We start from the raw sequence: 288,358 nt of genomic DNA, 5'->3' as shown, positions 1-288,358 counted from the left end.
TCTTATAAGAAATAGTGGGTTCAGAGAGCTTACGTGTAAGGATTCAGGTAGTTAACAGCAGAACCAGAATTTACATGAAGCCTGTTTCTATCTCCATTACTTCCTGAACTGTCAGATATTTAGCAATTGTGCAGTGACCTAAGGTGAATGCTGGAGACTAACTAATGCTCTGCTGGAAGGGGAGGGAAGCTAGATCCTAAAGTGTCACAGGATGGAGTTGCCTGGCACAGAGGTTCCATGGGTTTTGCAGGCAGGTAGGAAGGCAGGGTCGAAGGGGACAATAGGGGGATAAGCAAATAAGCGACATACTGGGAATGGACAGTGTCTCCAATCTGGGAAGACAATTGCCTTATAATTGCTCCAGGCTTCTCACTCCGGGCAGCTGGAGAGAACAGGGTGAACAGGTAATTCTAAAATATTGGGGGAAAGATTTTAAGGCATGCCAACAAAAGTAGCAATTAGAAAGAAAAAAGCAGGACAGACTTAAAAATGGAATTAAGAGGCAAAGAATAAACTAAGAAAAGATGTCTGCAACATAAAAAATACACAAAGAGCTAATATCCCTGGTCTAGCATTGCTCTCGTTAACAATGAGAAAAAGATGAATATGTAAATGAACAACATAACAGGAGATACAAGGATGTTCAAAAGGGAGAAGTAAAATTTTCCAACAAATGTGAAAAGTGTTTGTCCTCACCCAGAATTAAATAAATGAAAAAATTTAAAACATTATTGAAATGCCATCTTTCTCATATCAAACCATTAAATGTTAAAAATAATAAAAATAATAAAAAATAATGAAAATGCACTGGAAATAGGCTCTGTTGCTAACACTTCTGGGTGGGTCTTTTATTGGTATAACTTTATTAGAGCATAATTTAACAAGCTATTGCTAAATCAAAGTGTCCCTAGCTTTTGATCCAGATGTTGTATCTCAATCCTAAAACAACAGCAATTGAGTACAAAAGTTTTAAAATGAAAAAAAAATCAAACAATAGAAGGATTGGTTAAATAAATTAAATATGCCATAATCTGTGTAAAGTGTAGTTTTCTTATCTATAGAATGTACATATTAATAGTACCTATCTCATTATTATGTTGTAGAGTTTAATTGAGAAAAATGTAGGTACTGTGCATAGTAAGCACTCTGTAGCTATTTATTATGATTATGTACCTTTTAAAGTGATTTTTGTCTTAGGGAAGAATGCTCCAGGTAGATGGAAATACCCGGAGGTGGCACGTGCTTGGCAGGCTCATTAAGGAAGAGGCAGGATGGGCAGAGGGGCCGGAGCCCAGTGAATGCAGGGAGTCGGGGGGGGTGGAGGGAGATGATTATGATGATGATAGTGGGTTTGGAGAGGTGGCTGGGGCCAGATCACATATGGCCTTTTAGACTGTGTCAACAACCTGGTGTCTTATATTTATTTATTTACCATCTATCTTCCCCACAAGGATTAATCTCCATAAAGGCATGTGTGGGGGGGGGTTGGCAATTTATTTTGTTCACTGCTGTATCCTTAGCATCTAGAACCACACTGTTCAATATGGTAGCCACGAGCCACAAGTGGCTATGAGCATTTGAAATGTGGTTGGTCTGAATTGTGATGTAAAATATCTCTTTTGTAAATATTTATTTTTATTGCACATCGAAATAATAATTCTTGGATATATTGGGTTAAATAAACTATATCATAAAAACTAATTGCTCCCATTTATTTTTACTTTTTAAAATGTGGCTCCTATAATATTTAAATGTAATATATATTTCACATGTATTTATTTGGTATTTAATTTGATTTAATTTAAAATTAGATATGTGGCTCACATGATATTTCTCTCATCCAATACTAACCAGGCCTGACCCTGCTCAGCTTCCGAGATTAGACAATTGAGTGTGTTCAGGGTGGTATGGCTATCGACCCATAATATTGCTGTTAAAAGCACAGACATAAAAGGCACATGGTTATCATTCAGCAAACGTTTGTTGAATGAATGAATGAATGAATGAATGAATGAGCAAATGTTGTTTCCTGCCTTGATTTTGTTTGACATGACCTTTGGATTTTAAGTGTGTCTCTGAAACTGAAGGATTTGTGGTTAGAAGAGAACTTTTCTCTGATTAATATTTGTCCCAGCAGCCTCTCCCAGATTCTTATTCTCTCCTGACTTTCTCCTAACTGGCCCTTCTGAGCACTGGGTACAAATCTGTTTAGCTGTAGAGAGCGCCTGGTTGAGGCAAAAAGTTCTGCAGCTGCCTATGCAGATAGTCAAAGACTTGGATCTGAAAGAACCAACCAACAGCTCTATTAGTTTGTGAATTTTAATCCAATATCATAATCTTGGTAGATATTACAAGGATTGGGGCAAGGAATACATCAACACATATTTAATTTTTTGAAAACATCACAAACCAATGTACATGTAAAGCAATTATGACATAGGTGGCATTTATTCTGAAAGACATATGTATAGGGCAAAACTCTAAAGAGTCTGATTTTTAAAAATTGGTTTAAGAAAATTGCATCTTTCTATGCATCTATAACTATAGAGGGTTAAGTTTATACCTGTGCATTTACCTGGAGGGGGTTCCTATGCATCTGTGTTGGCCTGGTATATATATTTATAGAAATAACTTTTTCCTAGCTATAGATATGTAGATGAGTAAATTTTTAGAATTTATGGGTAGCTATAGAAAGTGTTTTCTAAGTGGATGACAGACACTGGGGCTGAATCCTGCTTCAGGCAGTAGCAAGCAAGTTAAACCATCACTGATTGACTTTTATTAACTCTGATTTGTAAGGCTGATAGGCTCAGGCTTGCCGCTGATGGACAGCTTTTTGTCACCCAGCCAAGATATGAATCCTAGAGAAATGCCAAAGAGAAGACAGTGTTGTTCCCCAAAACCCATTGTGCTTTGAACGTTTGCTACTTTGTTTTTTCTATTTTACATACCCAAGCTGAAATGTTTTTACCAATTATTTTGTCATTCTTTATAAAACTTAGTTTAATCAGACGCTGAGTCTGATCTTTTTGCTTTAGGCTATGGCTGTAAATAGCAATGAAGTGGAAATAGTATTTGTTTAAGGAGCTGGAATGCATTGGTTCAGTTAAGAGAGAGCATGGAGGAATATGAACACACATTCTCTTTTCTAACTCCTACCTACTTCCAAAAATTTATTTACGATTGTTTTCCCTTTGAGTTATCCTTAAAGAATTCCCTAGACATGACTTAAAAATCTTCACATGTAACTAATATATTTCTTTCTCTTCCTTGCTTGATTGAGCTCTAGGCAAAATTATAAAGCTTGTTTTTCATAGCGTCAAGCTGCTTTTACCATCCAATTGGCATTTGTTGAGCATCTACTAAGATGGGCCAAGCCCTATGCTTAGAAGATGCTTTTGTAGGCATTGAATTTAAACTTCACAAAGGTGTGAGGTTCCAAGTGTTGTTATTCCTATTTTCAGATGGAGAAATGCATTCTCTAGGAGGTTTTCTAAAAGTACCACAACTAGTAAGTAACAGCATCAAGTCCTCTAAATCTATGTTTAGTGCTTTTCCTCTTGGGCACAGCACCTCCAAGTCCTCTTTTATGTTCCACTAATTAAAACCTGCTCTCTGAAATGATCTGATAATCTCGTTCCCACTAAGATGTAAAGGCTGTTGAGTCTTAATGGGCTTCTCATTTCCTTTGAGAGTTCTTCTTTGACCCTTGGGTTATTTAGAAGTCTGTTGTTTCATTTTGAAATATTTGGAGATTTTCTAGATACCTTATTGTTATTGAAGTCTAACTTAATACTGCTCTGATCATAGAACATACTCTGTCATTTTGATTCATTGCAATTTACTAAGACTTGCTTAATGGCTCAGTTTAAAATCTATCTTGGTGAATGTCCCATTTGCACACGGAGAGGATGTGTATTTTGCTGTTGTTGTGTATAGTGTTCTATAAAAGTATATTAGGCTATGTTGTTGATATTGTTGTTCAATATTCTATATTCTTGCTAATTTTTTTTTTACTTGTTCTATCAATTACTGAGAGAAGGATGTTATATCCCCAACTGTGAACTAATCCATTTCTTCATTTATTTCTGTAAATTTTTGATTCATATATTAGGGGGCATTATTAAATTCATACACATTTAAGATTATTATGACTTCTTGATGAATTGATTTTTTTTATCATTATGACATCTTCTTCTGTATCTGTTAATACTTTTCTTTTTAAAAGTCTACTTTGCCTGACACCAATATACCACATTAGCTTTCATATGCTTAGTGTTCATATGGTATATTTTTTCCATCTTTTTACTTTCAGTCTCTTTGCATCGTAATCATTTAAGCAAGTTTTGGTAAACAGTATGTAATTTAGGCCTTGTTTTTGTTTTTTATGTTTTGTTTTCCAGTCTGACAATATTTGATTTTTAATTTGCTTGGTTCATTTTGTGCTGTTATAACAGAATACCCGAGACTGGGTAATTTATAAAGAACAGACATTTATTTCTCACAGTTCTGGAGGCTGGGAAGTCCAAGATCTAGACAGCAGTATCTGGAGAGGGCCTTCTTGGTGCATCCTTACATTGTGGAGGGTGGAAGGACAAGCCAGCCTAACTGTGGGAAGCTTCTCTTATAAGGGCATTAATCCTGTTCATGAGGGAGAGGAGCCCTCATAGTCTGATCATCTCTTAAAGATCAGACTACCTTTTAATATTATCACATTGGCAATATCTCAGTATTGGAGTGGATGCATTCAAATTATAGCATTCTGCCCCTGTGCCCCCCAAATTCATGTCCTTCTCACAGGAATAATGCATTCTTTCCAACAGAAATGTCTTAACTTGTTCCAGCATCAACTAAAAAGTGTAAAGTCCAAATTGTATCATCTAAATTAGATATAGGTGAGACTCAAAACACAATCCATCCTGGGGCAAACTTTTCCCCAGCTATGAGGCTATAAATGGTGGGACAGGCACAGAACGGGCATTTGTACTCTAAAAAGAAGAAATGGGTAAGTATAAAGAAGTAACAGGTCCCAAGTAAGTCTAAAATCAACAGGACAAACATTAAATCTTAAGGCTTGAGAATAATCTTCTTTAACTCTATGTCTCACCTTCTGGACACACTGGGGCAGAGTCTGGCCTCCAAGGCCCTGAACAGCATGGCCCCCAAGGCTTTGCTGGGCACAGCCCGCATAGTCCATCTGATGGGTTGGAGTCTCTCACCTGCAGCTCTCCTAGGCTGACATTTCATGCTGGTGGCTCTCTAGGTCTGGCATTGGTGTGGGGTGGGCCTGCTCCCCTAAGGCTCCACTAAGCATTGCTCCAGCGGGGGCTTTCTGCAGTGGCAAGTCTCTGCTTGGGGGCTGAGGCTGTCTGAGACATCCTTTGAAATCCATGTGGAGGAAGCCATGCCTCCACATTTTGTGCACTCTGTGTGCCTGCAGAATTATCAATAGCACCATGTGGATGCTGCTAAGGTTTATGACTCATGCCTTCCAGAGTGGCAATCTGAGCCCCATAGCAGGGTCATTAGTTCATTTACATTCAATTTAATTACTGATATGTTTAGATTTAAGTTTACTATCTTGGTGTTTGTTTTCTTTTTTGTCCCATCTGTTTTTTCTTTACCTATTTTCCTTTACTGCCTACTTTTGGAGGTAAAAAGAGTATATTTTAATATTCCATTATATCTCTTCTACTCAAAGGTTATGCCTCCTGGTACTGTTTTTTAGGGGTTGCTCTAGATATTAAAATATTCATCTTCAACTTTTCACAGTCTGCTTTAAAAAAATCTACTACTTTGTAATTAGTATAAGACTCTTAAACCAATATACTTCCAATTATTGACCATGTCTGCCTATTTTCTCTTGTTGTCATACATTTTATTTTGATACAGGCTATAAACCTCAAATACATTGACATAATTTTGAATTTAAACAGTTAATAATAGACTTTTATGTTTTCTCTATATCTATTAATATCTACCTATATCTATTTGATAAAGGCATAGTTATAGCTATATTATAATTTTAAAATGTATTTTGTATTTTATATATAATAGGAATAATTTTATAGGATTTAAAATATTTTTAAACTTTATATGTATATGTTTGTATGTGTATATTATACATATATATAAAATCAGAATAATTTTTGAAAAATCCTTTATAAACATATGTCTTTTCCCAGATGTTCTTTGTTCCTTCTTGGAAGACAAGTTCTTTTCTGGTACCTCTGGTCAGACTAATGAACATCATGTAGCATTTCTTATGAGGCAGGTCAGCTAGAGATGAGTTTTTCACCTTTTTTTCTGTCTGAAAAGCACTTTATTTTTTCCTTCCTTCATAAAGAATATTTTCACTGGATGTAGTATGTAAGTTGACAGTTTTTTTCTTTCAGAACTTAAAAATGTTAGTCCTTTTTCTTCTGTTCTTCATTGTTTCTGCTGAATAGTCATGCTTCATACTGATGGTTGTTCACTTGAGTATAAAGTGTGATTTTTTTCCTCAGGCTGATTTCAAGATTATATTTGACTTTCAGCACTTTGACTGTGTTGCATATAGATGTGGTTTTCTTTTTATTTATCAAACTTGGGATTTACTGAGCTTCTTGGAATTATGGATAAATGTCTTTATCAATTTTGCAAAATTCTCAATCATTATTTCTTCAATTTTTTTTGCTTCACTCTCTTCTTTATTTGGAATTCTAATTATATTTTCATTAAACCATTTGATAATTCTCCTCAGAATTTAGATGCTGTAATTTTTCAGACTTTTGTTTTCTCTTCACATTCCAGTTTGCATAATTTCTATTGGCATGCTTTTAAGTTCACTGGTGTTTTCTTCCTCTGTGTCCAGTCTGCTGATAAAGACATGGAAAGAATTGTGATGGGCTCTGTTATTATCTGTTTTAGTTCTAGAATTTCTCCTTAGATCTTTTATTTAGTTTCCATCTTGCTAATGAAATTTTCCATGTGCTCATCTATGTCTTATACTCCTAGATCCTTTAATGTATTTATTGTGACTATTCATTTAAAAACACTTCTATGATTAGTCCCATATTTGGACTATGTTTGGGTCTGATTCTTTTGACCATTTTATTTTTTTAATGATGAGTCATATTTTCTTGTTTCTTTGCATGTCTCATAGTTTTTGATTGAGTGCTGTATATTCTGCATACTATAAACGTAGAGACTGAAGTAAATAATACTCATGCCAAATATTTGTTCCCCTTCTTTGTCATACTGCTAGTGTTGGCACTGAGTCAATGTATCTTTAGCTGAGCTAGGTTTGGGCCATATTGTTGCTTTAGTTAGATGATCAACACAGTCTTCAAATGATTTGAGAGCAGGTTTAATACATTCCCTTTCTGAGCACTTTGGATTTGAGTGCCTGAAGTATTTTCTTCATTTCTCTTGCATTGACTTCATTCTTTAGCAGGTCCCACACATCTACACTTCACATGGGGAAATGTTTTGATCTCTCTTACTTCTCTTCCAGCCATTGGAGACCACTCCTGGCACCCATTGTAAGGCAGAGTGCCAGGAGAGTTTTTCTAATTTCTCCTATCCATCCTCAGACCTTACCAGGACTTATATGCTTGTGCCTGGCTCTGTGTGTGTGTGTGTGTGTGTGTGTGTGTGTGTGTGTGTGTGTGTGTGGTGAGGGGGGTCATTTATACCTCTTCTGCCCTGCTTCCAATATTTCTGGGGAACTCTTGGTGAACTGCTGTGGTGGGTGAAAGCAGAACACACTTTGCATGACTTCAATTCTTTTAAATTTGTTGAGGTTTGTTTTATGGCCCGGCATATGGTCTATCTTGGATATGTTTAAAAGGAATATGTATTCTGCTTTTATTAGGTGGAGTGTTCTGTAAAAGTCAATTAGATCCTATTGGTTGATGCTGTTGTTGAGTTCTTCTATGTCGTCAGTGATTTTCTGGTTATCTGCCTAGCTGCTCTATCAGTTGTTGAGAAAAGAATGGGAAGTTTCTAACTATAATTGTGGATCTGTCTGTTTCTTCTTCCAGTTCCCCACTCAGCATCTGTTGACACCCAAGTAGGAGAAGGGAGAGGATCCTCATTATTGCTGGGTGGGAGCAGGAGTTCCAGCTCCCCACTAGTCCCATTCTGACACCATGCGGGTTCGCCTTGCTGCAGCTGAGTGGTGGTGAAAGTACTGACTCTTCATCAGTCTTCCTGTGACACTGTCCCAGCTGGGGGGAGGGGGGATGGGCTTCCTTACTGCCAAATTGGAGGGTGCAGTGGTGATGTTCTGGCTCTTCATAATATCCATTGGGAAGCCTTATCACTATTCATTAAGGATGAAAGTCCAATTCCCTCCTGGCCTTCTCTGACCTCTGACACCATCCTGGCAGGTAGTGACAGACTGGAAAGAGTGGAAGACTAGGCTTCCACTCAGTTTTTTTCTATTGTGAGTAAGAATGAGGTCACAGTGTTTTTTCTATGTGTGGCTGGAGTAACACATTTGTCTAAAAGTTTTCTATTTTGTTAGGCTTCCCTCTTTTCTGGTCCTTTGGATAGGAAGAATAGGTTATTTCTGGGAATTTGTTGTTGCTGTTGTTTGGGCCAGCTGGCACTTTATCCCCATAGTTTCTTTTATCTATCACATTCTTCTCAAGCTCACGAGCAACATTCACCAAGATAGAACACATTCCGAGCCCTAAGACACACCTTACCAAATTTAAAAGAACAGAAACAAACAATGTTTGCTCTTAGACCATAATAAGATTATACAATGACAGAAAGACATTTGGGAAATCCCCAAACACACTTACACATACATGGTTCAAAGAAGAAATCTCAAGACAAATTAAAATATTTTTAACTAAATGAAAATAAAAATACAGCTTATCAAAATTTATGGGATGCAGTGAAAACAGGACTTAAAGAAAAATTTAAAGATGAATGCATACATTAGAAAAGAAGAAAGATCTAAAATCAAAAATCTAAACTTTCACTTTAGAAAAACTAGTAACAGGAGAGCAAATTAAATCCAAAGTAAGCAGAAGAGAAGAAATAATATAAATTAGGGCAAAAATCAAAGAAATTGAAAACAGAAATTATTGATTCTCTCAATAGAGAAAAATGTAAAAGAAACAAAATCTGGGTCTTGGAAAAAAAATCAATAAAATTGATAAAGTTTCTAGTAGAATTAAGTAAACAAAAAGAGAGAATAACAAAGTTGGAAGACTAACATACCAGGAACTCAAGATTTACTATAAAGTTACAGTAATCAAAAGAGTGTGGTATTGAGAAAAGAGTAGACACATAGATCAATGGAACAGAATTGACAGCCCAGAAATAGGATCACATGAATATAGTCAACTGATCTTTGACAGTTCTTTGACAGAAGAAATCAGTTTAATGGAGAAAAGATAGACTTTTCAAAAAATGGTGCTGAAACAACTGGAATTTCACATGCAAAAAAAAAAAAATGAAACTAGACATAGACCTTACATCCTTCAACTCAAAATGAATCATAGGCCTAAATATAAAGTACAAAACTATAAAACTCCTAGAAAATAACATAGCAAAAAATCTAGAGGACCTTGGATATGGTGATGACTTTTTAGATATATCACCAAAGACATGACCCATGAAAGAAATAATTGATAAGTGGGACTCATTAAAATTAAAAAAACCTTTTTTGTGAAAGATTCTGTCAAGAAACTAAGAAGAAAATCCACAGACTGGGAAACATAATTTTCAAAAGTCACATTTGATAAAAGACTATTATCAAAATATACAAAGAATTCTTAAAACTTAACAATAAGAAAACAAACAACCTGGTTAAAAAATGGACCAAAGACCTTAACAGACAACTCCCCAAAGAAGATATGCTGATGACACATGAAAAGATGCTCGACTTTGTACATCATTAAGGAATTGCAAGTTAAAGCAACATGGAGATATCATTAGTATAATGGCCAAAATCTAAAACACTAACACCACAAAATGCTGGTGAGGATATAGAGCCACAGGAATCCCCAATACCTGCTGATGGGAACACAAAATGGTATGGCCACTTTGAAGAACAGTTTAGCAGTTTTTAAAAAAAGTAACCATACTCTTACCATACAATTCATCAATCATACTCCTTGATATTTACCCAAATGAGTTGAACACATGTCCACACAAAAACTTGCATGCAAATGTTGATAGCAGTTTTATTCATAATTGCCCAAACTTGGAAGAAACTAAGATGTCCTTGGGTGTATGGATAAATAAACTGTGGTACTGCCAGATAATGAAATATTATTCTGTGCTAAACGAAATGAACTATCAAGCCATCAAAAGACATGGAGGGACCATAAATTCATATTACTAAGTGAAAGAAGCCAATCTGAAAAGGCTACCTATTGTATAATTCCAACTATCTGACATGACAGAAAAGGCAAAACTACAGAGATAGTTTTTTACTGTCTCTTTATCTTTTTTAGATTAGTGGTTGCTAAGGGTTAAAAGGAGATGGAAGAATAAATAGGTAGAAGATAGAGGATTTTTAGGGCATAAATTATTTTGTATGATACTATAATGGCAGATACATTGCCAAAGCACATGATTGTACAACATTGAGAGTGAAACCTCATGTAAACTATGGAATTGTGTAATAAGGATGTGTCATTGTAGGTTCATCCATTATAACACATAAACCACTCTGGTATGGGGATTGGATAGTGAAGGAGGCTTGTAGATTATGTGGGGCAAGGAGTGAAATCTCTGTACCTTATGCTCAATTTTGTGTGAACCTATAACTGCTCTGAAAAATAAAGTCTACTTTTAAAATATTAATAATACTTCCTAGAAAAATAATCAGAATCAAACACCAGTGTGGTAGGTTTACTTTTGTAACATGAATTACAATTATAAAAGTAGCAAATTTCAGAATGTAAATTTACATTAAAAATTACAAAGTCATCACATGTGCACCAAAATTACCAGGATTTAAAAAAAAAAACCAGTGACTGCTGACATTATCTTTTTCACTAGTTTGATATTATCCAATTGTTACATTTAACATTGGCACCATTAAGAAGTCCAATGCCTGAAAAATAGCAGTCATGCAATAAAATGTTGAACAAAAAGAATGCATGAATGAATGAATGTCCAACTATCAGCAAAATGGTCCAATAAGGCAAAGTTTCTTAAAAGAGTGTTTTTTTCTTTGTTAATATGAAGTTTTTACTTGGAAAAGCTTTCCTTTCTTCCTTATATATGAGCAGCATTTAGGACCTGGAGAGGCCCACAAAACTAATTACAGAATTACATGTATTTGAGTAGGTGTCCCCTAGCTACAATAGGCTATTATTGTGGATGGTAGGGAATATTTGTTACTCATTTTATATCTAGCATAGAGCCTCAAAGGCATACCTTTTCAATAATAAGTGCTTAGTAAATATTTGCTGAATGAATATTAAAAACTGATCCTTTTAGTTTCCTGGGTAACTATGGCAGAAGATCTTAGTTTAAAATTGAAATTTATACTTTATTCTAAATCTAAACAAGAGTTTATGTACTAACTTGTGTCCCCTCCTCAAGATTCATGTTGAAGGTCCAACTCTCAGTATCACACATGTATTTTTAACCTCTTTAAAAAGATGACTAAGTGAGACCATTAAGGTGTAGCCCTAATCCAATATGGATGATGTCCTTATAAGAAGAGGGAGAGACATTAGGGGCACAGAGAAAAGGCCATGTGAGGACACAGTGAGGAGGTGGACATTCTCAAGCCAATGAGAGAGGCCTTGGAAGAAACCAAACCTGCCAACACCTTGATCTTGAACTTCTAGTCTCCTGCACTGTGGGAAAATAAATTTCTTTAATTTAAGCCACCCATTCTGTGGTATATTGTTATGACAGCCCTGGCAGATACAAATCATTTTGTCAAATGAATAACAAAGAAATCTCATATTTTAAATCTGTGAATGTTTTATTTTAGCAGATACATTGATACTTCTTCAAATGTCTTGGCAAACTGGCAAATATGTGTCCCTCAAATTTAAAATCACTATTCCATTAAAACCAACGTATTCCCCACCCACCCCTTTTCTTTTACCACTAAAGTTAAGTCTAAGAGTGTATATTCATTCTATTTCTTTTCCTCCAAAACCACCATCTTTATCTTACGATCTGCTTTGTCTAACGTGTGCTAACTTGGCACCCTTTATCACAACTGACTGAAAGCTGAGGACCTCAGAGAGTGCAAGTCCATGGTTCCTCACACTATGTCATTTGATATCCAGTTCAGTGTGTCCCCTGCAGGGCCTGGAATTGGCTTTATGCAGCAACTTTCCTTCCAAACATGTTTTTCACCCTCCTCCCTGAACCTTTCTTAGATGACACCCTGCCAGGTTGGAACTAAGGAGGAAACAAACACTGGTGACATTTTATCAGCGGGCACTGATTCAGGTATAACCACAACCCAAATTTCAGGGAGTCTACTTTTGTAACACTCCTACCGGAGGTACGGTGATAATAAAGCCAGACGCAGACATTTCCTTCAACTCTTGCCAGACGACGTGGCTCCTTGAAATAGATTACAACGTAGTCTGCACAAAGTAAGAGGCATGTTGGAGCCTCCCTCCCCGGAGGGAAAACAGTTTCCAGTCTGAGACTGACCCCATAAGTGGAGTCAAAATCCAATTGTGACATCAGCCTTTAAGCATGCCATCTAGCATGGAGGCAGCCTAGAGAGTGGCAGTTGGAGCAAAAATCCCTGGCTTCAAGTATTATTTAATATTTTTTCAGAAGGCATGAGAGGGTTTCAAAAGGTAACAGGATACAATTTTGAAAGGATTTTTAACTGTATCATTTAGTTTTTCTTTTTCAGGTAACAGCTTTATGGAGATAATAAGCCTTGAATTCTGTGAGTTTTCAGATGACATGCAAGAAACTTTTTAAAACCATAATTACAGTATGTTTGTTGTATTATTCACATCTATCTGATAAAAATATGCAAATTTAGTCACAAAATTGAGAAAAGATTTACATGCAGTTTCCAAAGACTTTCCATTTCAACTTTTGTTCTTTCTTGCAATCCTATTTATTACCAGTCAGAGTTGTATCTGGCCTGGCAGCAGATTCTGGGGGGATACAAAGGAATAGAAATCACAGTTGAAGATTTTACTTCGTGCCCACAATGTGCTAGGAACTGTAGGGAATACAGCACGTATCACAATTAAAAGCCCCTGTTAAGTAGAATTTTCTGTTCAACAAATCAAAATAATTTTTCTTACTTACTGTCCCTGGATCTGTGGCAGCTCCATGAAGTCTGTGGGTTCCTTGAGTTGGAGGATATCTGTATGTGAGAGGAACAGCAATGGGCAAGGGCTTTCAGGAATGTTCTCTGTGATTTGAACAGCGGCCTGAGACTCACGGGCCATGGATGTCGAGGGAAGTCTTTAGTGTTGTGAAGAAAGTTCTATGGATTTCTTCCTGACTTAAATTTTGTTACTTTAAGTAGCATTTTAAGCATTGCAATGACAGAGTGAAATTGAGGTTCTTGGTAGGAAACTGGTGGCTGTGGTAAAGTGATGCTTGAGGACTATTTATGGAGGGCATAAACGGGAACCCCTGTGTCCCTGGAAACTGACTCTTCTGTATGACTTCCATGAGAAAATGCTGAATCTTTCACCTAGCCTACCCTACATCATCTCCCACTTCCAGGCCGGAAATCTGTTGGTTCAGTCTAGAATCTAGGAGTTCAGGGGTATATGGTAACCAGAAGGAAGTGTTAGTGACTAAATGGAGTTGTTCAAGAGTTGCAGGTCATTGATGCAGATGAGGTGGCTCAGGGTCAGCCTACCAGCTGATTCCCTAATGGCCAAGAGATGTGAGGAACTGATGCAATGTTTCAAATAAATCAGAGCTAGTTCAGCAATAGCTAGCTTAGTTTTCTGTCTCGTTTTAACCACAGAGTCTAGGCATTCAGACATCTAATAGTTAAGAAAAGGAAAACCTGACATAGTCCTTACTCTTACGCAGGGTACTATCTGAAGGCAGGGGCGTGACAATAAAAATAAATGATTATGTTGTAAAAATAGTTGGGCAAATGTACAAATAAGAAAGGCCGACATATATGGATTACAATTGATATATTATTAATCATATTTTCTCTTAAGGAGTAAGAAGTTCCCAGGATGCCTGTCTCCCCACATGGACTCAATTAACTTGGTTGATATTCAGAAGTTTTGGGCTTTTTCAGGGGTGGGAGGGGCAGTTTTGGTGCCATGCAACATTCAGTATTTTGATTCCAGGGTAGAACAGGGATAATGATCCATATTCCGTTGTGTACTTTTTATGTAATGCAAACTTACCAAATGTGAACATTTTAATTGGACTATTCTAAGCAGTACCATTGTTATAGGCCTTCTTGTCAAGAAGAATCTTACATTAAAACATTTCTCCCAAGCTACCAGAAAACCCAGAATCATTAAAAATTTAGGAATTGCTAAAATACAAAGGACCAGTATCTCCTTGCATTGTTTGTGTTTTGCATTTCACTCCACTTGAGTAATGAAACTAAATTGGTTGGTTTCTTTTATACTTTGCCTGTTTCTAATCAGTCTCACTTTTGATTTTCCATGAGTTCACCAAATGATGTTGTTTTTGGGGGGTTACATCGTCCTAGCATTATCCATATTCTCAACAAGCCTCATGGTGATTGAAGAAACATTTCAGTGCATATGGGGGTTTGTGAAGGCTTGAATACTCTGCTAGAGGAAACGTACATTTGGGGTTAAAAACACTTTAACAGGGAAATGATGAGAATTTTGTGGGGCTTGGGTTTATTCTGAAATAAGAAAAGTCAAGTTTTATAGACCTTCAATATTTTCTCCGTTGCTTAATAAATTTCACAATTATGCTGAATTTTGTTGAAGCACTATAATGTGAATGGATATATTATAGTCTTTAATTTTTATCTGTTGGTGTCTGTTATAAATCCTGGTAGCACAGGCATTGTATATATTTAATAAACACAGCTTGGATGCAACATATCCTTCTAATGAGTGTAAGGCAAGCTCTGTAGGCTGTTAAGTCTGTGCCAGCTTGGTTAAACCAACAGATGACTTTAGCAGGAACAAAGTGTTTTTGGTTATCAGATAATTCTTTTGTGCTATTAACTGGTAATATGAATAAACAATTCAGATGCACCTTGCTATATGTTCTGTTAAAGGACTCACTTTAAATCAAATCTTTTAAGGCAAATAATCATTGAGTAGAAAATAGCTGAATATCATCGTTTATGCCAAGTCTTTCTAATTATTTAGTATTTACGAGCAGCAGGATAGGATTGCTGCCTTTGGATAGGGGACAGAAGTGGAGATTAAGCTGCATTATCAGGGGTTTATATTCAGCTGCAGGATTACCTGGCTCCCTTGCCTCTTCTCTGTTTTGGGTGTGCTGCCTTGTGGCCATTCTGCTGTTCATTAGCACGTTTACCCGAGGTGTGCAGGACGAGATATCCTAGTTAGCCCACTTTACTCCTTGTCAGCAACTCCGGTGAAAGAAGGAGCAGGGGACAACATTGAAACTAATGGCTAAAATGAGGTTTGAGGATTACCTGTGGTTTTCATTCGTCCTCTTCACTTGTTAACAAGCTGAATCCAGAGCAGAATGCAGTATTTTTTCTTTATTCACCTGAATGCACCATGTATTTAGTCCCTGATAAAAATTCTGGTTTGTTATTTAAGCCCTTCCAATAAGTAGGATAGAAAAAAAACCTGAATATACTAAAGAACTATAACTTAGTTTTGTGGGGCTTGGGTTTATAAACTGATGATATGACTGTCTGGTTGTACACAGATAAGGGGGAGATTTTTTTATATACACACCGCCTTATAACCAATTCCTTGCAAAGTCTGCCATTTCCTGTGTCATTTTCTCAGTTATTTTTTTGTGAACACAAACGGTTATTTGTGGGAGACACATTAGCCTGAAACTACCTGAAGTGATTGTTCCAAAAGGGAACAAAGAAATTTAGCACAGATTTAGTTATAATTTCATGAAACATGATCTTAAAATTGCAAGTGTTTGATGTTATTAAATAAACATAGCACTTCGGTTGTAGAAATTAAGAGTATACATCTATAGAAAAAAGTAATCAGCTTTAACATTATGTGAATAGGTGCTTTGGATAAAGCATCGAGTGTCAGCATTATATGTGGATTGAAATGGGGTGGTTTCCCAAATGATTCAGACAGATGTACAGGAAGACAGCACATTGGAAAACTGTGTCAGGTGACTCTATCGCCCTGGTGATAATCAATATGCTGATGTTAAAGACACATTGAAAGTTTGAATGAAATTATTTTGTAAAATATGTAAGTGGATAAAGTCATATATTTAAGTAATATATTTAATGTAGATAATTTTAACATGAAAATATAACTAAATTAATCAATGAAATACTGTAAGTTGATACTTATCAATTTTTTTACAAAAATGATTTGGGATTTCATTAGAAATATCAAGGATGATTTTATATTCAGGGTTGATTACTTACATCATAGCATATATTAGTTTTGTAAAACCTAGTTAAATATAAAAATTATAACCACTTTTAATTGTAGAGGGAAAGGTGGGATTAATCAATTACAGAAGGAAAATAACATTTGAAGAGAGTTTTATAAATTCAACACAAATATAACCTTAATCATACATATAGTCTTAATCATACATTCCTCCAAAATAGTATCAACTAGATTGTCCAACTCAGTCTTTGAGATATATATATCTATACGTTCCTTTGCAGCTGTCCTTTGGGTGAATCAAGATCATTGCTAATTTACATGTGTTAAATTTGTGAAGTGACTAGATTGTCTATTTTGTAGCACGTAGTTGAACTTGCTGTTAATTATTTTTATTTAGTTAGTTTTTTGAAATTTAGATTTAGGCAATCAAGCATTACATGAGGGTAAGGGTAATACAGTTTTCTACATTAATATAACAGCTTGCATTATTTTCATGACAATTTGTAAGCTTTTGTTATTGAAAACACAATTTAGTTTTATTTGCTTAGTACATCAAAAAAGATACCCCGAATCACAGAAATTAAACTTTACAATTCATCAGGTCCAGCAAATAAGTAGAATCTAATTCATTACTCTCCTTGTTTCCTTTAATTTCATATAAATACTAGAATGCTCTGAGCTTCCATCTTCTTTCTGGAATTAAGCTGTGCAGTCTGTAAGAAAATATCCTCTTTTTTATATAGGTGACCTCAATCTTAGCCCACAATGAAAGAGCTTCTAGAGCTTTCCCTGACCAATCTATGAGAACTGCAAACCAGAGAAACTATGTTGTACCAGGTTCTAGAATCTATTGTTTAGGCTTCCCCAGAATCCCTCAATCAGACACCAAAACATAACTCAGAAAACTGAAAAATACCAGGTACCATCTTTCCTGGGAAAGCCGGGAATCTGTTCTCTTCCTTAATGTGACATTTTAACATATTTGAATAGTGTCAAATTGCTGTTTTTGCATCTTGGGGAGTAGCGTGAAAATTGGCATTGAAATACCTAAGCGGAGCCTGAGGGTGCCCTAGAAGCTGGAGTGTTATGGATTAAGCTTGGGTAACATGAATTTACATTTTATGTATTTTCAGGCAAACTCTTGGGAAAGGACCAGTTTTAAGACACCTTAGAGGGTGTTCAGTATAAACAGTGAAAGTTAGCAACTTAGTCCATCTCACAAGTCATAAACATGGCCTTAATTAATGTGTGTTATAAATAACAAAAATGTATTTTATTTTTGTTTGGGTTGTGAAGCATTGTAGAGCAAAGTAACTTGCTGGAAGGATAGGAGAGTTGAACAAGCAGCATATGAAGTCAGGTTATTTGGAAATGCCAGTGCTTCAGAGAAGCAGGGTCTTTGGTCAAGGCTAAGAACCTATCATTCATGAACAGCACCGACTGAAGCCAGTTTCAAGTAATGGGCAGTGACTTGCGACAATACTCAGCACTGGATGTGGCACAGATGTCTAGGACAAGGAACATTATGAAGGCCAAGCCTTCAATATGTGCAGAAATACCTGTCCTGGTCCAACCTGACCACCCAGAGCAGAAAGGCATGACAGTGGAAGTCAGGGAGCCCGCTGCCCTTGAATGGGGACCAAGTCCTTGTGGAGAGTGACCAAGTCCTTAGAAGGAATGAAGAATTTGGCATTATATGTCAGCTGGGGAAGGGAAAGAACAACAGCATGCAAGAGGCAACATGAGTTTATACAGCTTCACAAGTTTATTAACATTATTGTTATTATTATTAGTTGATATTGTCCTGTCAATTTCTGTTCATGGAGTACTTGTAAGTTGTTAGTTAAATCCTATATGATAGCTTTGAGAGATGGCATGAGATGGATGAAAGTTATTAGTTTCACTTATAATTTTAGACAGGAAAATAAAGCACAGTTAGGAAATTATGTATGAAGGCTGCCCACCATATTTCTATGAGTAGCAGATCTACCACACTTGTCTCCCTAGTAGAGCAAGTGGGATCATGCAGACTGATTACCTGGATCTGGGCTAGAGCCCTTCTCTTCTGGTCACTTGAGGGTGGCTATTTGGGAATCATGTCTGGTCTGTCTATGCAGTCATTATGAATTAACCACTTTGGTACAAGCGTTAACCATAGTCCACAGCCACAGATGAACGCGCATAGCGACTTTAGCCGACAGCCATGATGACTTTTCTAATTTTTCACTTATCAAAATAAAATTGTGAACATTTAAAAATAACATAATGAAAACATATATGTATATGTTACCTATTCTGATTTACATTTCAAGTAAAGCTGCCTGTAGAGTAAAACAAGCTTTCAGTGCCTTAAAGCTTTCCTTATCACACAAGAGCAAAACGGATTCGTCGTCAATGCACAGCACGAACTGTTGTGGGGACTATGAGTGCTGGCTGTGAGCAAGGTTTCATGGCCGGTGAGTGTGGTACTGAAGTGGTTAAACCATTATGTTGTTTGGATTTTTAAAAAGCATTTAGTCCTGGTGTTATTAAAATAGAGAACAATATTGTTTAAACATAGAACCACAGTATTTGTGTGAGGAATAGGGTAGGTGAAAGAGTGGTAGGAGAAAACAGAAGCAATAATGGAAATAGACGTAGCAGATAATAATATTTGTTATCTGGTCACTTTACAGGGAATGCTTGTCAATCCTTGATCTAAGCCAATATTTAGCTAATAGTGGTAAAATAATGAAGAAATGTATTATGGCATGAAAAGTAAGTGCCAGATTTATGAATTACATGACTCAAAGAAGTTATCAAGAATCTAGACTCTTTCCATCCTTTCTGCTCTGCCATGTGGGCTCATCTGTTCATGGTCCTACGATGGCTCTTCCATTTCCAGGCATTACGGTCTCCTGCACCTTATCACAGGCAAAGTAAAGGCGAACTTCCATCATGTGTCACTTTTTATCAAGTAGGAAGGGCTTCCTTGTACCTCCACCCTCACCCTAAAGCAAACTTTTTTTGTCTCACTTCTCATCGGAGAGAATTACATCACATACTCATGGCTAATTCACTGGCAAGGAAGGTGGAATGACCATGACTGGCTTAGACTATTCAAAATGTATTCCTTGGAACCAAGGAAGGTCCCTTCCCCAAGCACATGACTTCTGGGAAGAACACCAGTACAAAACTAGAACTCTGCCGGGAAGATAAAGATAGAAAATAGCTATATGGCCAAAAATGTCTGCCTTCCTTGCCCTAGTGTTTATGTGCCAAATCTAATGCTTTTCATCTCAGATCTGTCTATGTTGACTCATTGCATCTACCAAGCTCAGATTTCATGCTTCCTGACATTTTAATGAGTAAATTACCTGACTTTTGAATCAAGAAACTCATTTTGGATCCCTGCCTATGTTCTCTCCTGACCAAACCTCTGTTTTCTCACATAGTGTTTAAACAAGATGCTGTGGAGTTATGTTAGGAGTCAAACTGACCACAGTTTGAAATCCAGGTCACCAAGTACTTACCATGCTGCAGGTATTTTTCTCTTTAAGAAGGACATAATAATAGTACCCATTTCACAAGTATTATAAAAATTAAATGAAATAATTTAAGTAAGACATTTTGCGCAGTTATAGCACATAGAAGTGGTCCATGAATGTTTTGTTTCTATTATTTCTATTCCTATCTTTGCACAGGTGGTTCACAGTAGTACTTCCCTGAGATAAGCCTGAAATAGAACACTAGAATAATAAATAATAATTTTAAATATTCACTCAAACTTCAGTCAACTTTTTGAAAGAAAACACAAACTCTAGGATCTGAGATTGTCTTGCTGACATTCTGATTCTGGGATGCTGGCTCAGAACAAAAGCCCTATAATGCAAACTTGTTTGGACTGAAATATGCAAACCGCTTGTTGGAAAGTTTGATTTTGCTATATTAAACCAAAGAAAGTATCTTAGGTTACTCAAAAGTGCTTTGGGAAACATTTTTATTGAAGAGCTATGCTCTTAACCTTTAAGATCTCACCATGTTTCACATTACATATCTATCTTTTCTATTTTTCAAGCTCTGTTTAATATTCTAATTGTATCTCAAATCTGCCTCTTCTCTATTCCTGCTACTGTAGTCCTAATCATCTGACATAGGAACTACTGCAACACTCTTCTAAAAGGTCTCCCTGCTTTATCATATCCATCCAAGGGTGCCAGGGTAAAATACACAAAGAACAAATGTGATTAAAGGACCCTTCCATTTAAAACCATAAAATGGGAATTTCTGCTTCTGGATGATGAAATAACTGATATTAGACTTACCACCTCCTTTTAAAAACCAGTAGCTAGCCAAAAATATATGAAATAACTATTTTCAAGCATCTGACAAGAGACTGCACAGAACTGAGATCCTTGAAATAAGGGAAATACATACAGAAAACTGTGTTTACCTTACATTCCTGCTGAGAGAAATTCTCCCAGCGACGAGAGGTAGAGTTCAAGCACAGTGGCAGTCTAGCTAATGGGAAGGCAGAGATCAAAATTCAGGGATGTTGAAGCGACTAGATTTTAAGAGGAAAGGTATCAGAGAGAGGAGATCTGTGTAAAGGGAGGGCCCATATGTCAGCTTGGGAAATTACTTTGAGTTGTTTCCCAAGTGCTGGGTTGTGTTTAGGTAGGCCAAGACTTTCTGAAGTTTAGAAGAGATAGCTTGCTCTAAGATTGAGAGGTGAACAAAGCTATCAATGGTCATGTAGGGCTGAAAGATGGTGGACTTCTGACCTACCCAAAGTGTAAGGACCTTGTTGAGCACTTCAGTCATTAAATGGAGGCATGAGAATGACCATGCTTAAGCAAGTAAAGAGCAAGTCCTAGATAAAGAGTCATATCCTAGGATGAGAGAAAAAACTGAAACAGAGCAGTCCTCTCTAAGCCCAAAAAGTTTGACAAGATTAAGTGAATCTTCCAGTAATTTAATTGCCTTACTGAAAAAAATGCAGCAGAAAACATATTCTATGGTTTCTACAACATAAATTTCAAAGTTATCAGACATACAAAGAAGCAGGAAAATATGACTAATGATCAATTAACAAAAACTAGTCAATAGAAACAGAGACTGATATGATCCAGATGTTGGAATTAGCAGACATTGCTTTCAAAGTAATCGTAAGTCTGTTCAAAGATTTAAAGGAAAAGAAGACAAAATGAGTGAATAAATGGGGAATCTGAGCAGAGAAAGGTAATCTCTAAAAAACAGCCACATGGGAGCTAAATGCAGTGGCTCATGCCTATAATCCTAGCAATTTGGGAAGCTGAGGTGGGAGAATCACTTGACCCCAGGAGTTTGAGGTTGCAGTGAGCTATGGTGACACCACTGCACTCTAGCCTGGGTAACAGAGATCTTGTTTCAAAATAAATAAACAACACATGGAAATTCTAGAACTCAAGTGGACAATATCTGAAATGAGTAGATTGGATATTATAGAAAAAATGGTCAACAAACCTGAAGAGAATTCTTGAAGACAGATCATTTGTAATCATCAAATATGAAGAATAGAGTGAAAACAGACTGAAAAATAAATGAACAGAGGCTCAGTGACCCATGGGACAATACGAAGTGGTCTAAGTAAGTTGTAATTGGAGTTCTATGAGAGGAGAGAGAAACTAGGGTAGAAATAGTTACAGAAATAATGGCTGAGAATTTAACAAATTAGTGAAAATAATCAAACTACAGTCTTAAGAAGGTCAGTGAGCTCCTATATATGTATATATTTTCAAAGAAAATCTATGCACATCATAGCAGAAATACTAAAAAATAAAATAAAAAGGTATCTTAAAAGCAAGTCAGATAAAAGCAAACATTAAATATTGAGAAACGATATGCAAATTATCAGAAATCATGGAGGCCACAAGACAATTAAAAAACCTTTTTAATGTACCAAAAGAAAATAAAACACTCAATACAGAGTTCCATATCCAGAAAATATTCTTCAAAAATAAAGGTAAATTAAAGGCATTTCAGATCAAAAAAATGTGAGAGAATTCTTTGTCAGCCGACTAGAACTATAAGGCACAGTGAAGAAAGTTCTTAAGAAATGATACTAAATGGAAAATCATATCTACAGGAAAAAAAATGAAAAGAACTAGAAAGGATAAATATGTGGGTAAATATAAAGAGTAACTTTTTTTATTCTCTTAAATTTAAAAAAAGAGTATGGAGTGTTTAATGCAAAAATAACCTTTTATTATAAAGTTAGGACATGTTTGAAAGTAAGATATGAGCAACAAGAACACTAGTGATGAGGGACGGATACATGGAGATTAATTACAACATTATAAGGCTTCTATGCTATATGTGAAATGATGCAATATTAATTCTAAGTACATTGTGATAACTTAAGGGTATACATTTTGATCCGTGGACTAGTAGTACTGAAAAAGGAATATAAAGTGGTATATAGAAAAGTCTAACAAGAATATGGAATGGAATACTAAAAAAGTACTAGGTTGACACCAAAGAAATAAAGGAAAGAGGAACAAAAATCAGACAGAATAAATAGAAAACAAATAGCAATATGGTACATATAAACTCAACCACATTATAATTATATAATCATATATATCATATATATATCATATATCTTATAATCATATATATATATGACTTTCTGAATGGATGAAAACAAGATTAAACTATATTTAAAAAGATACACCTTAATAAAAAGGCATGAGAGATTGAAAGTTAATGTATGGAAAATATAAGAGTAAGTACAAGAAATCTGGTGTGGCTGTATCAATATGAGGCTAAGTAGTCTTTTAAGGTATAGGGATTGCCAGAGATGAGGAGGGTTACAAGAGAAAAAGAGAGGCATTTCATAAAGGGTTTAATTTATCAGGGAGACATAACAATCAGAAATGTATATGCATCAAATAATAGAATAGATTCCTATCACATGTGCGGCAAAAATTGACAGAGTGTAAAGGAGAAACAAATTCACAATAATAGTGGGAGATTTTAACAAACTTTTTTTAGTAATTGGCAGAAAAAGTAGACAAAAAACATTGAGACTATAGAATAACACTAGCAACCAAGTTGAGTTGACCTAATAGACATTTATAAAACATTAGATTTAACAACTACCGAATACATATTCTTTTCAAATAAACATTGAATGTTTATAGAGATATAACATATATATGGGCTAAAAAATGTTTCAACACATTTTAAAGAATGCGTTTTTATAGAGGATTTAATTCCTTTGGAATTAAATTAGAAATCAATAGCAATAAAAAGTCCTGAAATACTCCAAGTATTTGGGAATGAAAAAAAATATTTTCTGGGTAACCAATATGTAATAAAATAAATTACTAGGGAAATTAGATCATATTTTGAACAATAATAATTACAATTCAGCATCTCAAAACTTGTGCGATGCAGCTAAGACAGTGATTAGAGGGAAATTTATAGTTTTATATTATAAAAGATAAAAAAATTTAAAATAAATGATTGATCTAAGCTTTGCTCTTGAACTAGATAAAGAAGAGAACATTAAATGCAAAGTAAGTAGAGGGAAGGAAATAAAAAGATAAAAGTAGAAATCAGGAAAATAAAAACGAGATGAACAATAAAGAAATGAATAGAGTCAAATGTGAACTCTTTGAAAATATTAATAAAGTGAATAAACTCCTAGTAAGATTGTTCAAGAAACAAATAGAGGAATATCATGATTGAAAGATATTGCTACATATGCTCTGGATATTAAGAGAATACTATCAATAACTTAATTTCAATAAAAACAACAATTTGGGTGAAATTGGCAAATTCTTTGAAAAAATATCTCACAAAACTGGCATAAAAGGAATATAAAATCAGACTAGGACTATATATATTAAGTAAATATATAACATATTAAATCAAATTCATAATCAAAAATTTTTTATAAAGAAGACCCCAGGCTCAGATAATTTACATGCTGAGTTTTATTAAATATTTCATAAGGAAATAAAGTCATTATTACACAAATTCTTTTGGAAAATAGAGGAGGGAACACTTCATTTCATGAGGCTAGTATAGCTCTGATACCAAAACCTGACAAAGACATTATCCTCTTCCCCCCAATCAAACAACAATAACAACAAGAACAAACTTTAAAGAAAAACCCTTGAAAACTAGATATAGAAGGAAATTCTTTCAATCTGACAAACAGCATTGATGTATAGCTATGATCATAGCTACCATCATTCTTAATGGTGAAAGACTGAATATTTTTCCAAGATTGGAGAAAGGCAAAAATACCTGCTTCCACCACTTCTACTTAATATTGTACTTGCAATAAAGCAAGATAAAACAATTAAAGAAATAAAAATTAGAAGGGAAGAAGCAAAACAGTCTGTATTTGTACACTATATGAAAGTGTGCACATCTGATAGTCTACATATAAAATCCTAAAGAATTTACAGAGTAACTAGTAGCACTGATAACTGCGAAGTTAAGTCAAATTCACAGGATATAAGGTCAAAATACAAATATCTGTTGTATTTTTATATATTGATGCAAATAATTAAAAGTAAAAATTAAAAATATAAATTAAATAGTATAATAAAATAGGACAAATAACTATGAATAAATATAACAAAATATATGCAAGAACTCTGCACCAAAAGGTATAAAATATATTTAAAAACATGACTAAATAAATGAGCTGTTTATAAACTGGAAAACACAGTGGTGTTAAAATGTAAGTTCTTCCCAAATTGATTTATAGATTTAATGATCAATTAATTTGTTTAGTTGATTTTAAATATATATGGAAACAAACAAGAATAGCCAATGTAATCCTAAAAAGAAGAAAACATTTGGAGGATTTATGCTACATTACTTGAAGACTTCCTATAAAGCTACAGTAATCAGGACATAGTGATCCTCTTTAACTTCATATTCTGAAAATGTCAACATATAAAAAGATACTGAATAGTATAATAGTGTAATGCTTATGAATATACCTCCCAGTTTTAACAATTATCCATTCATGGCAACTATTGTTTTGTCTACACACTTCACCACTTTGCCTCAACTAAGTCTCTTTCTCTCTCTCTCTCTGTCTCTGTCTCTCTTTTTTTTGAGATAGCGTCTCACTCGGTTGCCCCAGGTAGAGTGAAGTGGCACATCATAGCCCACTAAAACCTTAAACTCCTGGGTTCAAGTGATCCTCCTGCCTCAGCCTCCTGAGTGGCTGGGACTACAGGCTTGAGCTGTGGCGCCCAGCTAATTTTTCTGTTTATAGTAGAGGCTGGGTCTCACTCTGGGTCTCACTGCTCAGGCTGGTCTTGAACTCCTGAACTCAAGAGATCCTCCCACGTCAGCCTCCCAAAGTGCTAGGATTACAGGCACCAGCCACCATGCCTGGCCTGATTATCACTTCTTAATTTATTATCCTAACATATCGAAAAAGATAAACGTACCCTGATCTCATGTGGGTTACTCTGAGTTACAGCTCATTTAGGAAAGGCAGAATCAATTATTTATTTTTTTCCTTATCAGTTTTTAAAATAATGAGTTGGTACCCTAGCATCCTCCAGAGACGATCAGTTTTGTTTAACTATTATCAAGGATGACTGTATTTAAGAATACATAATGTCTTCCAGTGCTTTGCAGTTATAAACTTTATTGATGTTCAATTGTTCTCTCTTTGGTAAAAAAATATATATATAGAGAGGGCTCATTACAGTAGATTTCTAAGTATCCTTGATAGCTTTCTTGCTTGTGTGAGGTTCATCCTATGTATTTCTTGTCCTAGATCTGGCATTAGCCACCACTTAAATTATCATTTTTTCTTTTTTGTAGGAAATAGTACTGTGAGGGTGAAATAGGAATACTGGGGAAGCTCATTGGTACCGGTTGACCATAGGCATTTGCTGTGGAGAAAATGTGTCTGTGTGTATTATAAATAAAATAAATACATTGATTGTTATCAATTTCAAATGTAATATATTAAGGTTTTTTTTTTGTTTTTTTTTTTACCTATCCTATTGATCTCAGTTGTCGTTGATAACATTTGTTGTTTATTTGTCTTTTCCTCCATTAGACTGTAAGGCCTGGTTTTATGGCTTTCCCTCCCTGCGCCTACTATGACTTTATATTTGCTGTAAAATTTTGTTGAATGAGGTGACAGGCAAATGGTTTCCAAGTAGGATTCTCCAGAGAGGCTTACCCTTTATGGAAAATGGCAAAAATTTGGGAGGAAAAAATACAACTTTTTAAATATTACAGATAAACTGTGTGTGTGTGGAGAGGGGGCATGGTCATGGAATCTGTTAAAAGTGTTTAATTAGGCTCATATAAAGGTAAATTATGTTTTACATTGTGATAAAAATTTTTCTGTAGATTGAAATGCTTTCAAGCTTGACATCAATAATATATGCCTTAAGCTCGGGTAGAACGAACTTCTCTGGATTACTTAATGGACCAAACGCCATTTGATTCATGCGTTTTAGGTTCCTTTTATTGTCTTGTGCTGAACAGTGGATCATGTTTCTCTACAGATACTCTCACCTGGTTATGATGAAAATACTGGGTTAGTTAACTGAGGATTCATTATTTCAATACTTATTCTGCTACTAGGAAGTATCTGCATGATCTATAGTGTTGAGTGGCTTTAGCCTCTGCAGTTGCCTTTCCCAATAATTTTCTATGGAAAATAACTTTTTCTTGATCTTGGTTAAACTAGTGTGTAAAATAGCTTCAAGACAAATCTCACAGCTCTTTCTGAATCCCAGAAATCCCCATAAAGAAATTCTGTAGCTGCCACCGTCAGGTGATAATAGTTAAATGAGGAAATAAGATGTTAATGACAACACAAGAGGAAGTAAGACTACCATATTGCAGAGTCTTGCTTAATACTTTCACATGAAATAATAATAAAACCAATATTTGAGCAGACTCATTGAAATTCACATTATTTTAAGCACTTTCCTTATATTCACACCTCACCCCATAACTATCATTATTTCCATTGCATAGGTACAGAGACTGAGAAATAAAGAGGTGAAATGGGGTGCCTGGCTCAGGTTCTGTACTCTTTACTGTCCTGGACACCTCTTAAAGTGTTATCTATTCTTGTTGGCCCCACAAGAAAATTTTTTGATGTTGATATCATTGTCCCCATTTACAGATAGTTAAATTGAGGCTCAGAGAGATGAGATGACTTGCTTAAATTCATACAACTTGTAATTTTTTTTTTTTTTTTTTTTTGAGACAGGGTCTTGCTCTGTTACCCAGGCTAGAGTACAGTGGTGTGATCACAGCTCACTGCAACTTGCAACACATGGGCTCCAGAGATCCTCCTGTCTCAGCCTCCCAAGTACCTGGGACTATAGGCACATGCCACCACGTCTGGCTAATTTTTATTATTTTTTGTAGAGATGGGGTTTTACCATGTTGCCCAGGCTGCGTTGAACTCCTGGCCTTATGCAATCCTCCTGCCTTGCCTCCCAAAGTGCTAGGATTACAGACACGAGCCTCCACATTCAGCCAATTTGTAAATTTTGACCTAAGATTGTCTGAATCAAAAACCTGTACTTTCTCTTTTAGATACAAGTGAACAGAATAATTATTTAGATAAACTAGCTTATCAACAATATATCATTTGTCTCATTAGTTTGTATTTTTTATGTATTACAGAACTATTAAATATATAGTTGTATATGAAAATGTATTTAATAACTTGACTCAGTAAAGAAATAAGTAGAGGCAAGATTTGGATAGAGGCAAGATTTTGGTAGTTTGTTTTCATGTAGGTCAGTAGGACTATATCATTGTATTTTTCTTTTGTATTCTTTTGTCTTAAACAAATTAAAATGATGAGTTTTGGGTGCGATTTCTAGATCGTTTCTAGCAAATAAGTGAAAAAAATCAATATATAAAAAAATGAAAGTGTTTAAATAGGTTATTTTCATGAGAAGAGAAAACAAAATTCCTCCTGGCTAATGACTGCCCAGAGGGAAAGACCCCACAATTACCTCAATGGAAACATTCACCTTTGGAAATAGACTCAGATGGGAAAAGTTTAAAACTAGTTGGAATTAGGGTACCCACATGAGACAATGGAAGTCAAACTTGAAGGGTCATTCACAGGCATTAGCTCTTTGTGGCCTTGGCTCTGCCAAATGTGCCCCCAATCAAGAGACTCAGTCCTCCAAGAAATTCATGACAAGCTGATTTTTATATGGGTCATTTATTTGACATCTAATCATATGATTTGTATCACTCCATGAAATATGATGTTGGATATATGTCTATTAACAATATACAATTTTTGTTCCTTGGTCTTATTGTGTTTTTCTTTTTAAATTTGTAGTCTTTAATAATAAATGTAATTAGAAAGGGAAATTATAGAACCAACTTTCTTTGCTAGCTGTTTTTCATAGTGAACAAAACAGAGCTGCAGGTAATGGCATATAAAGTAAAAAGTTATTGAATTGTGTTTTAAGGAGATGCTTGGTATTTCCTAAATGTTTTTCATAAAATACATCTGTGAAATGTGCAATGATTTTAGAATTCTAACTACAGTCCATGCAATCTTGGAGAGTAAAAGGATATATCAAAACAACAGGAGAGATGGGATGAGGCAGTGGAGGGTGAGGATGAGGAGAAGTGCAGATGATTGGGGGCCAGCTGGCCTCCCCCCACCCCCGCTGCTGCAGGCACTGGTCGGGGGAAGTAAAACCGACACTGGCTGTTTATCATGCTTCAAGAACAGAATGTAAAATGAAAACCATTACTACTTCTCAGGATGCACGGAATGTACAAGAAAGGATTAAATCAATTGAAGATGTTATCTCAATGAAAGAAGGAATTCTAATTAAATTGAAGTCTTAAAAAAAAAGACTATCTGCTTCAAAAGACTGATAGAGACATATATCTGATGAATCAATTTGGTCTTTTCAAGGCCCTGCCCTGGCTTTTCTTCTATTTATGTTTATGATTAGAGGGATAAACAGCCTGTAAGAGCTTGCTATCTACCAAATCCAACCATGCAGTCTTAAAAAATCACTTCTGGGTCTACAATTCTTGTATCACGTAAGTTGAAACAAGACACCAAGAGTTAGTAGGATTGGGCTAGGGTCAAACCCTCTGCATTCTTCAGTGCTTTACCGGACCCTACTGTGTCCAGCATGTGTTTGGGTTTAAGGAAACCTGGAAATACATGGCATAATCACTGCCCTCAGGGGACTGACAGCAAGGTACACTGGCAAGAGGCGAGTACAACAAAAGACATAATATAATTTATAATTGATTGAAGGGCAGTGTGGTTTAGTGGAATGACTTTAGAGGCAGAGGGGCCTGGTTTTGCCTTTAATTATGTGACTTTGGGGAAGTTTTGAAACCAGAACTTGAGTTTTCATATCTGTAATGTGGAAATAAGATTAGCAACTTTATGGTTGAAATCATGGACATAAATTTCCAATGAGAGAGCCTCATACATACTAAATATTCAATCCATAAGCACAGTGATGACAATGCTAATGATGATATAATGATGCCCCCAAGAGACAGACAGAAAGTGACTGGATTAATAGGAATATCTCTAAAGTGGTTGAGCAAGGGACCTAGAGTTCTTGAGATTGTAAGTGAGTGGGCCCTGAAGTATGCGCAGAGGCGAGTGAGGCAAAAAAATGTGACGTGTTCAAGGGTCACTAAGGGAGCCATCCTCAGACCCGCAGAGTTGCAGGCAGTTTGTACTTTGGCTTTGGGAGCAGGTGATGATACTTAAATGAACACATTTGTCCACATTCTCTGAATGGCTCAGCCCTGAGCCTCAGTGCTTATGATTGCTGTGGAATTGGTGCCAGCTTTGCTTCATCAAGAATGCCAGATGTAATGTAATTTTAATGACTTCCATTGTATTTGAGGCTTCCTTGCTAAGATCCAGCTTCTCATTGCACATTTAAACTGACCTGGGTATACTAATGAAGATTAATTGTTCATTGATTAAGGAAAGATGGATCACCCTATTACTGATGTGAACTTTCTATCCTAAAGTAAAACTGTACTGAGCACCAAAAATACTGCCTCAGATATGGTGGGGGCCTCTGTTTAATTGTCTTTTGTTTTATTTTACCCTGATAATAATGTTAACAAAACATTTATTTCTCTTGAAAAAAATCAAATGGAAGTTTTATTAGTTTTTTTTTTTTTTAACATCTACATACAGTGATGGAATGTAGTACAGGGTCTTATTAACATTTTTTCTCAAAAAATTGAATGAATTTTTTCCTATGAATCAAACTCAGATAGTAAGTTTTTTCATTTAGGATTGCATTAAGCTGCAGGTAAACAGAAACCCAAACGCACAGCAGCTTAGCCAAATAAGTGCATTTTTTCTCATGTAATAGGAAGACTTGGGAACTCAAGGAGTCAGTCTTTTTCTTCTTCCCATTTCACTGAGCTGAGCATGTGATATTTCTCATCATGGTTGTAGGATGGCTGCTGCACCAGTGGGCACATATGTGCATTCCAGGCAGATAGAAAGGGCAGGACAAAGGGCAAAAATGCCTGTGTCACCAGCATCACTATTTTTTCTAGGCAAAAAAATAGAAAATGCTTTTTTTAGTGCCTAATATACCTAACATATACATCTAGCATACTTTTGCTTACATCTCTTTGGTTGGATCTATGTCTCCTGGCCACTCATTGTTTCCAGGAAACCTTATTGACTGTTAGCTGGGAATGCTGCTTTCCTGAACAAAAATCAGAGTTCAATCAGAGTTTAATATTCCAACCTAGAATATTTGATTTGGGTTGGAGAACTCCTGAGCTTCAAGTTTAGCTCTGTTTCTCTCAGATTTCAACAGCTTTCGTGTCATCCCCAGACAGATTTCCTGCTTTCAAAGTAGAGCCTTCTTTATTTTAGAAGTATAGTTTGACGGCATCTGTGCTATAGACATGGGGTCACATGGCAGTAAAGTAGCCTCCAGAGGTAGAATTGCTTAGGTCCAAATTGCAACTCTGTCACTAATTAGCTATGCCATCCTGGGCAATTTGCTTAATCTTACTTTGCCTTAGTTTCTTACCAAATGGTAACAGTTTTCTTGTCTATAAATTATTCATAGTATTGGTCTGAAGATTAAATGAATTAATCTATTTACAGTATTAAGAATGGTACCCATCACATAGTAAACACTGAAATAAGCATTAGCTATGATTGAATTCAACAAACTTTAAAAAGACTCACTTGAAAAAGATGTGATTTCTAGCATTTTGACAGTTTGTTAATTTGGGAAGAGAGATAATGTGAAAACACTTGAGAAAAATTCTAAGATTTTAAGTAATCTCATGGTTGAATGGTAACCTATAAGGCCCCCTTTTGTCTCTGCATTATTATTTATCTTGTAATATGAACATAAAACTCCCTGAGTTTGGGTACTGAATATTTTACCTCTTTGTGTATGTAGGGCCCAGTTTAGGTGCCGTGTCATAGACACTTGGTACAAATTTATGGATAATTATTGCAGGATATTGCAATAATTTAAAGATCATGGTAGATTGGAGTAATTGTAAAAAGACTTCATGAATTATGAGAGCTATGATCTGAAAGGAATTCTAAGAATTCATTTAGCAGAAAAGGAGAGAAAACCTCTACCCAGGGATGGGTAGGGCAAAGTATGATGAAATGGCACGTTACAAAGGACAATAGCACTGATATGCAAAATGTACATACTGCACAGTAGATTATTGGCTTATTTGACCTTGGACATGATGAAGTAGTAAAGAAGCTGATTTTACCTGTTGGTTGAAGACTTTAAATATCAGCTGACTACTTTGGGATATTAGATTTGATCTGAGAGGCAGTGAAAATAATTACAAATTCCTTCACAAGAAAATATCATAAGAATATTATATTTTAAGGAGATCAAGCAGTGAAATGCATAATTAATAAAATTTGAGAAAGGAAAACTAGACGTAAAAAGACCTACTAAGAGATGATTAAAGTCCAGAGGGGAGGTCTTAGAAAGGGCAGCTTCTCTTCAAAGGCCTGAGATTAGAAATGCAGTCTCAGTTTCTTTTTGAGGGCATAATGGCAGCTTCAAAAGCCATTCTAGTCACTTCCTAAATTCCCTAAGGAATTCTAAGCATTTTTCTAAACACTAAAAATCACATAGAAAGAATTATGCTTTGTAAATACAGAAAAATAAATTGCAAAGTAGGAAAAAAAATCATTTGCTAGCATACATATATTTTTTAACTTTATTTTTTAGAAGTTATTTATTAGATGGGTTATTTTTGTGGTATTATACTTTTTGAACTTTACACAGCTGCATTATTTAAGATCTAAAAATTGTCAAAATTCTTCATTACATAATGCATTTCATCTTCCCCATTAATCTGTTGTCCCTTGAAGTAAGATAATTGCTGTATATTTTTTCCGCTTCCAACTTTGTAGATGGTGATGACTTTAATTAGGACTATAACAATTCAATGAAACATATCAGCATGAAATTTTCTAAAATTATAAGCCAATGTGTGAATAAATGAATGAATGAATAAATAAATAGTTATTGATTGGTTTATTTGTGCTAAGCATTCTGCTACTCACTGGTTATATATAGTGATGAATGAAATAGATATAATCTGTGTCCTCATGGAATCTGCTATATAGTTTGTTAGATTGACAATAAACAAATAAACAGATAAGTAAATAAGAAATTCTGATGAGTTATGAAGGAATTGAACAAAATGCTGAGATACGTAATGGTGGGAATGTGGTAAAGTGTGAGAGGAGTAGAACCCCCTTCAAGAGAGTAGTCACTCCTTGGCAGTAGTCACTCCATGGAAATGATATTTAAGTGGAACTTGAAAGATAAAATGACCCAGGGGAAGCATTTTAGTGGAAGAAACAGCATGTGCAAAAGTCTTAAGTGGGTGTATCTCTCAAAGCATACTTAAATATTGTGGTTGAAGATGGACTGTATTGAGCATTTAAAGACAGGACAATTTACAAGAGCACAGGTAGAATTAAGGACAATCAACAATGAATAACAAAAATACATTACTTTAACACTAACCATGAATTGTTATCACACCTTGGTCTGAAGGGGCAGGAGATGGAGGACTGCCCATAATCTGGAATGAGTGATGGTGCTGTGACTATAAAAGGTAACTGACAAAAAAGAACTATGGCTTTGAGAAGTAAAAAGCATCACTGTCAAATTGCAGCCAAGCAGGAAAGTAGCTGAGAAAGTAAACTCTGCAAATTCTATCTCTTTCCACCATCTGACTTTATGGTTTTGCCTCTCATTGGCTGGATTCCCAACTGGAAATCAGAAGGCCGGAGAGCTCAGCTGATGTAGTCCACCCTGATGCAGCACACAGAGTAGAGAAGGGCAAATTGAGATTAGTTGACACAGCTGAGTGTTCAGAAGAATGCTTAGAATTTCTCAGGCTTAGTGCTTAGTTAAGTACTGTACAAAACTTAGCCTTAGGGAAGAGTTACACAGTATTTGACAGAGTTAATATTTGGTCATGAAATCTCTACTAATAATTAATATATTAGAGTAGTTACACCACACTAAGCCATATTACTATTAGTTTTGCTCTGGATTTATGGCAAAAATGCATAATTCTTTCTTCAATAGATTCAAACTATTTTGGTGCTTGCTTATTAAAAATTCAGAGATGATATATATAGAGAGATTCTGTTTATGGTAATGAGAGAATATCTCCTATCGCAACAACCATCCTGCAGAGAATAACTTTAAGCTCTAAAGAAGATCTAAAAATAACTATTTATGGGTACCGAAGAGCAACCAGTGCAGGCAGAAATTGAAGGGTAGTGGATACTTAAAAGAAGGAAACAGCACTGAATAATTCCTCTTTTACCACTCTACTGGGTGGATGGCTCCAATCAGAGAAAGAGCTAAAAAACTGCTAGCTAAAAAACTGTAGTCTTATAGGCTTGATGAAACAGAGGACAGGGTCCAGAGCTACCATAAGCTAAAAGGTGAGGGAAATAATCTTAGGAATGAAGGAACCAGAGAGATGGAGCACTAAATATTCTCCTATACACTCGCCCCAAATTTCTGGCTAACACCCTAAGCTATACATGAATGGTCAGGCAGACTCCAAGCAGCCCCATTGAGACTAAAAGTACTGAACAGATACCTCAGTTGTTGCCCACTACAGGGAAAATAACATTTATGCTTTGAGTCCAGATCAGTTAACTGCTGCTAAAACAAACTAACCAAATGTTCAACAGTCTTTGGAGGAATATTAGAGAATCCAAAATCTCTGCAAGACATCATTCAAAACCCCAAACTGTTATTATACATATAAAAAAAGCAGGAAAACATGACCCATATTCATGAGAGCAAACAATGAAAACCCACACAGATTACCTGGGCGTTGGAGTAAGCAAACAAAATTCTGAAATAGCTATTATAACCATTCTCTCTAAGGAGAATATGCTTTGATGAAATTAACAAAGGCAAAAAGGATAAACAGAGGAATAATGAAAATATAGAACAAACACAAAATAAATAGTAAAATAGTATCCATAGATTTTTTTACTTGTATCAATATCCATATTTAATACAAATGCACTCAGTGCTCCAAATACAAAGTAGAGACTATGTGTTATCTATAAGAAATTAACTTTTAATGTAGTGACATAGATAAGTTAAAAAATGCTAAAGTGGAATTCAAGTAACAAGTATTACCAGTAGGACATGTGTGTGTGTGTATTTATACTTTTATATTTATGTTGATATTTACTATAAAGAATTGGCTTTTTCAATTATAGAGGCAGGGTAATAAAATGCAAAGTCTATAAGAAATCAAGAAGGTAAGAACATGAGTAGACTCAAACCACCCTGGGCTGAAGTGTTTTGTCCACAGACAGTAGGAAAGAAAAGATACAGGGGGAAGGGAGAACAACTGCAGACCTAGTGGCTGTTTGAAATCTCTCTCTTTGGGAAAACATAAACCCTACTTTTATGGCTTCCCATTGATTAAGTCAGGCCAGCCCAAAATAGATACTCTCTCTTTTGACTTAAAATCAACTGAACAGGAACGTTATTACCCAGCAAAATCACAGCAGCACCTACATTAGTGTTTTACTAAATACGTGGAAGATGTGTATATGCTATAAAATGTATACTGCCTTCTTTCTAGTCCTGAACTCTAGCCAACAAATAACTCTGTAGCCCCTATCCCCAATTAGAAATCTACTAGAATTCTTATGACTGTCATTTAGCCTAATCAAGTTAACACATCAAAAGCCATCATGCCAGAAATAAGAAAAACTATTTTATAATGATAAAAATTCAATTCATAGGAAAGTATAATAATTATAACTATGTATGGGTCTAACAAGAGAGCTTCAAAATGCAATAAAAAATAATTTACAGAATTAAAGGGAAATATACACAATTCTTTAATAATTGTTATAAACTTTACCACTCTTTTCTCAACAATTGATAGAGCAATTAGCCCCAAATCAACAAATACCTAGATAATATGAACATTAACAATCACCTTGATTCAGTTGACATTTATAGACCATTACACTAAATAGCATAGGCTATTTGTTTAGAAACAAAATAAAGATGTCCACCTCAACATTTCTATTCTAACACTGTACTGAAGTCCTAGCCAGTGTGACATGGCAAGAAAAAAAATAAGGGACATACTTATTTGAAAAGAGGCAAAAATATATGTATTTACAAGTGCACTAATCACTCACTTAAGAACAACTCAAGGAATCTACAAAGTAACCATTAGAAATAAGAGTAAATTTCATAAAATTACAGGATACAAGCTCAATATACAAATATAATCAGTACTTCTATATCCTGGCAGCAACTGGAAGATAAAATTTTAAAACATTCTCAGTAAAATAGCCTAAAAAACATAAAATAATTATAAATAATTTTAACATGTGCAAATCCTCTTTACTGAAAGCAACATATCATTGCTGAGAGAAATAAAAAAGACCTAAATAAATGTAGAGACATAACTATATTCATGGATTGGAAGACTGAATATTCTTAAGGTATCAATTCTTTTCAAATTGACCGATAGTTTCAAACAATTTCAATCAAAATTCCCATAGAAATTGGAAAACTATTCCTAAAACTTATGGAAATTCAACTCAAAGGACTTATAATAAGTAAAACAATTTTTAAAAAGAATGAAGTTGAGAAAGTCCTCCTATCTTATTTCAAGAATATCTATAAAGTTATAGTAATCAAGACAGTGTAATGCTAATGAAAGGATATATATATACATGCACACACAAATACATATCTATAAAGTATATCTATATAACATATATACTATATATATATTACATATATATACATATATATGGGACAAAATGCAAAGTCCAGGAAAAAACTCACATATATATGGTCAGTTGGTCAATTTTTAACATAGGAGCTAAGACATTTGTGGGGAAATGATGACCTTTTCAACAAATGATTCCAGAATAGGGAGAGGAGAGAAAGAGAGAATAACTTCTGTCCTTATCTCTCAGCACACACAATAATCATTTGGATTATTGACCTAAGCATAAAAGCTCAAATAATAAAGCTTTTAAAAGAAAACATTAAATGAAAGTCTGCATCTTTCTGATAGGCAAATCTCTTTGAATACAAAAAACAATAATCAAAAACAAAATCATTAGACTTCATCAAAATTAAAAACTTCTGCTCATCAAAAGTCATCAATAAAAAAACAAATAGGCAAGCCAAAGACTGGGAGAAAACATTTGGAAAACATATGTCTGATGAAGAATTTCTATCCAGAATATATTTAGAACTCTTACATCTCAATAATAAAAAGTGTAAACAACCCAGTTAAAAATAGGTAAAGGATTTGAATAGACCCTCCCCAAAGGAAGATTACATGAAAGACCAGTAAGCACATAAAAAAGTGCTCAATGTCATTAGACATCAGGGAAGGACAAGTGAAAATCACCATGAGATCCCATTATATCCTCACTAGAATGGCTGAAAATAAAAAGAAGTAATTAGAGCTCACATCACATACTTGTTGGTGGGAGTTTAAAATGGTACAACATTATGGGAAAATTTCTAGCAACTTATTATACAGCTAAATATATACCTACCTTATGACTCAGAAGCTCCACTCCTAGATATTAATCTAAGAGACATGAAAGCATATATCAATGAAAGTCTGGTACAACAATGTTTATTATAACTTTATTCATACTAGCAAAAAATGGGCAACCATTCAGTAGTCGTCAACAAGAAGACAGAGAAACAAACTTTGGCATAATCATACAATGGGAATACTATTCAGCAATATAGATAACAAACAACTGATACAAGCACCAACATGAATAGATCTTTCTTTTTTTATTTTATTTTTTTAAGACAGACTCTCACTCTGTTGCCTGGGCTACAGTGCCATGGCATCAACCTGGCTCACAGAAACAGGCATGCGCCACCATGCCCGGCTAATTTTTTCTATGTATTTTTAGTTGTCCAACTAATTTTTTTCTAGTTTTAGTGGAGACGTGGTCCGGTCTTGCTCTTGCTCAGGCTTGTTTCGAACTCCTGACCTTGAGCAATCCTCCCGTCTCGGCCTCCCAGAGTGATAGGATTACAGGCGTGAGCCACCGCGCTCGGCCTAGATCCCTCTTAAAAACATTATGCTGTATAAAGCAAGTTTTATAGAAAGAGCACATACTGAGTAATTCATTTATTAATATATCAGTGGTCCCTAACCATTTTAGCACCAGAGACTGGCTTCATGGAAGACAATTTTCCACAGATGGGGGTAGGGAGAATAAGGGTCAGTTTCAGGATGATTCAAGCACATTATACTTATCGTGCAGTTAAATCTCTTTGTTTTTGTTTTTGTTTTTTTTTTTGAGACAGAGTCTCACTGTGTTGCCCAGGCTAGAGTGAGTGCCATGGCGTCAGCCTAGCTCACAGCAACCTCAAACTCTTGGGCTCAAGCAATCCTGCTGTCTCAGCCTCCCAAGTAGCTGGGACTACAGGCATGCACCACCATGCCCGGCTAATTTTTTCTATATATATTAGTTGGCCAATTAATCTCTTTCTATTTATAGTAGAGATGGGGTCTCGCTCTTGCTCAGGCTGGTTTCGAACTCCTGACCTTGAGCAATCTGCCCACCTGGGCCTCCCAGAGTGCTAGGATTACAGGCGTGAGCCACCGCGCTGGTCATATTGTGCAGTCAAACTTCTCTGCTAATGATAACCTGTATTTGCAGCTGCTCCCCAGCGATAGCATCACTGCCTCAGCACCACCTCAGATCATCAGGCATTGGATTCTCAAAAGGAGCCCACAACCTAGATCCCTCGCATGCACAGTTTACAGTAGGGTTCTCGCTCCTATGAGAATCTAATGGCACCACTGATCTGACAGGAGGAGGAGCTTATGTGATGATGCTACTGATGGGGAGTGGCTGTAAATACAGATGAAGCTTTGCTAGCTGGCCCACTGCTTACCTCCTGCTGTGTGGCCTGGTTCCTAACCAGTAGTGGTCTGTGGCCTTGGGGGTTGGGAATCACAGATTTATATGAATTTTCAGAATGGGCAAAACAAATATCTGCCGAGAACAATCAGCATAGTGGTTTCTTTTGAAAGTGTTGGCAGTGGAGATTGGGAAGAAATATAAGGATATTTTCTAAAATGATATTAATTTTCTGTATCTTGACAGGGGTTTTAGATTTATCCAGGTATATGAATTTGCAAAATTCAAAGAATGGCACACTTAAAAAGATTTGTACAATTCATGGTATGTAAATTGTACCTAGAAATAAAGAAGAAACTTAAACATATATTAAATTCTAGTTAATGATATGTATGCTGAAGTATTTAAGGGTGATGTATACTGATGTCTGCAATTAACTTTGAACTTACATAAAAAATATGAGAGATTCTTAAGTAAATAGTAGGATAGATTAATGGATAATATGTGATACATCCAACATAGCAAAAAGTTAATAAGACTATTGGTGGTGGGTATATGGGTGATCACCATATAATTCTTTCTACTTTTCTGTATTTTTGGCATTCTTTACTATTAAATTTTGGGAAAAATTATAGGACATGGTTGGAGGATCCTAAACGCAGTCTTCCCTTCAGTTCTAACCCCACTTCTTATCCCACATCACAATGATATAACAAAGTTTGACTTTTGAGAAAAGGCAACTTCCAATAAGAGCAGTTAATAATAATTTTAGTGGTACATGTAAATGACACTCCCATTCCATGATTGGCATGCCCAATGTACTATTTCTGATATGTGGAATTGATAATGGTAAAGTTGCCTAATTGCATCTGAGCCTCTGGACATGAACCAAACAAGCCTAAAATATTTAGAGATATAGACTTAAAATCCTAAGATTAACCATATTAATTGCTCCATATTAGTAGCATTTGAGGCAGAGCAATTCTTCAGGTACAGACGTATAGTTAATAGGCTATTATTGTGCCTGTACCTTCACCCTTTTTGATTTTACTTATCTCCCTGCCTGTTGGAGGTGGTTGTTTTGGAGGAGTGGACTGTTTAAAGTTTATATATTTAATTTACCATGAATCCAGTAGCACTTGATATAATTGCACAGAACACCTGAAGTTGCTATATGGGACAAAAATATAATACTAAAGAAGTTTATGGGATAGCACACGCATTTTAAGGTGCAGATTCAGGGTGGCTGAGAGATGGTTTCCTAGCCTACACCCACTACTACCTTCAGCTGAGTGTATTTTTAGTAGCAATAGACTGTTCCTCAGCAATTGTTTTCTAGGAATTTGTTTTTCTCTACAAAAAATGTGGACTTTGAAAGGGAGCACATACTTTCACTGAAAATATTTTTGAGTGGTTATTGTGTTAAATGCTTTCATTCTCTTATACCATGTTTATTAAAGCTACTATTCTCTTGGGGGAATGGGGCAAGGGAAGTCAGAAAAGGGCAAAAACACAAAAAGACAAAAACATTCCAGGAATACTGTTACCACTTAAAGGTTACAGCATTTTCTGGAAATTGTCGGGTATCCTCTCCCTCTATTTTGCAGGTGGTTAGAGTCATAATAGGATCCTAAAAAAAAACATAATAAAATTTATAAAAATGTTGTAGCTAGAGATCAAAAGCTAAAAACACCATTAATTATTGATAGGCCTGGATTCTGACAAGAGCATCCTTTGGGTCAGAGATGAGTTAAGAAGCACTTAACAAATAAGCAGCCCTGTAGATTCTTTTTGCAGTTCTTGCTGGAACTAAAGAAATAAAAAGAGATAGGACTTTATTATCTAGATATGCAGATTTTTTATTTTAAAAATGATTTCTGTATTATGGAAAGCCATGCCTCACGAGAAAAACATTTAAAATAAATAATAATAATAAAAGGACGATCACAGCAAAAGATAGGTTCTCATTTGAGCTAAGTGTGACATTCACAAATTAAGAAAAAAATTTTTTTTCTTTATTTCAACCTATATTCCTTCTAGCTATTACATTAAGAGAAAGAATTTTTTGTTCTTCTCAACAAAATTCCTTTTGACCATTGTAGACTAATCTGAATTTTTTTCTAAGTGGGTCACAAATAAGTTATGATGCTGCTCGTTTCTATTTTAACAGCAGCACAGGAACAGTCGAGCCACATCTTAGAGGGAGAGGCTTCTGGGTACCAGTTAGAACAGCTGTACGAGTCCAGACGTGATGAGTTCCTGCTTTATTCTTTACCCCCCACATGAAAAGGTCTTAGCCCCCAGCTCTGCCTCAGGCCAAAGCCATGAGGCCATAGCCTAAAGCTCTTGATGAATCCTTGTAGACTTCTGTGGTCAGAGTTTCTCAAGCAAAAACAGCAGAGAACAAATGCTTTTCCCTTGATGTCTGCCTCTTGAAAGCTTGCTTCAAAGATATCTCTTTGTAAAACCAAACAAAAAAAAAAATTAAAATTATGCTTATAAGGCCATTTTTTTCATCTCTTGCCATTTGTGTATGCAGCAAATGCTAAATAAAATATTGTATTGCCTAGCAGGAAGTCAAATACAAGTGCCCAGTGTGTCTTAAATAAAATAAGAGGCATGTTCACTTAGAGATTGTGAGTGATAATTCAACATGAAAATCTGGGGGCAAAGAAATGATCTTGGGAGCCCCTGGGCAAACCTGGAGAACTGGCACATGGGCAGTCAGCAACCCGCTTTCCTTCATTACCAATGGGATGTGCATTGCCTTTTTTCTCCTGTCTTTATTCATTTTTCAACAGCCTGCCACATGCAATATGCCAAATCTCATATAAAAAAAGCCCTCTACATACACACACGCACACATACACACATACACACATGCACAGGAACTAAAGAACCTTCGGCAGATCCCGACATAGACAGACAGTAAAAACAGCCATCTGCACTGAAGCCCCGGATTTATTCAATTACACTTGCCCGAGTTATTTGTTTGGCTTTGCAATGTAAAGAGTTCTGTTTTATTGTTGGAACTTTTCAGGCTGTCTAATTGTTTTCAGAATTCTTCTCCCAGATGTGTTTGGCATTTACCAACAGTGAGCAAGCATTATCGATGGAACACAAAAAAATGTGTGTGCATCTAATGGACATTAAAATCTTTACCCAGGTCACCTGCCAGAATCAAACTAAGGGGACTGATATTTAATGGAAAGGTTAAAAGAAGTTTACAGGTTTAATGCCTGGGGCACACTGATTATTTCTCAAGATTTGGAGGCTTAACGCATGTGTGAGTCTTGCAAGCAAGTTTGAACAGGGGTATTGGGAAGCATGAGTGGCAGGTGGCTGATCTGCAAAATGTCATCCAAGTTTAAGCTTCCGAACGTGATGCTATCAACACCCAGCTCAGATTTCATGTTTGATCCTGAGGATTCTACCATTGCTGTAATCAAGTCAGATAATGTGGTTAATGCTTTACCTTTATTTAAAACAAGGCTTTTTACTACTGTGTCTGTTTTCATTAAATTAAACTACATAGCTACCCTCATATAGTTTTATTTGTGAATTTAGCTATTTTCCCCAAATGATCATTAACATTTATGTGAAGAAAGATAAAAATATAATAATCATTGAGGTTCTTGTTCACAAAGCTTCTATTATCATCAATGACCATAATGCAGATGCACTTTGGATCAAAATAGAAAGATTTCATGTTCTACCTTGGAATACAGTATGATATGGCACAAAAAGTCTATCACATTTAATCTTGAATTTAATGTACAAAGCATATAAAAACACCACAAATTTTGGAATTTTTATCGCCAGAGATGGATCCCGTATTCTGGGTGCAAGCCTCGTTTAATATATACCTGCTGTAAATGTTTCATACATAAACACAGATGGGTATGTATATGTATATGTATATGTATATGTATATGTATATGTATATGTATATGTGTGTGTATGTGTGTTTCTATGTCTGTGTCTATCTTTATAGCTAACTTGGAAAATTGATCACCTTAGTCGTAGTTGGGCATATTTTACCCTGGCTTTTAACTTATAGTAATTGTGGAAACTCTGATTTTTTTCATCTATCTGCATTTGAAATTTGAACATTTCAAACATCTGTTAATTTGTTCCAGTCAGAAACAATTTACCATATAAAAGAATCAAGCAAAAGACTACTTACAGTTTCTCTATGAAAATAAAAATAATTTTAAACCAACCTACCTTCCTTCCTTCCTTCCTTCCTTCCTTCCTTCCTTCCTTCCTTCCTTCCTTCCTTCCTTCCTTCCTTCCTTCCTTCCACCTTTCCTTTTTCCCTTTAGTCCTCTCTCATTTGCTTCCTTCTTTTCTTCCTTTCTTCTTTCTTTCTTTCTTTCTTTCTTTCTTTCTTTCTTTCTTTCTTTCTTTCTTTCTTTCTTTCGTCAGTGCTTGGCTAGGGTTTGAAAATAAACTATCCTTTCTTTCAGTGTTTCCAAAAAAGTATGCAAATAGAAATTTAAAAGATATTGCATAAAAGTATATCCAAGTAAAATACTATATGAGAGAAATGAACATAAAAACAAGTGCTCCTGACTAAAATCAGGTGAAATGCCATGTTAATATATGCAGTCATGTAGTCAACTAACTGACGATTACCCTCTTGGTGTTTTTTCTTCCAGGATTATTCAGTGTCTCAGATTCAGATTGATAAGGAATATGGTATCTTTCATTTCTGAGTTGTATCCATCAGTGATACAGTATAGGTGACCTTTACATTTTCTTGTTTCCCCAAATTCTAGCTGGAGGACAACTTTCTCTGAGGAGAGTACTGGCAGTTTTTTTTTTCCCCCTGGAGAAAGCCTGAGAGAGTTGGTTAGTTCTGGTGTTTGGTTATAAAGTTCACTGTGGGCTCAGAAGGAAGTTTCCTTTTTAAGTCAACACAAACCTAGGAGTCTCTTTATTTGGGGAAAGGAAATGGGAAAATAACCATCTGGGATAAGTCCAAGTTTAGCATGCTGTCCCTGAGGCCTCTCTGCTTCCTGCTTTCTCTTATCATTTCCTTTTCCAGTATGAATTTGAAATATGGTGGGTTATATCTCTGTCTTTCGGGTATTTCTTAAATAAGTCTTTGGTATCAAAAGGTGTCTGGAGCTGACCAGCCAAAACATTCAAAGTCATGACTTCAGAGTCCGGGCAAACTGCTGCAAATAAATGATTCCTAGGCCCTTGACTTGAGTGAGAATGGGATGCTTTTCGTACCTGCCTACAAAGGCACTGCCTCACATCTGTTCACTTTGCTTTCCTAGGAGTAAATCAGTGACCATTGCTAATTCATAAGCTTTCCGAACATTGCTTTGTTGGGTATAGAATGTGACTTCTCTGTGTCATAATACTGCTGCCAGACAGATGTATGTTTTGCATGTCTCGGTATAACATTTAAACCAAAAAAGACAGTGAATTAATTGTATTTTAGATAAGATTTAAATCAAAGAAACTGATGCTTAGGAAAGGGCTATTTATAATGCAAGAAGACTTTTTCTTATTCTTTAATTGTGTTTTTTATTGTTGTTGTTGTTTAATATATACCTGAGCAGCTACTGTGTAGTTCCTGACATTTATTCTTTTACTCAAAAACCATCACTAGATATCAACTATAGGCTAGGCACTGTGTCAGATGCATGGGTCACCATGATGAATTGAAATAAGAGAAACGTGGAAATGCCAAGAAGATTCCAAGGAAAAACAAAACCAAACTGAAACAAAAAGATTAAGAAACTGACCCTTCTCTGTACTACTAAGTATTAAGGGGCTTGAAATTATTTGGCAGAGAGAGCTAAGGATGAGTTTCATGAATTTCTCCCAGTGTTCTAAGTATGTTTACAGAGGACACTTCATGTTCACAGAGATTGGGATGAGACGAAGAGGGGAAGACTGGGGCAAATACGAACTGGGTTTCACGTAACAAATTCTTGACTTCAGAGCTAGCACGGAGTTTGTAAGGGAGGATGTGAACTGTCCTTCAGTTGAAAAAATGAACATCGGGCCACCTTCCCACTCTGTGACAGGTGGCTTAGGTTTTATCTGCAGCAGATGGGGAGACTGGACCTAAGGATCCCTCTTTGTCCTTTCCAGTGACTCCGAATTTCTGATACACGTGTTGGAAAACAGCTTTTGCCCAAAAGCAACTTGCCATGAATTGGTTCTTCATGGGCTTTCTTTTCTACTTGGTCCAGAGTGAAGTGCGGTTTAGTCTGTAAGGAAGCATTTGAAGGTGACAGTGAATTTCATAAAGGACATGCAACAGCCGGCTCCAAGTGAGGACCTAAATCATCACACTGCTCTCCTGGTGAGTTATTAGGCCACATCTCACTCAGAGATTAAGCATTTCATCTCAGGGGTTGTTCCTTTCTATTGCAGCATTGCCCTTTGCTTTTCCGTAATTAAGGTTCTGTCAGTGTTTCCCTTATAAACTCCTATTTTCTGGAATTTATAACTTAAGGCTAAAAATTCCCTCTACGCAGAAACTTGGAAAAGGCAACCTGATCCTTTTACCTGTTGGATTTTTTTCTTTTCCTGTAAAGTAAGAATAAGTCCAGCTGAGCTTAAAGAGGGCCTGATGTGGGAAAATTTAGACTGAGAATTTTCCTTTAGTTTCAACTCTATTTTTTTCTGGTAAACGTCCAGTTTACAGATTTTGAGCCTTTAAATCTCAGATTCGTGCCTTAAAGGACTATTTGGAAATAAATGAGATCTTCAAGGTTGTGAGTGTTCTGTCTTTACCATAACGTTTCACCACGTACGCTCTAAAGAAAAGTGATGAATTAAATAACTAGAAATCCTTTCTTGAAATTAGTGAGTTTTTATAAATAATTTCTTAGCTATTTCTGAGCTTCCTTACTCCACATAGCTTTATGCCACACCTCTAGCAGTCTGATCCAAAGAGCGTCTGTTAAGGATGGTAAGCAACAGATCTAAAAAGTAACAAAAAATAGCAAAGGAGAATCAATTTTGTGCCCACCTCTTTTGGTCTTGGTGGAAAGCAACTGAGAACCCTGAATCCATAGAAAACTACATTTCAAAAGCAAAGAACAATCTAAATAGAAGTGCTACCTTAGTCCTATTCCTCCTCTGGGTCCAGGAAGACAAATTGGAATAACCTGAATTCTCATTTAGAATAAATGATTTGATGAATCTCTTAAAAAAGTAATTTTATTTGTTTAGATACACAAGTCTAGGTATAAGAGAAGTGAATACACTTCACAAGGTTCTGAAAACCTGAAAGGATAAACATTCATTAATTCTTGTCTCTTGCATTCCTGTCTAAATGTGTCTGACAGCCCCCCAGACCTAAAGAATGAAAAACAGAAACAAAAACCCCAAACCTACAAATAACAGCATTCTTACATTTTTCTCTGTTTTCCCCTGGGTAGATAATCCTAGCATTAAGTGTGAATATCCTTGCTTCTGAGCCTTTCTTTATTTTTTATATCAAACATAATATTATTTAAAAGTAGCTTTCTTTTTATTTAAAAAAAAACATGCACTTTTTTATGCCAGAAGGGAGATGTTTTATGTTTCTTTTATGTTCTCTTCTTTTCACTCCACATGAATAGCCTTGCCAGTTTTATTTTCTATATTCAGACCAACACGATTTCGTGTTAAGCTGGACAAATTTATTCAACCCTAGTTCAAGCATTGATTTAAAAAAAAAAAATAACGCAAGGTCAGGCTAGCTTTTTTTAATATATATTTTCTTTTATAATAAATTCTTTCTCAAATGATGCCTATGTGTATATTTTGACATAATCATGGGTACAAATGTGCAATGTCTGAAATCTAAAATGACACTGGAATATCTTTTCTTGCATTAGCATTATTTTAGCATTCTTATGACAGAGGAAGGTTTGGAGAAATGCAGAGGCTTTCAGTTTATATATACACCTCTGATTATTATTCCAGTACCTCGAGCTACAGATCCAATCTCATATCATGATGGATGCATCTCTTACAGTTCAAAAGAAGTGTTGGCAAAGAGAAGGGCTTTAAATAAGGCAACCATGAGAGCCCAAGATGTGAAATTCAATATAGAATGCCATAGTGTTAAATGATGACCTAGTTTTCCTTTTGATTTCTGCTGTGACAACTGAGGTATATTTGGGGTCTTCAAGTATGGTGTCATGTATAAAAACAGTACGAGGAACCCAGACATCAATGACTAACATTCATGTTCCATCTCCTCAAGGATTCTTTCTTAATCAGTGACTTAAAAAGCCACGTCCTGGGAGGGCAGAGTTGTCACCACTTTAGGGGAAATAGGTAAATCATCATATGCTAAAGGGGTTATAAGAATTAGGCAAAATAGTGAAAGAAAGGAAGAAAATGGGTCTATCATTCCCATTTTATTCTAGGTGTTTTGATGTTTGAGGCATAGAGAGTTGCTGGTGATTTCAGCATCCTGGAGATTTGGGAGCAAGTATTGATGATTGGTTTGTAGAACATTCTCCTAAGTGTAATTGCTTCAAAGTAACTGATGATATTGTTGAGTATTATTCTACATTAAACTAAAGAAGCAAAAAATAGTCATCTGGTTTTCTTGCACATTTTATTGTGTTTATGATAGAAATGTTTGATATGTGACAGAAGTTAGTTGACTATTTTGATTGTTTGATCTCATCCTTGGTTAAAAACAGACAGGAAAAAGAGAAAAGAAGGAAGGAAAAAAAGAAGGATTCGTTCCTTTGAGATACGACATTGTGCCTTCAAGGTTTCAAGTTTGAAAAGAGAATACTCTTTACTAAAGTCAAATGTGGTTGATTATTAACAGTACTGTGCAAATTAATTTACTTTGTAATGATAGTGAAAATGATGGATGTGGGTGGGGTGTGAGAATCAGTGGCTTGAGATAGGGGTTTCTCACTGGGAAAAGGGACAACACAAAGGGGAAGAAGACCCCTCAGGGGGAGGAAACAGGAACCAAAGACCAATTTTGATTTGTTCTTGGATTTGCCTAAGCATGGCCTTGAACACATTTCTTGTAAGTTCCATCAAATAGTCCTTAAGATAAATATTCCTCCTTTCAAAACTTTGTTGATTTTCTTTGTTAGATAAGTATACTAGTAAGTGGAGCACTGGTGGATCCAGAGGCAGGGGATTTAGAACTGTCTCATAAGAGCTCTCAGCATCTTTGTACCTATTTTATGAAATGGGGGGTGTTTAATGGTGTCTAACATCTCTCTACCTTATAAAATGCTTTGGACCAGAGGAAAGAATCTATTGTCCAGTTCTATGAACTCGAAGTTAGATTGGACAATACCACATTTATATCTCCTACTGACTGCATGTACAAATTGATCATCCTTTATAAGACGAGTGTGTGGATTTTTTTGGGGTCAGAATCATGAGTTAGGTTAAAACCATTTTACAAAAACTATTGTCATCTACTGGCTCCTTGGAATGGGGCATTAAATTACTTTAGTAATTTTCCTCAAAGTGTGGTAGTTGTAGCATTTAGAGAGAAATCTGAGTAAAGAGAACTGAAGCGTACCCTTTCCTTTGAAAAGAAACATTTCTATTTGTAATGTGCCTGCATAATTCTCAGGGGGCAAAAATTTGTGGTGAAAATCAAAAGGCTATACTCTTGTATTATTATTCATATGTAGAAGAAAAACAGTTTTCCCCCTAACAGCTTTGGTTGTCATATACTGGAAAAATAAATTATAATCTAATATTCTCTTCCTCCTACATTTTCCCTGTCTTAAACCTGTAGAATTCTCAACTTGAGAACTTATTTTTCTCTTTCAAAATGTTCATTAAAGCACAAATGACTTTCTCCCTTTTGATGTTGCCAGAGAAACTTGAACACTATGTAATTAAGCTTCTGTTTTAAAGTATTTCTCTCAACAAACACAGGCTTCTAGGACTAAGACTGCATAATAGATGTTATTAACTGTACATATAAATAGGAAATGTGTCTTGTGAAACATTATATTTGCTGAATGAGTTTACCTTGTTCCAAAGTCATCTTTTTACTAATGACTCATGAGTTTCCTTTCCATTATTTAGAAATAATGTAATTACAGACTATCCTGTAATAATTTGACATATCTTATATTCATATCTGAACCTATTAATTAGAGACAACATGTGTATTTATAATGTGCCTTTATTATTCAAGTTAATCCCTTTAATCCTATTTGAATGGCCAGATAAAAAATTAATCCCTTCAGACATCTTTATAAACAAACATTTAAATTCACCTATTTTCATCTTTGTTCTCAGCACCTCTGCCGAAAGCTTTCCTGATTGATGTTGAGAGAAGCAATAAACAAGTGATCAGGGGAGAATAATATGCAAATTATTTTTCTTTGCAAAGAAGGGATATGTGTTTACAAAAGAGTTCTCCCAATCGACAGGGGTTTAAAATCGCAGAGAATTATTTTAGAGAGTGTGGTAATATCCCTAGAAATTAATGATCCAATCATTCTTAGGGCTTAGGATCGTTGTAGGGGTCCTTGACTCTTGTTATGACCCTGTCCGTCTCATAAAATAAGCAGATGTCTATTTGAAGACTTTTTAGACCAAGAGAACCAGGATAGTACACAGCCTTGAGGTTTCTCAGAGGGTCTTTTGCACTAGGTATTTGCAAATGTGAAAATAATACCGGGAAGCCACGGTGAAGGCAATTTTGGACTTTTTTTCCAACACTGTGATCATCACCATCAGGTCCCTGGAAACAGGAGAGGAAAGAATTGTTTTTCCCTGCTGTGAGCAAGGGATTTGAACATGCCTCACACTGTTCTCATGCTGCGTTTTCTTTCCCTCCCCTTTTCTCCATAGCACAAGTGTAAACTGAGCACACGGATGTCCTTTGGGCACTAGGAATAACACAGTCTATCCACAGATCAGCTGATTACCTTATTTCACTTATTTCCCCAGAATTACACACTGTGCATCCATGAAGTAATGATAACTTTTTTAAATGAGAGGAAACTAAAAAATACCTGGTATTCATTTATTTTTATGTTTTAATATTTTTGTTATAAAGTATAGAAAGTTTGAGAAATATAGTAAAGTATAAAGGAATAAAATAAAAGAAACAATAACCATAAAACTAAGAGATGTTTGATATTTAGCTTTATTTCCTTACAGGCTTTAAAATGGTTTAATAATTGAGATCATGTAATAGGGATACCATTATATCTTTCTCCATGTTATGAAATCATCTTTGAAAGTATATTTTTAATTAGCTACATGACATTTCATCTTATGAATTTGAGAAAAAAAATTAACCATTCTCTTATTATTGGATAATAAAGCTATTTCAATTATTTTTTCTTTTTGCTAATAAGAATTCTTTAACAATTCTCCATTGGCATAAAAGTTTGCCTTTATCTGTAATTATTTCCTTAGTATCTATTACTATGAGTGGAATTACTGGGTCATATTGTATGAATATTTTAAAAACTCTTGATAAAAAATTAAATATTTCTTTAAAAAGTGTGCACAAGTTTATATTTTCAGAAGCACTATATGAGAATGCTCATTTCCCACACTGTCACAAACATTTAGAACTATTGCAAAATTTAACTTAGACAAATTGATTGCTGAGAAATGCTATTTTATTTTTGTTTCTACTCTCAGTTCTGAGCAAACTAGCAAAGTTTGGCACTTAAACATTTGTTATTTAGCCAATTTTACTTTCATTTCTGTGAATTGTTCTCCATTTGTGCCCTTTGCCAGTTTTTTTCTTTCTATGGTCTTGTGCTTTTTTTTTTTTTTTTTTTTTTTTTTTTTTGAGACAGGGTCTTGCTCTGTTGCCTGGGTTAGAGTGCAGTGGGGTCACCACAGCTCATTGCTGACTCCAACCTCTGCTTCATTCTCCCCAATAGCTGTCATTACAAGCATGCACCACCAAGCCCAGCTAGTTTTTAAATTTTTTGTAGAGATGGGGTCTCACTGTGTTGCCAGGCTGGTCTTGAACTTCTGGACTCAAGCGATCCTCCCACCTCCACCTCTCAAAGTGCTAGGATTACATGCATTAGCCACTGTGCCCAGCCTTAATACTGATGTCTAAGAATTATTCATATAATAAGGATATTTATCAGCTTTTTGTGTGCTGTAGTTATTGAAATTTTCCAAGTCTTATTGACCCACCGGTTTAATTTTATTTGGTGTAGAGGAGTTACAAATGTTGAGAAACAATTTTGCATGGATCTTTTGGTTTCTGCACATCTTGTAAGCAGATACACTGACTGCTTTTGTTTCAGGACTATCTTTTAAAGGATGTTTGTATAGCAAACAGGGAAAATATAAATAATATCTCTATTTGGAATATAGGAAAGAGGATCTTACTGCCCACTATAAAAGATTAAGGCTCCTGAAGCTCAGATTCTTTTCCTCTAACTCAACCCACTGCCATGTGAACACCTTTGCATTGCTCTGTGGGGATTGAATATTGTGGAACTGACACAGATGTGTCTCAGAGATCATAATAAAAATCTTATGTAATAAATTATTTATTTAATTAATTTTATAACATCTTCAAAGTTTTATTACCCTCCTCAAGGTTTTTAATTTTTCCTTGTTCAACTTGGATATTTTATGTTCTCTAAAATGTTTCTATGTACTGAATATTTTCAAACTTATTGTTATAAAATTATGCAATATATTGCCTGATAATTAATACATTTTAAATTCTGCTGTGTCATTTGATGACAAAACCCTTTTTGAACTTCTTAATTTATTGACTATTCTTGATTGAAATTACCTATATGATTTCTTAATTCATTTGTAGTTTGGTGTTTGCTTTCTCTAATTCATGCATTTATTTTTATTATCTTTATGTGAGATTTGTTTTATTCTTATTGTTATTTAATTTAATTTTTATTTATCTTAAATTTATTCAATTTTTTTGAAGTTGTACCAATTAGGTTGCTTTTGATTGCAAGTTGCATAAATGCTGACTCCTAGGTGTTTAACAACAAAGGTATCAATCTCTCAGCCTTGTTAAGTCCAGAGGTAGGCTAGGTGTTATAGATGGGTAGTTGAAGACATTGTTAAGAACCCTAGTACTGTCTATCTTTCTTCTCTGTCTTCCTTAATATCAGGTCCTTTTTGAGACAGCTTAACGTCATGATCACAAGGCAGGGCCATGTGGTAGTCAGCTTATATACTTTCTTGTTCATTTTCAGAGAAGGAAAGCAAGCTCCTCTGCCACGTCCTTTTCTTTCATCTGATTAGGCTAAGACAAGTCACGGGATCATGCCTGTGTCAATAACAGTTTGTAGGGAATGTTATAACTGATTCAATTTGACTGTCAGGATCTATGCCTCCTGCTGGCCATAGAGCAACTTGAGTCATGAAGTCATGAAGGGCTAGATTAACAGTCACTTCAGTCATGAAGGGCTAGATTAACAGTCACTTCAGTCATGAAGGGCTAGATTAACAGTCAAATTTGGGATTCTCTTAGGAAGAAAGAGGGATTTCTGGGTAAGAAACTAGCAGCATTAATGAGAGTCTTTGAGGGTAAAATTTATATGTACTTGTCTACATTAAAAAAGTTCTGATATATGATCATTTTCATTATTGAATAAATCATCTGTACATTTTTATCCTCTTTGATTTAATAGCTACATAGGGATGCGTTTTTAAATATCTAAGTATTAAATGTTTTGTGTTTAAACCAGCGATTATGAACTATACATTCAGACTTTTCTAATTTATCAAGGTTTTCTTTGTATCTATACTGATCACTTTGTAAATGTTTCAGTGATTCAGGAAGCTATAATACCCAGATGATAATTCTATTGATATTAATAGTTAGCCTTAAGATTCACTAAAAAGTAACTTGAATTGAGCTCTTTAATCTTATTTATTTAACAAACACTTATGTAGCTTCCCAAGTGCCAGGAACTTTTTAAATTGCTTTGCAAATATCAACTTATTTAATCCTTACAACAATCCTGTGAGGTAATTCTTGTTATTATTCTATTATTCAGAATTTATTCTATTATTCTGCCCTTTTTGAGCCTGCCTGCTCCCTCTCTCTTGAGAGAGTGTACTTTCACTTTCATTTTTAATAAAAGCAGCTTGCTTGGCTTATGTGGTGTGTTCTGAATATTTTTCCTCTGACAATTACCAAGAACTTGAAAATACCTCCACTTGGAGGCCAGTAACACTATGGAAAAAATATGTGTTTAAAATCCATAGAAATCTTGTTGGTAATGCCCTAACTTTGAGAGAAGGGGTATGAGGGAGTGAGTAGATAGTAATAAATAGAAACCATTATTTATCAATAAAAAATCTTAGTAAAAGAAAGAAAAAATTAAGATTTATCCATACTGATTTCTCTTGACCAGGGGGAAAGGAAGCATTAAGGTCCAATATTCATAACCACACAGATATTACCCTCCTCTGAAAAGAGACACAGCAGTACTCCAATCAAGAGGTAAAAATATATGAGGCAAAGAAATCTGAGAGAAAAAGAAAAGTAGGGAAAGTTGTCTTAAGGTCTCCCAGGAGGTACACAGCATAAGCCCCTAATCTATAAGCCAAAATAAATAAGTATTTAATATTACTCATTTAAAAAATTTTGAAACAGTGAGTTTTTGGCTTTGGGCCTCTAAATTACACTGAGGAAATGATTTAAAACTCAAGGATAACCTTCCTGGGTGGGTGTGAGGGAATATATCCCAACTAAGGAGACATAGGGCATTTAACAAATTTAGAGAAGGTAAAGCAAAGCCAAGCTTCATCAACATAAGTACACAATTCCAGCTACACTCTTATTTTATAATTATCAATATCTTATCCTTGCTTTATCATTAAATATTGGGTTGGGGTTAGGGGTTTCTTGACCCTGATGAACCCCATCTGGACCTGATGGAAAGGTCTGTCCATCACCCAGGAATCCTAGATGGGCATTTCTGGGTACAATGCTCATATGGGATTTAGGTTTTCTCCTTAGGGGAAAGAGATCCAAGCGGGAATGTGAGAAACTTTGGGCAATTATACATTTTATAACCTGAATGGAAAGTAGACTATGCAGAAACTGCTAGCAGCTCACCAAAACCCATTTCCTCTTCTTCTGGTTGCATGGCTGGACTACGTTTCTCAGTCTTCCTTGCAGTTTGTGTGGCCTTGTGAATGCATTCTAGTCAATAGAGGGTGAGTAGAAGTAACGCGAGCCACTTCCGGGCCTATCCCTCTCCCGCCCTCAACATCGTCTACACACCATCCTCCCTGTTTAGGCATTCCTGAAAGCCACGTGTTGAATACGGCAGTGCCTCTGACAACCCCAGTGTCTGAATTGCTGTTTGGACCAGACTGTTCCCTATACCCCTTTCCACACTGGAATGACCTTCAATCTTTATGTGAGCAACAAATAAACTTGCACTGTGCTTGAGCTCTTAATATTATTTATTTTTGGACCTATTTGCTATGCTACAGCAGTTAGCCTGCTCTAAATAATATGGGAACGGTCTTGACAAATGCCAGAAAAGATGATCCAAGTCTCTAGGGTTTTATTCATAATTGATCTCAGATAAAGGGAGAGATTCCTTCACTCTTTCAGCAGTCTTAAACATCATGGAGAGAAGTTGTTGCTTTTTGTGTGTCTTATGTTCATTCCTACAGTATGGAGGAAGGCGAGGCCATCTCCCCACATGGAATTATTTTGTCACTGAGAAAAACAAATATGCTACCAAAAGAATGAAGGATGCTGGGTAAGGAGAAACAACATTCGAATAGCACAATCTGATTGTACCAAGGTAGATAATTCTTTATGATACTATGATTTCTTTAGTGTAAGCACTTTTTAAAAGAGCTTGTGTGTGTGTGTGTGTGTGTGTGTGTGTGTGTGTGTGTGCGCATGCGCATGTATTTGAGAGTATATTTTCCCCTTTGAAAGAGATACACAAGAAACTGTTTAACAATTGTTACCAATAGAATAAAGGCCTAGGGCAGGGAATAAGCTTTATTTTGCATTTTATACCTGTCTGTGTTGTCTGAAAATTTAAACCTTATGCATGTATCAATATTATTTTATTCATTTATTTATTTTTTTTTTGAGACAGAGTCTCACTCTGTTGTCCAGGCTAGAGTGAGTGCCGTGGCATCAGCCTAGCTCACAGCAACCTCAATCTCCTGGGCTCAAGCGATCCTCCTGCCTCAGCCTCCTGAGTAGCTGGGACTACAGGCATGCACCACCACGCCTGGCTAATTTTTTCTATATATGTTAGTTGGCCAATTAATTTCTTTCTATTTTTAGTAGAGACGGGGTCTCACTCTTGCTCAGGCTGGTTTCGAACTCCTGACCTCGAGCGATCCTCCTGCCTCAGCCTCCCAGAGTGCTAGCATTACAGGCATGAGCCACCGCGCCCGGCCTTATTCATTTATTTTTGAATGTCAACAGATATGAAAAGACATTGTGATCATATTTTTTCCTTCCTACTTTATAATCTTAGGTATGAACATTAATTTTAAAAATATCAAACAAGTGATATTAGACAATTTCCCTTACATAAACTCATGAACGTGGTTGGTTTTCTTCTATTTCCATAACACTGCGGTCCCTAACTCCCAGGCTGTGGCCTCATAGGAACCCAGACCACATGCATCACCACCTGAGCTCCAGCCCCAACCCCTTGTGGAAAAATTGTCTTCCATCAAACCGGTCCTTGGTACCAAAAAGGTTGGGGACCGCTGCTAACACATTCATACGATGCCGATATACATATTCTGAAGTAAGAGGTTTAGATTATCATGAAATTATTATTAATTTCTACTAATGAAATTATAACTACCATTAAATTACTATTTCTAACATGATATATGAAATTTTCAATATAATTTACTTTACATTTAATTTATGTTTAATGTATTTGGAAACCAAATTCTGATTTTGCAAAATTAGTAATTATTTCAGTCCTTTATATTCTATTTTGCTCTCCTTTGATTTTTACTGCATAATTATCAGAACCATGTTTTTTGAGTAAGTTTTTCTGGAGCATAGTAATATATTTTCTGAGCCTTTTATTTGGGAATGTTTTTTCATTGCCTTTGTAGCTAAAAAATCTTGACAGACCACAGAATTCTTGAATTTCATCCTTTTCTATTCAAAATTCTCCAGGTATGGCCGGGCGTGGTGGCTCACGCCTGTAATCCTAACACTCTGGGAGGCCAAGACAGGCGGATTGCTCGAGGTCAGGAGTTTGAAACCAGCCTGAGCAAGAGCGAGACCCCGTCTCTACTAAAAATAGAAAGAAATTAATTGGACAACTAAAAATATTTTCGTGAAAAAATGTAATAATTTTTAATGTTTTCTAAGTTTCATAACTACTTAAAGAAGCTGTATTTAAGATTTTTTTAAATGACTATTTTGTTCTAATACTTTTACGGTGCCATTTTTTACTTACATAACTTGAATCTAACTGAAACTTAGTATAAAGCATTGGATATACATGTAGATTTATCCTTTTATAATGGTAAGCTGGACATTATAAAATCATTTATTAAATAATCAGTTCACTCCTACACTCTTGATTTAAAACATTTCATCAATTATAAACTAACATTGACTATTTATTTATTCCTATTTCTAAATTCTCTGTTCTCTTCAATTGATCTGCTATATATTACTGGAAAAGTATCAGTTTTAATTTCTGTTGCTTTAAAATATGCTTTATTATCTAGTATGAATACCCTACTTAGTAACCTTCCCTCCCAAATTTTCATGACTGCTCTTATAGAACCACTCTCCCCCAAAAAATCCTGCTGTTATTTCTATTGAAACTATATTTGATTTATAAGCTAATTTACAGGAGACTTAATCCGTACAGTATTAATCCATCTATTTAACAACAGATTTTTATCTTTCCAGCTTCTTAACTCTTTTAGGTCCTCTTAAAGTATAAATTATTTTTTTCCAAATAAATCATATGTATTTCTTGTTATTTATTAAAATATAATTTTTTCTTTCTTTATTTTGTCTAACTCATTTGTGTATGGAAAAATTATTGATTTTTGTGTATACCACCTTGCTAAATTATTGTTATGCTCTACTTATTTTTCGGGTTGATTCTTTGGGGGTTTCTATGCATGGAATCATACCATTGGCACACAGGAATAATTTTGTCCCCACAGTTCATGTATATGTATGTATGTGTGTGTGTATATATATATATATATATGAAATATTAAATCTCTTGTGTTTTCCTTGATTCTGATTGACCAGTATTTTCTCTGATTAGTTAGTACATGAGCTCTACTCTTTTAAAATATTTTGTATCACCCCTGTCTTATTGGGTAAGTTTCTACTCCTGTTTAGAGTGATTAGAAGGTTAATATGATTTATAATGCAACCTTATAATTTTAATGCACTGTAAGTCATATTTAGCATATATTAATATTTCTTTCATCTGCATTAGTTGCATTCAAGTTGATTGCTCCTTTACGCTGACATTCTCTCCTGCTTCCTCCAAAGATGGTCATCTGCAGGCTTTGCTCTTGGGCTGCCTTCACATCATGCTCTATGCTGTGAAAAAGCATTTTTAGGACCCAGTTGCATATTGCCCACAACATCAGATCGAACTGTTCTAAGGGACAGCTGGTCAGGCCTTTTTTTACTTAGCATCGAGAGCCTTTAAGAAATTGCATTTTGTAAGAGAACTGTAGAATTTTGTGCAGACTCTCAGGGTCTGTCTTTAATTTCATCCTCAAGTCAATGTATTTGGCAGGTACTTTTTATAACTTGAGGTCTGGGCTTGTGACTGTGTTCTGATTTCATAATAATGGAGACTATTGTTTTCATCTTTTTATTTATTTTTAATGTGAATAATAGAAGTGAAGGAGAACTGAAATGACACCACAGTCTTCATTCCTAATGCAGCTGGTTTGCTTTATACTTTATATTTTAATAAAGCTCTCTTTCATCTTACCTTGCTTGATAAAGTTTATGTTTTCTTATATTTTGCTGAGAATACAAAGTAGATGCATTCTAAAAGAGATATAGTCTTAATTTTCATTTAGTTTATTTTTAAATCACTTTTATAGGTTTGATTTCCTTCATCTCATTAGACCAATTTTTTTCTTTCTTTTTTGTTAGAGATTTTTTTTATAAAATATGTAATCCTTATTTAGTTTATTTGTTTGCTTATACCTAAAAGTGTAGAGAATTTTCCAGGTATCGCCAACCAACAGACTATGTATAATGTCTTTGAGTTTTTTCTGTGGTTAATGTGGGGATGAGGTGGGGTGTCAGGATATACTGTTCAGATTTTATGCTGAAAAAAAAACTTGATGTTCATAGCCTCCAGCTAAATGTGCAGTCTAGCAGGCATTTATTTAATGTAGCTTGGCTGGTTTGAGTTGAGATTAACTTTATTGTTGAGTGGTATGAGCCTTTCATTTTACTAGATGGTTCTGCAGCTGTTTTCACACCAAAGGTCTATGGTGATTTACAATTTTTTATTTTCTGATGTCTAAATTTGAATATTACTTGCATCATTCTAATATCTACACCATACAATATTGTTATGGCCCTCTATAAAATGCATGCCAAGCATAGTAAGGCCATTGAAGAACAAAACAACAACTATACCTTTTATGTGGTTTTTGTTGGTATAAGTGGCTAGCCTTGAAAAAGAATTCTACTGCTTTATGAATGATTTTAATCCTGCATTTATAGAATTATTAAAGGTTTTGAAGATATTTCTGTACTTCATTGAATTTTATGGGGAAAATTATAGGCTAGCTTGGGGTTAAAAAAATGGCTATTTAAGGATTTGGGTATTTTTTTTCTTCTGTGCTTTATGATTTTTCCCAAAAACTTTTTGAATGATTCCTATTAATTCAGAAATAAATTATCTAGTTTATTCCTTGGCTCAGTCCCTTGCCTCTCAACTTTGTTAATAGTCCTTTAACTAATGTACTGTTTTATAATTTGAATTTATATTGGGTTGAGCAAAGGTAGCAGGAAGAAAGGAATTTGTAGTCACTGCTTTCACATGTTGATTTACAGTCTTGCATCAGTCTTGCCAACACTTTGAAATGTTTAGACCTATTTCTCTACTACTAGGAATAATAAAAGGATTCTCTTATGTTTGCTGTTGATATTTCTATTTCTCAGCAATTATAATACTTTCATTTGGGCTTTGAGATGTTAAAATTATTTACAGAAGTGTCAGAGCTGATGCACAAATATATTCAATGCAACTCTCCTTTTAAATGGAAATATTCATAACAGTTGAGTTGGTGCCTAATTTGATTCTCTGTCAAATGTTTGTGGTTTAAGGTAATGAATGCCAGACTTTACCTTTATTTCCCTAAATAATCAAAAATTGTTTGAATGTGCAAGTCAGTCTAATTCTATATTCATTCACTGAACTACAATGTCATTCTGAGAAACTCCAGTGTACTATAACTAAAATGCCATTCTGAGAAACTCCAACTCCCAACACCTCCCTACCTCTGGGAGTTGAGTCGAATTGCCACATTCAACCTCCGTCCACACAGGCAAATGAAAGTGCAGAACTAATTAGCCAGATAGTTCAGACAGAAGTAATCCACTATTGAGGAGAAAGTAGGAATTTGAAGCAAGAATTTTTTTTTTAAATTGGTTAGATGACTTTTCAACTCACCAGATAATTGATAAGGTTTTTGGAGGAATTTTTCCAAGCAAATCAGAGAAGTTGGATTCCTCTTGGGATTAAAAATAATTAAGTGGACATTTAAAACATTACTGCAATCGGCCACTGATAATATAAAGAAAATGTAATGATTGTTGATAATAAATAGATGTCTCATGTTTTCAAGATATTTACCACCTAATTGGGATTCAAGCCCAAATGGCATAAAATCCAAGAACATTCTTATGAATATCATATTTGCCAGACTAATTTGAGAGAGAACACTTGAAAAATGCGTGGAACTAAGTAGGTCTTGTGGACTGGAACAAGAAAGCCTTAGGAATTAGTATTTAAAAGGGCAAGTTGGTAGCTTATCTAGCAGAGGAAAGGAGCCAGTTCTTTGTAACTGAAGGTGTCAAATATAAAATTTAGGAAAGAAAGAGGGAAGCCAGGCTGTGTGAAAACACAGAAAACAGTCTGAAACAGTGGGTTTTACCTCTACAAAAATAAACAAATAGGTCAAAAAGGTCAGGAGGAGATGCTGTCCTGACTCTTTGATACACAGGGGTTTTCTGGTGGATTTAAGGCACACATTTCTGAGGTGTCCATTGAGCAGCACAACCTTGCCACTTCCAAGATGCTGACATAAGAGAACAGCAGGTGCTCAAGTACAATTTACACCGACTTGGTCATAAATGCCTAAGTGACAATTCCTTCGGGTTCATGTTTTCTTTCCCTCTTGGGTCAACTTGAAACTAAGACACTCTATTTTAATTTCTTTATGGTGTAAAGTTATCCAGAAATGAATATCCTGGGACTCTTTTAAAGCCAATAGCCAACAGAGCAGCAAATCTGTTCAAAGATACATTTCCTATGTGATGCATGCTTAGCATGAAAAACCCTGAGGACAATGAAAATCAGTGTAGCTTTTTAGAGGAAATGATCTGCTAACATTTTTGTATATCAGGTATTAAAAAGGGAAAAACTTTATTTTCTGTAATAGAAGCTGTAAAACAGTAATAAGAAAACATTCTTATTTATTTTAATATGCAAATATAAATCAAAATGGCATGGCATATTTTAATAGTAGCAAAGGTTTTTGTGTGATTTTTGACAAATAAAAACATACTGCTTACCCCATAGAAGACCCAAAACTTAGTGGTGAAGTTTTTTAAAGTAATTTTACCTTTAAGTTTGCACCTCCAGAAATGCTGAAGGAAATTGCTTGTATTTGTTTATTCCACAATGGTTAATATTAGAAACGTTTTGGGTCTTCTCTTTTTTCTCTTAGTCATGATCAATCAAGATGTTCAGGGTCTTTATTTAGAAGTTTGGTGATGTTTTTGTGACCAGAAATATGCCATAGGAACTTAACTGTTATTTATATCAATCGGCCTGTGGTAAAATTGTTTTGAGTATACATCATTCTGCTTAAAGTCACAGTTTTCAAAAACCTTTCGACCACATAAAGTGAGAACTTACTGTACAATAAGAAAGTACATAGGATTTGGAGTCAGAATGCATAATAGGCAGTGACTTCTTTCGGCTGGGTAGATTCCAGGCAATATAATAAAGGAGAGGAAATTTGAGCTATACTCTAAATTCTAAGTAGTTTTTAAACAAACAAATGGATCAGGAATCACCTTCCAGGTTGAGGAAGTAAGTGTGGTCTATGGGCTTCTCTCCTGCTTACCACCATAAATACAGTGCCTGGCATGTAGCAAGTGTTTAATACACATTTGTAGGCTGAGTGAATAAACTAAACAGTACACTTAGAAAGAGTATTAAGTAAGGTAAAAGGAGATGAAGAACACAAGGTAGGAAATATAGGCCTTCCATGGTATCCCAATATTGATGTTTAGGTTTTATTTTCTAAGTAATAGAGTACCATTAAAGATTTTTATTTTTTAATTATGGCATTTAAGCGAGAGGAGGTGTGTGTGGCATTAAAACTATTTGCTTTAAATGGTGGGGGTATGCACATAGATGAAGGTGGAAAAATTGACAGTAAGGGAAAGAAGATTCCTCTCTGCTGGATAAACTATGAAATAATCACACAAAGGATCAGACAGATCTAATCAATCACCTTCTGTAGAGAAAGGGGTCTTGGGCTGCAGTTTCTAAATATTCCTCCTCCCCAAGCAAGCATATTCCTATTATAGAGCCTGACATGATTTAATGTCTTTGAACAATCATGGTATAGCTTTTCAATGATAGTCTATAGCATTATTCAATTTAGTGCATATGTATGTGTCTGCCTAGTGGACTGTGCTTTTCTTGAGGTCAGGGAAGGAGGTCATATTTGACTTGATGTCTTATGTATCTTTATGTACTTGATGTTCAAAGTCTGTGGAATAACTAAATGAATAATAGTCTCCCCATATTTCAGTTTTCTGATGGCCTGAGTACTTGGGAATAGAGAGATGATAAGTTTACTAAAGGACCAGTCGTACTACCAAGAAAAGAAGTGGGTTCTATGTGTTAGTCTCAGTGAACTTTGTTGATTTGTATCTTCCCATGATAGGTATATCCATTCTTCCCCTATTGACAGAATCAGGCTTCTGAGATTGTACAAATTAGAGGATCAGACTCTGAATGACAACAATTTTGAAGGTAAATGTCAATCTTGTACGAGAGTGAGTAGTCCTTTTCCAATGACAACCTGACCTCATTGCACCTGCTTTTCCTAAGTGTTCAAATTAGCAATATTTATAATTTTTCTTATATTAAATGAGAATGGAATAATAAACAAAAGTACCTGAGTTCAGAAGGAACAATTTAGCCTAATGAAAAGAAGACTTTTCCAACGATTGCCATATACTTTTACCATATTCTGAGTTTTGCTTTTTTATGATGTTAAGAAAATGTCCTTTTGCCTATAAAGATTTGGGTAACCTAAAATGACCAGGGAGGCATGGCCCATGCTTACTCTTTAATTCCATGGCACAGTAATTTTTTTTCCTATCTAATTTGTCTTCCATGCTTTACCAAAAAATGAAGGCAAGCTTTACAAATGCATTAATGTCAAAACAGATGACAACTTTAGAATAGGCCCCATTAGCCATGCCAGGACAAGTTCAAACACTGCAGAAAGAGAACATTTTATTAAATATTACCTGAAGACAGCAAAATAGAAAACAGCAGAAAAGAAAAATGGTCACTGAAAAATTTAGTGCTGAGGAATACACACTATATTTTTCACCATTTGCCATATTTACTGAAAAATCAATGGCAGATCTCCTGTAGTGTGACTGTGGCATGACAAACTCTTATTATAGGTTAACATCCTATTACACCAGTTCATTTGTGTAAAACTTTCTGCTGGATTGGCAAATACTAATAGCACTGTCAGATGAGGAACAAAAGCTAGAGTCTTCCAAGGATAAGAGGGAAGGGGCATCTCTGAGACTGGTGATATTTAATTATTGTTGTTATTTTTGTATAAATGTGATACTCAACAAAAGATTTAGGATTAGTTAACAAAATACACATCATCCAAGGAGATAGAGCCAACATTCGTAACAGATGAAGGAAAGGGTTCAGGGACTAGAAGATTAGAATGATAAGAGGAAATTGGGATCGAGAGTGGTGAACTCTGCACATCAAATGTTGGGAGTTTTTATTCTTGAGTGAATCGGGCCATGTGTGTGGTTCTGAAGTTTTCAGTAATCAACTCAAAGAAGACCTGATCAGCTTTATGATTCACAGTGTTGAATAAGACAAAAAAAACAAACGGGGTCATTGCTCATGAATATTGTAATTTTTTTTCTCATTCTGTACCCAGAGATAAATTTATGTTGTGTATTCTCAGAGAAAGAGAGAGAGAAAGAGAGAGAGAAAGCTCAGACATGGGAGACAATAATCTTACAGTACTTTCACAATGAGCTTACTTATAATTTTTTACTACTTAGCCTGATAGAATTATACCAAAGCAACAAAGTCATACATCTTTGGGGAACCAAAAGGGGAGATGCTTTCTGCTGGAGGGGCACAAGGAAGGACAGGTTTTAAAGTATACAACGATTGGGTGGGCTCTATATCCTTTTTAGGGTATTTCCATTCTCTCTCTCCCTCTTGTATTTTTCTTTTTTTCTTTTCCATTCAAGCTTGAGATTTTTATTTACCTGGGCCAGGTAGCTGGCTAGTCTGGCTGAGCCACGTGCTTTAACGCTTAGTCCTGCTAGGAGTAGGGTTAGAATACTTTCATGGATATTGAGGAGCCTGACAAGAACACCTACGTGCATAAAAGACCATTCTGCATAGCATGGAAATGACCTCAGGGTTGCCAAGTTTTTTTCTCAAGGACAGTCTCTTCAGGGTTATGGAGAAACCTCTTTTTGGCCATGATATTCGGAGGGAACCAAATTAATTTGGCAGCACCGTGTCAGAGAGTAAATAAAAACTAATTTGTGTTCTCATAAAATTTTCAACATGAGTTGACTAAGTGAATCAAATAGAATCTCTGAAATTTGAGTTTGAAGATTAATAGCATACACTTATCTAAGAGACACAAAATTTCAGAAATAAAGAAGAGTGGAAATAAAAAGATCAGGGTACGAAAATATATTCAAGCCTCCTCTGCCATTTGCTTGTTCTTCCTCCTCAAGTCTCCAATCTGTCTGCCTCGCCCGACTCACTAAACAGGAGCCTGGTGATGGAACGATTTGGGCAGATCTATGTCTTTCAGCAATTAATATCAATGTTATTGTAGGCAAGTCAATGTTGGTTGAATGAACTAATGTTGCTAATTTTTTTTAGCCCCATTACATAAGTAAATATCACTTTGCTAGTTTAGGGATAACCAAATGTTTTATTTACAAATTGGTAAACAAATGAAATATTATATGTGCATTATGACCAGAGTCTCAAAGTTGACAGGAAAAAAAAAACCCTGACAATACATTTTTCTATTTTTGCTCATCATTTTTCATATATTTGAAACAAAAGAAAACAGCAGCAACAAAAACCTCTTAGTGGTGCTCTTTTATAATGTTGGTTCGATATGTGCTACCCAGCATTTAATTCTTTGTCTAGTGAAGACAATAGTGGCAGGGAAGTGGAATATGTGTTTAAAAACTTCAAATTTTTGCACAGGTCCAGTTTTGTCAGTGCTGATGTTGCAAAGGCAAGAAATTCAGGCTGTAGGGAATGGAGGGAGTGGAGCTTTAAGCTCAATAGGTTACTCTTGGGTCTGGGGCAGAGCCACGTTGGGAATTAGGCGCATTTTCCCTGATCCTCAGCCGGTAAATGGGTATCCTCCCGACAGTTTCAAAGTGGTTCTGGCGGTGTTTAACTTCTCTCCTGGTGGGGGGCTAATCTCATAAAGATTTCAGCCACACAAGCAACAGTGTCTGGGGTGTAATGATCGCTTTGAAGTTTGTTTGCTCGCCAGTGCATTTAAACAGTTTAAATGTTCCAGGAATAGGATTAGATGCCCCAGTGAATTCATTTCATTTACCCCCAGCAGTGGTTTCCCAATACTATGAGAGGTTTACATGGTATCAATTTAGAGGCCTGCTGCTTTTGAAGATTTTCCCTTTCACCCTCTCAATTTTCTACCTCTCTCAAGGTCTTGCCTGGAAAAATATTAGGGGTCAGGGCTCAGTAGAAAGGGGCATTATTATTATGCCTTTAGGGCATGCAAAAGATAATTTTCTGAATTGTCTTCCAAAGTGGTGTTAGCTCAATAAGGAGAAAGCAGAAAATGAGAACAAAATTAAGGTCACTTTAGAACTTGGGCAAAAATTAAACATAAATATTGAACCACTGTACAGCCTAATCTCTGGATCAGTCATCCCATGTTAGAATGGAGAATTTTGAACCCTGATTATTGTACGAGGCATGGAGTGAGTTAATACTATATCACTTTTGCAGGTTTTAACTTTTAGGAACTACAGAGAATGTGTATTTCCTTCAAACATAATCCAAAAATGGTATTTGAAAATAAGTAGTGACTTGTGGTCTCTTAATGCCTACCAGTTATCTTACACTGAATCCTGCACACTGATTCACTATACCAGAAAATAGATTGAACCTTTCTCCCTCTGGATATAGAAGGAAAAGAGTTCTCCTGAGCTGCTATGGCCACTGAAAATGACTTCCAGGACCAGCAGAAATTAATATGGAGGATGTTTAATATTCTAAATATGGAAAATTTCCATGAAAATGAACAAAAATCTTCATGATACAAGAATATATTACTATTTTCCAACATCCACACTCTCCTAAGTAGCTCAAATGACATAATTTTAGGGAAAGTTAAATTTTCATTTCACAAAAATTCTTGGGATATTAAGCCAGTACTCGCCAAATACATTTAAATTAAAGGATTACTGTATTTCTTAGACATTGTTGTTTTTTACTTTTTTCTTAAAAATAAGTTAAAAGTAATGCATGCTCATTTTCGAAAACTTAGAAAAAAAGCAGAAAGTTAGAAAGAAGAAAATAAAAATTACAGATAAAATTTCACAAATGTTGATATAACCACTGTTAAAAAATTGAGATACTTCCTTTTCTTTTTAAAGTATATTTTCCATAATTATGATCATGCTATAAAAAGATGCTTTCTTCATGTATTAATAGATTATATCAGGAGCCTTTTCCCATGTCATTAAAACTGTTACTAAAAGTGATTTTAATGGCTGAAGAATATTTCCTTGAATGAATATGCTGTAATTTGTATTAGTATTCTTATTTTATTAGATATTTATAATTTTCTTAACCTCATGGTTTATATTTTCTATATGTTAAAAATAGTTCTAATTATTTTAGGATTAATTTCTGTAACTATAATTACCGGGCCAAAAGTTCTGAATATTTTAAAGAGTCTGAATATATACATATATTCAAATGTTTTTTTCAGAAATGTTCTATAAAATTATTAGAGAAGTTTAATGTTTTAAAATATGCTTACTAACTTTTAGATTTTTTTCATGTTTCTTGCCCATACTCCAGTCATTTGCTTTTTTTTCTTTGAGGATGCTTGTGTTATTTTTAGTGATTTTTTTAAAAAAAAACTTATCATATCGGGAATATTACCTTACTCTGTATTTGTTACAAATACCTTCCCCCAGGCTCAGAATGACCATTTTGTTGCATTTCCCATCATAGTCTCATCTTGCTGCCATAGCATCTGAATAAACCTGTTTAAATGACCCCTTTTAGAACTATATTATTGAAATTAAAAAACTATTTTGTACTGAGAAATTATGAGTAATTGCCTCAGTATAATGGAGAACTGATTACCAAATTGCTAAAGGTATGATAACACATTTTTTAAAGGGAACTAGATGCACTTCAACTAACTCAGTTTTCATGGGGTGATCACGCTTCTTTCTGTTTTCCCCACATGCACCTTCTCCCAACCCCCATCATCACCCTCTCTCTCTTTTTCCCTGAAGGAGAAAACTTTCTTTTCTTTAAAGTAGAGTGAACAATCAATCGATCTTCTCTTCCCACTGTCTGGTTAGATTACCTAGAGACCTCCAGCAGATCTCTTAAAAGTATGGTTTACTTACCACACACAAAAGCCTCTGTATGCAGAAAATACTAATATCACTCTGCTTGATCCTATTTTAAGGGACTTGCAGCACCCCATACTTAGTGGTACCATGCATAATCAGCCGGGCAATGTTGCTTGGTACTTTATTCTGATCTCACTTTTGTTTAGTCTGCCAACAGTGAACTGGGATAATCTCTCACTGAAGTTATTTTATAATGATTTCATATACTTAAGGAATATTCTAGGCACTAACCAGTCTTTACTTTTTCTTTATGACCCAGGGGAATTTAGGTAGAATCTGCAGGCAGCTTTTAGATATGAGTCTATTACCCCATAGTCAACCTCAATTGTGATCAAAATATATTTTATCTTCCCTTGAAAATCAGACTTGTTGTTTTGCTAGGCATTTATGGAAATTTAATAACAGACACCCTAGAAGACATGCCCAGACACCAGACAATTAGAAATATTTTTACCTCTCTTGTGGTTATTAATTTTGAATGCTTTTAAAAATATAATTATGGTGATAGAAGTACTCGCAGGTTTATGTTTTAGGGTAAAAAGTCTTGTTCCATGGCAAGACCTGTGGGAGAGATTATGGAGGTCTTCAACTGTACATGCTGTAGGAACAAACACCACTTAAGCCAGGCTCCACTTCCTAAACAAGTATTTAATCTCCTCATTAAAGATATATGAAACTAAAAATCAATGAGCTCCGGTGGTTAGAGCTTTTTAGTGGAACTAATGGATACACCTTGTCTAACATTAGAAACTTCACTTGTGGTTTACATCTGTACAAGAAGAGAAAACATGAATCTAGAAATAAAGTCTCTAGCTACAGTAATAATTGGGCTGTGAGTTCTGGATAAGCAGGTCTCATAAATATATAACATATGGAATAAAGTATTGCCAATTCACATTCTCTCACATTAAATAGATACGGTAAACTCTTACTATACTGCCTAAGATTAAAGACAGCAAAATTCTGTTTGGATACATGCCCTATTGAGCCTCATTAGACAGACTTTTTGTGCAAATTTAAACCTCTGACATGCCTACATCATGAACTATTTAAACTAAAAATATTTCACATGACTTGTTTGGAAATATATATATATTTCCAAACAAATGAAATATATATATTATATATTTATATATATATTTATTATATATACATTTATTATATATTTATATATATATATATATATTTCATTTCACCAGGCAAATACAACTAAAAATATTGGTGTATTTCAGGTGATAATAGGAATTTCCTGGTCCTTTTGACAAAAACCCAGAGCCTGAAATGAATCTTATACAAATCAATTTATCAATTACACCAGAGTATCATGAAGAAAATCTCAGGGCATTCATTTCCACCTACTCATTTTGCTGCTAGATTTCAAAGTTTTGTTTTTTGTCAACACTTGTTCTAAACAATGCAAGAAACCATGATGAACACACTAGATAGATTAAAAGCTCTACAAAGCCAAACACCATGTCTGTCTTCCTTAAACACCTAAAATGGGACCTATTGCATAGCAAGCACTCATATTTTAGTTAAATCAGTGAGTGAAGGGTGATGAATTTAATAGATGAGGCTTGGCTAAATTGTGAACTAATACAGCAGTCCACGTTGACTCACAAGGAGTCAGCAAGATACTATTGCACATAGCCCCAACTCTAAATCATTGCCGAATCTTTGCTTCATTAATCTTTGTGTAGATATGTCTCTAGACATTTCATTCATGCTTTTGTAGCTCTCACTAAGTAGACATGAGACAGCTAAATACAAAACTCTATTAAAGTTTCAATCTGACCAAAGGGACTTGCTTTTAATTCTAAGCACACAGCCAGGTGGCCAATAAGAATTATAGGATACATGTGTCTTGGGAAATGGAGAAGAGTATTCTGTACAGCATTTCAGTTCAGAAGATGTCCTTTTTCTCTGGGCACGAGGGAAACTTCTATCACTACTGGTGCAGAAAGTATTAATAGAAATTTTTCAGAGGGCGCTTTTTGAGAAATTGCAAAGAAATTATCAAAACTTTAGCAGTTCTAATGCTACACAAGATATATAAGCATATAAAATACAATGAGGAAGAAGGAAGAAGAGACTCTGCACTATCACAGGACAGACATGTGGCTCTCACCCATACTGGTGAGAGCTCACAAAAACCCTAATGCACAGGTCACCCAGATGTTCCGCTTAGTTACTCATCTGTACTCACATCCACAATCATTTCTGCCTTTTTCTTCTTTAGATTAATATTTAGTAATTTGTATATGGTTGATTGTGTATTGTATATGTAGGCTTAGTTCTTTTAAATGAATTTTTTTTGTTGTTGCTCTTATAAAACCCCAGCTTTAACCCATTTGGCAAGGAGGACTGAGCTAGTGAACTCAAATGATAGTTTTGACACTATCCTGCTTTCTGATGGGGCAATATAGGTGAGCACACTCCTAAAACACAATCCACTTACAATGAGCTCACATAATCTAACTGCATTTTTTGATGAAACACCATTCAGTATGATTCTTCATAGGTAAGCTATCCTGCCAATAACCAGCTAGTGTCTGGGCACAGCTTCCTGGACTTATTCAAAAAGTCATCATAAATATCTAACAGAACATTGGGTTATTTTTCAATTTTGGTAGACAGAATTATACTTACATAGCTGGAAGAAGTCATAAATAAATGTTTATAAATAAATATATCTCATATATTACTTTCATTTTGTGGGCTCTAGAGAGAGCAGAAAGCAAGATCTTGTCAAGAATGTGGCATTCTACTGAAAAACATACCCTGTCTTTTTCTCATCCTAATGAACTGTGTCTGAAAGATAACCTTTAGAAAAATGAATGAAACCTGCTTTTGATTAGATTAGTGTTTGCAATTTTTTTTTTTAGTTTATGTAATTTTTTGCTAGTATTTTAGAAATCATTATGCTTACTAGTGGCTGTTCTTGTTTTATGTACTTTGACCTATTCAACTCTATGAATTTTATTTGGATAATTTGCCCTAAGACAATTCAAAGTCAAAGATATAAAGTAAATAGTATTGTTATGAGGGCATGCTTTTTGGTACTAAAAGAAGATAGTGTAGGCATGGTAATAATAGCCATGTGGAGTGGAAAGAGAAAACAACTGTCCATCATTTTTCAGAGAGGAGTCATAGAAAAGAGTGGAAAGAGATATTTCTATGAGGTATTAAAAAGAAATCGCTTTTAAAGTTACACAGAGTCTATAAACAGTGAGTTTATTGTAAAAATGCATACATTCACCTCCCCTTTTCTAATTTCACTTCAGCAGGACTCCTTGCCATTCCTTGAGCCTACAAGCATATTCCTGCCTTTGCATTTACCATGTTTTCTACCCTGATATCTGCATTTAGGTCTCCGTTCAAATGTCATCTGTTGAGTGACAACTTTTCTGACCACCCTATAAAAATAGCAGGAAACTTTCCTGCTCTGTGTGCCCTCACCCTGCTTCCTGACTTATTTCTCTGCATTGCACTTACCTGTCCAATATACACCTTTTTGGTGTATAATACTTGGCTTGGTACACAGCAGGTGCTCACTTTGTTGAATGAATGAAACTATGGACAGATAGAAATGAAGGATTCTTAATTAAAATCTTATTGATAGTAACTGAAGTTCCTGTCCACTCATACGTTTTGTGGATGGCTTAACATCGTGCATAAAAGTTCTCTGAAAAAGAATTTGGAAGAAATAGACTTTATTCCAGTGAAGTTTGCAAACTGGGAAAATGTAGCCTTTGGTGTAAAATGAAAGTGCTTTCCAGGCAATCAAGGGAGGGTTCAGTTTTTATAGTGAAAGTTCCTGCTCAGGTTCCCAATCAGGTCCATTTATGCAAATGAAGCATTCAAACTTGCTTAGTTCTGATTGATCGATGCAGCTGAGTTTTAATTGGTTGGTTCAGGTGACATGAACAGAAATACAGCTATGAATTCTCAGAGTTAAGTAGATGTGTGGGTTTTCTGGCAACTCAGGATACGTGTGTCACTTTTAGTCAGCAAATGGCTGTTCGGATATTTTTTAAATTGAGGCCCAGTCAGCTGCGTGGGGTTCATCTTGAGAGACTTTCAGGTTCATAGCACTCAATCTTCACAATAATAATTCATGTTTTGCAAAAGAAGTGTTTGTGCTAACAATAATGAGGTATTTTTGCATTGACCTAGCATTCTTCATTAGTAAAAATCAGGCATTTTTTTTTCTGAAAAAGAAAAGAGATCCCAACATTAATGTAATTATTTGAAGATAAATACAGAGTGGAAACATGTCTGAGAGTTGAATACTGTTAAAAAGTGGTGTGTCTCTGCCAAAATGTATCATTACTTTTTAAAAAAGGAAAACATGTGTATCATAGGAATTTTAGAAAAGATTGGAAAACACTAAGAAGAAAATGTAAATCACATTTTATTTCATTAGAGTGACATATATCATGCTAGTTTGGTATACCTTATATAAGTGTTTTAGATGAAATTTTTAAACATTGGTATTACATTATACAAATGTTTAGAACCTGCTTCTTTTTCTGTTTAATAGTTTATAAAAATATCCTTTCATATTATTAAATGTTACTCTATAAAATATTTTAACAACTTCATAGTATTTTGCTTTATAAATGAAAATTTCTAATTTAGTCACCCCCTATTGTTGAGCACTTAAGTTTTCATGATTTTTCACAGTTACAAACAACATTGCAAAGAACATCCATAGAGTAAATCTTTATAACTACTCACGATTATTGCTTAAGATGATTTTTTTTATTGGTAGAAATTCTAGGTCACAGGAAGTATACTTTCTCATTTACTTTATATTTACCTTCAAATTATTTTCCAGAAATTATAGCACATTAGTTGTCTAACGTCAGTGTACAAGAGTGTAAGCATATTAATTTTATATAATGAGGAGAAAATGCTGATATTTTGACAACTAGTATCAAAATTTATTTCAGAATAACATTGCCTTTGTTTGGAAAATTACTTTGTTACAATTATTTATTATTTAAAATGATTTGTAAAACACAATGTTACCAAAATGTAATCTATTAATCTCTACTTCTATTATTGTAATATGGTAGATCCTAGAAATTTAGCACATTGTATTGGTTTTGGAGTTAAAGGGACTGGGCTTCATATCTTAATTGGCTACTTCATCTACTAAAGACCCAACAATTCCACCCCTTGATGGAAATGCATGTCCATGCATTCCAGAAAGCCATGTATAAAAATGTCCATAGCAACTTAATTAGCAATAGACAAATTAAAATGTCATTCAATAATAATGGATATATGTTTGTGAAAATAAGCAAACTAGAGCTATATGCAACAACATAGATGAATATCACAAAAACAATGTTGAGTGAAAAAATTCCAGATGCAAAAGAAGGCATTCTGTATAATTCTATTTATATAAAGTTTAACAAAATGGTCAAAAGTAAACTATCAGCTTTAGGAATGCATGCCTTGGCATAAAAATACAAGAAAAACAATTGCCATAAAAATCAGGACAATGATTGTCTTTGAGCAAAAGGAAGCGGTTGTGATTGGGAAAGGAAATGAGAGGGTACATGTGGAACACAGACAGTGTATTAATTCTTGATGTAGTGCACAGGTGTTTGGTTTGTGAAAAATCATTGAGCTGTACATCTTTGCTTTGCACAGCTTTTTTGTATGTATGTTATATTTCACAATAAAAAGGTTGAAAAAATAGAACAAAAGAAAACCATCCCAGTTTGAATGAAATGATATGTTCCTTTAATATACTGGAACATGAATTAATGACATTTTCATACAGTTCTACTCTTGGCTGTAAAATTTGCTGTGATTGTCTCCCTAGCATTAAAGAAGTATGTTCAGTCACAAAACAGTATCTTTAGCATGCTGTCTAATACTAGAAGCATTTAGAGAAAAATAAGAGGGGTATCACTGAAAATATTATTTTATTAATTGCATTCATATTTGATTTTAAAGCATCTCCTTGGGATTCTGCTTGGGATTTTTCGAGAATAATAAAACTGAATATCTTGCACAGAGCTATTATTTAGCAGCTGAGTTTTATAAAGGCACTCCAACTTAGATTGTTATTCAATATTGTTAGTGGTGTCTAAGCCTACATTCTGTTAAACAAAATGTATTAGATGATTTCTGACATTAAACTATTAATTTTAACAGATATGCTTAAAAACTTAAAATTATAAAGCCTGATTCCCTCTTTCTAACAAAATTAATCAAACAGGTAAAAAGCCTACTAAAATCAATGAACTGGGTTCAAACCCTAGATTTGTAAATATTTGCATGAATATGTGTACCTTTGTTTTTTCCCTCCTGTCCTTGTAACTGGGGCAATGTCACTCACAGATTAGCTAGGCCACTGACACAAACTCCACTGCAAAGACAGTGTGGTAGAGCCCCACTCAAGCATTGGACTGAGAATGGAATACCAGAGGAGCACATTCAAATCCAGGCTATTGCCAGAAAAAGAGGCAATAGATGCCAGAGAATCAAAGAAAAATGCTCACCACACTTCTAAGAATTGATCTTCCCTTTTCTTTGATATGCATCCCTTAAAATGACAAAGGACACAGGTCTCTTCTAAGTTGAAATACTCTGCTTTCAAATTATTTATGTGTAAGTATATTCATAAGCTAACACCACCTTGTCTTTGTGTAAACAGCCTTGAGGCTGGGTGTTATTAACCCATCTGGTACTGAAGTCCAAGTTGATATACTCTGACAAATGAGAATACAATAGATTAGTGACTTTACTGAGACTAGAACCCTTAACTCTTAGCCAGGTGAGCCAACTCTAAGTGCAGAAGACACGAATAAATCCTGAATTCTTATTTCAATTCAGATTAATGTAAATAGGAGACAACACATTTGGTCCCAGATTGGTCTAATGAGGCAACACCATTACCTCTGATTTCTATAGTTTTTCTTTAACTCAGCCTGGCTTTATTGTGTTGGAGAGATATGAATGACAATAGAAAGGTCAAACAGACACTCTAGTTCCAGTACATCAGACAATAAGGACACAAACAAAGCTCCTTTTACTGGCTTCCACTGACGCATGAAGAAACCCATTATTGGGCCATTTGTATGTTTTCTCTAAAATGGCAACCCTTGGCAGTGATGTCATGGTAATGATATGTTACAATGCCCTGCAAAGAGCTCGTGCAGGAAAAGGCTGTGGAAGCTCAGTCTCTCTTCTGTTATGGAGAAAGGTCAAACTCTTGTCACTCTTGATAACATGGCACAAGTACTCATCTATGCTCTTTGTAGTCAACCAGAAATGGAATGGGCACACTGGACAGCTTGCTCAGGTTCCTGACTGTGCTAACAGTGAATTAACTCAGTCCAACAAATGCACAAGTGAAAATCCCAGTGTAGACCTTCTTGCCTCAAGTACTGTAATGATAGTCCTTAGGCCTGTCATTACTTCTGAAATTACAGTCAAATGGCTATGATTTGGCAGCTACCTGAGGAAAAGACTTTTTTATTGGGGCATTTTGGCTAGATCACTCTGCACTGTTAGGATGTTGACGAAGGCCATGTTAGAAAGATAAAAAAGAGGTGAAATAAAAGAAAACAAATCTGACTGGAAATGTTTTCAGAGCTTCTCAGTTGTTGAGCAATTTACAGTTATTGACTCTTAAAGTGAAAATAATTATGGGCATATCTTAAGTTAGGTTCACCTGTGTATCATGTTTTTATTTCATGTTGACTTAAAGATTCTCATAAGAATGACATATAGTCATGGAGAACAGAAGATGCTTAGTCGTTCTGTAAGAATTTTATTCTTTAGATTGAACCAGCACTTTAGACAATGAAGTGACATTCTCTGTTTAAAATACATTCTCAGGCTTTTCAAAAATTACAAATGATACTCATACTAAAATATTTTTATGTATTTATCAATCCTCATGTATTTTTAAAAATCTTTTTCTACTTCGTAACAGAAAGAGCCAGCATTTTCCCTTTCTTAAATTTTGGTCCTCAATTTTTGTTGTACATATTGCTCCTCTGAAGAAATTATAAACAGTTTGGGAGGGTAAGTTTCTATATGATTATCAATTATGGAGGTTGTAATGCCATTTTATTTCTAGTAATATTTGGTGTTCTATTTTACTCTTTCATAGTTTGCAGGGAAAATTATATTAATAAATATGGCAATGCAATAGTATTTTCTTTCTTATTTTGCATGTCTCTTACTTTAGTTATTGGTGTTCAAAACATATTATTGGGGGCATATTGTATAATTGTCAACATCTGTGCTATCATGACTTTCACTGGTAACATATTCCAATGCTCCACAATAGTATGGAAGGAAAGTGTGGCAGTTCTTTGTTATTACATCTGGTTCATGTAGTGTTGACTCCTTATTTCAAACCTTGGTTTAATATCCATAAGTAAAATGGAACCATAACATTTTCCAGGAAAGTGAAATGTAAGGGAAGCAAATCTGTAGAGGACAGGGTAGGACTGAGTTCTTGGTAGAACTGAGAAGGAGGGAGTCACTTAAAATTCATCAATTCCTGGGTGAGGCTTGGAAAAGGAGTCATCTAATTCTTGGTCACTGTTACTGAGCTTTATGACTTAACTGATTCAAATATTTTTCAATAATTAATAGAGCTTTGAAAGAGTAATAATGAAATCACCATAAAAATGCCCCAGTAAAGGATGGGTGGGTGGGGAGGAGGAAGAGAGAGAGAGAGAGAGAGAGAGAGAGAGAGAGAGAGAGAGAGAGAGAGAGAGAGAGAGAGAGAGAGGTATGAACATATTCAATCCACTGTTTCTCTTTCTTGCCGTTTTTTGGTGTCTACTATTTTTATGGTACTTGATAGTGGCCAGCTTTTTTCTATCTCCCTGAAACACTAAGAAGAAAAAAAGCTTTAAGCCATTTGTGGAACTTGTACTCTATTTAATCTGTGAAGTACTTGGAGGAAGCTATGAGTATTTTGCTTTTTGCCCTCAGTCTTTAGGGGCAGTGTAATAAAATAGCTATAATAATATGGAAAGGAAATGGGGAAGAAATCATGTGACCAAATGACTTATGGAGAAACATGTTTCCCTGGTGTTTCCATTCATTTATCTCTACTGTATAATGCATTTTTCTTGTTTTACTGGGTAATTAAACCTTCAACACTCCCAGGTTTGTGAGGAATCTGAATCCCATTATGGGGAGATGCCTGAGTTTGATTCCCTTGTATTATTATCAGGAGTTGGCCTCTTTCAAAGGGAATGCGTTTGATAATGTTTGGAGAGGTCCCTAAGGAGAGTCCCTACTCTTGGCAAGTTAAGCACTGTCACATGTCTTGGCAGGGTTTGCTGAACTTTTGGGTTAACTCCTACAGCTGTTTCTACCCCTCCCACTTAAATTTTGTCTTAAACTTATTGCCTTGTCTGTTTCTTAATAGGGCAGGATCATTTTTCAGAGGTAAAGCTATTCTTTTCTTTCAAGTTACATTTTTATGAAAACGAAAAAAAGAAGAATCCACATCAAAGCTCTTATGGGAGAGACCACAGGTTTTCTGCATGTGTCTCTTCTGGTGTAACAGTAGTCTGATACCAATCCTAGAGATGCATTGCTTAAAAGTTACACTTTCTATTCTGACCCTTTGGATTTAAAGCCAACTCTTGTATCATGTGTCTTTAATCTGAAATACACACCGAGGATCATAATTTACACTTACTCGTTTTTAGATCTGGGGAAGAGGAAGCTACGAACTTGTTCTGAATGTTGCATCTCTTTTGAATGTGTAGATTGTGCACCTTTTCCCAACATTCTTTTTTATTGCGGATAAGCAAAATAAAAGGATTCTAAAGCTTTTTTTCTGGAAAAACATCACCTCCACAGTCAACTCTATGTATGACCTGCCTAAGAATGTTACTCTATCTGGAAACTAGGAGACAAGGAAATTTCTCAATTTGCCAGGTTTGGATAAGAAGTTTGTAATATGTTGATGCCCCTGGAAACAAGATGCAACTTGAAAGACTAAATATTTTTTGCTTCTTTAAAGAAAAATCATGAGAAAAATATATTTCAAGATCTCAGCAATTACATGAAATGATAAACATGTGACAAAAGATTTTAAAATCTCAAAGTATGTTGTTTTTAAAAAAATCTATTTGTGTAAACTACCTGAGTTTTCAAAAATATATTAGGCTTGGTAAAACCAAATATTTTGGTGAAAAGAAATAATCAGCTATTGTCATGTTATGGAATTTTAGAGATATACTGGATTTTTATTAGTGTTTAGAGATTTTATATGGGAAAAAAAGACTGAATGAAAAGTAAAATTCATATTTCTTTTCCTTTTTACTGAAAATTCCTTATATAGCATTTTAACTTTTAATATATATTTATAAAAAGAAACAATTAGGACAATATTGAATTATTTAAGAAAACATAGATTTGTATTTTATTATTAACAGCAGGCTTTGTGGTTCAAAGGAAAAAAAAATCATTTGAATCTTTTGGAGACCCGGATTATAGTGGTGGCATTGACTTGAACTGGGATCCTGGACCAGCCACTGAACGTCCAAGTCCCAGTGTTATTGTCTGCAATACACCACTTTAGGCTTTAATGTTCTATAATTCTATAAATGTATATTTTATGATCATAAATTTTTGCTTAAAATTTCATTGACCTGGTTTATATTGCTATTATAATCTTGATTCCAGAACCCTCACCCCCTTTAAATCTGGAGCCTGGACTGCATATTTTAACAACAAGAATAATTTACTCTCCCTCCCCTCACCCCTGTCCAAAATAAAAGACAGAAATTCTCTTCAAGAGCACTAAAAGCTCAGAAACCAGATGGGGTTTGTGTAGGTATTCATTATGAATTTGCAGCAAATTATAATTATAGAGACAGCCAAACCCAAAGGCACACTTTAGAATAGAGTAATAGGGACAGAGATTTAAGTGATTCTGAAAGGAATTGACTTCTTAAAACATGTTTAAATGTCTTAATTTTTTCAGCTTGGAAGAATGTTGATAAAATTAGGAAGAGGTCCCTTTATCTTTTATTCCAACAAGGACTTCTGTCCTGCTTCAGGAGCCTTTGGTCAGGGTACACGGCTCACTTCGTGCTCAGTGGTGCAGTGCGGCATTGGGATTATACCATACTCCGATTCCAAATGAGCTGGGATTCAATCTTGGCTGGGCTATTTGCTAAAAATTTAACCATGGAACATTTAAACTTTCTGAGCCTCCTTTTCCTCATTCAGCTATAAACAGGGGTACGAATACCTTTGTCATTGTTAGAATTGGACATAATCTTCATTCGACCCAAATTATGTGCTCAAAAAACAGGAGATGTTAGTAACATGATTAGTTGAAATAGCTGACTACATGTGCCTTTTGAAGGATAAATTGAAAATCTCTGGAGCTCTTTAATCAGGCAGCATAAACAGGGAGGTCCAAAACATGAGGCACTATCTGTGCTGGGCACGGCTGAGGGGCACACTCTAGCAGAAGCTTTGGGGAAAGCTTAAACTGTGAAAGATAGAGAGATGTTTTAATGCAAATAACAGAGTAATTGTAATGACTCCACCTTTTTTATTGATGTCTGGCTCCAGGAGCCTGCCTGCCTTGATGGAAGTTTGAAATTGCCTTACATCCTTCAGATCCAGATGGTATTGTGAGACAAAATATATATTTTAATGTAGTTACATTATTGTTTTTCTAATATTGTAATTATCCTATCTGTTTAAAGTGGATGCTTTTTCTGCCAGGGTCTTTTCCATCTCCCCTGAGAGCAGCCCCTAATGTCCTTCAGTAAGAAAGCTGCCCCCTTTCCTACTCTCAGCCAAGTCCTTTGCAAGAGATTGATGCTACACTCAGCTCCTAGGGGTGCACCTTGAATTGTCAGGCCTACCAGTACATTAAATCATATTGTTCGACAGGGAATGATTTTGGAGTAGTCACTTGAAAACTTGTAAGTCTTGTTGAAGTCTCATGACTACTGCTTGGAATGCTGGGGCATGGACTCTCTTTTTCTCCTCTGGACTTGAAGAAAGAAATGAGAACCTTGGAAGTTGCCAGAGCCATCTTGGGATTGACAGAGTAGAAAATGCCTGAACAAAAGAATCAACAATGCAAAAGCAGAGCATAGAAAGGAGAAGGAAAGACGTATACATTACTTTCAATGTGCATTGGCTAGTTAATCAAACATACTGAAAAATTTCACTTTTTCTTACCATATTATTTCACTGTTTAAGTAAACACTTCTCCATTTATAAAATTAAAACTTACCTGGATAGAACTTTACCTAGTGCTTCAATTATCTGAGTACCCAAAGGTATTTTCTTTGTATAAGCTAGTTTTGATTGCGTTTTCTGGTTTTTGAAAGATACTGATACACTTGTTGATAATAAAATAATTTAGAACACATTTTAGAAAAAAGAAGAAAATACATTCTATTTATAATATTTATATTGATAAAATGCCATATATTTTGAAATATATATATATCTCCAGTCATCTATTTCTGTGTGTATGTATATTCATATATATATTGAAATATTTTTATAAAGGAAATGATTCAATCTTACATTTCTTGTGATTTTTTTGGCTAAAATTATAGTCATAGTTTTTATATATCATTAAGTGTTATACTATAATGTTATTTTTAATGGTTTCATAATGATCTATTGTATGGATATGCCATAATTTTTCAAACAATTTCCTATATTAGACAAATTATAACTGTATTTTCACTATTATAATCAATATAGTGATGAACGTAGTTGTAGATAAGGTTTGGTAGATATTCTTAAATATTTTCATAGGAAAAATTCTGAAAACTGGATTTGATGATCAGTGGGTTTGTTTTTAAAATATGGATATATAGTCATGCATTGCTTAATAATGGAGATACATTCTGAGAAATGTGTCAATAGGTGATTTTGTCACTGTGCAAACATTATAGAATCTACTTACACAAACCTAGATGGTATAGCCTACTACACACCTAGGCTATATAGTATAACTTATTGCTCCTGGTCTGCAAACTTGTACAGCATGTTACTGTACTGAATACTGTAGGCAATTGTAACACAATGATAAGCATGTGTGTATTTAAACATATTAAAACATAAATGAGATACAGTAAACATACAGTATTGTAGTCTTATGGAATCACCATCATATATGTCATCCATTGTTGACCAAAGTGTCATTATGCAGTGCATTCCTGTATATATGTACCTTCCAGAATATGTGCACCCATTTGTACTTTTATTAATGGTGACTGAGAATTCTTTTTTTTTACAATTTATTTATTTACATATTTTTTTATTTCAGAATATTATGGGAGTACAAACATTTTGATTACATATAATGCCTTTGCCTCGTCCAAGCAAGGGCTACAAGCTTGCCCTTCCCCCATACAGTGTGCTCCGCATCCATTAGTTGTGAGTTTACCCACCCAGAGAATTCTTATACCCACTAACACATCATTATTACTATTAGAACTTTTCAATATGATAGATTCAAAATTTTAGCTATAAGGTACATCCCATATGTAGATGTGTAGATACGGGGTACAGCTTTTGCAGTTAGTAGTATGCATAGGGAGTCTTTTTTTTCTTAAAGCTGCAAGAATTTTCAATTACTCTCAGGTTCATAAGGAGCTGTAGGATTAACTAAATTAGTGATTCATTGTAGTTAAACAAATGGTTTTATGTATTTTTACTGATTTATTCTTTGTCTATATTGACTATTTTTACATTTAGAACCCTAAACATTAAGAAAGTATAGTACAGATGAAGAAAATATTCAGTGTACTTTATACAGTAGAGACTGATTGTTTATAACTGAATTCAATATGGTTTACCTCACTAAAATATAAAGTATGTGGAAACCTTTATGAACACGTGGCTCTGTGTAAAGGTAACATTCTGTATTCCGTCTGGAGTTGTTACTATTTAACTAAAGGTGTTTTTAAAGGTGATTTTCAAAAAGCCGCTTTAGTTACCTGAAATATTTCACTTTCTAAGGCCAGAGTAGACATGCCTTAAAAGATTCTTAGCAAGAGAATGGAAAGAAATATGGAGGAAGCTAGAAACATAGGCTAGGCAGGTTCAAAGTAGCACTGAATGATTTGACCCAATCGTCCCCCTTAGTCACTCTGTTTGGTCAAAGAAAGTGTGCAGGTCCTGACTTTCAAGGCACCAAACTTCCCTGTCTTGAAGGCTGAATGATTGGGGTCACCACAATGTAACACTTCAAAAGACTCATCGGGTTTGGCTGAAATATCCTCTTAGCAACTCACTGATTCTTTCCAGTCAGGGGTAAGGTAATATGACAGTGCTGTTACTGACCAGAGAATTATCAGACCCCCAAAGATGTAATTGCTACCAATATGAGGGGCTGTTGGAGAGACAGATGATTTTTTTTTAAAAAAAAAAAAAATCCCATTTCAAAAATGGCTATACCTTTCTCACCTTGACAGGGAAAGTAGATCTTCTTGAAATGCTTCAACTAGCTTCTTTGTCTGGGTAACTATGAACACTTGAAGACAAAAACCTTCCTGATCCCTACAGCTATTTCCGTTAACTCCTTGAAGGCCAAATAATGTGTGCGCTCAGCTGCTGAACTGTTTTAATGAGGTGCCACTGATTTTAATGGGGCAAAAAAGATGGATGATTTACACCAGATGTCCATAAGGGCCATTCGGGGATTGCTTTGCTGGACACATAGTACATCATGTTGCTCGTTGAATTCTTAAGGGGTTAACTTGACCTTTCCTTTAACACAGCACTAAAAATAATGTAATTTCCATTCTCGGTGTCTCTTTTATTTATATAGAAAAGCTTCATGACAAACCCACCAGGCCTCTGAGAGCAAGTTTCTCATTTATGTCTTTGCCATCCATAAACCTTAGTGGGTGATTTTGAAAGTGAGAATAGACACCAGTGGGTGCTTCACTCATGAGCACGAACCAGGCTTTTATTATCAACACTTCTGGCGTTGAATCATTCCAAGATGAAAGATTATTTTCTGAAGATTGTTGGTCGGTGCTGTACACCTCTTTTCTATCATACAATGATAATTTCAGCTCAGGTAATCAATACTCTTGCCCCTTGAAATATGAAAATAAAAAATTAAAAATATAGGGAATGAAATATACATTTTTTTCTTAAACATAACATCCTAGGCATTATATTATTATTCTTTGTCTTCTAGATTCTGGTGGAATATGCTTCACTATTTGTTAAAAGTTATCAAATTAGAAGAGACCATAGAATTTATGAGATGGAAACTTGACTGATATTTACAAGGATCCTTAATTCAGAACATTTTCTGTTTAAAAACAGAGGACCAAAGTTCTCAATGTTAAGATTTTGCCTCTTGCTTGGGCCCTACAACTGAATTTGATATTCTACCCTAGGGTTATTATTTCCTTATTCCAATTCCTCATGAAAAAGAAAGAACTTATTTATTTGGTGGATATTCACAGTGAGTGAAGCTTCATTTTTTGCCATGTATTTTCTTTGAAAATAAGATACAATTGATTGGAAAAGATATCCAGAACCTCAAAGGCATATAACAAGCAACCAGCAATGGAGGCACATTGTCACAGAGCATCTAAAGAGCAACCAAATGACAATTCATCATTTCTTTCTTTTTGCTACTGCTGCATTTTTAGGGATTACCTATAATTTTGAATTCTAGATGAGAAATTTCATATTTTACCTTAAAGGTGGCATAGCAATATCCACATAGTAAAAAAATAAATTTCCATATGTTTCTTCTGGTAAATTTAAATTTTGCATGTTGAGATCTTTTGTCTATGTATACATATAAATACATAGATATATGCATCTTTTGTGATGCATAAATATTTTTAAAAATATATAACCATTTGTAAATTGGATTATCTTATCAAAAAAAAAGCTCCTTGTGAAAACAATCAAAAAAGAAGAAAATGACAGAAAAAAACCCCACAGGGAAATATATATCCCTCCTCTCATCTTTCTCCGATATTGTAGATCATAGTTTTCTTCTGTGCTTGAGAAATGATGGAAGTCCGATTTCTCTTTCTAGTTTTAATGTGATATTTACTTTCAATGTGAGTTTGCAGTTAATTAAGCACACTGAAATATTTCATTCTTTCTCACCATACTATTTTACTATTTAAATATAAACCCCCTTCATTCTGGGCTGAGACAACACCTCTCACCATTTACCATTTTTACTCAGATAAAGAAAAAGCTGTGAGCTTTGCCACCAATTATCTTCAGTGGCCTTAATCTGGTTTCATATATTTTGTACTTTCTATATCTTATGTATCTGACCTTACAATGTTGTGCTACTGCAAGCTAACTTTTTGCAAAATTTTGCTTTGTAGGCTTGCACCTTCCCCATTTCTTCCCTTGTTGTAAAATTTTGATCCAATTATAAGTATGTGGCAGAATTAAGTACAAAAATGACCCCCAAATGTCCACCTGTCTCTGTGAATATATTTATCAAGAGGTGGGGATTCTTGAATCTGGATTGGCCTTGTTAAGCTGACATCTATTGATCAATAGAATGTAATAGAACTGCTAATGTCTAGTTCTGAGTCTAAGCCTCTAGAGGTCTTGTGTACATTTCTGCCCTTTCTGTTATACTTCTGTGTTTACCAAGAACATACCTGGGCTAATCTTGATGATGAGATATACATGGTCCAGTCACTCACATTGTCACATCAGACATGTTAGAGAATCTAACCCAGACCAGAAGAACCACCAGCTGAGCCCAGTCTAATTCTGTAACCCACAAATAAGTGTTTATTGTTTTAAGCTATCATTTACATATAATGTATACGTATTATACATATTATGTATTATGTTTAAGCTATGATGTATCTTGCTGTGCAGCAATAGCTTTAGATTCTGTTAGATTTAGGTTCAGATTCAAAATGAAAAGATTGGACAATAATTATAGTCAACATTTGAGCTATCTATGTGGTATAGGAGCTTTGGATCCACTTAAGACTGTTGCCCTTTGCTATATGGTCCTCTTTTTTAGGCTTACAATCTATCTGCAAAGATCAATATCTGTCTTTTAAATGAATGTGTGCAATGTAAATCTCATACTTGGTGATCAGCACATTCTTATATCCTGCTCTAGCAATGAGTAATAAGTTTTGTTACACTTAACAAACTCTCTAAAAAATATATTCTGTAAGTAAGATTTGAAGCCAGGAATAAAAAGCATCATGAGAGGGGGAAAATAAATGAAGGTGTATTACTTTTCTTCTCCAGAGCTATATGTGTCCAGAAAGGGTTGATAAGGACAAGAAAGGAGAATGTTCTTCCAAGTTCTTATTTTTAATTTGAGTACTAATTCTCAATGTTTTTAAATTAAAACAGATTTTTTTTTTGCTTTTTGTTTTTCTGTGCTCTTTATTTTCTCCATAGATGGCTATGTGGTATACTTCTTTTATAAAGTTAAATTTAATTTCATTAAATTCATTAATTAAAATTAATTTACATTCTGGTAATATTGAGAGTGTGGGGGACATTTCTTGATCTCACACACACACAAAACTTTGCAGCTTCATAAAGTTTTCTTAGGAAATTACTATTTGGGAGGCTGAAATAAGTCAGTGTTACTAAGGCAAACAACAGAAACCAATTCCAGTTAATTAAGCAAAAAAGTAAATTATAACAATCCTCATGTCATTAATCTAGTCTCATAAGATTTAAAATTTCTGAGTGAAGATACCTCTGATTGGGTGGGATGAAGACTATCTAACAGCTTTGCTGCTCCCATCTAGTTTAGAATGCCCCCGAACATGAAGGATTTTTAAATAATAAGCAGCCAACAAACAAATGCCCTTTCCCATCTCTTTTGCTATTCAACACTACTTTTTCTTACAAATATTTGCACATGAAAGATAAAACATTTACTTCCAATGCCATCATCTCTTGTACAATCAAAAAAAGTATTCACTCTTTCCCTAAAAGAATTGTAAATAAAATCTTATAATTTATTAAATCAAGCCTCAAGTCTGAGTTTAAAAGTGTTGGTAGTATCTCTTTAGAAAGATTTTTCATGATCTGTTACTAATATTCTGCAATGTGTGGACTAAAATATGGCTAGCAACCAACAACATATATTCAATATTGGAGAAAAAACAAAACATTTAGATTAAATAACTATATATGTGAATAGTAAGAAAAAGAAAACTCAAGTAGATGCTGATAGCTTGTTTCTAGATCTGTTAATGAGGCCTTAAGTCATACTTTACATGTTTTCTTTGCTTTCAGCCAATATCTCATATTCTTTATCCAGTGGAGTGTCCCAAATCTTTGTTCTTGTGGGACCAGAGCCCTTGACAGTACTGTCTCTGTGCAACGTTCTAGTAAAACCTTCTATATTGAAGGAAATGTTCTGACATCGGCATTGTTCAATATGGTAGCTACTTGCCACATGTGGGTATTAAACACTTGAAATGAGGCTAGTGAGAGAAACAGAATTTTTAATTATATCTAATGTTAATTAAATGTTAAATATGCACTTAGTAGACAATGCAGACATATAGTTTAAATAGTCTTTCATTAATTTTAACCACCAGACATAGAAATACCTGGAGGTACCCCAAGAGATCACCTGGGTCCTATTTATAGGACCTATTCCTTATTGTCCTTATTATATAGCAACAGCAATCCTGCTTCCCTTTGATATTCAGTATTAAAGACTCAATCAACACGACAATCTATTTTACGCCTGTTTACCAAGCAGTGCATGGAGTTCCAAATGGCTACTACTAGACTCTTAAATTTGAATTCAGTGGAACCATTTTTGTGCTCCTGGTGTAGCCTCTCTTAAGGCCTTAAACTTAAAAAATTTTAAGATTCACAGTCATAGCAACTGGCAGATGAAAATCTGCAAGTGTGCCATTGAATGTAACCATGAGAGGAGCTACTCTTTCTTGAAACTTTTAGTTCCCATACTTACGAATTTTAAGTACAAGAGACATCAGACCACTAACTACTATGGGTTAGTGGCTAAGAGCATATATCACATTCTACAGGGCAGAACCTCCACCTTCCGAGGTGTGGCCTCTCAGTTGGCACCATATCTGGGTCTTTGATGGGACATTTCCCCAGTTTATAAGATCAGCGGCTTCTAGGCAACATGATAAGGCCAGTGAATCCTTCCCTTGGGCGCTGATCCATCATCTTACTTCATCATTGTAAAATGAGTCTTTGATGAGATGCAATATTTGTAGGATACCATAATACTATTTAAAGCATTAAATTGGTTCTTTTAAAAGAATATTGGGCAGAGAAAGTAATTCCAAACTCAAAATAGGAACCTATTTTAGTGAGATGGAAAATGTTTTATATACATAATCAACTTGTTGCCTTCCAGATAGTTTACTGGTATCCCATGAAGTATGATACTATATTAAGGGTTTATGGTTGGTCATAGTTTCTGGCAAATGGGCTACTCAACAGTGATGGAAATTAGATCATACATAATGAGCCTTGGTACAAAGAGTTTATGTTTTTGGGCATCCATCATTGCCCTCTTTGTTTAAGAATCCATTCAACAAGCATTAGACCAGTTGAGAAGGAGCTTTATGTAAAATGGCTAGATAATATTGTCCATTAAATTGTTCAGAGACCCCTTTAAATTGGGGCCTTCAGGTCTTTATATGAGAAAAAATTATTTTCATATTTTGGGTTTACTCTGAGATATGCATGCACATCTCTCTTCCTTATACATCGTTGATACCCAGTCCTCCAATCTTGTCCCTCCATTCAGCCAGCCAAATTGGTACCTATTATAATTTAATGTAGGGCCCAGTATTCTTCAAGACCAAGTGGTCTTCAATACACTGAACTTTCATATACTGAGATGATTTTTTTCCTCAATTGTCCTTCAGGGGCCCCTCAGTAGGCTGCTGCAGTCTGCCTCTGACTTATGCCATCAAGTCATGCAGAATCATTTATGAACCAGGCTCCAGTATATTTCTTTGAGTCAATAGGATATAGATAATTCTCTATAAATCACATAATAGATATGAGTCAAGCAATGACTGTCAGTGCTGTAAATATCAACATGTGAGAGTATGTGTAAACTACTCATGAAATTTACTTGAATTTTCAGGACTACTTGAACTTGGCCAAGTACATATCACTTCTATTAATACCCAGTGATGGAGGTCTGCAGGGTATGTCTGACTTTACGACTAATTTATATCTAACATCATCTAGCTCATAATATGTGGCTTCGGTCACATGGTTACCTCATGTGCTACCCTCAGGAGTGCCATCTTAACAGAGTTCAGTACATGACCAGAAGTTGTTTTCAAAATGAGAATGATTACCTGATAATGAAGGCATGGATTTGCTTACAAAACTCTCAAGGGCTTTGCCTTCTCTGTCAGGTTCCATATAGGATTTTAATTTATCACACATACTCAAAATACAATTTCATTCTTTGTATGATAAAGGATGAATGGCAATACAACTTGGAGTAACTGGAGTGACTTCTCTTCTCTGGGACCCCACACAAAAGAGGTTACCTTTCAGGCCACCTTAGTAAATAAAACAAGGCAACACGCCCAAATGTTGCATAAGTTGCCACATTATTCAAAGTACGGTGTCTCTTTCTTGGTGATAAGGAATGTGTGTCATCATCCATCAACATGTTTTTCATTTGGGAAGGGTAATTTAGTGAGCATTTATGCCAACTATTGGTCCTCCAAATTTTTTAAAGTGTTAATAATTACATCATTTAACCCCAGAATTTTGCTCCAGATGGCAGGCCTGTGATTTTCATGAGATTTATCTACCTCACTTAAAATGTATCTAGAGTACTTGCTACTTACTGCTCTTGAGGGCCCATCTGCATTATGTCCTCAATGTAATGGACCAGCATGAAATCCTGTGGTTTGCTGATACAGTAAACATTCCTTCAGACAAAATTCTGACAAAGATCCAGAGACTAATGTGATCCTGAGGCAAAATTTTGAAGGTGTATTGATGTCCCTGACAAGTAAAGCAAATTGCATCTGGTGCTGTCTGCTTATTGGAATAGAGACACAGAAATATTTAAAAGATCAATTATTATATGCCAGATGGCATGGACTATATAAATTAGCTTCTGTAATCTACTTTCATTACACTGAAATATTGAATGGGGAACCAATAGTCACCACTCCATCATCCTTCAGGTCTTTGATGATGACACTGATCCTTGGAATAAACCCAGAGATGTGATTTTGCTTTGAATTCATTATTTTTTAGGAAGTGGAGATATAATTACTTTTATGCACTGTTTTTAATGTATTATTCCTATTCTGTGAATTGGGGAGCTGATATGATGATTATGCCATGGCTGAATACATCTATTCCAACTATGTACTCCAGAAAATGGGGAAACAACTACAGAATGTTTCTACGTTTCAACTGCATCTACTTGGGGATGAACTTAGTTCAGACTTCCATTTGTTGCCTTGATACTACAAATCCTTTATTTTAGGCTGGGTTTCCCCTAGAAGTCAGAGACTGATAACATATGTGGGAGCTAAATATTAAAAAAAAATTGGCCTCCTGGGGACAGAAGGTAGATTGATGGTTAGCAGGGGTTGGGAAGGGCAGCAGGGATGGGAGTGGGGACAAAGTGAAGATGGTTAATGGGTGCAAAATTTAGTTAGAGAGTGAGATAGAATGAACAGTATTTGATAGCACAACAAAGTGACTATAATGAACAATAAGTTAGGGAATACTTTAAAATAACTAAAAGAGTGGAATTGAAATGTTCCTAACACAAAGAAATGATAAGTGCTGGTGAGTGGTGGGTCCAATTACCCTGATTTGATTAATTCATAGTGTATGCCTATTTCAAAACACCACATGTACTCTATAAATTTATACAACTATTGTATACCCATAATAATTTTAAAAATTAAGAAAAAGAAACCAGAGCCTGAAACAAAGGCTTTTGTAAAGGTAATTTATTTGAGAAAGTGATGATTCTCTGGGAATAGTATTTGGGGACCAGAGAAGAGTGTGTAGAATAAAGTATTTAGTTGGTCACTACTATGGACAATGGGACTCAGTTCCACCAGGGCCTACTAAGTGGCTGTATTGAATGCACCTCAGGGACGTCCACTGAAATGTTCTAAGAAAGAAGCATCTATGCACTGGTTCACCTCTCACGTCTCCAAATGGTCTTGGGTGCCTTATGGCATGTTAACTCTCGTGTGCTCTCAGTTCACGCATGTGTGAAGGTTGGGGTAGTTCACACAAATGTCCCACCATGTTGCCAGACTTATGATAGTTCAGAAAGTGAGAACTATGCATGGTGCAGCTATGGTGTCAGATGACACCTGCATGAAGCTGCTGAAACAGTGACTGAAGGAAAACATGGGAAAGGAGGATGAAAGGGCACAAGGGATGTCTAAAAGACCCCTTCTCTGACCTGTGGCATTTTGGATCCCTAGAAACTAGTAATAGCACATTAATAATTCCCAAAATGTCTATGTTCTTTTTCTTGGAATCTATTGCAATACCTACTCATAATATTATTATTGCAAACTTTTCCTTAATATCTGGCCTCTCCTTCATTAAAGTTACTCTGGATCTGGGAATTGACCAAGTCTGGGACTTGATTGAGGGAAACTTGCTTTGCATGTTGGTAATTGGAGCTAAGCCTTTATTCATTAGATCTGGAGTTTCGGTTTTATAAAGCTGCAATCCCCAACCCCTGGCCCATGGACCAGTGTACCAGTCTATGGCCTGTTAGGAACTGGGCCACACAGCAGGAAGTCAGTGGCCAGCGAGCAAAGCTTCATCTGTCTTTACAGCCACTCGCCATTGCTCACATTACCCCTTGAGCTCTGCCTCCTATCAGATCAGTAACTGCATTAGATTAGATTCTCACAGGAGTGGGAACCCTACTGTAAACTGCACATGCAAGGGATCTAGGTTGTGCACTCCTTATGAGAATCTAGTGCCTGATGATCTGAGGTGGAGCTGAGGCGGTGATGCTCGTGCTGGGGAGCAGCTGCAGAGAGATTTGACTGCACAATAAGTGTAATGCACTTGAATCATTCCCAAACCATCCTCCCACCCAACCCCATCCATGGAAAAATGGTCTTCCATGAAACCAGTCCCTGGTGCCAAAAATGTTGGGAACCGCTGATATAAAGGAAGTAGGGTCTGAGTGAATCACCCATCTATTTCATATGTAGGTATCTCATTGTAATTACCACCAAAAGTATCTCCAGGTTGGAACATTGTGATTGTCACCATGGCCTTGCTGCTTATTATAGTAATCATGTGGTTAAATGCTCCAACTTGTTCATGGTATCCTGTTATCCTCATTGAGATTATTTTACCAAGGTTTCTTTGAGATTGTCTAGTTCCTCTTGGGGGATATAATTAGCTTGTTGGAAGGTACATGATACATGATAAATCTACTTCAGTATTTCTATCTCCTTAATTCTTTGGATTTCATCTTCTGCTTCAAACCACAAGATTTATGGTATTTTGTCCTAATTTAAAGTGGGCCCTAATTATTCTAGAATTTAGCACCATCATCAAGAAAGTAATTAATACCATCTCTAGTTGCTCATGTAAGCAAATCTATTCCACAAAATAAAATCAATTCAAAATCTGTTCGTATCTTCTTCTATTATACTTTGAATCCGTTTCTATACATCCTCTAAATTATCGAATACCTCCAACAGAGTAGTAAATGTCCAAAATTCACTTGGAGTATAAGCATTATTTCTCTGAGTTAGAGTTTGTGATTTCTTTCTGAGGATTTCTGGGTCCTGAATTAATTTCTAGTTCAGGAGAAACTAGTGAATGCACATTAATAACTCAATATAATAATTAGTGGAGGATTATATGTGTGTGTGGGAGGGGGATAAAGGAGTGGAGTATGATGACAACTGACTTAATAAATACCTTCTTCAGCAATGGGTAGTAGAGCTTCCAAGGAATTCAACTTCAGCTGGGCCCAATAATCAACCCAAGAGTCTCCTCATTTCCTTAAGGTTCTCTTGTCTGCATCTGATTTCTTGTTACCAACTTCATTAGTAGTCAACATTTTAATTGTCAAACAACAAAAACTGACCGTGATTAAGTCAGGCAGGAAAAGTCTTTTTAGCTATCAGGTGACTAACAAAATCAACAGAAAGACTGGAGAAATAGCCAGGGCCAGGTATATAGCCACAATCCCACATCTTGCTGCAAGTGCCAACATCATTGAATATCTGTTGCTGTTACTGCTGCCACTGCAGCCACTGGGTGCTTGTGGTCATGTCACTGAGTTTCCCTTTTTTTTTTCTAAATATTTTATTTTAGTATATTTTTAGATTTACAGAAAAAGTGAGGAGATAGCACAGAGAGTTCCCACATACCCCTGCACCCTTTCTCTTGTCATTAAGGTCTTATATTAATACGGTATATTTGTTATGATTAATGAACCAATATGGATACATTATTAAGCAAAATTCATAGTTTGTTCAGATTTCTTTAGTTTCCATTTATACCCTTTTTCTCTTCTAGAATCTCCTCTAGTATGCCAAATTATGTTTAGTTGTCACGTCTCCTTAGGCTTTTCTTAGCTGTGACAGTTTCACAGATGTTCCTTGTTTTTAATGACCTTGACAGTTTTGAAAAGAAATGGTTGGGTATAATGTAGAATGCTCCTCTATTGGAGTTTGTCTGAGGTTTTTCTCATGATGAGACTGGGCTTATCAGTTTTTGAGGGGAAGATCACAGATATAAATTGCTATTTTTATCACATCATATCAAGGGTATATGCTATCAAAGTGATTTAAGACCATTGATGTTCATCTTGATCACCTAGCTAAACTAGTGTTTGTCAGCTTTCTCCACAGTAAAGTTATCATTTTTCCCTCCCTTCCAATCTGTTCATTTTGGAAAGAAGTCACTGTGCTCAGTGCACTCGTAAGGAGGAGAGAGTTACATTGCTCTCCTTTAGACTGGAGTACCTACATAGATTGCTTGGCATTCTTCTGCAAAACAGATTTGTCCTTTATTCCTCATTTATTAATTTATTCAATCATTCATTTACACCACTATAGACTCATGGGTTTTTATTTCATTCGTTGGGTTATAACCCAATACTACTTTCATTACTTTATTGCTCAACTTGTTCCAGCTTTGGGAGTTCTTTTAGTTGGCTCCTATACCCATTTGACATTTTCCCATGAATGTGGGTTTTGGTGTTTTGTTTTGTTTTTTAAGCACTTCCTTGCTTTCTGGCATTACAAGATCCTTTCGGTCATCATGTATATTTCCTGCCCCAGTCCTAGAATCATCCATTTCTCTAATACCCCCTGGTTACTTTTATTAGACAATGGTATTACAAACCAAGATCTGGGCTCTAGAAGTGTCTGTTGCCATGGCAGTATCGCTTCTTTTAGGATCTCTCAGCTGAAAAAGCAAAGAAATATATGTGTATATACTAACCTATATATACACACACACATATATATACATGTGTATATATACACATATATTATTGACAAGGATAATATATGTTATGTTTATATATATGTATCTATACGTGTATATATGTATATACATTTATCTATGCATGTTTTTATGTGTAGTCATTTGTAACTATAGTAAGGTAAACATGAGTTTTCTAATGTTGACAACTATAACCAATTTACAAATGAGTCTTTCTAGTCTCTTCCCCTTGCTTATCTGTGAATTATGACTGCAACAGTGAGAAAACTTGTTCCTATCACCCATTTATATAATTGTTCAATTCTATTATACATGTATAACAGTATTGGAATTTTTAACCCGTTACACAGAAAGAAGCAACTTTATCAAGTAAAGTGGCTATTTGCAGTTCTTTTTGCCCACAGGATCATGTGATAAGACTGTGTTTAATTTTCTAAGAAACTGCCAAACTATCTTCCAAAGTGACTATACCATTTTGCATTTCCACTGGCAATGAATGAGAGCTCCTGTTGTTTCATCCTTGTCAGCATTTTTTATTATCAACTTTTTGGATTTTAGCTATTCTATTAGGCCTGCAGCGGCATCCAATTGTTGTTTTAATCTCCAATTCCCTGATGACAAATGATGTTGAGCATCTTTTCACATGCTTATTTGCTATCCAGATACCTTCTTTGATGTGGTGACTGTTTAGACCTTTTGTCCATTTGTAAGTAGAATTGTTGATTTCTTATTATTGCATTTTAAGATACAAAAATTTGTATCTTAAAATTTGCATATTTTAGATATAAATATTTTATCAGACATATGTTTTGTGAGTATTTTCTTCAGTTTTTGGCTGTATTTTGATCCTCTTAGCAGTATCTTTCACAGAGCAGAAGTTTTCGATTTTAATAAAGTCCAAACTTAACAATTTTTCTTTCAGGGATCGTGCTTTTGGTGCTGTATCTAAAAATTCCTTGCAAACTCAAGGTTACTTAGATTTTCCATGTTTTGTTTTAGAAGTTGTATACTTTCGTGTTTTGCATTTAGTTCCATAATCCATTTTTAATTAATTGTCGTGAAAGGTGTAAAATCTGTTCTAAATTTACTTTTTTTTTCCATATGGACATCCGGTTGTTCCAGCACCATTTCCTGTAAAGACCATCCTTTCTCCATTGAACTGCTTTTGCTCTGTCAAAGAATTGCCAAAGATCAGTTAACTATATTTGTGCAGGCCTATTTACGGGCTCTCTCTTTTGTTTCACTGATCTATGTGTCTTTTCTTTCATCTGTCCAACACCACCTTGATTTCTGTAGCTTTATAATAAATCCTGAAGTTCTGGCTTCTCAGTCCTCCAACTTTGTTCTTCAGTATATGTTGGCTATTCTCTGTCTTTTGCCTTTCCATATAAACTTTAGAATCATCTTGTTGATATCCACAAAATAGCTTGCTGGGATTTTGTTTAGGATTGTATTAAATCTATACATTCAGTTGGGAAGAACTGATACCTTAACTATGTATGTATGTATGTATTTATATTTGCTGTTTTGAGACAGGGTGTTACTCTCTTGCTGGGGCTAACATGCAGTGGCATCATTATAGTTTGCCACAACCTCAAACTCCTGGGCTCAAGTGATTCTCCTGTCTCAGTCTACCAAGTAGCTGAGACTACAGGTATGTGCCACCAAGCCCAGCTAATTTTTTCTTTTTTTTTTTTGTAGACAGTATTTCACTATGTTGTCAAGGCTGGTCTTGAACTCCTGGCCTCAAGCTATCCTCCCACCTCACCCTCCCAAAGTGCTGAGATTACAGGCATGATCTGCCATACCCAGCTTATTTTAATGATTTAGAATATTCTAAACTCTGACCATGGACTATCTCTCCATTTATTTAGGTAATCTATGATTTTTTTTCTTCAGCATTTTGAGTTGTCAATGCAAATTCATGTTTTGTTAGATTTCTACCTGAGTACTTTAAATTTTTTGGCGCTAAGTTTGTAAGTGGTGATTTAATAAAATTCAAATTTTAATTGTTTATTGCTGTTATATAGGTCAGTAAGTGGCTTTTGTATATTGTGTAAATCTGCTATAATTGTTATCCTTGTTCCTCTAGGTAAAGTATTTATTTTTCCTGACTCCTAACTTATTTCATGATTTTCTCTGTCTTTGGTTTCCTTCAATTGGAATATTATACACTTAGGGGGGTGGGTATATGTGTGAGGGTGTGGGTGGGTATATTTCCTGTTTGGTGTTGTCTGAGCTTCCTGGATCTGTGGTTTTGTATTTGGCATTAATTTTGGAAAGTTCTCAGCCACTATGACTTGAAATATTTCTTCTGCTTCATTCTTTTTTTTTCTCTTTTATTCCAATTATGTATATATTACACCTTTTGAAGTTGTCCCATAATTCTTGGATGTCTGTACCTTTATTTTAAATTCTTTTTTTCTCTTTGCATTTCAGTTTAGGAAATTTCTATTGATCTATATTCAAGCTCTCTGATTCTTTCCTAAGGTGTCAATTCTGTCAATGAACCCATTGGAAAGCATTCTTTATTTCTACTATAGTGTTTTATTGTTTCTAGAATTTTCTTTTGGTTATTTCTTAAATTTTCCATATTTCTGTTTATATTACTCATATCTTCTTTCATGTTGTCTACATTTTCCATTTGAGCCTTTAATACATTAATTGTAGATATTATAAATCCCTTGTCTGGTAATTCTAATATCAGTATCATATCTGAGTGTGATTCTGGTACTTGCTTTTTCTCTTCAGACTGTGTTGTCTCTGTTTTTCTTTTTTGATATGCATTGTAATTTTTTGTTGGAAGCCAGACATATTGAATCAGGTCACAGGAACTAAGGTAAATAGGCATTTAATGTAGGATTTATGTTAAGCTGACTAGGACTCAGGTTGTGTTAATGTTTGCTGTAACTATAGGTGTCAGAGGCTTCAAATTCCCCTTGTGTGCTTGTTTTTGTCTTCCCTCTTGACGTAGGACTTTCCTAAGTGTTCCTCTTCAGAGATATTATGTGTCTTGCAGTTTTTTCAGCTGTAAACCACTGTTATTTTACTGGAGCCCTTTTGTTGTGGTTGTGAATTAGAGGAGAGAGGAAGCATTCTATTCCAATTAACTCTTAATCTTTTAGTGAGCTTATGTCTTCAGCTGTGACCTCCACCAGTGCTTTTCTAGTGGCATAGCTTTTACCTCCTGCCACCTGCTCTCTTTCCTGGCAGCAGTATTTCCAATCTATTTCCTTTAAGACCTGACCACTGTTGCCTATGGTTTCTTACTTCTGCTCAAGTGGAATAGGAAGTCTGAAGGGAGAGAAAATGAGACAAATTCCCTTCTCCTAGCCCAGAGAACGCTCCAGCAAGATCTTTCCCTCTGGGATACAGTTCTTGGCTATGGAGAAAGCTGCGGGTCTATTTCACAATCATTACTCTGCCCCTCTGTCTGCCAAGGCCAAGAGGGGACCTGTCTCCAATCTCACCAGGAGAACATCTTAGAGTTCCTGGAGATAAAGCTAATGAAAGTGAGAGAGTGCTCCTAAAACTGTGGACCCCAGAAACTTCTCACTTTTATAGTAGCCTCAAACTTAGCCTCCAGCCATTAGTCAAAATTACCACTTAGGTGTTCATAGCAGTTTCTGGCACATGCAGCTTCTGTTCCAGGTCAGCAGATCTTGGCTGTGATTCTCTTGATGTGCCTGCAGATTTTGGTGTGGCTGTTTGACCCACAATCTTAGTTCTCTGATAGATGCAAAATCTATCAAACTTACCATGTGACTACATTGTACTAGGTGTATTCTTTTATATTATCACATTTAATTATTGTTAAAAACTTCGTGGGGTAGGCACCATTATTTCCATATTTTACAAACAACAAAACTGAGGTTTAGGATGATTAAGTAACTTAGCTATGATCAAATAGTTAATTTAATGCCATGAAAAATATATAAACCTTAGTTTTATGACACCCTGGAGGTTGCAAGCCTCATTTTGTGAACAGCTTTGTAGTCACTATCAGTATCTATGGCATTTTTGAAATTATTTTATTATTTAGTACTGCTTTTCACACTTAATCACTTTAAACATTGATAGCATTAAACCCGTGCATTCATTGAGCAGCAACATAGATTCATATTGTATTTTGCTTCCAATTTTATAACTATTTTCCAAAACCCAGTCCAAAGAAAGAATCCTCTACTCTCAAAACCAAAACTCTCCAAAAATGTACATTTAAACAAAAAAAAATGTAAGTGCAGGATATTAAGGTTCTTAAAACAGCTGTTATGCATAGAAAGTGAGCATACTTTATGGCAGTTTTTAGTATCTGTTCCAGCTGCAAAAGTGTAATATAATCTGAAAATTATACAGAGTAGTATTCATTTAAATGTGTAAACTTTATTGACAAGAAGACAGCTTCAAAAGAAATAGCAGATCCCATTTTGTCAATTTTATTTGGAGGGAATTTTTGGTAAATAAGGACAGAACAGAGCATGATAACTTATGTGACACTTTAAATTGCATCTCAGGGCATCCAGCCAATTTTCCAACTTGTATATAGTATGAATAAGAAAGCAATTTTGTCTAAAAGACAGTCTCAATAAATGTGTTCTGTGTTGATATTCATATATATGATACATATATGTATTATACACACTTGTTACACAGATACAGTCAGACACACACAAACACAGGTGTTTTTTTTTTGTATGTTTTTTTAAATAAGGAAAATCAAGTGAGAAAGTAGGTGACTCACACCAAACCATTACTAGAACAAATGGAAACAAACAAATGGAAACAAACAAACAAATGGAAACAAATGTTCCCTAGAGTAATGAACATCATACTTCATAATTTGCTTGATATATAAGTATTTTCATATTGAGGAACCTACCTTCTATTAGTTTCCTAAGAAGTGTTTTCTATTAGTTTACTTATAAGTTTTTTTTCTTTCTGTTGTGCACAATTTATTTGCTTAATATATTAATAGCATCATAGATTTACATCAATAGAGTTTTTTATTTTTGCATAAAATGGGAAATATGTCTTACCTATTCCTTAAAGGACCATTGAATTTACCTATAAACTAATTGAATATGGGTTTTGAGGTTATTGGTCTATGCTAGTGTTTTTCTTCTTATGCCATTTTTTTTAGAAGTATATTTATTTCTCTATGTTTCAAACGTAGCCTATGGATTTTTTGATAATCTTTTTAGTACTTTAAAAGTCCTCTGGGTCTGGAATATTTTCATTTATATAAATAGAATTTTTTTATTTGTACCTTCATTTCTTTTTTGTTGAATCTGTTTTGCCAGAGGTTCATCTTATTTTATCCAAGTATCAACTGTGTATTTTATGATTATTCTTTACTGCTATTTTTCTGTTTTTTATTGAGTTTTGCTTTTATCTTTATTCTTTCTTTCTTTTTTTGTTTTTATTTTTAATTCTGGCCTGCCTATCATTTAAACTTTTTGAGTTGAACACTTAGATCCATTTTATTTTGTCTTTCTACTTTATTTATGTGCCACACATTTTGGACTGTAGATTTTGTACTATTTAATTCTAAATATTTTATTATTTCTTTTGTATTTATTTTTAATTATCATGGGTATATAATAGTTGTCTATCTTTATAGGCTACATGTGATATTTTGATACAAGCATACAATGTGAATTAATCAAGTCAGGGTAGTTGAGGTATCTATCACCTTAGATATAATTTCTTTGGGCTAGGAATATTCTAATTCCACTCTTTTTGCTATTTTAAAGAATAGCCTAACTTATTGTTGATTATAGTCACTTTAGTGTGCTATCTAATGTTGAAGCAACTGCTTTTTATTTTGTTTTGTTAAGTTTTCTTTTTTAAAAATTTTAGAGTATTATGGGGATACAAATGCTTTGCTTGCATAAATTGCAAGTGTTAGTTGGTATTAACAATTTTTAAATACAAATAAGTATATTACTTATATATCATGTATGGGACTTTTAGTTTTTTAAAAATTAATTTACTATATTATCTTCACAGAACACAAACTATATGATTTTATGCTCTGGAATTTATGGAAATTTCCTTTGTGGCCAAGTACAGGACCATTTTTTATAAATGGTCCATGTGTGTTCAAAAATACGATGTGTATTTTTTATTTTAAGTGAATGATTTTTAATACATAGTTTTAGGTTATTAATTAAATTATTTAGATTGTCTGTATCCCACCTATTGTTTATAGGCTTTATCTATTTCACTTTGAGAGGAATGTGTTAAAATCAACAATAATAATTATTGATTTACCTGTATATTTTCTGGTTTTGCGTTACATTATTCTTAGACAATATTGTGAGGTGCAAATCTTTTGCTTTTACTTCTTTGTTCCTTATGCCAGTAAGTAGCATCTTTTGTATTTTATGACACCTTTTTTGCTTTGAATTTTATTTTGTCAGAAATAAAGATTGCTACTCCATCTTTCCATTTGTTTATATTTAGCTGATACATTATTTCCATCCTTAAATTATCAACCTTTTGGTGTTCTCTAGGTGAGTCCCTTGTAGACCAGTGCTTCTCTAACCAACAATAGGGAAGTACAAGGTTTTCTAAATTTTGTGTTCCATTTTATTGTATTTTGCCTTTGTAAAATACAATAAACATGGTTTTCCAGAAAATAAAATAAACAAAGCTATTAAAAATACAAGACTACTTTTTATTATTAGCTTCAACAGACAAGGAATTACTCTGTCAGAGTTCTATAATATTTTATAAATCCTAACTCTCAATTTCTGTAGTTATTTTGTCATAGTTTAGTATTATATAGGTTACAGATTGGTTTTAATTTGCATCATACTTTAAATAGCCCCATTTTGGGAAAATATTGCTAGATCTGAGTTATTTTTGTTAATCTAACCTGAGAAATCTGTCTTACTTGGTGAGTTTCATCCACTTGAATTTATTATAATTACTGTTAAGATTTATTTCTGCTATCTAAAGTCATAATTTTCATTTACTGCTTTTTCTCATTATGGATATGAAAGTTACCAATTCAGACTCATACATATATAAAAATATCTATGTATTATATATATGTATATATACACACACACTATATGTACACATTATGTTCATAACTCGGATACCACAATTGGTTTTGTTGATGTAATATTTCTGTAATAGTGAATAAGCTTGGGTAAAATTGTGAACAAAACAAAGCGTGTTGATTCCTGGAAGATATCAACATATATTTAAAAATGCAACAATACTTCCTTTTATATAAAAAAGTTATATTATGGACTCAGATAACCACACCAATGCCTAGTAGGACATTAGGATGCTATTTGGAAAGGTTAAACTCATTTTGTGGGATTGTTCTGTGTATTGCACGGCATCTCTTATGTCTGGTTTCTGCTTACTAAATGCCAATAGTGCCTCCCAATTATTGTGGCAACCAAAAATACCCTCACAAATTTTTAAAATGCCTCTTCAGGGACTGTATTACTCCTGTTCAGAACAGTTGCTTCCCAGGTGGCATAGAACCCAAACTTTGTCAATTAGAGTACTTTCCTGGGGATATTTAAACTGAGACTGTCTAAGCTGTGAGAATGACTATGGCAAACTGTCAGTGGGCATAGCCTTGGCTATGGCTGGTCTGCAATAAGTGAGATCAAAACTGATGCACAGAAGAGAAGGAGAGACAATAGGTAGAACCAGACTGCATGGTTTCCCTGCCCTCTCCTTTGTTTAGTTACATTTTCCCTTTTTGCATTAGCTGGTTCTTATTGGGTTTCTGCTGTGTGCTACTAAAAGAATTCTAAAATAATATGGTTATTTATTGACACATTATTATTTTATATAAAGGATAATCAGGTGTCATTATAGTATGCTGAAAAGAGCAAAATAAAGATGTTCAATAAAGCCAGCAAATAGAAAGTTATTTAAGGTTATGATGTATGATACTATAAGAATAAACTCTCAGGAAAACTTACTGGGTGAAATGGAAACTTTGTATATGTGCTTTTAAGATGAAAATAGACTGGATACAGAAATTGTGTGCTAATTTTAAGTATTAAGGGAGAAAATGTGTTCAAGCATAACTAAACCATTACATCTACTCCATGTAAATTCCTTTCTTGAAATGGAAAGCTAGGGCACTTCTCACATAATCCTTTTTTAAAAGAGTTCTCACAATGGATATTTCATCAGTTTAATAGGAATATTCAACTGTTTATTTATTTTTAATTTCTAGCCATGCTATATATTTCTTTTGTTATTTCAAAATATTAATATTAAGGGGGTGCAAATGTTTTAGGTTGCATGGATCACTTTTGTAATGCTTTAGTCCCAGCTAAAGGTGTGTCTGTCATCCAAATAGTGTTCATAGTACAGATTAGGTAGGTTTTTGCATCTCTCCTCCTCAGCCCTCCCCCTGGTTGATTCCCACTGCATTTTGCTTGCCTCTGTGCACATGTGTGGTCATCGCTTAGTTACAATTTAATAGCGAGTACATGTGGTGTTTGTTTTTCCATTCTTGTAATAGTTCACTTAGGAGGATGGTCTCCAGTTCTATCCAGACTGTTGCAAAAGGTACCCAATAATGGAATTGCTTCATCAAATGGTAGGTCTACTTTTAGTTCTTTGAGGAATTTCCATACTGTTTTTAAAAGAGGTTGTATTAATTTGTAGTCCCACCAACAGTGTATAAGGATTCCTTTTTCTCTGCATCCACACCAGCCAGCATCTATTGTTTTTGGACTTTTGATAGATGCCATTCTAACTGGGGTAAGTGGATATTTTATTGCAGTTTAATTTGCATTTTCCTGTTGATTAGTTATGTTCAGAATTTTTTCATGTTTATTGGCGATTTATCTTTCTTCTTTTGAGAAGCCTCTATTCATGGCTTTTGTTCACTTTTTAATGGGGTAAACAATAAGCTTTTTTTCTTGCTGATTTGCTTGAGTTCATTGTAAATTCTAGTTATTAGCCCTTTATTGGAAGTGTAGCTTGCAAATATTTTCTCCCATTCTGTAGGTTGTCTATTTGCCCTGTTGATTGTTTCCTTAGCTGTGCAGAAGCATTTTAGTTTAATAAAATCCCAATTATTAATTTTTGTTGTTGCCATGATTGTCATTGGGGTATCATTTTTTCATAAATTCTTTGCCTAGGCTAATATCTAAAAGAGTTTTACCTACATTTTCCTCTATATTTTTTATAGTTTCATTCCTTAGATCTATGTCTTTTATCCATCTTGAATTCATTTTTATGAGTAGTGAAAGGTAGGGATCCTGTTTCATTCTTTGCATTTGACTATCCAATTTTCCCAGCACTATTTATTACACAGGGCTTCTTTTCTCCAATGGACATTGTTGCCTGCTTTGTCAAAGATCAGTTGGCTGTAGGTATATGGTTTTATATCTGGGTTCTCTGTTCTGTTCCATTGTGCTATGTCTCTATTTTTGTACCAATACCATGTTGTTTTGGTTACTATAGCCTTGTATAGTTTGAAATGTGTTAAAGTGATGCCTTCGGTTTTGTTCTTTTTACTTAATATTGCTTTGGCTCTTTTCTGTTTCCAAATAAAGCATAGAGTTATTTTTTCTAGTTATGTGAAGTTTGACTTTGGTAATTTGATGGGGATTACATTGAATTTGTAAATCACTTTGAGTAGTATGGACATTTTAAAACTGTTCAATCTACCTATCCATTAGCATGCTATGTTTTTCCATTTGTTTCTATTCTTTGCAGTTTCTTTTCTCTGAGTTTTGTCATTCTCCCTGTAGAGATCTTTCACCTCCTCGATTAAGAATATTCCTAGGTATTTTATTTGCTTTGTAGCTATTGTGAATGGTATTGAGTCTTTGACTTGACTCTTGGCTTGACTGTTATTGGTATATAGGAATGCTACTAATTTGTGTATATCGATTTTGTATTCTGAGACTTTGCTGCATTTATTTATCAATTCCAGGAGACTCATGGTGGAATCTATGGGCTTTTCTATATACAAAATCATATCATCAGTGAAGAGTGATAATTTAACTTCTTCTTTCCTGATTTGGATACCCTCAATATTCTTCTCTTGTCTGATTGCTCTGGCTAGGACTTCTAGCACTAGGTTGCATAGAAGTGGTGAATTGGAAAACAAAACAACAACAACAAAAAAGAAAGCATTAATGAAACAAAAAGTTGGTTCCTTTGAAAGGTAAAAAAAAAATCAACAGACCTCTTGCTAGAAATGAAAATGCTCAAGCAGAAATGAAAATGGTGACATTACAATTCATACCACAGAAATATAAAACATCATCCATGAATATTACATAAATCTCTTTGCACATAAACTAGGGAATGTAGAGGAAATGGACAAGTTCCTGCAAACACCCAACATTCCAAGACTCAACCAGGAAGATATAGAACTCCTGAACAGACCAATAATGAACAATGAGATCAAAACAGTAATAAAAAACCTCCCAAACAAACAAAAAAAACCTGGATCAGATGTATTCACTGCTGAATTCTATCAGACCTACAAAGAAGACCTGGTACCCATAATACAGAAATTATTCCATAATATCAAGAAGGAGGGAATCCTCTACAACTCCTTCTATGAAGCCAGTACCATCTTAATACCAAAGCCAGGAAAGGACACAATAAAGAAAGAAAACTACATAACAACATCCTCAATAAAATACTAGCAAACCAAATTCAACAGCACATCAAAAAAATTATCTACCAGGACCAACTGGGCTTCATCCTAGGGATGCATGGATGCTTCAACATATGTAAATCAATAGATGTGATTCACAACATAAATAAAAGCAAAAACAAAGATCATATGATCCTCTCAATAAATGCAGAAAAAGCATTCAACAAAATGCATCACCCTTTCATGATAAAAACCCTCAGCAAACTAGGCGTAGAAGAAACATATCTTAAAATAATAAAAGCCACATGTGACAAACCCACAGCCAACATCATACTGAATGGGGAAAAGATGAAAACATTCCCCCAAAGAACTGGAACAAGACAAGGATGCCCACTGTCCTCACAAAATCAATCATTTCTAGGTGTTATTAAGTGCTCTCTAGCAAGACAAATATTTTCATTGAAACGGCTACCTTATCTTATAGTAGATGTTTCCTGGACACTAATATCTATCAGTATTTTATCTTTGGTTCAACTTTGATATGAATGTTGTTTGGAAAGTCTGCAGAAGAAGAGATTTCCATTACTATTGAATTTTTCATTACATAGAAATCAGGTATAAAAATGTGGGCTAAGATGTCTAATATAATGAAGCACCGATTCAAAACAATGAAATGGTAAACAATGGTAAATATCACTACTTATGTCTTGTGTTGTGTCTGCAGTAGAGTATGAAGCATGTGCTCTTTAATAATCAACTGTAGTTAGAGATGAAGAGCATAGAAATTAAGATTTGAGAGGAGAATAATTTAAGGGAAACTAATGAATAAATTAATATATTCTCAGTGTAAGTTTTTAAAAATAGCTGATAATCAGACATATACAAATATTGATTGCAGAGTCTGCAAAATAACAAATAAAGGCTAATACATGTTTACTTTTTTGGTTAATTTCCATTTATCTCTGTTCCTTTCACTGAAATTGCTCTTTATAATTATACAAACAATTAATCTCCCAGCTCTTCCCTATTCTCCTGACTCATGAAAATTCTCCTGACTTTATTTGCTGATCTATCCAGCCTGGATTTCAAGGTCAAAGTTTTAAAATTGATACACCTATAAGCAAAATAAAAGTCATATAAATACTGATGTCAAAACAAGGACTCCAAATTAAGTGCTCCTGTTACCAAGGCATTGATAAAGGTTGCTACTAGTGCCACTTCTTTCCTTAATGCAACAATACATTACAGTATTACCTTTAAAGATAAGAATTTAGTGTTCATTTTTGTTTTTCTCATAGAGCAGAAAAAAACACCCGCTATATATTGTAGTAGAAAACAATATACATATTTTTGAGTATGAGAATATTGCTTGTGTTATGTTTCAAATCCATACTTTATTAACATCTTTGGATGTTGATTAATAATTAAAGTTCTGATTACACATACATAGGAATATATAATTCACTTTATCTTCATGGAAATTTATTAATACTATGAAATAAAGGCATTAGATGACAGAGAAAAATGAATTCAGTTATTTACCAATGATTATGTAATATGGTAAGAATAATATTCTTAGTAAAAGTCCACATTTAAACTTTTAAAAATGTCAATGTAACAGAAAAGAAAGCAGGAGTATGACAAGATCCATACAGCTCAAAAATAATAAAGCATTCAGATATTATCAAATTTGGTGATCAAAAAGCCAGGCAAAAATATTCAGTGTGAAATTATTTGCTTTGATGGAAGATAGTATTCTCTTTTATCAGCTTCTTTACCTCTCTGTTTAATCCAATAAAACCAACAATTTCTTCATTGCTTGTTAAATCAACATGCAGATAATGAAAAGAGGAATTCTTGAATGTAAGTTGCAAGTTGTCTTGAACAAAGAGCATTTTAAGTTTTTTTATGTATTTTACTGGATTTTGCTGATTAAATTTTATTAATTTTCTTGCTGTTATTAAAGATAATATATGATTATTCATAATATTTTATCATAACTCTATTTGCTATTAGCAGTTGGAAATGATATGGATCAATAAATATTCTGTATTTTTTTTGCATTATTAAAAGTGTAATGGTCAAGAAAAATCATAACAGTAAAATATATTTGGTGGCACATTTTTTCAAGAGATATGTTGGAAACTACTATTTGGATCATGTAAAATAATGCTAGCAAAAAGCTTTAATGAATAAATGTTATAGAAAATCAAAGTATATAAATAGGATGACAAATGACCAACTCAACTGTCTTCCGAGCTTTAAAATTTATGATATCTTTAAAATGGTTCATTATATCTTATTTGCAATAGCTTTTAACTAGTTTAACAACATAGATAAAAGCTATTTAAGAGTTAACATTATAGGTGAAAATATAATCAGAACACTGGAAACATCACCTTTTCCAAGGCTCTTGATTTTGCAAAACTATTTCATATAGGATTGCATATACATCAATAACATGAAATAAATAGTTGAAAATCTATCCAAGGTATGTGACTAATACAGATCAATAATCTGAATCTTTCAATCCCAAGACATTAATCATATTTTTCTCTTCAAACAGTACTATTTCTAGAATCACTTAGGTAATTATTTTAACCTTATTTGAATAAATGCTATCTTAATATTATATATTCAGCTATGTTATTTTTATTGTCATTTTATCAGAAAGAAACCTTCTTACAAATATCCTTAGAAGATTTATACATCCCTTTCAAATACTTTTATTTATTTGGTTCATTTTACTATGGCAAAATAATGAGATAGAATTACATTCCAATAGTATTTTTTTTTTTATAATAGGCATGGGAGAAAAGTCTCAAAAGATTCCAAATTTTATCCTTTCTTTTCCAAAAAGATTTATATTTACATATAATCTAGGTTATTCTTCTATACCTTTATCACACCATTCTTGTTGCACACATTCACAACCTTTAATTATCTGCTTTATGTATGTATATACTTATGTATTTATTTACTTGCTTATTGACCTTAATTTCCACTAGTCTTTATGCTGCACAAGAGTGTGGGGCTCTCTTTTATCTTACACATTGCTGTGTTCCCAATATCTCTTCTGAAGACTACAATTTAAGGCAAGAATTTTTGTCTGCTTTATTTGCTACTATAGCCCCAGCATGTAGAATAGTGAATGACAAAAATGTATTTCTTGGATTGATGAATATAGTAGACACCATTCTTGAATAAATATATTAAGTTATTCCTAGATTCAAGATTTTATTTCTGGACAATGTTTCTAGGTGCAGAAGAATCCTGGGTTTGATTGTATTCAGATGATAGTGATACGCTAGCTTTGCAAAGCAGTGCTGTAGTCTTGCTCATGTTTGAGCTTAGGTTCTTTTGCAGAGTATGGCAGTCAGAATTCAGAAATTTCCCATTTGTTTTAGATACCTTAAATTATGCTCTAGAGAGATAGAAGACTTTTCCAGAGGAAAGCAGAATTGCTTCTTTTTGGAGAGGGGTGTCTGTGAATTTTATTTCATTAACTGAAGTTAAAAAAAACTAACTATATCCAATATACTCTGCTTACTGATAAGAAGAAACAGTTCACAAGGTCTTATCTATTTATTATCCAACATTCTTGAAAGAGAGAAAAGGTGGGGAAAAAATAAGTCATGTTCTTTACAAATCTAGAGTTTCCATGTAGTCACCTGGTATTTTCTGTATTCCCAGGAAGATTATGAGATGGGATGGTAGACATAATTGTGACTATTCTCCTATTTAACAATTAGAGTTTTCTATGAGGGGGAAACTTCAATTATTAGGTGATGGTGGAAGATTTTCTAAGAATAGATTCACCTACTTAGCACCACATTTTCTGTTAATATCAGGTAATAGATTAGAAACTTTGCTTTTATAAAGTTAAAATTAGCATTCTTAAATGTCCACATTATCAACAATTATTTGCTTCTTGTATCTTATCAATACACGGCTTGAAATAGTAGAAGTCTGTGGCAGAAGGAGAATCAGGATTTGGGGGTTAAAAGGTACATTTCTGTCTTCATTTCCCCTGTTCTCCCTACCTTCTAACTTCTAAACATTCTCCACATCCCTTTCCTCTATTTGAGACTTTAATGGTCTTTCCTCACTGGCACCAACGTGTTCAAAGGAGAGAAGGTGAATATCTCGAATGGGAATGAGGGGCAGAGAAGAAGAAAAGAGGCAAAAATAAAATGAATTTCTTTTAAAAAGACAGGATAATTTAATTCCTTTCAACAAATTGTGGGCTATTTGCCTACCTAATTCCATCTTCTCCCAGCCTCCCAATTCACTCATACTCATGAATGCTTTTGAAAATGAAAGAAAAAATGCATGCTAAATACATCCAAGTCAAGTTATGTTGATGTTTTCATCTCTTCATTCCTGTAACTGATTTTGGCACCTTAATACAATGATGATAGCATGCAAATCTTTATACAGTACTCTAGTTAGGATTCCTACAATAAATAATTCCCTTCACCATCACTTTTAAAGCATCATTGTAAAGAGTAGAGCACAGCAATGTAGCCTTATGTTTCTTATTTTCCAGATCAATCTGTTTTCCTTAATTTTAATTTATAATCAGCACAACTGACGCTTCCTAATCATATCAGACATGCCAATCCTTTCAGAAGCAAATCTGATTTAACATCAAGGAGTCTGGCTTGTGTTCATGGAGGAGGAGTTTTTATCCCACTGCTTTCCAGAAGTTTTTGGCTGGTGCTTAACACTTTAACACAGCTGAGATTCAAACCAGTTTCCTAATACTGGGCGTATAAAAATCTTTTTCAGCCGAGCCAAGGAATCTACTATCTGGTCAGCATAGCAGAGGGTGTGTTCAGGCAGGTGACATTGGAGTTTCTCATTTGTATTTTTGGTGGAGAGGAAGAGAAACCAATACACGCACAAAAGGAAATTTGCTATTGAGAAAGTCTGGAATAAAATAGAAACTGCTGCTTTAAAGGTAAAGAAGTATTCACCTTACACTTTCAAAGAGATGTGTGGAGAGGGAAAGCATAGAATACAGGCTTACTTTCCTATTTTGTTTTGCATTTCAGAACAGTTTAACCTAACAAATATCACTGATCCTATCTTAAGGGATACACAGTTTTCCAAGAAGGCACTTTGTGGGTATTTTTGGCCTATAAAACAGATAGCGGATGAGCTTTTCTTGCTAGCTGCAAGCTGGAGCTTGTGTCAGGCTTCACTAGGCACACAAGGCTCTGATTTTGTATCATTAAAGGCTCATTATCTCTTTTAACTTCTGTTGAAAGCATTCATCCATAGCTCTAGCTACTACTGAAACAATAGAGGCTCCTAGCGCAGTAATAATGCTTTTTTCCCCCCAGTTTAAAGAGCCTTTAAAGGATGGATTGGCTTTCACAATGCAGAAACAAAAAACTACTGCTCAGGAAAATATGAAAGGTTATTTCTGTAAGTAACTTCAATTTTACAGAGTGGAGGAAAATCATCTGATGTGAGTTTCTCAGAGCCGGGAGTCTGAGTATACCTGAATGCTAAATTCCTATTGGGGAAATATTGCATTTTCCAAAGGAGAATGGCATGCCTTACTTATGCCTAGCCTCAAAGAGAAAAATACTTTAATAAGAATGAAACGGGCTTGGTGTATTGATCTTGCCAATTTGTTGGGTATTAATATATATTTGGCAGTGAGTTAAACTCTCCATTGAATTCAACAGTGGATTATATGAACAGTAATTTCTACATTTACTGGCTTTGTTTACACTTTCATTATACCTCTACTGCATTATCTGATGCCTTCGTACAGTTTTCAATCTTATAGCCACTTTAATCTCCTCCCGCACTCAGCATATCTGAGTGAGTTTGTTGGCATAAGGGAATTTTGAAGGTTATATTACAGTACATGAATCAACGGAAAATGAAATGCACTGGAGACACGATCAGCCAGTTTTAATTCATTGCAGAAAGTTATAGATACCAAAATGCATTTAATGTAATCTGATCTCTTTATTCAGTCCTGAATTTATGAGCAATTCACCAGGAGTCAAATGACAACTTTGTTTTAAAAATAGTAGTCTATATCGAATGCCATTTTAATATATCTCTGACATATTTACATTTAAAGAGTTGGGAAAAGTGGAATCTTTGAACATAAATTTCTCTTTTCACAGGAATGAAAAGCCTGAGAAAGATGATACTTTTGTTCATTGAAACATTATCTGTCATTATAACATAGGTCAGCTTGTGATAACAGTTAAATAAATCCAGCTCATCAGTACAGCTGGTAAACAGATTAGAAGCCCCCAAGATTACTGAGCATTTTGTTTTAAGGAGGAGGCAACAGCATCATTGTGCTCAGCTCTATATAAAACCTTTATGTCAGCAGGCTTGCTCTTTGCCTAGAATGATCAAATGTTCTTGGTTCAGACTGGTCAACAAGAAGATATGGACAGTGGTTTCCCAAACAACTTCAGTAACAGCAACATGAATAGATAGTAAACATCAGTCAATTATTTGGCTACAAGACATAATCCTTCATTCTGGATCCTAAATCATTTTTGGTAATGCTGTCCCCATCAAAATTAATAGTCTTATGTGGGGAGAGATAAGGTAACCTCTGTCTCATTCATATATGAGAAATCTCCTTTTCTCGTACACCATAGCACAGGCATTTAGGTTGAAGGACAAATGTGCAAATTCTACTTGCTATTTTTATTTCAACATACAAAATTTGTAACCTATTACAAAACAAATAAAGTTTCTATTCTGTGTCTCTGGAAATTTCTTACTGTTTATGTAGAAAAGTTATATAATTTATTAAATCCAAGGAAATAACGTAGTTTGTTGTAACATTGTTTGTTGTAATATTGATTGCATTTTAGCTTATTAAATGTTGAAATTATCATTATTATAAAAATAATATACAGTACTTATAGAAAGTATAAATATATTTTATGTATTCATCTATATTATTTATAATTGTATAAATATATATTTTTACTAGGTATGTGAAATTAAATTTGAGGCTTCACCACAAATTTTATGGAATAGCAACAGCATTTGAATGGAGGATATTCTGAGTGGTTGATTAAATAGATCAATTTTGTAATTAGAACAGAATTCTATATTACTTTAGACTTATACTATTCATGGCAAACATTTTCCTAAGAAGGCTCAAATGGCTAGTTACTACTTAATAGATATAAATTTCCATTCCAAGAGTATTGCAAGCCAAAAATATACCACTTTCAAATACTCTTATCTATTTGGTTTATTTTACTCTGGCAAAATAATGAAATAGTACATTTCTTTGATATTTCTTTTATAGTAGGTCATAAGAATGAGAGGAGAAAAAGAAGATAGAATATTGGAAGGGGAAGAATTTATCTTCAGAATCAAGGACCAGATGCCCTAAAATTTTTGGTTCACAGAAATGAGGAGTAAAAACAATTTATTAGAATCAGCCACTGACTGTCCAAATAGACCTATACCTCCAGAGGGAAAGCTTGATCCAATTCAGCTTAAATGAGGTAAGAAAAAGGGTTTCCACCATTTCCTCTGAAGGGGCAATTTTTAGAGTCCAACAAACCTCAGTGAGTGGAAATACCTTTTAATATCCAGCTTTAGTATTTTCTTACTCCATTTCTTCCAATTATTCCCAATTATTCACCCTTGGCTACATTGCTTCTATGTTTATTCCTTTTAAAACCTGGTTGACTAGTCATACCCTTCCTCAGTTTCCACCCATTGGAGCTACATTAGTTCTTTATGATTTCATTATGATTCAATTCCTCTAATCAAAGGTATTTCTTTTTCTTATTTCAAACTGAGGGTAAAGCTGTGAGGTTTTAATTATGCTTCTATAAGTGGTACAAAAAAAGAGGGTTAGTCTGGGTTCTGCCGAAAAAAGGAACTAATTATATATACATGTATGTGTGTGTGTATATACACAGACACACACACACACACGAACACACACACGACCATTTATTTAATGAGGGATTGGCTCATATGATTATTGAGGCTGAGAAGTCCCATGATCTGCTACCTGCCAAGTTGGATCCCCAGGAAAGCTAGTGGTATAATTCCAGTTCAAACTGAAAGGTCTTAGAAACTGGGAGGGCTAATATCTAAGGGCAGGAGAAGATGAATGTCCTAGCTGAAACAGAGAGCACATTTGCCCTTCCTCTGCCTTTTAATTCAGGCCTTCAATGGCTTGGACAATGTCCACCCACATTGGTGAGAGCAATCTTTCATATTTAGTCTGCCAATTCAAATGCTAATCTCATGGTCATACCCAGAAATAACATTTACTAGTTCTCTGGGCATCCATTACCCAGTCGAGTTGACACATAAATTTAGCCATCACTTGGGGTCAATCTGCCTAATCCACACATGTTTCAATGGTCTTCCAATGTCCAAAATCACATAGATATAATGAAAAAATTATAATTATCAGAAATGTTATAGAACTGATCTCAGTATATGAAACCAGCTATGCAAATTGACAAGTAGATATGAGTAAGGATCCTTTGTTTCCCCAGAAGTGTTACATTGAAACTTTTTCATCTTGGTAGAAAATAGAAGAGAGTAAAAAACTATGAGAATTAACTTTTTTGAAAAGTCAGCCGTTATCTTGTCCCGATATTCTGTGCCATTTCCAACAATTTTGTTTTGCTACACCTCCACAGTATGCTATGACACCTTTTAAATTTGCCCAGAGGGCAAATTTCTTCTTGAAAATCATGGGTCTGCTCACCAGAATGAATGTTAAGAGCAGTGGTGCTTTTGATTTAAGGGAATAAAGCAATAGTTAACTAATTACACTCACGAAAGAGTAACATTGCAACTACTACAAATGTTAATATAACCTGTGGTCTTCACACCACTCTTTGAAATCCTATTTTTCAATTGGTCAGTAATTGAATAAAATCAATCACTGATCCATTACATATATTAATTCAAATATTTATGATTCAATTGCATTTTGAAATTTGCTGTCTAACTATATTGCCAATGCTATCTCAGAATGCAAAAAGAAAAGAAAGCACTGATAGAGAAGTCAAAATAAAAAGTAAAAACTCTGAGTGTAGTTGTGGCTGAGGGTTAGGGGGCAATGGTGCAGAAAGGAAAACTGGGGTAGAAAATGATGCATGTTAATTCATATAGCAACTGCATTCATCCATTTGAGGTAATGTAAACTCATGATAAAAGTAAAATGACCAAATCCAATTATATGCATCAATTCTATCTTCTTGAGCAATTATCATTCTTTTGTAAACTGCAATTTTGGCTACTTGTGTACCAACCCTTAATTGTCAGTAATTCTCTAGTTTTCTAGCATTTCGTAATGAGATATTTAGCACACAACACTGCTGCTGCCAGCTATTTACATTGTAGAATTGAATTACCAAGCAGACATAAAAAAAAAAAAAAAAAAAAGTCATGGGAGGCAGCCACTTGCAGCATTCTTAAATATTTTGTTCCTTTACTTGATATTTAGGTATGACAGATTCTTGACAGAATATGTGATGATCTTAAGGTCCCAGGCCAGGACTGCTACTTTCCTTTCCATGTCACAATCTCACAAAGAATTGTAGAAAGCTCTTTCCTCTAGTGAATGATACTGGTATAGACAGGGACTATCATGGCTGCTTCTGTTGGTTATTTAGATATTGTTAAAACTCCATTTTTTCTCAGAAATCTATTTTTTAATAAACAGTATGGAACAGAAACTGGTCATAATGCACAAACCACTCTTTCCAAAAGTATCTATGTATACTTCCAGAGGACTGTAATTTTTTAATGTTTTTTTTCCATATAATTAAGTTGGCAGATGGGTGAAAATGTTTAGGAATTACTAATGTCATGAGCAATCCAGGGTATGGATTGGTTGGGAGAGTAGGGTTGGGAGAACTACCTAGATTATTTCTTGTTTCCTCGAAAAGAAAGCCATTGCACCTGTTCTTCTCAAAGAAGCCTCATGGCTTTCTAAAAGTGCCCATTAGTGGCATTTTAAATAGATTAGTTAAATTGATGCTCATGGCTCCTGAATGAGAGCTGGGCCTGGGTCTGGGACACTTGGCTTCTCCCGTGCCTCTGCTCCTCACTAGTAACGCAGTTCATTTACACTGCCTGGGGTTTGAGTTCCTTATCTGTTCAATGAAGAGATTGGATTCAACTGGTAAAATACTTTCAAATCTCAAGTTGTCTTAATTGCTGGTGATCTGTAAGTTGTGTATTTTCTCAAACATTTCCTTGCTCATGGTTACTTAATGCTAATTTTATGAGGTCTTTACTGTGCTCATTCTTGTGCTTATTGCCTTTTTAAAGTGGATTTTTAAAAATTTCACAATATTAACGGGATACGAATATTTTTTGATACACGACTTGAGTCAGGGCTTTAAATGTGCCCATGCCTGGAATAGTGTTCATTGTACCTGTTAGGTGGGTTTTTGTCCCTCTCCTCTTTCCTGTCTCCCATGCCTGATTTCCAGTGACTTTTAATTCCCTCTGCATGTTTGTACCCATAGGTTAGTTCCAATTTATTAGAGAGTACATGTGGTGTTTGTTTTTCCATTCTTGAGATACTTTGCTTAGGGTAATGGTCTCCAGTTCCATCCAAATTGCTGCAAAAGGCATTAATTCATCCTTTTTATGGCTGAGTAGCACTCCACAGTATACATATACCACATGTTGTTAATCCACTCATGAATTGATGGGCGCTTGGGTTGATTCCACGTCTTTGCAATTGTGAATTGTGCTGCAATAAACATTCAAGTGCAGGTGTCTTTTTGAAAAAAATAACTTCTTTTCTTTTGGGTAGATACTGAGTAGTGGGATGGCTGTATCAAATGATAGTTCTACTTTTAGTTCTTTGAGAACTCTCCATACTGTTTTCCATAGAGATTGTACTAATTTACAGTCCCACCAACAGTGTATAAATGTTTCCTTCTTTCCTCATCCACACCAGCATCTATTGTTATTGGACTTTTTAATAAAAGCCATTCTAAGGGGGGTAAGGTGATATCTCATTGTGGTTTTAATTTGTATTTCCCTGAGGATTAGTGATGTTGAACATTTTTTCCTGTGTTTGCTGGCCATTCATCTATCTTCTTTTGAAAACAATCTGTTCATATCTTTTGCCCACTTTTTAATGGGGCTGTTTGTTTTTTTCTTGCTGATTTGAGTTCTTTGTAGATACTGGATATTAGCCCTTTTTAGGATCTGTAGGTTGTGAATATTTTCTCCCATTCCATAGATTGTCTATTTACTCTGTTGATTATTTCCTTAGCTGTGCAGATTTAAGTGGATTTTTTAAAAAGTCAGAATATGAGCTATTTTGAAATAAATAGTTTCTTTTCTTATTTCTTTTATTGTTTGACCCACCTTTATCTCCTATTATGTTTGGACTGCTAAATTGAAAATACATTTAAAAAAATTCTTTTTTGATCTCTCCCTGTTTAGAATGCTTTACTTTAGCGTGTGATCCTTTTTGCCTGTTCTCATAATGTTCCATTTTGTTCATGGTGATCCTAAGAAGATCTTTCAGAAATCAGCATTCTGCTCACCCTATTGCTTTTACATTTTTTTAATTGCATATTCATTGAGGCCTAGATTCTCCATTCAAATTTGGAATCTCTCCCAAATTATATTGTAATTCTTATTTATTTTTTAGGTTTAATTAACATTCTATTTAGTCCATTTCTATCTGAATATTCACCACCTTATGTGCAAAACTAAATGTATTTCCTTTCCACCTGTAATATGATATATATATATATATATCATATTATATATATATGTGCATGTGTGTGTGTGTATATATATGTATTGATTTTCATCCATAGGTCTTTTGTTATAATGTTGGGTCCTTTAAGCCTCAGAAGCAGGCCTCAGAATCTCTCTCTCTGATCTTCTTCTTCCTTCCTTTTACCAGCCTAAGGCAAGATTCTAACATGCCCTTCCCTCCTTTGGTGCCCAAGACCCTCATTTTAAAGGGGTCCTGCCCATAATCTGGAGGAAGGAATGCTGCACTGACAGACCAAGAAGAATCTGAACAGACAGACCTTGCTGGGTTTCTTCAGTCAGACTATTAGTTTTAGATCATACCCTTTCTGCCCAATCACATTTGTATATGATGGTCACTTATGCCTATCCAATGACATCTCCATAAAAGGCCTGAGAAACAGGGTTCAGGGAGCTTCCAGATAACTGAACACATGCAGGTTCCTGGAGGAGGGTACATCTAAGGAGGGCATGGAACTCTGGGCCCCTTTCCCCATATCTTGCCCTATTTATCTGTATCCTTTGTAATATCCTTTATAATAAACCAGCAAATGTGTCTCCTGGAGTTCTGTGAGCCACTCTAGCAAATTAATCAAACTCACAGAGGAGGTTGTAGGAACCCCAGTTGGAAGATGGTCAGTCAAAATTTGTTCCAGAGGCACAAACTTGCAACAGGTAGGAAGGGCGTGGGGCAGTATCATGGGATTGAACCCTCAACACAGGGTATCTGATGCTATCTCCAGGTAGATAGTGTCAGAATCGAATTGGAGGACACCCAGCTGGTGTCTGCTGCAGAATCGATCGCTTGATATGTGCAAGGAGAAACCCCCATCTATTTGGTCACAGAAGTCTTCTGTGATGATTGTTGTTGTGGTGTGAGAACAGAGGGAAAACACAGTTCATGTTTTTTCATCAGACCACCCCAACATTCCTTTCTTTCCTTAGATACTGATGCCATTATCCACAAAGTCTCCCCTGCTAGAAACTTCGGCAGCACCCTCAGCCTCTTCTTTCTCATTCCCCATGGGTCACCATCCTCATTGCTACAGCCTAGGGTTGTACATTCCCATTGCAATTCACAATCCTACCCTCACTTCCTCAGATAGAGGTATTATAAAGTAAAACTATGTGAGGGGGGTTCCTAGAGATTGAGGATGCTTGTAAGAAGGGAGATTGGCATCTCTTTTCTCAGTTGATCATTTGGTTAGGCTGCTGATTTGTTCATTTTCCCTGCATCTACCTGCACAGAGCAAAAGTAATCTGAGAGAAAGAGACAACAGCACGGAGCAAGGAAGAGTGGCAGAGCAGCTCGTTGCTCTCCGTTTGCTGTTATAAAGCTGTGTGAGCTCCCTATGGGGCAGTGGATGTCACAGAGGCCTGGAGGCTGGAGCAGAGGTCTCAAAAGGGGCTGTGTGGTATTTTGTAGGGTGCTGGAACTAGACTATTTGGAAGACATTGAGGTGGAACTGCTTAGAGACCTGCATGTGGGGATCTACAACAGCTAGGAGAACAGAGACAGGCACCCCCCAGAATGCCTATAGATTAGGCCTTGAAAATGGAGGGTGGAGAATGTGTCTCAGGGTGGAGCTGTGTCTCAGAGCATATCATGGACATCCCCAGCCCCAGAAACAAGGTCAAAGAAGGGGAAGAAGAGTAGGAAAGGGAAACTTGCCTTTTCCTTCTTCAGGTCCCCATACCACAAAACTGGGCAGCAGTGGGTAAATGCATATCTTTAAATGTGGTTGAAAATGCAAAATTGCAACTTTATTAACCGCAAGTGCTTGGGAGATTTTGAAATTTGCCCAAGATGTGATTTAATATATGTCCACAGGATGGGGAACTTTGACATAGCTCAAGGGGCAATGATTTGAGGAAAAATTTGTATCATGTTTTTACCCTACCAATCTGAGACAATTAAATAAATCACTTAGTTATCACTTATCGTATTGCATGATATTTTTCAACTTACCTGTCTATTCCTTCACCCAGGGCATCTGTATCTACAGTACCCTGCATTTCATACTTGCTCAGAGATATCTGTTGAATTAGTGAGGGAAACACATGCATGAAGAAATCACTGTTCCAATCAGTGCACAAAGGGTGATATGAGGGATACAAAAAGGGGAAGAATAATGCAAAAATAATAATCTGCTTTCTTAAGGTAATACGTACTATTCAAGTACTGGAATATGTATATTCAGAGCTAAAACTGAGATTCATAACCAGCTGCCTATATGTACTCCATCCTACTCCACACTCTGTCCTGGCCTCCTTTTTAACTTAAAATCTTCCACTTCTACAAAAGAAATGATTGCTATTATGTTTCAGATTGCCTCTTGCATTTCTGGTCATAGCCTACTGACTGGCTAGTTCTGTGTGTTAACCACTATTTAGCTATATGAAGATGATATGTAAAACTTCACATTAAAAGAGGTCATCTTTTTTTCTGGGTCATTTTCCCTCTCCACATTTCTCAATGTAATACTCTCAAATCATATCACATAGTTCCCTTATCTGGCTTGGGGCTGCAGACATGAACTTGTCATGGTGTGAGACCCACATCTATATGAGGCTCTTTCAGGAGGTGGAGTATATACTACTTTTCTTCTTTAAAAAATTGTGCTTTCCATTGCTTTCTGCTTTAGAGCTGCAAACCAATACTGCCATCCACTGTTTCTTTGAATAATCTTTTCCCCACAGTTCTCACTAGGATGTGTTGAAGAAAAACCTGACAACAAAATTAAGTCCTCTGAAAAGAAGGGCAGTGTTAATTTTGAGCAAGCACTGCAGCAGAAATCATAAAGTAGTCGAACATCATGTCCTATCTTCTTTTTCCAAATGTCTCGATGGAGAAAACACATACATTCAAAAATGTGACCAAATAAATAAGGAGTCTATATAGAGTTATCTTCTTCCTGGATATTACAGGAAGGAAAAGTCACCTAATTCCTCTTTGATCACTGTTTAAATGTGTTTCATTCAGCTCCCAAGGCTGAGGGCCATTTCTCATCCCAATCCTATTCTAATGCTTCCGGAAGAAAGCTGGTCTTCTCCTCCAAGCCAGCAAAGAAAGCATTTCTGTCTGTCTCACGTTCTTGTCAGAGAAGCCCTTCAGCTCCTCAAGAGAGGAGCACATATTCCTCATGTCTAACTAATTTTATGCCTTTCCATTCTGACCACACCTATCCCACCTTTATTACGTATCTCTTTTTAGTCCTGCACTTTTTATCTTCAGTTCAGCTTTCAACTAATAAATCTGAAACTCAGATTATGAGAATTAAAAAAAAATCGATTTCTCATATAAAATAGAATTAACTCTTCACTTGACACAGATAAAAGCAAGGGGCCAAAATTTGAGGCAGATAAAGTCATTGCTGGAAGGCCTTGAAGTGACTTGGTCCAATTCCCTGATTCTACAGGTGAAGAAACTGAGACCCAGAGAGGAGAAGTAAAACCCCTAGAGCCATGGAAACAGGAAATGGCAAAGCCAGTAGCCATGTCTAAGTCTCTCAGCCCCTGGTCAAAGACAGTTTTCCTACAAAATGCATCTCCCAGAAGCACAGCCCATTTCTTTGTTCCTGGGCTACTGGATATCTTAAATGGCATTTTTAAAAAACACAAACCTTTCAGAAGATGTCTTTGTTCTTTCATGCCTCTCGTCGCTCCTCTTGCCTCTCACCTCATGAAAAAACAAGATGCTGGCAACAGTCACATCCTTCATCCCTTTCTCTCAGGAGAGGAGAAGGTGTGGGAGCTGATGGCCTAGAAAGGGGGACACAGAGGAGGATTGTGCCTTCTAGTCCTGTTTTAGTAAGAGGACAATTGAATGTTATTTTACTTATTCAGATTTATAGCTCCTACACAGGAGACCTAAATTCCTTCATTCATTCAGGCACCATTTATGTCTGAACTGTTCTCTAGATTTATGCAGGTCATATCTCCTTATTATCTCTGGAAATAGCCCTAAAGCAGGCCGAGCGGTCATATTGGAAAGCTGAGTAGCTCACTCAGTGTTTGCGCAATGCTATGCATTTAGCAATCATAACCTCCTTTAAAAAACACACCAATATGGGCTTCCTGTTCTCATCACCTTCCAATCCAATGAAGGGTTGGCACTTTTTACTTTCCAGATTGACATTGTGTGGGTGTGAGGCTGAGCTATACAAAATTTTAGTGCAGAAGAAGATGGTGCTGGAATGCTTTAAGGAAAATCATTCTGTTTTCTAGTAACTTAGACTTATTTGTAATAAATTATTATCAAAAATCATTTATCCAAAATAAAAGTGATTTAAATAATTTATTGGAGGCTGGTAGGTACAAAATACACTGTGAGCAAAGGGTCATGGTGGACAGAAAAGGGCACTAGTTAGTTTGATTATAAGGTGAAAGGTAGTAAGAAAATGACTATCAAACTAATATTATGTACCACATGTTGTATTACAATATTTGAATGTATTATCTCATTCTTCATAAAGCTGCTGAAGTAATTGTGGTTATACCCTCTTTTCAGGTAAATAAACTAAGACTAAAAGAATAAGGGACTTCCCTGAGGTTACTTCGCAGATAAGGGTCAACATGAAGGATGAGTCCAGGTGTGTCTAAACAGAAAACTTACAGGAGAAAGTGAGCTAAAGATATATGCTGGCAACGAGAAGTTAATTTACTTGTCTGGAATGGAGAATTTATAAAGAATATTGAGGCGGGGGCCTAGAAAAATAGAAGCTCTGAATGCTAGAGTTATGTGATTTTATTCTATGTACAATGATGACTCTTTGGTGCCTTTTGAAACTAGAAGGATCATCCAAGTTGTGTTTTAAGAAAAGTAATCTGGGATTCATGTGCAAAGTGGATGTGGACATTGCAAACTATAAGACCAAGCCCAGAGCTATTGCAATAGCTCAGGAATAATACTACAGCAGCCCTCTCCTTTTCCACAGCTTCACTTTCCATGGTTTTAGTTACCTGCAGTGAGCTGTGGTCCAAAAATAGGTGAGTACAGTAGAAAAGATATTTGAGAGAGAGAGAGAGAGAGAGAGAGAGAGAGACCATATTCACATAACTTTTATTATAGTATATTTTTATAATTGTGCTATTTTTAGTTATTGTTAATCTCTTACTGTACCTAATTTATTAATTAAACTTCATTATAGGTACATATCTATAGGAAAATAAATAGTATTATAGTCATCAGCCCTTCATACCTGCAGATTTTGCACCACAGATTCAACCAACTGTGAATCAAATATATTTTTTAAAAAAACAAAGTAACAATATAATTAAAAATATTATAAATTTTAAAATATAGTATAAAAGCAATTTATATAGCATTTACATTGTACTAGGTATTATAGGTAGTCTAGAGATGATTTATAGTATATGGGAAGATGTGTGTAGGTTATGTGCAAACACTGTGCCATTTTATATAAGATACTTAAGCATCCGTGGATTTTGGTATCTAAGGGGACTCCTGGAATCGATCCCATACAGATGCCAAGGGACCACTCTATAGAGTTTGTACTCTCCAAGGTTTCAGATATCCACTGGGGGTCTTGGAATGTATTCCACATACATCAGGGGAAACTACTGTAATGGGAAGATGAGAAGAAACAATTTATATAGGGTGACCTATCTCTTAGTCCATTTGCACTGCTACAACAGAGGATCACAGAGTGAGTGGCTTATAAATAACAGAAATTTATCTCTCACAGTTCTGGAATTAGCAAAGTACAAGATCAAGGCACTGAAAGATTCAGAGTCTGGTGAGGGCCAGCTTCTTGGTTCCTAGACTACTGTCTTCTCTCTGTAACTGCACATGGTGGAAGGAGCAGGGAATTCTCTGGGGCCTTTTTGATGAGGACACTAGTTTCACTCATGAGGGCTCTGCCTTTATCACCTAATTGTCTCCCAAAGACCCCACCTCCAAATACCATCGCATTGGGCCTTAGGATTACACATATGAATTTTGGGGGACACAAACATTCAGTGTATAGCATCTTAAAACATAAAATATAATGGCCAGACAATGTCAATAATTTATTCATTCATCCCATTAACATTTATCAGCGTGCTAGGTATTGGTACCTTTAATAAGGAACGCATTTTTTTTAAAAAATTAAACATTTTTGTCATAGTCCACTTTTGTGGTGCTATAAAAGGATATATCTGAGCCTGGATAATTTATAAAGAAAAGAAGTTTATTTGGCTAACAGTTCTGCGTGCTGTACAAGAAGCATGGCACCAGCATTTCCTCAGCTTCTGGTTAGGGCCTCAGGCTGCCTCCGCTCATGGGGGAAGGGGAAGGGAGGCAGTGGTGCAGGACCACATGGTGAGAGAAGCAGCAATAGAGCGAAGGGGGGAGGTGGTAAGCTCTTTTAACAACCAGCTCACATGGGAACTGATGGAGTGAGAACTCACTTACCCCCTGCAACCCTAGAGAGGACATTAATCTACTCATGAGGGGTCCACCCTTATGACCCAAATACTTCCCACTAGACCTACCTCCAACATTGGGGATTGATATGGTTTGGATGTTTGGTCCGTCCAAATCTCATGTTGAAATTTGACCCTCAGTGTTGGAAGTGGGGCTTGGTGGGGAGGTGTTTGGGTCATGGGGGCAGATCTCTCACGAATGTCTTGGTGTCTTCCTCATGATAATGAGTGAGTTCTTGCTTTATTAGTTCACAAAAAAGTTGGTTGTTTAAAGAGGGCTGGCACCTTCTCCTCCCTCTCTTGCTCCTGCTCTCACCACTTGACAATCTGTTACCCCTTCACCTTCTGCCTCGATTGGAAGCTCCCTGAAGCCTTCACCAGAGGCTGATGCTGGTCTAATGCTTCCTGTACAGCCTGCAGAACCATGAGCCAAATAAACCTCTTTTTTTTTTTTTTAAATTACTCAGTCCCAGATATTTTCTTTAAAGAAATGAAAATGAACTAACACAGAGATCAAATTTCAATATGAGTTTTGGAGGATCAAATATCTAAACTTTAGCAAGTTTGAAATGTAGATTCCTATGCAGTTATGAGAAATAATGCAGAGGAATCCTGTGTACCCTTTTTCTGGTTTCTCCCAATGGTAGTATCTGACAAAATTACTGTACAATATTACAGTCTGGATATTGACATGGACACATTCCCATTATCATATTCAGATTTCCCGGGGTTTACTTGTATTCCCATGGGTTTAAAAAATTTTTCATTTATCAGCCTAGTACATTGGTACTATGTTTAGGTAATCAGTTTCTATCACAAATCTTCATCAGTTCCCCAGCTCACCACAAGGAGAGTCTAAGAACCTTGTTAAAGGCACGATTGACCAGCACTTTCTTCATTCAGGTCCCAAACCAATAGTTCCGAAACTGTGTTTAAATCTTACTTCTTGTGGTTAAAACCTTCTTCTCCTTTCCTTCAGCTGGCTTTTATCTATCCTGAAAGTTTTGGACACTTGTTAGGTGTTTTTTTTTTTTCTCTCTCTCATTCAAGTATATACAGTCCATTCATATACTGGAATTGTCTTCATTCTTAGAAAGTTGTGTATTCTGTTAGTCTCAGGGCCTACATTCTTCTCTCTTGCATGGATGTATATACTTAAAGACCCCTAAATACAACATATCAGACCCACAGATGTTATTTCTGATTCAAATTGAGCAGTATTGACTTTGGTGTTCTTAACCTCTCTGGGCCTGTCATTACTGTTGTCTCTTCCTCTTTATCTTTTCCTAGCTTTATAGAGATAAAATTGACAAATAAAAATTATATATATTTAAAATGGGCAATGTGATGTTTTGATAACCTGCTAACACATCCTTGCTAACACTTATCTTTTTTAAAAATATAATAGCCAGTCTAGCAGGTATGAGGTGGTATCACATTGTGGTTTTGATTTGCATTTTCCTGATGATTAGTGATATTGAACATTTTTTCATATACCCGTTGGCCATTTGTATATCTTCTTTTGGGAAGTGTCTATTCAAGTTCTTTGTCCATTTTATTTAAGTTGAGTTTTTTGTTTTTTTGCTGTTGAGCTATTTGAGTTCCTTATATATTTTCGATATTAACCCTTATCAGATATGTGGTTCAAAAATATTTTCTCCTATTCAATAGATTGTCTCTTCACTCTGTTGATTGTTTCCTTTGCCATGCATAAACCTTTTAGTTTGGTGCCATCTCATTTGTCTATTTTTGCTTTTTTTCCCTGTGCTTTTGGGTCATACCCAAAAATCATTGCCCAGATCACAGGTGGGAAGATTTTTCCTTATTTATTTATTTATTTTTGCTAGTAGTTTTGTATCTTCAGGTCTTATGCTAAAGTCTTTAATCCATTTGGAGTTGATTTTTATATATGGTATGAGATAAGCATCCAGTTTCATTCTTTTACATGTGAATATCCAGTTTTCCCAACACCACTTATTGGAAGGATTGTCCTTTCCCCATTCTATGTTCCTTTGCTGAAGATCAATTAACTGTAAATGTGTGGATTTGTTTCCACATTCTCTGTTTCATTGATCTATATTTTTGTTTTTATGCTGGTTCCATCCATGCTGTTTTGATTACTACAGCTTTATAGTATTTTTGAAATCAGATAGTATGATACTTCTAGCTTTGTTCTTCTTGCTCAAGATTGCTTTAACTATTCTGGATATTTTGGGTTTCCATATGGATTTAAAGATTGTTTTTTCCATTTCTTTGAAAAATATCATTGGAATTTTGATAGTGGTGGCATTGACTCTATAGATTACATTAAATAGTATGGGCATGTTAATAATATTAAATGGACAAATTCTTATAAACATACAACCTACCAACACTAAGTCAAGAAGAAATAAAAAAAAATCTGAGTAGAAGAAAGAGGAAGGAGATTGAATCAGTAAATTCATTTCTGAGCTTCAGTTTCTTCATTTGTCATATGTGGTTAGTAACAATACCTTCTCCACAGCATTGATTTAAATATTAATATTAGATGAGCTGTTATAACTAAAGCACATAGTAAGCACACAAAAAGCATCAACTCAGCGTTATAATTTAAAGAGTCACAGATATGAATGACATATGACATTCGTGTAGCACCTATAGTTCTCCTAATGACTAGATTTTTAAAAATTGCCTTTTTTTATATCCCAAGTCGTTTTCCCTCTCGGTCATAATTGCTGTTTTGTTAGATAATATGGCAAGATTTTTAAAACCTATGAATTTAGTATCTAAAGAGTAATAGAACACATTTTCATAGAGACATTTTAGCAAATATTGTCATGCTGCAATGATATGAGTGTGTTTTTTAATAAAAGGAAGTGGGTGAGTTTAATTGAACATATATTATGTGTAGTCTTGTACTAACATTTTGGACTTGTTAACTCAAGTAATCTTTAAAATAACACTTTGGAGCAGGTATCAAATCCTGTGTTATTCAGAAAAGGATATTAAGACTTAGAGAGATTAAATAACTTTTCCCAGGTCACAGATCTAATTTCTGACAGGTCAAAAGCAGAACACAGAACCTTAGTGTATTCTCTCCTCTTTTTATTCTCTGTGTTCTTGTAGAATCTGTAGTAAAAATAAATGCCTCCCATTTCTCTTGACAAAAGTGGTTAAGAAATTATGGGTTAATAAATATCTTAATGCAATAAAAAATTGAAGATTTTGGTTATCAAGTTTTTTTTTATGGGTAATTAGTTTTTTAAAGGTCCTTTTGCTCCTAAATTTTCATTTCTAATTCTAGAGAAAAGCACAATTAAGGGCCTTAATATAAAGTTAACTGTGTTTTAAAATGCTTACTTTTTTAGTTTCTTAAAGGTCAGTTAAAATAATTTTAATAATTCAATGAAAGTATTTTTCTCTTTAATATCTTTGTCTTTCTTGCTTTGTATCTTATATTTATGCAGCAGTCACAAAACACTTTAATATTTTGAGAGAGAAAATTAAAAAAATAGGACCAATAATTTGGTGGTCTTTGAGACTGCCAAAATGTTTTCAACAGAATGTTGATTCTCAGCATGTCTATTCCTCTTCCTATTCCTTACCCATTTAGAATGTTATGCTAACAATCAAGCTGGCTAAAGTTAGGAAGTTTATCAGATGCAGCAATTGCTACCAAATAAACCCTGAATTAACAGCTAGGCAAAATGCCTCTAAATAAATTTGTGTCCAAGTCAGAGGGATTCTCAGTTCTGGGAGGGGAAAAGTTCTTTGAAGAAAGGAAGGGTAGAGCCAGCAGTCCCTGAATCCATACCTAAAAAGGCCGCATCCCTGCTTTTAATCACAGGCACGCACAAATTATCTGCCTGTGGTCCAAGTCCTCTTTATTTCTGGAAGTTATCAGCAGCTTTGTCCTGATGATTAATGCTTGGTCCTTGGGCTGTGATATGTGTTCTCTTTCCCCCTTGATCATTTCATCTTGATTTTCTATGTATGACTTCTGGTTTTATTTGTTTGTTTTATAAATGACAGATAATCAAAGCACACTCAATTATGTGAAAAGAGGAATTTACTGAGTCCGTGCTATGGAATCCAGGAAAAAGTTGATAGACAATTGAACTTTGAATCTACTTGAGAATCTATTGGATTCAACAGTAACATTTGAGTATGTTCAATTTGTAGCCTTCATAGTCTGGCTAAGATTTCTGGAAAAATAAATGTATAACATTTTGCTTATAAATGTAGCAGGTCTGACATGGCATTCCAACAGTCTCACCAATTGTCAGCCAACATCATCATGTCATCAGCCAGGTTTCTTGCCATACAATTTGGATCTAAAAATGTTTGCCATTGAGGTGGTATGTAATCTGTTGAAACTTAATTTAAAGCTCCACATGCAGTTGAACTATATTGACCCATGGTTAATGTTTTTAAATAATAATAATTCCATTTAGTTTTCTCACATCTGGACTCCTGATTATGTATCCCATCCTAAAAAATGCCTATGCATCCATTCAATAATTATGTAAGAATGCTGAGTCCACCAGACTCTGAAGCTTAGCATTTAAAAAAGCTAAATTAGTAACATATACTCAGAATATAAGATGATCTTCCCACAAAATCATTTACCTCTGCAAATACTTTTGCTACCATTGTGTAAATGGGTGACAAAAATAAGATTAAAAAGAATGAAACATTGACTTTATTAAATTTACATTTAATATTTCTTCAATTTTATTGAAACTCATTACTTTTGAATTAAAAAATACTTTTTCTATCACTGAAAATTCCACATCTACATTTTATTTTCATATAAGTAGGCATTGCTGCCAAGTTTTCAATAAAATTTTATATTTTAATAAATGGATATTTTAATCCATTCAAAAACATTATTGTATGGACTTTTATACATGAGTAAGATGGAACAGTTTTGCAATACCAAAGCTCCCACTGAAAATAACTAGAAAAGATAGAGTAATTAAAAGATCCTATGTTTAATAGCATCCCAGAGCTGTTAAAGAAATGAGGAATAAGGGAGCTAAAGAATATGGAGAGGTGAAAGCCATAGAGAAGTAGGCTGACATTTGTGGTTTCTTTTCTCTAGTTGTATTTGCAAACTCTGAGTATGAGCTGAAAGCCAAGTTCCAGGGCTTTGCCCATGCACAGAGCAGCTGATGCCAGACTTAGAAGTCAACAAAGTACTTGGCAGTCTTGCAGGACTACATCAACAAAATTGCAAACTTGAGAGACCTCGAATTCATGGTCAGTTTTCCCCTTAGGATTCGCTGAATTCTAAAATTTTGGGGGTGGGAACATAAATAGATAAACATAAAATATAAAAACAAAGCAGTTTTCTTCAATCATATGGTAAAAAGACAAAGACTCCATGTCCTGCCAGGAAAAGGGGTTCTTGTAACACACCAGGCTCACATTTGAAAGCTCTGGAAAACTATACCATACAAAGAAGAAGAAAACCAAAATTAGATTGAATTCAGTTCACGTGCAAGTTCATAAGTCTTCACACTGCCTAGCTCAGGATAGGGTTAAGCAACTTTGAAGGATGAGCTCATCTATAACCTCTACAATGTCGTTATGCAAAATATGTGGCATTAAATTTAAAATAAGTAGGACTGTTAAAAGATAAGATCATAAGACTAGAAATTAAGAGAATAATCAAAATATAAGAATATAAAAAACATAACCAAAATTAATCCATATATTGGAGTTCAAAGACATGAACTTTAAAGTTAGCAAAGATTAATAGTTTCAAGGACATAGACAAAACAATGAAGAAATAATAGATGAAAAATGAGAATTTTATGAGAAAATTTAGAATCTATAAAATAAGATAAATGTACATTGTAAATATGAAATAATAGTATCTGAAGTTAACTCAACACCTATATTTAGGTTCATAGTCAACATAGCAGAAGACAGGATTTGTAAACAATAGAAATTATCCAAATTGACGCATACAGAGAAAAATAGTTGAGAATATGAAAAATGGCATAAAAGACATATATGACAATTTCCAAAGCTCAAGAATACATATAATTACAGTCCCTTAAGGAAAGGAGAGAGAGAATGAGGGAGAAACATTATTTGAAGAGCTAATGGTTGAGAATATTTCAAAACTTACGAAAGATAATGACTCACAAATTCAAGAAGCCCGGGAACTCAAGCAAAATGAATACAAAGAAAATCAGACTCAGGAATATTATAATTAAATTGTTTGAAGCTAAAAACAAAGATAAAAATCCTGAGGGGGAAAAATATTAAATGTAAATAAGAAGCTTATGGTTGATTTCTCAACACAAACTATGGAAGCTGATAGGAAATGGAAAGTGCTGGATGGAAAGTTTCAAATTATCCATCAGTAGTTAAAACAAATAAAACATAATATAAGACAATAAACTATACATCAATTGTGAAAGTAAAATAGTGAAATTAAAGTTTACAGAAAGGCTTTCTGGTCATTAATAACATGTTTTCTCAAGAAAACAAAAGTTGAGAGATTTGCCATCAGCAGACTTGTACTAAAGCAAGTACTAAAGTTCTTTAACCAGGAAAAAACCAGGAAAAAAATGTCCCAGATGTAAACACAAAAATGCAGAAGGCATAAAAAAGATAAACAAATGTAATATATTCCAAAGTTCCAGCATTCTTGGGGAAGGAGTAAAAATAAGAATTTTCACTAGTTTATACTACTGTGTTTCCCTGAAAATAAGACAAGGTCTTATATTTAGTTTTCCTCACAAAGACACCCTAGGGCTTATTTTCAGGGGATGTGCTATTTTCTCCTCAAAGCCTTAGCTTGCAGCACACACAGGATGGCTGGGACCTGATTGGGGAGCTGACCTTTTCGGTGGGGCTGCCGCACCTTTCCAGTCACCTCTGGGATAGTAGCTGTCACGATGGGGCAGATGAGAAGGGCTGCTCTTCTTCTTTACTGCTTAGCAAAGAAATGCATGGGTTGTGCAGATACACTGTATAGCCATACCCATCACTAGGTCTTATTTTTGGGGTAGGACTTATATTGCGTAAATGATTAGAAATCCTGCTAGGGCTTATCTTATGGGTAGGTCTTATTTTGGAGAAAACACGGTAGGTCAAGAACGTATATTACAATCTCTAACATCATCACTAAAAGAGTTATCAAAGAATACATAACTAACAAATGAATATAGTGGGATGAGTAATAAAATATTTGATTAACCTAAAAGAAGGCAAGAGAAAAAAATACATAGAACAAGTAGATCAAATAGAAAACAAATGCAGGATGATAGATATAAGTCTAAATGTATCAGTGACTTTATTATATTCAAAGAATATCTGTAAATTTCTAAGGAAAGGGAAGACACATGGTAGCAAAGCAGGCAAAACATTCCACTAGGGACTTCACAAAAGAGAATTATTGCATGGTCAAGAAACCTAAGAAGTTCTTAATTTCATCAGGCATCATGGAAATGCAAATTACAAGTATACTGAGATATTATTACACATACTATGTGAATGGCTAAAGTTTAGAAAATACAAGTAGTATTAAGGATGGATGACAATGTGGAGAATTAAAATTCTATTTCACTACTGGTGGAAATGTAAATTGGCAAAAGCAGTTTGAAAACCTGTGTGGCAATTTCTTGTAAAACTAAATATATTAAATTATACTATCTAGTAAATATGAACATAATAATTCAGCAAGTCTCCTCCTATGTTTATACTCAGTAGAAATATATACCCATGTTCATCCAAAGACATGCTTAATAATATTCAAAACAGCTTTATTTATGACAACCCAAGTATCTATAGAATGGATAAACAAATTGTGATATATTTATAGAGTGGAATAATATACAGCACTACAAATGAAAACACCCAGACCCACAGCTACATGCAGTAGCATGCATTCATATCACAAATAGTTGAATGAAATAAGCCAGCCATGAAAGAGTACATATGGTATGATTCCATTTACGAGTTTCCAAAAAGTTCAAAAGCAAATAAAAAATATCAATGCTATAAGAAGTCAGGATATACTTGATAGCAAGTCAAGTTATACTTGATAGCAATGAGGTGCAGTGACTTGAAAGGTGCACTAAAGGTACAATTGGGGTGCTGATAATGCTCCATTGCCTCATCTGGTTTCTGGTCACAGGTGTGTTCACCCAGTGAGCATTCACTGGGTTGTGTATTAGAGGTGCCTGCATGTGTTTGTATGTACATTATCTTTCAATAAAGAGTTTGCTTATAAATTATTTAGTGCCTACAGAATACAAAGGCTAAGCTATGTGATTCTCCCTTATAAATTGCTTTTCAGTTGTAAGCACTTTGCTAGTAATTGCCCATTATTGCATGTCCTGAACAAATGGGCAGTTGATAAATAATAATGGTGATGACATACTGATTGTTTATTATGTCAGTCACCATACTATGAGATTTTACATATATTTCCCCCAATCTCACAACAATCCTGCTTTTAATGATATTACACAAAAAGCAGTGTGCTTCCTCAGATAATTAATGAAAAAATAAGACAAAATAAAACAAATACTTCATAACAAAATAATAAACCATACCATGCAAAACTTGCATTATTCAAAAAGTTGAAATCTGCTAAACCAAGTAGCTCAGCATCTAAAAATCTGTTGCATCTGTTTGCAAGGCAGTTAAATAAGTCAATTAGAATTTATTGAAAACTTATGAGGTGCATATCATTTCTAAGAATTATGGAAATTACAAAAGAACCATATACCTCGGTTCCATCCCTCAAGAATCAAATAATCTACTCAGGAATACAAGCATTAAATCTGCAGAACAATGAAAAGAACAACACAAAGAAATGTAGCTAAAACTGCTAAATTATGTCAGGTATTCCATGGGTAGTTGAAACCAGAAAGATATAGATGCAGGGTGGAGTGATTGGAAGGCTTATTGGAGGTGGGGCAGGAGCTGGGCTTTGTAAAGGTGATTGACTAGCAAAGTTTCCTGGAGATCTAATTAACACATGTTGTGTTGGACAGCTGAAGATTACCTGTTCTATAATAGTATGAATTGATATCATAAATGGTTCTGATGCCATTATGATGTATCATGTGTGAATAATTCATGCATAGACTAATGGAGCCATACAATGGAACTGCAGGGGTGTTACAAATTAGAATTTATGTGCATTGACATAGCAGTGGGCAGAAGACGGTGTAGTGTTTGCCCCTCTCACTATTCCCAGCTATGCATTGAAGTGACAAAAATCTTTCTCAAAATCATATACACAATCTTACAATATATGTCCAAAGGAAAATTGGAGGAAAGGGGCAAAATCACTTGAGGCAGAGTTTTACAATGGGCCTGGCCTTCTGAACATTATTTTTTTAAACTTTTTTTCAGTTGAAATTTTAGTTGAGGATATAATTTGGTTGAGTTATCTTGAAATGGTAAATGTTACAGTATTAGAAAATTTCCTGGATGAGCCCACTGCTCCTTTCAAACTGCCATTGGATTTTTTCTTGTTGCTTCTGAAATTACCAAGACTAGTGTACAGTTAGCCCTTCCTACCTGCAGGTTCCACATCTGAGTATTCAACTAAATGCAGATCAAAAATATTAATAAATAAAACAATACAAAAATAATACAAATTAAAACCAACACAGTATAACAATAGTTTGCATAGCATTTACATTGTTTTAGGTATAGTAATCTAGAGATGATTTAGGGTATACAGGAGGATTGCATATATCATATGCAAATATTACTCCATTTTATATCAGGGACTTGAGCATCCATGGATTTTGGTAGCCTCAGCAGGAGGTCCTGGGGCCAGTGCCCTTCAGATACTAAGGAACACTGTATTAGTTTGCTTAGACTTTTATTGGTGGAGTGGGACACAATTTAACACATAACAACTATGCTTGAGCTATGCTTTGCTAATGGTATAGCATGTTGCTACCTGGACACAAATGAGGTCATTTAAAATAAACAATTCTATTTTTTTAAATTTACATCCATATATTTTTCTTTTTTTCCCATTTTTTAAAATTTCAGAATATTACTGGAGTACAAATGTTTGATTACATGGATTGTTTTTGTATTGCTTGAGTCAAAGTTATAAGTATGCCCATCACCCAGTGTACATTGTACCTGTTAGGTATGATTTCACCCATTCTCTCCTCCCTCCTTCCCCCTCCTTCCTACATGATTTTTGTTGAGTTTTACTTCCGTATGTGCACATGAGTGCTGATTGGTTAGTTCCAATTTAATAATGAGTACATGTGGTATTTGTTTTTCCATTCTTATGATAGTTCACTTAGGAGGATAGTCTCCACTTCTATTCAGATTGTTACAAAAGGTATTAATTCATTTTTTTATGGCTGAGCAGTACACCATGATGTACATATACCACATTTCATTAATTCACTCATGAATTGATGGGCACTTGGGTTGATTCCCCATCTTTCCGATTATGAATTGTGCTACAATGAACATTCTAGTGCAAGTGTCCTTTTGATGAAATGACTTTTTTTTCCTTTTGGGTAAATACCCATTAGTGCAATTGCTGAATCAAATGGTAGGTCTACTTTTAGTTCTTTGAGGAATCTCCAAACTATTTTCCACAGAGGATGCACTAGTTTGCAGTCCCACCAATAGTGTGTAAGTGTTCCTTTCTCTTCTCATCCATGCTAGCATCCAATGTTTTGGTACTTGTTGATAAAAGCAACTCTCACTGGGGGTAGATGAAATCTCATTGTGTTTTTGATTTGTATTTCTCCAATAATTAGTGATGTTGAGGATTTTTTCATATGATTATAGGTGATTTTCTATCTTATTTTGAAAAGCTTCTGTTCATGTTTGTTGCTCACTTTTTAATCAGGTTGTTTGATTTTTTCTTGTTGATTTGCTTGAGTTCTTGGTGGATTCTGGTTATTAGCCATTTATCAGATGTATAGTTTGCAAATGTTTTCTCCCATTCTGTAGGTTGTCTATTTGCTGTGTTAATTATTTCCTTAAAAACAAACACCACGTGTACTGGCCATTAAATTGGAACTAACCAATGAGCACACATGTACACAGAGGGAGATAAAACTCAGTGGAAATCAAACAGGGGGGAAGGAGTAGAAGGGGATGGACAAAAGCCTACCTAATGGATACAATGAACACTGTCTGGGTGATGAGCACACTTATAGCCTTGATTCAAGCATTAGAAAAGTGATCCATGTAACCCACATTTGTACCCCCATAAGATTTTGAAATAAAAAAAACAAATAAACTAAAATAAAGAATTCACTTGATAGTATTTTGAGGAAACTTTTATCTTTGTTCAAATACTACTATGTACTTACAAGAAAGACCCAATTCACACTTTGTAATTGTCATGTTCACTCAAAGGTTCAGAGTCTTAGAATTGGTAGGGACTTTCAAAAAAGGTTCAGTAATCCCCAAATGACGACCAAGGGACTCATGTTAAGCCATAACAGGGATTTTGGCATTTTGTACCAAAATGACAAAAATAAAACCCATGTCATCTCTTGATTTAGTTCACTAGATTTTTCTTTGGCAAAGTTAAAAACTATCCTTTTTTAAAAAAATTTTGAAAATTATTTCAATATTATATCTTTCCATGTTTTTATTTAAAATACAGTTTATTTTATGAAATGAGACTGAACATTGGTTTTTGTTTGAAGGTCTTTACTTGACATATAAAAAGTTGTTAAGCATGTTTTTTTAGTTTCCCATAAAAAAATATCCCTGGTCTATAAAATTTATGTCTAGGAATCGTTGACCTAATCTAATGACCCAACTGATGCTCAAATTCTATCCACAATATGTCCACCATATTATGACTAAGAAATTCTACCACTTTTCAACATAGTTCTTTCCATCTTCATACAGTTGCCATAGAAAACTCTTTTTAAAAAAATTAGCTGAGGTTGTCTTGAAACTTTCTCTTTGATTTGTATTCTAAATGCAATCCCCCAAATATATGAAGCAATGTATTATTTTCCCTTGAGTCTTCTCTAAAGACTAAACAACACTTTTTTTTATTTGTTTGTCTTTGTTTATGACTTCCTCATACAACACAATTACAAGTTACTCAACTTCCTTTACTGTCTTCTAAACCTGTTTTAGCTCATCAGTGATACTCTAATTCTTGACACTCAATGCTCGATATAGTACCTCATAAATAGGGACTTTCGCCTCCCAGTCTCTAGATCTTACACCTTTGTTAGTACATTTTACTACTTCATTATCCATTTTGTCAATCATCTTGAATTTTCAATTAAATGAATCCTTAAAGTTTTTTCTACCTTTAGCTTACTTTCTCACTCAGAAAACTAGAAGGTAGCATGTTAAGAAATGGCAAGTAAAAGTTCACTTGTAGGCAATTCACTTCAGGCAAATTATAGAGATTTCACTAAAAGAAAAGAGAAAAAACACTCTTCTCTCAGGGTCTAGAGCCTCCTGGATGGTCATCTCCTTGTTAAAAACAGTTCTCAGTAAAAAATAATATTGATTGATAATTAAAACATTAACTTCTCTATGGACCTCTTCACCTTAGCAAAGATCAGAGCCATAAACTAAGGCAAAAGTCAGCATATTACAGATCAGGGGCTGCATCCACTTTGATCACCTATTTTCACAAGTAAAGCTTTCTTGGAGCATAGCCACACCCATTCATTTGGTATTGTCTCTGCTTTTGCACTGTAATGGCAGAGTTGAGTAGTTGCTACAGAAGTCATTTGATCCACAAAGCCTGTAGTTTTTCCTATCTAGCTGTTTTTAGAAAATGTTCATTGATCCCTGAGCTACAGGACCATTTCTACTATGGATTTCTTGGATTAAAAACCAGTCTGAGGGAGTTCAAGAGAAGAATAAGAAAAGGTGAGAGAAACTTTCACGAACACCTAAAATGAGAGCAAAGAGCTAGTTCCCAGTCTTCTCAGCAAGAGGTCAATACTGATTGGGAGAAGAAATGAACAGGACTGACCTAATTATAACAGATTTGACATTTGCTTGAGAAAAGATTAATTCCATGTGATAAGGCCAAAAAACTAGAAGCCACAGTGTTGAGTTTCTGCAGAGAGGGCCAGACTATCTTGCAGTAGTATATTTACTATTATTTATGACATGAATTGCATTAAAGCTCTTTTTGTCACAATGCTCAGACCCCCTGTCAGTTTGAAAAGAGGGTGAGCTTAAGAATCCTATGCTTCACTATGCGGTGGTCACCAAAAGGAGATTTTTAAGAACCGACTAAACAGATTGAAAAGAAATCAAAATAACATCCATGCATACTGAACTGCTCTGGGGGGATTGAAATAGCATCTTCGGAGATACCACCATTTGCAGTGAAATCAGTTTCTGTGTTATCAAATACATGGCAATAGGTAGCTGATCTAGCAGATATAATTCATATCTGGGTGGTGGTTTAAAAACATCCTTCTACACTACAGGAGGTTTTTTGTCTTTGTTTTTGTTTTCAGTCTGGAAAACAAATGAGAAACCAAGCAAACTTTTATTTCTTCTTTGAAATGCATCCAGCCCCCCCTCCAAAGGAAATGTAAGAAAGAAAGAAAGAAAGAAAGAAAGAAAGAAAGAAAGAAAGAAAGAAAGAAAGAAAGAAAGAAAGAAAGAAAAAGATAAAAATTTAAAATGATATTAAGAATATCATGTAGTAATTTTTAATTTGTGAATTAACAAACAGACAGACAAACGAGAAACCACTTTTGCTGTGCAAGGAAGTAGCACAGAAAGCCATAAACAAAACTATGGGACCTAGGCATAATTGTTTAATAAACCCATGTTTCTGCTTTCATTCTTGCTGTTTCCCTGTTTCTCCTTGCCAGGGATTGAATACACTTGTGCTGTCCAAGTTGCTTTGGAGTGTCTACAGTTCTGTTGATTCAGGCCCCATCTTCTTATTGGTTCTAGATATTTCCCTTTCATCAAAACTTGTCCTGTATTACATTCTCTCAGGGCCTCAAGATGATGTCATGGATCCTGCCTAAGGACCTCAGAAGTAAATGCCCATCTATGGCACCAACTTTAGGGAGAAAACCTGAAAACTCCTACTATCACACAATACAAGATACCGCCATCATACGACATCCCTTGACCGGAAATGTTACTGATCTGCAATGTCCTGCTGAGCCCTATTAGAACCAAGGCAAAAGGAAAAATGCGTGCTCTTATACACACATCAGAGTATCTTTTCACAATGTGAACCAAGTGGAAAAGTTAAAAACTAAATTTTAACAAAATGACTATATGTGGAGTATCACTTGGCCCAATCTCTTTGCATACTGTTGTTAACCCTCATAAACCTGACTGGAGGGAAAATGATCACAGTGTGGACCAGAAATCTGGGCCTGATTGGAAATAACTGTTTTCACTGCATAATAATTCAGGATCATAACACAGACAAGTAAAATGGCAATTGTCTTGTTTTAAATGTTTCTTTATTTAAAAAAATTTTGATATTTTGTTTACCAGGGATTTTTATACATTAATTTTGAGTTTTTAAAATGATGGCATTAAAATATTATTTCTTTTGATTAGCAAACTTTTGTCTCTTCTTTAAATGTTGCTCCTGAGGTAAGTGCCTCACTTGTGTTGTCCTTATCCTGGCCCCGTTAGTATGTTATTCAGATTTTGTCTAAGATGTTATGTTGCTCTTTAAGAAGCAAAAATTTCTTGTTAGTCTTTTCCAATACATGCATCCAGTCTAGTGTTTTCCAAATGTCCTAGAAACACTAGAATTCCAGAGATATTAATAGGTTTTCCACAAACATAAAGGTATCTTATTGTCAAAAAAGTTTGAGAAATTGTGTATTATATCTGTCTTTGTCTCTTTGTGTGTGTGTCTCTCTGGAAACTTACAGTTATATTAGCATAAGGAGGTTTGGAGAAGTCCCAGAGTAGGATAGCTGCTAAACATGTTTAACTACACTTATTTGACTTTTGTTTCATAGAGCATCTATTATCATCTTGGGAGACCCATGTATTGTTTAATTATTGCTGCATAAGAAATGACCCTAAAACTTGGTGGTTTAAAGTGACAACAAACATTTATTATTTATTTATTCTCACAGTTTCTGTGGATGAAGAATTTGGGAGCAGGTTAGCTGGGTCATTTCAGCATGGGGTTTCTTAGGAGATTTAGTCACGATGTCTACAGTCCCCTGAAAACTTGACTTGGGCAGGAGGACCAACTTCCAAAGTGACTCCCAAGGTGGAGTTGGGTTAGGAAGTTGTTGCTAACTATTGGCAGAAGGCTTCAATTTGAAAAGATTTACATGTGGATCTTTCCACGGGATGCTTGAGTCCTCCTGACATGAAAACTGACTTCTCTTAAAGCAAGTAATGAGAGAGAGAGAGAGAGAGAGAGAGAGAGAGAGAGAGAGAGAGAGAGAGAGAGAGAGAGAGAGAGAGATACAGAAGCTATCCTTTGTTATGACTTAGCCTCAGAAGTCATGTATTATGCTCACACATTCTGTTCATTAAAAATAAGTGATGAGGTCCAGCCAACACTCAAGAGGACAGAGTTTTATGCTCCACTTTTTGAAGGGAAGAGTGTTAAAGTAATTGTGAATCTATTTTAAAAACACCGCAGAACATAATCTGGGAAATTTTGCTGCAATCTTTTCTGTTTTCTACCCAGATATTTTTATTCATTGAGGGCAGAAATCCAAGCTTAAAATGGGATCTACAGCTGATGAGCTATCCATTTTAATGTACAACAATAAGCTCAGGTGATGGTAAGAAACATCTGTTGCATTTGCACACCTTCCTCTTTGGTTACAGCAATCCACTTTTCTTTGGGGGAACCACTTTTCCACAACTCCCTGTGAGATCGGTGGGAATTCTGTCATGGTGCCACCAGGAAGGCATAGAGATGGGCACAGGGTCAGGTGGGTAATCAGAGACCTCTGTTGCCCTGGTCCTAGTGATTGCATTAGTGACAGGCATTAATGACCCAAGAAAGTTCTCTGATGTTTGGTATTTGTTGCTGAGAGAGTAACACATGCAAAATCACAAGGAAGAAAGCATCTGTAGTAGATGCAAAGAGAAAAAGAGGCAGAGATGAGAAACAGAGCAAAAAAGTCCTGACAATTCACTTTAGCCCCTGGATCTAGTTATACAAGAAGCCATTTCAGTTATGTGGACCAATCCATTCTCTTATTTTAAAATTAAGTTTAAGTAGTATTTCTTTTCCAACCAAAAGAGTCTTGACAATTCAGGTATGATGACTCAGCATAGATAACATTCTTTTTTTTTATTTGATAATGCCTTCCAGGCATTAGGAAAAGCTAAGAAATAAATACAACAAATTTATGGAATAAACTGGTCTATTAGAGATAAAGTCATAAAAGTGCTTTATTTCCTTTTTCTCCATCATTTAGGGTTATGTTTATTTATTTTCTACCCTAAGTTATCTCTTCCAGATTCTCTCTCTTTCCAGTCACTCTAAGGTATAAATAAACAAATAGGTCACACATTTTAGCTAATAGAAGTATAGTCCAGTCTAATCTTACACAGCCAAACTCTCATTCAAATCAGTATTTCTTGCTTCTCTGCTTTCCATCTCAAAACAGGCATAGTTCAGGTTTTTTTCTATGTCCCCACTTATCTTTCTACACTGTATTCCCAACATACTGTGCCATTGGCTTCTTCAAGGTTTGAGAATGTGGACAGAGAGAGGTAAGAGTTAGGAAGTGTCTTGCTTGACTTGATAAGCTGGCATTGGCGTCCTTTGGGTGTCATTGAATGTTCGAATTCTTGTCTTTTTCTATGAGTCTTGAGTGAATCATTTTGGAGAATCACACTTACATGTACATACTTTCATACATTTCCTAAGGTTTCCACAGACTGTTTTTGTTGGCTTCACATTGTCCAGCTAACAATTCTTTGAGGAAGAACCCAAGACAATTCAAGTGTTCTCTGAGGTCACATATTACCAATGGAACCATCCATTGTTCTGCTCCATCTAATTCTAGAGGTCAGGTTCTTTCTGGAGTGGGTGATGCCTGGGAGTCACCAAGGCAGGTTGGGGTCTCCTTTTGTGAATGCCTGCAACGACCCTGCACCTCATTTTGGAATGTGAGAATACTTAGATTACTTGGCTCTGGGGTTTCAGCCAAAATTCTATAACAGCGAAAGTTCCATTTTGATATTCATCACAATTATGTCAACCTTCGTTTTTAGGATAGATTTTGGGCTTTGGCTACCACTTCCTATGATACTCCTTTTTTTATTAACCCATGAGCACCTGCTTATTTCAAGGCAAGTTCTGAAAGTGACCTGTATATACTAAATTTGTGAATTACAAGAGTGTATTTTAAACATGCTCTGTGAGAAGTTAAAAAGAAAGCAGTTAGCGTTCTTGATCTTGAGTTGCTTATTGTCAAATGGATATGGATAGGTGGAGCTATCACAAATAGGTGTCCAGTGATATGATTGACAGAGACAAACACACAACCACCTGTGGCTCACCTATAAAACATGCTCTTTAGTGGAAGGGGGAAATGCAAAAAAACAGAGTCAAAAAGCATGAGAAGATCAAAAAGACATCTTTAATGAATACAGCCCAATTTAAAATAGACATTGTTTGCCTACCTTGTACATGGGATGTAATACTAAATTTTGTGATTCATCTAATACAGAGATCCTTCTCGAGTAGTTTTCAATTAGATAGAAGATATGAGATACATAGTAAAATATATATTAAAAAATTAATAATTTTATATCAATTTAGATATTACAGTTTTTGAATGTAGCTTGAAGAAGCAATGTGGCTTGCTTCTTTTTAAAAATTGGAATAGAGTAGATCATTGACACCTGATTTTAGACTCTGAATTTGTAGTCATTTGGTCCACTTTTCAAAAGGAAATAGAACCACCCTTTTTACTTGTTGGGGCAGAGGCTTCTAACCTTTGAACTGAATTAAATGATCTTTCCTGAAAGTTCCTGAAAGCTACTTGATGCAAAGTGTTCTTTTATTGATTTTTAAAATGCTTTAATCAATAGTGTAAACCATTCATACCTAATTTAAGTGTTCCCCTTATAACTGCTTTCTATTTCTTTTTTACTTCTTCCAAAATTCACCTCTAATGTATCCATTTTTACTTGTGGTTGTAACTCTGGTTTTCCTCCGTGCAAGTTATTCAACAGTGTAACTTTAGTGCAATCAATGAGTCAGTTTTGTAACTCAACAAATGTTACTCTAAAAGGTAGCAGTCTATGATTTTTATGGTTGTTATATATAAGTATCGAGTTCTATTTTCTAGTGCCATTATTGCTTAAAGTTTTGCTCAGATAAGATCTTCAGAAAATTTTCAAGTTCTTATAAAGTGCTCTTTAAAAAAAAATCAAGAGTTTTGAAAGTTTTTTTTTTTTAAATGTAAGATCTGGCTTTATGAGGGAAGTACAAACTTAAAATTCCAGGAGTTTTATAATGTTTGAAATCTTTAATGAGGCCTACCGGGTCTTGTGTAAAAGGACATAATTCTTTTGTGGTAACAAAAGACAGTCAATGACAAAAGAGGCTCAAAATAAGCCTAAAATAACCCATCTCTCTCCTGCTTCAGAACCTTCACTTAGGTCAAGTGCAGGGATTCTTGAGAAAAAGGCAACTAGGCCTGACAGGAGCACACAGTGGGAGGGCCTTGGGGTAGGGGTGGGGTTAGACTGCGTCAGCATGCAAGGAAATCTGTGGGTGTTTGGTCTTTATCCTGTAAGCAGTAGATGCCTTCAAAGAATTCTGAGCAATGGCGTGGCATGATCAAATCTGTGGCTGACTACCGTATGAGAGAAAGATCTGGAAAGTGCAAAGTTGGGGGCAAACAATCTGGTGAGGAGGCTGTTACAATGATCTTAGTCAGGGATGACACTTTATTTAGCAGACTGTTACCCTGAATTCGTGCAATTAATAATTAGCCTGGAATCAAAGTACACATCAGAAAGTTTCACTGGTAATTGTTGGCTCAAGTGTATGCAAGGGCATCCGAGTTTTGTCACTGGCCTCGTTTTGCCTGGTGCTAATTGCTGGTGCTAATCCAGACAGGAGGCAGAGATTCCAGGGCTAATTCTGAAAGATCTTGCTTCCATCGTACCTATTCTGGTGTCCTACATGGGGCTCCACATTCCATGGTCACAGAAGTCTGGACAATGAGAGAGTCTAAAGTTAAGAGAGTTTAGAGTTTAAAATATTATAGTTATTGGTATTTCACCTAAAAGCTGGTAAATTGCACAGCAAAAGTCTTTTCCCCCTAAGAAATATTTAGGGCTTCAAGGTTAGGGGTGAGGAAAATCTAAAAACTTGGATAATATGAATCAATTGATAGATGAACACTATCCAAGTGGTTAAAAAGAAGGCCTCTGTGGAAAGCAATATGGAGATACCTCAAAGTGATACAAGTTGATCTACCATTTGATCCAGCAATGCCACTACTGGGCATCTACCCAAAAGATCAAAAGCCACTTTATGAAAAAGACACCTGCACTCGAATGTTTATAGCAGCACAATTCACAATTGCAAAGCTGTGGAAACAGCCCAAGTGCCCATCAATTTATGAGTGGATTGATAAAATGTGGTATATGTATACCATGGAATACTACTCAGCTTTAAGAAACAATGGTGATATAGCACCTCTTGTATATTCCTGGATAGAACTGGAACCCATTCTACCAAGTGAATTTCCATTCCATCTCAAGAATGGAAAAACCAGCACCACATGTACTCACCAGCAAATTGTTATTAATGGATCAACACCTAAATGGACATATAGGAGTAACATTTATCCGGTGTTGGGAGGGTGGGAGGGGGGAGGAGGGCATGGGTATATACAACCACAATGAGTAAGATGTGAAACATTTTGGGGATGAACATGCTTGAAGCTCTTACTCGAGGGGGGAGGGGGGCATGGGCAATATACGTAACCTTAACACTTGTACCCCCATAATACGCTAAAATAAAATTTTAAAAAAAGAAGGCCTGGTTTGGGCATAGATTCCTTTCTACTTTAGTTATTTATTGGATAATGGTCTACTTTTATTCAGTTTTATGCAATGATCACCCAAAGGAGTAACTAACAGAAACATGATTTAGAGAATGATAGAACAACCTGTTGGAATGGACAATGGATATGGCTTTGATATCACAAAGATTATGGATCTAGATAAGGCACTTAAATAATAATGAAGGCTTTAGAGTCTCGTGTTGAATGATTCAGTGAAGCACTATAAAGTCCCAGGATATTCTGGCTCTTGTCACTCAAAGTTAATAAAAATGGAATTAGAAAGATCCAGGTTTTGCATTTATACTCAAAAATTTTCAAGAATAAAGAGATTTGGATTCATATGTTTAGAAGATCTAGGGTATGTGTGTGTGTGAAGTGCTAGCTTTTAGTTGGCAAAATACTGATCTTTGATGAGGGAAACCAAAATTGTTTCAAATTCTATGTCACAGACCTCAATTGCCCTGCAGAACTATTTTCCAGCTTGGTGAGTTGTCTTATTCCTTGATTCCTGTTTATACTTTCCAATCCAGCTAGGAAAAATGAAATGGATCCCGTTCGGCCAGAATTCTCTCCTCAGTCTTACGAACTCAGTGGTTTGTTAACAGTGCACTAACACAAAGCAAACCAGTTTTTCTGTTGGAAAATTTCTAAGCAGGCTTCATCTCTACTCTGTTCTATTGAGAGGACCCAAAGGCATTTTCAAGGAGCGTGGATTTTATGACTGCAGCTTGAATGCAGCTGTGTCTTTTCCAATCTAGGGCCAAGAGACAAAATGCAACATGAGATTTTTAAACATTCCAAGGCCCATCTGCCATGTAACCCACTTATCTTTGTGGCTGCAAGTTCTTTATTGATCCAAAATGGTAAAGAAAAAAAAAATGGCAACAAAGGGGGAAAATGCAGGGGGAGAGAAAAGCCATAAATCCATTCTTTTGTTGTTCTTCCAGCAGCATCTGTGAGCAATTGTCACAATTACTAGTCAAACTGTATTTGACTTGTTGCCAACATGAATTTTCCAAAAACCCAATGTAAACAAACTCTGCAAGTACTTCCTCATTTGCCAAGCCAGTAATTATTTACTTTGTTTGGGCCTAGCATTAATGTCAGTTCAGCTTTACAGCCTGTAATGTGTTTGTTAATGAAACCGTGAGGTCTAAAGCTACATATTAACCTTGCCACCCTTCAATTTTGAGCTCAATAAAGTTGCGCCATGGTTTTGTAAACTAGTGTTGGGGGACAGGCAAATGATTAATTATATTTTTCCCTTTTTCTTTATCCAAGCAAATTGTTAATCTTTAAACCTGCCTCGCATTTTAAAGTTAACAAACCAAAATCCAGCCGCCGGGAGATATGATATCATTTAGACAAGTCTCTGTGGCTGTTTTGATGCCATATTTGGAAGCCGTCAACTGTGATGCTTGCACTGATGTTCGGTACCCTTGCAGGCACTGTATTCTTCCTGAAAGGAAGGAAAATACCTCAGAGAGTTGGGGAATATCAATTTGGTAGGAAAGTGATGGAATGCATAGTTGGGACCTAGTATTCATTTTTTGGAAACTAAATGAAAGTCAGGTGGTTTGAGGATGTTTGAGTAATTCAGCTAGTAAAAGAGATAAAAATTCCTGGTCTAGGGGAGGTAGCCAAGAGCCTGGGGAGAAGGAGACTTATGAGCCTAAGGATATGACATTTTTCTCATAGTCACATGGAATCTGCTCTGTCTCTGGTCCGTTAAATATATACTGTGCATTGACTATGCCCTAGAACACAATAGAGGATATAAGTAAAGAGCTCATAGAATTTGTATGCCAATGGGGAGTGGGGAGGATGGATATTAATCAAGGAAGCAAATAGTCAAATTAGTTTCAGATCAGGATAAATATTACAACGTCAATGAAAACAAAAGGCCAAAATATGAAGGCACTGGTGAAGCCACCTTTGTTTGGGTGGTCGGAGAAGGCCTGTCTGAGAGGGGGATATTTGAGCTGACCCCTGAACAATGAGACAGAACCCCTGTTAGAATGTGCGAGGACAAGGCCGGGCGAGGTGGTTCACGCCTGTAATCCTAGCACTCTGGGAGGCAGAGGCGGGCAGATTGCTCAAGGTCAGGAGTTCAAAACCAGCCTGAGCAAGAGCAAGACCCTGTCTCTACCATAAATAGAAAGAAATTAATTGGCCAACTGATATATATATATAGATATATATATATAGAAAAAATTAGCCGGGCATAGTGGCATGTGCCTGTAGTCCCAGCTACTCGGGAGGCTGAGGCAGAAGGATCGCTTGAGCCCAAGAGTTTGAGGTTGCTGTGAGCTAAGCTGATGCCACGGCACTCACTCTAGCCTGGGCAACAAAGCAAGACTCTGTCTCAAAAAAAAAAAAAAAAAAAAAAAAGAACATGCTAGGACGAAGCTTTTCTGGATGGGGGAACAAGAGCAAGTTCAAGAGCTATGTTGGCGGGCACCAAGGAGAGGAGGAAAGCAAGGCGACGCTGATGTGCCCAGTGAGCGGGAGGTGGGTGGGTAGGTGGGTGTGGGGAGGTAGGTGGACAGGGGTGTGGGTGGGTGGCTGGGTGGGTGGAGACAGTAGCTGATGAGGGGAGTGGGAGGAGAAGCTGAGCTTGTATGTTGCTGCCCAAGCAACTTTGGAGGTGAAAGGAAAGAAGCCACAGAGTTTTTTAGGATTACACTAAAACCAGGAATTCTTCTGAAGATTACTGGGGCAGTATTGATTTGTTCTGAGTAGGGACAGACATGAAGGGGACAGCACCTGGCCATTATGAGATAGAAATTCCCTGGAACAGTACCACTTTTCTCCTTTTCCAAGTATTTGAAGGTTTTAAAGCCTCAGGAACTGTCTACAAATTTGAATTACAGATGAAATTTAGTTCTTTACTGTGGAGCTATGACTATTTGATTTACCTGACATAGAAATTGACTCCAGATAGAGGTGTCTATTTTATCTAATATAAAGCTATAATGTTTCAGGAAGTTAGATGATTATTTTCTCCTTTATCTCCGGAGAAGGTGTGAGTAAATCCCCCCAAAGGGATAATTTTATTTAGCATCAGAAACTGATGGTTGTGTTTGATTATGTAGTTCTGAGCTCAGAATAGGCATTTTATGCAAAAATCAATATGAATTATGGAAAGAATCTAGCATTTTAGTTACACAGTGTAAGAATTTTATAGTTAGCTACCGTGAAGAAGGAAGCTACAGAAGGCAATTTCAAGAATCTTTCAGGAATCCTTTTTTCTGGGGAAACACTTTACACTTAACAGCACAAGTTGATGAAAAATGCACAAATTGGACATTCTCAAAATAAATGGTGAGAGAGAAAATGTAAAGAATCTTATGAAAAATGTCAATTCCTTATGAAAAATTATATTTTAACTTTCTTGTATGCCCAGAGTCCTTGCATTCAAATCCTGTGGATTTTATTTAACGTATTTATTTTGAGGTAATCTTAGTTTATGAGCTAAAATCTTCGACTTGCCATACCAAAAATATTTTTAAAACAACAATCCTGCAACCCTAGTATACATAAATCACGAACAGAACCTAAATTGGTGGATAATTGGATTAAGCTCTGAGCTTAAAGATGAAGGAGACAAAAGCATGCCCCAAAGAAGCATTTGATAGTCTTAGTCTTATCGGTGGATGTTTTACACCAGGCGTGGAGGCAGTATTTGTTTACAATAATTTGTGCTATCTGCAGTGACATTTTATTTGAGCCGGTATCCTGTATCTAAGCCAGAACATCCGTGCATGAGGGCTTGTTTTGCTCTCCTGCTCTGGTTGAGATGTGATACTAAAACAACGACGCCTCTTTTGATGCCCTAGCTGGCAAGCTGGGGAGGTTGTTTCTGATACAGGGACACAGGCTGTAGAGCAAGAATGATAACAGAAGACAATGACATGTCACGGGAGCTTTGCAACAGCTGTAGCCTTCGCAGGGCCAGAAACAGCATTGCAAGCTACCTTTGTGGATACGGTGTATGGAACCTAATCAACTTAAACTCACTGGATTTGGTAGTAATCGCAAACTGACCCTCTCCCTCTGCTTAGGCTTCTCAAGTAAATCTTGCAAATCCCAAGCGATATCTGAGTTTTTAAAAAGTATCATCTTTTGTGATAATGATCACTGGAAGATATACAGAGGCTCGTCGGTACTGTTTAGGGCTGGGATTTTAAAGAGCCGCTGCACAGAGGAGGAATGAGATATGCTTCCTTGCTAATGATCCTATGAGCCACACATGTTTTCATGCATATAATTTAGCCGTGCTGCACAGATGCACACTGAGTAATGCTCAAGGCATTTCCACGTTTTTCTTGCTCACAGTCCTCTACATCTTTTTCTCCCTCCTCTCCCTTGCCCCCAGCCATTGTTTCTAGAAAGTTCTCTTCTAAGTCAGTGATGACACTCAAGTTGAAACTAAGTTCAGTCGACATTGTGAAGCTAAATGGTCAATGAATCGGTGTTTTGTAAAAATATTAACTTGTTCTGATGACTGTAAATTTTAAAAAATTATCTTAATCTATTTTAAATGTCCCTGCCTATCTCTGCAAAGTTAGTAACACAGAAAAGAGAGGCCATGGTGAAAGATAAAATCTATTCAACAAAAATACTTGTTTGTTTTCAAAGTGCACTCGTGGACACCAGTGATTGCGCCCATATTTAAACTAGATTGAGAGCCATCTCAAGGTTATAACCTCCGATATGAAAGACAAGGGCTTGGCTTAACCAGTTTTTCAAACTTGAAGAAACTCCTGGATGCTAAATACAAACACTTCAGACTTTTTGCCTATGGCTTTTACTAAGAAACCCACATATATGGTTTAATCACTTCATGTGCATTTTAACACCAAGGTGATGGAGCATAATATCTAACTCACCACACTTGCCAGTTATATGTTCTTTCATTGTCCATTTGCTGATCCATTGATTTACTTTTAGTGTCTACTATGAGAAATGTAGTGAGGATAAAAACAAAACAAAACAAAACCTCTGCCCTTGGGACCTTCTTTCTTTGGGCATGTTTGCATGTACTCACACCTCACACACATTTGCACACATACACATATTGTCAACGTATTTTGTCTGCCAAATGATGACCTTGCCTTGCTACTTGTAATCTGGTGTTCAGAGTGTGAAGAAACACTTAATTTTAGCTTCAGGCCCAGAGAATAATTGAGATTTCTCTGACCAGATGCAAAATAGTCATGGATTACAAAAAGTATTTTCTTTTGCTTTTAGAATAAACAATATTGAGCTTTTAGGCTTGAAAAAAATCTTAGGCTTATGTGTCTCCAACTATTCAGTTCTCAAATTACACTTTAATTATAGATGTTGATAAGCTATAATGTCCCCCCCCCCTTTGAATACAGATATGGCCCCCATCCCTTTCAGTTCTGCTTCTTCACCACCTGAGAAAGGGGAAGGAACCAGTGTCTCAAATCCCACAAATGTCCTCACTGGTATATTGTGATTCCCATAGACTTTCTATGTATATCTTCAGAACTGCAATTTTGAATTAAAAAGTTATCTGTAAAAAATGTCTTTTGATCTACTAGGAGATAAATTCATTTATGCTGAAATGTTTGAGAAGTGCATTTGTTTATACTTTGGGTTCTAGCAAATATTATTTGAGGCTAAGTACAATCTTTAGCTCACGTTTTGCCTATGCCTAGTCAGATAGATACACTGACTTCTCTGTGTGTGTGCATGTGGGTTCATTTGATTTTAAAAGGCAAAGCGTCAGCTCATGTCTGCAAGATGAACTACATTGTAATCACATTTCTTTTGCTGTGTTATAGCTCTACTTTTACCATCAACATGAAAGTGAGCTCCTTGAGGACAAGAACTGTGTGTTATTCATCTCCATAGCTCCAGTACCTAAGTCGGCTCTGAAATATAGAAAAGCCTTGAATAAATAAAACCTAAAACCACGACGGGGAAGGGTCAATCGTGGAAGTGGCAGCAAAGTGTGATTTCCAATGTAAAGTATATTTTTAAAATGTAAATGCATGCTTTCAGTTTCTGAGAAGCAAATTCACGCTGGATAATATCTCCTGAATATACAGAATTTGAATATTAGCTACCATTTATTGAGCTCTTTGTTTGAATTCAAGTCTGTGTACCAAGTGCTTTTATAAACATTATCTCATTTATTCCTTCCAACCACGGGGGAAATAGGTAAAGGCAACTACAATACAGTAAAAGAAATGTTGTAATAATGGGATACCAACTCCATGGGAACAAGAATGCTTTCTGTGTTTTACTCTGTTACTACTATTTGTGTCTCTAGAACACTGCCTGATACCAGAGGTGGATTAACCAAGACTGAACAGACTGTACTTGGGGCTTGAGGCAAATATGAAATGAGTAAGACAAGGTCTCCACCCTGAAGGCCTAGAAAGAGCTTACTTGGTGTATTTGGCATTTAGAAGAGCATTTGTGCACTTAGTGACAAAAGGTGCATCAGAATGTTTGGGACTAACGCCAGGTTGCCATGATGTGAGGATGAATATAAGCTGTGGAGTGAGTAGAATGTATGGCAAGTTCTTCCAAGAAGTCTGATGAAAAGAATGAAATAGAGAAAGATAATCTGGGAGAAATTATAACTGAAGGAGGGTTTTCTTCTTACTTATTGTTTTCAGTGAGCAAATTGAGTCCATCACTTATAAACTGAGGATAAAGAAATGGCAGAGAGTAATATAGTAAAAATATGAAGGTAGAAGGGAGGCACAGAAAAAGCAAAAAGAAAGGAGGACAAGATCACTGGTGTACAATTCTGTCAGAGTCTTCTTGAAAACTTAAATAAATCCCCCCTTTTTTTATATGCCTATTGAACTTCTATGCGCTATCTACTGGAAGGCTTTGCTTACACTTCAAATCCAGCTCTTATTTAGCTTATTCATTATTATTGATTTCAATCACTTGTCCAAGATATAACTATAACTATCTTGGACAAGTTTGGATTATTTTTTTTAAATTATCTCTTATTACAAATAATAATTATTGATAAAAATAGCACATTTGTTATAGAAAATGTGGAAAATACAGACTATCCAAATAATTCTGTCTTTTATGTTTATGCTAAAAATGTATTCATTATCCTTCATCAGAAGGGATCGTGACTATCCCAAATCAGTCTCTTTCTCCATTTATCTATAATATGAAAAGTTAAATTGCTTTTTCTAAAACAAAAATAGAATCACGTAGCAAAAAATATTATAAAAATATGATTTTTAAAAATAATATTTGTTAGCAATATTTCTTTTCATGTCAATCCACATAATGTCTGCTTCATCGTTTTACATGTTGAAGATAATTAAATTATATGGATTTATTATAATGTATTGAATAATCTATTATTGTTAGATATTTCAGAGCTTTTAGACTTTTATACTATAAGCAAATAGCCATGACTATCCTTAGAATACTAGGGAATACTAGGGTCAATTGCGGATTCATAGTGTGTACCATTTTTCTGTGGCTTTTGTGACGTTGTTCCTGATTGACTTCCATGGAGGTTATATACTAATGTACACTGTCACCAGCAGAAAATGAGAGTGATTATTGTTCCCACCCTGGATAGAAATTAGCATTAAATATCATCTCCAATATCAAATTTTATTTCCCACATACTTCTTTAGGGTCCTACTTTTCACTTTTAATACAGTTAAGACTGAACTTACTTCTATTGACTGTTTCTCTATCATTCCTTAGTCATTTAATTACATGGTTATTTGATATCTTTTCTATTGGGGTTGAATTTCTTTCTTAGTGTGTTGCAAGCCCTCTTCTAATGTTTTAAATTGAAATAGGACCCATTTATTAGGCATTTATATTCTGTAAATATTTCCCCTTTCTGTCATTTGCAATTTTTGATGATTTTTGTTAGGCATACATTTCAAAAATGTCATGTATTAAGCCTTTTTCTTTATGGTTTCTATCTTTCCTGTGAGGCTAAGGGCTATAGAAATATTCATCTGATATGTTTATGGTTTCACTTTTTATGTTTGAATCATTAAAGCACTGGGGCTTAATTTCATTGTTTGGCATCAGGTGTGCAGTATGAATTTAATATTATTTTTGTATGACCAGTCATCTGATTACCATTTATTGAATACTCAAGTCTTTTCTTCACTGATTTTAGGTTGCATTTGGATCACATATTAAGTTCTTGTAAATCATTCTAGGTCCAAATATTGTAATTTTCTCAATTGCTATGTCTGCCATTTCCTGCAACTATGTCATATCATTTATTTTATTATAGTTTATTATGTCATTTGGGCAAGATTCCTCCATCTGTTACAATTTTAAAAATCTTAAAAATATTCATTGCATCAATAACCTCAGTTATTTTGGCAGTTATAGCCATACCATGGAATACTATTCAGCAATAAAAAGGTACAAACTACTGGCACATGCTATACCATGGATGAATCTCCAAAACATTATGTAAATAAAAGAGCCAGACATAAGAAATCTCATCATGCATGATTCTAGTTATATGAAATGTCTAGGAAAAGCAAATTTATAGAAACAGAAAGTAAATTAATTAGTTGCTTCATGGGGCTAGAGATAGAAATAGGAATTAACTGCAAATGTGAATAAGGGATCTTATTTGGGGGCATGAAATATTCTCAAACTGATTTAAGGTGATGGCTGTACCACACAGTAATGTTACTAAAAATCACTGGATCACACTTGATGTGAATGAATTTTATGATATTAAAATATACTTCAGTAAACTAATTATTTAAAAAAGAATTATTCTAGCAAGTTAATGAAAAATTGTCACTTTGTTTTGTTTAAAATTGGACTATATTCATATGTTAATTTCAGAATTTTACCTATGATAATATCAATTTTTTCTTCTAAAAGATAATATTTATTTCCCAAGGAATTTTTATAACTTTATTCCTACAAATTCACAACTTTCCAATTAATCCCTAGATCTTTAATTTTTTTTAATTTTTTTATTTTTAGGTGGTTGCTATTGTTGATGATTTTCCCCTATTAAATAGAATATGGTAATTGATGATATAAATAGGAGATTGCTTGATTTTTACATATTTATTTTTTAAGCAGTCACATTAATGAAATCACTTATTAGTTCTAACAAGTAAGTGCTTCTGGAATGCACTGAAAGGTGTGAGTTACATTAGCAATATGACTGTCCTCTGGCCCAGAGACTTTAGGATGACAGATTATAGAGCTAGCCATAGTTGAATAATTTCACTGTTACTTTGCCCCCAACGTGGTTAGATGGAAGACACTGGATTCTGGAGATTTATCTACATTTAGTTTGTCAATTTGGCTTAAATTTAAAATATCTACTACCAATATCAGACTTTAAACCTATGACCTATGAACTTAAAAACAGATTTTTAGAGTGTGGATTGTTATAACAGCATGCTTAGTAAACTAATTGTCTAATGTGCAACAGTGATTAGCGTTTCATTGAATTCGAGCATATGTCAAGAGATCATAATCAGAACCCTGGCCATCAGGTAAATTAACAAACCATTTGGTTGGGAATAGAATGATTAGCACAGGGATAATCTACTCTATTGCTGGTGATTATTGGGGATGAGACAGTTATCTGATATCTACATGTTTCAGCAAATATTGAGCAAACATTTACCACTAGGAAAAAAATTAAAGATTTTAGCTGCTTATTTGGTTGCTCACATATTTTCCATTTGAAGATGCTCTATTGTACTAATGTACGCTCTAATTATCAAATAAAGGTATATGAGAGGAAGTTAGAAAGATCAAGTAGTGGTAAATTTACAAAAAGAATTTAGAAAGAGAGAGGAAATAATATCTTTGAATTCAATTGGAAATGTGAGGTATTATTATGATAGAGGTGAATTTGGAAAAATTGGTAAAACTCTGGGGATTGCAGCCTTATAGTGGGAAAGTCAAGCGAAAGAGAGTCCAAAGAATGATCTTAACCTCAGCATTTCTGGCATATCTAATATGTTTAAAGATTTTTGCTCTATGAATTAAATAACAGTCTATCTTACTATCATATTTTGAGTCTACTAAATTATTATATTATGCCATAGTGTACATGTTTTTGTATTTTTCAAGGTTCTTGTTTCAGGTGACAAGCTGACCCTGGAATATTTGAGCAAAGAAGGTACTTATTAAAAAATATTGTGGCATGATGGTTTTATTTGTTTAGAATTGTAGTAACTTTCACTAACTTTTATCATTGAATGTAGATAATATAAAGAGGCATTTGAGAAATCTGCTGGCTCCATCTAAACACCAGCCATTGTATGGTAGTTATAAAATGCTTCTCTGGATAATTAGGATTACCTCCCTAGCTAATATTGTAATCCCTGATTTTTGCCATTTATCTTTTGGCACAAAGATCCCAAAATTGCCAGATTGCGGTCTCAGTTTATTATTAAGTTGTTGATGCCCTATGGTAGAAGCATACATCTCAGAGGTACAAAACCTCTAAACTAGTAGAACCAAAAGTTACAACGATGTGTAAAAAGTTATTAATGGGCCATTACTGGGACAAGCAAGAGCCAACACTCTTAAGTCCACTGCTTGGTTTCAGATGCTTAGGATGTGGCTATAGAAGAAACAATATCATATATCATTTCTTATTTGTAGCATACGTTGTCATTTTATCTAAGTGGCTTCTTTGCAATCAGAGAGATAATAAAGTTAGTAAATCCCATGGAATTTAGACCATTCTACATCTTATTTTACTGCAAAGTTTGTTCCTTGATCAGGAGAAATATTGTATAGAATTCCCTAATCCTGATGGAAGATAACGTTTTCAGAAACATCACAAAATCCATCTTGAGTTAATTTTTATATATGATGAGAGACAGGGATCCAGTTTCGTTCTTCTACATGTGGCTACCCAATTTTCCCAGCACCATTTATTGAATAGGATGTCCTTTGCCTAGTGTATGGTTTTTGTCTGCTTTGTTAAAGATCAGTTGGTTGTAGGCCTTGGCTTTATTGCTAGATTCTCTAGTCTGTTCCATTGATGTAGGTTTCTACTTTTATACGAGAACCATGCTGTTTTGGTTACTATTGCCTTGTAGTTTAATTTGAAGTCAGGTAATATGGTACCTCTGGATTTGGTCTTTTTGCTTAGGATTGCTCTGGCTATTTGGGATCTTTTTTGGTTCCATGTGAATTTTAGGATTTTTTTTCTAATTTTATAAAAAATACTCTTGATATTTTAATAGGGATTGCATTGAATCTGTAGATTGCTTTGGGCAGTGTGATCATTTTCTCAATACTGATTCTTCTTATTGATGAACATGGGATGGTTTTCCATTTGTGTGTGTCATCTAGGATTTTTTCATCAGCGTTTCATAGTGCTCATCATAGAGATCTTTCATTGTCTTGGTTAAGATATTCCTAGGTATTTTATTTTTATTTTTTAAATTACTTATAAATAAAATTGAGTTATTTGGTTCTCAGCTTGGTCATTATTTGATATATAGAAATGATACTGATTTGCATATGTTGATTTTGTAAGTTGAGATTTTACTGAATTCATTTGTCAAAACTAAGAGCCTTTTGGAGGAGTCCTTAGGGTTTTCTAGGTATAAGATCATATTATCAGCAAATAGCGATATTTAGACCTCTTCATTCCTTATTTGGATACCTTTTATTTATTTCTTTTACCTGATTTCTCTGCCCAATACTTGCAGTACTATGTTGAATAGAAGATGTGAAAGTGGGCTTGTCTTGTCTAGTTCTTAGGGGGAATGCTTTCAACTTTTTCCCATTCAGTATGATTTTGGTTGTGGGTTTGTCATATGTGGCTTTTTTTAAAGATATATTTCTTCTATACCTAGTTTGTTGAGGGTTTTTATCATGAAGGGATGTTGGATTTTATCAAATGCTTTCTCTGCATCTCTTGAGATCATATAGTTTTTGTTTTTAGTTCTATTTATATGGTAAATTTTTTGTATATAAATTATATTTCAATAAATCTGACTTTAAAAATATATGTAACTATTTGAAATAGCAGTCACATAGTAAAAAACTAGTAGTAAGTCTAGCAAAACATGTGCAAAATATACAAACAAAACTATAAAACTTTATCATGAGATATTTAAAAAGACCTAAATAAATAAAGAAATATAGTAACTTAAAGAATGGAAGTACCCAATTTAGCCCAATTGTCCTCAAATGGTTTTATAAATTCAACATAATATAAATTAAATTCCACAAGGACTTTTAAAGTACTTGACAGCTAATTCTAAAAATATGTGGAAATATAAAAGGCTAAGAGTGCTAAGATATGCCAAAGAAGGAAAACAAGGTACAGGGTCTGGTGTTCCAGATATGAGACTTAAGAAACAGCTATCCTAAGGTTGGGTGCGGTGGCTCACGTCTGTAATCCCAGCACTCTAGGAGGCTGAGGTGGGAGGATCGCTTGAGCTCAGGAGTTTGAGACCAGCCTGAGCAAGAGCAAGACCCTGTCTCTACTAAAAACAGAAAAATTAGTTGGACATGGTGGTGTGTGCTTATAGTCCCAGCTACTCAGGAGGCTGAATCAGGATGATGCTTGAGCCCAGGAGTTTGAAGTTCTATGACACTCTAGCCCAGGTGACAGAGATAGACTGTGTCTTAAAAAAACCCCAAAAAACAAACAAACAAACAAAAAAACTATCCTAATGAAGACTATCCTAATGAAGCATGAACTAGCCTGGAGATAGAAAAAGAGAGGTCAGCTGAAGAGATTTGTGTGTTTATGGACACCTGGTATATGACAGATGTGACATAAATCAATGGAGAAATAAAGAACTTTCAATAAATAGAAAAATTGGGACTTGGGCATCTTCATAAAAATAAAGTTTGACCCTTTCTTGTATCATATGCAAAAATAAATTTCCAGTGGATTAAAGAGCTCAATATGAAGACAAAATTATACAACCTTTGAAAGGTGCTAAAAGAACAAATTATATTCTTCAGATTGGTTAAAATTTTTGGAGTCCAACAACATTAATGTTGGCATGCACATGAAGCAATAGGAACTCTCAAGCTGCTTGTCAGAGCATACATTCGATTCATACAGTCTGAATATAGTTTGGTATCATGTATGAGAGTTGACTGTAAGCATACCTTAGAACCCAACAATTCCACTGTTAGCAGCAGCATTTTAAGAGCCAAAAAACTAGAAACATACCAAACATCCGTCAATAGTAGCATGACTACATAAATTTTTGTAAGTTCATATAATTAAATACTATACAGCAATGAAAATAAACAAACTAGAACTACATGTAGCAATATGGATTAATTTTTTAAATGTAATATTAAGTGCAAATATTAAGATGTAAAAGAAAACATACAATATAATTCTGTTCACATAAAGTTCAAAAGTCAGGGGAATGGATACTTCTGGAGGGAAAAGGGGTTTTTGATTCTGTAGGGACACTTGGCAGAAGGGTGTTTCTGTGGAGTTTGTAATGTTGTATCCCACCCTGAGTGGAGTTTATGAGTGTTTGCTTTAAAATTAATTGCTAATTAGTACAAGCATTTTTGTGCTTTTTCTCTATATCAATTATATTTCACACAAACTTAATTTGAAAAGAGAAGCACAAACAGAAATGTTTGGGCACTTGCCTTGTATGCTCATGTGTACTTTTTCTGACCTTTGAGATGAAAGATGAAATGTACAGTAGTGTCCTTTCACTATGGAATCTCTCTAGTAAGTTGGCGTCATGGGCAGTTACTCTGCCTGACCTGACAAAGCAGCCACACATCGGGAATAGGCTTTATGGTGCCATGATTATAGTAGTTATGCATATTTATATCCCCAGCACATGTCTCAGTGATTAGCGTGTAAAAACTGCTCAGGGCATGTTTTCTGAGTGAGTGACTAAATAAATGAAGGAGTGAATGAATTAACAGCACCTCTCACTGAAGCCTGCTGACTCACTGCAGAGCCTGCAAAACCAGTTGACTTCCCTTGATTAAATCCTTAGTGGAAAACTATAAATAAATATTAAGAAATAATAACCTTCAACTCTTTGGACTTCGGAATAACTTAAAATCATCCTCGAACCTTTAAAAAATATGAGCAAACTGAGTCTTATCTAAGAACTACTGAATCAATCTGTTGATGTAGGATCTTACCTGGTATTTCAAGCATCAGAGAATATTCTGCAGCATTCCTCTGATAAGGCACGCTGAGTAAAGAACACTGAATACTCAAGTCTGTGACACGCAACATTATCTAAAAAATTGGGAGCATCCTTTATTTTTCCTTTTCACACATCATTTTTGATGGATTTCTGCAAAATATATCACATCAGCCCACTTTCCTTCCACCTTTTGTCAGTTATAGACTCCCATTCAGAAGCAAAATGGTTCTTTATGGTAAGTGAATATGTAATTAAGATTTACTTTGGTTCAGTGAAAATATGCCTCCTTTCTAAAGAAGGCCCCGAGGCTAGGTTCAACGCAGGCAAGGTTAGATATGGTGGATTTATCAGTAAATTTAGCCCAATTTAAGAGGCATGCCTTCAAACCTATTAAAGATGGTGCTTATGTGGTATTCTGTGATGTCTTCCGTCTAAGGATTTGGGCAATCCATGCAGTTTACTTCAGCCTTGAAAGTGGATTTATAAGAAAGAAAAGGAAAGTGCTGAGATTTTTTTTTTCCTCTTGGTCTAACATCCTCCCTTTGACCACATAATAGTCCAAAAACTCACACAAGCAGTTCCATATGGAGATGAGGAATGTCTAGCCAAAACAAGTTGTTCAGCTTATTAGCCTTGGGCTGAATAAGTTACTCAGAATATCTGGCATGGTTACCCCATTTAAAAAGGAGGGGTGGGATGGCTGCGTTTGCCTTTTCATTCTCCCCCCTAGAGTTTTAGAGGAGAAAACAAATGGTTAGTGAGGCGATGCTGCAGGCCAGAAGCCCTGGGCTCAACTGTTTTCTCTGAACATTTGAAAAGCCTCCCAAGAGCAACGAGGCAGATTTCTTTGCACTTGACTGGCTGCAGAGAGACGGCACATTGCACAATTTCCATTGTCGTCTAGTTTCACATTTGATCCTTCTTGGACAAGACTATCAAGTTGCTTTGGTGTGAATCTTGGCAGAAAAAGCCTCTTCTCTACAAGAATTTGAAATACTGTGAACAGCAAAATAAATTGGCTTTAACTATAAACTCTATCGCAGAGGAGATCTAAGATGGCAGAGGGAGAATTAGAATATATTTTATTTTTAAGACCTCTTCGAGACTAAATTAATTTTTTTGCAAGAGGTAGAGAGTGTAAAATTGCATTCAAATTTAATTATAACGTGATTTGAGGTTCAATCAATTGGGTAGAAACCTCAGTTAATCCCTTTGTCTCTGGTTCAAGTAGTAATTGGCACATCATGCAATTATTTTGCCTGCCCGTTTTGGCATTGTTCAAATTTACAAAATAAAGAACAAGTTGCTTAGTGTGAAATTTTCACCAATTCTTACTCATCATGCACATATGTTCAACCTACCTTTCTTTCATTTATTCTTTTGTTCTTTCTTTCTCTCCCTCCCTCCCTTCCTCCTCACCTCCCTCCATTCCTTTCTCCTTTCTTTCTTAAAAAAAAATACATTCACTTTCAGACAGACCTTAAGAGAACCTTTGAAATTAATTCTTAACAAGGTTAAAGGTGTGTAACACACGACTTCTTCTATAAACATAGTCCACACAAAAGTGAATTTTCAAAAAATTTTAGACCACCACAAATTTCTAGACTCTTTTTTTAAATTAAAAAAAAGATGATTGACTCTTTTTTGAGGAAGATAATTTAGTAAATAATTCTGATTTCTACCGCTTTTTAACTATGCTAACCCAGCATGACATTCAAGTGTAAACTGGAAGAGCATGTGGTAAACGGCACATCCACTTGTTCTGCAAAGTGATTTTATGTCCTATCAATCCAACCCAACAAAACCCAAGAGACTAAGTGACACTTCCAGACAGCACTTAAGAGCAATTGTGGCAACCACCCACAACAGGGTTCATTTTGCATGGCTGCAAAACATTTGCATGGTATACAATTTGCCAATAATTACCCTGATATTTTGACGGGGCCTGACTTGCATATTTGTAAATATTTGTGGTTCCTAAGTTACCAGCTATACTTATTTGCATTTGTGTACCATGTCATTTTGTGGCAAAGAAGAGTTTTAGACTTCACAGCAAGGGACTATTACCTTCTAATGGTTGCCTTCTCAGGAGTATCCAGTAGAAATCTTTCATAATATTTATATTGAAAAATTCTAACCCTTTTAATGACTGAGTATTTTTGGTTTATTATGTTGCTTTTGCTAACTCTGAGACTATTTATATGAAACAAAAACAAATATCCTCTTACTCTTTCATTCCTTCATTCTTTAATTCAGCACTCATTTTTGCAATACCCTACATTAGGTCCTTTGGGCAATTTGAGGATGTATCTCACCTTCTCCTAAGAGTCTACTAGGGAGATAAGATCAATGAAAATACCTCAGATATGCATATAACCTAATTGCCCCCAGGTCTCCCAAGCCAATAAAAACTGAAGTATCCCACCTCCTCCCTTGGGAACTCCAGATAGGAGACAGGGGTTTCCCCCTGGAGCATTTCTGGGAGAGCCAAGGAGTGCTTCCCATACCTTCACAAACCAGGTTGTCAGCTTCAGTTACTGTGAGGATTCTACCTTGCCTTTCTTCTATGTTCACTTCCCTTTATTTTCATCTTCTTTTTATAAAGGCCCTTGAGAAGTCATCACTTTTGCCCAATCCTCAGATCTCAGATACCTGGAGTGCTTCTTGTAAACCAGGCACCCCCTTTCTTATAGAGATAAGCTATGACCACAACAGGAAAAGAAAGTCCCTGACTCTTCTTGGTACTGTGAGTGTGTGTGTGTGTGAGAGAGAGAGAAAGAGAGAGAGAAGGGGAAGGGTTAAGGAAAGGCAAGTACGATGATTTCAGATAGTAATGAATAAGGGTAGAGTAGACATAAGCTGATAGAAGAAGTTATAAAAGGTGATCAGAGCAGACCTTTCTGAAGAGGGATTGCTTGACTTGATGGGAAGTTGCTACTAATGTGAGTATCCATGAAGAGAATGTCGATTACTTGTCCAGGGTGTTGTGAATGCGTGCATGGTCCCATTGCTGCTAATCCTCACGATGCCAGAACGGTCACGGATGTGAATACACCCCCAACTTTTGCCACAGTTTGTTTTCCATGGCCCAAGTAGCACACATGTTTCTAATCCCGTGGTGTCATTCATCCTCATGACCCCTTCAGCTGTGGGTTTACTGACAGACACTACTGCAGTCGCTCCATCATCATCTTCACCCTCCTTCACCCTAGGTGCTAATCAGGCTTTGTGGAGACTGGCACTTACATAATTAGGGCCCTCTTCAAGAAAAAGAATGTAAAATTATGGATACAAAATTAGGTGCAGAGAATTGGAAAGGGCCCAGGCTTAGTCTTCTTTCTGTCTGAAACAGGAGCCATGCAGAGCAACCCACATACAGGTTCACAGGTAGTCCTCTGTCCTTTCTGCACGTGCCATAATCAGAATCTCAGTCTGAGGCCCTGTGCTACAAAATAAAAAGGTACATTTACTATTTGATAGATAAATGCACAAAGGAATGGCAGTTAGAAGAAGGAAAGATTTCATCCCAGAGGAGGCAATCAGGGGACACTTTATGCAAAAGGTGCTATCTGGCATGCATCTTGAAGGATGAATAAGATTTGCATACTCAGAAATGATGGAAGAATTTTGTCGAGTGCTGCAGCTGTACACAGTGCCTTCATATCCTATATCATTCTTTAAAAAGCATCCAACAGTGAGAAGCTTCACTTTACAGATTATTAAGCTAAAGGCTCAAAGTTATGTAAATATTACGTTGCATAAGTCACTAATGTATTTAAGCCATGCTTCCTTCTCAGATTCATCTGAGTTGAATACTCTTTCCGTTATTTCTGACTGACTCTCATTTTGAGAAAAAGCATAAGGATTGCAAACCCAGAACAATCACGGGAATAAACAATTGAGATATTGGCCCAATCACAGGAAGTAGTGGTCAGTGGAAAAATCGTCCAGGAACAAGTTATTGAGGGTTTAAATATTATCAAACGAGGAGGCATTTTATTTTCTATGAATGCATTTAAGTAGACAATATCACAACTCTTGGCCAAGTTCTATCTGTATAACGTCGTACTCCACATGATTAAGGGAATACAGCCATGAAAACACAGCTTGCACTGGCTTTCCACAAGGGCTGCTTGTACAGTATATGATCAGGAGTGCTGAAAAACAACCTCCACCGTTTCGCTGATGTTCGAAATGCCCACAAGGTAAGATTTACCCTTTTCCCCTGTTAAACTCTTCCCTCTGAAAGAAGCAAAAATGAGTGTAATGAGAGTATTAGCGTCTTCCCTGAGAGCAGCTCTAGAGAAGCGGGGGTCACAAAAATGGAGGGTAAAGGAAATCTAATGTCACGGAAAAGAGGGGGCTTCACAATTTTTTGTTGTACTTTTACTTTCAATCGCATGGCCCAGTCATACCCTTGTTCTACTCAAAGTTGGAAGACTCCCCAGAGCCAAAGCCAGACGGACAAACGGGTCTGAGTTGCAAGTAAGGAAGAGCCACTCTGTTCTGCTGAAGTCCTCTCGGGGCAGCCCCCAGAGCTGGGAAGCAGCGCGTGGAGACGGAGAGGAGGGAGGAGTCTGGTAAGCAGAGGATGACAGCAGGCGCCCTCCCAGCAGCGGAGCCTGTGGTCTCATTGCTGGTGGCCTGTCAGCATCTTCCCAGCTGCTTCTTAGTGGCTCCTGCTGGGCGTGTCTGGGAAGCCTCACGCACTTTGATTCCAACTGCATTTTGTTATTCTCCTTGAGAGGTTTCTCATCCAGGCTCCCATGGGGGCACTGGCAGAGGCATGTGTTTCTGTTTATAAGACTACAATAAATGTTGAAAAAGAAATTGTGAAAGGAAATGCAAAGTCTAGATCTGTGGTAGAGAGAAAGAATGTTTGGCCTACTTGGTACCTTTAAATGGTGCTAAGTTCAAATCTGGCAGCTAAGTCTTGATTTTGCTGTCAACCAAGTATAACAGGATCCCACAATGTTGTGATTGGACTTCATATATTCACATTCACTAATATTTTCAGGAAGGTTCCATCAAGGAGTGCACAATTATGCCTAAGTTACTCTACAATATGAGCTTCTGAGAATAGGAGCCAGATCTTTTTATCAGTTACTGAACCTAGTGTAGTATTTTGATTTAGATTTGTGGAATGAATAAATGAAAGATTAGATGCAATATCTGATTGAAGTAAATCTTGGCATGGGGCTCCTTTGCAAGGAGCTCCTCTTGTCTGTGTTGATGCAAACTCAGGAGTCTAGATTGTATATGAGATAAAGGAATGTACTCTTGAAAGGAAGGAATTCATAGCTGAAGTTTAATTCTGGGTTTGCTTGTAAGTGAAGAAGAGATGTGCCCAAGCCCATCAGGTCATAACGGTATCAGGCACATATCATTACAGAGAAAATGTGGTGAAATGATTTCGTGAATTTTCTTTGTGATATTTTCCTGTTCAAAATGCTTCAGAGGCTGTCTACCACCTTCTGAAAAATACCAAACACATTGCCCAGACTTCCTCACCTTCTCATAGTAACTACTCTTCCTCTGAAAGAAGAAGTTCAATCACACAAACGTGAGTTCAAATCTCACTTTCTACCACTTCCCAGCTGTGTAATCCTGGGTCATTTCCCTATATTTCTATGCCTCAGTTTATTCATCTGAAGAATACTGGGAAAATAGCCATTCTTTATCAAAGAATTGACTTTGAAAGATTTTACATGACAAAGCCTGGAAGAAAACGACATTTCTATAAAACCCACCTAATTCACAATTCACCTCATAATGATTGTCAACCCTGTTCATTTGTCATTTACTCTGAATTGTCTGATTATTAATTAGTGCTGTGAGATACATGCTGTGTCCCCCCAAAATTCATAGGTTGAAAGTCTAATCCCCAGTGTGATGGTATTTGGAGGTGGGACCTTTGGGAAATGATTAGGCTTAGATGAAGTCACCAGGGTAGAACCCCATGATGGGATTAATGCCCTTATAAAAACGGGAAGAGACACAAGATTGATCTCTGCCTTGAAACACCAAGGAAAGGCCATGTAAGGACATAACAGGAAAAGGGCTGTGTCAGTTCGTTGTGCGCTGCTATAACAGAATACCTGAGACTGAGTAATTTATTAAAAAAACAGAGATTTATTTAGTTCTGGAGGCTGGGAAGTCCAGGATCAAGGTACCGGCATCTGGTGAGGGCCTTCTTTCTGCATCCTCACATGGCAGAAGATGGAAGGACAGAAGGGAAAGAGTGCTGTGTCTTCCTTCACATTGGGAGAAGAACAGAGAAGGGTGAACCCTCTCCCCAGCCCCTATTCATAGTGGCGGTAACCTCTTCCTTCCTCCCAGCAGCAGCAGAGTCCTCACGAGATAATGCCTCCCAAAAGGCTTCACCTCCCAACTCTGCCACAATGGGGATCAAGTTCCCAACCTATGAATTCTGGGGAACACATTTACACCATAGATAGCCTGGGCCCTTACCAAGAGCCTGACCATGTTGGAAACTTGATCTCAGATTCCAAGTCTTCAGAACAAGGAGAAACATATGTCTGTTGTTTAGGACACCTTACCTATGGCATTCCATTATAGCAGCTGAACTAACACAATCAGTTATTCCTCACTAAAAATAGCTAACAAGAAGAGCTACTGTATACAAAGAAATGTAGTACAATAGTCACAGGTATGAGACTCTAGGTCTGCTGATTGCTAATTGTGAGCTGTGGGCAATCACTTTACCATTTCACACATCTGTCATTCATTGATGTGTAAGTGTCACATACATAGTAAATGTTCCATAAGTGTTAGCTACTATTATCAAATATTTACTATACATCAGGCATTGTACTTTCCATACCTTATCTTGCAACAACCCAATGAAGTACTCATTACTATCGCCATTTGAAAATTAAAACGAAGCAAAACCATAATTTACTGAAGTCAAGAAACTTGTTTAATGGCACCATTGTTAAATGGTGGAGCTGGGATCTAAGACCAGATATACATGATTTCAGTGCTTAAGTTATCTCCAAACATCCTGATTTTATTGTTTTGGGGCAGGGCCCAGACATTGGTATACTTAAAAAGTTCTGGTGAATCTATGTGTAACTGGGGTTGAGAACCACTATTCTAGAGATTTTCAGCCACCACCCCTCCCCTCCAGTCTCCAACCCTCCTCCCTACTGAATTAGAATCTCTCAGAGTACTGCTTGGAAAACTATAAACAACCATCCCAGGTGATTCTAATGGTCAGACAATTTTGGCCATCACTACCCTGTGTATGTTTCTCTCCTCCACCAGATGACTAGTTGCTTAAGATTATGTAGGTTTTTCTTTTCTTATAGGAGTTTTTTAGCATTTAGTTCAGCGTATTTCAGTCTTAGTAAGATAAGTTCACATTGGTGGTTGAATGGTTGAGAACATTGTAAACATGAGATAGCTGAGAAAGGCTTAGGTGTGGATTATGGCTGCAAGGACCACCCAGGTGTGGTATACAGGCGGATGATATAGAACAGTCTGAGGCAACCGTACTACTGAGCAAAAAGATACAGAAAGCTGGATATAGGGCCTAAGCCATGTCTTCCATAGTATGGAACTACTATAGCAGATAGTTGAAAATAGCAGGTACTTCACAATAGTGCCTTAAGCAAGTTACAACAGCCACTTGTTACTTTACATTTAGGACATATAAGCCTTCCTTTCTTATCATCTTTTCAAATATATTTCCTTTCTGTCACTAAATCAGCTGCACTTCCAATTGCTGGCATCTTCTGATGGCAATCCGGATATTGAAAATCCACAATAGAAGCAACTCTGCATTAAAGGTTAGGACTTAATTAGGGCAAGTCCTTTCAACTTGCCAGAGAAATAGCCTTGGATTAGCACAGGTGGCCTGTGTGAAGTCCAATAGATCCTGAGCTTAGGCCACAGAGACAGCTGACTTGAAGGCAAGACGTGGACAGATTTCCCGGCTCTGAGAAATAGGAGCTGAATATAAGCTTCAACATCATCAACAAACGTAGCTACAGCTTTGTCATGAAGGTTTAGACAGGGATCACTCTTTTACATGTGAAGGAAAGCCTTTTGGGTTTTGGCTGAGTTTTCAACTGCATTGGTTACAGATGACTGTTAAAAACAAACAAACAAAAAAACTGGTTCAGTCCTTTCTGGGAAAAGACCAAATATGAATGTTCTGTTTGCATTTGCATATGTTTTTCATTTATTGGGGGCTATAGAAATTCATATATGCTATTGATTCTGACAATGAATATAAGAACATCTTAAAAGACCTTTGGTGGTAAAAATCCAAAATGAAATTGACATACTTTTAAAGGGTTTTCTCATTCCCTATTCCCTCCTCAAATACTTTCCCTTACATTATTGATGTTTTTCATACCCAGAAATGAAGAAAAGAAATCAACAGTATATTAGACTTTCATACAAATTTCCATCTCTTTCATCTCAATTATCTCTAATATACATAGGTGACTTTATTCATCTGGATTTGCTATATGCCTTTTGGTAATGTTTTTGAAATTCATTCATTTCTTTATGTTTTTCTCTGTGTTCTTTTGAGTAAGCCTCACATCACCAAGAGAATATAGTACCTAATATTTAATGAAAAAGATCTATGAAAGTTATTTCCAGGCTTCTCAAGTAATATTTCTTCTATATATGAAGAAACTCTGGTTGTTTGTAAATATACGTTGTCATGAGGTATTGATTTCAGTGGACAAATCAATCATGATCTTTAAAATATAAGTTTTAGCCAAATTTGGGTTGTGTATATTATATATAATTCTAGAAGAAAGTATTCTATTCAAGCCACTTTAATAGAACTGAAAAGGCCCATCTCCTCCCAATTCTGACTTTCTCTGTGACCTTTATTTCTTTGGAGGAGTTTCCTATCAAGCTTGGGATTTTTATCCAGTTTCTTTTTATTGTGGTAAAATAGATATAAAATTTATCATTTTAACCAATATAAATGTACAATTCAGGAATATTAAATACATTCATTTATTGTGCAATCATCACCACCCACCTTCCATCTCCATAACTATTTTCATCCTGTAAAACTCAAACTCTGTATTTGCTAAACAATAATTCCCTACTCTCCTCTCTTTGGCCCCTGGCAATTATCAATCTGTTTTCTGTCTCTAGATTTTGACTACTCTACGTACCTCATGTAGGTGAAATCATGCAATATTTGTCCTTTTGTGACTTGCTTATTTTACTTAGCATAATGTTCCCAAGTTTCATCCATGTTTTAGCATATGTCAGAATTTCCTTCCTTTTTAAGGCTGAGTAATATTCCATTGTATGCATATACTGCATATTGCTTATCTATTCATCCATCAATGGATACTTGGATTGCTCCCACATTTTAGCTATTGTGAGTAATGCTTTTTATAAACATGGGTGTACAAATATCACTTAGAGACCCTGCTTTGAATTCTTTTGAGTATATATGAAATTATTAGATCAGGTGGCAATTCTATTTTTAATTTTTTAAGGAACTATTATACTGTTTTCCAGATAAACTATACAATTTTAAATTCCTGCCAACAGTGGACAAGGGTTCCACTTTTTCTATATAGCAACACTTTTTTTTTAAGTAGTCATCCTAATGGGTGTAAAATACTATCTCCTTATAGTTTTGATTTGCGTTTCTTCAAAGATCAGTGATGTTGAGTACTTTTCATGTGCTTACTGGAAGTTTGTGTACCTTCTTTGAAGAATATCTGTTCAAGTTCTTTATTTTTTCATCTGGTTGTTCAGGATTTTTTGTTGTTGAGTTTTAGGACTTCTCGCTATATTCTGGTTATTAATCCCTTATCATATATGATTAGAAAATATTTTCTCCCATATTATAGTTGCCATTTTACTCTATTGATATTTTTTAATGTACAATTTTTTTAAATTTTTGTGAAGCTCGGTTTGTCTATTTTTTTCTCTTGTTGCTTATGCTTTTGGTGTCATATCAAAGAAATCATTGTCAAATGTAACATGGTAAAATTTTATTCTATGTTTTCTTCTATGATTTTTATAGATTTATGTCTTACATGTAGGCCTTTGATCCATTTTGAGTTAATTTTGCGTATGATATTAGGTTAGGGTACAACTTCATTCCTGTGTGTGTGTATATCCAGTTTTCCAGCACTATTTGTTAAAGACTGTCCTCTCCACTTTCAATGATCTTGGCACTATTGTCAAAAATCATTTGACCATATATGAGGATTTATTTCTAGGCTATATATTTTATTCCGTTGGTCTATGTGTCTGTCTCTGGCCAATACCACATTGTTTTGATTACTGTCTTTATAGTAAGTTTTGAAATCAGGAATTGTGAGTTCTTTAGGTTTGTTCTTTTTCAAGATTGTTTTAGCTATTCTGGGTTCCTTGAAATTCCATATGAATTTTAGGATGGGGTTTTCATCTCTGCAAAAAATGCCATTAGGATTTTTATGGGAATTGCATTACTCTGTAGTTGGTATTGGGTTGTTTTGATGTCTTAACATAAGTCTTCAATTAATTAACTTGGGAATGGTTTCTATTTATTTGTCTTCTTTAATTTCTTTTAGAAATATTTTGTAGTATTCAGTGTGCCCCCTTTCACCTCTTTGGTTAAGTAAATTCCTAAGTATTTTACTATTTTTGATGCTATTAATAATTGGAATTGTTTTTGTAATTTCATTTTCAGATCATTCATTGTTAATGTATAAAATGTAATTGATTTTTATGTTTTGATTTTGTATCCTGCTATTTTGCTGAATTCATTTATTAGTTCTAACGGTTTTTTGGAATATTTAGGGTTACCTATATATAAGATCATGTCATATATGAACAGAGATAATTTTACTTCTTCCTTTCCAATTTTGATGCTCCTTCCTTCCTTCCTTCCTTCCTTCCTTCCTTCCTTCCTTCCTTCCTTCCTTCCTTCCTTCCTTCCTTCCTTCCTTCCTTTTCTTTTCTTTTGCCTAATTGCTTTGGCTGAATAGAAATTGTAAAAGTGAGTATGCTTGCCTTGTTCCTGATTTTAGAGTAAAAATATTTTTCACCATTGAGTAAGATGTTTGCTGTGGTTTTCTCATTTATGGTTTTTATTATGTTGAGATGATTTCATTCTATTCTTAGTTTGTTGAGTGTTTTTTATAATGAAAGAGTGTTGAACTTTTCTAAAAGCTTTTTTTTCATCAATTGAAATGATGCTTTTCTCCTTCATTATGTTAATGTGGTACATTACATTGATCAATTTCATATAATGAACCATCCTTGCATTCCATGAATACATGCCACTTGATCATATTGTATGATCCTTTCAATATGTTGCTAAGTTGGTTTGCTAGTATTTTGTTGAGGATTTTTGCATCAATGTTAATAAGAAATAATGGTCTGTAGTTTTCTTTTCTTCTAGTGTTCTTGTCTGGCTTTAGGATCAGGGTCATGCTGGCCTTATAGAATAAGTTAGGAAGTATTTTATTTTCTTCAATTTTTGGGAAAAGTTGAGAAATGTTGATGTTAGTTCTTCTTTAAATGTTTGATAGAATTCACCAGTGAAGCCATCAGGTTCGGGGCTTTTCTTGGTTGAGAGATTTTTGATTATTGATTCAATCTCCTTACTAGTTATAAGTCTATTCAGATTTTCTATTTCTTTTTAATTTGGTTGTGTTTCTAGGCATGTGACCATTTCATCTAGGGTATTGAATGTGTTGGTGTAAATGGTTCAAAGTACTCTATTATAATCCTACTTCCTTCTGTAAAATTGGTAAGTACCCTTTTCATTACAGTTATTGTATTTTTGAGTTCCAGAATTTATTTTCTTTTTTTTTTATATAGGTTTCCTACCACTTTATCAATATTTTCATTTTGTTTGTACATCATTGTCTTGACTTTGTTCACATCTTTTTTTAGTTCTTTGAGCATTTTTAAGACAGTCACTTTAAAGTCTTTATCAAGTAGATCTATCATCAGATCTTTTTAAGGGACTGTTTTTGTTGATTTATTTTTTTCTTTAAATGAACCATAATTCCCTGATTCTTTGTATGCTTTGTGATTTTTTTTTTTGCAAACTGGGCATTTAATTTAATAATGTGCTAGTTCTAGAAATCAGATTCTCCCACTGTTCCAAGATTTGAGTTTTGGTTATTGTATTTATTTGTTTATTTATTTATTTTCTTTTTTGATTTCTGTAGGCTATCTCTGGGACAAGGAGAAGACTTAGGAGTAAGCTTAAGGTCTTATCAGGTCTTTTCTGAGCCTGTACCTGTCCCTGGGTATGTGTGGTCACTTTTTCACTTTTCCTGTTGATACAGTTACTTTTGATTGTCCTAGTATTTAATTCCTGGCTTTCAAAAGGGGGAAAAGAGACAATTAAAGGGAAAAGGGGGATAGGGCTCTGGACTCTTAAATTCTATGGAAATTACTTCATCCAGAGGAGGAGGGGCTTGCAACAATAGGAGGATATACAACAACAATGGCTGACTTTTTCTTTGTCTGCACCTCTGTGATCAGAAGCAACGGTAATCACAGCATATATCCCTGGTATTTGGTCAACAGGTTCCTTTTTGCTCCCCTGTCCTGGCTCCTACAAGCTGTGTGCATGTCACTTTAAAAACATGTGCACAGCTGCCTGCCATAGGGATGGAAGTAGGGGATGGGTGGCTACTACTGTGCTAAGAGCTAAAATGCATTGAAATTAACTGCAAGTTACTGTCCAAAGCTTTCTCCTGGAAGGTTTAAGTCTTTAATGGACTTCAGAGTTCCAAAATAGTTATATTAGATAGATTCTAACAGTGTAATTGTTGTGCAGGTAGGGAGACAGATTCCTGGCTCTTTCTACTCTACCATATTCCCAGAATCCTATTAAGTTACTTTTTCATTGCTTAGTATTGGTTTTTATAGGTCCTTCAAGAGATGGGACAAATTTAGAGATGTGCTAAGTTACACTGGAACAAAATAAGGAAAACAATATTGGAAGAAACTGTAGTTTCAGGGAGGAGAAAAAGGACTTAAAAATTGCAATGGCATATATATGATGACACATACACTATACACAGAAAGATAAAATATATATAATATCTGAACAGAATGATGTGCAAACACTAATGCTGGAAATCTCTGTTGGCAGTAGCTGACTTTGAAATGAATATGAACTGAAAGACTGGAGATGCCATTAAGCATACAGTAATGGCATTTGCACTCTACACACTTTTTGAAACCCCCTGAAAATAACAGAAATAACAAGAAATAAAAGGAAACAAAAGTTTATCTTTATTGAAACAAGGAAACTACCAAAACCTCAAACCACAAATTGAAACACACTAGCAAAATGTTATGAAATTTGGAGTAAATGAAGGAGGACTTTGAAAACTGACCTAACTATTTAGACTTTGAAGAGGACACAGATCTTCTCTGAATGTATCACAGTCCAGAATGGCTCATCTCAGAATCCTGAGTTTACTAAGATGAAAGAAGGAGAGGATGTGAGTGAGCCACTGAAGATGTAGATCCATTCTCTGTAGACTCATTTTTGACATCTCAAGAGTGGCCAAGGAACTAGAATAGAACCTAAAGAATGAAGAAAGCATGAGGCACACAGTTATTTTTGTTTCTGTCCAGGCTTCCTAAGTGTTGTTTTGTGTGTCCTTTGGAAGGACATTGAGTCATGAGGGATCCCCTCTCATGAATTGAATTAGATAACTCTATAAAAGAGTTTGATGGAGAGAGTCATCCCTTTTTGCTCTTCCACATTCTGCCATGTGAGGACATAGCATTCCTCCTCTCCAAAGAATTCCATGTTCAAGATGTATCTTAGAAGCAGAGGGGAGCCCTCATCTGACATGGAAGTTGCCAGCATCTTGATTTTGAACCTCCCAGTCTCCATAATTATGAAAAGTTAATTTCTTATTTTTCCTAAGTTATCCACTCTCAAGTACTGTATTATTGCAGCACAAAACAAAGTAAGACAATTGAAGTGATGCTTCTACTGCTAGGGTACACCAAAAATTGCCAATAAACCCCAGACACTGGGGAGAAGCATGGGATAGATTCTTTCTCATGACCCTCAGAACCAACCAACCCTGCTGGTACCTTGATATTGGATTTCTAGCCTCCAGAACAGTGAGGCAATACATTTTTGTTATTTAAACAAGCCAATTTGTGATACTTTGTTATAACAGCCCTAGGAAATTAATACAATTGGGAAAGGATGGGCTATCTACAAATAATATTGTGATAACTAGCCAGTCATTTGAGGAAATGACTTATATATTGATCTGGCTCCTCATTCTAAATTTAACTATAGCTTTATCAGTGTTTAATATTTAAAAAAAGGATTGAAAGAAAATATTAAATATAATTTATAATCTTAGAGTGATGAATTTTTTTAAATTTATACAAACTTCAACAACTATAAAAGACTAATAACTATAACTATTCTTATATTTCAAGCTAGCAAAAATTTTAAATATTGATAATATAAAACACTGGCTAAAGTTATTACAAATGACACCTTAATACACAGGAGATATTTTCTGCCTGACAAAATATAAATTATATACAATAGAAAAGTACATGGTATATATTATGCAATTATATATCCTTTAGCTCAGTAAACAGACACACACATACACATTCTTTAGCTCAGTAAATATAGGAAGAATATATTTCAAAGACATGATTGGTCAAATACAAAGTTATACACACATACACACACACACACACAAAATGTGTTATATAAACAGTGACATAAACACACTAAGTGACACAACGTTATTTATAAGAGAGAAAAACTAGAAACTAAAACTTTATCAGTTGATATTGGTTAAATAAATTATTCTCCATCTTTATTTAAAGATATCACAACAATATATATTTAACAATATAGAAATATCTTCATGACAAATTGTGGAGTGAAAAAAGTAGGCTAAAATATATATATATGTATATATATATATATAGCATAAACTTGTGTGTATGCTTTGGCACACACAAGAAGTCTAGCCATCTGAAGTCATAATATTGAACACAAATATAATAGGATAGAATTTAAGATGACTCTTAATTTAATTGTGATGCTCTTTTAAAATTTTAAATTCCAATATAGGAATGTCCATTAATAATTATAAAACTATTGCTATTATTAATTAAATTATGAATAAATACATGTTCAAAATATTTATTCTTTTTTACCAATAATTCTGTTCTATGAATGTATCAGATATACACCCATGGATTAACATGCAAAGATAATACTGCTTTACAATTTTGAAAGTTAAGAAATACCAGAAATATATAACAACATAAAATTTGTAACATAAATTATGCTGTATTCAAGTAAATACTGTGAAGCCACAGTGTACAGTATTGTATAAAACAGTATATACTGTATGATTAAAATTTTGTGGGAAAATATGTACATGCCTACAAATAGAAAAAAATCATTGGAAGACATATGGCATATGTTAAGTGCTTTTATTTCTCAGGGATAGAATTACTGATATTTCTTTATAATTATTACTTATAACAACAAAAAATATATAGTATGGACAGATTTTTTTTTGTTCCCAGTGCTGATATATGTGTATATTCAAACAAACGGAAAAACGCAATTTACATATTTTATGGAAAAATTTTGAGATAAAAATTTTCTTTCTCCCTTCCTTCCCAACCCATCTTCTTTTTGTCAAATGTTGTTCATATAGAAGCAGTTCTTTCTGGGGCTCCTTTGCCCAGAGTTCAGAAAGAATGCCCTTGTACTCAACAGGAATCAAAGAAGTATACCATTAAGGAGACTGATAGCCTTTCTGAGAAAAAATTCTCTATCTTTATTCTTCTTTGTTCCTCCCCTTCTCTTATTTTAGTACTTTTGGAGATTAGAGATTTTAATTGTATGACTTGTGGAATGCGGTTTTTCTTCCAACAGCTGTGTTTATGGTATATAATCTATTAGCTGCTTATATGCCAACATTTAAAAGCATTCTGATGGATAATACTCAGTAAGGGATTAATCTTTTTCAGCATCACCCTCTTGACCCGCAAATGTACATTAGTGAGGGGTATAATGCCTGCTCTGACATTTGTTTGCAATGCATCCAAACACATTCTGGGATGCACATTCAGGCTTCCTGGCATTGAGACAGATCTGCGAGTCAGCACTAAGACATATAGTTCCCATATGCCAGGGTTAAGGGGACGAGAACTTGCTGAGCCCTTCTGCTGAGCTTTGTACTGTGTATTTTCATGTCGTCCTCCCCCTGGGTTTACTCTGTTCCACATCAACCATTCTAGCTCAAGTACAATGGAGGTCATAAGGTAAATAAAATGTAAGGAGAATAGGTTTTTGTCTCTTCTCATGTGTTCTCTACACATCATTGGTTGAGAACTATTGTAAAAAATAAGCAAGTAGAGAATTGCCTTTGGAAACCTTCTCCACTTCTCCACCCACAAGCTTCTCTTTTGATACCTGAAATTTCAGTTTCAAACCCTGGCTTTACCATTTACTAGCTCTATGAACTTGAGTAGATTACTCAATGTTCTTAAGCTCTATAATGGGTACAATATTATGTATATCATGGGTATTTGGGGAAGAAAAAAATAAATCATACATGTGAACCAGTGTGGACCTGGAGCATAAGAATTACTCTATACCTGTTTATGGAAACAAAGTAACATTTACCTTTTAAGACTGATTCTTTTGAGTCAAAAGGAGTGTTTTATTGTTGCTGTTTATGACTTATCCATTAAGAGAAAAGTATTCTTGGGAGGAGAAGTGTCATATTCTGGGAATAGTTGACATTTAATTCAAATTACTGGATAGCTCCCTGAAAACTAATAAGACCCACTTGGGAAGGATCACAAAATAAGTGTATGAGAGGATCAAAGAAGCAAAGTCTTTCACTAGTTAAGGAATTTGATCCTCTGCCACCAATTATTATATTTTAGTGTAGGTAATTTTTTTACTAATATTTCTGCTAAATGTAAGCAATAAATTTCCTCTGAAAAACAGTTCATATGCTATTTTATTTACAGGTGTCTAGTCTCCTGGCTTAAATTTTAAGCTGCTTTGTTAAATCTATTTTTATTAAACAATTTTTAAAAGTACAGTATAAACAATGCTAAGATTTAGGTCTCAGTGTAATAGTGTTTCCTGTCTTTACTCAGTTTTGGAGTTTGAGCTTGACCTTCCTCACTATGGTGAAGAAAAGGGCAATGGAACAAGCATAAACCTTGAAACCATTCAGATCTTGGATCAAATATTGCTTTGCTGCCTTATTAGGGGAGTGATTTGGGGCAAGAAACTTAATTTTCATAGTCTCAATTCCCTGCCTGTTCAATGTAAATAATAATACCTACTTCGGAGAATTGTAGTAAGGATTAGATGAGATAAGATATGAGAAAATGCATCTATCACAGTTTGAAACATTGGCAGGAATACAATGGTAGTCATTATAATTGCCATTGTTGCTGTCTTACTTTTTCTCTAGCTATTGGCACATGACTTATATTTTTAATGGAAATGCTTTGAGAGGCAGAAGGGATTAATCTAGGTTGGTCATGAGTGAAGGTGTACTCTGAAGTAGCAGTCTGAAGTAGTAACCAGTTTACCAGGTGGACTAAAAGAAAACTGCAACTATAAATAGTTATAAATATTAGATATTATTTTTCTGCTAAGAGATAAGTTCAGATTGTGATTCATTTGTGAGAAGTACTAATATTTCAATGCTGATCATTAAACTCGATTGCTGCAATGTGTTCATGCCCTCTAGCTGAAGAACCTCTAGCTGAACAATATTGGCTTTATGGGCTCACTGGAATGAGGGAAAACACACTACAGAGAGCCTTGGGGCCTTTGAGGATGATGGCATTAGAAAGGACTTCTAGACTTCAGCTTGTGTTAGGAGACTTGGGGGCAGGTTCAAGGAAGCAGAGCTTGGCTTTGGATTGGATACTGCCAGGAAGCAGGGATAGTTTTATGATTGGGTATCTTAATAAATCTTATTCTGGAAGGTAGGAGGAATAATGCAAGCCTAAAGCAGCAGTTACTCATAGCAGCCAGAATAGAAAGCTATTTGGCCATTTTTGTGGTTTAGTCTTTTGTGAAATGTCTTCTTTTAGTCTTGATCCATCATGGTCACAGAGTGGCCTTGTCTGATGTTGGTGTTCTGTGAAATTGCCATGGACTGTGAGTCCAGGCCAGGTCCCGGCAGCACCAAGACCTACGTGACAATGCCAGGCCAGGTCCTGGCTGTCAAGGTCTGGTTTCCTCTCTCAGTTTCTCATTCTCAAAGGATAAAACTCACAGGGCAGGAGGGCATCCCTTATGAATTATTTCAAGGGAAACTCTAGTTAAAATTGTACCAATGCCAAGATTTCCCAAACTGCATTCAGTACCATAATATATAATTACCTATTTAATATTTTAAACCAGCTCCTTTTTAAATTAAATGAACATATTTTATAAAGAAACTTTATAGCATTACTATAAGTGTATATTATATCAGTATTACTCAAAATCAGAAGTAAATATAAAAATAAAATAAAGACAATATAGCAAATTCTAGCTGGATAAATTTGCCCACTGAAGGCTTTGAGGCTTAGGCCTGATTTCTCTTTGTTTAAAGAGGGTCTCTAACATGCAGAGAGATGTGAAAATATTACCAAACTGAGACTTTGCATTTGAGATAATTCAAAGGATTGAAACAAATAAAAAGGAAATACTATAAATGTACTCATATGATAACCAACACTATTTAATACCAAGTCTATATTCCCTCTAAAATAATGACGCTCACTACTTATTTTACAGCTATCATATACCTCTCATATTTTGGGAAACACTGGTCTGTTCATTCTGGACATATGACTAACCCTCTTAGTCTAAAATATCCAGAAAAACGTTCTTACTTTCAGTGATGCATTCCAGATGCCTTATTGAAAACAGTGTGCCTATGTGACTTGAAACCGTAAGAAATAGAGTTGCTCTAATTCCTTTTATTAACTGTTTAGTGCAGGTTGTTTTGCCCAGAGAGGGAAGGACCTTATACACTTTGTAAGGATTTACATAAAACCTAGCTTTTAATAAACACCATCTTGCAAGCACTCTTTCTTTGTTTATGATTGCCCATGCTTCCTTTCATTTCTAAAGCAGCAAGATCAAATAGAGCAGAAGTAAGAAAACTGAACCAAGAAACAAGACATTTGGGTCTCCTTTTTTCAATAACTGTGTAGCATTGGGCATATCACTTGTCTTCATTTTGTTTATTTCATCACTAAGTAAATAGGAAAGATCCAACTTCAGTAATCATTGCAAGGGTAAAATAAATCGATAGACTGAATGATAATATTATTATTTTCAAATAAGAACCAAAGACTCCAATCATCTACTTTAGGCATCATGTGTTGAACTCATAGGGTTATAGCCCTAGAACTCTCTCTTTCAATGAAAACTTCCACATGCAGTTTTGATCACATAATAGTTAATCTTAAGCATGTAACTTCCCATGATCATCTAAACTTTCATTGTGGATTGAATGCTAAGTTGTTTTCCTTTCTTTTGAACTTTGGAGGCCTTTTCCCATATGGTGTCATGTGACACACTGCTTGCATTATAGTTCCTGATGACTTTGAAAGCTTGTTCCATCAGAGATGCCATCGGGGACTCAGAATAGCCAGCCTTCCCATATGTCCCTCCTCCCTGCACTCTAAGTTCTTTTGCTCCCTTGCTTGCATAACACATACAAATATGGTCCTGGACCTGGATTTCTCCCAGATGAACAGACTTCAAAGTGAGTGTGCAGTCTCCAGGAGAAGGCTTTACCTTTGTCCATCTGTGTGACTGGTGCCAGCTAATGGCTGGTTTCCTTGGTGATAGTATGATTAAAGAAGGTGGCAAAGGTAGGGAGGAAGGGGAGAATCCAAAGAGGTCTGTGGTTATCCAGAGCTGGAAGTGAGTGAAGGAAGAGAGACAAAATTAAATTTTCCATCTGGAATGACAAATTAGGTTGAGAATGACATATTTAGTGCAAGCAGCAGGTTAGCAGTGACATGGCAGCAACACATACACTGTAACTTTGCATGTCATTATTTAACATGCTAGTATATCACTATTATATGCTCATTACTGGCAGCGGCATCACACTGAAGAGTAGATCATTATTTACTGGAGGGCCATGTCAGTGACTGATGAGGAGCATATAATACAGCAGCTACCCTAGGTTTTTCATGATAGAAGTGAAAGAAGACTTGTTCTTTTATGCTTGTGTAAGTAGAACTTGAGATATGATGGACCAGGGTAGAATGGGCTTCCAATTGTTTTGTGGGGGATTTACTATCATTCCCAGTCTGAGTATATAAAATTTATCTGTATTAATCTTTCAATTATACTTTTTCATTTTTTCATCTTCCTTTTTAAAGTATTTTTCCTTTTTTTTTTTTTAATTTGCCTTTTCATCTCTGTCTTTATAGTCTCTTTCTCCTAGGCTAAGGAGTATTTCTCCATAAATGCAGTATTTCTTCTTTTAAAAAATTTTTATTGATACATACCGATTGTACATATATCTGGGGTATGTGTGATATTATGATACATACATGCAATGTCTATTAAATATATCAAATCAGGATAATTAGGATACTCATTACCTCAAACTTTTATCTTTTTTTGTGTGTGTGTTAGGGACATTCTAAATCTTTCTTCTAGCTAATGTGAAATATACAATAAAATTATTGTTAACCATAGTTACCAGACTGTGCAACAGAAAACTAGAACCCTTAAATAATCTACAAGTATTTATTGAATACCAATTAGAATACCGTTTCTCATTGTTTGCCAATTGATCTCAATTTGCAGGGCACCAGCTCTGGTGCTCTAGTCATGACTGTTGAACCTAAACTGTCTTTCTTCAGAGCTCTGCATGTAATGAAATCATGGGATTGAAGGCCTGCTTTAATGCAATGTTGCCTCTTGGTGGGAGAAAGAACAAAGAGTAAAAAGCAACAGGGGGTAGAGGGACAAGTTCATCAGACTGTGACCTCCTTGTAAACAGAGCACATTAGCCTTTTCCTCATGTGCCATTTTGTAGCAAGGTGCCTGGAACATAGAAGTGATCAATAAATAACATTTACAGAAGGAGAGCCATCCATGCTCCATGGAAGATGTTCACTAGCATTTTGTAAAATGAATAAATGGACAAATGAATGGAGGCAGAGGAGGGTTGGTCTTTCTGTCTTACAGGTGGCACAGACAGAAGAAAATCCACCTGTAAAGGTACCTACTCCAACTTGGGTTGTTCAAGGGTCAACTGTGTATCTAAGTAGAAACAATGTAGTTATCACTACAGACTTGGGGAATCTCATCATCCTCTTTTTCATTCTTTACCCTCTTGACCATATTTGGCCATGAGAAAAATAGACTGGTCTAGAAAATCACTTTTTTGGAAAATGTTTCATTCCCTAGTGTTCATATTATCTCCTGTCAGAAGCACACAAGTCAAAAATTTGCTATTTGAGCTAATGAACCAGTAGAACCAAACATAGAGTTGTCAGGACCATTTAGGGCTGTAAGCTCAAAATCAAAGTCCAGAAAATCCTTTGCCAGTCTAATATCTAATAATTTCTGTTAAGTCATTTGCTTTTGGAATTTGCTTTAGAAAGCTCAAGTAGAAAAATCTAATATTGTATATGAAGTTGACATCAATTTGGAATATTAGCTGATTTATCATTTTTTCCTTTTGTTGGCCATTTTACTTTGACATGTTTGCAATGGTATACAACTATTGCTATATTTTTATTTTTGTGGACTTATCAATCAAGATCATCCCCATAGTAAGATTTGTTCAGTATTTCTTAACATAAATGCTTATTAATATTGCTGCTACTAAAACTTAATAGGAATACTTTATGATTTTATTTTAAAAAGCAGCGTGTGTCAAAAACCTGATAATTAGTGGCTTATAAAAAGGTTAAGGAACTACACTGCTCATTTTGAAAGATGTAAATTTTATATAGTGCTCCATAGATTTACTGACAAAATTTTCTGCCAAAATTGTAGTATTGGAATAGAAGCCTTGTTTGTTGCACCTAAGAATTTAGTGAATGCTTAGCCATATTTGAAAAAAAAAAAGACCCTCTTATTTATTAAAAAATTAAATTAAAATATAAAATCTCTTTTTAATTGAGTGGCAAGGAAGCAAGGTATAGTTTTCTTTAGCTGCCTTGCCAAATACTTCTAGGTCATGTTAATTCATTTCACAATACACAGACACACTGAATACCCAGCCAATTGTAAAACCTGCCTATAGAAAGCCTGCCCTGCTAGTAAGATAGGTTAGAGGTAAACATCTGTTCTCTACTTCTGCTATGGAATCCTTGCCAACAGATCATCTCTGATAGGTGATCTAAACTGCTCATTATTTATTTTATTCTTATAGAGGATAATAGGAAGAGTAGGTCAAAGTAGTCATTAGGAAAAATTAGGCTTATATGTGATTCGTTTTCACATAACCAACTCAACACCCCTGCATCCCCCAGCCTTTTTGATTTTGATGAAAGCTAAAATATATTTTGGCAGGCGCACTTTTTATTCCTGTACTTCTCAATTTGTTTGATATTTCATGAGAACACAGTCCATATAGTTTGTCTTCATTTATATTTAACTCATCCATATAGTATTTTGTAAAGTAAGTTAATGTACAGAAATTAGTTGGATTTGTCTTTTTAAAATATAGAAGAAATCCCTCTTTGTCACAAATAAATTAACATTCCTAGGCAGTTTAACTTTTACTCTAAATGATAAAATAATAATCATTGCAGATTCCAAATATGAAAGGGCTTGATAGAAATATTTCAACGACAATAGGTATTAAAAAGAGATTGTCTTTCAATTATAAAGCACTAGGGAAACATGATTTGGTTAATTTAAGTATAGTATATATATATATATATATAATTTAAGTTATATTACTATATCTATATCTCCTTCTCTCTATATATACCATTTATACAGTCACTATGTGGGCTAATATCAATCTTCCAAAGGCTGTGTTTATCTTTGAGATGGACCAAAGCTAACATGGGGTTTCTGAATAGTTTTAATATATTGCATTTGGATAGAGAAATTTTTTCTTAAAACTCACTAATGACATATATCAGTCAATATCTAATCAGAAAAATAGAAACCACTCTAGGTATTTGACCAGAGGGATTTAATATGAGACTCAGTTATGAGTGGTTTTAGGAGGGGCTTGTAGTAAGGGCTCTTCAGAGCTGGGCTCTTCCTCTGAAGCAGGGTTGTGGCCCTGGTGGCGCTGGTACCCCTGAGTGTACGCAGTGAAGCTGGTCCTGAAGTACGAAGGGCCAGAATAAAGGGCCATTGCTTGGGCAACTCGGGCAAATCTAACGAGGAAAACAGCAAGGATCAAATTCCTTCTTCCATCCTCCTGGCTTCACACATTCCTCTAGTGTCCCTTATTAACTAACTTACAAATGACAAATATAGTTTATAGCATCCAATCCTCAGCACCACAAAGCAGAGAAGAGAGTTGGGGTTGACAATAGCAGAATAACTCAAACAGAGGGCAAGTATCTAAAGAACCTTAGCTGTTGATCTTTTATAATGCAAATAATCACTCTTTGTGAATGTCTTTGGTTTCTTTGTTTTTTTTTTTTTTTTAAATATAGGTTTTCTTAGATGCACACAAAATTTTATCTCAGTGCAATGTACCCGCTGAGCCTTGAATCTGTATGACTGCCTTTTGTGACATACATATTCTTATGGACACATAACACTCAGTTCAGCCATGGAAATAAAAACACAGCACACAGCATTGCTCAAAACTCATTTTCGAAATGATCCAAATATATTTTTCAGCAAAGGGTAGCTGAAGCACAGGGTAAGAAATGCAAAGTATGGGCTTCCCAACAAAACCTGGTGCTCTAGGATTTTCAGTCACTTACAAAGCCCCATTTCCCGCCAAAGTGGTGGCATTCGGCCAAGGGGCAAACAGGGCTCATCACCTGGATGCCCCATGGAATTAGCTGGGCAGGCAGAATTGTCTGTCATCACTTTTTCCTTCTTCAGGCTCCAAGTAATTTGAAGACCACTTCTGTTTGTTATTAAAGGAATTCCACACTACTTTTCTTCTATATATGTCTGTCATACTGTATGCATACACAAATCATTTTACTTATATAGTTACCTAAAATAAATTTACCTTCTTGAAATAGTTAATGGCTCAAGATAACAAAATAATCAGGTTTAAGTTTGTAAATTTGTGTTATTGAGATGGTGAAGTTTGCAGGTATAAGGGCAAAATCGTAAGTTAAAAATAGAAATACACAGAGAATATGACAAATGCTAAAAGGAAACAGTACAGGTAGTTGGTTGGGGTAGAAGAAAACGTGTTTTAAAATAACACTCTGAATGAGATTATATATGTAAAAGAATTTAGCCTGGGACCTGGCATACAATAAATGCTCAAAACTACTAGAAAGTGAGAAAATTCCTGGATCATATTATTATTATTATTATTTATTTTGAGATGGAGTCTCGCTCTGTCACCTGGACTACAGTGCTGTGGCATCAGCCTAGCTCACAGAAACCTCAAACTCCTGGGCTCCAGTGATCCTCCTGCCTCAGCCTCCTGAGTAGCTGGCATTACAGGTGCATGGCACCATGCACGGCTAATTTTGCTATTTTTAGTAGAGATGGGGTCTTGCTCTTGCTCAGGTTGATCTCTAACTCCTGACTTCAAGTGATCCTCCTGCCTTGGCCTCCCAGATGCTAGGATTATAGGCGTGAGCCACCATGCCCAGCCAGTCATGTAAATATTATACTTCTTTGACTAAATATGATGAAATGCTTCTGCTTTCCTTCAGTCTAGATAGAACATGTATGAATTAAAATTCAGTTTTCTTTCTGCCATAAATTACAAAATGGTGGTTCTTACACTGTGAAACTCTGTCTTTTTATTTTAAGTGTTTTTTGAATTATTTTTAAAGCATTTTGGAGAACATTACTCTCTCTCTAAATATTTTCCCCTTTAAGAGAAATTTAGAACAGGTAGATGCTGGGAAGAGGGAAATCTGGAAGACAGTGGGCCAAGATACCAAGAGTCCTTTTAGCTTAACTATGCCAATCCATACTGCACAGTATCCTACCTTCTCACCTGCATACCTTGTGACCTCAGTGCAGCAGAGAGATATAGCAGATAAAAATAATTTCCTTTAGGGAACATTATTTCATTTAATCCAACCTCCTCACCTGTTCACTGAATCTGAATTTGGTGGTCAAGTTGTTCTGGCTACCATAGAAACAGGTCAAAATGTACCATAACCATTAATTTTATTTATTTATTTATTTTCTCTTTTTTATTTCTTTGAGAATGTGAGGATACTACTTATTGGATAGGAAGTTTTAAAAATTAAGACATAATTTAAAAGTTATCCAATCTGGAATTTGGACATGAGTCTTTGTTCCAGTTGTTTTGCTCTGGGTATAATCAAACAACTGGTGGCTAATGCAGAAGGACCCAAGTCCTTCTCATAGAGCCTATCGGTCTGTGCACACCCTTCACCTGCACCACCAACATGTTTGTAGCTGATGCACTCTTTAAAACTCTGGCTGTAGTAACATTCAGTGCCCAAGTGAAGGTCAAGTTGATTATAGAATTGTTCTAATATGTCATGAAGTAAATGGAATGTTGTTTGGAGCAGTAACTAAGCAACTTTCAATTCTGACCACGCTTCACTGATTAAAATCTCTTAGAAGTTAACAATGGAGTAAATAAAAGCATAAACAAATTTAAGAAAAAACCCACACAGATTTGTACTGTATGCAATTATGGAGTGCCTGATACTATCTAAAGAATGAGTGTACTAAGTGTTAGAATGATGGACTTATAAAAGTTTCATGTATAGACAGAATCCATTTGGGGGGAAAAAATGTAAAAATTTCTCATCAAATTTCAAATGCTTTGGCTGGGCAGACTAAGGCCTTTATAATGAACCTAACCAACCCCCAAGCCTACTCATCTCTGCAACCTCATTTCCATCCACTGTCCTCCAGACATTTCTGAAGACCTCACTGTCCCCCACTGGTCTTCTGGAATTCTCCATGGAGTCTCCTGTATGTATGAGTATACGTGAATCCAACATCTGTGCTTTAGCAGTTAACCACGTCATATAACTTATCCCTCTGTCTCCATCACACAAAAAAAGAGTATCTTTGAAATTAGGTCATGGTATAGTTGTGTTTATATTTTTATCACCTAGTACCATGCCTGTTAGAGACAGTACTAGGTGTCGAATGAATAAAAGTAATACTAAATAAGATTTCAGAAACTTCTAGAATAAAAAACATTAACCAAGGAAATGTAATTTTTAAAGATTTGAATGTGAATGTGTTCCATTAATTAGGGGCTATCGAGTGGGAAATAAATAAGAGGAAAATATTAAGCCCCAGCAAATAGCTGAGGCCTCAGAATCAGAGGGCAGGCCTGGGCTACACTGCAGTTTTTGCCATGATATAAATCTCACTAGGTGATAAACCCGAGGAGATGTACAACAGAGCTTTCACAAATCAACATTTTCTGGGTATATGAAAGATCCATTTGGAGTTCAGGCCTACCGGTTCAATACCTTTTCCCTCAATAACCATAGCAAGCAGAAGGTATTTAACTTCATGAATTATAAAATGACAAGAAACATTTCTGTATTGGTTGTGGATTCAATCCCACAACAGGTTCAAAAGTTCAGAAGCAGCTAATACCCAAATTTATCATACTATAGGTTACTCCAAGAGCAGCATTTTTAAATAATATATACTTTAAATTATTGAAGGTAAGCATCAACAGGTAAGAACATGGCATTTTTAAGTATCCTCTTGTTTCCTAAAATGCTTCAGCACTTTTCAGATATTCCTCAGAGTAATAAATAATAAAACTATGTACATTTTAATATCAGTGAATAGCTGCTTGGTATATTTTATCGTAAATAGATATTTTATATCCCATTTTCCCTAAGTGTAATAATTATAATAGAACACATATTGAATGCTTATTCTGTGTCTGGAAGAAACACTTTACAAATATTAATTTACTTAATTTTCACAGTCTTACACAGTGATTTCTATCAACAACCCCATCAGATGAAAAAACTGCAGATGGGAGACAACCAAAAACAACCTATTATTTTTTTCTCTTTAAACCTTTGCTTGTTCTGTCACCTTTGCCTGGAAGGTTTTTCCCCTGTTTCAATCCACCATTCTATTCTATGCTGTCTTCAAGACCAACTTAAATCTCTTTCTTGCAATCTTCTCTGATTTTTCAGCCCTAATGTGGTTCCTTCTCTGCAATAATTTGCTCATTCATTCATTCATCTATACATCCATATCTCCATCAAACCTTTACTAGATTTTGTTATGTGAAAGGCTATGAGAATTCCCTGGAGATTTTGCACTGGTTTATAAGTGGACTTGTGTTCTTGCTTCATATGGGGGGTTTGCTGTCCTACTTAGATTATAAACTGCTTGAGGGCAAATACATGAACTCAAAGCCTGCATAGGTCAGCAGATCACAAACAATTAAGTTCCAAAGGATAGTTTGGTCAGGAAGTTCAAAAGAAACTAGAGTAAGAAAAAGAAATGTTTAAGGAATTATGAAAACTAGGAGAATTATTGATACTATTTAGTTCAGAGTGGTCTATAAAGATGAAGAATAAAAAAAAAGACAGTTGGGTTTGGATAGAATTAGTTGAAGCTGTAAACGGAAGTGCTCAAAGAGACACGTGACACAAATGTGAGCAGTAGTCTGATACAGAGCTACCAGAGTGACCTTGTCTGGGCCCACTGGTGAGTTCATGCCTATTTACAGGCACTCAATCCAAAATATAAAAAAGTAATAATAAGCAAAACACTGCTGGTCAAGCAAATACTTCTGGAAGCTGGGTTTAGCTAATAGAATGTCAATTTAAGACCTCTGGGAGGAAAATAATGGTGAATATTTACTGAACATTTACTAAGTGCTGAGCACCATGTACGATTTTATGTGTCAACTTGTCTAGGCCACAGTTGCTCAGATGTTTGGTCAAACACTAATCTGGGTGTGTCTGTGAGGGTATTCTTGCATAAGATTAACATTTAAATCTGCAGACTGGCCGTGCGCGGTGGCTCACACCTATAATCCTAGCACACTGGGAGGCTGAGGTGGGCAGATTGCTCAAGGTCAGGAGTTCGAAACCAGCCTGAGCAAGAACGAGACCCCCCCCCCTACTAAAAATAGAAAGAAATTAATTGGACAACTAAAAATATATAGAAAAAATTAGCCGGGCATGGTGGCGCATGCCTGTAGTCCCAGCTACTTGGAAGGCTGAGGCAGGAGGATTGCTTGAGCCCAGGAGTTTGAAGTTGCTGTGAGCTAGGCTGATGCCACGGCACTCACTCTAGCCTGGGCAACAAAGGGAGACTCTGTCTCAATAAATAAATAAATAAATAAATAAATAAATCTGCAGACTGAGGAAAGCAGACAGCTCCCCCCCATTGTGGGCAGTGAGAGGCCTGAATAGAACGAAAAGGCTGACTGTCCCTTGGGAAGAGAGAATTAATTCTCCCCACCTGAGAGACGTCAGACTGGGACGTTGGCTGTTTCCCCGCCTTTGGACACAAGGGGAAACATGGGCTCTTTCTGGATCTCAAACCTACTTTCCTTCAGACTGAAACTACACCATCAGCTCTCCCGAGTCTCCAGCTTGCTCACTCAACCTGCAGATCTGGGGACTTGCCTCCCTTCATCATGATTTAAGCCAATTTCTTATTCTTTCTCTCTCCCCCCACCCCAGACATATATATATGTGTATACACACACACACACACACATATGCACACACACAAATACACGTAGGTCCTATTGGTTCTGTTTCTCTAGAGAATCCAGACAAATACAGTTGATAAAAGCTTTACACACCATTTCTCAGTTAATCTTGATACAAGTCCATGAGGTTGGTCCTATTAGTCCTACTCAGGTGAGGAAGCTCAGGCATAGTATGTTTAAGTAACATCCTAGTAGGCCAAAAAAAAAAAAAAAAAAAAAAGGCCAGGATTTAAGCTAGAATTCTCATGCCAGGTCCAATGTTCTTATTCACCAACTTCTACTGTCTGAAAAGAGACCTCTTGTGCCCGCAAAGTGGTATTAGTCATGGGGGTGAACACCAGATTGCAGAGTTTAGGAGGTTGATGAGCACATGAAGGCAGTAGCTTTAGTTCTCTCATTCAAGTATTTGGCAGCAGAAAATAGAAAGGAAATAAGATGCTAAGTATAAGAGGAAATGAGATAAAAGGAAGAAATTTTCAGTGTACAAGAACCTGTAAATTTTATAAAGTAAAAAGTTATAGAAAATAGGGCTAAAGAATTTCCATGGTGGCAAGAAACTATTGCCTTCCTCCTTTTATAGAAAAAGAGAAAATAATCCCAGTCATGCCTCTGACCTCTAGGTAAATGCCAGGTCACCCTCTGGGCCATTTAAATTTATCCTTTATTCCTAGCTGCCAGACAGAGCATTTCCCTGCCCTGCTGATGAACAAGGCTCTCTGACAGATATTGACCAAATATAGTTGCTTTTTTCTTTCATCACCATTCAATTTGCTTAAATAAAAAGTCCAATGAAAAATGACTTCCTCGAATATATCTACTCTGCATCTATCCTCTCCCGTTATTTTTGGATATCCCTCTGGAGTGATTTGGTTATATGCATGTAACTCCCCATTCACCACATCTAATATGCAAGTCTTAAATTTTTAAAATTGCCTGGGCGGTCTATGGACAGTACAGAAACAGTGCAGGTCGTCCGTTTGTGACTTGAAATCTGATACTCTGAATCCAAAGGAATTAATCACCATATCCATCTCTATTGCATTTCTTGTCTCCTTTTCCTCCCCGTCGTTCACCAGACAGTAATGTTCTCAGATCAAATATTCTCTATAAATTGAGAGAACATTTAGCTGATTTATGGGGCTTTTAGCTATTATATACTTACCTATTCAATAAAAGTAAGTACTTACATCACATGACACATATGCTACCTTCACAATATAAGATCTTTCCTTCAAGGGATTCAGGCATCAAATTGTAATGAGATTTCTTGTAGCTAATACATCACTTAAGGGCAAACTGACATTCTGAATCTATTTCCTTTTTTTTTTTTTTTCTTTATTCTTTTCATCAATGGAATTCAGGTCACAGCATTCTTTGTAAGATCCCTAGAATGATTAAGATTTTTATTTTCTTTTTTAAAAAAATGTAAACCTGTTGAATAAGCGAGAATGGGAATATTGGTTTTGCACTTAAAGGTGAAAAAGGGATACTGATTTGGTCTTTTGTTCAAAATTGGCAATTTCCAGAGCCAGAAGCAGAGTAAACTATGCCTTTGTATTCATGCTATGGGAAAATATTGAGGGCAAATACATCTTTTGCTGACCTTATTTTGGTGTATCAATCAACAAATTATTAATAACAGTTAATGAACAAATATCTACTTTGAAAAATACTTTGAGTGCATGAAGAACTGTAAGATATAACCTAACAGTAAATTTCTTGAAAGTCACTGTAATTCAGGTTTTCTCAACATCAGCAGTGTTGACATTTCAGGACAGATAATTCTTTGTTGTGGGTGGCTATCCTGTGCATTGTAGAATGTTTAGCAGAATCCCTGGCTTCTATACACCAGAGGCCAGCAGCACGATCCCTCAGTTGTGATGACTAATAAACATCTCTAGACATTGCCAAATAGTCCCCTGGAAGGTAAAGTCACCCCCAGTTGAGAACCACTGTTCTTATTCGACCCACTATCTATTGACTTCAGCTTCATTGTGAATATGATTATAGCAAGGTTCTAGGATGTTTGGATCTAAGAGTAGAAACAGTCACTAAAACAAAGCTATTTTATACCTCTGGAAAATGTGGGAAGTGTTGCTGCTCTTCCCATTACCGTGCTACTTGGTGCTGCGACCATCCATGAATATGTTAAAGTGGTATTAAGCACTTTCAAGAGAGAGGTTTTAGTAAACTGAGTTCCTATATTGTGGCTTAGGAAGGATCGGAGATTAAAGAAGATCTAGATCAGAATTGTGGAGTAAGCAAAGCTAGTTGCTGGTGCTCATCCCATAACACTCTTTCCTTTTGGGGTAACCTAAACCTATTCCTGGCTAGAGATTTCTCAATCTCAGACCTAAGCAGCATTCATTATCCATCATCTCGTTGTAACTCGAACTGATATTGTCTAAAACTGAACTTATTGTATCCCATTGCAAAAATAATTCTGCCTCCCAGTGGATCATTTTCTATTATCGAGCCACCATTCTCTAAAGGTCTTATCTGATTTGTCCACGTTCTTCTCCATTTCCCAGAAGTTGTCAATTTGTTCCTATTGGTTCTTCTTTGTCAGTGCCATTGCAGTTGAACACTACATCTCCATTCTCAAGGCTAAGGAACATCCTCATGGTCAACTGGCTGAATTACCGCCGCACTTCCTAGAGCCTCCCAGCCTCGATCTCTCCCTTCCTCATACGGCTTCGTGCTGCTCTCAGAATGCTAGGCCTAACTATGACTTTTAATGCAGTCTTCCCCCCTCTGCAGCAGCTTAAATCAGGTCCCTTATTTACTGAAGCAAATACAAATTTCTTAGCATGATATTTTGGGTTGTCCTTTTGTTTGCTTCATTTTTCCATCTGTTTGCTCCATTTTTCCATCTTAACTTGGTTCTTTTTCCAGGTGGATTGGATCCTTTCAATCCTTATTCACATTCTGGTCACTTCAATCTTTGTATCTTTTAGTTCCTGATCTGGCATGTTCTTTCCTCCTTGCTGCAAACCCAACTTTATATATATAATAACAAATAATTACGCTTTGTTGAATAGCCACTCCCTTCCCAGTATGGGGCTAAGTGTTTTTATACACATTGCTTTGGGATTTCTTATCCTCACTTCAAAAGCTCTGAGAAGTGAAGTAATGTGTCCAAGGTCACACAGCCAGGGGTGTGGCAGAATCAGTATTTGAATCCAAGTCCACGTGACTGTAGCTGCTGAGTTCTTAATTGTAAGGACACTGTGTTCCCCAGTCACTGGTGGCTTTACATATCTGGTGTTAAGTGGAAGATGGGTAAATGTGATGGAGGAAAGAGAGTTTGTTCTCTGGAATGATCTACTCTCCAAACAGACTGTCTGGAAATTAACTCTTTGCAAGAGTAAGTTGTTTAATTGTTAAGAGAAATGGCCAGAGTCTGTGACAAAGAGAAGCCACAAATTCGCATGCTGTGAAGTTAAGACCAACAAGTCCAGGCACTACAACAGTTGGCTGATGAGGAAACCCAGAGGACATATGAGAGATCCACCACTAGTCAGGGAGGTCAGAAATGTAACCAAAAGGACCAAAAAAAAAAAAAAAAACCAACAAAAAAACAAACAAAAAAAGAGGACAAAGAGATGGATACATCCTGGCTCTAAAAATGACTGGAGAAAAAATAATACCATTTTCTAGCAAGGAACAATTAATGAAAATAATGACATCTCTACCTATATTATAAGGAATTAATTGGGTGTAGATACTTTCTAAAGTTGAATTTAATGAATGTTATATGGAAAACTATTTGTCATTTTGGTTCATCTAAACTAATTTATTTGTATTCAATATCCTTACAAAGAGCTTAATTTAAGGTATTAATATTATTAAGCCAGAAACATCATAATGTGAGAGAGCATAAAACTTTGAAGGATGCTACCTAAGTGTACAATATAGGATTTCTTTTGATTGATTTTACTAGATTATCTATTACATAATAAGCCTCTCACACAATTAGTGCTCAAAATAGGACAGAGTTTGCTTATTACCTGATTAATAATATTATATTAGACACTGTGGGTAAGACAAAAATGATTATAACATAATTTCAAGTCCCAAAGGAACTTAGACTCTACTAGGGTAATTAAGGCAGGCTAACAAATATAACATAACACAGAATGTAACATGTGTTACAAATGTTCTAAAAAGGAATTTCAGAGATTCTGAGAGGAGGGCACATTCAGTTTTCAAAATGAGGGAAAATTTCCAGAAAAGGAAAGAATTTGAAGTGTGTCGTAAACCAGTGAGTTGGAAGGCATAAAAAAGAGATGGAGGAACAGAAGGCATTTTAGATAGAGAGAAAAATATAAGCAAAGATATGGGGGTGGGAGTGCGGAGGTTGTTGGGGTCTTGTTCAATCATCACTATAGGTAGGGTAGGAAATTTCGACAAATTTTCCTGAGCACCACCTGTGAGCCAGGCAACGTACACGGCACTGGTGGAATAAGGCTGGTTGAAACACAGGCTTGCCGTCTAGGGGCAGGAGAGCTAAAACAGGAAAAGCTGTTTCAGGCCAGACCATGAGGAGCTTTGAATCTGACCTCAGGACAAAGAGATTTGCACAACACTTAACCATTTAAAGTGTTAGATAAGGACACATGATGCGATATAAGTAGAAATATATTTTTTAGGAAGAATGAATTTCATAGACAAATAAATACAGGAACCTAGTCAGGGGGGATATTTAGGAGGCAATTATAATGATTCAGAAAAAAGACAATGCAAGAATGGAAAACAGATTTATAAATAAGAATTATAACAGGAGAGATCATCAGAATTTGGCAATTGATTTGTTGACATAAATGCATTGGCAATGATTTATCCTTTGTAATCTCCAAAGCTAAATTTATCTACTTTTCAAAACATGGGAAATCTGATTAAATAGTTATCTTCACCATTGTCTGTAAACACAATTATACTAAAAAGACTTGATGGATGTATTTCAGGAGCAGAATGGGTAGGCTATGATTCTTGGCTTGATAAGAAATCTGAAGGATTAAAATAAATATTTTCTGGCAATTGAAGAAAAAGCTTTGGAGATGATAGTTTTATTTTTAAGTCACAAACAAAGCAAAACAAAATTAAAAGGCCTGGATTACCTAGACTAATTACATTCCAGAAATTGAGTCAGTAGCATTGATATGATTTCTCTCCCACCTTTACATCTTTATGCTAAATAGAACTTAATGCAAACAACAAAGATCTATAACGCTTATTTTAAAAATTAAAACTCAAATATTTTCAAGGGAAAAATAGCTTAAGAAGTTTGCCTTGACTATTGAATCTTGGTAGGTTGTAAGCGTCAAGAAATTTTTATTCTTTTCCTCTAACAGTGCAATAATAAACAAAAATTTGCACCCTAATATCAACATTTAAAAAAATGAGAAGGATAGAAGTGAGGATGCCAACACAAATACTGTATCAATACAATGCAAGCACACTGAACTTCAGCCAACTTGGAGAAAGCATTCTTTCAACAGTGTTTCCAAGCCCAGTGCCAGCACAACCCCCATCGGAGCCAAGGGTAAAACTATAAAAACACACCCTAATCTGCAGTTCTGTCTGTCAGAGTCTGAGGACACATGGATTGAATTCACATCCAGGAAATTTTTGTTAAGAGGACTGCCTTCTGTGGCAGGTGATAGAACCAGGGGGCAGTGACAAAATCACAGCAAACGGAGGGCTTTGTCACTTACGTTTTCTGGTGATTCAAATAGGAAAGCTAAGATACGGCAAGTTTCCAAATTTCGTCTCTTTACAAGATAGGTAGATACTGCCAAAATAATCAGTCAATCCAGTGAAGCAATTGATCTTACCTGAGCTTGGCATCGTGTAGATCAAATGGTGGTGGAATTTTTCCCCTACCTTTCATCTGGTTGGTGTAGTGTACTGTAGTCTAGTCAAAAATCACAGAGGCAAGAACAAATGACATTCAGCATTAAGGTATTGCCTATGAGAATGTTAGACAAACCAGTTTTCCTAAATACTGTTAGGAAAATTTAAACTTAGTTCAAAAGCCTTTTTCTTGTTCTAGGTGAGTCTGCATTAGACAATATAAGATAATTACCTGAATATTAGTTTTTTTTATCCAGAATAAAAAGAATTAAGAAGAATTAAAACAAATCTTTAGTTTGAGAGAGGAAGGTAGTTAAAAAATCTATATCTTATTATTTTTTAACAAATTAAGAGGAGTGTCTAGAACCACACTATGACATATTCAGTATTAGAGCCAATTTCAGAATTGCCATTTTCAAATTTAAAATATAAACTGTCACAAAAAGCTTTGAATTTTGAGAGATATCACAAATATCACAAGATACTATTTATTTATTTAGACAGAGTCTCACTCTGTCACTCACGCTGGAGTGCAGTGGCATGATCATAGTTCACTGTAACCTCCAACTCCTGGGCTCAAGTGGTTCTCCTGCCTCAGCCTCCCAAGTAGCTGGGACTACAAGTGTGTGCCACCATGGCCAGCTAATTTCTTAAACATTGTTTGTGCAGTGAGGTTTCACTACGTTCCCCAGGCTGGGCTCAGCCTCCTGGCTCAAGTGATCCTCCTGCCTCAGTTTTCCAAGGTGCTGGGATTCCAGGCCTGCTTTCTAATTTTTTAATCCTGAAGAACTAGGGGCAGGATAATCATTGAGAGGAAAATCAATACATTCTAAGCACTTTAGGCTCAGTGTCCTACATTTTTCTAACTGTTTTGAATTTTATCAAATTCTAAAATTCTCAGTGGTGAAAGAAGCCTATTATAACATTATTGTTAGATAAATCTATGATGGGTGATTTTGAACAAGTCATGAAATCTTTCTGCCCATTTCTAAAAGTTACAAATTAGTAATTAGTCCCTAATCTCACTTAATTATCAAGAGTATTTACATAAAGAATTAGATATAGTAACTAAAATGGTTTTAGATCTTCAGCTATTCTTTTGCCCTTTTGCTCCTTTGAAAACTAAAAAATATATTACGATGCCAGTTCAATCTTGTGTATATTTATCTGTTTATGCAAATTTACTTGCCAATAACTTTTTCTCTAGCCTTCCATTGGCATAAAAGATGTTACAGAGTTAATATATCTTATATATTTAAATAGCAGCTGTCCCAAGAAATGAACTATGCTTCAAATTTTCCATTTTAGTTAATGCTTTCACTTGTTTTACATGTGATTCCATGTAGATTCTGGGGCTTTGGCACTAAGCTAATTAATATAATTCAGATAAAGATTTTCAAAAGAAAAAAATGAATACCATTATTAATACCCACAATCACTGTTGAGCAGGGTTTTCCACTGGGATACTATGGAATTTTCTTTCTTGGCCCTAAAAAGATTATTAAAAAAAAAAAAAAATTCAAAAGACAGCCAGAATCCCAAGTAACCAGGGAGGATAATAGATACAATATTTATCTTTTTCTTTTCTTTCCTTTTACTTTCAAGTAATTACTTTGCTTTATGCCCTTGCCAACTGGATCACAACCAAGCTTCTTACATAGAGTCAGTCGAAACTAATCTATCTTCCCTATTGGAAAGGGTTGCGAACTGTCCCCAGCCACTACACTTTCAGAAGACAAATTTGGAAAAGCCTCTTTCAAGAGACCACCATCAGTTAGAAAGAGTTGGCGCCTCTCAAAGACTGTTCCATTCAATACCAGTCATCCAAAAGTGTTGGACCAATACCCGTCCTCTGTTGTGAACCATCTATAACGTGGTCACTGCAACATGAAAGAGAGAGAAGATTATTCCTTTGCTTACGTGTTTGGGAACTGAATCATCAGAGAGCAAATATACAAGGAGGCAGAACTTAGCACATCAATTCCTGGCATATACTATGTTGGCTGTCTTCTATCAGAAACAAATAAAGCAATTTAAAAATGAATCAGCATCAACAAAACTATCTTTATCTTTACCTTTTTTAAATGTATCTTTAGATAAATTTTTCATCTTCAGGATTCGAGAGATAACCTAGAGTTCTCATAATATCCACACAAAATCTGAGTAAAGGTTCACAGAAGCTGAATTTAGAGGTTCCAAATGGGAAAAAGCCATGGAATTAAAGGACTTGGATTTTAGTCCTAAAGTCATCACTAGCTAGAAGTGGGAGTTAAGCACTTCATTTCCTCGAGCTTAATTTTCTAAATCTGCTAAATGAGAGCAAGAATATCCCTTATTCATCTTCCACATAAAGATTATTATGAGAGTTGGAGGAATTTGTGTAGCTCTCTGCCTCTCAAATGGGCTACAAATGTTCATGTATGAAAGGTCTTTGAAAGCAGAAGATAAAAACCTGGCATCTTCATAGAGCATCATTGTTATTATGAGATTCTGAATGATAGTTAAAATCATTTTGAATTTGTATTTTTATTAAAATAAACATAGCTATGTCATGGATTTTGCATGAACCATTAAGATAAAATATAGGGTTGTAAAAAAAATTTCTTATTTGGGGAGAACTACTGTGGCTTACCAGAACTCCAGTGTTAACCATTAATTCTTGCCTGCTGTTTGTGATTCTTTACAGGAAAGGTTTGATACACCCTGGAAAGGAAAATATTAGCATTTCAAAATGTAAAAGCTCTCTACTAATGTGTGTTCTGGGTAGTGGTCTCATTAGTAATTTTTTCCAAAAAGGGGAGCATCCTCAAAAATAGTTTTTATCTATCTTCTACTCTCTTTTGTGCAGAACTACCAGTTTGTTCTTATGTTTGGAATGTTAACTTTATCATCATCTTGGTCTCTACTAATGTATTTTTTATTGCTGTTGTTAGACACATTGCCCAGTAAAACAAGTAGATCTCAGAAGCTAAACTGAGCCATCCTCCAAAATGAAGAGATTGACGAATAAATGATGGCCACATTAGCCCAGGTTCTCTTAGGGTAAGACTGGCTGTAGCGAGCAGTAGATGGGGTTATGGTCTCCAGCTGGCCATGCTGAGCTCTGCCCTGTGTCTCTCCTTTTGGCTACAGCAGCATCTGAGTATGAATCCCAGACTTAATGCAACCTCACTTTTCCAATAGATGCAGAATAGTTTTGACTAAGCACCATGAAGATTTCAACCAAATGAACAGAAGTTCTGGAGACTGTATTCTATGTTGGGAAGATAGTAATACTTCTTTGATGATTTCAATATAAAATCAAATTCTAGGGATCTCAACCATGGGAGAGGGAAGAATAACTCTGTGTAGCTAAATTTAGCTGCCTTACTCCATTATAATGAAGCTCAGAATAAAACCTGTGGCTCCCCTTTAGCCAGTGCATAAAACTTTACAGAGTGCATTCTATAAATTAATTTCACTTATGGTTTCATCTTATTTTATTTTTTTTCTACTCAAATGTTTTCTTTACCCTGATTTTTTCACTATTTTTTATATTTTATCTTATAAGTGTGTATGTGTATGTGTGTGTATACTTGGTAGGTGCCTTGAATGCTGTAATACATATTATATTTTTCTTTATTATTATTTTTCCTTATATAGACTATAATGTGATCAGAGGAGATGAAGAACAGAGATCTTGTGAAATTATTCTTAGTAAGATTCCCCACATGATGATTTTACTCAAAATATTATAGTCCTTATGGTTCTAGTCTTCTTTTTCCCATGTCTGTATCATGCATTTACACATAGTAAATGTTACCTTTCAGAACCTTGATGCAATATTTGTACCTGTTTGCTAACCGGTACTATGAAACAGGAATTATACTAGAGATTTTTGCATAGGTTATTTTGTGTAATCCTCACAGCTATCTTCATTTTATAGATGAGAAAACTATGATTCACATTCATTTTCAGTCCTCTTAGTTTCAGTCAAAATTCTCCCTGCTTCTATGTTATTACCAGGAAAGTAAAAACTTGCCATTGGAAGATTAAAAAAAAAGGAAGTTACTCCTTGAGTACCTACTCTGTACCAGCTGTGTGTACAGTGCTGATCTAGCTACAGCCACTATTTTACTTAATCCTTACAGAAAACTGGAAGATAGTGCTTGCTCATTTCATAGCTGCAGATTTTTGGGTAAAGTGAGATTCCACGACTTGCACAAGACCACCTAGCCACCAAGTGTTAGAACCAAAATTTAAGATCAGGTCTGCCTGTTCTAGTGTCAATGATAACTTCCTTTAGTTGCAACAACTAATTCTTCATTGTTCAAAAATTATAGGCAGTGTGATAAATTATTACTCGGATAATTTATTTGCTGAGTTATTTTTCCGGTTTCAAATGATTCTTCTTATATATTCCCATCCTCAATTTAAAAAAAAAATGGGAATACAGAATAAAAGAGAAGAACAAATTGACAGAAGAGAACATAAATGAAGTTAAAAGAAGAAGTCAGGCTGAGAACCATAAGGCTGGGCTCCTGCTTATTTGTTGGTAACTCACCTTTGTAAAGTGGCCATGTGTCCCCTCCCTCCTGGCTAGAAGTAACAAGGGGAACGGGCTGGTCCTGCCCCTCTTGTCTGGGCTGCTTCTTGTCTTAGTCGTCTAGAGGGATCATGTACTGAGCAGCTGTAATAATGCTAATAAAAGCAATACCTGTAGTTTAAAAAACAAATTCCCAGACATATGTGACTACTGTATTGCTGGCTCACCTTGCTAAATGTCATACTGAGTGAGACTATGGAGGCTAGGGGGGGAAGAAAAGAAAAGGTGCTTTCTGCCACTGCAGTTCCTAAAGTCCAGCATTATGTAAGTCTCTATGGTAGGACATAGAAGTGTTGATGAACAACTGTGAGAAAAATTGAGTGACATGAAGGTTCAAACCTAGGAGACTGCCGCTGCCCCAGCGTGGGAAATCTTTATGTCTGCGGAGATTCATCTCTAAGGTTGAATTATTTCTGAAATCACTATTTCTGAAATCATTATTTCTGAAATCACTTTAAATTCTGCTTTTTAGTTTACTACAATATACGTCATCTTTCTCCCCTCTTGCCAGCAATAGTTAACTAACCTAAAATGTCCTGATTTAACCCATCAGGCAAAGCCAGAGATCCGAGCTGGAAAAATCTCAAATGCGAATTTCATTAAATGTTGAACAGGCTACTTTCAATAACTTCGAAAGCTTTGGGGGGAGAAGGGTTGAGTTTGGAGTGTTTTTCACAACTTTACTACATTCATATGTTTACTGTGGTCAAATTAGAATGGTGGTTTTTGTTTTGTTTTGTTTTGTTTGCTGCACCAAATTTCTCTGTAACAGATGGAATAGAAAGTGTTTTTGAACCTTAATGATGTGTTTTTTTCTTATTTTTTTTGTATTGTTTTCCAATTGTTTCACATATTAATGTCTTTTCTCATTAGTAAGTTGGGAGGTGAGAGGAGATAGGGGCTATATATTTATTATCCTTTATTCACAACACTGAGAGTTCCTAATATACGCTTGCTCAGTGGCTGAAAAATATTTCATATTTAACTTAAGCTATTTTAATTTCTAACTTCTTATATATTGATAGGAGCTCTGATAACATACTGTAACTATGGTTCTTACAAAATGTTATGCTTGCTTCTTAAATAAGTAGGTGCAATGAGTGTTTAGGCTTCTGAAATTTATATCTACAGACCACACTCGGTGTCCTAATTTTACTGGAAAGTTGATGGTGAAACAATTCTTGAACCTGAAGCCAAACTGTGTTTTGTATGGCAAGGGACAGAAATTCCTGCAAGCAGAAATATAATAATAATAATAATAATAATAATAATAAAGGCAGAGGTAATACCCAGCAGTCGGGCAGAACTGTGTCTGTGTGTCTGTGTTTTGGGATGTGTTTGGCTTGGTGCCTCCTCCAGGGAGGCCGCTGCCCGCTCATCCTCCCTGGCCCACTCTGGCTATATGACTTCCTCCCTTAGATTTGATCTTATCATTTTTTTTTTTTACCTGTTCTGGCTCCTACTCCTAGCCTACCCTATCTTAGCTGCCAATCCTGGTCCCCAGCAACAGGGGCCTGGGCCCAGGCTTCCAAATTGTCACCTGCGTCTGCTCCCTGTTGGAACAGATGCACTACTTTCTCTTATCAGTACAGGCTAAGTCATTTAACCAGGCTGAAAAGCCAAATCTGTTATCTCATAAAATAAATTGGGCATTTGATTCTGTCTTTTATTATATATTCAAGACTGGTTAAGAAATTCTGATCTGGGCACAGTGGTTCACACCTGTAATCCCAGCATTTGGGGAGTTCAAGGCATGAGGATGGCTTGAGCCCAGGAGTTTGAGACCAGCCTGAGCAACACAGCGAGACTCTATCTCTACAAAAATTAAAAAATGATCTGGGTGTGGTGGTTCATGCCTGTAGTCCTAGCTACTTGGGAAGCTGAACCAGTAGGATTGCTTGAGCCTGGGAATTGGAGGTTGCAGTGAGCTATAATAGTGTCACTGTACTCCAGTTTGGGTGACAGAGCAAGACTTTGTTTCACCAAAAAAAAAAAAAAAAAAAATTCTAAGAGTCTAAAGGAGTCAACCTTAGGCTCAGTATCATTTAGCATCTGTATTACTTAAAATGCAGCTTCTTCAAGCACAGAGACTATGGATATTCTACAAGGTTTGTATATTAATATAAATAAACTGGAACCTGTAATCACTGTTTAATGCTTGTTATAATGAATATATAATCAAAAGGTAAGTGGTAGATTTCAAAATTAACAGCTAGAGAAGAAAGATTATAGAATTGTATTTACAAAGTACAAAAGATATATGAAAGGAAGAAAAGAATGAAATTCATCACAGATAAGAAAAGGCAAGAAAGAAAGAGTGAAAAATAAGCTCTAAAAGTACTTAGAATATAATGTGGAATAATGAATTACACACAGACTTGGTCAGGAACAGTCCAGATGTCCTAAGTGGACAATGTAAGAAGAGGGAATCCTAAGAAATTTCTATTACTGTGCTGGTGATCCACTCAGACATTATAAGCATTTATTCATGGTTGGTGCCTCAGATCTTTGAACCTCTCTAGTATTATACCCTAATAACCTTAAGGGATTTTAGTTATACATTACTTAATTGTTCTACCACTAGAAAAGAAAAGTGGGTAGGAGGTTGAGTTTGTACCACATTTGTCTCTATATTTCCAGCACACAGTGTAAACTCCATAACACCAAAAGCAAGATTAAAAATAAAGATTAAAACTAAACAAATAAGGGATAAGTGGAAGAGAAAATGGATGAATTTTTAAAAATCTTCTTAACTGGAAAATGCAGAATAGAGGTTAGTAGCTGATTACTAGCAATCTGCTAGTTTACCTTAAAATTTTCCTTGTATCTGTAAGTTGGTTGACCTTAACATGCCATCAATGACCTACACTGATTTTAACTTGCCTCCTTATTAGCTAGCATAACACCTTTGCCCTCCATAAAGACAATTATTAAGGTATCAGATCTAGGTCTCAGGAGAAAAATACTTTTTAAAAGTCTATGTAAATAATAATTCCTTTCTCTTAAACTTCTTTTAGTCTGCACAAGAGAACCCATAACAAATTGAAAATAGTGTCTCAACAAAACTAAATGTGCATTATGATTTTAGCTACTAATATAAAATGTATGTGTATAAGAATAAAACAGAATGAAACACACTAAACAAGTAACACTGATTGCATGGGTGATTTCTATACTTTCCACAGTAATCGCACATTCTTCATGATTAGTTAAAAAGCTAATTATAAAAATAACTTTTAAAATGGAAAGTATCAAGTTTTAAATAGCACAGTATTTGGTGACTCTGTGAAGACTGACTTTCAAAGTTAAAGGAGTGATCAAACGGTATTAGATTAACGAGAGCCTTCATAGTGGAAGTGAGTTCATGCGTTGGGGGGAAGGACAAGAGGGGTGCTGAGGATGCATTTGGGGTTTCTGAACAGAGTCACTCCGCTACCTACAGTTATACAGACACATTTATTTGGCCTGCACAACAAGGGTCAATTCAAGCAAATCTTGTTTGTTTGAATTTGGTCTGACATTTAAAGCTTGTGAGAAGCTGCACAAAAGACAATCACATTTCTAGTTTCTCTTGAAAATGGAATATGTGGCAATGCCTGATCCACATTTGTGACAGCAACAACCATCAGGGGCTCATAAGCACCATAGTTGGTCACATTTTCTTCACTTTTATTTTCCCCCTCCACCTACCTCCCCTCACCTGTTCCTTTTGCCTGCCTGAGTCTCAGGAGGCCTTAGGTATTCTAATTCCATTCTGGCTTTTTTTTTTTTTTCTTCAAAGGAGAACATGGAACTTTGGAGAAAACAGAGATTTATTTTTGCCTTTCTCTTCTTCTGTGTTTTCTCTTGTAAGTTTTGTGTGAATGGTCAAAATGAGAGGAGAAGGACTTGATCTGTAATATTGACGCAAAAAGAAATGGTAACCGAAATTAACAATTGATGGATGAATGGGTAAACAGAATGTGGTATAGACATACAATGAAATATTATTCAGCCTTAAAAAGGAAAGATATTCTGACACATGCTACAACAGGGATGAACCTTGAAGACATTATGCTAAGTGAAATAAGCCAGACACAAAAAGGCCAATTATGCATGATTCCACTTATATGAGATGCTTAGTCAAAATCATAGAGACAGAAAGTAGAATAGTGGTTGCCAGGAGCTGGAGGATGGGGGAAGTGGGAAGTTGTTGTGTAATGGGTACAGAGTTTTACTTTTACAAGATGAAAGGAATTTTGGAGATGGATAGTGATGAATGTACAACACTATGAATGTTTTTAATACTATTGAGCAGTACAATTTAAATGGTTAGGAAGGTACATTTTATGTTATGTGTATTTTACCACAATAAAATAAACTTCTAAAAATAACTTAAAACAGAAATGATAAAATATGCTATTATTTCCTTAGAGTGGAGTGTATATAAGAATTTGGGATCCATATCAGCCAGAGGAGCATAGGATACAGAATCAGTAGATTTTGTAAGTGGCTGAAATTTTAGCAAAGAAGTAATTTTTCTGAAACTAATTCCACTTCTGCATTTTTAGGAATTAGTGTTTCTAAGGCAAAAGTGACAAATTTGAGAGATGATTTATAAAATGGCCATTAGTATTTAGAGATTCTTTTTGACCGGGATGGGTTAAACGTAACTATAAAAGACACATATTTAAATTATGCCAGATTAGAAATCATAGAGTCCTTCCCAATGGCAAAGGTGAATTTACCAGGGAGTAATCTGAACTTTCCCTGGGCATTGTCAAGAATAACTCTCTTGCCTGGGGAGGGAGAGTAAAGGAGAAGGAGACGGAGGAGGCAGCACAAAATTAATGACCTCTGGAACTCCCAGATGTGCATGACTCAATTTTCTCTAATATTTGGAGAAGGACAAATACAGGTGAGATGAAAATAGCCAATATGTGTCTTTCCCACCCAGGGGTGTTCTTGCCCCATCACTCCACAAAGATGTTGGCATTGCACACGTGCAGCTGGAACCGCTGAGTAAACTGCAGCGGGAATCTCACTGCAACCTCCTGATGGGTGTTTCTTGTCAAAAGCAAGGTAGCCATGTTCTCACTGGCCTCTGTCCTCAAGCACCAGGAAGGAGGAAAGTAAAATCCCTTTATTTTTATAATAATAATAATAATGATATGTTCAAAGGGTCTTTCTTTCCATTTTCCAATTACAGTTAAATAGCATTTATTATTTTTTTCATTTCCTTAGTATATGTCATGATCATTAGGTCTCCTCCCATGTATAAATCTAGCACATCAGACCACAATTTGCACTGTCAGCTCCTATGAGTGAAATCTATTGCACTTGGGGAGCTGTCCCGCTTTTGCCTTTGTAGCAACTTTTAGACCACAATAACCATCATCAGTTTAAAGCAAGCAGATCCATTACATTTCCTCTGTTCCTACAGCCCCACATTAAGCTAATATTATCTATTTCCCAAGTGAAAAGAGTCCTTCCAGTCCTATCAATTATTAATTCCTTGCTTGCAGCTAATGTTTTCTTTGAATTATTTAAATGCATCTTCATTTATCAATAAACATAAAATGTTAAACAAAGAATACTGATGAAGGGCATTATTTAAGCCATAACATTTTATGAGATTATTTCAAGCGCCTTTTCTGATTTATTAACACAATATATTTTATAATTATTTTTCTCTTTCTAAAAAAAAAATTATTCTGGATATCCTCTAGAAGTTTGCAGATGTTGTGAGTGCTCTCTTTAACTTTGATTGTGATTTTGACAAGTTTCTTTAAAAATATTCTTGGATGTATGTGTGCATCTCTCCCTCCCTCCCTCCCTCTCTCCTTCTCCCTTCCCCCATGTTTACATGTATACACACACATACCTGCACACACAAATGTGCATATGTAAATGTACATGAGTATTTTTATTTACTAAGACACATGTTCATTGTTTCTGATTTTAAAGACACCATTAAGTTTAAATTTTCTGTCATGAATTCTATAATATTGTATTCAGCAAAGCTTATCTGTATGGATTTACAAGCATAATACAAACATGAATTAGGCAAGTAGACAAAGAACACATTTTTATTGTTCAAAATGAGGCAAATGAACAATAAAATTGTCTACCATTTATTGATTATTATTTTTATTTTAAAGTGTTAGCAATAACAACCACACATGCATTTGTGCATACACACTCACACCAACTTGTATCTATAATCGTGCCTATAATCTCTTTTGTTTCCTGTTTTGTAACTCCAAATAAAATATGGCCTATTGAGAAGTCCAGCTACAATAGGTGTACATTTTTGTTTTGTCACCTTCTGAAATGTTTATTCTGAAGTAAATAGTCCATATACACCAAATCAGAAAAATTAAATCTTTGTGCTCACAGATAAAAGAAAAACCTTTATGGTAAAAATTAATATAATCATCCAACCCATGCCCCTTTCACTGACATTTATTTTAGAGCAGTGATATCCTTTAAATGTTACGAAATTGGTATTGGTGAATCTAATCACTTTTCTGCAATTTAGAGAACTCTGAATTCTCTGCTGACCCAAATTATCAAGAAAAATTTCTACATGTTTACAATAACATTCTGTGATAAAGTATGCATGTATTTTAACAATAGATTATAATTATTTTCAATGTCCAACAATACACTTTGAAATATCAAAGATTGTTTAATTCATGGCACTCCAGAAGAATTCCAATAACCATATAATATTCCAGCAATACAATTTTGAAGCAGGCAATGATCTTGAAAGTCATATGATCCAAGCCTCACTTTATAAAACCTAAGAAACTCATATCTAGGAATGTTATTGACTTGCCCATGGTCATAAAGCTAGTAACACTTACTACTAAAGTTCATAGATAAATGTAAGTTTTTGCTGTATTTGCTTTAGAGGAAAGAAAACTGTACATTTCCAGTGGCATATATGGTTTATCAATATTTGCTTTAGGTTGAAATTAATCAATCCTTGAAAAGTCAATGGCAATAGAGTTACCTCTCAATATAGTAAGGCTGTGATTGTGTAAACAAAGTTTTGCAAGCAAAAATGTAGCCAAATTCAGGTAATGGTAACAAATCATAATGTCCATTGTTAACATCTGTAAGTTTTAAAATTGTATGACATAAAGTTCTATAAGTTATTTCATGACATAAACTCAGGATAAGCTCTAGGCAAAATGTGAACTAAGGGAAATAGTGTTTTTATGCTGTCTCTTCCTTTTAAATAGTAACTAATCTCTAAGGCAATAGCTGATAATTGCTCACCTTAAATTTAAGGCATTTTAAATACCAGGTGTCAGTCACTATCCTAGGCACTTGAAAGTTTATTCCTAACAACAACCATTTCAACCAGATCTTATTGCTCCTGTTCTATAGACAGGGAACCACATTCAGTAGAGGTGGAATCATTTTCCTGAAGTATTCAGCTGGTAGGAGAATCTTAAAGCCCATACTTTTCCACTAAAAGCCTTCAACTTTATCTCATAAAATCTATGAGGAGTTTTAAGAAGATTTTAATTGTTTGTTTCTTAAACAGCTTTTTAAAGGTATAATTGACTTGCAAAGAAATCTTGCATATTTGAAGCATACAATTTGATATATTTTGACAAATGTACATATTTGTAAAATGAGCACCTCAGCCAAAACAGTGAACATAATCATCCTCCCTCAGTAATCTAGGGATCAATTTGCAGAGAACTGACATCTTAGCAATATTGAATCCTCCTATCCTTGAACAGAGTATATTTTTATAATTATTTAGGTCATCTTTAATTTCTCTCCATTTTGTAATCATCAGGCTATAGGTCATGCACATCTTTTGTTAGATTTATTCCTAAATATTTCATATTTTTGATGTTATTGTAAATGGTATTGTTTAAATTTAAATATCCAATTGTTTGTAGCTAATACATAGAAATACAATTGATTTGAGTATATTGAGCATATAAATTGTAAATTTGCTAAACTTATTTTTAGTTCTAATAGCTTTTCTATAGCTTCCATTGGATTGTCTACCTAAATGGTCATGCCATGTGTGAATAAAGACAATTTTACTTCTCCTTTTTCAATATCACTGCTTTTCATTTCTTTTTCTTGCCTTATTATACTGGTTAGAAACTTAAGTACAATGCTCAGCAGAAGTAGTAAGAGCCATCCTTGTCTTGTTCTAGATCTTGGGAGGAAAGCATGTACCTTCTCACTATTCAGTATGATGTTAGCTATGGGTTTTTATAGATGCTCTTTATCAGATTGAGGAAGATTCCTTCTATTCCTAGTTTGCTGAGAGGAGTTTTTAAGAAGCATGAATAGATGTTAGATTTTGTCAAATACTCTTTCTGTGCTTATTAAGGTCATCATATGTTTTTTTACTTTTAGTTTGTGCTATGTCTGAATGTTTGCCCCACAAAATTCATATGTTAAAATACTAGCCCAAAGGTAATAGTATTAGGACGTGGAACTTTGGGAGGTAGTTATAAATTGGGTTAGTACTCTTATAAAGGGGACATTCCCTGCCCCCCACTCCCTGAAAGCTAGTAGGTTTTCCCAACATGTGAAAGGAGCCATTTATGAGTGGGTCTCACTGGATCAAATCTGCTGGCACCCTGATCTTGGAACTTATAGCCTCTAGAACTATGAGTAATAAATTTCTAGTTTATGGTATTTTGTTATAGCAGCCCAAACAGATTAAGACAGTCATTCTGCTAATATGGTGAATCATATTGATTGATTTTTGAGAGTGAAGCCATTCTTGCATTCCTGTAGTAAATTCTACTAGGGATGTTGCATTATCCTCTTTATATATTGCTGGATTCACATTGCTAAAGTTGTGTTCAGAACATTTTTATATCTATGTATATTTTATATCTATGTAATTTTTAAAGCATCTCTATCTGTAAATGTGAAATATTGGAATCTAGGTTTCTTATAATGTCTCTTTCTGGTTTTGATATCAGGGCAATTCTGGACTCATAGAATGAATCGAAAAGTATTCCTTCTCCTTCAATTTTCTAGAAGAGTTTGTGTAGAAGTGGTATTTTATCTTCCTTAAATATTTGGTAGCATTCACCAGTGAAGCCATCTGTACCTCGAATTCTCTTTTTTTAACAGAAAATTCAATTTTCTAATGGATATACAGATAACTAGGTTATTTATTCCTTCTTGTGCAAACTTGGGTGGTTAGTGTTCTTCAAGGAATGTGTCTGTTTCCTCTAAGTTGTTGGATTTTTTGGGATAGAATTATTCATGATATCCCTTTATTAACCTTTTAATATCTATCAAATCTGTAGTGAAGACATCTCTGCCATTCTTGATATTGGTAATTTATGCCTTCTATTTTTTTTTTCCTGATCTGTCTGTCTTAAGGTAGATTTTATTGATCCCACAGAAAGAGATTTTGGTTTCATTAATTTTTCTATTATGTTTATTTTCTATTTAATTGATTTCTGAATTGGTCTTTATTATCTCTTTTTGTCTACTGATTTGGGTTTAATTTGTTCTCTTTTTTTCTTAAGGTAGAAGACGCAGTCATTAGTTTGAAAGCTTTCTTCTTTTTGAATATGGGCATTCAGTGCTACACATTCCACCCCAAAACTGCATAAGTGGCACCCTATAATTTTGATAATATCACATTTTTATTTTTATTCCATTTAAAATACTTTCTAATTTGAAACAATTCATATACTCTTTTGTTTTTTCAGACATAGGTGATTGCATCTGGACCAGCTAGCATGGGGCAGTGCAATGGAAGTTAAGTGGAGATACAGTAGGACTTACTCAGTTGCTATGAGGGCCACAGGAAAGGAAGGAAACAAAATTAATGAAAATAGAGGTATTTGGATGGAAAGGTAGCTTTGGTTTTTTAACATGGGTTTTAATGTCAGCAGATATCTAAGAACATTATTCAGCATCCATTTAGAAATTTGAAATAAGTGTTTAGGAGAGATCAGAGATAAAAAGAAAAAACATCTGAGTGTATGAGTGAGTCATTCACTAAGAGGTGAAGCCAAAATACTGTATTACCTATCTAAAGAGCACAGTATATACAACTGCAGTTGACCCTTGAACAATACAGGTTTGAACTGTTCAGGTCCACTTTTACTCAGATTTTCTTCAATAAAAGTTACACCAAGTGTGCCTGCCTCTCCTGATTCCCTTTCCACCTCCTCTACCTCTCTGCCTCTACCACCTCTGAGATAGCAAAACCACTCCATCCTCTCTCTCCTCCTCCTCAGCCTATTTATTCAACATTAACATGACAATAAACACCCTTATGATGATCCACTTCTGCTTAAGACATAGTAAATATATTTTCTCTTTCATATGACTTTCTTAATAACATTTTCTTTTCTCTCACTTACTTTATTATAAGAATATCGTATATAATGCATATAACATAAAAATATGTGCTAATTGAGTGTTTGTTATTGGTAAAGCTTCTGGTCAACTGTAGGCTATTAGTAGTTATGTTTTGGGACAGTCAAAAGTTATATGCAAATTTTCGACTGCATGGGAATATTGATGCCCCTAACCTCTGCCTTGTTTAAGGGCCAACTGTTTAAGGGCCAAGTTAACCTGTACATGTTCTAAGTGCTTTGCACATTTAACTAACTTAATGATCATACAACCTTATGAAGAAAGTGCTACTATTATTTCCACTTTACAGATTGGGAAATGAAGATACAGTGAGATAAGTTAGTTGAGTAATGGAGCAGGGATTTGAATCCTTAGCAATCTGGTTCCTGAATTCACGTTTTAACTACTACACTTTACTGCCATTCTACTCCCCAAATAATATACCACATGGTATCCAAGCAAGTGCATAGACAGTTATGATAACATGTTAAGATGTTAACCAGTGTTTTGTTTCCATAGTTGAGAAAGAATAAGCACTGTTAGGCTTTTATTCTCTGTACCACTTCTTTTCTCTTATTCAATGAAACCAGCTAAGGCCTTTGTGTTTACTAACCTCAGTTGCAGTTGTGTTACAGAACTTAAAGTAGAAGTTAGCCACACACAACTTCCCTCCTGCTTCTCTTTTATGACAGCTTGTGTTCATTAACTCTGTGAAAGAGTTATGCTAAGGTGAGGGACAGAAGCAAGTTCTAGCTACAATGGGGAGGAAAAGGGACTGCAAAAGCAGTAGGAGGTAGTAATGATATTTCCCCAAGGCCAAGAGTTCTGCAAGGGAAGGAGCAGAACTTCAGAGGGGAAGGGCCAGATGGCGCCCATAGAAACAGAGCACCCCAGGCACTAGTCTCTCAGCAAAGATCCCCTGTTTAGTCTTGGAACAAGTAGTGAAAACACCTGTGAGCAAGGGCATGTAGGTTGGACAGTGGTAAAATATAGGCTGACCATGGTGGAGTTAAAGCCAGAGCTGTTTCTCTGGTTACCATTTACTGGGCATCACATAAGTTTCCCACATTTGAGATCACCCAAAATTAAGATATTAAATTTACCATCAGCTCAGTAGGATGGAGACTTTAGGCCATTTGATTAAAACATGATTTTAAAAAAGGATAGTGAGTGAAATACATATTTCTTTCACTCCTGAATTTTCAGAGAAATTATATACCTGATACTTTCATTCTAGGAACACATTCATTCAATCCCTTGTATGTTTAGAGCTCCTATTATGTGCCAGACATTACATAAAGTGCTGGAATTGCAAATATGTATAAAACACACTCCTTGCCATTGAAGGCTGCACGGTTTGGCAAATACAGTTGCAATGGATGGAATAAGCAATAGAGATTTATGTATGAAGCATAAAAAGAGAAGAGAAGATCGGTGAGATTTCATAGAAGAAATTATACCAAATTTGGCACCAAAAGCCAAATAGAAAAACTATTGGTGTAAAAACTTAGAGGGGACAGGAGCGCTTCGGAAAACAGAAACTCCCCTCGAAAGAGCACAAGTGTGGACAAACGCCACTTTTGAGGAACTCCCATCAGCATGTTGTCATGGAAAGACCTTTGAGACAGATGAATCTCAGGCTGAATGCCTATTCCACCATTAGCAATGGAATATTTTGGGACGAGGCTTGTTGTTTTTGTTGTTTCATTTAAGATAGAAATATTTACAGCTTCTTCATGGAGTTCTTGTGAGGATGAATGGAGATAATATACTTAAAATCCCAGCATAACCCTCGGCCCTTTACAGATATTTCTTCCCTCCCTTTCCAGACCTTTCTCAGTACAAACGTACTTGACTCTAACCCTGCCTGGCTGAGAGGAAAGAGAGCGGATTTCCAATGGCAGGAAATGAATGTGGGAATGTCTTCGGGGAACAGATTAGAAAAGGCCTTGTGTACTTGCCTGAGGACTTCACACTTAATCCTATAAAGAATAAAGGGTCATTTAAGGCTTTTGGGCAGAGATTTTTATGTGATTAAATACTTGTTTTAGAGCAGGGAGGACAGGACATAATGGAGGGAGGAGGGCCTGGAAGGCAGGAGGCGGTTAGGGAACTGGGGAACAAAAGGTGATAAGGACCTAAAGTAGGAGAGAGGCCCTGGGGGTGGGAAAAAAGGGAAAATCTCAAGAGATTCTTTGGAGGTGGAAGTGATAGCACTAGATGACTGACCAAATGTGGGAACTGGAAGGTCACTGATGACCACACGATTTCTAGCCTTTGGTCACTGAGAGTGCTAGTATAATTGACTCAGAGAGGGAAGTGGAGACTTATATTTGAAGAAGAGTTCCGGTTTTGTTTAGATGTGTCAAGTTTGAGGAGCCTAAGGAGGATCCATGAAAAATAATTTTGTGGGAAATCAGACGGATATATACTTGGAAATTCAAAGAGCACTGACCCAAAAGAAAAGCATTTTATCCCTCTCTTTACTCCAAGATATATCAAAATCTATATGAAGCATGAAAAAAAAATAACATTATTAGCACATTTTTATAACACCTTTCACTTACTATGTCATTTGTAATCACAAGACTTGGGGCTGCTTATTCTTAGTTTTTTAGTTTTAGAGATGGAGAAATCGGATTTATGTCAGTAAGATACATCAACAAGGTCTTTGTCTCAAATATATGCAAACATAATCAACAAAAGAAATGCTTTTTTGGAAAATATAAAATTAATAGTATCATAACCTTACATGTGGCAGCAGAGAATTGACTGAATTATAAAAGGGTAACATTGGTGATTACCAAGGGGAAAAAAAAGGATGAGTAAATTGTAAAATAGCTAACAAAATGAAAAAGTGTAGTAGAAAAAAATTAAGTGGGTGTCCACTGATGAGCCTACTTAAACCAAAGAGAATTTAAGATGAAAATACGAGTCTTGTGTTCAAATATGCTGCTAACATATTTGTCCATGTGTTCAGTTATTTATTCATTTAATATTTTTTAGTTCTCTTGTATGTGGCTGTTACTCAGCTAAGTGTTGAGGACACAGAGATGAATTAGAAGCACTCTTAAGTGTTGAGAAATTTATAGTTTGGTGGGAGAAAGGCAAAACGATCATTTGAATTGTATGGCAACTTTCCTGATAGATGTGTGCCCAGAAATTTCGGAGAGTACAGAAATGAGTGAGGGGAGGTAGCAACAAGAAGGACGTCCTGGAGGAAGTGATGCCTGACTTGAACTTAAAACACAAGAAGAAAGCTAGTCTAAGGATGGGGAGGAAGGAAATTCGAGGTAGAACAGTTGGCATAAACAAGGCAGGGAGAAGAGTTTCATGTGAGGATTTCGAGCTGCTTGGTTTGACACGAGCAGCAAGATATGAAAGTAATATACATGAGGGGCAGATTATAATGGCCCTGTTGGCTTCTATGGCCTCAAGAGCTTGCCAGATTACCCAGATGTTGGGTTATTCTGGCAAGAAGGTGGTCTAAGCTAGGGCTACAGCAGCAGGAATACACACTGACCACTTTTTCCTTGACTCCTGAGTCATTGGATATGTTGAATTGTGATGATTTTTGCCTCAAAGTCTTTAGACATGAATACTGGTTTATACATTTGAAAAGACTGGATTAAGGTCATTCCCAGAAAGTTCTCAAATCCAAGATCAGAAGTCAGGCTTTTGTACCCTACTTGTTTATCTCCCTCAAATTTCTTTCAAGAAATGATAGGCACCTTTAGGGACTAGATTCTATTCCCAGAAACCTGCCTCAGCTGCCACCCCTGCCCCAACAGCCTCAGCAATACATGTTTCCTGGAAGAACATTTCACCGTCAGAAGTGCTGACTGTCTCTCAGACAACCCTTGAGCCCAACAGGAAATTTACAGATATAGATCTCATAGAATCCCCCTTGCTTCCACACTCAAGTATAAAGCATGTAAGATGTTCCCTTCTTCTCTTAAAATCTTTGAAAAGCACATGTTAGGTAACTGAATTAGAAAACAAAATCTATACCACGTTTCCATTCTAGAGTGAAATTCTTACAGAAGCCCACATTAGAGTCCCATTAATATCACATTGGCTCCCCACAGTTATATTAGCGCAATGAATGAATTAATAATGATTGGCCACTTCACTAAGGTTTTCCCTTCCCCCACCTTGACATGAAGAGGATCCAGGGCATTGATTATCACAAATATAATGGATTGATTCATCATTTATGGGAAAAGAGCTTCTCTTCCCATAAAGCTTATTGTACCCCCTCCCCACATACCCCCCCCCCCAGAGATATATTATATTTGGCAGCAACTCAAAACCATCCACGGATTATTCACTGCTGCCAACAATTATAATTAAGGATGGTGATTTGAATAACACCCTTGAGTGAATGAATATGTCTCACACAAATGAATTGTCATATAGAAGCTGTATTCAAAAGGGAGGATCTTTTCCTCTCTCTAGCCTTCCCTTGAAAGATAACGATTGGATAGCATAGTTACCTTCTGAATAGGAGGATCAGTTACTCTGCTGGCTTACACTGTAGGGGACATGTTGTCTACTGTGTTAGCTATTGGACACCTCAAAGCACATTTAGGAGATGATATCTTTATATCTTCCCTATGTCTACTCGTCTTTTCAGCGTGTGGGCATTCACTACATTAACTGTCAAGTTTATTCCTTGGGCTTCTTCTTTGGCTTTATAGTCAACGTCCATGTTGAGTAGAGTTACCCTTTCGTCCTGCTAGTTGAAAAACAGCCCTTCGGCACAATCTATTGTGATTAAAAGCATAGCTTTTAGGATTGCCCTCACACAAGGACCTATGCTTTGGTAGGCTGATATTGGACTGAAACGTTTATGTTTATCAAGCATTAGCTTACTGCAGCCATTTAAGACAAACAATTATGTTTTCTAATTGCATTTTGTAAAGTCTTGGCACATTTCCTTCCCATTGACATTTGATCCATATGCAATAAAAGGAGTCTAGTATTAACCTCAAAAAAAATTCCACACCTAAACTGTGCATTAAGATGATGTCTGTTTATTGTCACACTTCACATTGTGTTGTTGTATTTTAAGTGTCTTTTAGTCTACTAACGAGCACTTGTGGTTTCATAATGAAATGGTCAATATTTCTTCCCTAGAAGTTGCGGGTAAATGGGCGACAAAATTGGCTTTATTTTACACTTGCACACATGTGAAAAAGCAAAAATGCAATATGAATGTACACTAGTTCATTTCAACAAGCATTTATAGATGGCCTACTGCGTGAGGACTGAACTCTTATCATTTCTTTCCTCTTGCCCAAATTCCTGTTTAAGAGGCCTGGGGAATCACACTTTATAAACCATAATATCTCATTAAGTGTTTTTTTATTTTTATTTTGTAATCAACCCAGTATAACCTGACTTACTTTCCAACCTGACTCTGGTATAGCATCACATGACAGAGGAGGCCCTTATCTTAACTCAAGCATTCCTTTCTGCTGACTCCAAGTCTTTAGACAAAATTTAACTCTTTCAACCAGTTGCCAACTAAAGAGTCCCTAAAACTCACCTGTGACTTGTAAGCCCCTGCTTTGAGGTGTCCTGCCTTTTCAGGATGAACCAATAAATACCTTCCATCCATTGATTTATTATTTTACCTGTAATTCCTGCCTCCATGAATGTATAAAAACATTCATGTAGCCCGGCTGCCTCAAGCACATTTTCTCGGGACCTCGTGAGACTGTGCTCTTTGGGCCACGGTTATTCATATTGGCTGAGAGTAAACCTCTTTAAGTATTTTGCCAGAATTTGTTTTTTCCATCATCACTGTGTTAGGCTATGTATTGTTCAAGGCATAGGGGTACACAGAGATGTAAGAAAATGTTTTTAAAGAAAATAGATATGTAAACAAATTGTGTGAATACAATATGATACATAGGATGATAAATATTTTTATAAATATTGATATAGCTCCAAGGTAGGCTCAATAAAGAATTCACAGAAAAAGTGATAACAGGAGAGAGCTTAAACCAGGAAAAAATCCATGATGATTCTCATTGTTTTCTGCTATGGAAATAAAGATAAGCTGATAGAAATTATTCTTCTACCAAGTACCAATGGGCTTTCTCTCTCTGTTTATCCAGAGCTTTGTGCTTTGTGTAAAGGCTTTAGGCATTAATGATTTCTTAAAGTCCTTTAAGTTAATATATAGCTCCAACATTCATGGGATATGCATTCTAGGTCTATAACATTATAAATTCAGCCATGAACTGCCTATAAGCCACTCATAACCCTAAACTTGAGAAATTAAAAATAATAATTGGCAAGAGAAAGTATTGTGAAGGGCAACCTATCTGAGTTGATCATCTCTAAACTAAAGATGCCTTTGTGATGAGGATTGAGATAGAGCACATCTTGTTTGGGATTTTTGTAATTCAGAGGTGAACTTCTCATTAAAGATTAAAACAAAGCATGTAGATTTGCTTTGAAGAGCAGGCTTATGATCAAGTCAAGAGAGAGTGTTCGTAATTACATGGTATGCTACAGGAGAATTAGTACTTATGTCATCTGGCTTTTATAACCCTGGGTTGGATGCATGATTCTGATTTTTGTTTATAAACTTATTTTTAGACTCACCAATATATAATGATATGGTATTTTACATGATACTTTTAAAGAGCTGATGGAAAAATTATTTCCACAGTACTTGAAACATAAGAAACATGATGGTGTGTACACCATTTTTAAAATGTGAAATCACTCTTGTGTTAATAAAAATATACTAAGAATAATATCAATAAGAATATAATAAGGTTCTTTGGCAGAAGTATTGGATGTGGCTATTACTATTACTCCTATGCTAAAAAAATCATTTTTAATTTCTGATACAGAGCTAAAGGTTTATTAAAATTAAAAGAAAGGAAGAAGGAGGAGAGAGAGACAGAGACAGACAAAGAGAGAGAGAGAGAATATGTTTTGAAGGACAAATCTATATAGGTTTGCTGTGTCTGATCTGTTTGCTTACTATTCATTTGTACTTTAATAAAGAAACATGCAGCTGGTATATCTCTGCTCTAAAATCTTAGCTATATTTTATCTCTCAAATTTACCACTCTCAATTTACACCCTCATTCAAACTCCTTAGCTTAGATTCTCCTTATTTTTCTTGCAAAAATCTCTTTCCTTGTAACAGTTTCCTGTCAGAATAATTCTCCTAAAGCTTAGACCAAATTATATAATGCACTGCCTCAAAAATCTTTGACTGAGTCAGGGAATTTTACCCCAAAATATGGCACTGATTATTTATCCCCCAAATACTGATGATTTAAATTAAAGGCCCTTAACAATCAGCAGATCCTGTACTCTAATATCCCCTATCTTAAGACCAGACCTGCCAATGAGAGCACAATTGCCTTCCATTGCCTCCCAGAAATCTCATTATCTATGGAAGAAAAGAAGACTGAGGAATGCAATCACACCTGGACAAACTTTGGCACAAGATAATATCTGCCTCTCACACTCCTTCAAATTCCAAAGCGAATCACTTACAAGATAATTTCTGTCCCCCAGGTCGATTCATTCTCTCTAATAATCATTTATTACCGTTTAGAAGAATTGCCTCCATCTCCTCTCTTTCCCCTCCCCTATGAAGAAGGGTATATAGGCATCTATACCTCATTGGTTTGTTGAGTAATCATTCTGCAATTTCTTCATGCTTACGTATTTTAATAAAATTGTATTTTTCCCCTGCTAATCTGTCTATTGTCAATTTATTTCAACAGACCTAGACTCAAACTTTTCAGAGGGGATAGTTTGAACCTCTCTACCCTTTCAATAATCCTTCATTGCTTACCAAATTAAATACAGGCTCCTCCGCCCAGGTCTTCAGGATCCTCAGCTCTATAACCCCAACCAGACTAACTTTCCACTATTTTTTCTACTCTGTAACTGACACTCCTTCCTTACTGAATGATCCATTTTTCCATTGAGCATGTCTTATAGTCTTGTCCCTTAACTTTGTGTTCATGCCATTTTCTTGGCATGGAATGTTCCCCCTGCTTTCCAGTCTCTCCTGGTTGAAAATCTACCCATTTTCAAGCCTATTCTCAAAAGCCATCTGTTCCCCAACACCTTTCTTGATCAATTTTTCTTCTCTCTCATTTGAACTCTCAGTGTATGTAGCACTTCTTCTATGGCATTTATTTTCATGCATGTGTTGATTTCATCTTTACAAAAAAGTAAGGGCTTGTGCCAAGCAATGAGGAATTAGAGATATGTCACAGATTCTGATGCAAGTTGTTTATAACTCCCTGGCTGAGGCAGATAAGCACTCGGTGTTGTAAGTATTGTGCTTGTAAGTATTGTAAGTGTTGTAAGTATTATTAGTCCAGGGTTCTGGGGGAGAAAAAGGAAGAAAAAAAGAAAACCAAACCCTGAGACTAGGTGACTGGGGAAAAGCTTTCTGAGACAAATGGCATAAGTTAGTGCTTAAAATTTGTATAAAAAGTAGCCAGGACTGAAGAAAAAGGACATTTTAAAAATAATAGAACGCTGAGCTAGGTTGTGCTGTCTCACGAGAATGTACCGTTAAGGAAATATTCAGTAACTGTAATGCCCAGTTGTTAAGCTATTGATAACTTGAAATCAGCCATGCGGAGAGTATTTACACCATGGAAATTGGTAAATACTATAAATCGGGGCCTTTTGTTTATTTTCAGAGAGCCAGTGAACTAGGACACCACTGGTTATAAGAGTACACGAGAGTTTCAGAGCATTTCAAGTGGTTTAATGTCCTACTCTTGTTAGCAGTTTAATGCCAAAGATAACCCTTTAACTAGATTGTGAGCCTTCAGAAGTAAGGAATGGTTCCTTATTCATCCTGAATTTCTCTGGCCAGGTCTCTAACAAGGGTAGATGGGTACTCAAGGCAGGCCATGAATTGAATATAGAATAGAGAAAAATCACCTCAGACACAAAAATGTGCTTCTTAAAATTTTGGTTACATCCATTTGCATTTGCATTACTTAAGTTTCCTTTTTCTTTGTTAATGGAAATAAATATATCTTGACATAGTGAAGTTTAGAAAAAGTTGTCTGCGTAGAAGAGGGATACAGAATTATTTTAAAGTAGTATTTATAAATAAGCTTACTTTTTACTTAGATCTATTTAGCACATTTTTCTAATGATTTTTATTTTATTTTATTTTGTTTTATTTTACATTTTACCTAAGATTGAAAAAAATATCAGTTGCCCAAGTTAAGACATGTTATGCTATTGAGAAGGGGGCTTTAGAAAAGATAGTTTCAGAGAGAATAAATAGTTCTCTTATATTGGCTCAAGTTCTCTATTCATTCCATTATGCACAATCCTCTCCCAAGCACTGAGCTGGTTGACTGTCAGGCCCATTTGTTTGGTGAATTCAGGAATAAATTATAAATAATAACCAACATTTATTAAGCATTTACTTTGTGCCAGGTATTGTTCTGAATTTTCGTATATCTTATTTGATGCTCACAAGTACATAATAATCCTCTTTTTACAAGAGGAAATTGAAGCTAATAGGTTAGGCAACACTTGAACAACTTTGTAATAATTAATGGCCAAATAACTGATATAAAAAAATAAAATCTCTTTTATACTTGTTTGAACATAAGCTAACTTCTTCCTATAGGTTTTTAAAAATAGGCTGAGTAGAAATGCAGGGAATGAAGTCATTTATTGGACTTTCTGATTAACTTAAAACTAATACTTAAAGTTAACTTTAAAAATTTGGTTTCAGATTTTCTAAAACAGAGCCATACTTAATTTATTCTTTCTAATAATATAGATGGAACATGTGATTTTCTTAATCTCTGGGGGAATTTCGTTTTTGTTGTTGTTTTTGACAGCACCTCTTGGTCACCATCTAGTACAGTGAAGATGGAGTATATCTAGGTGAATCTATAATAAACTAAGATAATTAATATGCCCGCTGTTCCAACATACTTGTTTCGTTATTTTTTGGTTTTTTTTCTCTTGAAATCCCAGTAAGGCATAATGGTTTCTTCAATGTTTCAACTCATTAGGTTCTAAGTAGCTAAGTTTTTATGGCATATTTTAATCTCTTAATATCCTCTAACCTGAGATGCAGAGTTTGTACCATTAAATAGCATGACTAGGTTAAGTCAGCAGCCTGGCTTGGTGACTGAAACTCACCTGAACTTATCTGATCTTTCTTCTATGCATCTGAGTTCCAGAGCTACCCTTTGAATGACATAATTCTCAACAGGAAGTACAATTTACTTGTTGATTCCTCAGGGGTTTTCTTTTTTCTAAAACATGAAAAACAAAAGTTGTCCCTGATGTCTTGGTTATTTATTCACCCAACCAGTATATATCCCCAATTAAAATATGTTAACAGTGTATGCCCAAGAAACAATTCTACTTAGTCTCCAGTGTGGTTAAAAGTGTCATGTGTATTGGAAATTTCTTTTTTTATTTTTTTTATTTCAAGAAAATATGAGAGTACAAACATTTTGGTTGCATTTTATATCTTTGCCTCTCCCTAGCAAGGGTTAGAGGTTTGCCCTTCCCTTCCACAGTGCTCACTACATGCCTCAGATGTGGGTCTGATTTCTTTGACCAGTTGTTGTTAAGAAAGTCAAGATTATTCTTTCTTGATCGTATCAAAAGTTTCCATTTGTGGTAGGCTGTATTATTGTTCCCAGATCTTCTCTATCCCCCTTGTGAAAATATTATCTATTTGATATTTGCTAATCAATATCCACAGTGTCTGCTGTTAGAGGTGGGGAGTGTACCTCCCACCTGACGTGAGATTTAGCCAAATGACTTACTTGGACAATGACATGCCAATGGAAGCCTTAAAGAGCCTCTGCATGGTTTTGCTAGTCCTCGGAGAAGGGGACAGAGAGAAACTGTTCTTTCAGCAGGACCAAGAAAGAAGACACAGCTCTGAGTAGAGCTGTTGAACCTAGATAGTCAGCTATCCCCTGCCAATATTTAGCTTAAGCAATCATTAAACATTTGTTTTTATATGCCTCTGAGATTTGAGGGGTTTGTTGCCTCAGGGTAACCTAGAAAAGTTGACTTGTACACCAAGTAATATGCCAAGAAAATCTACATAAAGTAAATCAAGGACAGTAGTCTCTCTTACCTCTGTGTCATCTCCCATATATACATGGTCACACTGAACCCTAATTAAAGGGCTTTTTCCCCTATGTGAAGTAAAGGGAATTTAGGAATACTTTCCCATTTTCTGATGAATACGGGGAACCCGCATTGAACATTGTTTCTCTAACTCCTTTTGCAATTTCTTTGCAATAGCTTCTCCAACAAGTTTTCCAATGATAGGAGACAAATTTTCCACATTCCTGGGAATACATAAGACAGTTATAAAGTCCTGAGGACATAAGCTTCCTCAAGAGACCTTCTCTTTCCCTTCTGAGTGACTTTAATTCACACCACCCCAGAAAGACAGAGGTTCTTCCTTTTGTTTCTCATTTTCAGAAGAGAGTCCCTTGATAATATATTGGCTTTAATTTCATGAGTATAGACTTCTTGCTTCTACTGACTCTAGATCTAGTTACTGTATCTACTTCCTGAGATATTTGCCCCTTAAGACTATTTTCCTGTTTGGAAATTATAGCTGTAAACTGATTAAGGAAACCACCCTCTCTTTTCTTAAAGATAGGCTTAGTTATTACTTCAGAAACAATGTGATTACACAAGATTAGTTAGATTAATCAATGCTTTACAAGGTTAGTGAGCTTTCCTAAATTAGATAGTGCCTTAGCTACTTCCTCATTTTGAGCACTGCCAGGATGATTCAACTGTTGTTTTCTTTTTCCTAAGAAAATCCAATTCTTACTGCTAAATGTGACCCCACTACCACCACTCTTTCCTCACTTGTGAATGGGAAGGTTGATATTTTTTCCTGCTCTGTCCTGAAAGAATTGATGATGTAGTTATTCTGCCAAAAGAATGAACCCTATTTCTCAGACCTCTGGGCTTTCCTTTGGTCATTTTTTAATTTTTTGTAGCCACTAGACTCTAGATTCCATTCCAGGCTGAGAGGTCTCAAACAGAGTCAACACTGTAGCTTGTTAATGGCACTCCATCTATTGGCCTATAATGGGGCACCACTGAGTAAATCGTGGCCCTGTTCTTTCCCCGTGAGGCAAGTGTTGATCACCCTTGAACTTAAAAAAGATCAGAAACTGCCAGTATAATAACAAACAAAATGAGATCCAATTTCAGCTTTGATTGCCCACCTTCTCCCACCCCCAAGCATCTGACCTAGGAATCACTTTTTTCCTAAAAGAGTTTTCTCACGTTTCTCTTTGAATACAGGTTGTACTCTACTTATAATTGAGATCTGCTTCAAGGAGCCACTTGAAAAGAATTGCTATAACATGTTATATATATGCATTATTTTTTGATAGAGGATTGCTTAATTTTTAAGATGAGGTTTCTGTTTTTTTTTTTTTTTTTTTTAAAGCCATTTATCTTTGATTTTATTTATTCTAAAAACCTGGCAACTTATTTTGGGAAATACCAGCAAAGCTGGATTTTGGAATCATATTCCTTCACATATGGTACTAATATATCTCTGTCTTTGCCTTCATGCCGCACAGCAACAGATGTCTAACATTTCTGGTTTTTAATAGGCCTCTGATCTCAGGAAGGTCCTTTTTTGGAATAGGCAATGGTATGTTTTTAAAGCTACAGCTCATTTACAAGATTGTGTTTTACAAGACTTGTTTTTACTAATGATGCAGATTTCACCCTCATTCTGAGATTTTTCTTGACACATAAGCTAGCAGTAAATTTGCTTGGTGTAAAGATAGGCACTTGCATCGTTAAGAGGAAAGCTTTTTAACACTAAACGCTTTAAAAGGAAAGATCAGCTTTAACTCTACCTGCAAGTAAAATATTGTGACCTGTGGTCATGAGTTTTTAATTGATACAGCCTATTTTAACGTTTTACAGATGTCCTATTGGAACAGCTCTTTCACGTACATTCTGACAACTTTGGTTCAGTAGTTTTGGTTCAGAATCTACACAGGCGATAGAGCAGGGGTAGAGAGTTCTCGTTTAGCAAACTTGTTCAGGGAAAAGTTGGATTTGATTTTCACCATGGGGAGTCACAATGAAGATTGCTGCTGAAATATTCTTTTATTATAGTATTTCAGACCTAATTGAAAGGAGATGAATCACACAGGGCATCTTTAGTTCACATGTGATCTGAAGGGTTAAACTTCAAGAAACACCACCATGATTTGTGTTAGTAGATGCTATCAGGAGCTTTGATGAGCCCAATTAATAATTTTATAGTTATCTGCTCCCAAGTCTAGCTTTGTAGAATTATATCATATTAAAGACAACCATGAAAAATGCTAACTGTATCAGGAAACTTTATGGTTAACAATTACAATATTTAAAACTGCGATCATTTTATAACTATGTTCAAAAGGTTCAGGCTACAGACACCAAATGAACATATACCATGTTTCCCCGACAATAAGACAGTGTCTTATATTTATTTTTTCTCAAGAAGACACCCTAGGGTTTATTTTCAGGGGATGTGTTATTTTTTTTAAGTATGCCACAACAATCTACATTTATTCAAATGTAGTGAAGTTGTCTTCTTCTGGAACATCATCATAGTAAAATGGCAGCCACAGCTTTCCTTCTTCCCCCTGGGGACACAAAGTACCTAAAGCAGAGCGTCCCGCTCCTCACTTCACTGAGGAGACTTTCCCCTCAAAGCCTCAGTTTGCAGCACGCACAGGATGGCTGGAACATGACAGGGGGAGCCGATCTTGTTGGTGGGGCTGCCCACACCTTTCCTGTCACCTCTGGGATAATAGCTACCATGATGGGGCAGCTGCTCATCTTCTTTACTGCTCCACAACGAAAAGCATGGGTTGTGCAGATATGCTGCGTAGACACGCCCATCACTAGATCACTAGGTCTTATTTTCCGGGGTAGAGCTTTATATTGTACAAATGCTTAGAAATACTGCTAGGGCTCATTTTATGGGTAGGTCTTACTTTTGGGGAAACACAGTACTTGAACTTCATTATAATGGTGTGTACCAGCTATGTTTCCCAGTATAGGTAACTGCTAAATGAGAATGGATTTAGAAAAGTTTTAGATGAAAATGAAAAAAAAATTAATAATTTAATCCAAAGACCCATTCTTCAACTATTTCAGAAACAACACAAGCTTTGTGGAAAGATGCTTATCTAGACTATTCAGGGTTTCTTAATATTCTAGTTTTTAATTAGGTGAGAGAAACATTTAAATTTGGCTATTTGGTGTTTAATATTTCAATGGCTACTTTAAACATGAAATGGCTAGTTCAATACATTGATGACTTTTGAACATTATGAAAATAAGTTTCTGTGTGTGCACATACATGTGCACGTGTGTGTGTCTGTGTGTGTATCTGTGCATTCTGTCCCATGCACTTTAAACAGAAATATTCTGGGAAAATCAATATGATTCTTTTTTATTGTGGAAAATCATGGGAGTGAGGAGTGCAAAGTATTTGGATATCTTTCAGGAGAAAAACCTGTTTAATCAACGATTAAGCAGCTTCGAGCTAAAAGAATAGCCAGATTCAATCTGTTCTAATTTTTAGATCTCCCACCATCAACTAAGATTTTAAAAAATGAATTAAATAAGAATATAAGGGAGGTAATTATATCAATCTACTTTACCTTGGTGCAGAAAGCAATAAAATAACCTTGCCAAGTTTATATGTTGGTTTGTAAAATTCTATTTGCCTTTATTAACCAGTGCTTAAGGCTAATTTCTCAGGCGAGATCATAATTTTATCCATTCCTCATGCTGTGCTTTCATCAGGACTACATTGGAAGTCTAAGAAATGTCATACTTGGGAAGACTATATGAGGGCTGCTATTCTGATTGTTTTTGATCGAGTGCCTTAATTAGGTCACCCCCAAAAAGTGTATTTTAATAACCTTTGTCATTACGGAACAAAAGGGATTTAAATTCTGTCATAAAGAGCTTTCTTCAGTGTCAAACATCTGTTCTAAAACGTATCATAGCAATATACTCACTGAATTGTATGAACAAATTTGATTAGCATCAACTTCTGGGAATGGTTTCTAGCTGATTGACCTGGGGACCTTATCTTTAAATATTGGCATTGTATGGATTAGCCAAAATCCAGGAGAATGTCAGATATTAAGGCACATAATTGCAGGTTAATTGGAAGATAAAGATACTTTAATCTAATGTTGAACAGGGGCAAATATCGATGGTATTAACTTATTAGCTTGGCTGAGGTAAATAATCCTATTATCACAAGGAGTACTAAAGTAGCCCTGTCTTTGTGTAAATGGTTCTTTCCTGAAAAGTTTATGTAATAAACAATTTGGGGCTCTGACCCTAGGGTTTTGGGTTTTTTTTAATTTGTTTCTTTTTTTTTTCGGGTGCTCCAATTCACATAATAATGAGCTATATAAGTGAAGGAGATCTCAGATAAATAAGAATTTCTTAATTTTTAGGGAAACACAAATAGTGGTGCTTGTACAGTGTAATATCCCCCTTTCTCATCTCTACTTGGTGAACATAGGATGTGTTACAATTTGTAAGTCATATTTTGGGTATGTTTCTGTATTTTCTGGCTTTCAAATGGCAAAAAGATTCTGGTTTAGGGAAATGGGAAGAGACATGGAGACAAAAGAGAAACTCTTGAAATCTGGGGAAGATGTTTAGTGCTTTCAATTTTATTCTAGGTTCTTGATACTTTAGTTTTAGACAATTTTCAAAAAGGCATTCTTCAAAGCTCACATTTATAAAAGGCTATTAGAGGGAGGGTAGAGGGAGGGTAAAGAGAAAATTAACTTTTTTCTTAGCACCTATTAGATATCAATCACTTTATGACTTTAAGGGGGTGGGAGGGATGTTATTAAATATCTTCATAGGTAAAGAAAGAGCTTGAGTAAAGTCAAATAACTTGCTCAAGGTCACATCACTATATATGGGAGAGTGCCATATTAGTCAGGGTTTCCTGATTTGAAAATTCACGATTCCATTTGTTATATTATGAATTTATATGTGAGATACAGTTATGTGCCTGAAACACAATCATCTCTGAATTCCTTTCTCTATCTGGGCTCTCATTCTTCACCCTTGATGGCTTTGTCTATTGGGATATAAGTGACAATGCAGAGGAAGAAGGGTTGTTAGAAGTAGTGCCCTAATGAGCCCTGGGGTAATGGCTCCAAGTAAGGGGGATAATCCTTTCTTAGTTTCTATAAATTTTCCTGATGATAATGGCTCTGACATGAACTAGCAATATGAAGTTAAAAAATACATTAACTTCCTTAAATCTCATTTCCTCTGAAATGTGGGGTGGGGTAGGAGGCAGGGGAGGCAATGGGTATTATTACCACCAGTGAAGAGTGCTAGGAATTGGGAGGATGCGTATCTGTATTAAAACCAACCAACCAACTAACCAACTAACTTACTCCCCAGGTGATTCTGAGGCACAGGTGAATTTGTATAGCAATTAAGAAGGACGATTTTGTAGGTCATCTCCAGCTGTCAATGCTAAAATCATAATTCTGGTGTTCTCTTTAGTAATGACATTATTTCTACAGGTAAATCACATCAGTTCAGTTCTGACTTCTGTCAATCTCTGACCCCTGGCAAGACCTCATTGGTAAGAGGTGGAAGGAGTTACAATGGGATTATTCTGGATTTTAATACTTAAAAATTTCAAATTATCACAGCTAAATCATTTTTAAGATGCTGAATATTTAATGCATTTCAACTTTATCACATAAATACTTTACTGATATGTCTCCATCATTTTGAGCACTTCCTTATTCTTTGGCATAACAAGATGTTTCAGACTCATTTTGTGCTTTCTCAATATTAGAATCAGCCATTTTCCCAAGAAGACCCTCTTTACTTATGTGATACTTAGAAACCCAGATCTGGGCACAGGTTATGCTCAATTTTGACTGATTGCTGCTGTGTCTCTTAGTGAACAGAGCTAGGAAATATATGTATGTATATGCACATACACACATATTAATATATACACACATACATACATATTAATATATACACAAACACAAATCCAACGACACACGTCTTTCTGTGTGTGTGCATCCATGCTGATACATAGACATCTATATCAATCTCTATATAGTAAATAGATAGAATATATGTAGCTTGATACAGAAATAGAGATATGTATGGGTGGATATATATGTACATGTGTGTATACACACACACACACACACACACACATGGCCCAGTGTTTATAAATACATATATTTAATATATATTATATGTCTTTCTATATACATATTATAATATGTACACATACACACATATACACATACATATACCCACATATATGTATAATCATGAGTTCATTCTGACAACTCCAATTCCAATCCTATTGCAAACTGTTCATTCTAGCCTTCTGCCTCTCCATATTTGTAATTTCCTTTTGGACAGTGGGAAATCTGTCTTTCATTATCCACAATGTATTTACTTATTTTACTAAATCCTAGATTACACAGAAAGTAATTTCAAAATTGCTTACTCATACCTCTGTGGAGGAAAAGAAAACTACAAATCAGAGTTCAACATTTGTTTACAATTCTTTTTGTCTTTAGCTCAAGGGTATTTAATCTAAATACTGCTGCAGAAATACTTGTGTTAGTCACTTCCCCCGCACTGTGGTTATGCTATTCAGTTAAAATCGAGTTTGCATCATTTGGTTCTGTTTATATTTTATTCCAGGAATTTTCCCCCATCCTTTTTGATTATATTGTTTTGTTGATTATATTTTTGGACATGGTCCCAAAAGTCAGAACAATACAAAAAAGTATATTTACAGAAGGGTGTGTCAGATTTCTTACATTTCTTCCATGCCAATACTGCCCATTTCCACCCACACCATGTAGGTACCCCATACCATTAGTTTTTAATTTACTCTTCCTTTTTGCAGACATAAGCAAATGCAGGCATATTTTCTTATTTCACATTCTTTCTTACATTCTTCTCTCTTTGCTGGCTTTTTTTCTTTTTTTTTTTTTTTGCTTATCATAATATCATAAGATAATACAGACATTACTCATCCTTAAATACAGCTGCATAGTACTCCACTGAAAGACTATACCATCTTATCCATACACAATATTAATGTATAGCCATTTATATTGTTTATAATATTTTTAAATTTCAAGCAATACTGAATAGGTAGTTTGTGTATATGTGTTTACAATTACGTTGAGGTATATCTTTAGGCTAAATTTCTAGAAGTGGCATTGCTGGATTAAAGATAAATTGGTTTGGTAGCTTATTGCCAAATTCCTCTCTGCAGGGGAATTGATAGCCCCACCAGAATATTTTAAGAGTGTTTTCTCCATAGCCTTTCTAATGGAATGTGTTGTCATAATTCTTAATTTATATCTGATAGATGAAAAATGGTGGCTCTGTATAATTTTGCTTTGCTTTTTCTTATTATGAGTGTGATTAACTGTATTTTTGTATACTTGAGAGCTATTTTAATATCTTTTAAAAATTGTCTGTTTCTATTTTTTGCTAATTTGTGTGAGTTTTTTTATCTTTTGTCACTCAATTTTTTAAGACTTCTTTAAATATTACAGATATCAATCCTTAACCTGAGATGAGAAATATTGCACATAGTTTTATTCAGTTTGTTACTGTTTTTGTTTATAATAATTTTCGTATGAAAATGATCTTTTAAAATTTATGTATTTAACTTTATCAATCTTTTCTTCTACTGTATTTGTGTTTTGAGCAATTCTGTGTAGTAACAATATTATGACTTTTAAAAGCTAGCTCCCATAAGTCCCTTTCTGTGTACCTTTGTGTGTTCCTCACCTATTGCAAACCCTCCCAGATCAGAAGTAACTACTGTATATTTTGCAGAATTTCTTTCTTTTCTATGATTTTTACCATACCTTAAACAATGTATTATTTACTACTGCATATTTTTGAGCTTCAGATAACTTTGAACTTTGATAACTTTTATGCATGTGCTTATATCAATCATAAATTGTGTATTCTTTTGTGATTTACTTTTGTTCAACATTGTTCTGCTGAGTTTTTTATTTGGTTACCTATAGCTTCCCTGCTATATAGTTTTCTACTGTGTGAATATAACACACAATATTTGGGCTATTTTCTTCTTTCTTTCTTTCTTTCTTTCTTTCTTTCTTTCTTTCTTTCTTTCTTTCTTTCTTTCTTTCTTTCTTTCTTTCTTTCTTTCTTTCTTTCTTTCTTTCTTTCTTTTTTTCTTTTCTTTCTTTCTTTCGTCTCACTGTATTGCCCAGGCTAAAGTGCCGTGGCATCAGCCTAGCTCACAGCAACTTCAAACTCCTGGGCTCAAGGAATCCTTCTGTCTCAGCCTCCCAAGTAGCTGGGATTACAGGCATGTGCCACCATGTCCGGCTAATTTTATATATATATATACATACACACACACATATTTATTTATTTTTTCAGTTGTCCAGCTAATTTCTTTCTATTTTTACTAGAGACGTGGTCTCACTCTTGCTCAGGCTGGTCTAGAACTCCTCAGCTGAAATGATCCGCCCACCTCGGGGCCTCCCAGAGTGCTAGGATTACAGGTGTGGGCCACCGCACCCCGCCTATTTTCGGCTTTTTGTTCCAATTATAAGTAGCGCTGCTATGAATATTTCTTGCACATATGTCCTGATAATGGACATACACAAAAGTTTCTCTAGGATATATACCTTAGAATTTCTGAGACACAGATGAGAATCATTTGCAATTCCAGCAAGTAATGCCAAATTGCTTTAAAAAATGCTCTCATTCATTTATACTTCTACCAATAATACAAAAAAATTTCCATCAATCACTTCAGACCCAACATTTTTTAAATTGCTAAACCTTTAAGACTGGAGAGTGTGGTTTTAATTTACAGTTTTTTAGTTACTTATGAAGTATACTGTCTGTTTTTCTTTCTTCTTTAGGGAAGTGTCTGTTCAGGTCTTTTCTCTTTTTTTTTTTTTTTTTTTGCTGGATTGCCTTTTTCTCAATGATTCTAATGAATTCATCATGAATTTGAATTCTTTATATGTTTTGAAGTTTATTTGTTTGGTTGTTATTATGCTACAAATATTTTCTCCAAGTCTTTTTAGTGACATATCAACAGTTCTCAATTTTCATATTATTAAAAATATCATTTTCCTTTTTATTTAGTACATTTTGCATCTTGCCTAAGAAATCATTCCTACACTGAGGACAGAAATATGTTCTCTCTTATTGCTCTCTAAATTTTCATAGTTTTACTTTTAGAATTTAATCTTTAATCTTGTGGAGTTGACCTTTAATTTTCAGATAATCTGGAGATCAAATTTCCTTTTTTCTGTGTGTGTAACCAGTTGCCCCAATGAACATTTATTGAAAGATCTGTACATTCCCCACTTATCTACAATACTAACTTGTCCATAAATCAAATGTTTACATGTCTATTTTATTTTCAGATTTTCTGCTCTATTTAATTGACACATCTTTGCAAAAGTACTACATTATCTTAAATAGCACAATATTATTCTAAAGTTGGATATCTACTAGGACTAGTTTCTCTATCAAGCTTTTTTCTTCATGAGCAATGTGCTACTTTTGTTCCTTTACTGTTCCTCATAACTTTAGATCAGTTTTTAAGTGTTTCCAAGTCTCTTTCCCCCCACCCCAACTACACATATACACAGTTTGCATTTTGATTGGGATCAAACTGAATCCATAGATCAATTTGGAGAGAATTCACATCGTCCCAATAGTAAGTGTTGTAATCTTAGACTATGATTATCTCTCTCCATTTTAGACCTTCTTTCAGTAAAATTTATATTTTTCTCCATAAAGACCTTGCACATGCTTTGTCATATTTATTCCTAAGTCCTTTATTCACCACTGAAGTGGTATAAAACTCTCCAGATGTGTTTTAAATGAAATGTTTTTTTTGTTCAAATCATCTATATTTATATCTGATTTTTTTGGTCTACTTTATTCATTAAGTACTGAGAAGTATGTGTTAACAGAGGTCCGCAACCTTTTTGACACCAGGGACAAGTTTCATGGGAGACCATTCTTTTCATGGACTGGGGTAGAGTTGATGAGCGGGATGGTTTCAGGATGATTCAAGTGCATTGCATTTTTGTGCAAACATCTCCACTAATGATAATCTGTATTTGCAGCTGCTCCCCAGTGCTAGCATCACTGCCTCAGCTCCACTTCACGTCATCAGGCATTAGATTCTTATAAGGAGCATGCAACATAGATCCTTCGCATGTGCAGTTTACAGTAGGGTCCACACTCCTATGAGAATCTAATGCCCCGCTGGTCTGACAGGAGGCGGAGCTTATGTTGTGATGTAAGTGACTGATGGGAAGTGGCTGGAATACAGATGAAGGGTCAGCAGATTGGTTCCTAACAGGGCACAGACCAGTAACCATCTGAGGCCTCCAGGGGTTGGAGGCCACAGTGTTAAAATATTCCACTTGATGGTGGATTTATCAGATTATTTCTGTAGTTCTGACAAATTTTGCATTACGTACGTTGTTCTTGGTTATTCGATTCATAAAGTTTAGAATTGTGATGTATTTCTCTTGAATTCAATTTTTATCATTTTATTTTTTTATTTTTTTTATTTTTTGCCTTAAAGCCTATTTTGTCTGACTAGCATAGCTACAAAAGCTTTCTTTGGATTATTACATACTTCTGTATTCTTTAATGATTTTATATACAAGCATTTACATCTTTTTGTTTTAATTTGCCTTTGGTAAATACTGTATAGCTTTTTATTTATTTATATTTTTGGTTTAGTTTGAGAATTGCTGTTTTAAATATATTAGCTATAAATGCAGTCAATTACATTTTATATACTAATAACAGTTTCATTTTTCTTTTGTGTACTTTCTATCTGATCTACATTTTTATTTCTCTTTCTCCATCTTGCCTTCTTTTGAATTGTTTGAGGATTTTTTTTTATTATTCCATTATTTTTAACTCTCTAATTACAGGGAACTGATTTATGGAATCCATTTTCTATAAATTTAGAATGTATAAGTTAAAATTTACCCATTTCCCAGATAATACATGAACCTTAGAACACTTTACCTGTATTTATCCTTTCCAATTTGTTATTAGTACTTTAATTCTTTCTACATATATTTTTTAATGTAAGGAAATTATTATTGTTTCTTACACCATTTGAATTTACCCATATATTTAACCACTTATTTATTTATTTATTTTTACTTTAGTTTTAGCTATTCCTTTTTTTTTTATCTTACTTTAATGGCTGAGGTGATTAATACTGATTATCAAGGGAAAATAGATTGGCTGTTATACAATGGAGGCATAATAAGTATTTCTGCAACTCAGAGGATACCCTGTGGCAACTCACAATGCTGTCATATCAAGTGATAAAAATGATCAAAATGATAGTGGCCCAATATAGGCAAGATCATCCTGGGCTCAAAACCCAACAGAAATAAAAGTTTGGGTGACCTCAGTTGATAAAGAATCACATCCAACTAACAGCACTTAATGAGGACAAATGAAATAAGGAATGAGCAATGGCAGAAGATATTAGAAGTATTAATTTCAGTCTCATAATAATTGCAAGACCAAATATATTTTTCCTTTATTTCCTAGATATATTTGTGAGTGTGTGTGTTGAATGAATGATAGCCAATTTTCTTTAATTCTCAACTTTTCAAGTGTTTTTATGGTTAAATTTATAATTTAGTTTTTAAATAAATGGATACCAGATTGGAATAATTACTAAACCAGAAAACACCTCCCCCTAGGTGGACACAGCAACTTTGAACTTTAGGCTTCTATTTTTTAGGAAAGGGTTACCATGGTTTCTTTGATACAAGATCTAGTTGCATTACAGAAAGTGAGAGCATGTTGTTTTCGCTATCATTTGGAAGTTAAATAAAGGTAAAAGTTTGAGTGTGGATTTTGAATAGCTGAAAGGTTAGCACTTAACATCCATTCCCCACTTTCTTACCACTTGTCTCCAATGTGGTAGGTAAAAGTAAGTCAATTTATTTCCTATCATCCTTTGCATTGAATGTGTAACCCTTCATGATCTCAGATCTATGTGTGTGGAATGTCTCCTATCATACAATTCATCTGAGGTAAGCTTTGTTTTCTATTTTTTGGGGTACCATAAAGACATGGAACTGGAAGCTCATGGTGACTCAGAGTTAATGATCCTTAGTCATCATAAGCACACGTGGGGCCCCTGTGTTCTGTCTGTCTCTCTGGGTTTATGTTTTATTTACTTTTGGCCTCTAAGGATTATTGCCAGCTGATCAGTACATTTAAAAGAATAAGGAAACTATCAGTATGTTTAGGTGAATATTAGCAGGAGAGTAGATCAGGGTATTTGCCTTGCCCTGCTGCAGTGAGGATATGTAAATGACAACTTTCTTAGTCTCCGTATTTTTTAATTAATTTTAATTTGTATTAAGGGAGACCAACATGGATTTCATGTATGGTCTTGGTGTCTCTTTCCCTTTCCCCTTGTGCTTGTTTTGCCATGAGCCATTCTAGCAGAGCTGACACAAAAAAGAATAAGACAGGGTCTGAATAAACTACAAAAGAGCCTCTTTCTAACAAAGTCATTTCCCAAGGGGAAGGTGCCCATTGTTATGGAGTTAATTGGGTATTCCTTGCCACACTCCCCACATCAACTTCCTAATAAATAAAAGTGTAAAGACACAGGACCTCTCTCCATGATGCTTCAAGAAGTGTCTGGCCTAAGCTTCTCTATGGAATAATGGGCTTTTGGGGAAACACGCTTACTGATAACTCTTTGCAAATTTTTTTCTACAAGCTATGTCTATACCATTTCTTGCTAGTGTTGTGTACTCATGGCTTTTGCAGTCATTTTTATCTTTTATAGTGTTAAATGATAATTAGTACTCCCAGCATTTTGATACTTCTACATTATCATCTGCATCTAGTATTTCTGATGAGAAGTTTGCTATTAGTCCAAATATCTTTCCTTTGTAGGTTGTCTGTCCTTTCTGTCTGGTAGCTTCTCTGATAATTTCTTGTATAGTTCTTCAATTTAACTTGGCTGTGTCTACGTTTATTTTTCTTTTTATTCATATGTTTATGTTTTTCATGCTTGATACTTTGACTCTGGATCTTAGGACACTTGGAAAATTCACATTTCTTCAAATATAATATTTCTTCTGCACCATTCCTTCTATTCTCTCCTGGAACTATTATGTGATAAAAGTTAGGTCTGCACAATCCATAATCCTCCATTGCTTCAATTTCTCCCCCCTCCCACTTTTTTTTCTTTTTCTTTTTTTATCTTGCATGCTGTATTCTAGGTGAATTCCTCTTTTAATTTAGTGATTTACTCTTCAACTTTTTCCAGTACCAACATTGCTACATCTTTTCAAGTGTTCAAATTTCTAAGACTGTATATCTCCCAAGATTTGTAATTAGATTTGTTTCACATCTTCTTGGTCTTGCTTCTTTTCTGCCTGTTTTTATTACATTAGTCCTTGCCTTTCATTAATAGAACCTATTCTCCATTTACATTTGGGCACTAAACACATTTATCTTAAAGCTTTGTCATACTGTTTCACCATGTTAATCTCTCCTTGAGAAACTTTGTGTTCTTTCTGCTAATTTTCTTGCCCGTCTTTCTCAACATTAGTTTAGGTTCTCCATTAAGCAGACCCTAAGTAAAGGAGAATTTGCGTGGAAATCATTTATAGGAACGATGAAGAAAGCGCCAATATGAGAATGGAGAAGGAAGACAGGGAAGGACAGCCGCCAATAGAGAGTATATTGCCAAGCCAATTGACTCTTGTATGTAACAAGAGGTCAGTCTCATCAGGGAAACTCTGGGAGCCAGTGCAGAACAGACCTCTCAAAGTTATCCCACGTGAGGGTCAAGGAAATATTTATGCACCAATTTCCTCAAGTCAGTTTGAGGCTGCTCCCGAAGGGCATTAATTCTCCATTACTTTTAGTGTGCCAAACCAGTGGGCAAAGCAGCCTTCAGTGGCCATAGGAAAATAAAGACAAAGAGACGCAGGTATTAGAATTCAGACCAATGACATGCGCTGAAGTGGTGAGAACAAGAAGACAAGGGAAGTATCTGTTACAGCATTAGATGCTTTCATGTTTTGGAATTTGGTTTGTAAGAGGAATTTCACTTCTTTCTTTGTTTTCTCTCTTTATCTATGCTTTGTAGGTTTTAGCATAGTGTTTATCCAGGCTTAAGATCCTGAGTTCTGAACCAAGAGCATATAGTGACCTTCAGGGACTCCTGTCCCTTGATAATGTTGTGGATAACATTGATCCAGTCCATGCACTGCTAAGTTACTTCGGCCTCTTCCTTGTTGCAAGACTGTGTCTATCTTCTTACTCCCTGTTGCAAGACTGTGTCTATTTTCTTACTCCCAGTTACAGCTTGTTAAAAGCCTTAGTCATAGGCAGTGTTTAGCAACTTTTTCAGTCCCGTTTCATAATCTAGAAAGCCTTGGCTTTAAGCAGTTTTGTTTGCTGTGCAGAATGTTACATTCTGCTCATCATTAACCTCCTTTTTAACTTGGAGGGCAGCAAGCTTGTGGGTTCGGACCCTTTTATTACTTTGCATTTCTTACAGTTTTCACTTTGAAAAGTTATTTATTTATTTATTTGTGGTTTTAGCCTAGCTATGTTTTTGGTCTTCTATTTTTATATTTTATCTATCACTGATATATGTTTGGGCAGAGAGAATATACAATGAGAGATTTTATTGTGTTATGTTCCCTGGATGTTTATTACCCTTTAATTTTAAAAAAATAATAGAATTTTAAAATTTTAATTTATGTATGTTCAAATTCTCATTTAGATTAAAGGAATGGTGCCTAATTAGAAATTGTAGTTGTATAAGATTTGTGGAAACCATTTTCTTCTGACTTTGCTGGTATATGTCCTTTTAAATTAATTTTTCCCATTCGTGACTTTTTTGGGGGGAAAGGAAAATCTGCTTTTTTTGTGTGCCATTCTACAAACACTAAGTTGCACTGAGAGCTTCTCAATGTGAATTTTTAAAAAATTTCATTGGTTATAACTACAACTTTTCTCTGGTATAAATATGTCCATCCTAAGAATAAATCAAAGCTCCTAATACTCACTGTTGGCTCAAATGTTCCAAAAATAACTTGTTCAATTTTTGAGACAGAGATGACTTAGAAATTGTCCCAGAAGAGTAAATGAGATTATTAAAAAGTTGAAAAATGAAATAACCAAGAACAAAGAATTAAGAACTGTAGATAATAATTCTGAGGAATTTTATTTCCCACGAGTATGTAGTAAGACCTATAGTAAAAACAAAGGGAATTGTCCTCATGCTCTCTTTCCAATCATGCCCATATCCCTCAACTCCCACTCCAGAACATTCAAATTCCAGGCAGCCCCCAGCCTCATGGAGTGAAGTTCATCAGAATCTCTATGTTTTAAACCTGTGCTTGAAGGACAAAGAGAGACTATACAAACCTCCCAGGATTGAATATAACAACTGTAAGAAAAAAAAGGCACAAAACAACCTGGAAGACAAAGGTAATTCTGGTTAAAAGATAATCCCATGGGAGAACCCATTAAATATTAAAATGTATTTCCTCCTAACTTCTCTATTTTTTACTCACATGCACTAAGGTAACTAAACTAAATTGATATTCTAATGCAAAGGAAGCTTGTATCTCTCTATATATACCAAATAAAAGAAAATAAACACTGGTATATCCAGCATAGAATAACTGTTTCTTTCACATGATATACATTTTTACACAATATAGGATGAAACTTTAGATTATAAAATTACTTAAACATTAATAACTACTACCAGTGGGAAATCACAAAATTCCTATCCTTAGAAAATTTTTGAAAACTAATATTGAGACTTACTTACATAGTCTTACTGAAGACTAAGATGGAACAGACACTGTTGAACTCCCATTTTGTGCCAGACAGTGCGTTTTGGGGTCATATATATATATATATATATATATATATATATATTCATTCATTTAAATGTCACTTACAGTCTGTTAGCCAAATACGGTGTTATTTTACAGATATACTGAGAATTGGAAAGCCAGTATTCAAAACATTTGTGTGTGTCTTTAAAAATTACACTTTTTACCATGGCAGGGTGGTAAGCTCTTTGCAGGATTGGTGTGAGGACTGGAAATGATACATGTCTATCTCCTGGCACATAGTAACATGAAATAAATGTTTATTCTTTATTGTACAAGTATCATTATTGTTATCCCACGTTACCTCCACGTAACTTAGCTATAGCTTATCCTGTGCTACCCTTGTAGAATGCCCGCTTTCCAATTTCGGAGCACCTTGTGACTACTTACCATTAGTAGCCAAAATAAAAAAGAGACAACCCAACTTGCTGGGGCTTTCAGAGAAAGTTGCCCCTCTAGAAAATCAACCCCCTCTCACTCATGCCTCAATGAAGTATACAATGAAGCTTGAAGTTGTGGACGGGTCTTCTGGTCAGACTTTCGATGTGGAACTTGACCTTTTCAGCTGTTCAAGTTTATTCAATATTGGGGAAGTGCCAGGAAGAAGTAAGGGTGGAAAGGCTCCTTTAGCTATTGCCAATAAATAAATAAAATGCCAATAAATCACTGTGGTGTAGACTAGTATCTGCTTGCAAACCCCTGGGATTTTCTGGTTAAATAGCCAAGAGAGGGCTGAAAAATAAGCTCGGGATAGTTTCTGCCTCAAAGTACTTGGAAAGGAGCTTGAAGAAGTTGGAAGGAATGACGACGTAGGGGGCCTCCTCCCTCTCTGTTAAAATTCTCCGTCCTCTGCCCTGGAGTCCTCTGGCAGCCTGTCACCTCAAAAGTATTTCATCGCTTTCACTTTAACTTTGTGAGTTTTTATAGAAGATCATTTTTTTTTTTTACTTTACAGAAAACCAGAGGCCCTACTTGCATAGTGGACCCAATGAAATAGCTACATTTTAATTAAATTTACGCAGCTTTTATTACACCAGTGGGTAGCCTTCACTACTACCCGAAGAAACCCCAGAGCCATCAGATGTACTTCACATGTAATTAATCTCTAATGCTCAATTTTGTAAGATACGTAATAATGCTGCCTGGATAGAAATGAGAGCTTCAGAGAAGAGTCATATTAAAGATGAAGAGAGAAGCTTTAGGAAGAATTGGTTTTCAAGAGAGCAACTAAGTGTGAACTTTATTAAAAGGAAAAGAAATAATGGGACTAGCTTGCATTAAGTAAAAATGCTTGACATCTTCAATTTTTCCGTTTCTTTTATTTTGCCCCAGACAAATGTTTCAGGGTTTGTTTTGATAATGTATACCATGTGTAATATTTGTAGCCTCATAGATTTAATATTTGGGAAAGGGGAAGATTTGTTGTATTCAGGAACAGAAAACAAAAAGGAGAGAAAAAGAAAATTTCCACTGCAACTAAACTTTTCAATAGAATTTAAATCCCTTTTCCTGAATATAACTTTAGGAGATCATTTCCAATCAATTTTTCTTTATCAAACTAACAAATGGCACGTTCAAATGCTACCCAAATCACTTATGCCACACGTTGTATTTTTCACGATGTGTAAAAACGCACCTCTCACTTGAGGCTCACATTCAGTAGGAGGAAGGAAGAGAAAGCTTTATTTCTTCCATTGTACAAATTAGAAAAGGAAGAGCTATAGAGGTCAAGTTGTTTGTCCAAGGTCAACCAGGTAGCTAAAGCAAACTGTGACTTCTGATTTATAATTGAATGTTTTTTTTCACTCTACCCTCCTTATCCTATTGTCATTTCTAGACTTTTCAAAAACCTTATGTATGATCCCAATATCAACCTTATATGATATTAAAGCCATAGTCATGATTGCTGTCTAAGCTTAGGAGAAAAATTCCCTAAAAGACCTAATTCCATTATTTTCTAAAAAAAAAAATCTGTTATCACCATGTAGCTTTTATGACAAAAAAAAACCCCTTTAGACTCTCCCCTTTTCCAGCTTCACTGATCTCTTGGATCCTTCAGGTTGGAGAAAGTATCTCCATCTACTCTGTAGGTCATGTTTGAAACATCTTCGTTATTCTTGACTCTTTTCTCACACTCATCATATTGAGTTACCAAGTTCTTTGATTCTACCTTCAAAAAATAACCTTTGATTGCAAATATCCCCCATTCTGTTCATTCCCAATGTCACCGCTCAGATTTAAACCCTTATTTATTTTCTGAAATATACCCATAAACCATAAATCTAATTTCTCCTCACTCTATCCTCTTACTGTGACTGAAATTATTGTTGGAAAAGTTTGGTTCAAAGGTGATTCTTCCATGATTTAAAAACTTTCTTGCCCTGCCCCCACCCCTGCTTGTAGGATAATATCCAAACATGTGAACACATTACCCATGAATTTCCACACTGGAACCCAACATTCTCGTTCTTTCACTTACTCTGTGCTGTATCCCAGCAGACAACCCACCACCTCACCATTCCTTGTGTGCTTTGTGTATGTCCAAACCTCTGTGCACTTGTAGTGGGCAACTTTTTTCCCATGACCCAAGCAGTTCCATCTGTAAAAGTCCTAATCCTTCTTTAGAACTCACTTGAAACAATATTTTCCCTGATTTCTCATTACCCTCCAAAGAATTTCTCATCAACTTATCCCTGTTTTCCATCATATTGGACATTCCTTCATCGCAGCCTTTTTATATTGAGTCTTAAGGATTTATTTTCCAGCTGGCATTTGGGGAGGAGAATTCAGTGGACTCTGTGGGAAGGGTTAGATCCCCACAACTTAAAACCATAAATTTTTTAATCAGCTGTAACTGGAATGAAAACTCTCACAATGTCTACTCTGAATCAGCAACATTTAGATCTTTTCCCTCTGCCTTTCAAAAATATCTCCAAGCCTCCACACAAAAAAAAGAGCAAATTGACTATTTTGTAACAAAATAGCAAATAGGAATAGTAATACTCAGTACCAGTTGTAATTATATCCAGCATAGCTTAGCTACTGGAGCCTCATTTATATGGTCACCAAAGTGGACACAAGCAAAGAAAAAAAAAAAGGTTAACCTGCCTGTCAGAATCCATGCAGTTTGGTGGGCCATGCCAAACTCTGCCTGCTACCCCACCATTTTAAGGGCTATATGTGTGTGAAGGTTGACTGGGTGGAGATATATATATATATATATATATATATATATATATATATATATATATATATATTTCATGTTCTTTTAAAAGTAAATCCAGCTACTTTAACCTTTTCCTTTAACGGGCAGTCTGAAAATGTGAATATTCCCCTCAACACTTAAAAATACTTGCAACAGGAAAGGACAAGTCTACCTTGGTATCTACCTCTATATGTGCCACTTCAGGTCCTCTCTGCTTCACCTATTTCTAGCTTTAGCCACTGCTGTGGTAACCAACTCTAAGTGGGTGCCAACTGAATTCCCTTTGAAGCAATCCCATATGTTGTCCTGTGGTCAGAAAACATGCTCCGTATAATTCCAATTCTTTGAAACTTTTGGAAATTTGTTTTATGACCAAGCATGTGGTCAATTTTGGTAAATAATCCATGTGCACTTGAGAAATGTACCTATATTCCTGTTTTTAAGGAATATGACCTATGTATATCAGTAAAGTAAATTTTATTATTTTTGTTGTTATTCTGCCTTCTATATTTATGTAGAATTTTTGCTCATTTTATCAGTACTGATAGTATATTAATGTGGTTGCAAATTTTCCTATTTCTTCTCTCTTTTTATTGTTCTATATATTTGGAACTATGTTATTAAGATACACAAAAGTTTAGAATTGTTTTCTATTCCTTATATATAATTATTATAAAATATTCTTCTTTAACTTTAGTGATGAATCTTGTTTATGATATGGTCTACTTTGCCTTCACTAGCTTTCATTTGCTTACTGTTTTTATGGTATTTCTGTTTTCAATTTTCTATTTCTATCTTTGTATTTAATGTGTATCTTTTCATGCACTGTATAGTTACTTGTTTCTTTGAATCCAATTTAGCAATTATTGTCCAGTTATATTTAAAATAGTTACCAATACTTTATCATATTAGTTTTGTGTTTGTCTCTAGCTTATAAATTAATATTTTTTGATCATTTTTTTTCAGGCAATGCTAGAGCCTTACACTACATTAACCCCTTCTACTCTATTTTTGGTCTTGCTTTTAATTCTAAATATGTTTTAAATTCCATAACACATTATTACCATTGTTCTGTATGGTCGTTATGCCACATATGTACACTTTCTGTTGATCTTCCTTCCTTCCTGCATTTTTGGGTTTCAGTTTAGGATCACTTTCCTTCTATCTAAAGAACTCTCTTTAGTATTTACTTAAAAGTGGGCATACTGGTATCAAATTATCTCTGTAATTTTTTTCACCTTAAATATTTTTACTTCATATTTAGAGATCATTTTTACCAGGTATAAAATTCTAAATTTGAAGTTTTTACTTTTCCCCAATGTTTTGCAGACACCATTCTATCATCTTCTGGGTTTCATTATGTCTATTGGGAAGTCAACTGTGAGTCTTAATGTCATTCTTTTGAAAGCAGTGTACATTTATTTCTCTGACTGTTTTTAAGTCTTTGTCTTTGATTTTCACCAGTTCTACTATGATATTCATAGGTATAGTTTTCTATGTATTTTATCCTTCCTGGGTTATATCACTTCTTGAATCTTTGGCTTAATGTCTTTTATTAGTTTTGAAAAATCCTTGGCCATTATCTCTTTAAAAATTGCTTCTATAATTCTCTTTCTCCCATTCTAAGATTATAATGGCATATAGGTAGGTTAGGTCTAACATTGGTATCTATTGCTATTTTCTATACCTTCCCTTTCTTTTATTATACATGCTTTAGTTTTGGTAGCTTATACTCACCTCTTTTTCTTTGTCAAATCTGGTATTAAACTCACATACTAAGTTTTTACTTTCAGTAATTACATTTTTCAGTTTCAGAAATTTTACTGAATTTTTTTATGTATTATATTTATTTGGTGAATTCTTTATTATTTCATCTATTTTCTTAAACATATTTATCACAGTTATGTTAAATTAGTATCTTGATCAGCTGTGGGTCTATTTGTATTATCTATTTTTCCTTTGGGTCCTCTTCCCTGGTATGTTGTATATTTGTTAAATGCCAGACTTTACATGGGAGAAATTATAGGCAATGATGTTGTTATCTCTCACCACAGAATGTTCACCTTTTTCTCTGGTAAGCTACTAGAGTACAGGTAGACACCTAAATCCAATGAGGAAGTGATTTGATTTTAGATTGAGTCTTAGAACTCATAATATCAATCCTACCTCTATTTCACCTCAATTTCTAGTGTAGAGACTTCAGGGGCCCCAGATGAGAGCCTGGGGTATTAACCATAGGCTCTCTTCTTTGCTGGGTCCTGAATTCACACTTTTGTTATCAAAGTGCTAAGAAATAGCCAAAGCTTTGTTGAGCTTGTCACCTGCCTCTTATCCCACATAATTTAAGAGTTGGCAAATTCTTCAAAAGGGAAACTAATATTGAGTGTAAGGCTTACTTCTCTATGCTGTTCTTCTCTCTAGAATCTTAGTCCCTCAAATACTGGTTATTTTAGAAGGCCTAAACTCTAATTTTTGTCTTCTTAGTCCCATGAGATCATCAAAAGTTTGCTCATATTTCTTTGCTTAGCAGCTGCTCTTTCCTGACATCTCAGCCTTTTGCCCTGCCCTGCTTAAAAACTGGCACATGTCCCAAGGAGAAAAATAGCAAGAAGTATTTTGGGATCACCTCAAGGTATTTCTCTCTCTCTTCAGAATTTTGGTCCCTCAAGTTATAAACTTCTCAGATCTCTCTGATGGCCACAAACAGATTTTTTTTTTTAATATTTTATCTAGACTTTGTAGTTATTAGCCAAAGTAGAAGTACACTTATGGATCATTTTTTTTTGTTGTTGTTATTTCTTTCCACTATAAAATGGGGCTGTCTCTTATAAGAAAGCCTATAGTTTTGAAGGAAAAATATAAACATGTAGACTTATTTTGTAAAACAGATTTACTGAGTACTCCATTAGCGTCCTGGTGCTGTACTGCACACTATATATACAAAGAATAATTAGTACCATCTTTGTCCTCAAGGACTTCCTGGTCCAGTTGGATGACAAGTAAATACAAACATGATGTGCACAATGTATTAAGTGCTGTCACAGATTTGTGCATAAGATTCTCCCACAAGGAGAGGAAAAGGAAATTCACATACTCAGGCAGTTGGAGAGGGAAACAAAACAAATCCTGTCATTATGGTACATTCTGATTTTCTCCATTTAAAAGGTCCCTACTGCTGTACAGGATCAAGGGGCACATCTCCCCAGGTATTGCAGAGATAGGTCAAAGTACTTTCAGCTCTTTATTGTCCACTACATATTAGTAACAAAAACACTGTGGAAAAGAATTGAATGTAACCTATATATAAGCTGGGACCTTCTTGCCCTTTGGATTTCAGGGTATAATTGGCCCAGACTCCAGACAATTCCACAGCCTATGATATCTGCTAATTTTTAAAATTTACAATCTCAGCCTCCCCAGGGCTTCTGCCTCCCACAATCCTATACTGTCTTTAGTTTTGCTCCAAGTATGGTATGTCAATTTGGAATCCTTGTGTTTTAAGAAATAAAATACCAACTCAAGCAATAAGGGAATTAAAGATTAAAGGGGTTTTACTGACTTACCTAACTGGAAAATGAAATTGTAGGGTAAGGACTGGTAAATCCAATGTCACCACATGTTATTTCTGGGTTCTATTGTTCAAATTATAAGCTTCACCAAAATTTGACTTCCTTGTGGTAATAGGATGCAAACAAGACCACATTATTCTTCATTCAAGTCTATATGAGCGGGGTTTTCCTCTCAAATTTCCAGTAAAATTCCTAAATTTCATCCTTATTGTCCCAGCTAAGGTTAATGTCCCCCACTGAAACTATGGCAATGGATAGGAAACGTATTAATAATACACTGGATGAGTGGGGTCATCTTTCCTCACGTGCAAGAACTGTGATTGAAGGGGGTGTACACCTGAATGGAAATCTGGGTATTGTTAATAAAGGACAAGATAGGAATGCTTTGTACATAAGCAAAAACAGCTACTACATCCACTGAGACATAAGTCACTTCCCACTGGAGTTCCTTCCAAAGAATCTACTTGCACCCAAAGCTCTAATGGAAAATGTAGGTGTTACCAAAGACTTTTTAAGCAACATAGAGGTTTTGGTATAATATAAATATTACAATGCATATCTTATAACAAAATCCCATGTTAGTTATGGTTGCCACCCCATCAATTTTCTTCTTAACTCTCTCTTATCTCTTTTCCCAAAGAAAATGTCTAGATTCACTAACTCCTTTTTCTGGTTGGGAAGCCTTGATACTAGGCACCAAAAGACTTAGAGTGAGGGATGAGGAGTATGTGGGAATTTCTTTTTCTTTTTTCTTTTTCTTTTTTTTTTTTTTTGAGACAGAGTCTCACTCTGTTTCCCAGGCATCAGCCTAGCTCACAGCAACCTCAAACTCCTGGACTCAAATGATCCGCCTCGGCCTCCCAGAGTGCTAGGATTATAGGCGTGAGCCACATGCACGGCCTGGAACTTCTATCATAACACTTATTCTTACATCTCTCAAAGACAATAGTGTCCTGAAAAGAATAGTGGAGAATAAATATTTCTCCATCTTATTACATTATTATCTCTTTTTAAAAAGTGAATATTTCCACACAATAATTTGTATGCAAAATAACAGCATTATTCATAATAGCCAAAAAGGGAAAACATTCTAAATGTCCATCAACTAGTGAAAGAAAACCCAAAAGGTGTTATATCTGTAAAATGGAAGACTACTGAGCAATAAAAATGAACAACTACAGATAAGTGCGGCAACAGGAATGACCCTCAAAAACAACAAGCTAAGTGAAAGAAGCCAGATAAAAAAGTCCATATATTTTGAGATTCTATTTATCCTAAATGCCCAGAAGAAGCAAATCTTATAGACACAGATATTAAACTATTGGTTGTCTGGGCCTAGGGTCAGAATAGGGAGAGATGGCAAATGGGCATGGGGGATCTTTTTGGGATAATAAAAATGTTCTAAAATTAGATTTAGATGATAGTTATACACTAACTTAATAAAAATGATTCGATACTAAAAACTTACTCAAAATTATTAAATGCATACTAAATTTATGGGTACATAAATAATATATCACTAAGGCTTTTAGAACAAAGTAGGTGTGAACGGGCTTTGGTAACTGATATGTAAGTGAACTGAAGATGCATCACTTCTTTTCTTTTCTCTGACTCAGTGGTCATGGTAGTAAGACTTTCCATCAAGGAACTATTGGTCACTGCAACAAGCAGAGCCTCTGTATCAACCTGCACTGAACATGTACTATGAGCATGAAACAAACTGTTGTTTGTTCAAAAAAAGCCACTGGGAGGAAATATCAATTTATTTTTAAAAAATATGCACACACAATACAAATGAGAGATATTAATAACAAGATAGTGTTTTTTATTATAAACCCTGATTTTTTGTAGCCTCAAATAGCCTAATATTTAATGGCTTTAGATTGCTTATATTCATCATATAATTAAGGCTTTGAAGCTTTTGTGGGTAGAAAAAGAAAAGCATATTTTGCCTCATGTATACCACACAGCCATGGTATGAGATGGTAAGTTTCACTTACTTCCTTGATTTTTCCAAACTCATAGTCTTGTAACAATGAGACAAATCCAGGGAGATACTTTGAGCTTCTAAAAATAATTAAAAACTCAAACAGATGCAAGGTGTCTGTGCTTTATTCTAAAGTCAAAATGATTTTTGCTACTTACTATTTAATGACTGATGCTTTGACATCCTCATTGCACAGCTGCAATTGAAAATATGAACACATCATGATATTTATATTGGAGGCAAGCATTTTTGTTTTTACACTTTGTATTTAATTCATTCAACATTCTTTTCATTATTGCTCTCTCTTTCTCCCCTGGCAAGAATAAACTTATGCACCCAGCTCAGATCAGCTGTCAGATTCCGTGAGCTCTGAGAGGGCCTTAAATTTGGCAGAATACCCTCCCCCTCACATGAGCTATACCAAATGAACAAGCTGAGTCTGGGCTTTCCACCTCTCACAACCCAAATTCTTCAAAAGTCTTTAAACTCCTTCCTTTTCCCTTCAGCTCTCAAGGGGCACAGTGCTGATACGGTTTCTGTTCATCAAAAGAATGGAATGGCGGTGGCTCTGCTATTCCCAGGACACCTCCTGCTGGAAAAGGGCGGCTTCTCCCCTGAGAAGCTATTATAAAGAACAGGAGTTCTCCAGCTCCCATCAGGAATGTATCACTCCACTTCAGTTATTGTTCCTCTGGATTCCTTTTCCTCCTGTCTCTCTCCCCCACCCTCAAGCAGTTTTTAAAATCCATTACCTAGGGAGTTTCAAATTGTATCTGACCTATTGATTCCAAGAGATGGCCGTGTGCAATGGGCATGCAATGCAATATACAACCTGGAGCCCGGAGAAAGGCAACTCGCTGAAGAAATGAGGAATGCAAGCACAGTAAACCACAATTTGGAATTTTTAGGGAAATGAAAGAAATATTTATTAAGTGTTCTGATTTGGGGTTAGAAAACGAGATGGTGCATATGAAGAGGCTGTGTAAGCCTTCTGCAGATGTGACATTGATTTTATTAATAATAATTTATAAATCTAATCTCAATTAGTCCAGAGCTATATGTCATGACATGTTTTCATTTACATTTCTTTCCTGGATTTTAAGATGCTTTGTTGCTGGCTTATGCCTATAATCAGAGGATGTTTGAAAGGCAGGAGGACATGATACCAAAACCTGTCAGTTCTCATCCTTTTGCATTTCCGGGAAGAGGTTTTGCGGAAGGTAGTGAGAACACTGCAGAAGGCAACACTGCTTAAGCCGCTCTGTGTTGTCGAGCATCTATCCAAGAGGAGTCTGACAGAAAGCTGCATCTTTTGCACCTTGCACTGGATATGAATATCTGGTTTAAGATAACTGCCATGCCAGGGTCCGAGATATTGGATAACTTAATTCTGTTTAATTCAACCAAATCTTTATTTCATGCTAATCTATGGCCCAATCACTAAGTTAGTGTCTCTGGGGATATTAAAAATATGTAAGACATGGTCTGCAACCTCAAGGAGTTAAGAATATAATTGCATTGGTTAGGAAAAAGGGGGGGGGTAGAGGGTTTTACAAATTTTAGCAGGTTCATTTTTTTTTTAATTTTCTTTAATATAGAAGCTTGAACAATCAAGAAATAGTGATAGTTTGGAGGAAAAATGGATACATACAAATAAAATGGAGACACAAGCTCTTATATGGTGCCTCAAGCAACAAAGCCTTCTTTCTCTCTGATCTTCCACAGAGTAAGTGGGGAGACACACAGGATTAGATATATAATGTGTGGCCACTCTTCAGTAACCACTATTGAACTTCAAAATGAGTTTAGTCATTAGCTTTGACAAATGAGGAGGCTGTTATTGATTTTTACACATGTCTATCATGGGATCTATTTAAAAAGAACAGCCAATTCTAAGAAAGATTATGTTAATCTTATTGGCTTGATTTAATCATGGGAGGGTGCAGAGCGGGGAGCGAAAAAGAGAGGCTCAGAGATTGGCAATATCTGTTTCATTTTCTTAAGTCAATTCAAAAAACAATTTGGGAAAAAAATTGAGTGTATCTGTCTTTGCTAAGAACGCTAAGAATATATTGATAAATCATTCCAGACAATGTTAACCAACAGCTTGAGAAGTTCACGAAAAAGGACATTGACAGGAGGGATACAATTACTAATTTATTTGTCTTTTTATGGTTCAGTTAAGAGTATCTTAGGTAGTCTAGCACATGGCAGCTCGTCAAACTTCACAGGGTAGCTGTCAGAATTTTGACTGATGTACAAGCGCTACTTGCTCATGTTTGCCCTTCCTTTCAGTGGAGTGCACACAGGTAAGACAGCTTGTTGGTAATTTTTATTTAATGCTCCCAGGATCTGTGGCTACACTTTTATTGAAAGTTCTGACAATAAAATTCCACTCCCTGAAATTTCCAAGGTTTCTGCTGCAAGCACTTCTCCACTTAAACAAGATCTTCCTCTGGGATTAGACAACTCTTGAGGGTCTTTTCTGATGCCTTCTGATCTTGGAGACAGCTGTTTAGTATGTTGGAGACCGTTTTATTTTGTTTTGTTTTTTGTTAGCTTTACTGGAAAGGCATCTAAAAGAAAAACAAAACACAAGGAATTAGCAGTGCAAAGGCACATCAGGGCTTCAGGGAGGCCTTCATAATTCTGAATTGGCAAATACCAAGTTGTACCGAGTTTGACAATTTTTAACCTCTCCCTACTCCATCTCTCTACTCCTCAGCTCCAGTCCAACCCACTCATTAAATAAAACTGCTCATTTCATATTCTACTTTCTAAATTTCGATTGATATTCAGCTATATCTATATGCTACCAAAAGGTTGTCTCTTTTGTTAGCCTATCAAATTCTTCCCGAGATTGTCTCCGGATAAAAGCAGGTTGCTGAATCTTCAGAGAGAATGTTTGCCTGTTCTTCTCACATGTATATACAAAGATGAGATAGATACATCAGGAACAGGGCTATATATTTTTATATTTTAGTTGTAATTACAAAAAAATCAAACATTTTTCTTAGAAAAATCATTTTACACTGATAGAAATGTGGTTCTTTTAGGTCTTTGAGGATTATTGGTTATCCTGTGGTTTGTGTGAAGTCCAGATGTTTTCAAGATGGTGTTATGTGTGAAAATCATCTATTTAGACAGATTTCAGCTCTTAGGCATTCCCTGAAGGTAAGTAAGTTTAACACTTTAAGATGCAAATGTGAATATAGACATTTATATAAGATTTTGCAATGTTCTAGAAATTCAAATAGGTTACATTTTAGTTATGTCTATAATCTCTTCATATTTTATGTTTAATATGTCAATAAAGCTCCATTAATATGTAATTAAATAATGTGATAATCAAAATGTCAATTTATCCAATGAAATTATAAAACATGTCAAAGTTGATTTCAGTTTTCAGAAGATTTTGAAGTCATCAATATTTCAGAAAATAGAAAATCCACCTTAAAAATAGTTAAAATTACTATTTCTTTCATGTCTGTAAGAAGGTGTGCCAATAACTCTTGAAATGATGTGAAGACTTGTTGCATTGGGTTAACACAACAGTAGGTATGCTGACATTAGAAATTTCCTATAGAGTAATGTTCAGTTATTCATTTGTTACCATTTGTTCAACAAATCCAATAACCTTTTCTCAATTACTGAACTTCACTTTTTTAGAATGTTCAACACTGTTTACCATCCATTTCTCGTACACAAATTTCCATGACACTGAATTCACCTACTTCTGCTATCACAATTCCTACCCCTGATTCCTTGTTATCTTCCTCTCAGATTTCTCTGCCTTCTCCACATACCCTGCACACCATGGATTTTTCAAGTCTCCATTCCCTTTGTACAATATCTTAATATTCTAATTTGCTCCATGAATTACCTTCCAAACTATAGTTCCAAATTTGCTAGTGCCTACTGGACATTCTATGTAAAAGTTGTCTGAACTTCAAACCTAACATTCTAAAAATGAGTTTTCATCATCTCTCCCCCACCACATTTAAAACAAAAGCTCCCACAGATTTTTGCATTTTATGTCAATGGTATTGCCATTCCCCTGGTTATCCAGGCTTGGAAATCTTAGTTATCCCTCAGTTATACATACTTCTCACTACGAAGGTGCTCTAACTCTAAATTATTAAATTAGAGTTCTAACTCTGAACTATTACTGAATTTCCTTTTCTTCTTTCTATTTTTTTCTGCAAACTCATTTTTTCACCTTAATTGGAATATTGAATAGGCCCCTAAATGATCTCCCTGCTTCTAGTCTTTGGCTTTGCCAATCTACCCATCAGGGTCCCTTGTACATGAACCATCTGACCATTCCATTCTTCTGCTTGGGGAAACCAAACAAGAAGAAAAATGCTCCCTATTGCCTGGAAAGCAAAGCCCCAAATTGCACACCTGGCTTTACTGATCCATCTTTTCTCTTGTCTTTGCCTACTCCTTCTTTCTCTAACCTGTTTTTTAATCTACATCTTCTACTATTCTTAGGCATATACTCCAAGTTTTTAACCAGGAAAATATATTCCATGTTTTCTGAAGGTATCCTGCAATTCCCTACCTTACACCTTTGGTAAGTTTTCATACCAGAAACAGCAAGAGGTAGGAGCAGATTGGTCACTTTCTTATCTGTGCCTGTGGTCAATTAGCACCCTAAACACATGAAGCCCAAGTGGAAACAGGGGACTGGCACTGAAATTGTAACTTCAAGGAAAGTCTCTGTCTTTGAAGCTCATGACAACCGTATTGTTGTAGCTAAGTTTGTCCCATGTGAGACAATTGAGTAACCACTCTTCCCATCTTATTAAGCCCAAACTCAAGTTCTGACACATCCAGCTTTCTTTTCCTCTTTAAATTGAAATAATTTCTCCCAACACTTCTTTAGCATTTTTAAAGCTTCTCTAATGAGCTATTTTCGGTCTAGTATTTTATATGTCTTTATGTACCTACCTTATCTCTCTTTTCTAGTTTATAAACAAGATAAGGAGAGAGTTTATAACACTCATTTCTCTATACTCCATATCACTCAGCACAGGCATTCAAATATATGAACTATTTGCATCTGCTTAACTAAACTGCTTATGGTAGTATGAATCAGGTCAGATTCTCTCCACTGGTCCATTTTATTTGGTTTTTGCTCTGACATCATAAGCCACTAATTATTTATATTTTTATTTAATAAAGACATTGTGCCTGTTATTTGGCCTGTTCTTTACTGATAAATTTATTTGGTTTAAAAATGATTCTTTACTTCCTCAATATATACTACATCTTCATGGAGAAATGCATGCATGTAAATATATATTCATATGCACACACTTAGATGAACATATGCATCTCTCTATATACACCTATGTTCTGACTGCTGGGATTTTGTGAGATGATAAATTTCTTTGACTTTAGGACAATGACTTACCTATTTAACTTTTTATCTCCTGTCAGTTCCTTGCTCAATGCCAGACAAATAGTCCACGCTTAATAAATGTTTAGTATCTGAACTTTTCATAAATTATTGGATGTTTTAAAAACTCAAAATATAGCGCATTGATATTTGCATATGAATTATGGCAATTTTTTAAACATTTTTATGTAGGATATTGCTTTTCATTTCTCCATTAAATGTGATCTCCAGGTCATACATAAAGCAGAAAAAAGTATTTAACCAACATTTGGGGGAGGCAGTTTTTACCCTCAAACTCAAATTGAAGAATCTGCAGAATGCCATGTACAGTTATGAATTTGGAGTCATCCTGAAGCTGGCAAACATCTGCATTTTCCACATCTGGGGCAGCATCTGTTCTGTGTTGTTAGAAGAAGAAAACAAGAAAATTGGGGTAAATGCCACAGCACAATATCAAATTCTAGAAATCTAACAAATGTATTTATTTATTGTTGATCAAGTGGCCAAGAAGCAGTGTGAGGCCCATGCCAAGATGCTTGATAATTGCATTTCTCAACTCCCTTTAGAAAACGCCATACTCCAGGCCTGAGAATAACAAGCTTTTGCATAACAGCACTGGGGCCTATAAATAAGAAACTCATTAAGCTACCTGTAGCAGGCCTCTACCCCAGCCCTGCACTGGCTTGGGGAGCTTAATGAGGTGATAATGAGGAGAAAATGGTTTAGCTCCTTTTTGGCCTGGTTTGAGATGGGTAGGGAAATCCCAGTCTTCAGTGAAACAGCCACCATAGAGCCCAATTCATCATTCAGGGTGGGTCTATACCAGTGAAATAATTTGCTTCTAGGCCCTGAAGTTATTTGGCTCCCCTGTCTATGGAAACAAAGCAAGCTATTCAAGCACATTTGAAGGGACTGTCCGAATAACACCAATAAAGGGTGTTAAACTAGCTGGTCATTAGCATTTGAAGGGAATGGTCAAATAACACCAACAAAGGGTGTTAAACCAATCCACATTGTAGGTAGGGGGGTGGGAGCCCTCTGCAATTCTAAGTGGATTAATGCAAGCATTATTTTCTCACTATAAGCCTGGCCTCCTTGCTAAGATTTCATATTCATTGAAGGCTAGACCAAACCTTCTTGGCCAAGCTCTCTCCCCTTCATTTCCCTATAAAGAAACTAAAGCAATGAGCTGGGGTTAAGAATATAACGTTTAGCTTATTAGAGACAAGAAGAGATCAGATTACCAAACTGTTGGGCATCTAGGCCACAATGCCCAGTCCAGTAGGATGTTCTGTGGCAGTCCCCAAGAAGGGTAGCAGAGAATAGACCAGGGATCAGTTTCATTTGAGTCAAGCTTTCCTCATTTACTCTAAATACTGCTGCTGATAACCCTCTCCAAGTAAAGGAAAAATGAAGGAAAAAACAAAAGGAAAGGTGAACTCAGACTTCAAAGAGGAAAACACCTCAATGATCACTTAGTTCATGTTTCAACCAAAACAGAAATCCTCTATATCATATCCCTTAGAGAAGGACATTGATCTTCTAGTTGAGGGTAGCCCAGGAAAGTCAGGAGAGCATATTGCTGGGTTACAGTCAAGGATCCGAACTGTGGGTGTTACTACCAGGTGGGGAGTAGCAAGCCGATGCATGTATGCCCCATAACCCAGGAATTTTACTTACATTATTTTATTCTTCAGATACCTTTGTCGAGTACGCAATAAAAAGCCACAGTTTTGTAGATAAGAAAATGCCAGCTAAGAGAGATGAAATAGTTTATCCTGCCCAACACAGCTACTAAGAACCGCAGCCAAACTTCACACCCAAAGAATATGGCTTTCTGTAGCACACTGTTGGGACCAGAGAACCTTTCCACCTCAGCTGATAGGGGGCAGCAGTGATAAATTGAAGATAACGGTTCAAGTAGAGGATTTCAAGTAAATCATAGACTATTGGACATATGGATTTTTCTTTACCCCACACAAAATCAACCACAGAAAGTAAAAAAAAAAAAAAAATTCAACTTCACAAGGACAAAGATAACAGGAGAGACAAAGAGAAGAGTTGAGAAATATGCCCATTATTCAGCAAACCAAATAAATTTATAAATAAAAGTTGAACTCTTCTTAACCACAAAGGATGGAGGAAAGCAATGCGTGTGGCGGGGATGGGGATGGGGGTATGGGGTTAGGAGGAGATGCAAGTGGAAGCTCTGAAGCAGGAGGCAGGGCAGAGCCAAAACAGGAAGTCTGGTTCAACATCTGTTCAGCTCCCTGAACCCCTCCTCCAGGTCACCAGGCTAGGTAAATGTTCCCTCCCATACCCCTTTACCCCCCCCAACCAATTAATTTTCTGTCCGTTGGTGCAGATCGATCCATATTCTGTCATAACCTTAAAATTCAGCAGGTCCAAATACTTTACTTCCCCTTTAAATCCAAACTTCCCACTGAACTTCTTTGTTTTGATGAATTTTACCATCAATTTCCCAATCATCCAGGCATGAGTTTTCTTCAGTTCTAAGTTCTTTTATTATTCAGTATATTTGATAGAGATATGAGAATATGTGTATGTCCTGAATGATAGTAGTTATATCAATACCCTTAAACCCACCACCATATTTATGACCTAGACTGTAAACCATAGGTCTGCATTTACCAGAGTGTTCCTTCTCTACTCCATCCTTTGCTTCCTCCTAGAGGAAATCACCATTCTGAATTTTGTGTTTTTCATACTCTTGTATTTTTCAGATGTCTTTTTGCATATATATGCATCCCTAAAGAAAATGCTGCTGATACTCACTTTCTTTTGAGCATTGAGAATATTATCATCCTGTACCTAGTCGCTTTTCAAGTTGATGTCTTATTTCTAAAATTCATCCATGTTGTTGTAGTTGTAATTCTTTTTGATTTATGATATTTTGTTCATGAGCATACCTCAATTTATTTATGTTTTCTCTGTTTATGGACATATTTCTAGTTTTTTGCATATATACGTTATGCTACTGTGCACAAAGTGTTCATGTCTCTTGGTATATGGATGCAAGAGGGTATTGTTATTGTTGTTCTTACTGTTTTTGTGAAATACATAGGAATAGAATTGTTCATCATAGGATGTAGGATATTCAAATTTACAAGATAGTACCAAATTGTTTTCTACAGTGATTGTATTAATTTACACTCTCAACAGTACAGTATAGGGATTCTCATTTGTCCCTCACCTCACTAGCACACAATAGCATGAGAAAACTTAATTGTTTCCCGTATAGTAGGTAAAGGATTTTATCTTACTATGATCATAATAGGTATATCCCTATTCCCTGATTTCCAAAAAAAGGTTGAGAATTTTTTCATATTTTCTGGGCCACTTGTTTTTCCTATGTCTAAAGTGCATGTGTGTGTGTGTGTGTGTGTGTGTGTGTGTGTGTATTTAAGTATGCATATACATTTTAAGAAAAGTTTGGAATTTACAGACAGATTGAAAGGAGAATACCCTTCCATATATGCTGCACCCAGTTTCCCCTATTTTTACAACTTATCTTAGTGTGGACATTTGTTATAATTGAACCAATTTTAGTATATCATTATTAAGCAAAATCCAGAGTGTATTTAGATTTCCTTAGTGTTAACATAATGCCTTTTTCCTGTTCCAGGATCTCATCTTAGACACCGTATTGTGTATAGTCATCATTCCTTAGGCTCTTCTTGGATGTGACAGTTTCTCAAATTTCCTTGTTTTTGATGACCTTGACAGTTTTGAGGAGTACTAGTCAGGTATTGTGTAGGAAGTCCCTCTATTGGAATTTGTCTAACATTTTTCTTATGATTACACAGGTGTTATGGATTTTAAGAATTAAAAAAATATTTTCTATTAGGTTATTTTATAAATGTGTAGTAGCTGTTTTGATACTCTGATATTAATCCTTGTTGATTATATATTCTCTTTTTTTTGTTGTGGTGGTTTATCTTTTACCCTTTAATGATATTTTAGTAAACAAATTTAAATTGATAACATTATAACGTCATATTTATCAAGACTGATTCTTCTTTGTTTAGTCTGTGTGTTTGTGTGTGTGTGTCTTGCTGATGAAAACCTTTCTGATTCTGAGTTACTAAAGATATTCTGAGTTCCTAAAGATATTCTGATTCTGAGTTACTAAAGATATTCTCCTAAACTGTAGTCTAAAAGTTTTAAAGTCTTGACTTAGACATTTAATTCTACTGTATTTATTTTCTTGTATAATGTAAGGCTTTTGACTGATTTTTCTATATGGATTAACAATGCATAACCATTTAATCTGTATCATGACATTTTCCCATCATCTGTAACGCCATTTCTGTCTTATATCAAGTTTCCATAGGTGCATGTATCTGATTATGGCTGTTCCATAAGTGGAGAGAAACAACTGTCTCTGCACCAGTACCACACTGTCTTAATTCATAGCTTTATAATGAATTTTGATATTCGGTAGAATAAGCTCCTCATCTTCTTCTTCAAGAGTAGTTTGGCTTTTCTTAAGCTTTAGCCCTTTCATATAAATTTCAGAATCTGTTTGTCAAGTTCCTTTGATAATTTCCATTGGGGTTTTGACCAAAATCGCATTGAAACTTTCCAATAATTTTGAAGGTTTTTTTCTTAAATCTATGAATATAGTATTGCTATTTATTGAGATTCTCTTTATTGTCTTTTTGTATATATGTTCCATAACAGTTTTATATTTTTATTAGTTTGATTTCTAAGAATCATGTATTTGCTGTTATTGTATATTGTAACTTAATTTTTTAAATTGTTTTTTGTTGTGAACAAAAAACAGGTTTTATATACTGATCTTATATATCTAGCAACCTTACTAATCTATCTAATTTTCCAAAAATTGTTCTATACATTCTTCATTATTGTCGATACTGAGAAACATTACATCAACAAATAACAGTTATGTTTCTTTCTTTCAAAATCTTATATATATTTTTTCCTCCTTATATTGTAGGGTCTAGGATTCTGTACAACAATGTTGAAGACAACCAGATTAGTGAGCATCTTCCTGATACTAACAGTTATGATTCTAATATTTCACCATTAAGTATGCTGTTTGCTGTAGGTATTGGGATAGATCTTCTTTATTAGTTAAAGAACATTTCCTTTAAGTCCTAGTTTGCTGTAAGACTTTGTATTTGTTTTATGCAAATGAATTAATGGATATTGCATTTTATTATGTGCCCTTTTCATTATCTATTCAGAAAACAATTTGAATTTTCTCCTTTAATCTGCCTAAGTGTTAAATTATAGTTATATATTTTCTAGTGTTAAATCACCCTTGAATTCCTATAATAAATGCAAGTTGGTATTTGTTATTTTTGTTCTCAAATGGGTATGTGTTTTTGAGTAATTTTGCATATAAATTCATGAATTAAATGGCCTTGAGATTTTCTTATCTTGTACAACACTTTTCTGGTTTTGATTTCAGAGCTCTGTTATTCTTATATGATTTGTAGTGTCCCCTATTTTTAATGTCCTTTGGTAGAGTTTATGTAAGATTAAAATGGTGTGTTCCTTGAAAGGTTTATAGAATTTTCTGGCAAAACCATCTGGTCTTGGTTTTCAAATTCTTTAATACATATATATATATATAAAATATATACTTTTCAATGTCTTTTCAAGTCATTTGTAATAAGTTATATTTTTCTACAAATGTGGCTTTTTTCTAAGTTTTCAAATTTATTATCATAAAGATAATAATAATATTATCATTATTTCTTTTCTTTTTTATTTCTTTTTAGAGACATGGTATCTCTCCGTCACCCATACTAGAGAGTGCAATGGCAGTTCAAGTAACTGTGAACTCCTGAGCTCAAGTGATCCTTGTGCCTTAGCCTCCCGGGTAGCTGGGACTATGGGCATGTGACAGGATGCCTGGCTAATTTTTTATTATTATCATATTATATCATATTTCATAAAGACAGAGTCTCTGTAGCCCGTTGCTGAGGCTGGTCTCTAACTCCTGGCCTAAAAACATGAACAAATGATCAACTTCACTAATCAGAGAAATGCAAATCAAAACCACAATGAGATATCACCTAACTCCAGTGAAAATAGCTTTTATCAAAAAGTCCCCAAACAATAGAGGTTAGCATGAATGCAGAGAGATAGGAACACTCATACACTGTTGGTAAGATTGGAAATTAGTGCAACCTCTATGGAAAATAGTATGGAGATTTCTCAAAGAACTAAAGTATACCTACTATTTGATCCTGCAATCCTACTACTGGGTATTTACTCAAAGGAAAAAAAAAAGTCATTTTGTTAAAAAGCCACCTGCACTAGAATAGTTATTGCAACACAATTGCAAAGATTGAAATCAACCCAAGTGACCATCAATTCATGAGTGGATTAATAAAATCTGGTATATGTATACCATAGAGTACTACTCAGCCATTAAAAATGAATTAATACATTTTGCAACAATCTGGATGGAACTGGAGACCATCCTCCTAAGTGAAATATCTGAAGAACAGAAAAACAAGCACCACATGTACTCACTATTAAATTGGAACTATCTGATCAGCACTCATGCGCACAGATGTAAGTAAAACCTAATGAAAATTGTGGAAGTGGGAGAGGGGAGGAGGGAAATGGGGGAAATCATACTTAATGGGTATAATGTACACTATCTGGATGATGGGCACACTTACAACTTTAAGTCAAACAGTCCAAAAGTAATTCATGTAACCAAAACATTTGTACCCCTGTAATATACTGGGGAAAAAAAAAAGCTGTGGCCTAAAGCATAGTTTCCCTGTCCCTGAACTAGAATTAGCATTTAACCCCAGAGCAGCATTTTCTTTCCTATTTATTTACATCTCACCACTCTTGCTCTGCTTTCAGCTTACTGTTTTATTTATGTATGTATTTATTGGTTCTAGGAAAATTTCCCTTTCTTTCATGTGATTTCAGCAATGCATTAAAGCATATTTGTGCTAGTGTTTTCAGGATCTAGTTGTTTTCTAGTTGTGGGGCTCCTCTTAACATCTGCTTAATATCTAGAGAACTCCAACAATGTACTCCAACTACATTTTGGAAATGTATTCACAAAGTCAAATGAAAATATAGGGCATTTAAAAGTTTGAAAAGCTGTCCAATATCTTCACCTATTCAGGCTATCCTAATCTGTTTTGTTTCCCAATGCCATGCTAAAGAAGGGTAGAATAATGAATAGCATTCATCTAAAAAAGTTTGCTTTCGCTAAGTTTGTTTAATTTCAGGCTCACAGCAAGTAATTATGTTCTTTGATTTAAAATATTCTCCTTTCCAGATCTTAGTGAAAGACAAATAAATAGAATAGATGATGCTGTCAAATTTTCTTGTCTATATAAAGAGATGATTAGAATAGATGAGCTCTAAGATGCCTTTCAGTTCTAAGAAAATATACCCGTGTCTAAAAACAAGAAAATAGTATTTCCCACGAATTACCTGCCACGGAATAATTGAGAGTTAAGTAAACATTGCATTTTGCCTCTATGGAGTAGCCACTTCTAGAGTATCTTTTTTTTTTTTTTTTTTTTTTTTTTACCATTTAGTCCTTAACAACAATCTAATGCTGCCGTCAAGTTACTAATAATTGTTACTGTATCTACCTGTCATTTATGGATTGAGATTTGGTGCAATTTTTATTAGTACATGCAGATGGATAATCCATCCCTAAAATCAAAGTTCAAGAATGTACCCATGGAACAGGACTCCAGGGACAGAGCAACAGCTCGTCTTGCAGCCCTTAAAACCAGACATTTCAGAAAGAATGAGTTTACCGAATTGAAGAAAATTTGAGCACATGATATTTATGAAGTCAGGATCCAGAAAGAGGAAACCAAGTTTGTAAGGTTAAGAAAATATAAGGGGTGGCTTGAGAGTAATGGACATGGTTGGTGGAGACAAGCACTGAAGTAGTATTTATGAAAAATACAGGTGTTATTTGACTGCAAGTTGCAGGAAAAATTTAAGCATTATAATTTAGGACTTACAAAAGAATACTTTTTTAAGCCATCAAAATGTCTTATGAAAGATTTTACATATATATGTGTGTGTATATATATTATGTGTATGTATGTTTGTGTATGTGTCTCTCTATATATGTATATGCATACAAAATGAACTTCAAGAATATACAGTTACCTTTTTGTAAAAGTCCTGAAATACTAGATTTTATTTTTTCTTGGAATAATTTAAATTCAGTTGAAGTAATGAAATATAAGAGAGTCCTTAATGATTTTTGCAGGAACTTATACTCAAAGATCTACAAATTAAACTTTAGGGAATAAAACTTGAAAATGTTCATTTCTGAGATCAGATTCATAGGAAATCGGAAATCGGTACATGTAACCACTATTGGCTTTAATTGTTATAATATAATATAAAATAATAAATATTACTATATAGAATTGAGATAATTATGTAGGCAATAATTCCACTTCATAAAAATTAGTGAAATGATTTGAGATTGATGAACTTGTTTAAATCACATTACTGTAAGGTACAAAATTTAATATATATTTTTCAGCTTGAAAGGTTGACAAGTTGAAATATATGTAGAGGAGTGACTACGCCTCGTACAGTTACTCTTTTTAAATTAGTTAACTCAATAAATCAAAATCAATATCTGTCATTAACTTTTTAGAAGTTAGTGTCTTTATTTTTTCAGGCATGAAATTCCTGCTCATTCTTTATTTTTCAATTATAATTGAAAATCTTATAATAAAAGAGAAAAAACATCTCGGTAATTTACCTTATAGCATTAAGGAGTAAAACAGAGACCTCTGTATAGTCCTTTTAAGAAGCAGCTCATTCAAAGATGGACTGGAATTGTCACATATCACTCCTAGAAGTTTCTTTTTGTGTATCAATTTTCTTACAGGAAGTGAATCTAACAGCAGCATTGTTTGTCAATGTCCTCCTGTGATTGTTAGCAATGCATCCTTGCACATATTGTTTCAGACAAAAAATTAGTATTTTGCATTAGAAGAGGATAATTAGGCAATAAGATACAAAAGCTAGTGTGGTTATCATGAGATAAACACACACATGGGGTGTTATGAGGCACAGCCAAGTGTCTATAATCCCTCTAGGGTATGATTATCTCGTGATAACCACACACCCTGGAGTTGCCTTATTGCTATTATAAAATATCTTTATTATAGGAAGAAATGTGCATTTTTGTGCAGAAAGGAGACGGAGCTGGCAATTTAGAATGCTGAACAGCAGTTTCAGCTGAGCTATGTGGTTTACATAGATTAATCTATCCCATTGGAATGTTTCCCCAGCCAAAAAATTCTTCCCTAAATCCAAGCAGTCATAATCTGTAGTGATGTGCAGCTATTTGAAGCATTTGAGAAATTCCCTGCCTGGTTCTTAGGCTGTTGGTTTGATGGTTGCATGGGGTGAATGCTGTGATGCACAATGTTGAGAGGATGTACAGTGTCCTGGAAACCTGGCCTTCTGGGAATCCAAATTGTGATTCATGCAAATGCCAAAATTCCATGCTACAGTTTTGTCTTGATCAGAATAAATGTTTTAAATTCCTTATGAAAGCAGCCCATACCAACATAAAATTTGATAAGACAGAGAAATTATTAAGATAGAAACATGGAAATTTAGACGAAACTCAAAAAGGTAAAGGGAAAGTTATTGAATGTCCCAGGGAGGAGATTACAAACTTGAAGGCAGTAGAATAAAGAAATCTAGCATTTTATCTGAAAAACTGAGAGCCAAGGGAAAGTATGAAAAACATCCATTAGTATGAAAAGGCTTCAATTTAATCATAAGAATCCACTTTTAACAAGTGAGAGGTTACAAAATATACTTGTCTTTCCTGAGAAGGAAAAACAACATTTAAGCAAAGACTGAGTGATAAACTAGGAGGGATTGCTCCGATTAGAGAAAATTTCTAACATCTCTAAAACTTACTCCATAATAAAAAGAAAATTTATGGACAAACATAAAATCTGAGAAGAAAATCAACATCACCAAATATGCAAGGACTGAAAAAAGATTATGAATCCAAAGCATATCCCAGATACCTTCTATTGGGAATAGAAATAAGTAGCTCTTATATGCATCATGAGTTTTTAGCATACTAAATGCACTAAAATAAAACATTATTGTATTGAGATATCCTTGATGTTTAAGTGTAAAGGATTGGCTATATGAATCTTATATGATTTAAAAAAATCACAATTCTCTTTTCTGTGAATCTGATCAGTTATCAACCTGATATTCTAAATCATGATGAAATCAGAGGATGGGTAGTAAACATTTTATTTCAATAAATTTTCATTGTTATTAAACAAATTGTGGGGTAAAATGAACAATGGGCCAGTCTATAAATTGTGTGTAAAAGGAAATCAATATTTATATTCATGTTTGGGCAGACAAATCATTGGGAAAAAAATCTGGAAAATTTACCTAGGCTTTGGTATATAGACGATAGTCATCAAAATGTGTCAAATCTAATGTAAGATTGTTGTTTAATATGGAATATGAAATCAATGTAATCGATATGATTGAATTAAAATAAAACTTCTAAGAATATATTCTGTGCCTTTTTAAATGCAGCAAACCCAGTAATTGGTTTAAATGTAAAAATAAATTGCATCTACAGATCTCCTACCCGACCATGATGATGCTTTATTGGTTTCTGCATTTCACTAACTGATATGCTTTCATGTAAAATCAATACCTCCCAGTCTAATATATTTTGCATTGTTATTTTGTGGGTTCTGTAAGCTAAAATGTATTTTTGATGTATAACTCCAAATCTCTATTTTACAATAAAACTTGCCATGGGGAAAATTTAAAGGGGCACCATTTGTTTTCTAAATATGCAACAGCATCTTTCACATAATTGACAATTGTTTCAACGGAATGCTATCATTTCTAGTCTAAATCCCCATCTTTTAATTTAGCCCTAGGCCATACCTTTTAAAGAAATTGCCATCCATGAAATATCAGATGCTTCAACAGGGCCAGACTTGTGTACCTCCCTAGTAGAGCTGTGTGAAAAATTTCACACCTACGCTGAAACTGCCAAAATATGCTTCTTCACTCTTTTCAGTACCAAGGGGAAAACATATATTTTTCCCTTTGGGCAGTTTTGACAGTTTTAATACAAGTGAAAAGCAGGTTTTGCCAGCATCAAAAAGGGAAAGGGGAAGAAATCTTGAAATTATATGTGAGAACCTCATAGTCTTAGAGGGAGATGGAGGGGAGAGGAAAGTAAAAATCTCAGCTAATACTTAGATTTATCCAAGGAGGACCACATGGTTAGCAGCATTCAATTGCTTGCCGGCGAAGATCATGGCAAGTGAAGGAGGCCACATATTTTAAAGGTAAAGCCAATACTAAATAAAAATAATTAAAATTGGCAATAAAAATGTGAGCCTCCTGCAGCATTTTGCCTCAGAGTTAAATCCTAAGTAAAGCCAACTACTTGTAAGAGTCTATTCCACATTTCCAACCTGACTCCCTCCCCTCCCTTCGACCCTGGTTAGTGTCAATATTTAGAAATCTTCTTTGGCTTGAAGGGAAAGAAATAAAAATATAAAAGTCAACTAACATATCCCTGAGACATCTCATTGCCCTGTGGAAAATTACTCTTTCTCCTTCACTTTCTTGCTTTTAGAATTTTTGCGGAATCCTGTATCTCTATGAGAGAGAAAGAAGCTTTTTTGCTGAAATGTTTCTAAGTAGAAAATTGTTATTTATGGTGACCACGTTCCTCAATCACTGCAATCCCCAAACACTTAAAAGGTTTGCAAAAAGACAATAATAGGTCTAAAAAATACATATAGATGTAGCTCAGGGGATTCAGCCGAGCAGAGAATTCTTCTGGACTCATGAATTCCTATAGTGTTTTTACACTCTTTAGTCATGCTTTAAAACAATTGAACACCCAACGTAAACATCAAGTCAATGGAAAATCAAGTGTGCTGAACCGGTCTGCATCCACCCAAACTCATCTGGTAGAATACTATACTTTCAGAACATGTGGAATGAATTTTAAGTTGACTGTTATGTGAAGTCTGTACTACAAGCAGTTCAAAGCATTTACATAAAGATGCATCTTTTGTCACTTTGAAGATAGGGTTACTGTGTATTGAGAGACAAAAATTGATAGGTCTTTTACATGAAGAGGGGAAGTAGTTTTCATATTGTTTGGCTTTTGTAATAACCTTAGAAGAGAAGAACTTTGAGTTTCATATTTATACAATAATTTAGAGAAAAACTTCTGATGATTGCATTTTAGGATTGTCCTTTTGGATTATTTTATACTTTTCCATTAAATAATGCAAATAGTCATTTGAGTAAATGTTACTTTATCTTTTATCTACCTAATTGCCATAGACTTTTGAATTTATAAACTTATTAGTAACACGTAGGCATAAGATAAACAGAAGCTGTATCACATGTCAACATTTTGGGGGCGAGAGAGACAGAAAGAGAAACGTGTTTTACTGATTTTATAGTTTTAAAACATTGGACTTTTCCAATGATTTCACACTAGCCTTGTACCTTCATAGCTGAGGCCAACTTTCTCTCCTGAGGATTCCTTCTAAGAAATCATCTTCTGAAACACGGTTCTGGGAATTGGGGCTGGGCTGACAGTGCCTTGTCACCCAGTGGCGACTTCCATTGAGTTATCTCCTGTTACTCTCCTCTACTGAAGTTGGCCATCCAGTCCACCTGTGTGCCCCATGCCTGCAAATGCCAGCTCTTACCCAACACTGGTCCTGATGGCACCTGCACTGCCCCAGCACTGCTCTGCTAGGTGTCACCATTGGAACTGCCTCCACGATACTGCCTGGTCTGGAGACTCTGGAAGGTTGTACCCACTGACTCTGCACTGCTCTTTCCCCATCATGTCTTTTGGGTGAAAAATGTTTTTCCCTGAAAATTTTCCACTTTCTCTTTCCTGGAGACTGAGGTACATGTGCATAGGGGCTGAGATAGAAAAGTTGCATCAGTGGCCAACTCCACGTTATTCTCCGACTGATCCTTCCCTTAATGATGGAGGAAATGCTATGGGACTAAGGCTTCCTCCTAAGACAACTTCTTTTCCAGATGCCCCCTCTGTTCATCCTGACTCCCCCACCTGGACCCATACACCCAGGATACCAATATACTCTTGGCAAGTTGTGGCAGACCCTGCTAATTTTCTTCCACTATCCATTTGCTCCTTATTCATTTTAGTAATCGAATCTCTCCACCAATTTACCCCTGGATCTCAGCAAAACATGTGGTAAATGAGCTAGATGTTGTACTTCCCAGCTTCCCTTCTGGTGAGGGGTGACTAAGGCACTAAGGTCTTGTAATAGATTTAATAAGAAGTGACCTTTTAAGATTTTTACCTTAAAAACTATAATGCATACTCTTTACTCTCTCTCCTTACCTCTTCCTTCTGGCTGGGAAATGACAAGCACTGGAGCAGCTTCCTTGGGCCTAGGGGTGGAAGCCACATATTGGGGATGGGAAAGTAGACCCAGCAGCCTGGATACAATGGGTCCTGTGGAGAAAGTGAAGCCTCTAGCTCCAGACTGCTCATCTCTGTTATTGCTACCTAAGATGGAAATAGGCTTCTAATGTGTTTGTTCCACTCTATTTTTGAATATATATATATATGTATATTATAGCATTTTGATGTGTACTTTAACATATTAGGGTTGCAAAGAGGGGAGACATTCAATATATATTTTATTATATACCAGAAAGTATAGTAAATTAATGAACTCAATTTTCTTCTATATTTTGGCAGGAGAGGTTTGGAAGGAAATAATTGTACAATTACATCCCTGAAATGATAACAAAAGATGACTGGACACCTTTAGCATTGGGATTCATGTAGCTTGCAAATAAATTGAACCAGTATCTCAAGATGAAAAATAAGATTGAATGTGGCAATAGGCTGTATATGCAAGAACTTTGTGTATCATGAAGTGCTAGTTTCACTGTCATCATCATCATCGTCCTTTCACTGATGTATCCATTATTATTTGTGTATTAGCCTGCTCGGGGATCTGAAAAGAACATATTTCTGCTAGTATTTTTAATATACTTTAGTACATCAGACAATGGGATATTTTAATGCTGCCTTTATTCATTTTATATATATATATAATGAACCACCTGCATAAGGCCTCTGACAGAATATGCATTGCAAGTAAATACAGCAGTTATCCTACAGAAACTGACTTGAATTTTATTTGTGTTTGAACTCAGATGAACATTTTGCACAAGGCACTAAAACGTCTATGTCACTAAAGAGCAAATTCCACATTTCTTGAGCATTAAAGAGCAACTACACATTTGTTGATCTGTGTGGATGTGTACAGAACATACGTAAATAGAAAAATACACTGGGCAAATGAGGACACTGCTTATGAGAAGATTGGTGGAATGTGTTTTACAAAAGTCATAAGAAAAGGAATGACTGGCTTTAAGAGCGATCAAATGAGAGGACAAAGGTGTTTCTTTGGGGTTGGATTAGGTAGGAAATTCACATTTGTTTTTCCCACTTGAAATCTGTGGGAAGCATTTTTAATGTGGCTCCGAAACTGCCTAGTCTTTCTGTGAAGGTAACCGCTGAAGCCTGTGCAATGTTCATTGATCTAAGTGGATGGGTCTGAGGGGAAGGGCCTGTCAGCTGGGACGGCTTATCAGAAGAGAGTTGTTCTTCCCACCCGCCTTCTTGCTATTTATTCCTGAACCAGGGAAAATTCCCCTGGGAGCATCTGAGCCTCAGAGGGAGCATTGCAGAGACTCAAGAGATGAGAAACGGTTTGTAAATGAGCATTTAAAACATGAAAACACTCTTGTTTTTAAAGCCAATGAGTATAAAGTACCAGTGGGAGACGTGAGTTGACAGCTGGGAGTCTTCATCCGTCTGGCCGAGGGATTCTGAGTCAATCGCTGACGGATGAAAAGTAGGACTGGGAGAGCTTGGGCCTGTCAGAATCTGCTCAAAATTCCTGGGCTTGCCATTTCAAACCAAACGCAAACCTTCCAGAGCCTGAGATTAAAGAGAATGTTTACAGAAAAATAAAAGAGGCTTGAAAATGCTTATTAAGAGGCATCTTAGAAATCTTTATAAAGCGTCATCTGTGATGATTTATATGCAAATGAATCCGAATGTGCTTGGCATACATTATGTAGGGTTTTCAGATTTTATCAAATCCATGCTGATCGTAGAGAAAGAAATACACACACATAGAGCCACTAGAGAATTTGAAGCAAGGACTGCCTGTCCATTCCCGGTTTGCAGCAGGGCAGGCATAAGGAAGGATACATGAGTGATTTTTATTCAGTCGCTTCAGGACAGCGTTTGCTCCCAGGGCTGCGTTCTGAGCCCAGAGACAGCTCCAGAGGTTCCTGGGAGCATGAGATGCTCTCAGAACCTCAGGGTTGTATTTGAGAGGATTTGAACTGGAACTTACCCCTTGCCCAGAAGATTCCAGGGGCTACAGTCTTACTGCAGTTTCTTGGGGATCTGCACTGCTCCCACCAGGAGTTTCTTGGCTTCCTAGACGGCCTCTGGTAGGAAGTGACCTCTTTCAGTGGCAGGACCCAAACCGAGATCCTGAGCCCTTTGCTGATGATAGTCCGAATTACTAAATAGGTTTTCCAAGGGCAGGAAGTTGCCACAAGGTGGAAGATATAGATAAATGTAAGCAGAGACAAAAAGCTGCCACCAGGTCCTCAAGCTGCCATAACCAGGAAAGCCAATACATTATATAAAATGTTAAAATAGGACGCTTTGGGAAATTTATACAGCTACTGAGTTCCTACCTGATGCTAGGTGACTCATCATGGTCAGTGCAAGTACTATGGGTCCCAGAAATCACAACAACACAAAAGTGTGAGACAGTTTGTCAGGGAGTGGGGGAGGGGGTGTTGCTCTATCAAATAAAATCGTTGGCTTTGTGCACTACCACACATGGCATCCCCAGAGTATCATGTGGTCACTAGCCCCATCACTCTGGCCACAGATGAGCACAGCTGACAACCACAGGCTCAGTGGTTTTTCTGTTGTTCTCTCTCACAGTCTTCTCTAAAATCAGCAACTTTCCAAGCTTGGGGCCAAAACTGGCACTGAAGGAAAATACAAAGTAGGCAACAGTTTGCTTTGGATGCTGATTTCTCCTCTCCCCACCTAGCCTTCTGCACTCCTGTCGGCATCTGCTCTTCCTTCCTGCAAGGCTCCCCAAGTCCCAGGTGTAGTCCTTGCACTTAAAAATAGGAGTTGGCCAAGATGACTGCTAAGGTTTCTGTCCTCAACAAATAGTATTGCTATGTTTAAAAACAAATAAGCACCTATTCTACAATAACTTTGTTTCTTTTCTGTAAATCTTTAGTTTAACATTTTTTCATTGTGTAAGTCTGATTCTTAATGCAAAACGGAATTTTTCCCAGATTGTTCAAATGAAGAGACTTTTATGGAAGTGTCTCTTCCGGAGGTGTGGGCAGGCGTAAGGGAACAAATAGAGAATGATGAGAAACCCAGAAACCAGCAACAGGAGAATCGATTAACACCCCTTAGGCTGAAGGAGCCAGCAGGAAAATGGTATCACTGGAGCTCAGGAGAAAGTAGGAGCCATCGGTGGCTATACCTAGAGTGCCAAAGCAAGGAGGGAGTAGGGAAGAAATACCCAGACACGTTTTCCCGCTGGTGTTTCCCATGGACTGAACCCAGCCAGAAGTCCAAGGGCATTCTCTAGGCATCAGCCAACTGGGCAGCAAGTAGGGCAGAGGAGGGTACAGAGTGGGGTGGTGAGTGGGGTGGGATATGGAAGTAAAATTGGCACATTCATTGAATCCTTATCTTTTTCCTACAGCTTGATTAGGATGTTCCTTTCCAGTACCCTCTATTCTGCATTGGCCTTACATCATTCCAAGTTCTGGTTATAAGAATTCAGACAAGCTCAGTCTCAAAATTTCTTGTACATAACTATCACAGGAGCCTCCTGAATGTTAGTTTAAAAGGAAAGAAGCAGATATTAAATAATTGAAGTATTTTGCTCAATTTGATAGGTGTTAACTGGAAATGAGAGCACCTGAGCTGTATCTCTGGTTCTGCAGTTAACTAACTGGATAGCATTGGTCAAGTTACTTTGCCTTCCTAGATATTAGGTTTTTTACTTGTAAAATAAAAAGATTAGACTAGATAAGCTCTTAAGATATTTTCTTTGATTTCTATGAGCTTATAGTCTCATAATTTGAACAATTTTATTAGTTTATAAGTGGACTTTGGTATACTGGCATAGAGCATCTTACATAACCATAATAATAACAACAAATAATAATAAGCAATTAAATCACAGAGATGCTTAGAAAATAATTGGGTTAAGGTTCCATTTTCATTGCAGATTAATCAACATAATGAAAAAGGTTTTTAAATAACCAAGCTAACAAGTTTCTATAAAAATGTTCATATTGACCATAATAGTTAAGATGATCATATATCCTTGTTTGCCTGGGACATTTTCAGTTTGTTTGTTATCACTGAATAACTATTAATAGTTTCCCCTTTCACCAAAGAAGAATTATGGTTAGGCTGAAAAATTATATGGTCACTCTAATTATAATTATTTTTAAAAGGGAGGCTGTAGGTTAGTCATATGAATAAACATTTTTAAGACTGGAGATTAGAATATTGACATGCAATAAATAAAAATAACTATTGATAGAAACTGCATCACTTCAATTTCCATTCAGATATAATTTTGATAGGATCTAGACAGTTCAGGCATTGTTTGAAACCCTAGACTAACTATTTGACAGTTTTCCAAATGTGTTCTTTTTTCTCAGAAAAGAGTGAGAATCAGTTGGACAAGGTGTTATTCATATAGACCAATGTGAGTATTGCCCAGCAAGTATCAGGGCTTTTAACAGACATAGTTAACTAAAGAAAAACTATCATAAAGAGTGCGAAAGTCATTGGCAGAGAACATTTTGTAAGGGGACACCACACCTCTTATACCCGAGAGCACTATGGCTGTATATACCCTAGGGTTTAGCGACCTATAATTCAGTTGTGAAGCTGGAGTGACATCTACTGAAATGCTATTTCAGTTTATCACTAGGTTTATATATAAAAATTATTTTACTAATTGTTTATATGCAAAAATGTGTGAGAAACATATTTGGAAAATATCCTAAAATTTTCAAAAAATTATTTATTATTATTATATAATAATAAATACATTTTATTATATAAAATTATTATTTATTAATAATTCATCATTTTATTATCACTGCCATTGAAAGCCTTTCTCTTTGTTGATTATGGGAGTGTATTAAAACTTCTTAATTGATGTTTTAAAAATTCTATAACATATCAGCAATGAAAATTAGTTCCAAAATTGTATTAGAGCCTGAAGATATGCAATGTATTTGACTATTCTTTTCTCTTTTTTTATGCACATCTCATTTTGGTAGTTGTTCCCAACTATCATAAGCAAATTAGTGCTTATTTATTCTAACTCTCCTGGTACAAGAAGGGCCTAGAAAAAAATAATAGTGTACTGGATATAACTAAAATCCATTCACTCAGCAACTCATTCATTCATTCATTTGCTCAAGAAATATCTGTTGATGGTTTTGGTGGTGGTTTATATTGTTATTATCATTTAATATTATTAAATTATAGCATTTCCAATCTATAGCCTAGTATTCAAAATCATAGTAATTAATGACTAATACAATTCCATAACGTCTATGTATATCATTTTTCTTAAGCATTCTCTTATTGTTGGCAATTTATGCTGCATCTGGAGTTTTTCACAACTGTAGAGTTGTAATAAACATCTATACATAAAACATCTTGTATGTTGAAGATTATTTCCTTAGAACTAATCCTCGAGAGCTATTTCCTTTTAATTTTCTCAGAATTAGAATTCCTGGGTCAATGAGAATTAACATTATTAAGGCCCTTGATATGTGGACAAATTGCTTTAGAAACTAGCCATATCAAGGTATGTTACAAGTAGCAAGATGTCAGTTTAGCTTTATAAATAAAAATTGCTACTTTCATTATGGACAAGACAAGTAAAATGGAAAATAGCAATAAAATCTGAGTACAGGGCAACAGAAATCAACCTTTATTCTTGAAGATGTTAAATACACATTTTTGTCAAGATAAAAAAAATACCCTCTGAGCCTTCCAGTTGGAAAATTTGTTTTTTAAAGTGTATTTTCTTGTGAATTTACAAAATGAAAAGAAAAAAAATCAGTTTTAATGTGTTACAAAAAATGTAAATATCTGTCAAATAGATTAAATGCTTTCAGGTAAGGAATTAGATCTATGCTTCTAAATTGTAGAAAATAAAGGGAAAATAATATTGTATGTGAAAATTTCCTTCCTTCATAGCTTGTGGATGAATTTTTTGAAATCTATTTTTAAAAATAGTAGAAGATTGATATTTACCAGCTAATAAATTCAAAAGCATATAACTGGACTTGCCCCCATACTTGTATAACTTTATATATCTACCCGTAGTTCAAACTGACTAGAAACAAGTTTTATCTCAGCCTTGTGTTTAGACTACTTTCCATATTGAAGACAGCAATACTCATTAACTTTTCCATACTGCTTTCATTGAAGCAGCAATTCCAGTTAATGTACAAAACTTTACAATAGGTGTTTATTTAGTATGCTGAGTAATAATCTGACATCCCTTGGCTTCCTGATGGGGTCTTTGATGTTCCCAAATGAAGTTTGATCCAATTTACATCTGTATTACTATTTATGGAACCATAATTCTGGGAAATCTCCTATCCCTAAAACACACACACAGAGAAAACCATACACATCAAAAACTTTAATACAAAACAAACATTCTTTAAAAAAGACTGGGAAAAGAGTACCAACTGATTATCTTCAAGACCTTGTTACCAATAAGAGAGAACCTAACAATCTATTTTATGATCTAGCACACACATATACAGACACAAAAACTCACATCTCACTTTCATACATATACAAACTGTAGTCAAAATTGCTTTAGCAAAAACTGAAATATATGAGGTCTTCTAAAAAATTGCCATAATGGAACAAATTAAAATTATAGCTCTCATATTTATAATTGTTAATTACATAAAATTCTCAAATTATAACATATCAAATTTTTAAATTTATTTAGAAGAAAAGGCAAATGTATTATCAGGATCCAAAAAATTTGATTACTTATAAGGCTTTGCAATGTAAGATCCATATTGAATATTTTGATGATAGATTTATCATTCAAGTAATTATTGGGTAGGCTTAATATTTTTATGTGTAGGAAACATATTTAGTAAATCTTATTGTATTTAGTATAAGAAACAGAGAAGAGAGTCTTCAAAGATGGAAGCTTACATTATATTTATAGTCTGTTGTTTAGAAACCAATGATTTTTTCTTCTGGGCATTTGACATTGTATTCTACTCCCGACTTCCATGATATATCACTCTCCTGACCTTAATTCTCTGTCCTCTGATTACTCTCTGCCATGAGAGTTGGTGACTCCTAAGCATATTTACAGAATTCCATCTTTTTTTTTTTGCTTTAGGGAATTCATCTACTTATAAGAAACACTTTACCATCCTTATTTTCTCTGCATTCAGCTTGATAACACATCTTCTTGCAGATATGAAGCTTTACTTGTCAACTGAAAAGTTCATTTAGATTAGCTACCAAAACCTAAAGGTGGACATGTCAGAAACTAAAGTCGGCATTTTTTTCTACTCTACAACTTGCCATTCCTTCATAATTTCTCATTATTTTTAAATTTGTTATCATCTTTTTTTTTTTTTGCTTCCCATTGAAACCGTGCAGTCATTTTCTATTGTCTTCTTCTTAACATCTTCTTCCTAACATCTGTTGTCTTCTTCGTCTTAACATGCACTAGATATAAAAGAGACCCACACCTTCTTTCCATCTCCACATTGTTCACTACAAATTAGGCCCAACTATTATAGTAATAATTCCAAAAGTAGATAATCACACAGCTTTTAACTTTAGACAAGTGTCTGTGAACTGTCTTTCTCTGTTGACTTTTGTGCTTGTAATATCACATCTAAATGACACAGTCTGGCCCTGTCAAATTGTTGCTTCACTGTGGTTCAGGTTAAGTTTTGCTGTCTAATACATGTAAGTTGTGTTTATCTTTTGCATATTAAATGTTCTTCTTCCCAAATATATGCCTTCTCTTCCCCAATCCAAATGTATTCTCTAATTAACTCCATTCCATCCTTGGTTTGCCTTGTTTTCAGTTTCATTCAGCTTAAATGACTTTGTAAACTGAAACTTCCAAATTGGACTGTAATCTCCTCTAGTTCTTTCTCACATAGAACAATGCTTTCCAGGTTCACCTACTCTTTACTCAATCAACACCGTAGTTGACTAAACCAAACCTTGCCTTTGTATTTTTAATGGGGAAAGGAAAGTTTTTAATAGTGCCATAGATAACATCAAAAATATTAGAATCCATAGTGGGTCCCTTCCCTCCTGCAAAAACATGAATATCTGAGAGTGCAATGAGAAAACATTAAAATGTTTATAGCAGCCATCTGCAGAAAATCATGTAAGAGACTGTTCGTAATATGTGATTGAAAAGCCTTAAGAATGCCCAAGCCCAATCTGGGTAATGAGAGTACAACCTCAACTTTAGATTAGAAAATGTAATGAATTTAGAAATCAGTAAGGAATCAATTATGTTAAGACCTATCTAAAGAAAGGTAGTAGCACAAGTGAGTTGGACCAAAAGGAGTCTATAAAAGATAAGTTGCAGAATAGGAACTTTGTCAACATGGTTAAAAGGAGAGAGATTCTGAATCTGGGAGGTTAGGAGCCTTCTCAGGAAGGAATCATTCTCTACACTCTTGCATGGCATTGATAAAATGTCACTTAGAATTTTCCTGGTCTCTGATCTCGTGGACTGGATAGTCTCCCTTTGCCCCTCTGGGTCCAGTCTCCACCTTCTCTGCCTTGCCCTGTGCCCCAGGAGGCTGCCCTCCTCAGACTGTTTGTTAGGGCTCCCTCAAACTAAAGCCAGTGTGATAGGAGAATAGTACCCCAGAAGAAGGTTGGCGGGCAGGAGGAGAAGTCAGAAGGGGCTCTTGGGCACAGTAATATATCAGAGTGCTTTCCCCTACCTAAAGCCACATCTTCTGTCAAGTAGCCTCTTTTCCAGGACTACAGCTCTCACCAGATTCTGGTCACAGCTATCCGCCCCTGCCCTTTAAGCCATGCACTGGGAATACTTGCTATTGTGTTACTGCGTTGTGACTTCTTGGGTGTTTCTTCATTCCATCATCATCCCTAAATCCTGATCACACCTGTCTAAATAGACCTTTAACTATGCTCTTTACTTATCTCCTTTGTATGCGCTATCTGCATCTTCCAAAGGCCCTGATACATACCATGACCACCTATTGGTTGCTTTTTAGCTTCTTCTGAACTGTGATACTGAAATCGGGAACAGAAAGAAAGATCTTCTACTCAATAGTTGTGTGTATATGTGCTCATGTATGCACACTTAATATATCTGTGATGTGTTTGTCTCCCTTATTGTTAAAGAACTAGCTTTCATTTTAACTTAAAAATCAGTCTCTATATGTATATGAGAGAGGACCTGTTTCAAGATTACAGAAGCTTGATTGGCAAGGATATGGACAGCAAACACAAGTGTAGAAGGATGCATGGACAGGGAATCAACGGAGAAGAGGACCAAGAAGGAAAAATTCAAGTTTTACTTCACCAGGTATTTTCATCCAGGGATCCTGGAGCAACACTCTCCCCCCACGGACACACTTTCAGGAAGCAGAGCAGTGAGGAGAGGTTAACTACAGATTTTTATAAAGTCGATGTTTCACTTCAGCTGCATTATTAAGAGTGACAGAGACATTGCAAAAGTTTCAGATGGGAGCCAATTGTGGCTCATGAATAAAAATAAGGAATGATCAATTATGAATATTTGCATGACAGAAAAAAAAAGATCTCAGAAAGGGAGGAGACTATTTCCATGTCCAGACAGTTCAGTCCTGTCTAACTCAGCACCCAATTTATATGTTGAATTCTAACCTGAGTATATGTTTAGTCAAGTATTGCAGGATTAAAAAAAAAATTCTCCTGACCCACAGAAATTTGATTCATGGTATCCTGATGGAGTGGGGCTGGCTGTACAGAACCCTGCGTTTATGAAAGGATGTTCTGTGTGCACTGGCCTTAGTCCATTTCACCACCATTTTGCTAAACTTACCACAAGCTGAAGCTAAACCTCTCAGTGCTGCTTTTTGGATACAGCCTGAACACTTACCTAGCAGACAAGTCTTTCCAGAGTTTTTGCTGAAATGCAATTTTTCTTTGCCTCTTTATCTTCCACATATGAATTGTCAGCACTAGCTAAACTCAACTACTCAGGCCTCTTGCTTTTCAACCTCTTATCATTTGATCAAGTTGCGGCTTTTGCTGTAACGCTCACCACCTTGGGCCCATCTAAGTTCTCCACTTCCTCCAGGAGGCCTTTCCTGTTTCTCCAGCTAGAAGTAACATCTTCTTCTTCATCTGAAAGTATTTAGTGTATACGAGTTATTTCAAACCCGTCTTCCACTTTTCTTCACACCAGTTACTTTGGCAATATGTTTGTAAGTTGTCCCCCAAACTATATTATTGTGTCTTCATGGCAACAAGCATTCATAACAGGGTGTCCTACTTAGCCCCTTGTGCTTTGAGAAAGAATCTAACTTGGACATGGGTTAATGATGCCTACTAACTTTAAGTTTGATTTATGTAATAAATATTAAAAATTTTTATTCTTCACAGTGTGAAAAAATATTAAAATATACACAGTCACAGTTTTACCACTATCCCCCTTGCACAGGAAGAGAGTATTACAGACAATAGGTAAGAATGCAGTTTTGCCTCAGTTTGCATCCAGGTTTCACTGATTACTTACTGTCTGACCTTGCCTCAATGTCATTATCTACTTAGAATACAGAGATGATATCATTATCTATTCCTTAGGACTGTTGGGATTGGATTAAAATAAGAGTGCATAGCATAGAATAAGTGCCTAAACTTTTAGCTGTCACTATTAGTGCTTTCCAAAACTTTGTGGTGATGATGAAAGTAATAGATTGGAAGAAGAGGAGGATGGAAAGAAACTAAGAAAGGCTAAATTCATTTATATGTATTTGGATTAGGATACAATTAATATAACATAGCATTCACCATTTTAAGCATTTTAAAATGTATAGTTCAGTCACTTTTAGTATATCTATAATGTTATTTGCCCATTATACAATGACAGTTTCACAATTTTTTCCTCACCCCCAAATGTAACCCAATACCCATTTAGCAGGCAATCTCTAGCCCCAGCTTCAGCCCCTGGCAACCACTGATCTGCTTTCTGTCTTTATGGCTATGGCTATTCTATATATTTCATTTAAACGGAATTATACAATATGTGGTCCTTTTTGGGTGACTTCTTTCACTTAGTGAAATGCTTACAAGCTTTATTTATATTGTAACATGTATCAGTACTTCATTCCTAATTATAGCTGAATAATATTTCATTGTATAGATCCACAATATTTTGTCTATCCATTAATCAGTTGATGGACATTTGAGTTGTTTCTACCCTAAAAAATAACAACTGGATAGGGTGGTGTCAGAACAAGTAAATTATGTTTTGGCTATTGTGTTTTTCCATCCTTTTTTTCACCACCAACCTATTTGTGTCTTTGGATCTAATGTAAATCTCTTACAGATACAATGTAGCTGGATTGTGTGTTAAATCCAATCTGACAATCTTTGCCTTTTAATTGGAGAGTTTAATCCATTTACATTTAATATTATTACTGATAAGGAAATACTTTTGCCATTTAGCTATTTGTTTTCTACATGTCTTATATCTTTTTCATTCCAAAATTTCTTGATTACTGCCTCTTTCTATGTTTAATTAAGTTTTCTATTGTGCCATTGTAATTACCTTCTCATTTCTTTCACTGCTTATTTTGTAGTTATTTTCTTAGCGGTTACTGTAGGAAATACAATTATCATATTAATCTATAATAATCTAGTTCAAATTAATACCAATTTAGTTTCAATAATACAGACTTTATTTTATTGCCCTTTGCTTTATTTTGCTTTGCAGATATTACCTGCTTTACAAATTGAAAGGTTTGTGGCTACCTTGTATCAAGCAAATCTGTTGACACCATTTTCAACATTATATGCTTTCTTTGTGTTTTTGTGTCACATTTTGGGAATTCTCACAATGTTTCACCATTTTTCCAGTATTATCATGTCTGTTATGGTGATTGGTGTTCAGCAATCCTTGGTGTTACTATTGTAACTGTTTTGGGGTGCCAAAATTGGGGTGACATTGGAGTGCCCATGTAAAAAAGCAAATTTAATCAATAAATTGTGTGTGTTCTGACTGCTCCCCTGGCTGGTGGTTGTTCTTCCATCTTTCTTCCTCTCCTTGGGCTTCCCTATTTCCTGAGACACAACAATATTAAAATTAGGCCTATTAATAACCCTACAATGTCCTCTAAGTGTTCAAGTGAAAACAAGAGCTTCATATACAGGATGATAGCAGGTCAAGTTAAACACTACAGTCTCTCACTTTAAATCAAAACCTAGAAATGATTAAGATTAGTGAGGAAGGCATGGTGAAAGCCAAGATAGGCTGAAAGCTAGGCTTCTCATACCAAACAGTTAGCCAAGATGTGAATGCAAAGAAAAAGTTCTTGAAAGAAATTAAAAATACTACTCTAGTAAATACACAAATAAGAAATTGAAACAGCCTTATTGCTAGTATGGAGAAAGTTTTAGTGATCTGTATAGAGGATCAAACTGACCAAAACATTCCCTTCAGCCAAAGCCTAATCCAGAGCAAGGTTTCAATTCTATGAAGGTTGAGAGAGGGAAGGAAGTTTGAATCTAGCAGTGGTTAGTTTATGAGGTTTAGGTAAAGAAGCCATCTTCATAACATAAAAGTGTAAGGTGGTGCAGCAACTGCTGATATAGAGGCTGCAGAAAGTGATCCAGAATGTCTAACTGAGATCATGGATGAAGGTGTCTACAATAGACAACAGATTTTCAGTGGAGATGAAATAGCCTTCTATTGGAAAAATATATCATTAAATACTTTCATAGCTAGAAAGGGATAGTCAATGCCTGACTTCAAAGCTTCAAATGGCAGGCTGACTCTCTTATTAGGGATAAATGCAGCTGGTGACTTTCAGTTCTAGCCAATGCTCATTTGCCATCTCCTAAATCCTAGGGCCCTTAATAATAGGCTAAATCTACTCTGCCTATGCTCTATAAGTGGAATAACAAAGCCTGGAGGATAGCTCATCTGTTTATAGCATGCTTTGCTTAATATTGTAGTCCTACTATTGAGAACTACTGCTTAGGAAAAGATTCCTTTCAAAATATTACAGCTCATTGACAATACACCTAGCCACCCAAGAGCTTTGATGGAGATGTACAAGGAGATGAATGTTGTTTTCATGCTTGCTAACATAACATCGATTCTGCAGCTCATGAATTAAGGAGTAACTTTGATCTTCAATCTTAATATTTAAGAAACACATATTATAAGGCAATAGCTGCCATAGATAGTAATTCCCCTGATGGATCTGAGTAAAGTAAACTGAGAACCTTTTGCAAATAATTCAACATTCTAGATGCTACTAAGAACATTCATGGTTTATGGGAGGAGGTCAAAATATCAACACTAACAGGAGTTTGGAAAAAGTTGATTCCAACCCTCCTGGATGACTTTGAGGGGATCAGACTTCGGTGGAAAAGTAACCAAAGATGTGGTGGGAATAGCAAGAGAACTAGAATTAGGAGTGGGGCCTGATGATGTTATTGATTCTAAAATTTTATAATAAAACTTTAATGGATGAGTTCAACATAGTGCTGGAAGTCCTTGCTATAGCAATCAGACAAGAGAGCAGAATTAAGAACATTCAAATGGGGGCAGAAGAGATCAAACTCTCAATCTTTGCTGATGATATGATATTATATCTAGAACACCCCAAAGATTCAACCAAGAGACTCCTTGAATTGATAAATGAATTTGGTAAAGTCTCAGGATACAAAATCAATACACACAAATCAGAGGTATTCATATATGCCAATAACGGTCAAACTGAGAACCAAATCAAAGACTCAATTCCCTTCACAATAGCAACAAAGAAAATCAAGTACCTAGAAATATATTTAACAAAGGAGGTAAAAGACCTGTGCAGGGAGAACAATAAAACACGGAGGAAGGAAATAGCAGAGGATGTAAACAGGTGGAAAAACATACCATGCTCATGGGTTGGCAGAATCAACATTGTAAAAATGTCTATACTACCCAAACTGATCTACAGAGTCAATGCAATCCCTATTAAAATACCATTGTCATTTTTCACAGATATAGAAAAAATAATTTTATGCTACGTATGGAATCAGAGAAGACCCCATATAGCAAAAACAATCCTAGGCAATAAAAACAAAATGGGAGGTATCAATTTATCAGATTTAAAATTATACTAGAAGGCTATAGTAATTAAAACATCTGATTACTGGCACAAGAACAGGGACATTTACCAGTGGAACAGAACAGAGAACCCAGATATAAAACCATCCTCATATAGCCATCTAATCTTTGACAAAGCAGACAAAAGCATACACTGGGGAAAAGAATCCTTATTCAATAAATGGTGCTAGGAAAACTGGATAGCCACACGTAGAAGACTGAAACAGGATCCACACCTTTCACCTCTCACAAAAATCAACTCGTGCTGGGTAACAGACTTAAACTTAAGGTGTGAAACTATTGGAATTCTAGAGGAAAACATTGGAAATACTCTTCTAGACATTGGCCGAGGTGAAGAATTTATGAAGAAGACCCCAAAGGCAATCACGGTAACAACAAAAATAAATATATGGGACCTGATCAAATTAAAAAGCTTCCTCACAGCCAAAGAAACTGTCATGAGAGCAAACGGACAACCTACAGAATAGGAGAAAATATTAGCATGTTTCATATCTGATAAAGAGCTGATAACTAGAGCTGGAACCCATTCTACTAAGTGAAATATCCCAAGAATGGACAAATAAGCACCACATGTACTCACCAGCAAATTGGTATTAACTGATCAACACCTAAGTGGACACATAGGACTAACATTTATCGGGCATCGGGCAGATGGGAGGGGGGAGGAGGAGATGGGTATATACATACGTAATGAGTGAGATGCACCATCTGGGGGATGGACACCCTTGAAGCTCTGACTCCAGGGCGGAGGAAGGCAACACACATAACCTAAACATTTGTAGCCCCATAATATGCTGAAACAAAAAGAAAAATCTTTAACGGATGAGGAGTTACTTCTTATAGATGAGCAAAGAAAGTGTTTTCTTGGAATGGAATTATTCCTGATGAAGATGCTGTGAACATTGTTTAAATGACAAGAAATTATTTAGAATATTACATAAATTTAGTTGATAAAGCAGGCAGGATTTCAGAGGATTGACTCCAATTTCGAAAGAAGTTTTACTGTGGGTTAAATGTTATTAAAGAGCATCACATGCTCCAAGAAATCTTTTATGAAAGGAAGAGTGAACCAATTCAGCAAATGTCATTGTTGTTTTAAGTAATTGCCACAGCCACCCCATCCTTTAGCAGCCCCATCTTAATCAGCCAGTAGCCATGGACATCACGGCAAGACCCTCCACCAGCAAAAACATGACTAGCTCTAGGTTCAGAAGATTATTAGCATTTTTAATCATCAATAAAGTATTTTTAAATTAAGGTAAGCATTTTTTTAGACATAATCCAATTTCACATTTAATAGACTACAGTATAGTGTAAGCATAACTTTTATATGCACTGGGAAACCGAAAAATTCATGTGACTCACTTTATTGTGATATTTGCTTTATTGCAGTAGCCTGGAACCAAACTCACTATATCTCTGAGGTATGCCTGCACACAAAAAATTTAGATCTACTCCTCACTTGAGTTGTTATCATAACAAATTGCATCTTCATACACTCTGTACCCATTAATATAGATTCATATTTATTGTTTTATTCATTTTTCTTTTACATCATATAGAAATGGAAAGAGGTATTATAAGCCCGAAATGTAATAATAATGGCTTTTATATTTATCCATGTATTTGCCTTTACTGTTGTTCTTTATTTCTTTGTATGACTTTGGATGACTGCCTAATATCCTTTTATTTCATTTCAAGGGACTTCCTCTAGCATTTCTCATAGGAAAGTTCTACTAGCAAGAAACTCCTTTAGTTTTTGTTTATCTGGGAATGTCTTAATTTTTACTTCATTTTTAAAGAATAATTTTTCTGGATATAGAAATATTAGTTGACACTTTAATATATTATACCTTCCCACTGCTTTCTGGCTTCCATGTTTTCTGATGCAAAATTGGCTGTAAATCTTATTGTGGATTCCTTGTACATGACAAGTTGTTTCTCTCTTCTGCTTTTGAAAGTTTGGCTCATTATGAACCCCCATATTTCTCTTTCTGGTACTAGCAAGCTGCATTAGCAATGCAGGATGCCATCTTTAATGCTAAGCTAGAAGTACAGGATGATAGTAGGTCAAGTTAAATATAACAGAGCTCTCTTACTGAAATTCAGCTATTCTTTCTTTATTATGTATTCCCCTGGTTGAGGTAAGTTTCTGATTAGATTCCCCAGACCCCCAAAATTGATGTTGACAGTTGTTTCTAGTTTATTCTTGTTTTGTGGGGAAAAAAAAGAGTTTGGAGTTCCCTACTCTACCATTTTTGCTGATGTGATTCCATAAATTGATTTATATTTTAAAAGTCCTGTACAGTTTGAACAGCACAGCTACACTTTCAACAGGAAAATGAGAAAATACCACTACTAGGTTTCATGATTCACTAGGAGGATTCAGAGGACTCAGCATGCAGTTGTATTCAGAGCTGTGATTTTTTTTTTTTTTTTATGGTGAAAAGATACAAAGCAAAATCAGCAAAAAAGAAAAGCACATGGGGCCAAGTCTGGAGGAAAACAGGTACAAGCTTTCAAGAGTCCTCTGTGAGTCGAGTCACACAGGGTACACTTAATTCCTCTAGCAAAAAATTGTGACAATATGTGTGAAATATTATTTACCAGGGAAACTCATTAGATACTAAGTGCCCAGGGGTTTTATTAGTAGCTTGTCACATGGGCACCCTCTGCCGGGCACATAACAAAATTCCAGACTCCAAGAAGGAAAGCAGGTATGCAATATAAACCACATTGTTTGTACAAAAAACTTAGGGATAGCTAACCATCTAATCACTTAAGGTGGTGGGAACTCTCTTGAAATCCAAGTCCACAGGCGTCAAGCAGGGCTTTCTAAGGATATCAGTCTCAGGTGAGCCGTGTTAACTCTTCTGTACTAGGTACTTGCCAATAGTGTATTGAGCTCTGAGACATTGGTGAATACGACCCATGATTTTTAGGAATTTGGAAGGTTTGTTGTATATTTTGTGATGCATTTTTTCCCTTCGTTTGCCTTCATTTCTTTTTAGGACATTTTGACAAAAACTTGAAGTATTTTTCAAGGCTTTACATTGAGATTTTGTTTGATTGTGACAATGTGCTAAGATGGATCTGAAGTTGGAAAAGTCCAGTTTTATTCAGAGTTTGGAAGTAGATTTCTGGGGGAAAGGTAGGCTATACTAAAGAATAGAGGAAACAAAAAGTGTCTTGAACACTCGAAACAAAGAGTGTCTCGAACAAACAAACTGAAAGCACCAGGAAGCCCCACTGTAGGCCTTGTGCGAAGTGTGGCCCATAAATTAGAAGGCAGTTTTTCATCCCAGCAGAGTAACTACTAGAAAAGCAGCCCAGGCCATCATAGTAGCCACTTGAAGTTTGGGATTCCAGGAGCCAATGTAGGGACAACAGAGAATAAGACAGGCGTAATAGCTGCTATTAAATGTCCACACAAATGCATGCCAGCCACACCTTGGGAATATGACAGTGAGGCACCATGTATGGGCTGAAGGAGGAAACTATGGTCATTTGCGAGCACATGATATTTATTCATGGGACCAATTTGCCTTAACCTTTCAGGGCTGCCATTACAAAATACTACAGACTGGGTAGCTTAAACAACAGAAATTTACTTTCTGACAGTTTTGGCTGTAGGCTGGAAGTCCAAGACCATCATATGGGCATCTTTAGTTTCTCTTGAGGCATCTCTTCTTGGTTTGCAGTTGGCTGCCTTCTCACTGTGTCCTAGCATGGCCTTTCCTCTGTGTGCACCCAACCCCAGTGTCTGTAGATCTTCTGATAGGCACACCTGCACTATTGGATTAGGGCCCCACCCTTAAGGCCTCATTTAACCTTAATTACCTTCTTAAAGGCCCTATCTCCAAATACAGTTACACTGGGGGTTAGGGCTTCAACATATTAATTTGAGGAGGGGCATGATTCAGTCCATAACACTGTCCTGCACCCATCCCATAGCATTCATTTCACTCATGCCCCCAGGGGCTTCAAGAGGTTGGAATTCTAGTGGGTAAGTCAGGTCCACTGTGTTTTTCTTTATCTTATCTTACTACACTTTCTCCCTAATAGCTACTCCTTAAGTGGCTCTTAATGTTCATTTGCATATTTGAAACCAATCAAATGTGTCACCTGCATTTTTCAACATTCTCAGAAAGAAAGCAACACTATACAGAATCTTATAACATACTTTAGTTAGACAGAATCATCATCTAGGCCAAGTTCAAAGAACTATACTGAATAAATTCACTGTTTTCAGAATCAAAATTATATACATGATCACCTCTTTATAATACTATCAATAAGCCTCAAGTTTAATAAATATTTATAAATAACATTTCTCTTCGTTACAGTGAAACTTAAATGCAGCTATTCTCATGGGAGGAAAGGGGAAGAAAAGAATACGTTTAAGTAAGATGCTGATCTCTAAAGTAGCAGTGGCATTTTCAGGTAGTTTTAGACAAAAGTCACAGTGTGAGTTCTTAGACTCCATCATGCCTTTCAAATAAGAGAAGAGATGATAGGCTGTACAGTGGTCTCGGGCCTAAGCCTTATGCTGCTACTTTCTTTCAGACAGTTGCTGTTTTTGTTACAATGTAGTTAATTTAGCACGCTAAACAATTTTAGCTGTTATTGTTTACTTTATTTAATTTTCTCTTGGGGTTCACCTCAACAAATGTTTCAGAAGTGAAATAAATGGGGCTGTTGTGGTTACTCCATTCAATATGGGCCCATGTGCATCTTAGCCTCTGAAGTTGAGCAGTGCACACTCTGCACAACTGCGCTCACAAGCTGGTTATAAGCCTCCTGACAGTCTCTGAGACAATCCAGACTAGGCATGCCCAGACTTTCTCCCCAGGAACTCTGGATTGAGATATTTCTACCATTTCTCCCAACTTAATGAATACTGGAGATGGAACCTAAGATCATTTTCTACCCTCTGACATTACCTGTCTCTCTCAAAGCTGAAAAATGCTTTGGTGGTAACATCCAGGGCAGTGAGTTTTGGTATCATCATGTCTAATTCTCTGTGATTTGGAATTGTTTTTTATTAGCATTCTTGCAAGAGCATGGATTGGCCTAGGTCCACTTAATTATCTATAGCTTCAGCCAAGGGGTAATAAATAAGATTAATATAGTATTTAAGATAAGTGGCCCTGGGCAGCCTCTTCATTGATTGGGGAATGTGTTAAGTTTTGTCTTTCATGTCCACACAAGAGGAAAAAAAGGAAAGCTTAAGGAAAAGGATTCATTAAAAATCCTTTGTCTAAAAACCTTGAGATGTTTGACATCCTATTTTTCCTGACCTCTGAGTGATCATGACCACAGCCAGGGATAATGTTTTTAATGCTGCAGTTTGAACATGGCCCAATATTTTAAATTAAATCCACAGATTAAGCCTTCTTATAAATTTCCTGGTTCCGTTGCCTTACACTATTGGATATATTTCTGTTTCCTTTGCTTTCATAGACCTAAATAATGAAAACCCTTTATAGTTCATCCAAAGCTCACTGACTCTGACATGTGGTATTCACATTTTATGAGTAATTTCCAGGATACTTCCTATTTCTCTGCTGAGCTGTATGCCAAGATAACTTTCAGACAGTACAACAGCATGGGTAATTGGCAATTATCCAGGTTTATGTTGGATATGTTATGGAGGTGTTTCTACAAATTAGGGACCCATGTGAAGAGGTAAATTTTATTATCTAAGAATAATTCTCACTGGACAATGTTCCTTTACTTTTTCTCTCTTTTTCATATGTTTATATGAAATTTCTTCAAATAGTGCTTGCTTTCTTCTTTGAAAGACCCCATCAATAGATATCCAAAGACAGCCACAATTAGGTAAGCTGGCCAATTAAATAAGGAAACACAATATCTTGTTAGCAATTGGCATCAACTGTTGGGTGACATTTTGATGAACTGCTTCAATATAGTGTATAGCATTTTGGTGCCTTTTCACTTCTTAAAAGGTCACAGTCTCTGAAAAGTAACATTAAGAAAGCCAATATTTAAAGGGTATAGGAAAATTCAAATAAATAGCTTGTTCCACTTCTAGGTATCTCTTCTCACAATAAAATCCCTGATAGTCTACTACTTGGCTTTTTTTTTTTTTTTTAATTCTACTTGTTAAGTTTTCCATTATTATAAGGGGAAGATGATACATCTTTTCTCCCTAATCCAGATTTGCTATCACTTGAAGAAGCCTCATTCTGTCTTTCCAACAAGGAATTTAACAGTTGACTTGCTTGGGAAGATCTGTGTGTCTTCCTTCCCGAGAGAAATCCAGAGATATTTTTATACTGATACTCATCAGTGAGCCTTATAAGAAACTTCTCCAAACCACTGTGAGGAATATGCAGCACATTGCTTACGTGTGGAGATCAGGGTCAATTCCAGCAAGACTCGAGGTTAGTGTTTCTCACAAAATGATTCACAAACTACTTATCTTAAAATAGCATCTGACCTGCTTTTTCAAAAATGCAGATAGTTAAGTCAAAGTCTAGATCAACTTATTCAGAATCACTGGAGATAGAGCCAAATGCTCCTCCTTTTCACAAGTTCCCCAGGGAATTCCTGAGCATATTTATGAAAATCACTGCTCTGTGTCATGAAGAGGTACTCTGATCACCTGGGGAATTTTAGCTAGATCCTGCCTCTCTTCTTCCACACATATTAAACTTATTGCATTCTCATTTAGCAGGAAAAAATCACTTCTGTTCCTAACATGACCTTAAGACAAAAAACAACAAAAAAATTATCTTCTTCCAAAAATGACCCATCCTTGACTTTTTGTCTGGCCTGATGCAAATGACCTGCCCTTGCACATTGTGCCCTGCTCATGGACATTCTGAAGATGGGCATAGCATCATCATTTCATTATGAGTGGATAATTCTTCCTTTCAATGGCCATATGCAGCTTTATGGAGTGCCACATAAACTTCTTTTACAGCCTCGTTGGAGAGGTCTGAGAGCCGGAGCAAATATATGGCTCTGTGTGTGGGCAGAGCATGCCTGGAGCATTTCTGAGCACTAATTGGTGGAACCAGTCCCATTGTTCAGGCAGTGGCCACAATCACAGGAGTGCAGGTGACATAACTGCTCTTTCAAAGAAGTATGGCTGTGCCTATTTTATAATTTACCCAGTGCATATCAGTTTTATTGACTCTAAATAAATACCTGACATTTGGTTCCACAAATTTTGTAGTAAAGCTTCCAGAAAGGAATCTACCCACAACAAAACAGTTGAAAAAAGATTGTAGGCCAGGCAAAATGCAGGAGGTTAACAAGACGAGAATAAGTTCACATCAAGACTCCTCATCCCCATTCACCTGCCCTGGGGGTCCATGGACAGAGAGGTCAAGGCTGAAATAGCTAGTAAGACCCTTATATGTACAAGGCCCAAGTGGTGGTCACCTCACACATCTCAATGAAGAGCCCTTTCCCAGTGTTGGGGAAGGCAGTGAGGCATATCCTTCTAGCCTCAGATCATATTTAGTAGTCTGTATAATTTATTTAAGAGGAAGAAGTGTTTATTGAGCTTTGTTCATAACCTATGGTCCTACTGCTCAGAATCTATTTTGTGTGGGCTCACCTCCGGCTGTCCCTCCTTCCCCCCTTCTCCACTAGCTCTGAGACACTGGCTATCCCATCAACCTACAGTGGGAGAACTTGTATTTTCTTTGACTGCTCCTCTGGGTCTTGTGCCAACTTGCTCATTTGTGCCAATTCATGTTTTGTGCTTTCCCTCATTTGCTTTGGATCTTCTGATGAGGCCTGTGTTTCCTGTTTACCCCTTTTTAATGCCACAGAAAGCTAGTCTCACTACTTAGCTGCAGCTCCGGGCCTTCCTCACTCTACATGCATGTAGGCCTCTTTTTTTGAGCACCTGCTACTAGGTAGATACCATTTGTCAGCTTCCCCTAGTCAAATGACTCCTAGATCTGGTCATTCCAGATCTGGCCAGTGGCTACCATGGCTTGCTACTGACAGCAAAGATAGAGAATATCGATTACATGTGACTATAACCCCAGTTCCCTGACCCCTTTAATAGTTCTTCATTGAATTCTGCAAAGCACATGAGGAATGAAGAGACCACTATTTCATGTTGGGGGGTGAGTAGGTAGAGAAACTAATATGCATTGAGTAGCTGCTGAGGGCTTGACATTTTATGTTTCTTATGGCCAGAAAATTCTTTGTGGGGATGAGAGAAAGAAAACTGAGCATGTATGACAGTAAAAACTAGAAGTGATAGAAATAACATGAAGAACAAAGTATGGGAGCATATCATCATTTTTAAAAAGCACTAAGCACAAGAAGGAGAAATATGAAAATAGTGGCTAATAAGGGGTAATTCAATACTAAAAAATAATGCTGCAGATAAAAGTTTAGAAATCACAGATTCAGAGACTCGAAAGTTCACCCTTTTACACGATGTACACAGTGACCACATCTGCTGTATTTGCTACTCTATTCTCTGCTCAGTTTGTTTTTTTAGCACATGGTAAGAACCCCAATATTTCTTAAATGAATGAATGAGATAATTTTTTGATTGGCAAAGTAAACTGCATTATAGAGTTGAAATATGAGCAGTGACATTGGTGCATTCACTAATATTGTTAAAAATAACCTGTGTGCTTGTGTCCAAAAATAAATGTGGTCTTAGAAAATAATGCATTTTACTGTTCTAGTAGATATTATTCCAATAAAGATTAAAGATCTTAGCTATTTATTCACCCATTTTCTTTTAGAAGTTTTACCATTTTTAGTGTATTAATTTGCCATACAATTTCTTAGCATGGTTTTCTTTTTCTTTTTTTTACATTATTTAGAGAAAATGTGTCTTCTTGCTAGAAATATTTGCATTGTATGTACAGTGTTACTTATTGCTTGGATAATGCCCTATTAATTTCAATGGATTCCTTTTGACATAAAAATGGATTTGCACTGAAGGGCAAACACTACCTCCATATGTATCCAGGCTGCATTACAATTGAATCCATCACATTATACATTTATAGGTGTCTACCCCTGTTACACTGCTGAAATGGTCTGCCATAAAAAATGGCCATGTGAAAAGCTGGTTTAAATTTCATGCGTTTTTACTTGCAAAGTATCTGGTTAGAGGAACAGAAGCCTCCGAGATGAAATCCTTTCCAACATGAATATGCTAACATGACTCTCTGGAAGCAACACCTCAGCACTTCATCCAGTGCCTTTTCTTTAGATTCCAATGACAGATTTGTTTTAGGGTCAGCATGTTGGAAAGCACTGTGAATTCATTTTTTTTTTTCAAGCTCATAGTGGTAAATGGCACATCAAGAGAGGAAAATGTAATCTCTTCCTTGTTTTCTTTGGCACCATCGATATTAGCAGTTGAAAGCCCCTATATGGCCTTCAAAAGCCCAATTTAGTGCTTAGGACCTTTTAGGTTATATCTTAGAAATACTTGTTCAGTATAATTATTAATTTAAACATTTTTAGACAATTAAAATGTCTTCCTTTTCCTCATTTGGTCTGGAGAAAAAAAAACACATGCCTATGAAGTGACTCTAGGCATGGAGGCAAAACTTGTCCCTCAGCTACAAGCATGGAAGCCAGACTTACTAGAAGTCTTTCTGTTCAAAGTCCTTCTAAAAGTGAGCATAAAGAGTTTAGAAGAACAGTAATCTTGTGTGTTTTCATCACATTTCCTTATCTTTCTATAAACTTGAAAATTAAAATGAAGGTCAATGTGTCATAGGAAATAACAGTATATTAGTAGTAGAAAAAAATCACTAGATCTCTACCAGGACTTAAGCCAACTTCAAAGAAAAAGTGTTGGTGCATGTTTTGGGATTTTACTTCTTGTATAATAAAAACAAAATAGAATAAAAACTGACAATAATAATGCCAGCTTTAAATCAGAATGTGCAGATTTATGTTCTGGTTCTGTCCTTCCTAAATGCAAATCTAACTTGGCTTCTATGGGTGTCAATTGCTTATATGTATGATGGGAATAAAAGTAAGCTATTATACTACTTTGCATCTTTATACAAGTTGAGCATCCCTAAGCTGAAAAATCCAAAATCCAAGATGCTCCAATGAACATTTCTTTTGAGCCTCATGTTGGTGCTCAAAAAAGTTTTGGATTTTGAAGCATTTCAGTTTTTGGATTTTCAGATTAGGGATGCTCAGCAGATATGTATATAATGTAAATATTTCAAACTTAAAAAAAGAATGTGAAATCCAAAACACTTCTGGTCCCAAGCAGTTTGGATAAGGGATATACAATCTGTGTAGATTAAATAAGATATTGTGCATTTTAGGCTTTGCAAATTTGAAATTAATATTACCTGTTACCATTTATTAAGTTCACATTGTTCTTACTTTTAGTCGAGGCTTCTCTTGTCCCTTTTATTCTCTTAGGTTTTTTTTTTTTCTACTTATGATTTCAGTACTTTAAATATTTTAGTATTTAATTCTTTATGCTTTGAAGACTACAGGTTCTTTAGGCATGGCCTGTGAATTCTGACTTGTATCTTTTTATAGTCAAATTATTACAAGATGGGTTTATTTATCATGATGTATGAATGGAATATGAATAAGACACAGTGCACAGATATGTGCACTCCCTTACGTAAATACATGTAAGCCTATTACATGTATTAGGAGACATAGAGTGAATTTTGAGATGGTGAAAATGTGGGTGAAATTCAGTTTCTTTTTCTCATTCTTCCTTTATCAATAAAAACTACTAAATATCTAAGATACAGAAGCAACATATATTAATGTAAATCAAATGGGCTTACTGTAAGCTTTAAAATACAGGGCTAATACTACTCTTTTGTCCTACAATATGTTAAAATATATTTAATAAAATGATATTATAACCCTCAAATTAGTCTGGTTTTATTTTAAAAAAGGCTTTTTATAGAAGGTTAGTGGGTTAAACATAGGTTGAAAATTAATAGTGATTTGAGTTACAAAAGACTTTCTGTAGCTGGGAGTTTGAGAACTATTAACCATGTTATAACTTAAAAAGATATAAATGTGTACCAAGCAGAAAAAAATTCAGTTCAGGTCTGCTGGCCCAGATACAATGGGCTGAATAGCAAAGTCCTGAGATTTCTTAGATGCATAATGTTCTTGCAAATGGTCCATGCTATGCTAATAAAACTATTGTGACTAGGAGCTTTTGCAGTGGAAACTGACAGATGAGGTAGAGTTAAGTACTTTTTCAGACAAGCTACTACAGTAAATCATTAAGGCGCACAAACAATCATCCTTCATCAGCGTGCAATTTGTTTCATAGCAATTGCAAATCGAAAACAATGTAAACAAACAAATCGACAACTAATGAACATCCCCCACCGCTCACTGTAAATAGATCTACAACTTTAGAAGAACACTTTATCCAACACATTGTCAACTCATTGTAAACACATCTACAACTCATAAACAACTCATTACCCAGTATGTTGTCACCTCATTGCAATTAAAGTTGAATGCTAACTGTACTGTATGTTCCTGCTCTGAATCAGATTATACCCAAGGAATAAAATGCTAAGGAGAGCCAGTTCAGGAAGGAGGTTTTTATTTTACTTCTTCCCCCACCTTAGTTTGACTTTTCAAATTATTTGCCCAGGTTTACATAGAAATTGAATTGCATTTTTACCCTTTCCTCAGGTAGCCCACATTTTCCATTTGCATAAAGAAGGCAGTGGTTTCTCAGGACAAGTTTCTTTCATAGAGGAAAAGTAAATGTGTAAAGTATTCCCCAAGCAGTAGTAAAACTCACAGCTTTTACTGTAATTGCTTTGTGTGAACTGCATTTGGCATCCTTACCTGGTATATAATCTTAAGGTTGGGGACAGTGTTTTTTACAGTCTACAGAATGCTTATTTTTGGAAAGCAAACATGAACTTATGAATGTCACCACAATTTTCCCATAATGGTAACTTTACCTAAGGATTTAAGAGGGTTTATTCACCATTCAGATTTGCATAATCCTTAAATCACATAGGAAGTATTGCCAGATTATATAAATGTGCCCATGTATAATTTTATATATATGCAAGTATGTATATAACATAATAAATATATTTGTCAGCAGTTTGACCCATTATACAAAGGGTAGATTTATGAGATGAGGGTATGCTTTTATAGTAATTTCTTTTTCTGATTCAGACCAAGGTTCAACTTTTTTGATTAATCTGTGTGGAAGAGAGAAGGATTTGAATTGGAATTCTACCAAAAATGATTTATAGATTCAAGATATAATCCTATGTACACAATTCTATTTATATTTTAACATATTTATAAGCATCATATGAATACCAGTCAACACAAAAGGGCTGTAGAGTAGTGGAAGAACAACAAACAATTCAGGGGCCAGGGTTCTCTGCCCAACTTTGCTTCTAAAGAAGTAGGATTATTTTTTAAAGTCATATTCTAAACAGTCAGCAATAGATTCCTTCCTAGGAGATTAGAAAGATGATCTCTGAAGTTTCCTCCAACTCTTAAGTTTCATTCTGAGTATTTTTAAGCATCTATGTGCTTAACATATATTAACACTGGGGTTCTTTGGAGAACATAGGAAATGAAATGAATAACATAAAAAATCTTATGAAGTAGTCAGATGCAGCAAGGTTTTGCAGTCAAATAATTGAATTTCGATGCATTTCTATCACTTCCTAGCTGTGTAACATGTCCTCTCTAAGCCTTAGTTCCTGTGGAAATTGTAGGAATAATTTGACGATTTAAGATTAAAACACCTGTTAAGTATCTAGTGCAATGCCCAGTGCTTAACAAGTGTCCAATAAATAGGGGTGATGATGATACTGGTGGTGATGATGACGGTAATAATGGTGAAAGCCAAACTAACTTCCAATCTTAGAGAGAAAATCCAGACCAATAATAAATTCATTCATTCATTCATCCTTTTATTCTCTTCCATAATCCTCTTGGCCATTTCAGAGGGTCATGACATTATATATCATCCACACTAATGTTTTCTTAGGAAAATACTTCTGAGAAGAGCCATGAATTTTCCATCTCATTCTTCTGTGACATACTCCATAATGAAAGCACTCTAAGTCACTGTGCAGTGTTAAAGTATGATCTCAAGATTTTAAAAATATTAAAAGTAAGGATGGTATTTTTACTGCAAAAGAGACTTTTGAAATTTTTCTCATGTACACTATTCTCATGATGTTGATGTATTAAATTACTATATAGAGAGGCAGCTTGTTATAGTGTAAAGGTCAATGGACTATGAATTAGAGAGGTGTGAGTTTTTGTCTTCGTCTTGCCTTCAAGCAAGCATGTGAGCTTCAGCAACTCCTTTAACTTGTTTAGATAAAATTAAGCATTTATTTCCTCAGTCATGGTTTTCACTCCCTGCTCCAAATTCCTTTCAAACCATTGATTCATTCAAGAAATACTTATTGATCATGTTTGATGTGTTAGGCACTCTTCTAGTCATTGGAGATCCAATGTGAGCAAGCCTGACAAATCCCTGTCCTCATGGATCCAGCATGTTATTGGATGAGACAAAGTGAATACATTTAAAAAAAAAAATACAATATCAAGTAAAAGTGCCGTGAAAAATAAAATGAGTGAGACATTTGAGATTGATGGCAGGGCATGCTATCTAATTTATTTTAGATAGAACAGTGAGAGAAGTTCTCTCCAAAGATGCCATTTGATTACAGATCTGAATTAAGTGGCAAAGAAGCCATATATTTTTAGAGTAGATTCAAAGATTACAGAATGTAAGGATTTAAAAAGTTAGATCTCTCTCTGTTTTTCTCTATCTTGGGGCTGGCAGAATGCATTCCCACCCCTCTCTGTAGCTCCTATCTTTTAAGGCATAAGAAAATTATCTCTTCTCTTCTACCCCAAATGGATATCATTTATCATTACCATCTTGTCTTATTCTAATATTAGAAATTGAGTCTTTAGAACATTTTTCATAGGTGTAGCTTTTAATTTCCATAGGGTGAAAAATACAAATACGATTTATAAAAATGAATATGTTGGAATTAACACAGAGGACAGCCATTTGCAAGGTAGAGAGCTGTAGGAAAATGAGGTCAGGGACTTAGGCGAGCTAGATCATGCAGGGTCTGTCAGGTCAGTGTAAAGCTTGGATTTTGTTCTGATTGAGATGAGATTCTTTTGGTGCTCTGTGATAAATAGACTGTAGGAGGGAAATGGTAGAAACAGAAAGACTAATCAAGAGCCTCTTGTAATAATCCATGCAAAAGGCCGGGCGCGGTTTCTCACGCCTGTAATGCTAGCACTCTGGGAGGCTGAGGCCGGTGGATCGCTCAACATCCGGAGTTTGAAACCAGCTTGAGCAAGAGCGAGACCCCATCTCTACTAAAAATAGAAAGAAATTAATTGGCCAACTAAAAATATATAGAAAAAATTAGCTGGGCATGGTGGCGCATGCCTGTAGTCCCAGCTACTCCGGAGGCTTAGGCAGCAGGATTGCTTGAGCCCAGGA

The sequence above is a fragment of the Microcebus murinus genome, chromosome 6, assembly GCF_040939455.1.
Source record: "Microcebus murinus isolate Inina chromosome 6, M.murinus_Inina_mat1.0, whole genome shotgun sequence".
NCBI lineage: Eukaryota > Metazoa > Chordata > Mammalia > Primates > Cheirogaleidae > Microcebus > Microcebus murinus.
The sequence above is the reverse complement of the archived record's forward strand: the minus strand, read 5'-3'. Positions refer to the sequence as shown.